This window comes from Lagenorhynchus albirostris, chromosome 2 (assembly GCF_949774975.1).
Source record: "Lagenorhynchus albirostris chromosome 2, mLagAlb1.1, whole genome shotgun sequence".
In the NCBI taxonomy this organism is placed as follows: Eukaryota; Metazoa; Chordata; class Mammalia; order Artiodactyla; family Delphinidae; genus Lagenorhynchus; species Lagenorhynchus albirostris.
The window spans coordinates 171,039,527-171,315,303 of NC_083096.1; the positions used below are offsets into that span (position 1 = coordinate 171,039,527).

Below are 275,777 nucleotides of genomic sequence, written 5' to 3' on the forward strand. Positions count from 1 at the left end.
GGGACAGCCCGGCTATTCCCTCCAGAACCTGAGCATCTCAGCTCTGGCTTCTGGGATGAAGAGGCAAAGGGAGAGGAAGAAGAGAGCTTAAGAACCTAACCCATCCTTGCCAAAACTGGCCATCCTCTGCTCCAGGGCAGAGCCGGCCCCTTCTCCCAGACACCCACGCCCAGCAGTCACGACCAGCTTCATACCTCCTTGCGGGACCCTGCATAGGTTCTTTTGTTAGTTCTTCAAATCCACATTTCTCCCTCACATCTATAGTTTTGCCAGATAGGTTTTGGCAAAGAGAGCCAGCAGCCTATGCCACTTTGCAATCTTGGCAGAAGAAAAAGGGAAATGTACAGTGCAATATCTTGCGTACAATTTAAAAGCACACACGCAGAGACACTAAATATTTTTCGAGGAACCATAGATTTAAAAAAAAACATATGAAGGACAACTGGTCGTGGAGATGGAGGAAGAAGGGGAAAAAAAGAATAAAATAAAACAAAACCGGTATCTTGCGCAAATCAGTGATAAGTCTGCTATGAGGAGAAACCATGGTGCAATTGGTCAATTACAAAAGCATTTATCCTTTGACTCAGCAAAACCACTTCTGGAAATTTTCCCTATAAACACACACACACACACACACACACACACACACACACACACACAGAGTGATGCCTGAGCAGTGTGTAACTGACAGAGTGAGAATTCAAACCCAGAGCTATTTGATCCAAAGTCTGTTCTTTCTACTGTCCATGGTATTAGAAAGCTTGCCCGGGATGTTGCTGTGAGCGCCAGCTGACACACAAGCCAGCTGGGCCCCCAGGTCCTAGTTTACACCATCTGGCCAGAATGAAATACCCATTTCTCAATTACTGCTGTGTCTTGGCTATATTAACAGAGATTGTCCCTAATCCAAAACTCAATCTTATTTTGCTTTCGTCTTCAGTTTTAAGATGGAGTTAAAAGGGCACATACTGCCGGATAGGAAGGAGAATAAAGTCAGGTTGATGCTGCGTGGCAGAAAGGTGACCATCTGAGACTTAAAATATTCTATACATGATGGAACAGGACATTAATTAAGTAAATAAATGAGTGAATGGTAATAGAAACCACACCTGGTTCACCGTTAGCTTGGGGCCTGGCCTGGATGCAACAACTGCTGAGGGTCCTGGACACAGGTGGGCTGCAAGAATCTGGGGAGACACATAAATGGTACCTAACACAGTCCACTCCTTGGGCCACTCAGATCCACTTATGCCCTTCCATTACACCCCGCTTCCTTGTTACAACATGGGGCCTCTGTTATCTTGTGATCACAAGATGCCCTCACTTCTACACTGAAAGGGAGATACAAGGCCAATGGTCACAGAGTTCTTCACATCCAGATCTCCTAAAACACTTTCCTTAAAAAGGTTAGGGAGGGCTTCCCTGGTGGCGCAGTGGTTGAGAGTCCGCCTGCCGATGCAGGGGACGCGGGATCGTGCCCCGGTCCGGGAGGATCCCACGGAGCGGCTGGGCCCGTGAGCCATGGCCACTGAGCCTGCGCGTCCGGAGCCTGTGCTCCGCAACAGGGAGAGTCCGCAACAGGGAGAGTCCACAACAGTGAGAGGCCCACGTACCAAAAAAAAAAAAAAAGGTTAGTGAAATAGCCACTGTTCCCGCTGCTTCAGCTGCTTCTAAGACCTTAACTGATATTCACCATGCCCTTCTTCCCACACCTATTTCAGATTTTTCTCATTCTCAGCCAACACTTTGGCTTATTTCTTGCTCGTGTAGCAAGTGTCACCTTCACTCAAAAGGATGGGCAAGCAACACACACAGGTCCTGGAGGTGACTTAGGGCCATTTGGACAAGGAAATTCCAGAGTCACAGGCACACAGATCAGAGCCTAGAAGGGGGACCGCAGGCTCTGGGCAGGCACTCCCCTTGGTCTGCAGAGTCCTCACCCTATAGTGAGGGCCCTGGCTACCCAGGTCTAATAATGATACTGCTACCTGTCTTGGCTCAAGAAACTCTGAGAGTGGACTCAGAGAAAAGGATTTGTCTCAAAGAAAAGGCTCTTTTAGGAAAGGCTAAACCTTTAAGGGAAAAAATTAGCCCTTTTGATAGTCACCTTCCCCAAAGCACATCTTTACTTTATTTCCAAGGCTTTTATTTGGCCAGTGAAGTGGTGAGGCTTCTACTGGTCTCTGAAGACCTGGAAAATCAAATCTAGACCATCTGAGCTTCCCACATTTAGTTCAAACCTAGCCCAGGAGGCTTTTCAAGGGCAAAGCTACTGATGAATTCCATCCCTTAAGGGAAATACATCACATCAACCACATTATGCAGCATAGAGGAGATGAAGAGCCAGCTGGCTGACCGGGTCATGGCCTGGGAGTAACTTCCATCCAAATGAGGGTGTGATGGAGGCAGGTGCTCAGAAGCCAGGATACTGACAACAGCAGCAAAAACGACATGTCTCAACAACTCTAACTTGCTGGCTTTTACTGTGTGGCAGGTCCCAGGCCAAGCATTTTAAGTGCATTTTCTCATTCAATCCTCTTAGCAACCTTATAAGGTAGATAATCTTATTTCCACTTTCCATTCATTCATTCAACAGGACATTTATTGAGCTTTCAATGTTCCAGGCACTAAGGATTTAACAAAAGCCAATCAGGCAAGGTCCCTGCCTTTGGCACTTACAAGCCACTGAGAAGAGACAGATGCAGCCAATAAACAGAGTGCAAGGAAAAAAGATATTAATACATAATATAAAGAAACTAAAACAGGAGACTAATAGAGGGGAGTGGGAAAGCAGGCTATGTATTTGAGATAGAATGGCCATGAAAGGTGCTGCATAGGAGAAGGCATTTGAAGTGAGATCATGCATGATACGAAGAAGTCAGCCCTAAGATGATCAAAGAGAAAATGTCCAGACAGAAGGAGCAGCTAAGTCAAGGGCACAGAGGGAGGACCAAGCTTGACCTGTTTGCAGACAGAGAGAAAGAAATTGTGGTTCAGAACAGAAACAGAAGGAACTAAAAGAAGGTGTAGTTAGCAAGCAGGAAAGTATAGGAAATGAAATTGAGGATGCTTAATCTTACCTATGCGTGAAATCTCTTCTCAGGCAGATAAGCAAGACAAAAGAAGGAGGGGAGGAAGAGGACAAGGGGGGAGGGAAAGGAGGAGGGGTAAGTCCTAGGTATCTGGAATAAAATATGGAGAAAAATGTACAGCTGGAGGCTTTGGGAAGTAATAGTAATAATAAGCATGTGCATCTGGATCAAACCTTACCTGAAAGCCTCTTGTGTTTGCCTTACACAAATTCAATAGACTTCTTTAATTGTTTAAACCAGTTCGAGTCAGGGTTTCTGTTACTTGCATTAAAAGTATCCTAAAGGAAGAATCAAGATGGCAGAGTAGGAAGACCCTGGGTTCACCTCCCCCCATGAACTCATCAGAACTACATCTACATAAAAAACAACTCTCTCAGAGAACAATCTGAAGACTAGCAGAACGGCTCTTCCACAACCAAGGTTATAAATAAAGAACCACACAGAGTCTCGTAGGAGGGGAGAAACCATCTAGTCAGGACCTACATCCCTAGTGAGTGACCCAGAAGAGAAGGGAGATGTCAGAGGCTCGGGGATCCTCCCTAAGGACTGAGGGGCTCGAGTCCCATATTAGGCACCTCAGCCCTGGGATCTGGCCCTGGGAAGATGAGCCCTCTTGGCTGGTCTGAAAACCGTGGGGCTTACCAGAGGGTTGTAAGAAGCTGAGACTCTGCTGCTGAAGATTGTGCACTCAGATTTGCTGACTCCCAGTCCCGGCACAGAGGCAGCAGATTGAAAACTGCCTGGTTCTCTGGCCGACCTTCCAGGACCACCCCAGTACACCCCCAGCCCACACCAGGCTCCTACTCCAGCCCTACCTGCTCTGGCACTGCTCCCCATCCAGGCAGAGACCATCATCACACACACCAGGGAGAAGCATAGCCAGCTCAGAAGTGCAGCTCTAACCCCTCAGGCCAATCCCATCGCCCCCAGCCAGGGCAGAGACTGCCATCACTTGCACAGGGAGAAGTGGGGCCAGCTCAAAACAGCTGTTCCAGCCCGTTGGGCCCTGCCTCTACCCCATCCCCAATCAAAGCTGAAACCTCCATCTTTCTGGGGAGAAGCCCCACTCCCTCAGGGCTCCTACTCTAGCCCCACAGGGCTCAGTCAAACCCACCCCCAACAAGGCAGTGACTGCCTTTGAGCCTGAGAGAAGCCCCATCTTGCACCAGGCTCCAGCTCCAGCCCCTCCAACTCCAGCTTCACCTCCCACCAAGGCATTGGTCACCAGTGCACCCCAGGAGAAGACACCACCCATGCTCACTTCAGATCCAGCTCTCCCACCGAAACCACTGGGCACACACAGACTGCACAGGGACTCTCCTACACAAGAACACACCTTCAAGACTGGGGTAGGTAACTGGTTCTCCTAATTTCATAGATACAAACAGAGAAAGTCAAACAAAATGAGAAGACAGAGGAATATGTTCAAAATGAAAGAACAAGATTAAAAAACCTAGAAAACGCCCTAATGAAATGGAGAGAAATAATTTACCGGATAAAGAGTTCAAAGCAATAGTGATGAAAATGCTCACTGAACCCAGGAAAAAAATAGAGGAACACAGTGAGAACTTCAACAAAGAATTAAAAAACATAAAACAGAACAAATCATAGCTGGAGAATACAAAACCTGAAGTGAAAAATATACTAGAAGGAACTACAGCAGATTAGGTGATGCAGAAGAATGCATACGTGATCTGTAAGGCAGAAAACTGGGAAATCAGCCAATCAGAACAGCAAAAAGAAAAACAAAGTTTTAATGAGGATAGTTTATGGGAACTCTGGAACAACACCAAGCATACCAACATTCACATTATAGGGGTCCCAGAAGGAGAAGAGAGAGACAAAGGGACAGAAAACATTTTTGATGAAGTTACAGCTGAAAACTTCCCTAACCTGAACAAGTAAACAGATATCCAGGTACAGAAAGCATGGAGTTCCAAACAAGATGAACCCAAAGAGACCCACAGCAAGACATATCATAATTAAAATGGCAAAATTTAAAAATAAAGAAAGAATTTTAAAGGCAGCAAGAGAAAAACAAAGAGTCACATACAAGGGAACCCCCATAAGGCTACCAGGTGATTTTCCAGCAGAAACTTTGCAGGCCAGAAGGGAGTGACATGATTTATTAATGTGCTGAAAGGAAAAAATCTACAAGCAAGGATACTTTACCCAGCAAGGTTATCATTCAAAACTGAAAGAGAGTTAAAGAGTTTCCCAGACAAGAAAAAGTAAGAGTTTATCACCACTAAACCAGCCTTACAAGAAGTGTTAAAGGAACTTCAAGTGACAAAGAAAAGGCTATAACAAGAAATAAGAAAATATATGGAAGGAAAAATCTCATTGGTTGAGGTAAATATATACTAATGGCAGTGGACCAACAACTTAAATAAGCTGGTACAAAGGTTAAAAGACAAAAATTGTAAAATCAACTATAACTATGATAAACAATTAAAGGATATATATAAGGATGTAAAATATGACATCAAATATGTAAAACATGGGGGAGGGAGTAAAAAATGTAATGCTTTTAGAATGTGTTTGAACTTAAATGACTATAAGTCTAAAACAAGTAAATATAGGTATAAACCTTATGGTAACCGCCAGTCAAAAACCTGCAATAGATACACAAAAAACAAAGAGAATGAAACCCAAACATAACATTAAAGAAAATCAAACCACAAGGGAAGAGACTAGAAGAAGAAGAAAGGAAGAGAGAAGAACCATCAAAATGACCAGAAAACAAGTAACAAAATGACAATAAGTACATACCTATCAATAATTACTTTAAATGTCAATGGACTAACTGAAGAAAACAGATAGGTCTCAGATGATGATAACAGATTCCACAAATTCAAATAAGAAGTTGCTCCAATGGAATAAACTGGGCCAGATGTGTCTCCTTGGTAGAGCATATTAGCATAGTATTGGTCCTCAAGTATACAGTCCTCAACCTGGTGAATGTGCTCTTTTTCATCCCTATCAAGAAAGTAGATCAGAATGAATATACATTCACGTGGAGCTGACAATAATATACATTATTTGAGGGCTATTTTAGTACTTTCACCTTCCATCATAAGATAGACTGAAGAGAACTGAACTATCTGTACATCCTGCAGGACATCACACTGGTCAATTATATCAAGGACATCATACTATTCAGACTGTAAGAGCAGGAAGTGGGTAATACATGGAAGGTCTTGATAATACACATGTGCTCTACATGGTGAACAAGAAGCTCTACAAATATTCAGAGGCCAGACCCATCAATAACAGTTTTAAATGTTAAAATAAAATGTCAATGGACTAAATGCTCCAATCAAAAGACAGGGGGTGGCTGACTGGATAAAATAACAAGACCTACCTAAATGCTGCCTAAAAGAGACTCACTTTAGAGCTGAAGACACAAACAGACTGAAAGTGAATGGATAGAAAAAGATAGTCCATATATATAGAAAGCTGGGGTAGCAATATTCATATCACACAAAGTAGACTTTAAAACAGGTCTATAACAAAAGGCAAAGAAGGGTATTATATAATGATAAAGGGGTCAATCCAAGAAGAAGATATAACATTTATAAACATATATGCACCTAATACAGGAGCACCTAAATATATAAAACAAATATTAACAGACATAAAGGGAGAAATCGACAATAAGACAATAATATTAGGGAACTTTAGCACCCCAATTACATCAGTGGAAAGATAATCCATACGGAAACTCAATAAGGAAATGGTAACTTTAAGTGACACATTAGATTAGATGGACTTAACAGACATCTATAAAACATTCCACCCACAAACAGCAGAATACGCATTCTTTACAAGTGCACATAGAACTTTCTCCAGGATAGATCACGTACTAGGCCACAAAACAGGTCTCGATAAATTTAAGAAGATTGAAATTATATCAAGCATCTTTTTTGATCAAAATGCTATAAAACTAGAAATCAATTACGAGGAAGAAAAATGGAAAGAACACAAACATGTGGAGACTAAACAACATGCTATTAAAAAACCAATGGGTTGGGGCTTCCCTGGTGGTGCAGTGGTTGTGAATCTGCCTGCTAATGCAGGGGACACGGGTTCGAGCCCTGGTCTGGGAAGATCCCACATGCCGCAGAGCAGCTAGGCCCGTGAGCCACAACTACTGAGCCTGCGCGTCTGGAGCCTGTGCTCCGCAACAAGAGAGGCTGCGATAGTGAGAGGCCCGCGCACCGCGATGAAGAGTGGCCCTCGCTTGCCACAACTAGAGAAAGCCCTCACACAGAAACGAAGATCCAACACAGCCAAAAATAAATTAAAAAAAAAAAAAAAACCAAAACCAATGGGTCAACAAAAAATCAAAGAGGAAATCAGAAAATCCCTTGAGACAAATGAAAATAAAAACATAACTTTCTAAAATCTATGGGACGTAGCAAAAGCTAAGAGGAAAGTTTATAGCAATACAGGCCTACCTCAAGAAACAAGAAAAATCTCAAATGAACAACCTAAATCTCATCTAAGGGAATTAGAAAAACAAATAAACCCACCCTCCCACCTACTGCTTCATGGGCTCCACCCCCATGAAATCAAAAGCCTGAGCCCATCAGCCAATCCCTTCTCCTGGCTCCTGTGATTGGTTCCGGGGGTTGGGCAGTGAGCCAATCTGGGCCAGTGATGGTCAGACCCAGACTTTTGTTCCAAGGGTTTGGAAGGAGCTCCCTCTGTGGATTTGAACCTGGAGGGTGGAGACAAACAGCTGCTGGCAGCCAGCTTGCCACCTCTCAGAGATGGAGAATAAAACAACACAGAAAAAAAGGAGTGCTAAAGATGGGGAGAGACTGGAGTTTTTCTGGATACTCAAGTCTATATAGGCTCTTTTATGGCCTAAGGCAGTCTCAGTTGTGTTTGCTGTCATTTGCGGTTGAAAGAGACCTACCTCAAACAAAATGATTGGGACCCTAAGGGAACCCTTTGATAAGGGCTGGGAGGTAAGGGTCTCAGGATGAGCCCCTGTCAGTTCTCTGAACTCCTGAGGGTCTCTCTCTTCCCTCCCTTCCAGAAAGAGAGAGTTTTGTCCTCTAGGACTGTGGCCATTTTGCTGTAGTATCTTTATGTCTTTCAACCCCACATATTCTCACTTCACAAAAGCTGCACATTGTGGTAAAAAGAACAAGTATACTTCTCAAATTCTGGCTGCCACTTACCAGCTGTGCCATCCAGAGCAAGTTACTTAATTTCTCTGAGACTCAGCTTTCTTATCTGAAAAGGACAATACTACCTCCTGGACTCTTTGTGAGAATTAGATGCAATACCACTTCTGCCCTGTGGGTGGAGCAGCACTAAAGCAGTTGGAGCCCGCAGAGGGTGGTTGACAGACGCTGGGCTTCTAAGACCCCCTTCTCTTTCCTCCTCACCCTCAGCCTTTATGGGGAGGGGATATTTGACACAACAGATATGTCATATTATGGAAAGACATGAGCGGTAGGATGAGAGAGATTTATTTATCTCATAGATGTTTCACTGTGAGATATATAAACATCATTGCTGCTCTCCCGGGATGGTACCCGGAGTGAGTCTCCCCAGCCTCAGACACGAAAGGTGCATGTGCATTGTGCTGACCTCCTCCACAAGGCATGCAAACTGAGCAGGTGAGGACCCCACATGGCTTTCAGCGAGTCGGAATGCCTTCTCAGGGGCCAGGGGCAGCAGAGGGCCAGGGGTGGTGATAGCAGTAGAGCCACTGGGGCAGGGGAAGACTTCGGAACAGACACTTCAACCAGGAGCAGGGACTCCTCCTTTAGGTCGGAATTGATGGGGCAGGATAATGCCCAGCCCTACTCAAGGGAAGGTCCCTGAAGGATTTCAAGGGAGGCAGGGGGCCTGTGCAGCAGGCAGCCTGGAGGAAGAGGTTCATGAGTGCGATATGACCAAGCTGGTGCCAGGACCTTAGCCAGTGTGGGAACAGACTCCGCCCACACAGGGGCTCTGGGTGAACAGCCCAGGACAAGAAAAGGACCAGCAGCACAGCTTGCACTGGGCACCCCACATTTGGACACCTTGGGGCTCGTGGGAGATTAGGGCACGTGTCAGGGCAAGAAAACTTGCCTCAACAGCTGAACACCCTTGTGAGAAGTCACAGTGATGGAAACTGTGGTAGGGTGAATATCCCAAAGATATCAAGGTCCTAATCCCTGGAACCTGTGACTGTTACCTTAGGTGGCCAAAGGGACTTTGCAGAAGTAATTAAAAGAAGGAATTTGAGACGGGGATATTACCCTGGATTAGGCAGGGGAGGCTCTACATGTAATCAGGAAGTATCCTTTATTATAAGACGAAGGCAAAGGGAGATTTTACCAAAGAAGAGAAAAGCAAAGTGACTACTGAAGCAAGATACCGCGCTGTTGGCTTTGCAGATGGAGGAAGGGGCCACAAGCCAAGGAATGCAGCTTTAGAAGCTGGAAAGGCAAGGAAACAGACTCTCCCCTACAGCCTCTAGAGAGAACACAGCCCTGCCTACACCTTGATTTCTATGCAGTGAAACTGACTTTGGACCTCTGACCTCCTGAGCTATGGGAGAATAAAGTGTGCTATTTTAAGCCACCCATTTTCCAGCAGTTACAGGAAACAGGGACTGATAAACAAAGGTAGGTAATGGTGAGCCTCAAGGACCAGGAAGGAGGTGGGAGGTCCCTGCACTTGACTGGCAGCTTGAGCTAGAGCTGGCCTTAGGCAGTTGAACAGAAGGCCAATTCCCAATGGCTCAGTGCCTGCCGACTGCCACCCCAAATAACATGTGTGAGGGGAGGTGGTGTTGGCACCCCGGCAGGCTCCTGGATGGGCAGCTCGGAGACGGGGCCTCGCAGAGAACTGTGGAAGCAGCATCACCGTGGCTGGTGGTAGACTGACCCATCACACTGCCACTGGACAAAGTTCACCTGGACGCTGACCCCACCCCTGCTCGGCTTCCTCTTCTGCTATCACTGTTGGCCTCATTCTAGTCTCGAACATGGGCTCAAATTCTGAGTCCTCTGTGTTAAGGGCTGAGGAAGGGCTTCCTGATTCCCAGGACTACTAAGCAGATTCCCCAACACCCCCAAGGTTGGGGGTGGTGAATTTCACTGTGTTCCCCACCCCACGTGCTGCTTCTCCTCCACAGCACACAGACCAGTTCATTCATGCTCCATCACCTGGTCAAAGAACTGGGGGGAATCTACCCAGTCCCAAGACAGAAACAACCAGGGCCGGATAGCAGGCAAACTCCAAGCCTGGCTAGAGAGGACCCCTAACTGCCCACGGACTCACGGACAAGGAGGCAGTGGCAGACAGATGGACCCTGTCTGGTGGCAAAGGGGAGAGGCAACACCCAAGGCAGAAATCCAGTGACATCTCTGGGGGACTTAAGGAACCTGCTCAGTTGTCCTGGGAGACAGGAAGCCTCCCTGAGACCTTAAGGAGAAGACTTCACATTTGAACCCTTATTCGAGACCAGAATGAGACCGATGGTGACCATGGAAGAAACAGCAAGGCAGGGGGCAGGTTTGGTGCTCAATGTGGAGAAGCCAGGCACAGCTACCTGCAAGGGGCGTCGGGAAATCCACCCAGTGTTGCAACTGACCCCTGAGAAGCTGGAGAACCTCTTCTCAGTGGTTCAGTGGTGACTGGTCTTTGGGGAAAAGGTGCCCACCCCCCAACCCTAGGAGAGGGGCAGAAAAAATGTACCTATCGCTGCTATATCCGTAGTTATTTCTTTTTCACATTTCTGATTTTGTACGCTGGCTCTGTCTCCATTTTTTTTTTTATCAGACTCGTACATTATATTATTAGGTATTTTCCCCTCTTGAATCAGCTCTTTGACTTGTCAGTTCTGCTATTTTTCTCTTTTTTTACTTATTACAATCTGTTCTTATCTGTCTTGTTTCCTTCCTACACTCCTTTCTGTGTATTTTGTCATTCTTTTTCTAACTTCTTGCATTGAATGCTTAATTTATTCATTTCATTCTTCCTCGCTTATGAATGCATTTGACTATCAATTTTCTGTGTATGGTTTAATCTATAACCTGTAACCATGAAATGCTGTTTTCATTATTCTACAATATTAAAAATGTCTTCATATATATGAGAGTCATTTAGAAGAATTCTGTTTCCCAGTGCTAGAGGCTTTTCTTTCTTCTTTTGTTAGTTATTACCGCTTCTTATTGTGTTGTAGACCAAGTCTGTACTATTTCTACCTTTTTTGTTTAAATTAATTGATGTTTTCTTTGAGACCTAACATGTGGTCAGTTTTTGTTTGCATCCCACACACACTTGACTAGGAAGAATAACCTCTGTTTATCAGGTATAGAATTAGACCTATTAGATTCTTTATACAGTCATTTAATAAACATTTCTTAAGCATTTGCTATGTTCCAGCACTGTTCAAGTGCACAGATCACACCAGATAAAACAGATGTCTGGCCAAGGTTCCTGCTCTGGGATGGTGGGGGGCAGGGAGGAGGAGGGGGGAGACAGTCAATGACTGTAAACATAATTAAAAGTAAATTATATAGAAGGAAGAGAAGATGGAAATGATGATAAATAAAAGCTATGTAGCTTGAAAAAAATTTTAAGCACTAATAAAAAATATCTAGAATTTTTTTTTTTTTTTTTTGCAGTACACGGGCCTCTCCCGTTGCGGAGCACAGGCTCCAGATGCACAGGCTCAGCAGCCATGGCTCATGGGCCCAGCCGCTCCATGTGGGATCTTCCCGGACCAGGGCACGAACCCGTGTCCCCTGCATCGGCAGGCGGACTCTCAACCACTGCGCCACCAGGGAAGCCCCTAGAATTTTTTTTAAAAAGTAAATTATATAGTATATTAGAAGGTGACAAATGTTATGAATATAGAAAAAGTACAGCTGGTTAAGAGGAATGGGATGGGGGAGGAGTTGTAACTGTAAATAGGGTCGGAGGGGGATTCACTGAGAAAGTGACATTTGAAAAAAAATTGAAGGACGTGAGGGTGTCAAGCAAACAGACATCTGGGGGAAGAGCCTGCCAGGCAGAGAGACAAACCAGGGCCGAGGCCCCAGAGCAAGGGTGAGCCTGGCATGTTGGAGGACCAGCCAGAAGACAAGGGTGTCTGGAGCACACTGAGAAGACAGCATAACAGGGATTGGAAACAGGGCGTTGGACCATGTGGGACCCTGTCTCCCACCGTGAGACTTTGTCTTATTCTGAGACAAAGTGAGATGATGTGACTTGCACATAAAGCGATCACTCTGGCCAGTGTGTTGAGAAGAGACTGTAGGAAGCAAAGGCAGAAGCAGTCATACAGGTGAGGGAGTCATACAGGTGGCAAGATGGCGGCGGCTCAGACAAGGCAGGAACCATGGAGGAGGTGAGAAGTGGTCAGTTTCTGGATATAATTTGAAAGGAGAAACAATTGGATAAGGGGTGTGAGGGGTCAAGGGTGACTCCAGGGTTTTCAGCCTAAGCCCCCTAGAAGTAGAAATCCCATGGAATGAGTTGGGAAAGACAGAGTGAAGCAGTGCTCTGGGGACAGGTCAGGAGTTCACTCTTGGTCATGTTGACTTTGAGATGCCTGTTAGACATCCACGTGGGGGTGTTGAGTAGGCAGGTGAATAAAGGCATCTCCATTTACAGAAGTGCATACCTGAGCTTCAGGTATGAACCTGACAGTCATTAGCCAACAGATGGTACTGAAAAGCCGTGGGAGTTGATGGCATCACCAAGGGAGTGAGTGTGGAGAAGGGAAGCTGGGAAGGAAGATGAGAAGGAGTGGCTGGGGAGGAAACAGGAGAAGGTGGTAGAAGCCAAGTAAAGAAAATGGGCCGAGGAGGTGGAAGGGTCGGCGTGTTAAATGCTGCGATAGGTCCCCTAAGGTGAGTATTAGCCATTGGACCAGCAATATGGTTATCCTTGGTGACCTTAGGAAGAGCCATGGGGCGAAGTTCTGGGAGTGAGACTGATTGATCAGAGTGTGTATCAGTCAAAGTCCTGACGGAAAATAGGTAGCCCCTTCGAACTGTAACTCAAGGAGACTTTAATTAAAGGACTTTCAGCAAAGATGTGGGCAGGTGTAGGGAAATCTCAAGGAATTTGTAATAGTGGGGTAGTTGTTACCATCTCCATGCCTGGAAAGTCAGGGGGTGGGGGAGGGAGGGAGGGGGGAAGTGAGGAGAGGAGCCTGGGGGTGTGGCCTTCAATCAAGGGACACACCCATACCCCTCCCCAGAGAGGGGCCCAGAGGAATAAACATCCTGACCTCACTCTCCTCCCTCCTCTGATTCTTCCGCTAGTCCTCCCTGGGGCCAAACCAAACAGGAAGCCACAGCTCAACTGGACCTGTTGATGCAGCCATAGGGGTCAGCCTCCCAGGATGCAGGAAGGGCAGGGAACAGAACTGGAAGGACAAAGTAGTTTGGAGAGAATAACATTTGCTGTGTTTGCATTTTCCTGGCATTTCTAATTCCCTTGTGCCCAATACTTGCAATAGGTGTAAGAGAAAGTACACACTATGACTTAAATGAAAGGAAAGAGACTTTCTTAAATTAAAAATGATGAGGTCATGAGAAATGTTACAAATGCAGGCCACTTTAATTGCCTTAACCCTCAAGTTGACAATAATCTAATTGCATCATTTCTATACCTTAACTACAAGTAGATGCGATGTTATATTTATAGTAAAAGTATCCATTCCTTTTTAATTTTTTTTCTCTGTTATAAAATCTACCACCTTTCCATGGGTGGGTCTAAAATTTGACCATGGCCTGACTTCTGTCATTGATAAATTCAGAGCTAACTTGAGACTTTGTGTGGGATTGACCACATTGGACAAGCCATCTAAATCCAAGGCTGATCCCTCTACAGCAGGGTTTTCAACCTCAGCACTATTGACATTTGGGGCTGGGTAGTTCTCTGTTGTGGGGTCTGTCCTGGGCATTGTAGGCTGTTTAACAGCATCCCTGACCTGCACCAACTGGATCCCAGTAACATCCTCTCAGTTGCAACAACAAAATACCTCTCCAGACTTTGCCACATGTCCCCTGGAGGCCAAATCACCCTTGGTTGAGAATGATCCTCTACAGTTTAGTGCCTTGGCTCTGAGGCCATGCAAAACAACGTAAAGGGAAAGGAATTTGGGCGATCCCTCTATACCGACCACAGGAGCCTTTAATGCTAAAAGCTAAAGGCTTCATGCTCTAGAGCAGCACTGCTCAAAATGTAACGTGTCTGAAAATCTCCCAGGGAATCTTGTTAAAATGCAGATTCTGGTTTCCGGCCTTACGTTTAGGGCCACTCTGGAAAACAGTATGGAGGTTCCTCAAAAAACTATAAATAGAACTACCATATGATCCAGCAATCCCACTCCTGGGTATAAATCTGAAGAAAACAAAAACACTAATTCAAAAAGATACATACACCCCAATGTTCATAGCAACGTTATTTACAGTAGCCAAGATATGGAAGCCACCTAAGTGTCTATCAACAGAGGAATGGATAAAGAAGATGTGAGATATATATACACACAATGGAGATACACACACACACACACACACACACACACACGAGTATACTACCCAGCCATAAAAAAGAATGAAAATTTTGCCATTTGCAGCAACATGGATGGACTTAGAGGGCATCATGCTAACTGAAATAAGTCAGACAAAGACAAATTCTGTATGATATCACTCATATGTGGAATCTAAAAAATAAAACAAACTAGTGAATATAACAAAAAAGAAACAGACTCACAGATAAAGAAAACAAACTTGTGGTTACTAGTCATGAGAGGTACTAACTACTATGCATAAAATAAATAAGCTACAAGGATATATTGTACAGCACAGGGAATATAGCCAATATTTATAATAACTTAAATGGAGTATAATCTATAAAAATATTGAATCACTATGTGTACACCTGAAACTCATCAAGTATTGTAAATCAACTATACTTCAATTTCAAAAATAATTAATTTTTTAAAATGCAGATCCTGATTCAGCAGGTCTGGAACAGGACCTACCTGGTATTCAAAGTCAAGTCCAACTCAGACTAAGTGAATCAGAATCTGCCTTTTCAGAAAACCCCCAAGGGATTCATATGCACATTAAGGTTGAGAAGCACTGTCCTGAGAAAACACACTCGAATTTAGCTGAAGCTAAAGTCCTGGTCTGCAAACCTGGCTGAAGAAACACAGGAAATTCAGCAGGTCATCGTTCTGCCCCCATTGTCTGCAGGACATGCCTACTGGAAGCCTCGTTCCCCCATCTTGAATCCTTGCCTCAGCTGTGCATACTGCCTAAAGCTCCCACAGCCCTAGGGCATCTGCTAAAGACCTCTGCTATCTCATGTACCTGTGCTAAGGCAGGCTCCTAGTTCAAGGTCAAGGTGAAGTTGCTTGGCCCACACTTTTGTGAAGTCCTTCCCCATGAACCTGCCCATATTTGCTTAAGAATATCACCTGAAGCTCCACCTGTATGGAAACAGCAGCTTGTATCAAATGCCACCTGTATTGGGCTTCCCTAGTTCTAATCCCTGTTTATTTCTTATGTTCCTAACAGACATCAGATGTGGGTTTTGGAGGAAGGTCATTAAATAATATTTTTCCCTTCCCATGTAGGTAACTTTTGTAGTGAACTTTAAATTCTGTCTCTTATTAACCCAGATCCAGAAGAACATCTTATCTCACCTGACTCAATTTTTTTTTAACATTTTGAAACATTTTAACACAAATACTGTAGAATTTTATCTCTAAGTGTATGGCTCCTACTTCACGTATTTCTTTCTACTGGATCAAAGTTATTTCTGCACCTGCTTATCTCCTCTTTGGGACGACAGACCTGCAGGATGGGCTACATATCTGGTTTGTTCTTGGACCAGGACATAACCTTGCACATAAGAGATGCTCAGTCAACATTTATGTAATGAATAGTCATGACTCTTTTGCCCCTTAGGCCATTGTATTATAAATTAAGTAATTAATTCAACTCCTTCTAGATGTGGCATAGAGCCTAGTTCTGTGGGGTAGCCCTCCCTGATCGGAGCCGCTCCCTCATATCGCAACTCTGAAACTATCTTGCAGATCTTATGCCATGTTGACTAACTCGCTGATAGATTTCTTTTTCCTTGTCTAGTTCTGGCCTTTTGTTAATGTTTGAAGACACTTACTTGCTTTCATCTGTTCTTGGATCACCCTTGTTCTGTTATCTCAGCAGCTAAGGACTTGATGGACACGTTATTTCAGATCTTGATCTGAAGATATTCTATGTCTAACATCAAAGTATAACAAGGTGACCCTGGGTGGGAAAAGACTTGAACCTGTTTTAACCCTTGGTGAGGAACAATGAGAAAGGGATGGGCCTAAGTTTGGCTGTTAGTGTTTCACACATGGTGTCACTTAACACGGAGCAGCATAGACTTGGGAGATGAGATGATGGGGATAGTGATAGGTGGACGATGATGATGATGATAAGAAGAGGGGGAGTCAACAGCATGATGTCTTCCATGACACTCAAGTACATGAAATGTCACAATGCTTTAGCTTTTCAAATCAAATCAATTTAGCTCACCTGACCCAGGTTGGTAGGCAATTTAAGTCATGTCTTGGAGGAATCTCTTCCCCCTCCCTTGAAGTTGTACCATAGTCTTCAGGATTGACCCAGCCCAGGACATTTGGGAAAGGGTCTTGGTACACCATGCTGCACTTCCTGGTGGTCACTTGGCCCATTTGAAAAGCTGAGGCTATTCTCTTTCCAAGCCATGGTTGAGCCCGTGGATCTTTGTGGAGGTTTCCAACCTCTGCACCTGGTGTTCAGCCTCACCTCCATGTACCACCCAGATACCCCTCCTGGGGTCTCCTGAGTCCAAGTAGAACCAGATTTCTGCTACCCATAGAAACCTTCTGGGTTATTCTTGATTCTTCTCAGTTTCAAATGACAGAACCCAAGTCAAACTAGCCTAAGTCACAAAGAGAATCTGTTGGTCTACATAACTTGAAGGTTCAGAGTAGAAATCAAACGATGTTAGATCCAAGAATCTCAATATCTCTCTGTGTCTCTCTGTCTCTGTCTCTCTAGCTCTCTGCCCGCCTCCACCAGCATAGTGGCTTCATTCTATAGGAAGCTTCTCCCATGGAGTCAAGAAACATGGTCACTGACAGCTCCAGGCTTGCATGGTCTTTATAGCTCAAGGCCCCAGAGAAAGGGGAGACCCATAAATCAAATCTAAGGAAAGATTCTGATTGGTCCATTTTAAGTGCTTATTCCTGGAAATAGCCCTGTAGCCAGGAGAAACAACCTGTGCTTGGACATCTTGGGTCACGAGTCTACCCTAGTGGTGGAAAATGCAGGGCACCATGACGAATAATTGTACAGGATCACATAGAATGGAGGGGAGAGATGGTTTGCGAAGTAAAAAGCAGTTATTACCAACAAAATGGAGAGGAGATGTTAAAACAAACCTTCCTCGCTACACACACACACACACATATACACACACACTCACATAAACACGTATACACACATAGAATGCCTAGTGGTTGGGCATCCCATCTCCCCACTACACTCCTAGCAAAAAAAAAATCAAAGGACTTCTATTTCAAAAAGTTGTCTAACAATAATTAGGGTAACTAATGTGGACTTTCATGCCCAAAATAAAAGAGCTCTCCATGCTGCCACCAAGGCAGCTCCCTGCCCATCCATCTGAAAGCACTGGATGCCAGGCCCCACCCACATGCATGGAGATGTTTATGGTCTTGTTTATAAATATCAGCAGACCATCAAGGACTACCAGAAATGTAAAGAAACATTACAAAGTGGAGGAGGCCAACATAAACAAGGTAGAAATTGAGATAATTCAGAGAACAGAAGATATATGTTTTGGTTTTTTGTTTTTTTGCGGTACACGGGCCTCTCACTGCTGTGGCCTCTCCCGTTGCGGAGCACAGGCTCCAGACACGCAGGCCCAGCGGCCACGGCTCACAGGCCCAGGCGCTCCGCGGCATGTGGGATCTTCCCGGACCGGGACACGGACCCGTGTCCCCTGCGTTGGCAGGCGGACTCTCAACCACTCCACCACCAGGGAAGCCTCAGAAGATATATTTTTTAAATCTCTAATTGTTACCCTCAGAAAGATTCAAGAAAATAATGCATTCATAAAGCAACTGGAAGTTATGTTAAAACAGTAAGTGGATAACAAGAAAGAAGTTTTAAAAAAAGATATGATTGCTGGAATTTTTAAAAGCAAAGAAGGGTTGGAAGAAAAAGTCAAAGTAATTCTTAGAAAGTAGAACCAAAAGACTATAAAAGAAAAAATATAACAGAAAAGAGACTCAGAGAATCAATCCAAGAAGTCTAACAGTCATCTTATAGGAAATCCAAAAGAGAGAAAACAGAGCAAAAGAAATTCTCAAAGAAACACGAGAATCCCCCAGAGCTGAAGAATAACTGTCCTCAGATTGAACGACCTCACTTGAGTGCTTAGAAAATCAGATGGGGAAAACACTCACACCTAGCCACATCGCTGCAAAATTTTAGAACACTAAAGATGAACAAGGGGTCTTATAGCTTCTGAGAAAGAGGGGGAAATAAACAGGTTATCTACAAAGGAATAAGAATTTGGCAAAAGGGCTGATTTGGTCCATGGGCCATAATTGCCAACTGCTGGGATACAGTTCTACATCCAGAGAAACTGTGAGGTAACCATGAAATTTTGGGACATGGAAGGATTTAGAAGTTGCTTCTTTTTCCTAGAAAATTATCTGAGGATGCATTCCAACAAAATAAGAATGTAAGTTAAGGTGAAGACGTAAAGTCCGAAAAACAGTGCATCAAACTCAAAGATAGGGCTTCACTGGTGGCGCAGTGGTTGAGAATCCACCTGCCAATTCAGGGGACACGGGTTCGAGCCCTGGTCTGGGAAGATCCCACATGTCGTGGAGCAACTAGGCCCGTGAGCCACAACTACTGAGCCTGTGCGTCTGGAGCTTGTGCTCCGCAACAAGAGAGGCCGCGACAGTAAAGGCCCGCGCACCTCAATGAAGAGTGGCCCCCGCTCGCTGCAACTAGAGAAAGCCCTCGCACAGAAACGAAGACCCAACACAGCCCCCAAAATAAATAAATTAATTAATTAATTTAAAAAAACTCACAAAGATAATAATAGGAAGTCCCAGGATGATTGACAGCTGTACCTGATGGAAATCTATGCCAGTCTGAGTCTCCCTCTAATTCAGAAGGGATATCCTGACAGGCTCCTGGACCCTAAGGAACTTCACTGAAGTTGAGATGCTGTATATTCAGTATCCTGTCATTCGGGTGTGTCAATTACTCAAATCAAACACGATCTCAGTGGGATACCAGCCCATTTCATTTCTGGTGACTCCAAAGTAGATCAGCCCATGCTCTGAGATCTCATCACCTCACCCACCAGCTATTGCCAGGATGACCCCCCACTCACTTTGCTCCTGATCATGCCTGCTGCCTCCTGGCTGTGCCACCCTGGGCATCCCTCAACCCCACTGAAATAATTTCACCTGTTTCATTCCTCCCTCTTGTGAAAGGAAAATCAAAATGGAGTTGGTATTGGTAAGAGAGCTCTCTAAAATGGAACAGGGAGGGAGGCCATTGAGGAAGGATGACCTAGGTACATCTCAGCCTGGATGGAATCTGACCTTTTGACTGCTTATTATCCTAACAGAACATCTGGCAAAAACTCAAGATACTGATGGGACCTTACCCTAAAACGACCCATGATAGCCATCCCTTAAGCACAAATATTTCCTTTCTTGTATCAGAGTACAGCTTCATGGCTTTTGCCTTTATAAGCCCCTGACTCCTTCTCTTCCCCAGAACACTCTTTCCACTTTACCGGAATCTGTGTCTCCTGACTTGCAATTCTATTCTTTTTTTTTCTTTAATTTACTTTTGGCTGCGTTGGGTCTTCGTTGCTGCGTGCGGACTTTCTCTAGTTGCGGCGAGTGGGGGCTACTCTTCGCTGCGGTGCGCAGGCTTCTCATTGCAGTGGCTTCTCTTGTTGCAGAGCACAGGCTCTAGGCACACGGGCTTCAGTAGTTGTGGCACGAGGGCTCAGTAGTTGTGGCTCGCGGGCTCTAGACAGCAGGCTCAGTAGTTGTGACACACCGCCTTAGTTGCTCTGCGGCATGTGGGATCTTCCCGGACCAGGGCTTGAACCCGTGTCCCCTGCATTGGCAGGAGGATTCTTAACCACTGCTCCACCAGGCAAGCCCCTAACTTGCAGTTCTTAAGACCCCAAATACACTCTTTTCTTATTTGCAGCCTTCTGTGGTTTTCTGGTTGATACTCCATGTTAAGACAATGAGTTCTGACTTTCCACATGCCGTGAACCAGCATGTGAGTTCGCCAACCCAGGCGACATTAGACTCACAGAGCTGCCCAGATTAGCACAGTGAATTACAGAACCTTGGGCTAGGGCATCCAGAGTAATAAGTTCAACCTGACACAACATTTTACTCTTGGTGGGGGAGCCTCAACATCTTTTCTCACAATTTCTCCCCAGATCTTTTTATAATACGAATTAGCAAATTCTTTTGACTCTTTCTGGGATAACGCTTCTATTTCTTACTCTAGAAATTCTAAACTAGAGCTCGCTGTTTAGTCGTGCATGCATTTGCTCACTTAAGTGCCTACCTTGTGCCAGGCATTGTTCTAGGCACTGGAGGAAGAACAGTGTTCGAGACAAAGTGTCTGCCCTCAAGGAACTCACATTCTATGAGGGGAGAACAGAAGAAATAAACAAATCTGACATATAATATGTTGCGTGGTCCTGGGTATGATAAATACCTCCCTCTTTAACCAAATGCCATCAAAACAATCAGCCCGTCATGAGGTCTTTCTATTCCTCATCCCTCTTAAGTTGTTGTATGTCAGCAAGCACCCAGCACGCCAAGCTTTGCCCTTGTGAGCAGGTGGCTGTTTAATGACTATGGGTACCATGGGCAGCTGGCGTTCGAAAATCATGGCCCCGTCTGTGCCCGTTAACCTATCCCAGGGCCTATTGCTTACAACCTTCTTTCTGGTGCCAATTTCTATATGAAATAAAGGTTTTTGTTTGCAAGCACATTGAACGGTTACAGAAACCTACTCTGGTTAACCAAAGTCAGAAAGGAATTTGGTGAAAGGAAACTGGATGACTCATGAACTAGAAGAGCTCAGGGCGGAGTCAAGATGGCATACTAGGAGGACGTGGAATTCGCGTCTCTGCACAGCGAGGGTACCTACCAGGCACCGGTGGGGGACCACGGACACCTAAGGGGTCAGGAGGAACCCCCAGCGACCTGGTATGATGTGAGCGCGGGGGAGGGAAGGAGAAGGAGAAGTGGAGGCAGGAGAGGACTGGCACCCCTCAGGGGCGGCGCGGGGGAGGGGAAGGGATCTCAGGCCCGAAGCGGGAAACTGGGAGGGCAGAGGATCAAACGGGAGCGTGGCCAGGTTTCCCCTGCCTACTTGGGCCCCGGGGAGCCTGCTGAGATCCCGGGCCTGATCCTCTGCCCACCAAGGCCCCCTCCAGCCGCGCGGGTCCTGAGGGAGTGGGAGGGAGGGAAGGGGGAGCAAAAGTAAAGGCTGGCCCTCCAGGATCGGCACCCCTGAGGGGTGGCTGGAGGAGGGGAGGAGTTTCGACATCCACTTGGACCCACTCATGGCTAGGGGTCCAGCGGGGACGGGGAGACCCTGGGGGTGGACCGTGCGGGGGTGGGGGGTGGAGCAACGGAAGGGAAGGTGGCCAGCGCTTTCCCTGTGCACTTTGGCACTGGGGAGCCTATTGGGCTCCCAGGCCTAATCCTCTGCCCTTGGAGCCTCCCTCTTGCCAGCGCAGAGCCCAAGCCCCGCCCCTACACCCCCCCCAAGGGCCCACCTCTACACTGGGAGACCCCCTCCAGTGCGCTGAGTCTAAACTCCACCCACACCCCGTCACCCAGGGCCTTAGCTCCCAACTCCGGAACTCCACACTCCGGAGGCCCTCCTTTGGAGGTGCGGCCTCTCCCCTTCTGCACAGGTGCTAAGCAGGGCCCAGGCCCTGCCCCACGCCTGAACATCACCCCTCGACCGGCCAGGTCCCACCTCACCCTAAACCCCACCCCTGCCTAAGTTCCTGCCCCGCCTAAACTCCACCCCCCATGGTCAAGGCTTTTTTTTTTTTTTTTTTTTCTGTTGTGGTTTTATTTTACCTTATTGCAGTTGTTTCAATTATATTTTTTATCTTTCTAATTTTATTTTGTTTTTCATTCTTTGTTATTGTATTGCTCTTTTTTTTTTTTTTTTTTTTGCCATGCCACACGGCTTGTGGGATCTTGGTTCCCAGGCCAGAGGTCAGGCTCAAGCTCCTGTGGTGGGAGCTCCAAGTCCAAACCGCTGGCCTAACAGAGAACCTCAGACCCCAGGGAATATTCATCAGAATGAGGCCTCCCAGACGTCCTCACCTCAGCACCAAGACCCAGCTCTACCCAACTGCCTGCAAACTCTAGTGCTGGAAGCCTCAGGCCAAACAACCAGTAAGACAGGAATACAGTTCCACCCATCAAAAAAAAAAAAATGTTACAGACAAAGGAGCAAGGTAAAAACTTACAAGACCAAATAAATGAACATGAAATAGGCAACCTACCTGAAAAAGAATTCCAAGTAATGATAGTAAAGATTATCCAAAATCTCAGAAATAGAATGGAGAAAATAAAAGAAACATTCAACAAGGATCTAGAAGAACCAAAGAGCAAACAAACAGTGATGAACAACACAATAACTGAAATTAAAAATACTCTAGATGGGCTTCCCTGGTGGCGCAGTGGTTGAGAGTCTGCCTGCCGATGCAGGGGACGCGGGCTCGTGCCCCGGTCCGGGAGGATCCCACATGCCGCGGAGTGGCTGGGCCCGTGAGCCATGGCCGCTGAGCCTGCGTGTCCGGAGCCTGTGCTCCACAACGGGAGAGGCCACAACAGTGAGAGGCCCGCGTACCGCAAAAAAAAAAAAAAAAAAAAAAAAAAAAAAAAACCCTAGAAGGAATGAATAGCAGAATAACTGAGGCAGAAAAACAGATAACTGAGCTGGAAGGGAAAGTGGTAGAAATAACTTTCAGGGAGCAGAAAAAAGAATGAAAAGAATTGAGGACAGTCTCAGAGACCTCTGGGACAACATTAAATGCACAACATTCAAATTATAGGGGTCCCAGAAGAAGAGAAAAGAAAGTGTCTGAGAAAATATTTGAAGAGATTATAGTCGAAAACTTCCCTAACATGGGAAAGGAGATAGTTAATCAAGTCCAGGAAGTGCAGAGAGTCTCATACAGGATAAACCCTAAGAGAAACACGCCAAGACACGTATTAATCAAACTATCAAAAAATTAAATACAAAGAAAAAATATTAAAAGCAGCAAGGGAAAAACAACAAATAACATACAAGGGAATCCCCAGAAGGTTAACAGCTGCTCTTTCAGCAGAAACTCTGCAAGCCAGAAGGGAGTGGCAGGACATATTTAAAGTGATGAAAGGGAAAAACCTACAACCAAGATTACTGTACCCAGCAAGGATCTCATTCAGATTCGATGGAGAAATCAAAAGCTTTACAAAGCTACGAGAATTCAGCACCACCAAACCAGCTTTACAACAAATGCTAAAGGAACTTGTCTAAGTGGGAAACACAAGAGAAGAAAAAGACCCATAAAAAGAAACCCAAATCGATCAAGAAAATGGTAATAGGAATATACATATCAATAACCACCTTGAATGTAAATGGATTAAATGCGCCAACCAAGAGACACAGGCTGCCTGAATGGATACAAAAACAAGACCCTTATATATGCTGTCTACAGGAGACCTACTTCAGACCTAGGGACACATACAGACTGAAAGTGAGGGGATGGAAAAAGATATTCCATGCAAATGGAAATCACAAGAAAGCTGGAGTAGCAATACTCATATCAGATAAAATAGACTTTAAAATAAAGACTGTTACAAGAGATAAGGAAGGACACTACATAATGATCAACGGATCAATCCAAGAAGAAGATATAACAATTATAAATATATATGCACCCAACATAGGAGCACCTCAATACATAAGGCAAATGCTACCAGCCATAAAAGGAGAAATCGACAGTAACACAATAATAGAGAGAGACTTTAACACCCCACTTACACCAATAGACAGATTATCCTGCTTTGGGTAGTATAGTCATTTTCACAATGTTGATTCTTCCAATCCAAGAATATGGTATACCTCTCCATCTGTTTGTATCATCCTTAATTTCTTTCATCAGTGTCTTATAGTTTTCTGCATACAGGTCTTTTGTCTCCTTAGGTAGGTTTAGTCCTAGATATTTTATTCTTTCTGTTGCAATGGTAAATGGGAGTGTTTCCTTACTTTCTCTTTCAGATTTTTCATCATTAGTGTATAGGAATGCCAGAGATTTCTGTGCATTAATTTTGTATCCTGCAACTTTACCAGATTCATTGATTAGCTCTAGTAGTTTTCTGGTAGCATCTTTAGGATTCTCTGTGTATAGTATCATGTCATCTGCAAACAGTGACAGCTTTACTTCTTCTTTTCTGATTTGGATTCTTTTTATTTCTTTTTCTTCTCTGATTGCTGTGGCTAAAACCTCCAAAACAATGTTGAATAATACTGGTGAGAGTGGGCAACCTTGTCTTGTTCCTGATCTTAGTGGAAATGGTTTCAGTTTTTCACCATTGAGAACGATATTGGCTGTGGGTTTGTCATATCTGGCCTTTATTATGTTGAGGTAAGTTCCCTCTATGCATGCTTTCTGGAGGGTTTTTATCATAAATTGGTCTTGCATTTTGTGGGACCTCGACATTTATGATCATGACAGAGCCGGGCCCTCTCCTCCATCCCACGAACCTCCAGCCAAGCTTTGAAGCCCGGCCTCAGTGTTCTGACCCGACGATGGGGACAGCAGCTCTCTCTGGGGGCCAAGTTGGACCAGGAGGCTACTGTCTCCCCGACCCAGGCCCTAAGATGACATCAAAAGGATGGAAGTTTCCAGTTCATGCCGGAATGGGGGTTTTCCAGCTGAGTCAGATGGAGCCTGTTTCTATGGCAGCCATGCTCCACCACTACTCGAGGGTTTGGGGAGACAGAATTCTTAACTGGGAGTATTTTCGCTACCTGTCAAACAAGCAGGAGCCTGCCCAGGAAAGAACAATAAAGAAAAAACCCTAAGCCCAGCTGGCTGAGCGCCCAGGCTTTGCATTCTAGGTTCTTGGACAAGTGGCCCCCTGCTATGGAGTCAAGTTGCCATCACCACTCTCCATCTGTGTGACACAGAGGCTGGTTGAGGGGCAGGAAGGGGAGTCGGGGCCATGCTGAAGTAGCTAGCGTCATGCAAACAGGACAGACTTGCCCTTGGTGCTCCCTGGCCAAGGGAGCTGAGAACTTAAGTTTCTCAGCCTCTCTAGGCTGCATCAGTGAAATGGGAATGAGAAAAAGACACCAAGAATGAAGAGCGCCTAGCACAGCCAAGACATATAGCTCCTCGGTGGGACCAAGCACGGTGATTTGGGGAAAGGAGGAGGGGAGGGGAAGGGCGGAGAGAAGAAAGCCCACAGATCGACCCCCACCTTCCCCAAACTGCCTGGAAGCAGAGCCCACAGGCCCCAGGCTGGCCCCTCCCCTGGAGACTTGGCCAAAGTGTCAGACCAGGAAGTATCATTACGTCACTGGGCATTCAGGGGTTAATGAGGGGGAGTGGGCAGGACCCTGGTATTTAACTAATGCAGAGAGGCCTTGAGATCAGAGGCACCCCTGCTGACTTCCTTCTCCTGCAGCCCAGCTTCTCTACTCCCTGCACCCCTCCCCTCCCAGCAGAATGAAGCTTCCCCCTCTTCTGACCTTACTTTGCCTCATGGGTAAGTAACCTTCCTGCCTTTACCCCTCCCTTGCCCCAGCTAGGAATCCCCAACTCCCTGGAGGCCCCTGAGCTGGGCCCTGAGGAGGGTGTGATTGGACATCCTGAGGAGGCCAGTTCTTCCGGAGCCATCACTAGTCAGTGGAGAGGGGGGAGAGGGGAAGACAGCAGCCCGGATGGCCCGGTGGGGTGGGGGAGAGGGGCTGGCAGGGATCCCAGACAGCACACGAGCTCCTGCCACCCCCGCTCCATCCCTCACTTAAGTTTCCATTTTTGGCTCTAACCTGCCCGGGTCAGCAGCCCCCCATTGCTGCATCATCAGGACCTAGAGGAATTTGGGGAAGTCCAGGTGGTTTGGAAGCTTATCCAGTGACATCTGATGGGACTTGACAGGGACAGAGTTCCTGCGGGGATGGGGCTGACACCTGGGGAGGTGATCAGGAAGGGTTGGGACCCCGGAGGATGAGTGGGTGGTATTCTGGGAGATGGTGGAAGGAGAGCGGGGTGGGGGGTAGGGGGGTCACGTGCGCTGACACGACGCGGGTGAGGACTAGGGGATCAAGGTGCGATGATGTCATGGGGATATTATTACTGCTTAGCATTGTTAGTATTGGGAATGAGGTGCTTAGGGAGGTGAGGTCACCTAGACAATCGGAGAGATGTCTGGACTCAGGTTTGGGGGCACATCAGGGGCAGCTGGCTGCAGAGGGTGGGGCCCTGAGGGAGCTGACCTCCTCCACCCTCCCTCCCAGCAGTGGCCCTGGCTGTCGGGAACCTGGTCCAGTTCGGGGTGATGACTGAGAGAATGAAGGGGCAGCCTGCACTGCAGTACATTGACTATGGCTGCCACTGTGGTTTCGGCGGCTCCCACGGGCCAGTGGACCAGACAGACTGGTGAGCAGGTGGCCCAGCAGGTAGAGCACCTCGCTGGAGGATGGAGAGGCCGGGGGAGCATCCTGGGAGGAGGGAGGGGCTGGGGGCACCTAGAAAGTTGGGGCCGACCTCCACTTTGAGCCCCTTTGGGCACTGAGCCCCCCAGGCAGCCCCTGGTTCTGCCCAGCCTGGCTCACAGGCCCCTCCAAGCCAACCATGACCCTTACAGGTGCTGCCACGCCCATGACTGCTGCTATGGGAGTCTGGAGAAGCTGGGCTGTGAACCCATGTTGGAAACGTATCTTTTCTCTGCCAGCAGGCACGGCATCTTCTGTGGTAAGTGAACAGCCCTAGACTCCCCCAGACACCAGGTTGGGGGAGAGCTTCAGCTAGGAACCCTCTCGTGATGGAGCCCCTTGAGCCTGGCCACCTGGGCTGGGGCGGGCGTGGGATCTTCCATCATCACGGAAGTGGGGAGAGACCTGTCCATCCACCCAGATGCTCCTGTGGCACCCAGCCTAGAGAGCACGTGACCCATCAGCTCCTGCCCTGACCCCAGGCACTTTCCCCAGCCAGAGCCTTCCCAGCTCCAGCCTCTGGGGAGAGGAGCCAAAGGGGGTAGAGCTGAGCCCCAGAGCGGCTATACCCACACAGCCTTCCCCAGGGCCTGGGTGGCAGCTAGAGGCAAGGTTCCCAGGACAGAGCCTTGAGGGCAGAGCCCCGGACAGAGAGAGCTGGAGCTTGGATTTGGGACAGCAGACCCTGCTCCCAAAGGCTGAGTGCACCGGTGCTCATCTCTGCCAGGCCCAGTGCCCACTTGGACCAAGTAGCTTTCCTCTGGTCCCCGGCCTGAGGAAGCAGCTTGCCCCGAGTCAGAGTGCGGAGGGCTCCACGCAGCCCAGCCCCGTGGAGGGAGCTCAGATCAGAGAACCAAACCTTCTTCCTGCCGCAAAGCCAGGAGCAGCCTGGAAGGAGGGCAGGCCCAGCGTGGGGCACAGCAGGAGGGTCTAGGAGGGTCAAAGAAGACTCAGCTCAGATCTCTAAGGTCTGTCCTGGGGGAGGGGCAGAACAAGGACCAGAACCACTGGAGGCAGATTTGGCTCAGAGATGCCTGTTCCCAGCAAGGCAGCTTTGACAGGTAGTAAGCTCCCCATCCCTGGGGGTTCATGCAAGGCTAGGAAGCCACCTGTCAGGGACGGCACTGAGAGGATGAGTGAGGGGAGGTGTTAGGTGAAGAGGGACACCGGGTCAGGGAGTCACCTACCCACTGTATGTCTTTGGGCAAGTGACGTAACCCCTCAAAAGCCTCTACTTCCTCATCTACAAAAGGGAGACAATCACTCAGTTCCCTGGCTTAGTCCAGCTTCTGGTAAGAACCCCCCAAAGGAGCTGACGTGGCTGTTAAGCCCCTTCCAACTCTGACTGCTGCTGAAAGAGCAGGTGAGAGCAGAACCCGGATGGGGAACGAGGCTGACCTTTGCAAAGCACAGTGAGGAAGCTGGTTATTTCTGAGCTGGGGGATGTCTTCGCGGGGACAAAAAGGAGCCAGAGCCAGTCAGGGCAGACAGAGGCAGTGGAGGGAAGAGGAGGCTTTGGGGCCCCTGGTGCCTGCAGAGCTGACGTCAGCTCTGGTCCCCAGGCAGGGTCTGGCCACGTGTGGAGGGGGAGCCCTAAAGTTAATGCTAGGAAAATGGGCTTCGTCCGCTCTGAGGGAGATAGGCACGGCCGAGCAGGTCCCAGTTTCAGTCCCTCTGGGGCACGCCGAGGCCATCTGAGGTTGAGCTGCTGTAAGCTTCCCAGCTTTCCTCTCTGGCTGACGGCTGCCTCACTGTCAGTAACGCATTACATGGGAGAAGGAGTTGCCTGGAAATGCACTCTCCCTGGGCTGAGGTGGACGACAGTTAGTGAACCAGATGGTCTCCCCATGGGGGAAAGGGCTAAGGGCAGTGGAGTGGGCTTGGGAAAGGACAGGAGAACAAACTCCCAGGCTTCCCAGCATCCTGGGCCCCAGCAGGCCCTCCGGGACTCTGCCCTTTCTCTCACCCATCCCTGGAACATCCCCCATGAGAATGGGCTTCCAGCAGAATGGGGCTGAGAACAGGGACCCCAGAGCAGTCCCCTGCATGTCTGAGAGTGGCAGGACCGAGGCGCCCAGGCCCTGACTCACCTCGTCCCATCCAGCCGGCAGAACCACCTGCCAACAACAGACCTGCGAGTGTGACAAGAGGGCTGCTCTCTGCTTTCGCGACAACCTGGGCACCTACAACCGCAAATACGCTCGTTACCCCAACAAGCTGTGCACCGGACCTACCCCGCCCTGCTGAGGCTGTGCTCTGCTTCTTCCCTGCGGCCCCCTGCCCTCCAGCTGCTGGAGTCCCAGACCTCCGGAACGTTGGCACCAGAGCCCCTCCCTCTGGAAAATTCCTTTCCTGCAAACCCATCCCTCCCTGAGAGCTCCCAGATGAGGAAGAGCCATGCCCGGGGGCCATTTAGCACCCAGAAGATTCTATAACCCACCCCCTGGGATCTCAGTTCCCTCTTCCGAATATGTGAATGATATTTTCCCATAATTCTAATACTGATCCTCAGAGTCTATCATTGTAGGGCTTAATTAGTCTACAGTTTCATTCATTCGTTCGTTTCTTGAGCACCCACCATGTGCCAACAACGTGCTAAGTACTGGGACACAGCGTGGGTCTGACATGGGTGGCCCCTGTGCACAGTTCTGACATTCTGTCCTTTTAATTTCCCATTACAGTGAGTTTTTGTGATTCTCTTTTTCTAACATTCCACCATCTTATCCAAGATAATAATGGCAGTCTCTAGAAGGAATGTTTCTGGCCATATGGCATAATGTGAGAAGCACGCAAAATGCCAACCTAAAAATATTGTCCCCACCATGTCATCAGGCTTCAAATCCCTCCCATTAGAAGACTGGCTCAAAGTGAAAAGAAGCTCTCAAATCACCTTTTTCGAAGCCCTCCCTTGACAGATGGGCATCCGGGGCTCAGAGAGGGAAAGTTCTACCTGAAGGGGTGTCCTCACTCCCATGCCAGTGTGCCTTCATTTCTTCATGAGTGGGTATCAGTCACTGACACTCTAGCCCTCTGGTTGTCATCTTGGACAGCCTAGGGTGCCCAGGGAAGGTCAGCTGTGAGGATGCCCAGGCCAGGTCAGGCTCCTGATACAGGGAGGGGAAGAGGAGAGGTTTCAACATCCAACACCCTAGGGCCAACTCTGGAGCCAATTTAAAGCACCAAAGGATTCCCATCAAATGGAATGCAGCCTATCTGGGAAGCAATGAACTTCAGCAGATTCTACTCCTAAATATAGATATATCTCCTCTATCTATACTATGCTGATAAAATCTTCCAGGATTGGGATGAGACTATTCAATGAGATAAAGCACGTAAAAAAGCATCACACAGGCAACACTCTCAGCGGCCAGGTAATAAACATCCCCTCCCTTTGTCCATTTCATGGAACGTGTGCAACTTTCAGGACTTTGAGGGCAGGAAGGAGCCTGAAGCCATCAAATCGATGATCATCATACATTTTAAAAGGTGAAGAAGTTCTGTGCTAGCAAAACAAACACAAACAAACAAAACATGAGGGGGCAGATGTGCGTACTTTGTTGCTGTGACTTGACTCAAATCCTTGGCGAATAATCACCAGGAGAACAGGTCGTAAAGCACAGTGTGTGTGGGTGGGGAAGAGAGCACAGTGTTTGTTGGGAAGCGTGGTCCTGAGGCGCCCTCTGTTGTCCATTTTGTTCAGGCTAATAGGTGGAAACAAATTTGGCTTAAGCCTGAATTTCCCTTCATCATGGGGGCAAAGTATGTTTCTGGGCTAGTGAAACCGGTCGCTTCGCACTTTCAGTAATCATATGCTGAGAAATAATCAATAAGTCCTTACAGACATCTTAGAATGATGGTACGACTGCATACACGAGAAACACAGGAAGAAGGAACTGACCTGGGGGAGATGGAGAGAGGTGGTGCTCTGGGCGTTATGGATTCAAGGCAGCGATGGAAGGAGTACCGTGTGATGTTACAGTTGCTTAACCATCTGACAGGGTGAAAATTGGAACTTAAGAACAAGCCTCGGTGCAGTCTGTTTTTTGAAGAATCAACAAATATTTGGTGAATGCAAGAATGATTCCGTCTAAATCCTGTTTGTGTGTGTCTACAGTACATACGCTTGATTTCCAGTGCAGACTTGGTGGAAAAGGCTGAAAAAAGGAAAGGAGAACCCTGAACTTGATGTCGGAGCTTCCAGGTAGAGCCCTCTGCTCTGCCAGTTAGCAGTGGTGCATCTGTTCTAGACCTCGCTGCTCAGGGAGCTTATTAGAAATGCAGAATCTTGGACCTGACCCCAGACCGCCGAGTTAACAAGACCCCCAGGTGACTCGTGTGCACACTGAAAGCACTGACATATGGCCACAGACAGCCTCAGTGTCTGCACTTGTGAAATAGAACAATGACATTTCCCTGGTAGGTTGATTGTAGCAAGGTTTTAATAAATTAGCATGTGTGAATGTACACAAAATAATGCCTAGCACATTATAAGCATCCCATAAATGAATGAATGATAGTCATAATAACAAAAAATACCTAACATTTATTAAGCATTTGGCATTCACCAGGCACTGTTCTAAATGCTTTCTGTTTATTAATTTATCAAATGAATGAATGAGTGAATGAATTAATGGCTGAATGAGGCATGGGGACTAAATCAAGCCTGGGGAGGGGACTTTGTTACCTGAATGTTTCATAGCTTGCGTCTCCAATTTTGATGATAGGATTTGGATGGTTTTTGCTTTTGTTCCCACTTGGCCCCTAACAAAAGCTATGAACCAAGTGTTCAATTAAATAACTTGCTGAGTAAGCGATTAGAAACCAAATCACATTGGAATTCCAGAGTTAAGTCCAATTATTATTTCATGGACATTCGTCCACTTCTTTAGGGTTCTTCGCAGCGTCACTGCTGGAGAACTGAATACTGTATTAAATTCCATTCTTTCCCTCAGTATGCTTTCATACAAACCACGCTCCTGGCCCCTTGCTGAAACCTGGAGACAGAGCTAAATCTGACGTGGCCAACCTATAGACAGACAACAGCAATTACTCTACACTGGTGAGTGTCATAATAGAGCCAAGATCAGGCTCTCAGGACCTAAGGTTCTTCAGCCCTCCGTTCTCCATCCAGCCTCCATCCTGTCCACAATGCCAGCTTCATTTTCCCAGAGATTGGTTTCCATCATATCACTCTTCTGCCCCTGAACCATCAGTGGCTCCCCATTGTCCACCAAGCCCTGGCATTCAAGCTTGGTATCATCTGCTTTTCCCGCCATATATATTTCTCTATGCTCCTCGCCACTGCCGGAACATGCCCACCTGTCTTCACACCTCTGTGCAATAGCTTCCTTCAACCCGGAAGCCTCCCTCTCACAGGCTCCTTATCACCACATTCACATCCATGTGCTTTGAGGCACATCTCAAATGCCACCTTTCCCATGTGCTTTTCCACCTGGAGAAGATTTCACCCTCCTCTGAACAGCCAAGCAATGTGTTTATACTTTTCTTAGGGATACTTACCCCAGCTATTTGGGCTCTTGTTTTGGGTTCCTATATGGGGAAGGCAGACTGCCCTGGGTTCAATTCTGTGACCTTGGACCCATTATTTATTTCCTCATGTGTAAAATTGGGATGGGACCATCAGCCTCACTGGGTGGTTTTAAGGTTTAAATGACATAACTTATTCAAAGTGCCTGGGGCATCATAGATGCTCCATCTGTGCTAGGTCACTTTGCATTTTTGTCTCCCCTATTGAATCCATCACATGGTGGATGCTAAATAAATATCTGCTTAATTGAATCCACAGATACATGATAATTGCGATTATACACATGATAAATACTATACTAATTTATTTGAATAGCCCCTTGGCCCACTACTCTGAGTGCCATTTATCTTAAAACATTTATCTTAAATGGACAAGTGTTTGGAAATCATTAACCTTCAGTGCCCTGATCTGTTGTCCCACAGAGGCAATGAGGTAAAATTGGCTGGAGAGACGGTACATAGCACTCTTCCTGGAGGGCTGTTACCTGTGATGTGTTCCAAGGTCAAAATGCACATACAGGCTGACTCGTGACACTGTAAGAAGAGGTCAGGAGGAACCAGGTATTTCTGATCTTTGGAATTCATTCAGTATGCACAGCATTAGTCTTCCAGTAGCAAAAGGCATGCGACAAGTGTTTGAAGAAAGGAGTTCCCAGTCCTTCTCCAAACGAATTGTATACCCTTAATAAACTGTCCCAAACATGTGGGACATCCTACTCTCCCACTGGAGGGGTTTGCTTATGCTGGTCCTTCAGGCCCAAATATCTTAGCTTCCTATTTCCACCTCCTATCTTCCCTTTCATGCCTCGTCTAAATGTCACTTCCTCCACGGAGCCTTCCTTGATTTCCCTTCTGAACTCACAGCCCTCCTATCAGTACCTCCTTTTATGGCCTGTGCTCTCTTGGGTCATAGTTAACATATCCGCTTTCACTGCTGGGCTGAAAGGTTTCCGAGGACAAGGTCCATATCTGATTCAATGCCCAGAAATAGACTCCAACACAGCACAGGTTCAGTAAATGATGGATGGATTCTTGGATGTTTGGATTGGTGAATAAATTGAACAAAAACTGAGCATCTTGAGATATCTAAATCCCTCTATCATAGGGAAATTCAGACAAGCTTCTCCAAGGCGGAGAATTTTTCCTTCTGCCAAGCCAGAATCCATGAATCAGCAAGATGGTTCTTGATCCTGTTCAACCCAGAAAGTTCTAAATCGCTGCATCACTATGGTCTGAGGGCCCACCCTGTCCAGCAGTCCAGTCAAAATCATATTGGAGCAGAGCATTTGATGACAAATTTTGGTTGTATCTCAAGGCCAACATGGCACTTTCTGTGCATCTGGCAAACAGGTAACTTTAAACCTGGGGGTTTCAACCCTGTTTTCTCCTAGACAACCATAAGCAGTTAACAAGAGGGGACACGGGAGCTGCCACTTTCCCTCTTATGGAATCTCAATCTTTGGCACCATAACTTGTCACTCACCCAGAGTAAGCAAGGCTATAGCCTGGAGGAAAATGTAAATAATAAACTGTGTTCTCTAATTATCCCCTATGTGGCCTGAGGACACTTCCGCCCTTACAGACTCATCCAATCTCACAGGTCACCGAGACCCAGCCAGGAAGCCCCACGGCCCCCGGCCCCAGCTGAACCACTGCGGAATGGAATTAAGGAGGCCACGGAAGTCTTCCAACGGGGGGAGGGGACACTTACATCGGGACAGCACTCTGGTCCTAGCGGATCTTTCAGAAAGATTCTCAGTTGGGTTAACAGAGTCCAGAGTCTGGGCCTCGTGGGCTCAGGAACTGGATAGCATTTGTGCACCCAGAAGTCTCTTGGTCACGGAATGAGGCAAAAATCACACAGGGAGGACAGTGCCCAAGGGGGGTCGGCCTTGCCAGTAGCTGGAGAATTCTTCCACCCAGGGTGGTACCGGACACTGTTCAGTGCCAAGACCCTGCAGAAACAATCCAAGGGCTGCTTGATGAGCACAAACATAGACCAAGAGCAAGCAGGAGCCTCGAGGCCAAAATCATGAGGCCGCGGCGAGGCTGGTGAGATGGCAGCAATCTTGACCTGTGACTGGCCCTGGAGCCCTGGAGCCCCGTGCGAGCAGCGCCCTGCTGCACGGGCCAAAGGGTCCCCTCCCTCTGGTTTTCTGTGGCCGCCCTTCCCCCTCCCGAGGACCTCTTCCAGGTGAGTCCGTGCAGTCACCGCTGCCCACGTGCGCCTGGGGGAAGATGCTCCCTCCTGGAATGGGATCAAACCAAGCCCCCGAGTTCTAGAGAAACCCCAAGGTGGAAGCCAAAAGACAGCTGCTCTGTATTTAGACAACTACGAACTATCATAGACGTTCTTAGATACCAGGCAGAAATCTGAGGGATGGCCCTGCCAGTGTGTGCGGCGGCCATACTCCCCTGGACGGAAGCTACAATCAGCTGCTTAAGCTCAGTGAGACCCCAGACGAGCATACACTGGAAGAACGTGCACATCTTCCGTGCCAAGGTCTCTAAGGAGGATATCTCCCAGCATGCTCTCTGTCTCATGCAAACGGCGGCCAGACAGGGACAAAAACAACTTGAAACTTTCTCTTTAAACTAGAATTTATTGGTATACAAAACTCCATTTCATAGATAAAGTGGCACATCTTTGCAGCTTCTATTGCACCAAGTATTGAAGATTAAAAACACAAAAAAAGAAACATTTGGTTTTGAAAACACTGCAAATAGCCAAGTACAGTACTTTGGTAAATAAAAAATAAAATGGTTCAGAGTAACACAATCTGAGGAAAGAAACATCCTGGAGGAAATGAACTATGGACATCAGACAATGGTCACATTCCCCCCGTCCAGCTCCACAGATAAGGCAAGACTTGCTAAGTCTATGGATCATGACCCCACAGAGGTCTTAAATATCTTCGGACTGCAGTGAGGACAAGTATAGTGCAATTAGAAAAAAAGAGAAGGTGGCTGAGCCTGTGAAGGCCCCTGTGTTCTCCACAGACCCACCTGCCCTCCTTCATAAAGGGGATTAACACCCACCAGCGCTTCTACATCAGCAAGAGGAACACGGAGGTTTGATGTCCGACCCCTGGCTCTTTTCTTCTTCTCACGGAGCTCGGTGCTGGTGGCGGACGCTGGAAGGGTAGCCAGGGAGGCCGAGGGCCCTTCTCCCCAAGGAAGATGAACCATGAGAGGAGCCCACACCCGCATTCCTCAAGTTCTGGTTGAGGGACCTGCCAGGGGATCAAACCACAGGCTGAGGTCTGTGACTGTGCTCAAACAACTACCACAGATGGCTGGCAACAGTGAGCTGCTGGATGTCGAGATGCGGAGGATGAGGGGCAGACCACCGAGGTCTCGCCCAGCGGCCATTACCTTCCGGGGCCACAGCACAGCGAGCAGGGGTAGTTCCGGGACCGGGGGCATGCCCTGCTTAAACCACAGTCACCACGCACAAGTCCGCGCTCTTACAGAAATTGTTCTCTACCGGTACCAGCCCCTTCTCAGGTAACTTTGCGAGAATGCTAAACGTTTTAATCAAGCTACAAAGTAGTCTGAACTAGGAGAGCGAGGCTCTAGAAGGTAATTCCTCAGAAGAGATGGTTAAGAGCCTGAGGTTTTTACAGGGAACGTTACCTTGGACAGACGCAGCCAAGCAGTCAACGAGGCCCAGCTCCTCCCCGGAGCCGGGCCCTGTGCGCACCTTCTGAGTTCCGTACTGTGCAATGCACTTCGCGCCGGGTGCTCAATGTCTCCACTTCAATCCAATTATCCACTCCCCCTCTCGCATGTGACAGCAGAAGATCTGCTATCATTTACATATGCCGTCGAGATCTTCAACTTAACAACATCAATGGAAAAATACAATTTGCTTTAGAGTCAGGAAAACACACCTTGTAGAAAGCGCCCTTATTAAATCACCTCAGAACAACCGTCGGAAGGCCCCAGAGTTCGAGCAGCGCCTGTTCTGAAGGCTGAGATGAACAGAACAGTGAATAATGAAAATGTCAAAACACAAAAACTGCATCAGACTCTGAGTCTAAAGGTTTGCTATAGATAGAGCCTTGAGGTAAAAAAAGGTGAAGAGCTACGCATCTACCCAAAATGGGAGTCAGAGAGGGCCACAGATGTGACATTGAAACTACAAAGCTCCACTGTCACCCCATCCACACAGACCCTTCTGGTCAGGGTGAGAGTTAGTCAGCTCTGACTAGGAACCCAAGTTTCCTTCAACTGACTGCACATTCGAGTTGAACATCTCACAGAGGTAAAACTGACAGCATTCTATGTGGATACAATAAAACCCAGGCAGTCCAGTTTCTCAGAATGAGAGAAACTGCACACGGATGACAGGGACTCACTACGAGCACAGTTCAATGCCAAGTCCATCTGATATCTACCTATTTAACATGGGAGCAGCTCTCCCCCCTCAGCATGGCCCTCCCCCCACCCCAGGACAGTATCATTTCGAACCGTCAAAGCTCCCCAGGGAAGCAGGCAGCACCATGAGAAATGACCTACACAAAGGCCCACTCTAGCTGCCCCACGATGGAGCTCCCACTTCACAAGCCCTCAGAATCACAATAGGTAGGGAAGTGTTTTCAGAGCTTATAAAAGAAACTATAGACAAGCTCAACTAACACTTAAGATTCTTCTTTCTGCCACAATTCTTCAACCAGACTTCACGCCTGAAAGCATATTTCCTATTATTGAAAAATTAAATATACATATACATTCTTTCTCTAATATCTCCTGGTGGCAACTATATTAATTCAGAAGTTGCGATTCTATGTTGTTTCAATACATCTACCTCTCTAGTACAAAGCTGATGCTACTAAAATTTTATTTTGTATTTTGACCTTTAAAAAAATCTTTTTTTAAAATCCATAAAACCTTTATATACAGTTTATAAGACTAGTAAGCAGCTATGGACCACAGCCTCATCCCCCTTCTCCTGACCAAAGCTACCGAGACAATCGCACGTAACAAACCTCTAACAGCCACAGAGGTTAAGAAAGAGTCGCCTCCTGCTACGCAGTTCACCTGAGTAACTATACCCGGTAACCGTCACTGACCAGTCATCCCAGGACTAAACATGCTGGGCCTCCATTTTGGCTGCCAATAAAGTAGTTCTCAAGTGCCTACCAAGGCAACCAAGTACTACATGGATTCCATCTACCTCATACTTCGGTGGGACTGAGGCAGTGAAGGCTAAATTTAAACCCTTAGCTAGAAGTTATCACTAAAGTTGGATACACGTTCCCCATTCCTAATAATTAACATACTAAACACAGACCAATTATAACTGGAAAACTATGAAATGGTAATAAAAGAAAACTACTGAAGCCATTTGATTAGTTTTTAAAACCACTGTTATTTTACCCAAGAAATGCCGAAGCCTATGATCAGAATTAGGTAATTTATAAATAAATGTGCCCAGTATTCTTTAGCAACTTTTTAGCAACTTCTAAAACCCAACAGGAAAAAACAAAAACCCAATAGGGCCCAAGGCCACCTTCATTAACCAAGTAAATAAAGCGATCCTACTACTTCTGACAACGGGTCTCCCTCAAGCTATTTCTGACTCCTAATTCTGCTGAATTTCTGGTACGCAATTGGTCTTTCTGAGGGGATCTGGTCTCCTGTACTCTCACAGGACAAGACAGACAAGAAAGAGTGCTCGCTCAGAAACGCTCAGCCAGAGTCAGGAACGTGCCCAGAGTCAAAAGCCAAGAGAACAGATCCTGAAGCACTGGACCTCACTCCCTTGGAGACAGTGAGACAGCGGAGACCCCTCACTTGTCTGGACTGAGTACTAGAGGCTCTAACTCAGGACTCCGCAATGTGCAAAGAAAAAATGCTGTGCAGTTTCTAAATCTGCTACATATTACGATGTACTGTACCAGGATGTTCTGGGAGCACTTCCAAGAGACTACTGATGCTCCAACCACAAAACGTCACCAAAGTCAAACAAACAAAAAATTAAAACACATCACCAAAACCACAGAAGGCAAATCACCTGCTGATAAAGGCAATCCAATGAATCCAAGGCCAGCCCACACGATGATATGTCTATACGTGTCAAAACCTTTTTATAGATTTTCCCTTTGCCTCGGAACTCTGATAATTTTGAAATCTGAGATGGGGGAGGTAACTAATAATTTACCTTTTGATTCAGCATATATTATTTCTTCAAATATTAGGTCCCCAAAAGGCAAAGAGAGTCCAAGATTGGCCACTTCATACATTCATTTTAAAGTTCACATTCACCTAATTCGGTTTGAGGAATGCAATCTCTCCACCGCCCAAATCTATTTCAGCACTGTGGAGTCATTTGAAGGCCTCAGCCAAAGTAAGTTCTCTGCCCTGCTAGTCTAACCTAAGTCACTGACAACTTCTGGAGGGTGCTGGAGAGTGTTTTGAACAGCAAAATCCCCACACAGGGCTTAACTAAAAGTTAAGTGCAGCGTTTTATGGGATTTCATTTTCACAATACTAAGAAAATTCAGCAAAGGGTCAAGTTACCTTTTATCTCTCTGAAGGCATCTTTCTAAATCCAGAATAGTAAGGAAGAAAAGACAGTTACTTACTTAAAATGTGAACGTGAAAAGCCTTAGAAATCCTTCCAGACACCCCCAACCCCCCACCCCAAATCAATTACCTCTTCAGACTTCTTCCCGAGCAAAATCTCAGGACTCCCTTGACTTCTGCCTTTACAACTATGGCTTCTGCGCTCCACGCTATCAGAATCCCAGAACTGTATCATAAGCACTGATGATACACTGTCTTCTCGTTGTCAAGAAACAAGTACAAACTACTCAGCAACACTACAGATTTTCCAGCAATGACCAGGCCTAATTAACAGTCTGGCCTATTTATCATATGGCTTGAGTGCAAACGAACCAACAGCACCTGCATCCCATCTGAGCATCAGAATCAGGAAGAAGAGAAACGCAGCTGTTTAATTTCCACCCTGACTACAGGCCACAACCTTCACATCCTATTACTTTGGGAAAACACTTCCTGAATTATTTTCTGATTAACTTGCATTAGAAGAAAGTTAATTCTAAACATGTACCTGAGTTGGACATCATTTATAAACTATCCTGCATATGAATGTCTGTTTGAAAATGAAAGAGAAACAAAGGAAACTTGTCATTCTGAATTTCTAGCAATTAATCTAAACTACTTCATGAACAATTACAGTGAAACCCCGAGTGTTAAGGAAAGATCCCGGGGTCACCGAACTCTGATTTTCAGGGCAAATAAAACCACACTTAAAAAGGGTTTTTTTGACCTAACTATCCACCCCTAAAAGTCGATATTTTAATTACGGAACATGAATGGCTTCACTGCACTTTCATTAAATAAGACACATCACTGACAAAACTGAACAAAAAAGGAGGCAGCTTGAAGGAAACTAACTCAGTGTGTGATTCTGTGGGTTGAGTTTCGTTTTGTAAAAGGATGGCCTCGCTGGAAAGCCTGGCACACGGCCCTCCGTTTTCCATTCCCTTCTCACAACTCCCAGGAGGCCAGAGTCAGATGTTGAGAGCCGCGAAAGTCTTCACCAAGGTGACCTGGGTGCTCGCGTCTGCTTCACTTCTGTTGTTGTCCCTGTGGCTACTCCTGCTCTCCAGGGCTTTGTGACGGTGCCTCTCCTCCTGTCGTTTCTTCTTCTCTAGTCGCTGCTGTTCTCGCCTCTGTTTGTTCGTGACCTGAAAGAGAAGACTGCCACCTGAGTCGCCCGCACGGGGACACAGGCTGCACCAGTGGACGGGAAATGCAGGGCTGACAGATGCAAAGGGTACAGACTGCCTTTCAACAAGAACAGAGAAAACCCACCTAACAGACCAAAAATGATTCATTTCCCATTACTGCTCAAATTTACATTTAAATTTATACCCTCTTGCTGAGCTAGCAAACGAAATCAGTTCCATTCTCCTCATAAACCAATTCAAAATGACCTAAAGAAACATTAACCCTAGTCCAGCAGGAGGTAACACTCAAACATGCCACAGGATGCCTTCCTGTACATAATTTATTGCCCCAGGGGATCCTAACAAAATCCTCAGAAGCTTATCACATCTTAGCCTCTGCCTGTGACCTTTTACATTACCTTGCATTTTGAGCTCAGAATTTCCTGGTGAAAGTCTTTACGATAAGTTCCAAATTCAGTAAAATTAATGGTGTCATATACTACTCGTGGGAGTGGGGTTGGGAAGGGAGCAGTACAACCCTTCGGGGAAGCATTTGACAATTTACCAAAAGACCTTAAAAAGATTCAAATATCCATGCCCTTAACCTGTTAATTCCATTTCTGGGATTCTAGCCAAGCAAATAATGCAAAATACTAAGACTTATACACAAAGATGTTCACTGAAGGTGATGGTATTTACAAAAAAATGGGATTCAATCACCTGGGTTAGCACGGAAAGCACCCACACACGCAGTAATGTTAGGCGGGAAATGGAGCCGATCCGCGTGTATGAGTATGAATTCACGGTATACTTCCTTCTAGCCATCACTGCAAAGCCCAGGCAGGACAAGTGAGGTCTTCCTTCCACTTCATGATATACCCTCATGCACTCCCTGTATTTCCTACAGTAACCACTTTCATAGATCAAGAGAAAATCACCCACTAAATTGAGCTCCAAGTTCCCTCCACGCCACCGAATTACAGCAGCCCACCACTTGCCCTTGCAACTCCATCTTTCCTACCTTTGGGAGGTGATTTTTGTTTGCTTTGTTTTCTTCACTAGGGCTGGCCCGAGACTTATCATTTTCAGCTCTGCCTTCATTTAAGCCCTGATTTCCAAAGAGTCTGGTGCCACTGCCACCCTCCTCCCATAAAGGGTCACACTGCTTCAGCACTCGGCCACTGGACTCAAGGTTCTCCTCTGCACCTTCCGAAGAAAGATATTTTGTTAAATTGAAAACCTAAGATAGTTACACAATGCGATTATTGTTAAATGACTCCAAAATTACCCGGGTCCCTAGATCACTGGCATTTGGAGAGCAAGTTTCCTTGAGGCAAAATTCTAATATCAAGTCAATACTGTGGGGAACATAAGGAAAAAATAATTGGTAAAAATCGGAAGATAAATTTTAAAATAACCTGTTGACCACCAGTCTTATCATCAGCTTCCTACCAGCTGAGTGCTTTGTTTTGTTAGATTAAACCACTTTTTAACATGAATTTTTAGGGGGAAATCTTTCATTTGTACTCCAAAACCAGAAAGGAAACAAGCTCTAAAGCTGTGCTCTCCAATACAGTAGCTACAAGCCACACGTAGCTATTTAAATTAAAATTAAATAAAGTTAAATAAAATTTTAAACTTAGTTCCTCAGTCAGTCTCGCTTAGCCACATGTCAAGTACATACCATACGGGATAGCACAGACACTGCATAGCATTATTTTAAAATCACAAAGACCAAGTTACTTACAGCTTTCTAAGAAGGCATAGCAAATATGTAAGGAGGATAATAAAATACCCAATCAGAAAACTATAATGCCAGGAACAGTATGTGGCACATAATGTCTGGCAATAAATATTGAAATCATTTAAAATAAATAACTTGAGAAAACAGTTCATTGTTAACAACTTTTTTCCTTCCTCTGAATCACAGAATTAAACTCAGTTCAAGCAAAAAGAAATCCTGAATTATCACCAGTTGACAGGTGCCAGTAATTTAAATATTTCCATGAGAAAAATAATTTTTCTCTCCATTCCATTTCAATGATCATTTTGGTATTATAATGGGATCTTATTTCTAAAAGGCTAAAGTCTTCCCTGACATTTTCCATTCCTCCAAAACTGAGCTAGGTGGCCTTTTCATGCATTCCCCTAGCAGCCTGTACCCACACTTCATTATGTCTTATTATACCAATTTACTTATCTCTCTCCACCAAGCCCCTCCCCACCCCAGACTATACTCTCTCTGACACAGGGCTGGCACCTAGTAAAAAACACCTGCATATATAAAGCTGCTGAATGAATAAATAACAATATAATTATTACCTGTCACTTGATTAAAAATAAGTATTTGGAAAATCACCCACATAATCATTTTGAAACCTTATAAATATCAATCATGGACTTACTATTTCTTTTCCCCTGGTTCATCTGGAGCATGGCAATTATCGCAGATTCAATATTATAATTTTCAGCTTCCAGGTTCTGGACTATCAAATTAAAATCCTATGAAAGAAACAAAGGAACACATCAAGACTCTGGGTATACTTTTCTACCTATCTCTACATCAATAATCTGACAAACAATTTTATAAACTTTTGCATGTAAAAGTGTAAGTGGACTCAAGCAATGTGCAGTCTATTCCTTAGAATGTTAATAAAAAGCAACCTATTCTAAAAATAAACAAAAGGATGTCATTGAGGCAAGGTTTCAAGACCTTCCATTTAGAAAACGTCTTAATTTTCAGTAAGGTTAATCACCTGAAATAACCATTTAATAAAATGAATTCTTATAAAACCGCACTAGTCAGAAAATAATAAACCCACATACTTCCTTAGGATTTTGAACAGTATTGGATAAAGTCTAGCAAACAAGAGAGAAATGAATGAACATCTCTCATTAAACTGTATCACACAAGCTAATTAAACTACAAATATCATGGGCCTATTTTGGCCCATCAGGTGTCAGCATGCTAGAGTGATGCCACAAAACTAGCAGATAAACTAGGCACAGCAATGCCTGTCTATAAACCACTGTTACTGCATGACAAATACTAACTGAACATCCAGTTGCATTGCAAACTTTCTGGACAGCATCTTCTACTTCATCTCTCAGGTCATCTTCAAAGTCAACTCCCTTTGTTTTGATCTTCTCTCTTTTATTTGATTCATCTTGATGAAGCATCTGAAACTAAAGTACACAGAAAGAGTAATAATCATGAACTCTAGCAAACTATGTTCAGAATCTGCAATACAGGAAAACCCTCTAATCTCAAAAACATTTAAATATATGGGAAAAGACTCCAGTGACAATCTTAAAGGAATAGCAATCACTAGGCTAAATTTTATCCAGACACTGAGATTCCACGCCACAACTGAAGTATTAAAAAGAAAGGCCCAAGATATGGGACAAACTGTTCAGTAAAAATGGCATTAGAGTGCCTACAGCTTCTAGAGACCAACATTTTGGCAATGACTGCTGACTCAGACAGCACATATCTGTCTCAGCCGGTTTCCAGAGCTGTGAGCTTAGTAACAGAATCGATCCTCTACACTAGCACCCAATGAGCTTTTTCAGCAGGACAACTCATCTTGAAGAAACACACATACAACTCTCATCTGGTTCCCTAGGCCCTATTTGATAATCAGCAAGCTGCAATGTGCTGGAGCTCCTGTCCCAACCAGATTATCACAGGTGAGCGTGACTCATTTAACCTCATGTGCTATCACCACACTCAAGGGTACCTGTCAAATTCTAAAAACTTGAAGAGCCGCTCACTCGGTATCCACAGGCCTTTACAACCTAAACCCAGTTCAGAAAAGCTAAAATCATCCCTCTGTGGCTCCCAATCACTTTCTCCCCCTGCTTGCTATTAATGCAGGGAGACAGGAAATGAGCAAGGACATTTCCACTTTTGCATGTAAAAGTGTAAGTAGACTCTAGCAATGTCAGTCTATTCCTTAGAATGTTAATAAAAAGCAACCTATTCTAAAAATTTACCCTAACCATTTGGCTATGTGTAGCAAGTCTTTGAAATTCATCCAAAGGAAATCATGTCAAGTATAGAAAGGATTTTTGTTAAAGCGCTCCTCACAGCGCCACTAAGAGTGGTGAATAATTGGAAACACCTAAAGGTTTCATAGTGTGAGTATGGTTAAATAACCACGGTAAATCCACAGAATGATGCTTCATTCCCATTCAAGTAAGGTACACAACAAGGATTTTCACCACCACCATGATTATTTAACCATGTCTTGGAGGTAACAGCAATGCAATTAGCGCCCCCCCCAAAAAAAAGAAAAATTAGAAGCATAGAACTGAAAAGGAAGAAGTTATCGCTATCTGCAGATAATATAATTCTATACCTTAAAAAAAAAAAGAGAGAGAGAATCAACAAAAAAACTACTCCAAACAAAAAGAATTCTGGAAAATCCTATGTTTATAAGGAATGTAAATTGATAAAGCCACTATGGTAAACAGTATGGAGGTTCCTTAAAAAACTAAAAATAGGACTACCATATGACCCAGCAATCCCACTACTGGGCATGTACCCAGAGAAAACCATAATTCAAAAAGACACATGCACCCACCCCAATGTGCACTGCAGCACTATTTACAATATCCAGGTCATGGAAGCAACCTAAATGCCCATTGACAGACGAATGGATAAAGAAGATGTGACACATATATACAATGGAATATTACTCAGCCATAAAAAGGAACGAAATTGGGTCATTTGTAGAGACGTGGATGGACCTAAAGACTGTCATACAGAGTGAAGTAAGTAAGAAAAACAAATACCGTATATTAATGCATATATGTGGAGTCTAGAAAAATGGTACAGATGAACCAGTATGCAAGGCAGAAATAGACACAGATGTAGAGAACAAACGTATGGACACCAAGGGGGGAAAGCAGTGGGGGGTGGGGGGGGGTGCTGGCATGAATTAGGAGATTGGGATTGACATGTATACACTAATCTTTTAAAGTACATGTATCTTTTAAAAAGAAATAAAAATAACAAGTGCTGGTGAGGATGTGGAGAAAGCAGACCCCTCAATACGCTGCTGGTGGGAATGTAAAATGGTGCAGCTACGCACTGTGGAAAACAGTGTGGCAGTTTCTCAAAGAGTTTAAGATAGAATTACCATATGATCCAGCAAGTTCACTCCTAGATATACAGTTAGCGGGTTTGGGCTACACGGTCCACTTATACAGATTTTTTTCAGTAGTAAATACTACAGTACTACACAATTCACGACTGGTCAAATCCAAAGATGCAGAACTGCAGATACGGAAGCTCAGATACAGACAGTCAACTATAAGTTATACTTGGATTTTCAGCAGCACATAATCGGCACCCCTGACCCCTGTGTTGTTCACAGGTCAACTGTATATCCAAAAGGTTGAGAATAGGTACTCAAATACGATACACACATATTCATAGCAGCACTATTCACAACAGCCAAAGAGTATGAAACAACCCAAATGCCCGTCAACAGGTGAAAGGGTAAACAAAATGTGATATATCATACAATGGAATATTATTCAACCTTGAAAAGAGCGAAGTACTGATAAGTGCTATGACATGGATGAACCCTGAAAATATTATGCTAAGGAAAGCCAGACACAAAAAGCCACATAGTGCGTGATGCCATTTATAAGAAATGTCCAGGATAAGTAAGTCCACAGAGACAGAAAGTAGACTGGTGGTGGCTGGGATAGAAAAGGAACGGGGAATGACTGCTCAACGGGCACCAACTTTTCTTCGCGGTGATGAAAATGTTTTGGAACTGGATGGAGGAAGTGGTTACACAGCTTTATAGGTGTTTTCAGTGCCACTGAATCACATACTTTAAAATGGTGAATTTTCTGTTGTGTGAATTTTACCTCAATTAAAAAGTAAGAAAATTCTCTAGCATAGCTGGGTATGTACATAATTAACATTTTGTTAACAAATCTCATATATACAAATATAAAGGAGAAAAAGATCCTTTCCTAACAACAGGAACAGAAAACATAAAACATCTAAGAATAACTCAGTAAAAAATGGGAAAGAGCTATATGAAAAAAGTGCTCCCGCAGATCGCCAAAAAGTCAACGAAACAAATAAAAAGCTTATCAGGTTCCCGGCTAGGAAGATTCAACATCATAAAGATGAAAATTTTTGCCTGTTAATCTATTAATTTAATGAGATCCAATAAAAGCAAATTATCAACAGGACTTCTTTTTAACTAGACAAACATATTCTAACACTCATATATAAAACAGAAAAAGCAAGAATATACAGGAAATCAAAAAAAAAAGAGTAACAATGAGTGAAGAGTTCTACTAGATTTTAAAATACACTGTTTCTTAACTAAAACAATGAACACATTAACATATGAAGAGTAAAACCAGTGGAATAGAACCAATGTCTAGAAATAGACCCAACTACACATGGGAATTTATTATATGAAAAAAGCAGCATTTTAAATCAGTGGATAAAAGACATGTAATTAATAAACAGTTCGGGTTCAACTAGGTAACCACAAGGAAAAATACAAAGTTGGATCCATACCCCACACCTGTATATCAATATAAATCCCAAATAGAGACAAGATATAATTTCTTTTAAAAAATGAAAGTACAGAAGGACTAAAATAAACTGTGGGAGAATTCTTTTTAACCTCAGAGTGGGAAGAGCTTCCTAATCATGACCCAAAACCCAGAAGACATTTATATGTTGTCTTGAAAACTTGATAAATTTAACCACATAAAAATTTAAAATTCCTTCAGAGCAAAGACAATATGGGAAAGAATAAAAAGACAAATGACAGACTGTGAAAAATCTGCAACTCATACCACAAATAGAGGCTAATTTCCCTAATACATAACGATTTCCTAAAAATCATTAAGAAAATTGAACAGGAAAAAAATGGACAAAAACATGAATACAGTTCACACAAAAAAGGACAAAAGTAGGTTTTAAACACAAGAAAAGATGCATAAGCTCACTAATAAGAAAAATACAAATTAAAACTATGTTAAGAAAACTATTTTTTCCCTAACAGTGACACAGATTTAAAAACTTGATAACACACTGTGCTGGCAAAGGTGCAGAAGAGACACATATTGCAAGTGGGAGTGTAAACTGACTAAGACTTCTACAGAGAGCAACTTGGCAATATCTACCAAAATTATAAATGCACACATCCTCTGATGTAGTAAGAACCTTCTAGGAATTTATTCCACAAATACACTTGCACATGTGTGAAAAGATACACATATAAGGCACTGCATGTTGTTTGTAAAAGCAAAGTTTGAAAGCCATCTAGAAGTCCATCAAAGGGACTATTCAAGCACATTATAATGCATCCATACACTAGAACACTATGGAGCCATTTAAAAAGATTTAGGAAGTTCCTTATGTACTGCTATGAATTAAACTCCGAGATATGTTCCATTCGAAAAGCATGGTGCAGAACAGTATACAGAGGATGCTACAATTGTGGATAGGAAGAATGTACTCCAGCAAAAGTGAAATACATGCACATACTCACATATTTGCTTGATATGTAAAATATCTCTAGGTAATTTTATGATATACTAATAACATTGGTTGCATCCAGGGAGGTAAACAAGGGTGAGAGAGTGACATTTACTTTATTTTTTTAATTACAAAGAAAGTGTCTAATAATGTGAGGAAAGGCTTGTGAAATAATGTTAATGGCAAAAAAGCAGGAAACAAAGCTATACAAATACGAAAACAATAACAAAAATTTTTGATTCTGTGCATTTTAAATTTTCTTCTCTACTTTTTCTATAGTTTCTGAATTTTAGATACAAAGCATGGATTAATTTTAAAACATAAAAGTTATTTTAAATGTTTATATAAATTATATTCATGCAATCATAGCCATCAGCTGTTAGGGAAAGCAAAAGAACAATAATTTTATCTGCTGCTCTCACCTGAACTAACAAAATTTTAAAAAAAAATCAAGCCCAGAGATTCTAAAAGGCAACTTTCTATTAAAACATCACTGGTTTTTAGCTCCAGGGCACACAGCTCTCAACCTGGTTCCTGCAGGGCTGAGAATAGAGAAGAAAACGGAGGCTTCACTCACATCAGTCTGGAGGTGTGCAGGCGCTTCTGAGTTGTCGTTGACCCTCCGAACGCTGTCATAGTGCTCTCCGTACCGGTACGCGATGTGTAACTCCTGCACGTTGCTCTTATCCGTACCACGAATCTGCAGGCAAAGGAAGGGGAGATGCCAGCGCGGATCTGCACAGTGTCCACTTCAGAAGAGAAACGCCACCTGATTGCCCAGGAAGCCCAGTCAACAGGCTCTATATAGAAGGAATTGGGAATATGACTGCGATACGTCCTAAGCAATTTCTGAGTTATCTTTCTTCCACTCATGTATATATGATTCATTGTGCTTTAATGTGCAACTATATGGATATAAATCCATACAAAAATGCATATTCAAAAACCAGGGGCAGATTTACCATGAAGTTAAATAAGCTTAAGTTTCAGGAGTGTTAGTACCTCTCAGCCCCTCAAATGCACAGGTCCCTTCCAAGAGGGAAGGCCCAGGGGCAGATGCAGATTTGTTGGGCTTGAAACTCAAACAATTTGGGACCCTCTTCGAGAAAAAGAATATAAAATTACATATATAAAATTGCTAGAACTCCTCCCAAGACCTTGAACGGGGCCCCATAAAAATGAAGGACCTGACACTTATGCTTCACTAGCTTCACAGTAAATCCACACTGTTTTTTTAAACAAAAATAGCATTTTTCATCAAACACATACTGAGAAACATTAACAACTCAAAACATCCCACTTATATCAATTTCAAAATAAAATTATATACAGTCAGGCAGTACTACTGCGCTGCACAACCTGGAAGCACTACTCACAAGGTGTTCTGTGTGAATGGTGCCCCTGCAGCACAACCCAACCAGAATGGTGCTCCCTGGAGTCATGCAATACAGACGGCCTGAAGTGGAGCCTGGGCATCCCCCCCAAACCACCAACTCTGCAGAAACTCTACAGTAATTCTGAATCTGTCCTTTAGAGAGCCCAGTAACTGTCTATTTGTTAAAACCCCAAAATATCAGCACCTCCTTCTTGTTTTTGCTGAAAGTCACAGGCAGTAAGATACTATTATTAATTTAAACAATATCTGTGGTCTAAAACCACAGCAAAACCATGGAACAAACAGGAACTGCACAGGTCTAGAAGTCAGAACCACGCAAGTTTTCTCCAGGTAGAATATCTAGGTCTCAAAGGGCAGAGGGTCTGGTTTTGACACATGCAAAATAGATAGAGCACCATTCATCTCCCAGGAAGACTACTGGAAAGGAAATTAGTTGATCAGAATCTCTGAATGACATAATCCCTAAAGCACTTATATATTTAAATAATAATAACACTACATATGCATTATGAATAAGAAAAAATAACTTGACGAACAGTCACCAAATTGTGATACTCATGGAGAAGGAGACCACAGAGGACTTTCATTTTCTAAATCACACGTGTCTATATTGTTTACAGAAGCATGTATTCCATTTGTAGCCAGAAAAAAAAAATGTACGTTGTGAGTATAAACCTCCTCATTATTAATGTAAGAGCTCTTACCCATGATAGTAGCAACCAATTCAGTTTCAATTCTCAAATTTTATAAGGTGCTTCACTGGGGTGGGGAGAGATGGGGAAAACCTAGTAGACAATTCCAGTATACAGGAAATGTATTTATTTTAAAAACATATACTCTGAATGTTTAGCAAGAGGACACTACAGAAATAAATGTATTTGAAAAAAAAATCTAGTTATGCAGAATTATCTTCCACAACTACCTAGGTAATTAAGAAACTTTAAAAATGGTTATCAAAGGAGGAAAAGGCAACCTACAGTTACTGAGTTGGCCCTGAGTATATTCCTTCAAGAAGAGGATCATTATGCTGTATATTCAAATGATTTTGATGACTTCTGCTAAGCAGTAAAGATTTCAAGACAAAAAATTGGGACAACGAAAGAGGTAACCAGTCTTCTTGGCTCAAAGACATCCTTAGAAAGAGAGAGCCTCACTAAAAATATGATAGCTCTCCCCGGTGTCAGTACATGTGACAACACTACCCCAAAGAACAGCACATACAGATATTGTTTCCCATCCTGCTCACTGTATCCCTGCAACGTAAAGTCCTTACCAACCCATGGAGTATCTAATTTATTTTGCTGTAGTGTAATTTTTGTTAAAAGGACATTATGCCAGACACAAAAAGCTATATACTTCCATTTATATGACATTCTGCAAAGGCAAAAACTGTAAGAGACAAATCAGATTAGTGGTTACAAGAATCTGGGAGTGGGGGGAGGGTGACTGCAAAGGGGCATGAGGTAACTTTTTGACTGCAAAGGGGCATGAGGTAACTTTTTGGGGTGGTGGAAATATACTGTATATTGATAGTGGTGGTAGTTACATGACTATGTTTGTCAAAACACATAGAACTATACACCAGAGAATGGTGAATTTTGCTACATGTAAATCATATCTCTATAAATGACTTTATTTTTAATGAGCAAAGGCTAAGCAAAGGAATAAGCAATTTACAAAGAAATATATATGCAGGTGGTATAGGAAACCAATGAGGAAAAGGCCATTGGTGCCTTGATAATAATATAATATATAGGGATACACCATGTGTGTATATATACACGTATGGATATGTCTGTGTGTGCGTAGACTTCCTTAAAACGTGTGACATTGTGATAGTCTCTTCCCAGTCATACATGAATGATTTTATAGTTAAGAGTGTGTGTGAATAACAGGGATACACACTAAAATGTTAATAGTAATTATCTCTGGGGAGTATGATGACTCTGAGTGACTTTTATTTGCCTTTTTTTATTTGCCTTTAATGGGCTTTTCTGAATTTTGAAATTGTTCTATAACCATTATGTTTTACTTTCTAATTAAAAAAAACAAAGTTAGAAATGGGGGAGTAGTGGAGCAGGGGAGAGAGGAAGACTGATAGGAATCACCTGACCAGTCTCCAGGAGCTGAGCCACAAAGTGAAAAGCTCTCTCAGTGCAAGGAGGACGAGTAAGGGGTGGCAGTCTGTGTACAGTTTCACCCTGACCTCTGACCTTCCGTACTCCAGAATGTTCGGTTTGATGGACTGTTTGGGAGACTAGGGTACTTTAGAATAGAATACCAAAGGTAAAGGAGGGTAAGGAAGGCCTAAGCGACTCAGCAGCAGCGTGCTCTGCCATCCCACAGCACAAACGCAACATTTGTTGTAAAATCTTACTTGCTGTAGAAAAACCATTGGAACCGCTATGTATAGCCGGGCAGGGCACAGAAATAGAGCTTGACACCCTAGGCCATGAAATAAATTTTGTTGTTCAGAAATTCTTTTTAGCAACAGCTATTATAGTGAATTTGGTCTTTGTTTTCCTCCATCTAAAAAACAAAAACATATACATGGAACAGATATATTTCAAACTAGAATATGTACGCAAATCCTTTAAATTCTCACTGAGGTATTTTTACAAAATTATCTAAGTTATTTCCACAGGAGGCTCTCCACCCCAAACTACCCAGTTAACTGACTGCTGAGTGACATTTCTGGCAGTTTAAAGGTTTCTGAATTATACTTCAGACTCCATTTGTAATGCAGGGTTTAATTCCAAGCCACCACAAGCTTCCCATCTTGGGTTAAAGTTACCCTGCATATTCAATATCATAAGTCAAGCCCCATCATCTGAGGACATCCCCAAAGCTAATTTATAAACAAGAGCTTCACATAAATTCCTGAATAGGCGACCTACCTGCCACAAAGGGGCATTAAGTTGATGAATCACCACATTCAACTGATGATTTCTTGCGAAGGCGACAATTGCATCATTGCCAGCAAATGTTCCAGGCTTTGCCAAACTGGCCACTGCATGGAAAGAGAGAAAGAAAAATGAAGTCTTTATCATAGAAAAATCCAAATGCAAACATGCTTTGGTATAATTTAGTTCTAAATAATGAGAAACAGTGAACATACCTGAAAAAGTCCATTAGCTTTGTCAGTCTACGAATTGAAGCTGGTTAAACAGTACATAGACTCCTACTCAGAAGGGCACCAATCACTCATAAAGAAAGGATTCATTTATTCATTCCTTCAATAGACATTTTCTAAATGCTTCCTAAATGCCTAACTCTATGAGAGACATTGGAAATGTGACAATAACCATAACAGTTTGCATTAATGATGCTTACTATGTGGCAAGCACCGCTCTACTCACTTCTCATATTCTTTCAGATTTTATTAATTTCTTCTCACAAATCACTTTTTTTAACGTTTTTATTGGAGTATAACTGCTTTACAATGGTGTGTTAGTTTCTGCTACATATACATATGCATATATCCCCACCTCTTCCCTCCTGCATCTCCCTCCCTCCCACCCTCCCTATCCCACCCCTCCAGGTGGTCACAAAGCACGGAGCTGATCTCCCTGTGCTATGCGGCTGCTTCCCACTAGCTGTCTATTTTACATCTGGTAGTGTATATATGTCCATTTATACACTACCACTCTCTCACTTTGTCCCAGCTTACCCTTCCCACTCCCCGTGTCCTCAAGTCCATTCTCTAGTAGGTCTGTGTCTTTATTCCTGTCTTGGCCCTAGGCTCTTCATGACCTTTTTTTTTTAGATTCCATACATGTGTTAGCATACGGCATTTGTTTTTCTCTTTCCGACTTACTTCACTCTGTATGACAGACTCTAGGTCCAACCACCTCACTACAAGTAACTCAATTTCGTTCCTTTTTATGGCTGAGTAATATTCCATTGTATATATGTGCCACATCTTCTTTATCCATTCATCTGTCGATGGACACTTAGGTTGCTTCCATGTCCTGGCTATTGTAAATAGAGCTGCAATGAACATTGTGGTACATGACTCTTTTTGAATTATGGTTTTCTCAGGGTATATGCCCAGTAGTGGGATTGCTGGGTCGTATGGTAGTTCTATTTTTAGTTTTTTAAGGAAACTCCATACTGTTCTCCACACTGGCTGTATCAACTTACATTCCCACCAACTCACAAATCACTTTTAATCCTCAAAACAATCCCCTGAAAAAAGGTATTATCATGTACACCATCTTATAGATGAGGAAACCAAGGCACACAGTAGTTTGCAACTGTGTCCAAGGTCACGAGCCGGTAGAGAGCAGAGCTGAGTTTCACCCCAGGCATCCTGAATCCAAGACCTTGGCTCCTGGCCACTCCATTATACAGCCTGTCACAGTTTGCCCTGAAGGAGTTTATAACCAGTGGGGAACAAACAACAAGAAAATGGACACTGCTGATGTGTAGGTGCTTTAGGAAAGAACCATGTAGTAAAGTACGTGGCCTTACCCAAAGAGAGGTCTGGCCTTTACCACCCCCTCCTGGGAGAGAACCTCTAAACCCTTGGGATTTCCCAAGTGAGAGGGGTGTCTTTGTTATCCACAGTAGGCCCCTCAGCCTCAGCTGACAGCTGATGCTAAGTTTATGCACGAGGCGACTCATGGTGGACCTCTCTGGCCGTGTGATATTAGAAAGACCTGGGGGACTGGGGAGCTGGAGACTGAGTTGAACCACTTAGGCAATCGATCAATAACATCTACATAATGGAAGCCCTAATAAAAATTCTGGACACTGAAGTTTGGGTGAGGGTCCCTGGTTGCCAATACTCTTTGTATAGTGTGTAACCTTCCCAGATTCTACCATCTGGCTAATTTTGATCTGTATTCTTTCCTTGTAACACACTACAACTGTGAGTATAACAGCCTTCAGTGAGCTCTCTGAGTCTTTCTAGCAAATTATCAAACCTGAGAGTGGTTCTGGGAAACCACAAACTTGCAGCTGGTGTCAGAAGTCAGAGAAGTCTTGTGTAAGACCGTGTCCTTAAACCTTGCATCTTGGCTAACTCCAGGTGGGGAACATAAGCCAGTCTGACCAGTGGGGAGGGGAGGCAAGGTGTACCAGATAAGCTGCTCAGCTGAGACAACTACGCTGCTTCCCAAAGGGCAGGTAAAAGACAGAAGAGGAACGGATGATGTTCCAAGCAGAAGTGAGAAAGAGCATGATGAGCTTGTGGACTACACAGTATTGGCAGGGACTCAGAATGCTGAGATGGCAGGGTGCGGAAGCAAGAAAATATATTGGGAAATGACAAGAGAAGAGGGCAGGGAAAGAAGAAAATCACAGATCAGAAAGGGCTAAAGAGTTGGTACTTTCCTGGGGTCAACGGGGAGCTGCCAACAGGCATTAGACAGGGGAAGACCTATTCGATGTCCATTTAGATCACCACTCTGGCTGCAATGTGGAAAACAAACTGAAGGGGTCAGGAGGCAAAGAGTATTGAAGAAATCTAGGCAAATGGCCAAAGAGGCCTGATTCTATGAGACAGTAGAATGAGAAAAAAAACATTGAGGTAGAAGTGACAAGACTTAATGAATGACTGGGTATGAGGAGGGAGGGAGAGAAGGCATTAAGAACATTCAGGCTTCTGATCTGGGTATCTGTTTAGTTAGGGAAAAGATGATGCCGATTCTCCAAAGCCACAGTCTAAAGGAAAGAAAGAATCCTGAAGACGCAGCCAGATGCAAGGGTAACCAGGTCCTGAAGAGTTAAGTGAGCCATTCAATGATTCAGTCAACAAATATGAGTGCCTACCATGTGCCAGCCATTGCCACAGTGGGGAAAAGACACAGTCCCTGCCCTCAAGAATATCATAGTATAACAAGGTAGGTAGACATTAAAAACATAACTTGGGGCTTCCCTGGTGGCGCAGTGGTTGAGAATCTACCTGCTAATGCAGGGGACACGGGTTCGAGTCCTGGTCTGGGAGGATCCCACATGCCGTGGAGCAACTAGGCCCGTGCGCCACAACTACTGAGCCTGCGCGTCTGGAGCCTGTGCTCCGCAACAGGAGAGGCGGCGATAGTGAGACACCCGCGCACCACGATGAAGAGTGGCCCCTGCTTGCCACAACTAGAGAAAGCCCTCGCACAGAAACGAAGACCCAACACAGCAAAAATAAATAAATAAACTCCTACCCCCAACATCAAAAAAAAACCAAACATAAGAGTAATAAATGTAACAAGTCTAGTCTTCAACTGACACACAAGTAGAATGTGCAGACTTCTAGGTTTCTTTTCCCTTCTGCTATGGCAGTCAGTCACTTCCCACTTCTATGATACTCAAACTCTTATAAAGCACCAACCAACCAGCAGGCACGCACAGCGACATTTCTTGAAAACACCTTCCCACCGTACACCTAGGGCCCTGCCATACCCCCAAATCTACCACGTGAACATCACTGAAGATGTTCAAAGTCACAAACTAAAAACTCTCTTCACCTAAAATATTTTAATTGGATCAATGACACAACTCATTTTATATGGCATTAAATTCCCAAACTTGCTCCATACACCCACACTTAATTTGTAAACTGGTGACCATCTGATTAACTGGTGTCTGCTAGACAAAAAGTGACCCAGGAAGAGACCATCAGAACTCCGTGACTATGACTAGAATAAACTAATCGCTAGGAGTTTCGCTACCGTTTCTCTTTTGCTGCTTGTGCCTAATGAATGAGTTCTTCCCCAGTGAGGAAAGAGAAAGGCTTTGGGATCACAGATAGCTTCCCTCCCAAATGTCTTCCTCCTGCTGCCCTCTAGTTTATTAACAGTACAGCAACTTGGTCTTTCCCCAGGCAGAAACTTCAGAATCGCCTTTGTCTCCCCCACCCCTCCCCTCCCCCCACCACCTCCCAAGTCCTGTCAATTATACTGCCAGACTGTGTCTTGGTCTGGACGCCACTCATCATCCCCAGTAGCTGCCTTGGTGGAGACACGCTTATGCTTTCATCTGGCCAGTGTGCAGAGCTCTCTAACTCATCTCCCTTCTCAGTCTCTCTCCCCATCCTCTCCTGACATGGTTCCCAGAGTTAGCGCTCTAAAACGCAGAATGATTCTCTTGCCTGATAAGAGACAGACAAGACTGTGAGACCTGTAATGAAAATGTTATTTGTAAAACATAAATATATCAGCACCCATCACAGTAGATTCTCAGTAAACATCTGTCAAAATCAAAGCTTAAAAGCTAGTATTTTCTTACTAGCTCTGAGCCTATTAAGGAACTAATTTAAGTCACTAACTGACGTGTCTCAAAGAAACCAGGTTGTGTTTGGGTTTGGGGGGGAAAATTTAAATGACTTCACTGATTCTTCTGATTATAAAAGTAACGCATAATCATTTAAAAATCAGAAAAATCTACAGAAGATAATTTGAATACTCACAGTCCCATCATCCCCAGATGGCTGACACTTATTAAGAACTTATTTTAATTGTATTAACTAATTTAATCTTTACCAAAAACCCCTATAAATTAGGCCCTATTATTATCTCCCCTTAATAAAAGTTGTTGAAAGAGTGAGTGGTTTCTGAAAAATAAATGGAGCCAGGAATTAACCATAAAATGTTAGCATCTTTCCAGACTTCCTAATTTGGTTCTGTGTGCGCACACCTCTTAAAAACAGGATCAATCTATACACACTATTTTATAACCTGCTTCCCCCCTCCCTCCCCACCACTAAATAAGAAGTCACGAATAGCTTTTCAGGTTAATTAACATCAATAATTTTTTTTTCAGATTTTACTTATTTACTTATTTATTATTGGGGCCACACCACACAGCTTGGGGGATCTTAGTTCCCCAACCAGGGATCGAACCCGCACGCTCGGCAGTGAAAGCATGGAGCCCTAACCATTGGACCACCAGGGAATTCCCAACATCATCATTTTTATTAATGGCATCTACATCTAAACCTAATGATTCCCAACTGCCTAGCGCGCTGCCTATTATGGAGCAGACAAATAAATACTTGTTGAATAAATGAATGCCATAATTTATGTAATCAAACCCCCAGCTGGAAGGGTAGGGGGTCCTGATGGATTTAATTACCCAATGCATTTACTCCTGGAGGATCCAGTGTCCCACGGTGAACCTACCATGTTTCTCAAAAGGAATGTCATCTTCTACAAAGGGTTCAAAATCTTCTCGCTGCTTTATCATGTAGTCCACTGTCTCTTGTCGGTGCTTGAGGTGATTTCGTGAGTGTCCCTCCAACTGATCACCAAGAGCTCTGAAGAGGCAATTGCTATCAAAACAAAACGCTGGTCAAGACCTTTTAAAAATGAACTTAGTTCATCTAAAACAATGATGCTTCATGCTAGGCCATCCATGGAAATCTTTCCACAGAAAAGAGATAAAGCCTCAACTCTGACTGTCCACTTTCCTCCCAGATACCAGAGGGGAGAGCACTAGGGAAGATATTCAATCACATTACCTTTTTGAGAGGCATCAAATAAGAATCCTATTCCCCACTTACCAGCTGGCTGACTCAGGAGAGATACTGAACTTCTCTGTACCTTTGCTGCTTCAACAAGTGAAGTTTGGTGATGTACTAACCACCTGAAGACAGGGTCCAGACACTACAGGCCATTCCACACCTAAGGGCTATGACTCCCAGATCCCCTTCCAAAATAATAAATCATAGCTACTGCCTCTTTTCTGAAACCCTTTTCACTATGGCTGCTCAGCTATTCACCTAACAAGTCCCAAAAAGATAGCAATTTGTCAAGCTCCCAATAGAAACAGCTGAGCAGAACATCCTCTTTGAGTCCTAAGGACACAGTGGGGAAAGCTGTGGGAAGAGCACCTGGACAACACACAGGCATAGTTCACAAGGACACTCTCCCTCCTCGGCTCATCGCCTCTCACCCAAGGGCCACAATGCTGTCCTTATTCCTGACAAATGGAAACTCTCCAAGTTTTCTTTCTGTTTTGTTTCTAAAATTAAAATGCTAGTAATAAATTGTAAGAGTTATCTTTACTTTCAAACCCCTTAAAGGCTTCTAAAATTCCAAACTATACCACAAACACAGAGCCCAGATACACAGGGACTGAACAAGACAAACACTGGTATCCTCAAAACTAAGGAAATAGCCATTCTAAAGCCAAACGTTTGTCCACTTTCACACCAAACTGTTTACTCTTCCAAATGAAAACCTATGATATTCTAATTCCAAAATATAAACTCATCACACTTCTGGAAGGACTTCAAACCTAAATGTATGGGTGACGGAGGTTTTCTGTTTTTCAACTCAGAAAAGTGAGTTTTCAACAGAAAGTTATAGAGAGGTAGGAATCTCTTCAAACATATAAGGAGATATATATATATATTGTTTGTTTGTTTTGGTGGGGCGAAGGGGAGAATTTAGACAACAGATTCTACAAACTAGAATCCAAGAAACTCTACATCAATCTGGGGCAACATTCTAGAAGGGACTGGAACATAACAGTTCTATACACTAGAATGAGGGGTCTGTTGCTAAAATCTAACAATGGCAGTCTTTTTTCAACCACAGGAATAAAGTAAGCTAGTGGATAAGATGTTCTCAATTTTAAGCTTCTCTCTCAAACTCTTCTTAAAACTTTAACACCTGCCACCACTAGTTTATTCTTGAATCCAGTTTAAAAGAAGGCATGATTTGGTGCTAAATTACATATTTAGTTGCTTTACATTTGATATCTCAAAATTCATGGTGTTCTGCAGAAAGTAACATGCTTTCCATGAACTTTCAGCAACAGAGGCAAATGTTCTCCACATAAGCCAAAAAAGTAGACATCACACTGTATATACTGCATGAGCGCAAGCATGTTCGCCTGTATACTATATACACAGATGTAGAAACACATACAAATGTATGCAAAGAAAAAGCACTGAAACCATCACTTCAACAGCTCTTACGATGTGCCAGGGACTGTTCCAAACACTTTATATGTATTAAATGTGTCTAGTCCTTACAACTCTATGAGATGGGCACTATTGCTATCCCCCTAAGGTAACTTGCCCAAGGTCACAAAATCAGTAGGTGGTGGACAGAGGATTCAATCCCAGGCACCAAAATGTTAGTAACAGTTATCCCTGGGGAGTGGAATTAGGATCATTTGTTAAACTTAGTTTGATATACTTTTCTCTATTTACCAAACTTTCCTTGAGCTCACTAAAAACAAGTAGTCAAAATGAAAAATCAAGATAGACAAATCACTTCCTTTTCTGACAGAGTTACAAGATAGTAGCCCATGAAATGTGAACAAACTCTACAAACAACCTAGGTTCCCTTAGGGAGCCCAGCAAGTGCACTCACGATCCTCGTGAGAACAGTGCGGCCAGGGCCCAAAGGGCCTCTAGGAGATCCCAGCTGTTTCCTGAGTCCACACCCTCACCCAATACACTAGAGCAGGGCTTCTCACCCCCCACACACACACTGTTGACATTCTGGAATAATCCTTTGTCCTGTGCACTGGAAGATGTTTAGGAGCATCCTTGGCCTCTACCCACTAGACGCCAGTAACACCACTACCACCATGTTCCCGCCAGTCGTAACAGCCAAAATTATCTCCAGCCATTGCCAAATGTTCCCTTGGGGGAAAAATCATGCCCACTTCAGAACCACTGCACTATAGGGATATATATAGTCTTGCATTTGAGTTCACAAAACTAACCAATTACATGAATTAAGGGTTTTGGGTGCTCAGTAATTTAGCATGAGACAATACTGCAACGTTAGGTGTTAAAAAAATTAATGGGCTCTTAGGCTGCAGTAGTGGCAGTAAGTATGCAGAAGTCGGGGGAGAGGGGGTCAGATTTTGTTCTGTTCTTTGAGGTCAGACCCCAGCTAAGTACTGTATATGATTCTAGTTCCTACATTTTAATATAGGTTCAGATGAGTTGATGTGGCTTTAAACTAAATAATATGAAGAACATAAACAACGAGTGACTTCTAGCCTAAAGAAAGCTCAGGGGACATGATAGCTGCCTCCAACTATCCGTCATGGTGAAAGGGGTGTTATCCTTGTACAATAAAACTAAACTAAAACAAGGAAGCTACAGGGACATAGATTTTGGCAAATAAAAGGTAATTTTATTTTAGGTCTAGAGAGATGGACGGCACAGACTAAGGATTTTGTACATTTCTACTGACAAGCCTCAGGAACTGCCTACATGTGTGTTATACAATATAGTTGCCACTAATCACAGGTGATTACTAAGCACTTGAAATGTGGTTAATACAAATTGAGGTGTGTTGTAATTGTAAGAGACTTACACTTTTGGACATTATTTTAAAAACTTGTTTCATTTTACCTTTTTAATGTGGCTAACAGAAAAATTTTTAATTATTGTACATATGTGGTTCCCATTTTATTTCTATCAGACAGTGCTGGTCTCAATCACTGATTCTCCAAGTGTGACCCCTGACCAGCAACATCAGCATCACCTGAGAATTTGTTCAAAATGAAAATTCTGAGCCGCCTAGCCCAGCCCCAGCCCTACTGAATCAGACACTCTGGGGTTGGGAACCCAGCAATCTCTTCCCTCTGAGGGTTTAATTAGCCCTCCAGGTGATTCTGTTGTATGTTAAAGTTTGAGAAACACTAGTCTAGACGCTAGACTCTAAATCAGCAGTTCTCAATTATACTGCACATTAGAATCACATGTGGACATTTTTAAAAATTATCCCTAACCAGGCCCCACTGCCTGAGATTCTGGTGTGGCTGATCTAAGGGAGCGCCCAGGCACTGTATTTTTTCCAAAGTTCCCCAAGTGATTCTATTGTGACACCAAGGTTGAAAACCACTGAGCCAGACACAAAAGATGAGGCTGCTGTACAGGTGATGCAGGTACTAACGGATAATCAGACAAGATGACAAAGTGTGAATGCCCTTCTAGCACTAAGATCCTACGATTATAAAAATAAGGTAAAACTTTCACAATAAAACAACCTGAGACAGAGACAAATGGCTAAAATTAGTGATTCTTTAATGCTTTAATATTGGAACACTACTAATTAGCAATGTATTTTGAGGCTACATTTAGGAAGATACAACTGGATATAGTTCAGAGAGATGTTAATATTGTACTGCCTAATCCAATTAGCGATTCTTTTCACGCTACACCCAATCATGTTTTTAAGGACAGCATCAAGGTTAAAATATTTCTTGTTTTGAAACGGAATCCAATTTATGTCCACCCTCCAGATAACACAACAAATATGAAGGCGGGCCATGATGCATTACAAAAATCCATAAGTAGCTCCCTGATTAATCTATGCTACATTGATTTCACATAAAGGCTACATTAGAGAACACCAGCTAATTTCTTCCCAAGTACCCGAAGGTTCCAGAATGCTACAAGTACCATACTGCCAACAATGAATACGCCTATATAGTGTGAGATGCTATCTCAGGCTACTCAATATTGTAATCAGACCAGAATGGAAAGACAGAAGACTGGAGATTGTCAACTATTTTTTTATTACTGTAACTTTATATTTCACCAAGAGTACTCAATAAATGTTAACAAATAAAAGAATCTGTTGATGCCCACTAACCTGTAACATACACAGGACGCACCATCCACTGCACAGTGATAAAGCCTGTCATCACCATATCCCAAAGTACCACAATACTAAAGAGGGCTGAACAGTCCATGGCACCCACGGGAAGAATTTGTGAACAGAAAGGGGTTAGCTTCATGGAGCCCCCAAAGGAGAAATTATCATTATCCTTTTATCCATCTAACATTGTCCAAAGAACAGGGACGTCAGAAGTGAGAGACATGAGCATTGCAGTCAAGCTGGCCTCTGCCTCTGCAGCCTCATTGCCGCTGACTTCCACCCTATACTCCTGTCATCCTAAACAACTTGCAGATGTCTCAAAAATAATGTGCTCCTGTGCCTTTACATGTATTACTCCTCAGCCTGGAATGTTCTCTTGGCATATTTTTATTGGATTTTTATTGGTCCTTCATGACCCAGTCTGAGTATGACCTCCTCTGAAAGGCATCTAGCACACGGTAGGTTTCGATGAACGTTTGATGAATGAACAAGGTTTCCCTGACCACTTCTGGGAGTGCTGGCAACTTCCTTCTCAATAGTACCACTATAATCGGTCACTGTTAAGAATATATCAACTTGCATTTTAATTATTTATATCATCCATTCTTAAAGTGTGGCCCAGTTTGGGAAGGGAGGGTATCTCTGAGAACCTTTCAGGGTATCCATGAGTCCAAAACTAAGATGTTATTTATCTTTTTCACTCTCATTCTCTCACAAGTGTCCCGTGGAGTTTTCCAGAGGCTACCTGATATATGATACTCGATGTTATCACTCTGAAAGTTAATATAATGGGTGTTTGTGTATTATGTTTTTAATTTTTATTTTACTTTCTAATACAGTAAATATTGATACCTATAACCCACATAAACAAAAGCTCTTTGGAGTTCTCAGTAATTTTTAAGAGTGTAAAGGGATCCTAAGACCAAAATGTTTGAGACCTGCTGTTATGTCTCTCTTACTAAGCTTGAACGTTAGTCATCAATGTGTTCCCAGCATCTCTGTGCTGCAATTCCTGCTCATAAGCAATCTTCTGTTGAGTACTTCAGTTTCCTGGATACCCTGCCAGTGGGAAGCCCATGCCCAGTACAGCAGACACAAGCAAACCAATCATTTGCAAGGAAGAAGCAGACCCCAGCCCAATCCCACCGGAAAGTACTCAACTGGTATTTCGGTTTATAGAGCAATGTCTGTGCTTGTGAGTTTGCTTAGGATAAATAAGGCCCTGAATATTTATTAACTATATTTGACAAAACTCAAGGTACTAGGCTAAAAGCAAGACCCAGCAAAGCAAGCTTTTAACTGTAGCGACTCCACTAAGAAAATGCCTCTTTGAGGGGCCCTGCTGAGGGTCTAGTTGGCCTCCCTCTATGATATTTTTATCATTCATTCATTCAACAAAAATGCCCAAATGAAGGGAGGAACAAAAACAACCAGGCTGTTATTAATACTATCTCTTCAAGAGTGCCACACTCCGGCCTCCAGACCCCCTTTTACCTACCCCTGCAATGGGGATGCTAACTTATCTCCTGCCCTCTCCCCTACCCTTTTTCTTCTTCCCTCCACGCTCCTGGATCCATATGCCCCTTCCCGAGGCCATTCTTCCTTCCCCTCGCCCAGTCCCTCCCTCCCACCCCGTTTATTTATCCCGTGTTCCCTAAAAAAGTTGGACACAGATTCCAGTCTAAACCCCAAGCAAACTTGGGTAAGCGCCACTGCTTACAGAGAAACTGAAGCCCATATAAGTAAGAATTAGAGAAGCTGCCTTCAGCTCAGTAAACAACAGGCCCTCACAGACCTAATTTCCCAAGCGTAAAAGGAGGGCAATATCCAACAGTAAGGACTCAAAGGAGGCCAAGCGTTATACCAAGTGGGGCTTACGCCTTTCTATTCGTCTGATGGTCATTATGACCGCTCTCCGCGCGGTCCTGCTCTTCGGCTGACTGGCTCCAGCTCATTCGTTCAGGTCTCAGCTTAAATGTCACCTTCCAGGGGGGCCTTCCTGAGCACCGATCTAAAGGAGACCTGCTCCAGTATTCTCTCTCAGGACCCCTTTACAGTTTGCTTGGAGCCTTTGCCACGATTAGGGCAACTGGGGATTACTCGAGCGTCTCGAGGGGAGGGGCCTGGCCGCCTCGCTCGCCGCCGGACCCTCTGCATTAGGAAACGGCTGGCTCGCAGCTGGCGCTCGGGGCCGCCCGATGAATGGATGGGCGAGAACCGGCGACGGTCGCCATGCCCGGCGGGTCCCCCGGCGCCGCCCCCCGCGCTCCCGGGCCCGCCTCACCCGTCCCCCGGCACCTCCCGCAGCTTCAGCCCCAGGGCCTGCAGCTGGTTGGCGAAGCTGACGAACTCCTCCTCGCAGCCGCCGCCGCCGCCGGGCTCCGGCCGGTTCCGCCGCTCCTTAGCCAGGGCCCGACGCGCCGCCCGCTCGTCCCGCTTGCGCTCGGCCTCGGCTTTCCGGCTGCCGCTGCCCGGCCGGCTCTTCGCCGCCTGCTTCCGGGACATGGCCTTGGCCCCGCGGCCCGCAGCGGCAGGAGCGAGAGCCGCAGGACCGCCGGGCGGCCGTCTCAGGTGCCGAGGAGGCGAAGCGGCGTAGGCTACGGAACCCGGCGACGGCGACACTGCCACCCCGCCTGCGCCGGCGCCGGGGACCCAGGTCATGTGATGGAACCCCGCCCCCCGCCCGGCTAGTCTGACAGGCGCCATAGAGAGCTCGCCTGGGAGGGCTAGAGGGGAGCCCATCTTTGTTTGTTTCGCTCCTCCCTCTATCGGTGGGTGGTACTCCAAGTGAGCCGCCGGTGGGACCAGAGAGAACAAAGCAGGAAAAGGTCAAGGAGAGCCGGGGAACTAAAGCGCATACACTTTATTTAATCCTGGCGTCCTCTGCTTCTCTACCTTCCCTCATAACTCAGGGGGAGGTAGCCCTTGTCCAAAACTGGCTCCTCTTGTAATCTTGATTCCACCGTAAGGTGACCAGCCCAGGTTTACCTGGACTAAGTGTTTTCCAAGGGTGCAGGACTTTCAGTTTTAAAACGGGGACAGCCCCAGGTAAACCAGGGTAGTTGGTAACCCTAATCCACATCCACGTACCCTGGAAGCTAACTCCAGCAGTAATCCCCTCTCTCCTCCTGTAATCCCCTCTTCTCCCTCATCCTGGACCCTCTTTCTTAACTCTCTCTTCCCACGGTGATGCCACTGTCTCCTCCACGTCTTGACCCTCTAACCAGTCTCTTTCACCATTTCTGGGAATGTTCCTAATGTTTCTGCCCTTAATGATGTTAGTTTCCCTACCTACAAGTTCCCCTTTGGGAATAGCCTCCATTTCCTCAGTTTCAACTAATGTCTGTACTTATCTTCAGTGTGTAAGTACCTCTCACTTCAGCCCTTGTGGTAGATACCAGGTGTAACGCTGAATCAAAGAGACATGGCGATTGCCCTCAGGGAGCCCAGATTCCAATGAGGCATATGGGCAAGGACACAGCAATTTCGATACTGCATGACAAATTCTATCAAGGGTGCAGTGGGGCAAAAAGTGGAGTGAAAAATGCAGAAAGGCTTCCCAGAAGAGCTGGGTTCTAGGCTGAAGCTTAAAGGATGAGTAGGACTTGGCCAGACTAAGACAGTTAAGAGAGAGGGGATTGTGTGTGCAATACCAGAGCTCCATTTTGAGGAACTGAAGAAAGTTCAATCTGACAGGAGCCCAGGACTTGACCTATGAGACAGGAAATGAAAGGAAGGCCCAGATCTGGACCAGTCTTGTGGGCCCTGTGAACAGGTTTAGTCCCAGTTCTCAGAGCCATGGGGAGCCATTGAAACACTTTAATCAGGAACTAACCTGAGCAGGCTTATGTTTTAAAAATGTCTTTGGCTCTAGTTAGGAGAATGGGTTGAAGGAGGGATGCCAGGTAGGAAGCTCCTGTAGCTATCCAAGGACAGGTGATGGTGATGGGGTTGGGGATGTGGACTGGGATGGGATGCTGAGTCTGGGATGGAAGGGAAGAGAAGTAGATCGGAAAGATAAATTCACATGCTAGTAAAAGTTCATGAAATGGAACTGGACTGAATTGTTGTAGAATGTTTCACATGCTTCTCTGAAGTTGCTGAAATTCCTCCTCTACAGATCCCTCTTTTAGTCTCAGAAAGAAAGAATGTGAGTTATGCCTGGCCTCGCCTTTTCTTACACAGACACCCCAAGGCCTGCAACAACCCCTCTGCTTGTATTTAGTTAAGTTGGGAGGCAGTGCTAGGAGTGGAAAAACCACTGCACAGGATGGCAAAGCCCCAGGTACCAGTTCAGGTCTATCGCTAACTCATTCCATGATAGTGGGTGAGTTGCTTAACATCCTTTTCCTCATTTGTAAAACAGGAATAACAGTGAAGACCACATACGATCATAATGATAATAATGACAAACTTTTATGGTATTGACCGTGTTCAAGGCACTATTCTAATTGCTTTACAAATACTACCTTATTTAATCATTACAACAACCCAGTGAAATATGTGGGGTTTTTTTGAAAGTGGACTTTAAAAAATTTTTTTTATAATTTTTATTGGAGTATAACTGATTTACAATGTTGTTTTAGTTTCAGGTGTACAGCAAAGTGAATCTGTTATACATATATCACATATCCACTCTTTTTTAGATTCTTTTCCCATATAGGTCATTACAGAGTACTGAGTGGAGTTCCCTGTGCTATACAGTAGGTCCTTATTAGTTCTATTTTATATATAGTAGTGTATATATGTCAATCCCAGTCTTCCAATTTATTCCCCCCCCCCTTACCCTCTGGTAACCATAATTTTTTTTTTTACATCTGTAACTCTATTTCTGTTTTGTAGATAAGTTCATTTGTACCCTTTTTTTAGATTCCACATATAAGCAATACCATATTATATTTGTCTTTCTCTGTCTGACTTACTGAAATCTGTGTTATTTTTAATTCCCACCATCTAGGTGAGAAAACTGAGGCACAGAGAGGTTAAGTAACTTGCCCAAAGTCACATAGCTAGTAAGTGGCAGAGCCAGGATTTGAAGCCAGGCCTCCTGGCTCCAGAGTATATGTGTGTTTGTAACCACCGTGTTATAGGACACATAGAACTTTTTCATAAACTACTCTATGAAGAGTCCTCTACAAAATACCTGAATTTATTTCATCATTAACTCCCTTACACTGCCCATAATTGTTGTCAATATAGTCTTTCTACTATATCTGTTGTCAGATATCACTATTGTCTGACTTTCTAGTTAACTTTCTCTGCATGAAAGCAGATCACAAAGATTTAGAGCCTGATAGGCCTGGGTTTCTATCCTGGTTTCATTTTAGATGAGTTATTTGACTTCTGAACATCATTTTTCTATTCTATACAATGACTAAGATAACATAAGAATGAGAGGGAGAGTTGTAAAGATTACATAAAAGTGTAAAGCTCTAGGCCAACAGTAAGTACCAGCTTAGTGAAGTTGTTTGAATCATTCTTCTGACTGTGGAAAACCCCTGGGCTCAGGGCAGAGTGACATTGCAAACTTCAGACACTAGGGAGGAAGGTTTTGTCACCACAAAACATGTGGAAAGGTGGGTGGAACATGTGAAAATATTGACAGAAATGCAAAGACTTGCCCTGTTACCGAACGCAAGTTCATGTGCCCGACACACAGTGAGGCCAAACAAACCGAAATGTTGGAGTTCGGAGCAGAAATGTTTATTGCAGGGCCATGTGAGGAGACGGGTGACTCATGCCCAGAAAACTGAACTCCCCAAGGTTTCAGCAAAGCATTTTTAAAGGCAAGCTGAGGGAGGGGCATGGTTGGTTTCTGCAAGCTTCTTGGTGTAGGAATCCTTTGTTCTTGCAGCTGTCCACGTAGGTCAGGTCATGATGTAAACCTCCAACAAGATAAATGTTTTTCTCTGTTCTACAATTTTTTATCACTGTATGAATGGAAAAGTGTTATACCCTTAAAAGTCAGAGCCTTGAGAATGGGCTATCCTGTATATTTCAGGCTATAGGCCACATTCTTAACTGGAAGCAAAAGCAATAGAACACAAAGGTTAAAGTAAAAGAAACAGAACTAATATGGAGTCAGGTTTGTTCTTCCCTATTACAGTCCTTCTTGTAAAATCTTTTCTTGCATAAGCCCTTGACCTGTCAGGCCATGCCTAGAATTTTGAATAAGCTCATTTCTCTTCTGTCATCAGAGGCCTGTATTAAACAATGTCTCCCTTTGAGGGCAAATCAATACTGCTTATAAATTATATCTGAAGGCCAAAGGGAGGGAGGACTTGTGAATTAAATGAATTAATTAAAAGAATCATCAAACCTCATTGAGTGGCATTTAGTTCAAATTAGTTTTTTAAAAAAAGTGTGACTAGTAGAATTTTAGTGAAGAAATGCAGCTTTAAGACTTGCAAGAACATAGTATCAAGGATATGGGGAAACGAGAAATCTCACACACTGCTGTTGGGAGCTAAACTAGTCTGGCCACTGGGAAGGCTGTTTGGGCAGTCTCTGGTAACATTTTAAATGCCCAGTGACCCAGAAATATCACATCTCATTAACTGTCCTAAAACAAATCTTGCACACATGCATTAGGAAGTCTGTCCAAGGATATTTAAGGCATAGTGGTGAGTAAAAGTAAATCATTATAGTGTAAATATCCGTCAATAGGAAAATGGCTTCTTCAATTATGAAACAGCCATTTATGCAATACTCTGCAACCATTTTAAAAAATGGTGAAGGGGAAAAGAGGTAGGTCTAGATGAGTTCAAATGGATAGCTCTCCTGGATGTGTGTTGGAATGAAAGATCACGTGGTAAAGTGATCCACTCCATGTAGCCTTTATGTAAGACAGAACAACAAAACAGAAGAACTATATGTTTTCTACAGGTACACATGTGTACGGTCACCCCTCAGTATCTGTGGGAGATGGCTCCAGGACTCCTGCAGTACCAAATCCATGGGTGCTTAAGTCCCTATATAAAATGGCTGTAGTACAGTTGGTCCTCTGTAACCACGGGTTCCCCATCTGTGGATTCAACCAAGCTTGGATCCACCATTAGTTGAATCCATGGGTGTGGAACCCCCAGATACAGAGGGCTGACTCTTCTAAATATGTAGAAAATGGTCTAGAAAGATAAATACCAAATTGATAAAAATGAGGAGGGAGGAAAGAGTGAAAGTGAACTTATATGTATTTTTTTAATGAGTGCAATATGATCGTGCATTGCGTATATAACAAAATTAATAAAATTATTTTTACTAGACTAATAAAATCTATTCTTTCCTTCAAACTGAAGCCCAATAGACTTCTTGGGGGACCTCTTTACCAGCTAAGCCAAATTTATAATAAGCATATTGTTTTTCCCAAGAAGTGGGTATTTCTTAAGTCTTTAAGTGTTCTCAGGGGCTTCCCTGGTGGTGCAGTGGTTAAGAATCCGCCTGCCAATGCAGGGGACACAGGTTCGAGCCCCGGTCCGGGAAGATCCCACATGCTTTGGAGCAACAAAGCCCGTGTACCACAACTACTGAGCCTGAGCTCTAGAGCCCCAGAGCCACAACTACTGAAGCCCACGCGCCTAGACCCCGTGCTCCGCAACAAGAGAAGCCACTGCAATGAGAAGCCCGTGCACCACAGCGAAGAGTAGCCCCCGCTAGCCACAACTAGAGAAACCCCACGCAGCAACGAAGACCCAACACAGCCAAAAATAATAAATAAATAAAAATAAATAATAATAATAAAAGAGTTCTCGGCATCTTGCTTTCTTGCCTTTCTCACCATGTCACCTTTGGATCAATCTCGTTTTGCTCTTAATTTGCTTTTCCTGTAAGGACAGGGCTTCCTAAGCAAAATTAAATATCAACTCAGCCATGTCCAAACTGTCACAGACTGTGTAGTACTAAATTTGAGTTAATGATACATCGTTCTATTTGATGGACATAAAGCACATACGTATACATCAAATACTCAGGACAAGGATAATCCCCCCACCCCACCACCCAGAACCCCTCTGCATGTTCACTTGGGCATATGTGCACACATACACGTGAAGCTTTGTCACCCCTTCACCTCTTTTTCCATTTGTGGCTCCTGTTCTTGGTGGTGGTTGGGCTCAATGGGTGCCTCTGTCCCTCTTACTTCCCCACTTGTCCTCTTTCTCTGGATTTCCAGCGCCCCCTTTGTCTCACCCACTCAGCATATGGCGGACCGAAAAGAAAGGACTTTTGGAGTGGTCAGACTGAATTAAGTCGCAATCCCATTTCTGCGGCCCGTGTGACCAGCACTCTTTTCCATAATCTTTCCAAGCTGCAGTTTCCTCATCTGGGAAATGAGAGCAGTGGTGGTTCCTTCTGCGAGTTGTTCTGAGGAATTAATATCACGACCCTAACAAAGTACCTGATCCATTAAATATTAGTTTCCTTCCTCCTCTCTCCCTTACTTCTCTTTTTTCTCTACCTCAGCACTGCCCATTCTCTCCACTTTCCCTTAAGTGGCTATAAAACCGAAATATATTACATATACCAAATTATTTATATATGTAAAGTGAACAGTTTCATATCCTCCATTGCTAATTTTTCCGGCAACTAAATAGACTATTTTACCCTGCTCTTGAGGGGATTAAAAGACATCAGTTTCTGTTTTCATGTGATCCTAGCTTGATTTCTGTTTCATCAATGACCCTTGAAGAGAGAAGAAGGTGATCGGTGTGGGAAAGGGAGTTCCCGTCCCTGAACTAGATGCCCATACTCATTCAAAATGACTTTGCTAGTCCTTGAGCTGCAGGATTTATCTTTACGGCTCCATAATAATTGCTCTGTCTGGTATCTCTGTGCCAAAGATCCTAATTGCCCTCAGAGTCTGTTGTTATCATCATCCTGCGTAAACCACCTGCAACTGTTCCATCAGCACACGTGCCAGGCCCCCACCCTGTGGTGCAGATAAACTAACCTGGCAGGTGAAAGGAAAGGGAGCCCTGTGCTATAGGGCACACAAGGGGGCAGCAGAAAGACAGCTTTCTCTCTTTCTTTTCAAACGATCCACATAGAAATTTTTCTGATATGGAAAATATAACCTGTTCATGGGAGAAAATCGGAAAAGACATTAAAGAATTTTTTAAAAAAATCATCCATAAATCTACTCTCAGAGATAGTGATTGTTGCCATTTCAGTGTATCAGCTTTACCCATATGAGATTGCTGATAACCATTTTTTAACCTACAAAAATGACAATTTCATGTGGTTTAACCTAATATTTCCTGCTATCTTTTCTCTATGAGAACATAAATGAACTTTTAAATATAAAATTGAGATGGGACTATATGTGTGTATATTTTTAAAACCTGCCTCTTTAAATGAAATATTAACAGCTACAAATATGGATAGGGAATTCCCTGGCCATCCAGTGATTAGGACTCGGTGCTTTCACTGCTGTGGGCCTGGGTTCCATCCCTGGTCAGGGAACTAAGATCCTGCAAGCCACGTTGTTTGGGGAAAAAAAATGGATAAAGAATAATGCAATTACACTAACACGCCTAAAAAAATGTCACGTAAAACTGAAGCCCCACATACACTGCTCCCCAACAGCTGCCCCCTCCCTAGCTCCTTGGGGCAGCCATGCTCATACATCTGGTGTTTATCATACATAGGTTTGTATCATTACACAAAACGCAGTATGGTTTAGCATTTTTAACTTTACGTAAATGATACCAAAGTAAATGTATCATTCTATGACTTGTTTACTGAACATTGTATTTTTAATGTATTATTTCTTATTGAAGTATAGTTGATTTATAACATTGTGTTTGTTTCTGGTGTATATCAGAGTGATTCAGTTATACATATATATTCGTTTTCATATTCTTTTCAATTATGGTTTATTACAGTATATTGAATATAGTTCCCTGTGCTATACAAGAAGGACCTTGTTGTTTATCTATTTTATATACAGCAGTTTTTATTTGCTCATCCCAAACTCCCAATTTATCCATCCCCAGCCCCTTTCCCCTTTGGTAACCATAAATTTGTTTTCTATGTCTGTGAATCTGTTTCTCTTTCGTAAATAAGTTCACTTGTGTAATATTTTAGATTCCACATATAAGTGATATCATACGGTGTTTGTCTTTCTCTTTCTGACTTACTTCACTTAGTATGATCATCTCTAGGTCGATCCATGTTGCTGCAAATAGCATTATTTCATTCTTTTTATGGCTGAATGGTATTCCATTGTATATATGTACCACATCTTCTTTATATATTCATCTGTCGATGGACATTAGGTTGTTTCCATGTCTTGACTATTGTAAATAGTGCTGCTATGAACGTTGAGGTGCATGTATCTTTTCAAACTATAGTTTTCTCCAGATCTATCCCCAAGAGTGGGATTGTTGGATCATATGGCAATTCTATTTTTAGTTTTTTAAGGAACATCCATACTGTTCTCCATATTGGCTATACCAGTTTACATTCCCCCCAACAGTGTAGGAGAGTTCCCTTTTCTCCATCCTCTCTCCAGATTTGTAATTTGTAGACTTTTTAATGATGGCCATTCTGACCGGTGTGAGGTGGTACCTCATTGCAGTATTGATTTCTCTAATAATTAGCGATGTTGACCATCTTTTCATGTGCCTATGGCCATCTGTATGAACAGTAAATTTTTTAAAGTTATCCATGTTTATACATGGAGCTTTTGTTGTTTCATTCTCAAGTTTTTGCTATTAAATATTCAGAGTTGCTATCTGCCTCTCTCCACTAGACTAGGCTCCTCCATTCTAGAACTCTGTCTTAGTTATCTATGGCCTAGGAGGCTCCATTAATGGGAGTGGACTGGACAAATGCAGAAAGTGAAAGAGTGAGGACCACTGTGCTAGAAAATCAAGGCTAGACTCCTTTGTTGGGTACCCAAGGCAGAGAGCACTGGTGACAAGAAGGCTCTCATGTCTGGGAGAGGCAGACATCAAAGGTGAACATTTCATTGTGATGTCACTTCTCTAGTGCCAGGCTTAGAGTTCTAGGGCATCCCATCCAGACTGAAGGGGCAGAGCAAGAGCATCTGGGAAAGCTTCCAGAGAGGGTCCTGCGCCCATTCCTGAAAGATGGTGGGTCCCTTTCACCATGGCAACCAAAAGCCCACATTTTTAGATAAAGGCATTGACATGTTCTCAGGATTCTCTGAGTATTTATCTCCAGTTTTTTTGGACAATTAAAATGTATGATTGGTAGAAAATGGCATGCTGGAGTCTTAAAACATAGACAACCAAAAAACACAATTCCTTTAGTAGCCAAAATCTTCCTAACCCTGATGAGTTTAAAGTTTACCTGTAAAACACAAGGATAACAATAAATCAGAGTAGAAATGAGGTGTAGCAGCAAGAATTTAGGGGCTCTGGAATCACTGAGAGTAGAGTTAGAATCCTGACTCTTTAGCTTCCTGAACATGTGATGCTGGGTAAGTTAGCTAACCATTCAATTCTTCTCTCTTCATCTGCAAAATAGAGATACTAATGCCCACCTTGCAAGTTGAGGATGTAAACTGCCTGGTCTATACCGAGCATCCCGTAAATGGGAGCAGCTTTTATTGGCAGGCTGAGTTGGCAGGGAACTGTCTTTGACACTTGAAGCTGGACCTGGTCACTGAGAGAGAAGGAAAACTCCTCACAGATACTAAACCCCAGAATCTCACGGTGACAGCTGCTGCCAGCTGCTGGTCCTGGAAGTCACTGTCCCCAACCCTTCTCAACAACACGTCTGTCCCTTGAAGAAGATACATCTCTGACATCCCAGGAAGCTGCCTTTGGTTCTGTGTCCATTTCTCTTCTTGGAGAAGATGGAGGGAATAAAAAGGTGTGTATCAGCAAATCTCAAAAAAAAAAGTGAATGTTCCCAAGCTCACCTAAGAATCCTCTGTGAAACCTGCAGGTGCAAAAGCACAAACTCAAAAACATTCGGAAAGTGAGACAGGCTGGGACCTGGAACCCTTTGCTGCAATGCTTGCCCCTGGACAAACGTCTCCTCCTCGAGTTCCAACATACAAAGAAACTCAGGGGACAAATTCTGGACAACAAGATACAAAGAGACCAAAAAGTCCAACCGCCACTCCTGAAGAGCCGGGAGCAAAGCAGTGTCCTGCGCATGCCCCCTGCACACAACACCACCAAAGGGGTGGGCAAACCACTTAAGCTACCCCTCCGGCCCGCCACCTGGGCACACCCCTACCTTCACCCCATATAAGGAATCAGCTTGACCTCCCTCCGAGAGCAAGCCAGTAAGGGAACCTGTTACTTGTTCTTGCTGCCCCCTGCTGTAGCAGGGGTCCCAATAAAGCCTTGCCTGAATTTCTTGTCTGGTCTCTGATCAATTTCTATTGATTAAGGAGGCCAAGAACACTGGTTGGTAACAAAAGGAAGTAAAATCTGGTGGTTCCATAATACCTACTACTCCCCTGGCAAACATCTTTATTTATTTATTTATTTTTGGTTAGATGAAAAAGGAATTGGGGCCAAAATGACCCCGGTGGAGTAGATCTATTTAAGGAAATGAGCACTTAATTTTTGTATTTGCAGTTAATCTCTCTCCCTCTGTCACACACACACCCACTTTATTTAAATTAGTCTTTATTTTTATTTGTTCAGCTAGAGCCGCTAGAACTTCTCTACTTTGCTGGTAAAGAGCTAGTCATGCTTTTAAAAGCATGACTTTTAAGGTTAGGCATCGAGTCACCCTTTGACTCGATGCCTAACCTTAAAGATAATCATTACAGCATTTGTTATCATGGGAAAAAATGGTAAACAACCTAGATATCCAGCAAGAGTGGGTTTTTCAAATAAACTAGGATGTCACCGTACCATAGAATATCTCTCGCCATTCCAAATAGTCTCGTAGAAGATGATCGATCCGATGAAATGGAATGGAATAATGTATACAATGTGTTATTAGGTGAAAGAAAGCAGTTTGCAAAGAGATAAGGATCTTATTTCTGTTTAAAAAAAAGAAAAAAGAAAGACACACATACGCACAGAAAGAATGGAAGAGTAGATATCAAAATGCTACGCTGATGACCTCCAGGCTCTTGAAAATGGAGGTGATTTTTATTTTCTTTTGTCTGTTTGTATTTTTCTGGATTTCAGACATTGAAACCTTATTACAGTGGTAATAAGAAAAACATCCCCCAAAAGATGTGAACGGTCCTTGGAACACCTGGTTCTTTGCTCTTATCCTGTTCCCTAAAGCTTCCCACTGGCATCAGAACTCACAATGCCAAGGCTGGAGCAGCCTCTTACGGGGAAAGGTCAAATACTTCATTCTCCAGCAGCCGACCCTAACTTTGATCCGTGCCAGACATGTCACTTGTGACATTATCTAAGCATATTCATTGTATCAGGAATGGAGTAGCTGCCATACCCACTGACGTGACTTACCCAAAAAGAAAATAGGAGAGTAGGCGCTCAGATTTCTAAGAAAAACATTGAGTACCTCTCCTTAGGGACACTGATGCCTACAGCTGTGACATTTGCATTGCTGTGACATCAGGACTTTGAGATGGGCGGACCATCATATGGATGGCTGGGTCATTTTTATTTATAGGCTAAAGAAAGGTGCTAGCCCTTTGCTATGGACCTAGCATCTGCCCTTGGCCCCCTCTAAGAAAGACAGAAAGAGCAAGCCCACCTTGTCCCATTGTGAGTCCATTCTCTACTCTTTATATTGTGTATAGTAGAGGTCCCCAACGTTTTTGGCACCAGGGACCAGTTTCATGAAAGACAATTTTTCCACAGACGGGGGTGGGGGGTGGGGGGTGGGCAGAATTGTTCAGGTGGTAATGTGAGCGATGGGGAGCGATGGGTAGCAGCAGGTGAAGGTTTGCTTGCTCGCCAGCTGCTCACCTCCTGCAGTGCAGCCCCATTCCTAACAGGTACCGGTCCGCAGCCCGGGGCTCGGGGACCCCTGGTGTACAGGGTTCAGGAGCTTTGCCATCATAAAGTGGTAGCCGGGCTGGTCTCCTTGCTGAACAATGATAGTTTACAAAGCCCAGGGAAGCAATGTATTTGGTTACAGACCAAATGAAGGTGTAAAAGCATCAAGAGAAGTAATATGACACCCTCTTCTCTGAGGCACAATTAAATACTCCCTCCAGCTCTAATATTACCACCTACCGGAAGCCTTCCAGGGTTTCACAAGTTACCGTTAGGCCAAGGAGTATCATCTCTCTATCCTTAGATTAGGCCCTGGCATTTTAGAAAGAGTCTATGAATGAAGGAAGGAAGGAAGGAATGACTAATACATGAGTGAATGAATGTGAGAACGAATAAATGAATGCATCTGCACTTTGTGGAGACGTCTACTCATTCTTTTCACAACAATTTATTGAGGATTTACTGTGTGTCAGACTCTGTGATGGTCACTGGGACACAAAGTGAGCAAGACAGACAAGCTCCTTGCTTCCAGGGAGCTTATATTATAGTCAAGGACACAGTCGATCCACAGGAAACAAATATGTGCCTGATTTCAGATAGACAGTGCTACAGAGAGAATACACAAGGTTACACGAAATAGCGTATCTGGAGGAGCAGGGTGGTTGGAAGAAAAGGGGAGCAGGGAAGGCCTCTCTGAGAAGGTGGCATCTGAGCTCTGAACGACTGTGAGAGCACTTGTTTTCAAGTACTTATTTAGCTTATTTCAAGAGCTTTTTTTTTTTTTTTTTTTGGCCACACCACACAGCATGTGGGATCTTAGTTCCCCAACCAGGGACCAAACCCGCACTCCCTGCAGTGGAAGTGCAGAGTCTTAACCACTGGACCGCCAGGGATATCCCAAGAGCTTTAATCTTGAAAGTAAAATTTCAAGGGTGTGTCTGACTTTGTCTTTTTCTTGACAGTGGAGACTACATCTTATTCATCACTGTGAACTAGCAGGATACAATGGCAAGCACATGGGATTTGAAAATGGACTACCTGGGTTCAAATCCAGCCTCTACCACTTATCAACTTTGGACCTTGGGGAAGTTAATTAAATAAGTCTCACTTTCCCCATCCCAAAATGGGGATGATGATGATGATACTTTTACAAAAGAGATAACTAGCTGTCCACCAAAAACCTATGCTTCCTCTTCCATAGTGTGAAGTTGAAATTGTTTTATCAACAACTTCAACTGCCCAGCCATGGTTTCCATTTTCCAGCCCCTTTTGCACCCAGATGCAGCCAAAGACAAATTTTTGCCACTGAGATGTGAATACAAGTGATGTGTGTCATTTCCAGGCCTGGGTCTCCCTGAGTCACCATAAAGAGGAAAACCACCCATTGACCAGGAACACCCTCTTTGGACCGTTAAGTGAGGGGAAAAGCAAACTTTGATTGTGTTAAACCTCTGAAATTTTAGGTTATATTTGTTAGAGCATCCAGTATTATAACACTAACTAATACAACCTCAAAGCATTACGAATATTGAATGAGTATGTCATACAGTGCCTACTCAAAGTGCTTGCTGGGTGAACATAACTAAATACGGGGCTTTGAATCCTTTGAAACCAGCCTCATGAGAGTTTTGACCCCCTGCCCCCCTCACCTTTCCAGAAAGAGATGGTTTTTACTATAATATTTATTTCTGAAAAGGTTAGTGACTATAGGATGAGGAATATTGGGACCCTGGGACCTTGCTGACTTGTGCTGTCAAAAATTTTTTTAATTGCCTGGGGATACAGGAGGAGAGAATCTTGCTCAACAAAGTAATCTCTCTCTTCCTTGAGATCAGACTTTGCAGTGGAACTTGAAGATCGAGAGCTTCTTGGGACTTCCTGGCGGTCCAGTGGTTAAAACTCCCATGCTTCCAATGCAGGGGACTTGGGTTTTGTTCCTGGTCAGGGAGCTAAGATCCCACATTGCTGCAAGGTATGGCCAAAAATTTTTTAAAAAGCAATTTTTTTTAATTTAAAAAAAAAGAGCTTCTCCCAAAATCTAAAACATCTTTTCTCTCTTTGTCTTCCTCCTCCTCCAGGACACTTCTGTGATGAGATCCCTGCAAGGTTTTTAGTTCTCAGGCATCTAAGAGAGAAGAAGAGAACTATATGTCTCATGTTTTCATCCGCCGTAAAATAAGATAATGGATATAACGCTCCTAGCACAGCAAATGGCACATGGTAGGAATTCAACAAATGGGCCTGGCCTCCCTTTAGCTCATTTAACTCCCATTAGCTCACTGTCAACTGTGACGTGATGGATAGCCTGTCTCAGCCTATACTAAAAACAACCCAACTGGAATTATTTTCCTCACTAGACAAATATGAAAACAGAGTCTTAAGGTGTTCAAATATATAGCATTATTGTATCAATAGAGGTCTGGTACACGTTTTATCTAAACTTAATTCTTACAACAATATACAGAATGCATGATATTGGTATTATTGTACCCATTTTCCAGATAAGAAAACCGATGCTCAAAGAGTTTAGATGACTATCATTCTTGGACACACATTTTTTTAGTGCTTTTCTGTGTACCAGGCTCTGTGCTGGGGTGCGGGGGTCAACAATGAGTACTACACACACATTCTCGCTCTCATAGACCTCACAATCTGGTGTAAGAGGCAGCCGGATAAAGAGGCAATTTCAGGTATGATAAGTAAAAAAGTCTGAGTAAGCCCAGGATGCTGTGGGAGCAAAGAAGATGGACCACCTAACAAGAAGTGGAGCGAGAAGGAGGGACATGAAGTATTTTAATTTACATTAGAGTAAAATAAGATGTGACTTGTGGTTAGGATTTAGCTAAAATGGGCATTGTGGAAGAATGTTCCAGAAATAGGGAATCACTGGGGCAGTTTTACCATTAGGTGTTCCCATGTGAATTTCTTTCTGTTTACCTTGCTTGGGAATGTTTGGGCTTCTTGTGTCTTTGGAAAGATGTGTCCTCATCTCTGGAAATTTTTCTGTCATTTTTTTCAAATATAACCTGTGCTCTGTTCTGTTTTTCCTTCTGGGAAACATACTTTTCTGGAAAAGCCAAATTCAATTAATCCTAAATTAGACATTCTGCGTCACTTACTTCTCTTCTGTAGTTCATGCCTTTTTGACTCCCCATGCTTTTTTCTGGAGATACTCTTTTTACCTCTCTTACAGTTTCTGCTGTTAATTCTTTCTTTATCTGTGTCTAATCTGATGTTAAAACCATCCATTGCATTCTTAGTTTTGGTTCTTATATTTTTCAGTTCTAGAATTTCTATTTGGTTCTTTTTCAAATCTGCTATGTCACTTTTTATCACTTCCTGTTTCCTGACAGAATTTTCCAGTTTTAACGTGTATCTCTTTGAACATAGTGAGTGTAGTTGTTTTATTGTTGTTTTCTGATCATTCTAACAACACTAGTCCCTATCGATCTGTTTCATTGTCTCTTGTTTCTCTTAACTCTTGTTCATGGTGCCTTGTCTTTTAGTGTGCTTAGTTATCTTGAATTAACTGTAGAATATTGTAGTTTAAAACATCTTTGTAAAACAATTTGTGGCCAGGATGATGTTATATTCTCTCAAAAGAGGATTTTCTTTAGCTTCTACCAAACACCTGAGGGCACTAACCACCTAAGATGATTTAACCAACCAAATCCAAAAGACTGACGTTTTTCTGGACCACCCTGATGACTCAAAGACTGGCTACAGTCTGAGATACAGCTTGTTTATTTCCATCTCACCCCTTCTCCTAGGGTATAGCCCTTTTGAGTCTCAGCTAAAAGTGGAAATGGTTTACCAGGATTCTTACCCTTGATGGGATTCAATATTTTACTTTAGTTCCACCGTGTCTGAGAGAGCGGCCTGCTTGATATCAGCAAATGTATGGAACAATACAAGTGGCCCTGAGTGTAATGCTCACCTCTCTGGGATCCTGTCTTTTCCCAGATCTCAAGCAGTACCCCTCACTGGCTTCTTAGCTATTTGATACTTTTAAGATGTTTTTGTATTTTATACAGCTCACTTACGTATCTCCAGCTTCCAGCCATTACTGAATACAAAAACTTGAGAACAGTTGTATCCAGAGATCACAGAACTTTTGAGTAGTACAGGCAGGATTGGAATAAAAGGTATATATGCTTCAAATCCTAGATTCTTTCCTCTACATTCCACTGTTCAGTCCAGATGATGATGATATTGAGAAACAGATGATAGATAGATAGATGATAGATAGATAGATAGAAACTAACACTTATCAAACCCCCTACTCTGTCAGGAACTCTGTTCTAAAAGCTTTAATTTTTTTAACTCATTCAATTTTCACAACAATCCTATGAGTTAGGTACCATCATTATTCTTGTTTTACAGATGAAGAAACTGAGGCATGGAGAGATTAAGTAAATCAGCCCAAAGCCACACAGCTAGAAAGAGTTGAGCTGTAATTCAAACCTGAGAGTCCAACTCCAGAGTCTGTGCTCCTAACCACGAAGTTTTAAACAAAACTTTCCTGTTGCCAAGGGTCTGAGAATCACTTATCCTACCACATGGATTCAGACACAAACATCAATTCTAAGACTATTGGTTCTTCAAGATTGAGCTGCATGCTACTTCCACCTATACCTGCCTGAGTCTGTATAGAACAAAGTCTTCAGTTCAGGTATCAGGAAGTGTTGCTCTGAAAACAAATCTTCATTTCTGTAAACTGCAACCATCCTCATCGCTTCTTTTTTTTTTTTTTTAACATCTTTATTGGAGTATAATTGCTTTACAATGGTGTGTTAGTTTCTGCTTTATAACAAAGTGAATCAGTTATACATATAGATATGTTCCCATATCTCTTCCCTCTTGCGTCTCCCTCCCTCCCACCCTCCCTATCCCACCCCTCTAGGTGGTCACAAACCACCGAGCTGATCTCCCTGTGCATATCGCTTCTGTTAGATATTTTTCTCCAAGGGAAACCACAGCAGTTTACAGGCTAATCAGTGCTCCCGCCAGCCTCATAAATTGGGAGAGAGGGTGGGGCAGTGAAGGGGAAAATGTTTTATTGTCCCCATTTTGCAAAGGCAGCTTTCAAGCAAAAGCAGGTGAGTCATCCACAGAGATCAGATTCCAATGCCCACTCCATTCCACCCCTCTGAATTCCCTCCAGCAGTGGGGGACATTACCCTATAGAGAAAGCTACTTGTCTTCTTGAGAAATATGCAAAGTAGACTCTGGGCCGCCAGGGAGAGGGTGATAGGAGACAGATGCATGCCGGGTCCATGAGTCTCCCTAAGGATTGGATGATCCCATACCTTGAATTTTCAGCACATTAATAACTATCCAAGTTACTATTTTTTATATATAAATTTATTTATTTATTTTTGGCTGCATTGGGTCTTTGTTGCTGCATGTGGGCTTTCTCTAGTTGCGGCCAGAGGGGGCTACTCTTCGTTGCGGTGCACGGGCTTCTCACTGCGGTAGCTTCTCTTGTTGCAGAGCACAGGCTCTAGGCACTCGGGCTTCAGTAGTTGTGGCACAAGGGCTCAGTAGTTGTGGCTCGCAAGCTCTAGAGTGCAGGCTCAGTAGTTGTGGCGCACAGGCTTAGTTGGCTCTGCAGCATGTGGGATCTTCCCAGACCAGGGCTCAAACCCGTGTCCCCTGCATTGGCAGGCGGATTCTTAACCACTGCGCCACCAGGGAAGTCCCCACGTTACTATTAACTGAGCATTCACCACTGTGTTAAAGCACCTTCGTGAATTACTTATTTAGTTCTCACATAACCCTGTAATGAAGATCCTATCATGATCCTCCCTTTCAGATTAGGAAACTGAGGCCTGGGGAGGTTAAGGCACTTGCCATGGCCATCCAGTTAGGAAGCAACAGACCTTTGGTTCAACACTCCGGAGTCAGTGATCTTCCATTGCCTTTCCTTCCCCACCTACAGATGTGTTTCTAGATATTGAGAGACAGAGTAGGGACAGACGGCTTCCCTGAGGCCCAGGCTCACTCAGAGACATAGCTGAGGAAGCTAAAACCCAGAGCAAATGACACCAGGAAGAGGAGAGGGTTTCTCTGAAAACAGCAGGGTGGGTGCAAACTGACGTACTTGTCCACATGGCAACCTGGACACACCTGGAAACACCTGCTCCACCTCTCAGATGGGGCCAGTGCCGCTTGGGTCATGCTCTTTCAGTTGTTATTCTCTTCTTATTTCTTCAGAGTTGTACAAAGGTCAAGTCCCACCAAGGGCGCCCCCAAGGACCCCTAGTCCCACTTTATCTTAGGAAGAACCTTGGAGAATGTTTTGGCACTGAGGCCCACGCATTGGAAAGGCCTCTCCAGGACAAGGTAGTGCCGCCTCAATTGCAGGGCTTTGGAAGGGTATCCTCGCCTCCAAAGAGATCTCCTATCTTGAAATGTCACACGGCTTAAATTCCACAATTAGAGCTACCTTTGTTGGGTAAAAAGAAGTGAAACCTCTTTCAAAATGTGAACATTCCCAGAAAGGTTCTAAATTTTTGTCACTCTTTTTTCTCACATAAAGATTTTTTTTCCCCCAGACTTTTGGAACTTACTACCATTTGTCTACTGAGAATCTGACCCATAAAAGGCCCCCAATAAGTATAGTATTTATTTACTATCTGATGAATGCTCATAAATGACTAAACAAATAAATAACAGATTAAAGTTAGAGAGAAAGCTAAAGAAAGACATGTTTCAACCACTCTTTTTATTTTAGTGGAGTTGAGCATATAGCATAGTTGCATTAATTTGTTCTTTGGGGGCAGTATGTATAAAATTTTTATAATGTTCCACAAAGAGCACTGTGACTAAAGGTGCTTTAGTTGCTCTGCGGCATGTGGGATCTTCCCGGACCAGGGCTCGAACCCGTGTCCCCTGCATTGGTACGCGGATTCTTAACCTCTGCGCCACCAGGGAAGTCCCCTGAACAATTTTTAAAACAACTGGATTCAGGTGACTGGTCTGGCTAGCATTCATCCATCCATTCTTTCTTTTTTTTTGCGGTACGCAGGCCTCTCACTGTTGTGGCGTCTCCCGTTGCGGAGCACAGGCTCCGGACGAGCAGGCTCAGCGGCCATGGCTCACGGGCCCAGCCGTTCCGCGGCATGTGGGATTGTCCCGGACCGGGGCACGAACCCGTATCCCCTGCATCGGCAGGCGGACTCTCAACCACTGCGCCACCAGGGAAGCCCCATCCATTCTTTAGAATAAACTACTTTGTGAAGCTGTCTTTCTTCAAACACCTTTCTGGGTGTCTCAGCATCAACAAGAAAATGTATCAAAAGGGCTCAGTACAGAGCCCGGCACAGAGTAAGCACAGACAATATTGCAGCTGGTATTATTGATATTTGGGGACTTGAACTTGGAGACTCTTAAAATTTGGTCTAGAGTATTTTAATGCCACCTCATTCTGCCTCTTAAAGAGCAAGAGCATTGATGGAGAGGTAGTAAACACCTCCATGCAAGATTCCCTGCAGCCTGTGGGCACAGAGCAACCAGCAAGCCAGCAAGAGGAAAAGCACAACCAGAAACTTCTCTTACCACCACAGACTCATCAAGATTGTGTACAACGAGAAGAAAAGTAGAAGTGGAGTGTCAGGGGAAGAAAGGAAAAGAGAACAGAAGAAATGGAAAAGACGGTGGGAGAGGAGAGAAGCTGCAGTTTGATACTCCATCTGTAAAGTCGATAGGCAATGCTAGACGATTTTTAATGTCCCTTTCTAGTACTTTATGATGGGAAAGTAGTGAAAAAAGTTGGGGGGTGGGGGAAGCAGAAAGAGGGTTTGCGATAGTGAGGAGTCATCCAAAAGCCTAAAAGAAAATGCTGAGCCCACGAAGGCTATGTTGCTTATCCCGGGCATTGTATCCAGTCTACACATAGTGCAACGCAAAGAGCGGGAGGGAGAACAGCAACAGCGAAGATACCATGCTGTCATCTCAGCCTGGATTTTCCACGAAGACCTCATCTGTTCTGAATTTATGCCAAGTCACCAACACAGCACCCAGGACCTGGTGGGTGCCCTGCAAACATTTGTTGTTTCAAACATTATTATGCTTTCACTTTAGAAAATATGAGAAAAAAGACCAAAGAGTATAAAGAAAAAAATAACCATCATTCATGAGCTCATCACCAAGAAATAGTAATAGAGAATGCTAGTTAACATGTCTTTGAGTGACTATTACGTGATAAGCACTTTACAGGATCTGCCTCATTTAGTCGTTTACTTAACTACTGTGAATATTTCTGTTTGCTTTCCAAGTGTTTTTCTATACATGATACATAAATCTTTCCAACAGTTGTGCAAGCCTTTTACATGTTTTCTTATTATCATTCTTCCCACGATCATTGCTTATAATCCTCACAACAAACTTGTGAGATATCTGTTTTCTCTCCAATTTTACAGATGGAATCACTGAGGCTCAGGAGTTAAGTTGCCTAAGATCACAAGGCTAATAAATGGCAAGGCTGGGATTTGAAACAAGTTTGGACTGGCAGTAATGCCTATATTTCATTTATTACTTGATTTGTTTCTCTCTCTCTCTCTTTCTCTCTCTCTCTCTCTGTCTCTCTCTCTCTCTCTCTCTCTCTCTCTTTCTTTCTCTCTCTCTCAGCTTCCCAGATTTTCTTCACCATAGGATGTGAGTGAAGAGTGATTGGCTGAATGTTCCCAAGGGGTCTTAAAGACACACCTTCAAAACAGTACAAGGGTTAAACACGTGTAAGGTGTGTTTATTGCTGTAAATGGCCAAAGAGACCCTTGATTCATACTGCCTTTCTGCCAAAGAGATAGTCTTGTGATATCCAGTGACCCAAGCAGAAAGGTGTGGGCAGTACCAGGGTCCATCCAGGGCTTCTGCTGTGGGAAGCAGAGACGAAGTTACCAAGATCTATAATCTGATCGACATACGTTTACAACTGCCTGGACAGTTCAGCCAGGTAGAGGAGAGAACTCACCAATGTCCTGAGTCTAGAATTGCCAGATAAAATCCAGGATGTCCAGGTGAACTTGAATTTAGCCATTTATTTAACCACTGTCAACATGACAGATATACTCATAAGGCTAATTATGGAGATATGCTTACATTAAAATATTACCTGTTCTTTATCTGAAATTGAAGTTTAACTGGGCATATTTGGAACATACTTATACTAAAAAATTATTGTTTAACTGAAATTCAGATTAAACTGGATGTTCTGTTTTTTTGTTTGTGAAATATGGCAACCCTAGCAAAAGCTCCCCTTTTAAATTTTACTTTATTTTTTCCTTTCCCTTTCATCCTCTATTTCCTCTTCTGTTCTTCCTCATTGTAAGCACTCAAATTGATTTTATTTAAGTCCATCTAATTTACCTTCCATTTGTTTATTTTGATATATACATACATTTGAAACTGTATCCTACTGATTTTTTTAATTCACACAAATGGAATTGCACTATAAATCTAATTCTGTTCCTTCTTGTTTCCTCAACACTTTCTTCTTGAGATCTCTCCATGTTACTACATATACATCTGGATCATTAGTTCATTAGTTCTATTGAACATTCTATGTAATATTTCATTGCATGCATAGACCAGGTTTTACCTAACAGTCCCCCTCTGGGGGACACCTAGGTAGCTTCCACCTCTTGGTTCCATAAACATTTCGGGGTCAAATTTTGTGCATATTTGTTGAGTGTCAAGTCAGTCATGTTGTATTTATTTGTATTTCTCTGGTTATCTTACAGATGTGCATGAGAGAGTTTCTCTGGGGAGCATTCTTAGGAGTGGAACAGCGGGTTCACAGGGTATACACGTATGGTATTCAAAATATTTAACAACCTTCAAGATACAGACACTGATCACTCAACACACTCACTGCCCATGAGCCATATTGGTGCCCACAAACTGAATCTCTGCCTTGAATATCCACAAACATAGTTTCACCAGGCAACTAGAGTTACTTGGGGACAGCTCTGCCAGTCTACACTCCCACCAGCAGTGCATGAAGATCCTCTTTTATTTATTTATTTATTCATTCATTCATTCATTTGGTTATGCCAGGTCTTAGTTGTGGCAGGCAGGCTCCTTAGTTGCAGTTCACCAGCTCCTTAGTTGCAGCACGTGGGCTCCCCAGTTGCGGCAGGCAGCCTCCCTATTTGTGGCATGCGAAATCCCAGTTGCGGCATGCACGAGGGACCTAGCTCCCTGACCAGGGATCAAACCCCAGCCCCCAGCATTGGGAGCACAGAGTCCTCTCCACTGCGTCACCAGGGAAGTCCCGAAGATCCTCTTTTTTTTCACATTGTCCCCATTTGAAACTAACTTTTGACTTTTGCTGATTTGAAGGGCGTTGAGTTACTCTCATTGTTGTACTTTACTTGTATTTCTCTGGTTATTAGTGAGGCTAAACATTTCTTCACACACTTTTTAGCCATTTTGGTTTCCTTTTGTAAATTGCGTGTTCATACCTTCTACCCATTTTTCTCTTGGGTTTCCACTCTTTTTTCCTCCAACTATATAGGAGTTTCTCATATAGTCTAGAAAAGCCCTGTCCAATAGAAATATAATGTGAGCCACATATGTAATGAACATTTTTTTCTAATAGCCACATTTAAAAAGTAAAAAGAAGCAGATGAAATGAACTTTGGCAATATATTTATTACAATATATTTAAAATATTATCATTTCAACATGTAATCAATATAAAGATTATTGAGATGCATTACATTCCTTTGTGTATGCTAAGTCTTTGAAATTTGGTATGTGTTTTACATTTACAGCACATCTAATTTGTGCTAGTCACATATAAAGTGCTTAATAGCCACATATGGCTAGTGGTATATTGAACAGTGCAGGTCTAGAACCTAGACTCCACATAATAGTTCCTGCTGGTTTAAGACTGAGAATACCTTCTGGTTCATCTGTCTGTTAACTTTGTTTAAGGTATCCTTTGTTTAGAAAACATGTTAATTTATATGTAGCTAGGTCCATTTTTTCCCCTAAAATTTGTGTTTCATGTTCTTATTTTTGAAATCCATACGCATGCCAATGTGTCCAAAATATACAATGGCACTTTTCTTCTATTAGTTTTATAATTTTTCTTTCACTGGTAGGTAGTAAATCCATTGGAGGATTTTTTTTTTCATATTGTAGGAAATAGAGATTCAACTTTTTTTTAATAGAGTAGGCAGATTTCCCCAACACCATCTACTAAATAATCTGTTCTTTCTCCACTCATTTGTGGAGACACTTCTATCATATATCAATATCCCATATATACAATCTGTTTTATAGTTCTCTATTCTGATATTTAATTATCACCATAACCCTTGTTTTTTAAAATATGACAATAACTTGCAGATAATTTGGGTAAATGGCCCAAAGTTATCCAGAGAGTGTTAGAGTTATGATTTGAACCCACCCAGGTATGTATGATGCTGTACTAGTTAGGATTGTATTTGGCCCCATGTAACAAAAGCCAGACTAAGTGGCTGGAACAAAGGGATTTATTTTTCTCAGATACCAAGAATTCTAGAGATCATCCAGTACAAGTGTAGTGGCCCCATGATGCTGCAAAGGATCCAGGAGTCTTCTGTTTTTGCAATCAGCCATATTTATGTGTGGTTTTTTCCTCATGGTTGCAAGATGGCTGCTGCACCTCCTAGAATCTGTCCTCATTTCCAGAAGGTAGAAAGGGGAAAAGAAAGAGCAAAGGCAAAGGAGTGTGTCAGCTGAATCTATGCCTTTTAATCAGGAAAACAATTGTTTTTCTACAGGTTACACCTACTTGGCAAGAAGTAGGTCACACAGGCATGCCTTGCTGCAAGAGAATCTAGAAAATGGAAGCTGTTATCTTTTCAGCTGGGACCATGTCTACCTGTTCTAGTCTGTTTGGACTGCTGTGACAAAAATACTATAGACTGATGACTTAAAAACAACAGAAATTTATTTCCCACAGTTCTGGAAGCTTGAAAGTCCAAGATCAAGGCATTGTCCTATCCAGTATTTGGTGAGAGCCTGTTTCTTAGTTCATAGACAGCTGTCTTCTCACTATGTGTTCATAAGACAGAAAGGACTAGGGAGCTCTCTGGGGCCTATAAGGGCACTAATCTCATTCAGGAGGACTCCACCCTCATAACCAAATCACCTCCCAAAGGCCCCATCTCCAAATACCATCACATGGGGAGTTAGGTTTCAACATATGAATTTTGAAGGGACATAAACATTTAGTCCATAGCACCACCCAAACAAAATTTGGGTTCTGTTAAAAATTAAGTGGAGAATGGTTATGGGGTAGGCATCAGAATAGGTTACTGAAGAGCTAATGAAGCATAAGGTTCAGAGTATCTCATTCATCAGGCCCTTTCCAGTGCCCTATACCTAATTTTATATACTTAGTTTTATATTATTTTTCTTAACACCACACCCCCCAAATTGCATAAGCTTCAAGTTCCATACAACTTGCATCTACCCCTGGTGGGCATCTAGCAGTACCTGCCACACCTGTCAAAGCCAACATTCTGCTTTTTGCTTTGAATTTTTCTGGTTTTAGTGGGTGATAAGGTGAAATGTGTGCTTAGGTTGTCGAAGTGAAGTACACATTTCCAACTAATTCCCCCAGGATCTACCTTAATGCTTTTTTGGCCAAGACAAGACCTGAGAAAGAGCATTATTTTAAGCAAATGATGACAATAGTAATAACTGCCACTTCTGAGTGCCAAATACTTGCCAGACACTGTGCTAAGAACTTTCCCATATGTGTTTTTCAATTAATTCTTACTAAAAGTCTTTGCATTTCAGAGGGGTTAAGTAACTTGCCCCAGATCGCAGAGTCGGTAAGTGGCCAAATTAGTATGTGAACCTAATTTCAAAACCTTTCCATGTTTTCCACTGCATTATAGCTAAAATTTTCCTAAGGGCTTTAGACTCATGCAAGATTGTAAGAAGATTTAATAAATAAAAATACAGTTACAAAATGAATAGTTTTTTAGTATAATTATTATCTGTTGTTTATCTGAAGTTCAAATTTAACTGGCTGTCATAATTTAATTAGGCAATCCCATGTTTTACAAACAGTTAATTGTGCCATGAAATGAAGAGTATATGAACTGATTCACTTTGTTGTAAAGCAATTATACTCCAATAAAGACGTTAAAAAATAAAAAGAGTATATGAATTCTGTGCACATATCTTTCTTACAAGTGAAACAAGATGAAGCATGTGAAGTGTCTGGAACTCAACGCAGTTTAACCCCTTGGTATTGGACACCAGGATTTCAGGGATTGTGGTCTTGGCTGGGTGATCTAGGACAAGTTGGTTTCCCTTTCTGGGCTCAGTTTCCCCTTCTGTAAGATGAGAGGTTGCTCTGATCATCACTTAGGACCCCGAAGCTGCAGTGTCCAATGGTGACTGGTCATCGTCTTTGCCTATGAAATTCCACCATCTTTGCATGTGAAGAGAGAGGTTGGATGATCAAATAAGTTTGGGAAACAATATCATATATATCCACCCCATATATCCCTCAGCAATTCAAAAGCATGTGTTTGTATAAGAAGAAATGGAGAATCGAGTTCTATTCAACTTTACTTAACACCCGATTTCCCAAGATGTTTGACAGTAGAATTCCTTGTTTGCAAATCATCCTATGCAATAGTTGTTCCATGGGACTCACTTTGGGACACTGAGCTGCAAGAGCTAAACTTGCTATTACAATGATGTGTCTAAGATAATAGTCAAAACTGAGTTTCTACTCCTGGGTGACTTTAAATCAGGGCAGGTCCTAACACTTAAGTTGGGATTCAGAAGAATACAGCATCGATTTCCTTTTAACATTTGTCTTATTTTCTCTTTGGAAATGGATGGAGAGCCTGGCAACGATGTAAGGCAACCAGGTGGGGTTAGTAGGCTCAGACCCAGAAAAGGAAGGTGTGAATCCCTGTTCTACAACTTTCTAGCTGGGTGACCTTGGACACAGTTCTTGACCTTTCTGGATCTTAGATTCCACATCTAAAAATCAGGCACAGGTATACTTCCCAAATGAAGTACCATAGGAGAAAATCTCCCAGCATGCCTGACCCAGAGGACGTGCTCATTATGTCTGTTAGATCTGAACCAATTGTTGAAGCAAAGAAACAGAAGTGTCCCCATGTTGAAAAGATTAGAATTGATGGGGATAGCAGCCAGGCATGGAGTACCAATGGAGGACAGAAACAGAGCATGGGGTAGTCTCGTACGTATACGGCAAGCAGATCAAAGGAGTGAAAGTTAGAGAAGCAAAATGTTGGCAAAATTTAAGGCCAGTAGGAGCCCCGAAGCCAGAAGTGCTGGTAGCCAATCTCGAGGTTGAGTGACCCAGCATGGGGCCCAGCCCAGGCCTCCCTGGGCATAGAAAGACCCACGAAAGACCCATCTATTAATCAGCTTGCTTTCTGGGCTTCAGCAAATTAAACAACACTTGCCTTATTCACCATCAAAGTGTAATGTGAGGTGAAATGACATTTTGCATGTGACAGGGCTGTATTGGAATCTCATAAAGTACTCAATCAATAGAATTCACCAAAATTTGAAAGTAAAGGAGATATAAAGATTGTTATGTGGATCAAAGTCAGTATTTATGTAACTGAACTCCCTAACAATCTGGCATAAGAAAAATGCTCATTCTCTAATGAGCCCCACCTGCCTGGCTACCCGGAAATTCCATCTCGATCATGTTTGGGGAGTCCCTCTTCTCTCCAGGTTTGTGCAAATGTCCTTGGGAGCTTATGCAATCTAGAACATTTGGGGAGAGACACTCCGATGATCAGCTCACGCTGAACTCTGCTAGGTCCACCATCCCACCCTATGCCACCCTTGAAGGTGGCATTTATACTGCCTCGGAGCCAAGCTTGAGCACAGGAGGTCATTGCCCAGGTGGAGAGTCTCTGTGCCTGGAGTCAGAACTCCCTCTGCTCAGCCCATCAGAAGTCCTGCCAGTCCATTTTTCTGGAACCCATAAAATCTCTCTGTCCTGCCTTTCCTATTCTCTGAGGAAACTCTCCCAAATTCCTCCTGTTTCCTCTTTTCACTGAGGACTACCTCTCCCGACCCTGGGAAACCTGTCCCAGACAATCCCACTCTGGTCACCCAGGGGAACTCAAGTCCTCTGTGGGGGGTGGCTCTGATTGAAGGGGCCTGGAAACTTCTGCTCTGGCTACCTTCTTGGGATGAAGGAGGGGAAAGTCTTCACCATGATGAGAACAAAAACACAAATCAATATCTCAGTAAATGATCATAAATACACAAGTATTACATCCTTCACACTCTTAAATAAGGATTTAAGGTGAATTGTTTGGATTGAGTTTCATTTTATTTTTAGTAAGAGATCCATTTGTTTTGTAAGCAAACCACGCCACTGGCAGAAAACTTACACTGCCGACCACATGCTCTGACCTCGTTCCCATCACCAAATGCACGAAGGTCTCCCTAGCTGCTGACTCGGTTGTTTTAAGAGTCAGATAAATTCCTTGAAGATGAATAGGTGACAATGACCCCATAGTGTGAAGACAGTCCCCAAAGAAGGTGAACAAAGAAAGGAAAATACTCCAAACCCCACCCTTTGCCCCCTCACACCTCACATTCTTTCTTACATTTGGAAAATATTCTGTCTCTCCTTCCTCCTCTTTTTGGGTTACAGCTGTTTATTTTAGAGCACAAGGTCACTGTCAAGGAACAGCTGAACAAGCCTGGTGATTTTTCCTGCGACATGGGGACAAGGCTGGGGCCAAGTCTACAAGCCAGGACTTTACCCTGAGATGGAAATAAATTTTCTTGAGGCCTCTGTACAGAGGAGGGTGGCTTCATTGCTGGGGAGATGACTGCATGCTTTTATATGAAAGAGAGGAGGAAAATCAAGGTCGACAGAAAGAAGAAACAGAGGAGGTGGGTGGAGCTCACTCCCAGGGAAAACACGAATGCGCCAGGATTGTCAAAGCTGGCCATGAACTTGCCACCCACTATGGTTCAGAGGGAAACACAAATACATTGAAATAGGTCTGGAGGAGGAGAACAATTGATACGAGAGGCTACCCCCGTAGAGGGGATGCGATGGGGGCCATGGAGGGGGCTGTAAATGTGGTCAAGGAGAATTTAAGCTTACCTGTAGTGCATTAAATTTTAGGATGGATTTATAGTCATGTGATACATGTGTAATCAAAATTACTGTTTAAAAGTTTAATTTAGCAGAAAAAAATATGTGAGATTTGGAGTTGTAAGTTTTGGATTTGAGACCTATCTTTTCTACTTGGAGATATTCTGCCATCATTTTTGATGCCATTTTTATATACCAAGGAATATGCCGGGCACTGAGTATACAAAGATGAAGAAAAAGAGTCATTGTCCTAAAGTCTAAGAACATGACTTATCTAGATCTCAATTCACTTGTCTCTATAATGAGTATGATAATTTCTACTTCACAGGATTGTCAAGAATATCCAATTAAAGTATAAAAATATACTTCTGTTAACTACAAAACACTATACAAATGCTCTTTATATATTTATTGCAAGTCTTGTTCAAAGGAGGGCTTGAAAGAGTAACATTAAATCTTTTCTCTTTTTTTAGTTTAATATTTTTTTGAAACAATAAAAACTTTACAAAAAAGTTTGAAAGATGCTACAAAGAATGGCGTTACTGATACATGTTCAACAATCAGCTCTCCAGGGTAAAAAAAAAGACCTGAGTTGTAACATTTACTAATTTCCATGGTGTAAATACTCCCACCACAGCCAATTTCAAGCTACCAACATGATGTCACTGAGTGCAGAGTTGGAAAGATATAAGCATAATGGACTCTAGCATACCACTGACAAAAAAAAATAAACTTTTTTTCCTGAACCATTTGAGAATAAATAGCCAATCTGATGCATCACCCCCAAATACTATAGTATGTATTTCCCACAAACACAGACATATCTTTATACAACCACATTAAAACTCTAAAAATCAGGAAATGAACACCATCTAATCCAGAGACCCCATGCAAATTTCACCAATGTCCCAACAACGCCCTTTATACCAAAAAAGATCCAATTCAGAATCACACGTTGCATTTAGGTATCAAGTCTCTTTAGACTCCTTAAATCTGGAAGTTTCTCAGTTTTTCCTTGACTTTAATTACCTTGACATTTTTAAAGATTACAGGCCATTTAATTTATACAATGTCCCTCGATATGGATTTGAACTTTATTTCCTCATGATTCTACCTAGGTTTTGCATCATTGGCAGGAATACTAAGGAAGCAGTGCTGAGCTCTCATTGCATCCTATCAGGTGGAGCATCATTTAGTTCTATCCCTTTATTGATGATGTTCACTTTAATCTCTTGATTATGGTGGTATTTGCTTGGCTTTTCCACCATGAGATTATTCTTTTCAGTTTTGCCATTGGTAAGTATTGTGTGGAGAGGTACTTTGCAACTATGTCAATATCCTGTTTTCCATGACATCTTCAAGTTTTTCCTTTATTGATTTAGATCTATATGGACTCATGGTTTCCTATTTTATTTCATGTGTTTGAATCCATTATTATCATTACTTATTTCTATACCAAACTGTCCCTGGCTTGGACAGTGCGACATTTTTCTTTAAGCACTTCCTTACTTCCTGGCATATGATGTTCCAGGCTCACCTTGTACTGTTTCCACCCCAGCCTTGGATTCAGCCATTTCTCCAAGGTGTCCTGTTTCCTTGGACTCCTTAGCAGAGTCCTTAGTGGAAAATGGTATTTAGAAACCAAGATCTGAGTTGGCTAGCTGTGCTCATTGCTATGAGGATGTCACTGCTCCCAGGCCCTTTCAGCAGACAGAGATAAGGAATGCACACACACACACACACACACACACACACACTTAAACCTATATTTATTTCTGTATCTAATCATCTATATATACTGAAAGCCATGAGTTCACATGTGACCTGAAATTCCAATTCAAAACTTCAGAGTTTATTCTAATTTTCTCCCTTTCCATACTTGTATCTCCTCCGACAGTGAGAAATTAGGTCCCTTTTCTTTTTTGAGATATAACTCACATACTATAAAATTCACCAGTTTAAAGTTTACAATTCATTGGTTTTCAGGATATTCACAAGGTTGTGCAACCATCATCATAATCTATACCTAAAGGGTTTTTTTGTTTTTTTTTTTTTCATTACGCAGGCCTCTCACTGTCGTGGCCTCTCCCGTTGCGGAGCATAGGCTCCAGACGCGCAGGCTCAGCGGCCATGGCTCACGGGCCCAGCCGCTCCGCGGCATGTGGGATCCTTCCGCACCAAGGCACGAACCCGTGTCCCTTGCATCGGCAGGCGGACTCTCAACCACTGCGCCACCAGGGAAGCCCAATACCTAGACTATTTTTTATCACCCCAAAAGGAACTCCAAATCCATTAGCAGTCTCTCCCCAAAGCTCTCCTCTCTCTAACCTTTGTCAAACACTAATCTACTGTTTTAAATGGGATCAAACAATATGTGACCTTTTCTGTCTGCCTTCTTTAGTTTAGCACAGGGTTTACAAGGTTTATCCATGTTGCGGCACGTGTCATTACTTCATTTATTGTTATAGCCGAGTAATATGTCATTGTATGGATATTCCACATTTTGTCTATCTATTCATCAGTTAACGGACAATTGGGTTGTTTCCACTTTTTTGGCTATTATGAATAAAATGCCTCATTTACAAGTTTTTAGGTGAACATGTTTTTGTGCAGTTGCTGAGTCATGTGGCAATTCTATGTTTTCGTTTTTGAGGAACTGCCAAAATGTTTTCCAAAGTGTCTGCATAATTTTACTTTCTCACCAGCAATGTAGGAGGGTTCCAATTTCTCCACATCTTCCCCCAAACAGTTATTGTCTGCTTTTTAAAAAATTATAGTCATTCTAGTGGGTGTTAAGTAATAGCTCACTGTGGGTTTGGTTTGCATTTCGCTACTAACTAATGATATTGAACATCTTTTCATGTGTTTATGTATATGTCTTCTTTGGAGAAATATCTATTCAAATTCTTTGCCCATTTTTGACTGTGTTCTTTGTCTTTTTACTGTTGAATTATGAGTCTTATATGTTATATGTTCTAAATACTAGACCCTTATCAGATATAGAATTTGCAGATTATTTTCCCAATCTGTGGGTTGTTTTTTCACTTTTGTGATCATGTCTTTGATGCACAGAAGTTTTTCATTTTGATGATTTAATCATCTGTAGATGATTTAATCTATTTTTTTTCTTTGTTGCTTGTGCTTTGTGTGTCATATCTAAGAAATTATTGTCCAATCCAAGGTCATGAAGATTTGCATCTATGTGTTCTTCTAAGAGTGTTATAATTTTAGCTTTTACATTTAGGTCTTTGATCCATTTCAAGTTAAGTTTTGTATATGATGTTCAACTTCATTTTTTGCATGTGAATATCCAGTTGCTCCAGCACCTTTTGTTGAAAAGACTATTCTTTCCCCACTTAACTGTTTAACATCCTAGTAGAAAATTAAATTATCATAAATGTATGACTCTCAATTCTATTCAGTAGATCTATATGTCTTTCCTCATGTGAGTACCACAGTGTCTTGCTTACTGTAGAATTGTATTTAGTTTTGAGATCAGGATGTGTGAGTCCTCCAACTTCACTCTTATTTTCTTAGTGGTTGCCCTGGGAATTACAATTAACATTTTAACTTATCATTATCTAGTTCAGGTAAATGCTAACTTAATTTAAATAGTATACAAAACCTTTGCTCTTGTATAGTTCCATTTCCTTCCCTTCCTTTTGTACTGTTGATGCCATACAAATTATGATTTTTTATGTCCAACATGTATTTATAATTATTTTCATGTAGTTGTCTTTTAAATCAGATAAAAAATGAGTTACAAACAAATAATACACTTTATATTGTCTTTTGTATTTCCCTATGTAATTACCTTTATTGGTGCTCTTTATTTCTTCATGTGGATTTGAGTTACCGTCTAGTAACCTATGTCACTAGACACTAGACAGTGTTTAGTGTCTAGTGTACTTTCATTTCAGTCTGAAGTACTCTCTTTAGTGTTTCTTGTAGGGCTACCAGTGAGAGTTCTCAGGGTTTATTTTTTAATCTGAGAATGTCTTAATTTATCCTTCAGTTTTGAAGGATACTTTCGCCGAGTATAGAATTCTTGGTTGATAAATGTTTTTCTTCCATTACTTTGAATGAATATGCCATTCCATTGCCCTCTGGCCACTATGGTTTCTGATGAGAAATCAGCTGTTAATCTTATTGAGGATCCCTTGTATGTGATAAGTACCTTCTCTCTTGCTGCTTTCAAGATATTCTCTTTGTCTTTGGCTTGTGGCAGTTTGATTATAACATGTATAGGTGTGGAACCCTTTGAGTTTCTCCTTCTTGGAGTTCATTGAGTTTCTTGGATGTGTAAAATATAGTTTTCATCAAATGTGAAAAGATTTCAGCCATTGTTTCTTCAAATACTCTTTCTGCCCCCTTCTCTCTCTCCTCTCCTTCTGGGACTCCCAGTATTCATATATTGGTATATTTCGTTGTGTTTCACAGCTCTCTGAGACTCTGTTCATTTCCCTTCCTTTTTTTCCTTTCTGTTCCTCCAACTGACAACCTCAATTGACCTATCATCAGGTTCTCTGATTCTGTCTTCCACCTGCTCAAATCTTCCAGTCAGGCCCTCTAATGAATTTTTAATTGCGATTATACTTTTTGACTCCAGGATTTCCATTTGGTTCTTTTTTTATAATTTCTTTTAAAAATTTTTTATTAACATTCTCTATTTGGTGACACATTGTTCTCATGCTTTTCTCTATTTCTTTAGTCATGGTTTCCTTTAGTTCTTTGAATATATTTAAAATAGCTAACTCAAAGTCTTTGTCTAGTAAGTCCAATATGTGGGGTTTCCTCAGGGAAATACTCTATTATTGCTTTTTTCCTTGTGTATGTGCTATACTTTCTTGGTTTTGGTTTGTTTGTTTGCATGCCTCTTAATTTTTGGTTGAAAACTGGATGTTTTAAATAATATAATGTGGCAATTCTGGATATCAAATTCCTCTTCACTTCTCCAAGGTTTGTTGTTGTTGATATTTGTTATTTTTGCTATTGTTGTCTGTTTCACGACTTTTATTAACTAATTCTGTAAAATCTGTATTCTTTGCTGTGTGTGGCAACTGAAGACTTTGCATAGTAACCTTAATGGTCAGTCAACGATTAGACATAGATTTCCTTAAACACTAGGAACCTATAAGTCTCCCAGTCTTGGCCAATGGGCTCTGTGCATGTGCTGAGGCATGCCTTCAACGTTCAGCCAGAGAGATAACAGCTCTGCCTTAGTCTTCACTTCCTGCTTGTGCAGAGCCTCAAGGACAGACAGAAGTAAGAGCTTAGGGTTTTCCCAGATTTTTCCTGAGCACATGCATAACCCTTCACATGCTCACAGCCCTCACATGCATGTGGTTTTCTAGATTCCCAGGAATATGCCAGAGCTTTTTATAGACCCTATGAATATCTCATTCCCTAATTTTTCCTTTCAAGCTTTTTGGTTAGCCTATTGTTTACCCCAACTCTTATTCACTACCTCAGGCAGTCACAATTCACCCTAAATGTTTCTGACAAATACCTTTGGAAAAAAGGCTTTTCAAACTGGGTGAGCTGCAAGTTAGGTCAAATAAAGACAGGCTTGCAAGTGGCGTCTTCCAGTTAACCACCAGACAAGTCAAATAATGACAAGTCTCTGAGAGTAATACTTGGAAGGCTCTCCAACCCTATTGTAACCTCTCCATTGGCTGCCTGGCTGCAGGTTTTCACTGAGATCGTAGGCTGTTAATTTTCATGGCTACCACAGAGCTAGAGAGACTAATGGGGATAGCATACATTAAAATACCATAGGGAATTCTCTGGTGGTCCAGAGGTTAGTATGTGGGCTTTCACTGCCATGGGCCTGGGTTCAATCCCTGATCAGAGAACCAAGATCCCACAAGCCATGCAGCAAGGCCAAAAAACTATATATATACCATAGAGCTTATTATTCTTGCCAAGAGTTAGCCATTTTTCTTGAATAAATGCTCCCTGCCCTGCTGCAAGCCTTTGGTTAATTTCTAGAGTTCTGCAAAAATTATCTCTGACAATTGTTGCATATTTCCTTTTTTCCTTTATAAAGGAAAGAAATTTCAGAGGTCTTTACTCTGACATTTTCACTGACGTCACCTTGATCTCATAATTTTTAATATATTTACTTATTTGGGCAATCTTCATTTGTCACAAATCTCCCAAGCATACCAACACCTCAACCTATGCAGATGTCTCCCTCACCCCACTAGGCTTTGATATCCTGTGCTAGAATATCCTACTCACCCTGCTTGGGCTCTGACAACACACACCAGGTCATACCTCACACAAATAGTCTCCTCTCCTTACTGACCTCTGACTCTTTGTACCAGGCTGCACCTGTGTGTGATCACCCTCCCTACCCTACTCCAGGTCATTGCAGCTTCCCATCTCACCTCCTACCAGGGCAGACACCTACCTTGCTCTGCCCTACATAATGATTTTAGCACTAAATTGTTCAGGAAAAGAAGGTGAATGGGAAATTTTTCTTTCTAAGAAAAGAAAACAAGGAATTGGAGCAGCTGAGTGACTTGCTCAAGGACGCAAAGCAAGTGAGGGCCAGGAACAGACCCAGGTCAAATTATTCTTGGTGACTCAGTTCTTTTTCCATTATAATACCTAAAAACAATGGCTATTATATGACTGAACACTTTCAAGTTATTCAGACCTCAGCATAATTGTCACTTCCTGACCACCCAATCTAAATAGCCACCCAGTCCCTTATGACCATGTCACCCTGTTTTGATTCTCCTTATTTCCCTCACCACTAACATTTTTCTTTATTTGTTGGCTCCAAGAACAAGGACTGTGTTTTTCTTGTTCACCACTATGTCCTTAATACCTAACCTGTTGGCTGTTTCATAGTTGGTGCTCAATATATATTTGCTGGACAAATGAATAAACCATGTGTCTGACACAGACTAGTCTCTCTTATAGTTGTCAGAAGAGAGGCTCAAAGAGGTTAAGTAATTTTCTTAAGGTTACATGCAAGTAAAGGCCTTATTAGTTAAATTAGGTTTCTATAAGTGACAGTAGTAAAACTGAAATTTTAACTGGGCCCATGGCATCTTATACAAAGACACATTCTCCACCCTCTTTTATAGGTAGGTGTGGCCATGTGATTAAACTCTGGCCAATACAATGTAAGTGGCATTGGTCTATGCAACTTTTGGGAAGTGTCCTTAGTGGTGGGACCAGTGCTCTCTGCCCTCCCTTTCCTCCTTTCTTCAGGCTGGAATGCAGACCTGAGCAGCCATCTTGGAGTATGAGGTGAACTTGGGGATGGGGGCCACTAAAGGTAGAGAAAGATAATAGACATCCTTGACACTGTGAAGCACCACACCAGTCCCAGATCACCAATCAAGACTTCATGGGATAGAAAAATAAATTTCTGTTATGAACTAAATTATGTCCCTCACCTCCAAATTCATATGTTGAAGCTGTAATCCCCAATATGAATGTATTTGGAGATAGGGCTTTTAAAGAGGTAATAAGGTTAAATGAGGTCAAAGTGGTGGGTCCCTAATCGAACACGATTGGTATCTTTATAAGAAAAAGAAGAGACACCTCATTCCTCTCTCCTTGCATATGCACAGAAGAAAAGCCATCTACAAGCCAGGAAGAGAGGCCTCACCAGAAACCAATTTTGATGACACCTTGATACTAGCCTTCTAGACTCCAGAATTCTGAGAAAATTAATTCTGCTGTTTAAGCCACTCTGTCTGTGGTATTCTATATATTATGGCAGTCCTAGCAGATTAATCCAACTTCCATCTTGTTTAATCCCTTGTAATTTAGCATTTTGCCAGCAAGCAAAAAAGACAAGGAGGGTAATGGCTATTCAACAACCAAGAAAAACATGATCTGCCACAGAGACACACAGAGCTACAGCTACATGCTCATCAACAAATATTAAGTGCCTACTATGGGCCCAACTCTGTTTAGGGATTTAGGATACTTGAGCGAACCAAAGAGACAAAGATACCTGCCCTCTGGGAAAGCTGCAGGTAGATTGGGTTCTGTGGCTGGAGTTACAGGAGTTTAGTTTTGGACATACTGAGTCTGAGATATCAATCAGACATTCAAGTAGAATGGGGAATAGACAAACAATAAACATAAATTATATAGTATGTTAAAAAGCAATAACTATGAAACAGGGGTACCTAGAGCAGGATAAATGGAAAAAGGAGTCCGAGGTGGAGAAGACAGTTTGTTGTAATAAATAGGATAGTTAGGGAAGACTTCATTGAACAGATGACTTTTCAACAAAGACTTGAAAGGCAAGTCGATATCTGGGGGAAGAGAAGTCCAGGCAGAGGGAACAGGTAAAACAAAGGCCCTCAGTTTGAATTGGGAGTCAGTGTGCAAAGTGTGGTGAGAAGGAAGAGTGTGGTAAGAGAAAGTCAGAGAGATAACAGGGCCACTCATGGGGAGCCTTGTGGGCTATTGGTCACTCATGGAGCCTTGTGGGCTAGCACAGGCCCTAGGCTCGCGGGCTTCAGTAGTTGCAGCACGCAGGCTCAGTAGTTGTGGCTCACGGGCTCTATAGCACAGGCTCAGTAGTTGTGGTGCATGGGCTTAGTTGCTCCACAGCATGTGGGATCTTCCCGGACCAGGGCTCAAACCCAGGTCCCCTGCATTGGCAGGCGGATTCTCAATGACTGCGCCACCAGGGAAGCCCAACAATCATTTTTAAAGGATAACTGTGGAGACTTCCCTGGTGGCGCAGTGGTTAAGAATCCACCTGCCAATGCAGGGGATATGGGTGTGAGCCCTGGTCTGGGAAGATCCCACATGCCACGGAGCAACTAAGCCCACAAGCCACAACTACTGAGCCCAGAAGCCACAACTACTGAGCCCACACACCTAGAGCCCATGCTCTGCAACAAGAGAAGCCACTGCAATGAGAAGCCTGAGCACCACAACGAAGAGTAGCCCTGCTCACTACAACTAGAGAAAGCCCGTGCACAGCAACGAAGACCTGATGCAGCTAAAAATAAAAGTAAATAAATAAATTTATATATAAAAAAAAAGATAACTGTGACTGTTGTGTGAAGAATGTGCAAGGGAGATCTGTTCGGTGCTTTGTGACCACCTAGAGGGATGGGATAGGGAGGGTGGGAGGGAGGGAGAAGCAAGAGGGAAGAGATATGGGAATATATGTATATGTATAACTGATTCACTTTGTTATAAAGCAGAAACTAACACACCATTGTAAAGCAATTATACTCCAATAAAGATGTTAAAAAAAAAAAAAAAAGAATGTGCAGAACACAGGTGGGAACAGGAGGACCTATCGGGAAGCTATTGCCAGGAGTCCAGGCGAGAGAAGATGGTGGCTCAGACAAGGGGGCGGCAGTGGCAATGGTGAGAAGTGGTTGGGTTTGGGATATAGTTTGAAGATAGAGTATATTAGATTTCTGACCAATTGGCTGTAAGTATGAAAGAAACAAGAACATCAAGGACAGCTCCAAGGTTGGGTTTTTTGTTTATTTGTTTGTTTGTTTGTTTTTGTCTGGGCCATGCAGCATGCGGGATCTTACTTCCCCACCAGGGATCGAACCAGTGGTCCCTGCAGTGGAAGCGCGGCGTCTCAACCACTGGACCGCCAGGGAAGTCCCAACTCCAAGGTTTTTTTATCTGAGCATCTTGAATGGAGTTGCCATCTACTGGAAAAAAGGTTGAACTGGGGGAAGGTTGCAGGTAGATTGGGTATTTTGCGGGTAGAGGGAGAACAGGGGTTTAGTTTAGGACATGTTGAGTCTGAAACGTCAGACATCCAAAGAGAGACGTAGGCAATTGGTTATGCAAATTTAGAGTTCAAGAGTGAGCTTCAAGGCTGGAGACATAAATTTGGGGGTTGTCAGCATCTAGGTGATATATAAACCATGAAATGAATGAGATTCCCAAGTAAGTGAATGTAGGTGGAGAAGGGAAGAGAACCAAAGCCTCTTGGTAAGGAAGATAACAGAGAAGGCTGAGAAGTGATTGGCGGTACTGAGAGCCAAGTAGAGACACGAGGGAGTAATCAACTTGTGTTAGGTAAGTAAATTGAGGACTAAGGATTGCCCATTGGATTTAGCAATATGGAGGTGATTGGTGGGATGGTGGAGATGAAAGTCTGATTCAAGCAGCTTTAAAGGAGTATAGAGCTAAAATATGTGCATTTCATTATATGCAAATTATTTCACAAAAGAAAAAATGTGTAAACAAATATGTCTTAGGTAGTAAAATGCATACTAAAGTATTTAGAGGGAAGTATACTTATATCTGCAATTTACTTTGAAGTGCATTAAAAAAATCAAATGGATTGATGGATGGATAGAGGAATGGATGGATAGTTAGATATATAATAAAGTGAGTACAATAGAATATTGATGGTAGAATCTAGGTGGTGGATATATAGGTGTTCATTGTAAACTTCTTCAACTGTACAGTATTTTATTTTTCATAATAAAATGTTGGGGGAAAAGAACAAGGGACAGATACTACAGATGGCTTTTTCAGCGAATTTTGTTCAAAGGAAAACAAAGAAATAAGATGGCGGCTGGCTGGGGAAGTGAAGTCAATATAAGTTTGATTCTTTTTTTAAGATGAAAAAAAGAATAGATGTGATTCTGTCACCAGGAATGATCCAGAAAAGAGCAAAAGAAGTTGTAGAAAAGAGAGGAGTGAATTTCCTATGCAGTGTCCTTGACCAGACCCAAAGGGATGGGATCTCACAAGTGGCGGGGCCAGCTTTAGCCAGAGCACAGTAGTTCACGACAGGAGGGGAGGGAAAAGTGTTGGCGAGGGGCGGGGGGGGGGTAGATCCTGGTGGGTGGGCAGAGCAGGAGAGGGAAACTAGGGAAGTTCTCTTCTGATTGCTTCAATATCTCAATAAATGGGCCACGAGGTCAACAGTTGAGAGTAAGGATGGGGGAGGAGGCGGGGGTTTCAGCAGAAGATGTGAACTAGCCATCCTGGAGAGGGGAGAATGAATGGACCAAGGGCATAGCAGGTCCTTGCCTGGAAGCATTAAAGCCCCATTGTAAGATCATGGTCAGCATGGCCATGCATTTGTCTTCAGCCTTGTTTACCTTCACTGAGACAGGCGCAGAACAGGTGGAGCATTGGATTTTATCAAGGAGTCAAGTGATTATAATAACTGACCATGGCATTGGAGCTGGGGAAGGACATTAAGAGATGAGGGGCCATGAAATGCTGATAAGACCACTGGAGGGTCCAATGTCCAAGGATTGTCAGAGTTTGGATACTAAAGGGAGAGAGCTAGAAAGACAGGAAGTGGTAGGTAGAGAACTGGTTGCCTGAAATTGAAATTGTGACTTACTGGTAAAAACTAAATATGATCAGGGGAGTGAGAGGCTGAGATTGCACGGAAGTCAAGATCGTGGAAGGAGAGGTTGTCAAGGAACCAAGAGGCCTGGGGTTTGGAAGGATCATCTCCACGTACATTGCCACCATATGAATTCAGTCTGAGTCAGGGGAACAAGCAACAGTGAGCCAGGAGCCCAGATCGCTGGGAAACGAGGGGCCGGAAGTCAGTGGGAGACAGTGACAATGAGGGGCAGTAGAATGGAGAATCTGATGATGTGAGGTTCAAAGCCAAGGAGTTTTAGGATGAGGGGCGGGAGAAGGGTCTGTACATGACAGTCAGGAGCAGGAGGACAGCTGCCCACCTCCACACCCAGCGGCACAAGGGCAATGGGAGGGAAAACAGCCACAGCTCCAGAGACAGCAGGGTCCCGAGGGGGAGCCAGGGTCCTGTTAGAGCACATGGGTGATGGAAACTTCCAAGGAAGAAGTCAGGATACGGCGGCTTTTGCTGATAACCAATCGTGAACTCCAGAGAGCACAGTGGGAGGTTCTGGGGAGTCGGGGAGGGGCAGAGAAGGGACAGAATAGGGCATGATAGAGCCTCTTGGAAATTAGCAAGCCCAAGATGGTGGGTGACCTGGGAGTCTGGAGTCCCAGTGGTTGTTGATAAACACCAGGATAAAGGGCCACATGAGACAAGTCCGGGGGCTCAAGGCAGATCTCGGAGGCCAGGTGAGAGTGTCAGAAGAGGGGAGGGCTGTGTGTTTGGGACTCCCTCTCTACATGAAGGTACAGATGTTCACTCTCATGCCCTACCAGCAAAAGAGGAATCTAACTCAGCATGGTGTAATGGGGTAGAGTCAGACTTCCCTGACTGCATTCTAGCTGCCACTTGCCAGCCATGCAATGCCACTTCACCACTCTGTGACCTAGTTTCCCCACCCGCAATGTAGAAATAATATTTCTGTCCTACGTGCGTTGTGAGGAATAAATAACTAATCCATGCAAGCCTTCAGGAAATGGTAGCTCTTGTGAGAGCCACACGGTCTGACTCACCTAAAGCCATACCACCTCCGGACTTCTCAGTCACACGAGCCAAGATATGCCCTTTCTTTGTGGACTATGCTAGCTTGAGTTGAGTTTTTTGACTCTTATGACCAAAAGATTTCTGGCGCAGACACTATTTTTGTAACAGGGATGAACAAATCTGACTCCATATTGGATCTGTTTCTTTTACTTTACAAGTTAATCACTAAAGGCTTGTTGCCTATAAGCTTAAATTATGCATAATGGTCCATCTCTGGGAACCCTGCCTCCCATGTAATGAGTGTTAAGCTAAAATACCTTTGTTTAGCTCACAGGAAACATCTTGACCACACCTACCTGTGAATGGCTGCAGGAAGGAAGAAATTAACACATCCCCTCCAGAGTCTGACCAGAAACAGGAAATGTTTGACTTTACCCTCTTCCCTTTTAATATAAAAGAAGCCTGAATTCTAATTCAGGGAAGATGGTTCTTTGGGACACTAGTCCACCATCTTCTTGGTCTGCTGGCTTTCTGAATAAAGTCCTTGCCCCAACAACTCGTCTCTCAATTTATTGGCCTGTTGTGCTGTGAGCAGTACAAGCTTGGACTCGGTAACCTTTGGATCTCCATTAGGCAGATGAGGAAACTAAAAATCAGAGAGGTTAAGTTGGTTGCTCAGAGACACACAGCTAAGATTTGAACACACGTCCATCTGACCTGCCAGTCTGCTCAGAAACAGCCATACTACCACCAACTCAAAGTCCAAGTGCCCAGGATCCTTTATTATTTCTAGTCAAGTGTCTTCCTCCCAGGGGAACCCTGCAAAGGCCAGGACTCGACATTTTGAGAAAAAAGGGGAACTGGTTTGACAGCTTCCCAACCTTGGGCAGATCACCCTGGAGAGTAGTTTAATGAGTCACAGGCCATGCTGGGGAGGATTAATTTTCACATAGTTCAGTGTTACAGATCGCAGGTCCACACTTCTGTGGTGAGCAGAGGACAAGTGGAGAGGTATTCTGATAGGCACACATCGTATCCAGGACAGCATGAGTTGAAGGAGGCAAGAGCCCAAGGGTTTAATCTCAAGAAAGGGATGCCAGGTTACACACCCACACTCTCCCTGCCACCCCCACCTCCCATCTTATACAGGCATACCTTATTTTATTGCACTTTATTGTACTTCACAGATAATTTATTTCTTACAAAATTCAAGGTTTGGGGGCTTCCCTGGTGGCACAGTGGCTAAGAATCCACCTGCCAATGCAGAGGACATGGGTTCAAGCCCTGGTCCAGGAAGATCCCACATGCTGTGGAGCAACTAAGTCCATGCACCACAACTACTGAGCCTGCACTCTAGAGCCGGTGAGCCACAACTACTGAGCCCACGTGCCACAACTACTGAAGCCCGCGTGCCTAGAGCCCATGCTCCACAACAAGAGAAGCCACTGCAATGAGAAGCCCGTGCACCGCAACGAAGAGTAGCCCCCACTCGCTGCAACTAGAGAAAGCCCGCACAGCAACGAAGACCCAACGCAGCCCAAAATAAATAAATTAATTAATTAATTTTTTTAAAAATTGAAGGTTTGTGGCAACCCTGTGTCGAGCAAATCTATCAGCACTGTTTTTCCAACAGTATTATTTTTTAATTAAGATATGTACATCGTTTTCTTTACGTGTATGCCATTGCACACTTAATAGGCTACAGTATAGTGTAAATGTAACTTTCATATGCACTGGGAAACCAAAAAGGTCATGTGACTTGCTTTATTGCCGTATTTGTTTTATTGCAGTGGTCTAGAACTGAACCCTCAATATCTCCAAGGTCTGCCTGTATTTTCCAATTCTTCCTTATTATTCTATCATCATTTCTTTTCTTCTTCTTTTCCTACCTCTCCTCTTTCCACAAACATTTTGGAACCATTACAAAAAATATATAAAAGTGAAATCTAAATACAAAGATAAAGCATCAGACTTCAGGACTAGGTAAACCATTAACTAGACTTAGGGAATGGGAATGGACTGTAGCACCACATGCCAAATGTGATATTCCAGAGTTGCTATGGTTGAGCTTCCTGGTGGCCAAAACAAAACGGGAAACTACAATTAGGTAGTTCAGAATAGCTGAACTACAGCTGGTCGTGTGAACAGACACAAACTGACCTCAGAGGAAACAAAGCTTTTCCTAGCACTTAGCCCCAAAATAAAATTTTCACACATTTATACATATGACATTGAATAGTGTCATGCACAGGTGTCCCTGGCCACATTCCTGAATGTACATGCAGTAATGGGTTTCCTAAGCCTATTTTTTGGAGTATGCTTTGAAGAAGCCGGTGAAACAGTTCTAAAATACAATTCAATGAGAGCCTTTAGAAAATAGAGTCAAATGCAACTTTCTAATGGCTTAGCTTGATCCAACAGCATTTCCCAAATTGTGTTCCTCAGAAGCCCAGATTTGCACACAGTATTAATAAGTGTTCTGTAAGAAAAGGGTTCCATAGGAAATAAATTGGATATAAAATCAGGATTAAACAAAATCAAGCAAGTTTTTAACTGCAGAATTTCTACAAGTGTTTAATACTCAAGTGTCCATGTGAATCTCCAAGGTCAGGTGAAGGATGAATTATTTTCTGTCTTCATGGAACCTTCCTCTCCACCCATCCCCAATTTTTTCAGGAGTTCCTTTTAGAAGCTTACAGAAAGCTAGAGACGCGAGGACCATAATTTGAGAGGTGCTGATATGGAGGAATGGATGAGCTAAACTCCTCCAAATCAAATTTCTCTCAGCCAGGCATTTGACAGAGTTAGCCATCTGATGGTTTAAGGCAGGGGTCCCCAACCTCCGGGCCACAGACTGGTACTGGTCCATGGCCTGTTAGGAACTGGGTCGCACAGCAGGAGGTGAGCGGCGGGCAAGTGAGCAAAGCTTCATCTGTATTTACAGCCGCTCCCCATCACTCGCATTATCACCTGAGCTCCGCCTCCTGTCAAATTAGCGAGGGCATTAGATTCTCACAGGAGCGTGAACCCTACTGTGAACTGTGAATGTGAGGGATCTCAGTTGCGCGCTCCTTATGAGAATCTAATGCCTGATGATCCGAGGTGGGGCTGAGGCAGTGATGCTAGTGCTGGGGAGCGGCTGTAGACACAGGTTATCATTAGCAGAGAGGTTTAAGTCAGAATCCGACACTTATTTTAGTCCACCCGTGGCCCACCCATTATTTTATTTACCACTTCCGTCCTCACCTCTTTCCCTCCCTGCGCACTTGTCTCAGTCACAGTTTTGGTAAGCCCACAAGCTAACCCTAGCCAAAATGAGTAAAAAACAAACTTCGCTGGAGAGCTTCTTTGTAAAGGGGGAAAGACCCAATGATGAAATGGCAGGCTCTAAGTCTGCCAGCAAAACGAAAGCTGCATTTAAAAGAAAATACCGAGTCCTACTTAAATTCCGAGTTCATTGCAACAGGTGATTCACATTCTCCAAGCCCGCTTTGTATAATATGAGGCAACCGGCTATCCAACGAAGCCATGAAAACCTCAAACTGCTTTGCCACTTAGAGACCAAGCACCCTGCGTTCAAAGACAAGCCTTTGGAGTTTTTCAAAAGAAAAAAATGTGAACACAAAGAACAGAAGCAATTATTGGAGGCCACCACTTCATCAAATGTGTCTGCACTGAGAGCATCATTCTTAGTGGCTGACCACGTTGCTAAAGCTAAGAAGCCCTTTACTGCTGGTGGAGAGTTGATCCTGCCTGCCGCTAAGGACATTTGTCATGAACCTTTAGGAGAGGATGCAGTTCAAAATGTGGCACGTGTTCCTCTTTCGGCTAGCACCGTAACTAGACAAATTGATGAAATAGCTGAAGATACTGAGGCACAACTGGTAGAGAAGATTAATGAGTCACCATGGTACGCAATCCAGGTTGACAAGTCTACTGACGTTGACAACAAGGCAACAATGCTTGGCTTTATGCGATACGTTTTTCAGGAGGATGTGCGCGAGCATTTGTTGTGTGCACTTTTGTTGCCAACCAACACCACAGCTGCAGAACCATTCAAGTCTTTGAATGATTACATATCAGGAAAACTGAATTGGCCATTTTGTGTCAGTATATGCACGGATGAAGCAGCTGCCGTGACTGGACGGCTTTCTGGTTTCACTACTCGGTTCAAAGAGGTCGCTTCTGAATGTGAGTCTATGCACTGTGTCATCCACAGAGAAATGCTGGCTAGCCGAAAAACGCCACCTGAACTTAACGATGTTTTGCAGGATGTGATTAAAATTATCAGCCACATTAAAGTATGCCCTTAACTCACGTCTGTTTGTGCAGCTCTGTGAGGAGATGGACGCAGAGTACACACGTCTTCTCTTATACACAGAAGTGAGATGGCTTTCCAAAGGTAGATCACTGGCCAGAGTTTTTGAGTTACGAGAGCTGCTCCAGAGATTTCTTTTAGAAAGACAGTCACCACTGGCAGCACATTTCAGTGACGCAGAATAGGTCGCAAAACTTGCTTACTTGTGTGACGTATTCAACCTGCTCAACGAACTCAATCTGTCACTTCAGGGAGAACGACAACTGTGTTCAAGTTGGCAGATAAAGTGGCTGCATTCAAAGCCAAACTGGAATTATGGGGGCGACAAGTGAACATTGGGATTTTTGACATGTTTCAAACATTAGCAGAGATTTTGAAAGAGACTGAGCCAGGGGCTTCTTTCTCCCAGCTGATGCATGATCACCTATCCCAGCTTTCTAAAGAGTTTGAGCATTACTTCCCAACCACAAAAGACCCCCGAACTGGGAAGGAATGGATCCTCAACCCCTTTGTGGATAAGCCAGGTGAATCGACTTTGTCCATGCTAGAAGAGGATCAACTGCTTGAGATCGCAAATGACGGTGGCCTGAAAAGTATGTTTGAGACTTCAGTCTCCATACGTTCTGGATTCAAGTCACGGTGGAATAGCCTGAGATTGCCACAGAAGCACTGAGAAGTCTGCTTCCATTTCCAATGTCCTGTCTTTGTGAAACAGGGTTTTCTGCAGTGATGGCAACGGAAACGAGATTACGGAGTAGATGGACAGAAGCAACACACGTCAGGTGTCACTGTCTCCCATCACCCCCAGATGGGACCATCTAGTTGCAGGAAAAGGAGCTCAGGGCTCCCACTGATTCTGCATTATGGTGAGTTGTATAATTATTTCATTATATATTACACGTAATAATAATAGAAATAAAGCGCACAACAAATGTAATACGCTTGAATCATCCCGAAACCATCTCCCACCCACCCTGGTCCGTGGAAAAATTGGCTTCCACGAAACCCGTCCCTGGTGCCAAAAAGGTTAGGGAGCGCTGGTTTAAGGCAATGGAGTCTGACAGGGGCCAGACTCGAGGTCTCCCGATACTCTCATGGTGAGATGAAAATGCCTCTTCCACCAGCTCCTCTTCCAGGACTCACATTCTTAATCCAAACAACTAGAGAACGTGCAAAACAGGTTAAGAGGGTGAGGATGAAAATTTCTCACAACGTGTGAGATGCTCTGTCTCCACTAAGGGGGCCAGGTGCGCTCCCTGGGGCCTGGGCCAGCGGCAAAGGTGGGGGTCCCTATGCTTAGCTGCATGGGATTGAGGGGGCAGTTAAGGGAATGCAGACTCAAAGACATGCCAGATGTTTCCAAGGAGATATTCAGAAGGGGGTCAAGGGAGAATTCCAAGTTGAAGGGTTAACTAGAGCTAGCCAGAGAGATAGGGGAAGGGAGGGACAGGAAAGGAAGTTTAGAGGTGGCAGTGAGAAATGGGTCTAGACTGTAGAATCATTCCAAATTCAAAGAAAATGTGGTCTTAGGGGATCACTGTCTGATTTCTGTAATCCAGGCGTAGACGCATTTTGCTAATTCTGAGTCAGACGGAAGTGGTCTTACCTATTGCTCATCAGCTGATGGTTCCAACCTTCATGGCTTAAGTCAGGTTCATAAACAACTCAGCATAGATCCAAGTTTAGGACCTGAACCAGCAGCTGCTCCTCAGCCAAAAAGGCAGATCAAGAAGATATCGTAGGGGCTTCCCCGGTGGCGCAGTGGTTGAGAGTCCGTCTGCCGATGCAGGGGATGCGGGTTCGTGCCCCGGTCCGGGAAGATCCCACATGCCGCGGAGCGGCTGGGCCCGTGAGCCATGGCCGCTGAGCCTGCGCGTCCGGAGCCTGTGCTCCGCAACAGGAGAGGCCACAGCAGTGAGAGGCCCGCATACCGCAAAAAAAAAAAAAACAGCAGAGGGGGAAAGCGCTATTTCCAACCTCCCACAGTTGATACCTGAAGCCCTCACTTTCTTGCAGGGTCTCTCCCTCTCCATCCTTATCTTCACTCTCCTGTTATTGTCATTTTGGTTCCAAGTCCTGCCCCTCCATCTTCCCCACTCATCCACCCTCAGACACACTGACGCTTTGAGAGGGGTGGAGGCATAGCCGGCTGGGCTCCGAGGAGCACAGAGGCAGGAATTCTGGGAGAAGAGTCTGAGCTAAGACACCAGCCAGCCTGGGGTGGGGAGGGGAATGAGGCTGATGGGGTGCTTGCTGGGACATGGCTCTCTGGGGCCACTGGGGTGTGGAGCGAGGGTGGCCTGGTCAAGATCAGAGGCCAGGCAAGGGTCAGGCAGCTTCACTCACGACAACACCGCCCTCTCGCGCCTTTGCTAGTGAACTTGATACAGGGCCTAAAGCTCACATCAGAAATGTCTTTGTAGGGTGAGGGTCTGTGACAACCTGCAAAGTGGGGTTTCCAAGGTGGTCCATCAGGAGACCTGAGTCTGGTTTCCCCGCTCACAGGAGGCTATGAAATTCTAACCTCACTGAGGCTGTGCTTCTCAGATTCCTTACAACCCAGGGGCTGTGTGAAGCCACAGGATGGAAGAAACTGCATTTCAAAGGGGGAAAAAAAAGTTTTACTGAGAATTAATGAATTCGCATTTGTATAGCAATTTTAAAATTATGTTTTATTTGAAGATTTGGAAGGACTCAATTTTCTAATTGTAATATTACTGCAAGTACACATGTAACACGGAGTAGAATAAAAAACCTAGATGAATTGAACATTTTGAAGGCTCCAGAGACATTTTTTCCTTCCCCTGGGATAGATCTGCTTCAGGCTATGCTTCAGATCCTGCCCACTTTCACTTCTTTTTAAGAAGCACTGGCTGGGAACTTCCCTCGTGGCGCAGTGGTTAAGAATCCACCTGCCAATGCAGGGGACACGGGTTTGATCCCTGGTCCGGGAAGATCCCACACGCCGCAGAGCAACTAAGCCCGTACGCCATAACTACTGAAGCCTATGCGCCACAACTACTGAAGCCCATGCGCCTAGAGCCCGTGCTCCGCGACAAGAAAAGCCACCGCAGTGAGAAGCCTGCACACTGCAACGAAGAGTAGCCCCAGCTCACCGCAACCAGAGAAAGCCCACACACAGCAAAGAAGACCCAACACAGCCAAAAATAAATAAAATTAAATTAATTAATTTTTAAAAAAGAAGAAGAAGCACTGGCTAAACAGATCACCAAAGTGTCTTACCTCTGTGTCCCTGGGTGCGGTCAATTACACTGAGGTCAGTTAGATGGCAAGGTGTATAAATTACTGTCTCCCCTGAGCAGGGTTTGATGGAGGTGGGAAGGGGTGCTTAAGTAATCTCCCACAATTTCCTACAGTGTTACTGTCTCCATTTTATCAAAATGAGAAACTGAGCTTCGATGAAGTTGAAAAGACTTGCCGAAGGCCACGCAGCTGGCAAAGTGACAAGAGCTGGCTGTCTAAGTATAAAGCCAGTGCAATTGATGTTTAAGCCAAGGTACCTTTAAGAAACAAAGTAGCTCCCAAGCCCAGATGGTGGGATGGGGGCAGTGTGAAGGAACGTGCTGTTAAATGCTGTCATTTCTCAGAAAATAGAAGTTTTTCAAAGGAACTTTCACGTTCTCCTTTATTTATTTCTGTAATATTTGGGTTGTTATAACCAATATATATTTTCTTCATGGTGGTTGCCCCCCAACATCAAAAGGTTATTTAGACACTAACCCCAAATCACTTCCCTTGGTCTGATTACAACCTCATCCAGCTACCTTCCTAATTATTTGGCTTCCAGTAGAGCTGGCTAGCAGAGAGGGGGTCAATGGCCAAGTTGACCAAACAGTGTTGCCCACCTGATTTTCTATTTCTCATTATAAATGAATGCAGCTCAACAAATCTTTTCTTCTCCTATCTCAACCCTTCCTCGGGTCTAGCAAACAGAAAGGAGCATTACATAATGCGGGTCAAAGCAGGAAGGAGACACAAAGTCTCTTTCGGCATAGTAACCCACAGGTGTTAGTTCTCCCTTGGCCATGTACAGCTCGATTGTCTTGTGTCAGGTAGCAATTAAAGGCTTCTTTTCTTCATCTATTGCTGCATTACTCAGATGTCTTTCCCTTGCAAGGGACAGAAATCCAACTCAAGCTGACTTAAGAATAAAAATCAGAGTAAATTTTATTGGTTATTATAACTAAAAAACTCCAAAGAGCTCTGACTTCAGGTATGGCTGGATCAAGGCATTCAATGTCATCAGGCCTTTTTCTGACTCTTTTCTCATCTTTCTTTTGTGTCACACAGTGTGTTCCTGGCACTTCCAGGGTTCCATCCTCTAGCTTGGAAACCCAGCAGTGAGAGAAACTTGTGAGCCGTTCCAACAGAACTCCCAGAACTGAATCTCGTTGGTTTGGCTTAGATCACATACCTGTGTCTGAACCAATTGTTTTAGCCAGCGGGGTGGAATATGCAGATTGGTCTGCCCTGAATTACATCGCCTCTCTCCTCCCACAGAGCTTCGAACCACACACAATGACAGTGGAGAGCAGTGGTTGCCCAAAAGGAAAACAGGCCACTGTAGAAGGAGAGATGAATGCTGGGCTTGGGGAGAAAACAGATGCCCAGTGCTAGACCTGAGGCACCTTTCAGCTTGATCTGGGGGAGAACAGAATAGAAAGAAAAAAGTGATTGTCAGGCTGATGGCTGAGGAGGAGAAGAAATGTGATGGCGAGGGTAGAGGGTGGAGAATTCGATTTCAGAGACAGGGGACCCAGGGGGAGGGTGAAGCAAGAGAGCAGAGCCTGTCCCTTAGGGCAGAGGAAAGCACTGGGTCAGAAGAGCTGGACTCTGTGGACCTCAGCTGGTGACAGAAGCTGCAAAGGACGGTGCAGCTCGTCCTTCTGGATTCGGCGTGACGTAGGTGAGGCATTACTTTGAGGAGGTGGATTGCACCACCCCACCCTCTGACGTTCAGGGCAAAGTGAGGAAATCGCATTTTCTTTTTTAATTTTAAATTTGTTATTAAAGCATAGTTGATTTACAATGTCTTGTTAGTCTCTGGTGTACAGCAAAGTGATTCAGTTATACATATATATTTTTTTCCTTTTCCCTATTCTTTTCCATTATGGGAATCACGTTTTCTTAACTGCATGCTGTGTATGTCTTTCAGTCCCACATGAGTCCTGTTAGCTTGAGTCAGCTGCCTGAAGGCCAACTGCCTCTACACCAAAGGACGAGATTGAGTTCCTGGACGCAAGAGGCTGGGAACCTGACCTTGGACGCTGGTAGATTCCACGGGGTCCCGGCCCCATGAAAGGCCCCTTGACAGGCAGCTGGCAGGCCTGCCCTGACCACACCCTGCCTTTGCTTCCAGACCTCGGCAGCGCCTTCCTTACAAGGCCGTGCCAGGATGCAGGGAGATGGCAGGTGAAGATTCTGTCTCGAGGCTCGGCTCCAAGCAGGCCCAAACAGACAGCAGCTTTTTTTATTATTACTGGCTCTGCAGTGTGCCCGGCACACAACAAATTGTACGTGTTAGTAGGAATGTGAAGCGCACAGCTGGATAGGGATGAGATGCTTGGGAACCAGTAACAGTTAATACAATTATTGTGACTGTAAAGGAACAAATGGCAGTAGCAGGTGACACATACCTATGGACTGTTTCGGTTTTACTGTTTGGCTGGACTTTTTCCCCCCTGCTACTCAGAATACTTTCCCCATCACTTCTTTCTTCTTCGCAGGGCCACCTGCTTGCAAACATTCTCAAAGCACAAATAAACTTTTTCCCGCTGATCCTGACATCCAAAACCTTTTGGGAAACACCCATGGCCGTGTTTCTCAAAGTGAGGTCCCCCTGGTCCACCTGGGTTAGAATCATCGTGATGTTTGTTAACTGAGCAGATTCTAAGATTCCCATCCAGACCTTGCTGAATCTCAACCTCTGGGTTTGGGACCTAGAAACCTGCATTTTAAAAGGCTCCTGGGGTGGGGGGCAGGGGGTGGCGGTGGTGATTCTAATGTACCCTGAAGCCATAATCCCGCGGGCACTCATGAGGCACCAGATGCCACAGGAAAATCCTGATTCACGCACTGGCCCTGCCCCCTTGGCCCTGCCCCCTTGGCCCTTCCAGGCCCTCAAGTTACTGATTAACCCCAGGTTGCAAGGAAAGAAATAATAATAACTGAAGGGACAACGTGAGCCGAGAAACAAGCTGAGCAGCCCTGGGAGAGCGGTGCTAGATGGCTGATGACGACGAGAAGGAAACAGAGGCTTGAGCAGCCCAGCCCGAGGTCAGACCACATCCAGGTCCCAGTGACACCGGCTGACACTTCCCTGTCGATGCCCAGGTCCTGAGCTGCCGCGTCCCAGTGGCTCCTGTGCCCAGAATGGCCTGCCCTGAGCTCCTGCAGCAGCCCCAGCTTACGTCCGAAGAAGCCACCGCCTCTGACACCGCGGGCCCTGCTGGGGGTCATCGCGGCTCCGCGGATAGCAGCCTGGAGTGCCTGGTGTGCCGGGAGTCCTATAGCCGTGCCCGGCTGCCCAAGCTGCTGGGCTGCCAGCATACCTTCTGTGCCGTCTGCCTGAAGCTGCTGCTGTGCGTGCAGGACGACACCTGGTCCATCACCTGCCCACTGTGCCGCAAGGTCACTGCCGTCCCCGGGGGCCTCATCTGCAGCCTGCGTGACCAGGAGGCCGTGCTGGGGCAGCTGGCCCAGCCGGGCCCGGAGGTGCAGCTCTGTCCTCAGGGACTGGTGAATCCTGCTACCCTGAGAGCAGGGCATCCCAGCTTAGCCGGAGAGGATGAACAGGACACGGAGAGTGCCAACTGCGTGGCAGCGCGGCGCCTGGCGGCACACCTGTTCCTACTGGTCCTGCTCCTCGTCCTCATCCTGCCCTTCATCTACCCGGGCATCATCTGGTGGATGCTCACCTTCATCATCGCACTGGCCCTGCTGTTGTCCATGCTTTTCTGCTGTCACCGCAGCAGCCAGGCCGGCTACTCGTCCTCCCCCAGGACTCTCTTCTGCAGAGAGCAGAAACCCAGCGAGATCTCTTCCATCGCCTGAGAGCGCTCCGACCAGGCAGTGTCTGGGGACTTCTGTCTCTGCGGCCCGTTTACTGTCACAGTGAACAGGGTAAGGGGCTCTGCATCAGACTGGCTCCCTTGGGAGAGTAAACGCCAGCTGGACCTGCAAGCCAAAGCCAGAATGGCAGTCTTGGGTCAAGAACTGTGTGTTTGGACGATAGACTTACACCTGCTCAGGGAACAGCATAGCTAAACTGTTCGGGAACGGGGAAGAGGCACAGACTACTTGAATGCTACAGGGGTGGGGGGACCTTCTGTTCCGCTTATTCCAACGCTCTCGTTTTTCCTTCTATACCTTGATAAAAGTATTACAAATATTGACGTTATTGCACAACAAATAGAACCGGAACTCCTTTATCTGCAGTTTATGTATCTGGTTGTTTCTTGCTTGCTTTCGGTTTGGTTTTGTGTGTTTGGGGTCGTTTGTTTCTATTTCTGGCTGTGACACATTTTCCCTCTGGGGAAGTCAGAGCCCACAGGAAGTCCTCCTGTGCTCCCCCGGATGTTGTCCATCTCGTGCCCATCCCACCTCACCAAAGGTCCTGGGGGTTCGGGTCTTCCATTGAGCTGCCCCCAGGAATGGAGAGGGAGAACTTGTGTGGAGGAGTGGGTCTTCTGCTGCTGCCAGGGGATGCCCACATTTGGTTGGCAGAGTTGGGGAGGGTTGGAGAGGACACAGGTGGGTCTGGGAATTGCTCTCAGCAGCTCCACCAGGATTTCTTAGCTCCATGTCAGCAGGCCCTAACTTAACAGAGAATCACAGCGTTACAAGAACTACCCCCAACCCCCCACAGCGGGTCCAGCTGCCCACTGGATGCCCACGATCCCACACTCTAGAACGAAATCTTTATGGGCATTGTTTCTTTCTTACCGCCTCCTGATGCCCATTTGAGCTTTTGTCATAAAGATAAGAGGCCCCATAAATGAAACACTCCTCTCCAGTAACCCCACATTTCCTGCCTCTCCCTGAGAGTCACAGCCATCTGAAAGGCTTTTGTGTCTTCTCTCCACCGTTTCTGCTCCATAACAGAGAGGAGACTTCTGCCAGAGTCAGGCGTCAGCCATGGGGGGACCCATCAGGGTGCAGGGGAGTAAAAGACAGGAGATGTCACATTATTTCCTTCCAAAGACCCTGTAACTGGGAAGCAGACTTGAAACCTCAGAAGGGTTCGTTGAGTACAATCCATTGTCCCTCCTTGCCCGCCTTTCCTCCTGATAGGATGACAGCTGCAGGCTGGACGTGAAGTTCGCGGTGACGGTCCCTTTGTCAGGGAGGGATGAGAGAACACCGCCACTGCAGCACGTGGAGGGGGCTGGGTGGGGGCGTGCAGGTTGGCCCCGGCCCAGCCGTTGCGTGTGTGTTGTTGAACAGGGCCTTCTGGCTCTCTAAGCTTCACTTCCCCAGATGAGCCAGTAGCACTGGATTATTCCTAAGTCCCCTGAAGCCCAGAAGCTGAGGATGCTGTTGGGCTCCCAGATGATGAACGTGGGGTCACATCCCCTGTGGAGTCACACCCAGAAAAGTCAAAATGTAAGTCTGTATGCGATTAGCTGTTCTTGCAGTCTGCACATACACACAAAATCTTCCTTTTTCTTATAAGGTACCTTCAGGGCACACTGTGACACCCATGCTATTGGCCTTATTAACTCTTGGTGCTTGGAAAGAGTGTGGGTGAGTGCGTGTGGGTGTACATGTGCCCATGCTTTTAAGCCAATGCCAAGCGGGTCTGGAGGACACCCTGTCTCCATAGGATGGATAAATGACAAGAATTGTTTGGCATTTCCAGAGCTGGCCTCGGGCATGTGCAGTTTGGGATGGTTGCCCGTAGGAGAAGGAAAGAACATCCTTTCCTCACTCACCTCCACTCCCATTCCATCTCATTCTTGGACCCTCCACCAAGAAGAAAACCTCCACCAACGTTTCAGTTGCTAATGACAACACCATTTCTACGAAAGTAACGGTGGGCTCATGTTTACGGAGTGCTTACTGTGCACCCAGCACTGCATTAACAGCTTTATGTCTATTATCTAGCTGAATCTTCATAACAGCTTTATGAAGAAGAGACCATCTTGCCGATGAGGATACTGAGGATCAGAGAGGTCAATTCATCTGCCTGAGGTTGCACAGCCAGCCACTGCCAGAGCCCCCTAGGAAATCAACCCATTGTTCTTTCTGCTCCCACATGTTTCCTCCTTTGTGTGCAGTTTCAAAACAGCCAGGAAGCTGGTCACTGCTTGTGGGCTTGCAAGAGAGAATAGGAAACTAACCACAGGAGCCTCCAAATTCCAGTAGTCAGGTGCTCAGAGAAGCCCGAGAATTCTGGAATCTATTGTCTATGCTAAAGAGAAAGAAAAGAGAATGATAAAAGTGGGATGGCTTTCCTGACTTTTACCACCCAGTGCCAGCCTCCCCTGAAGGGAGCTGTGTTAGCACATGACCAACGTGCCCTCCATCCCCATGGGCAAAGATGTCTCGACACTTCTGTCCCATTGTCCTGAAGCCCCGAGTACTGTTGGCCCCTGGCAGTGTTGGGGCAGAGAGCACCAGAGGCTAATTTCAGCCCAGGCTGCCCTGGAGAGGAACAGAGGAAACAGGCAGTGCTGCAAAAGGATGTAAGTGGAAGAAATCGGAGGGGCAGGCCAAGGCTCAAAGGCAGGCTCTGACCCAGTGTGTGGCCAATAGGAGTAACAGAACTTCTCTGAGCCATGGTGTGCCCACCTGTAACGCAGCGTGTGTGGAGGATGCCACACACCTCCCAGGGCCTCCGTGGGGATTCAAAGTGCTGCTGAACGAGAATTCCGTGTCCTAACAGTCTGCCTTTACCATCAGACATTGACCCCTGGGGGTGAACGGGTTCCATGGGGCCTGTCCGGTGTGATAGAGCAGGGGGCCAGCCTTGGATGGGGTAGAGAAGCCAGTCCGGAGTAGGTGTTGTCCAGGACAGGCCGATCTGGTGGAGAACCTTGTGCTTAGGTCCTAAGGATGGAGAGGAATTGCAGGGGGAGGCCACGTTTCATCCCCATCAGCCCCGTCACCCTATTCTGTGACCTGGAAGTCAGACATACCTGGCTTGAATTCTAGCTTCACCGCTTAGAAGTCACCTCGCCTCTCTGAGTCTCAGATTCCTTATCCATGAAACAGGTTATATACATATTTCACAGCGTTGTGGGGGAATTAGAAAAATAAGCCATGGTTGAGCATTGAGGACTGCAAGGAAGTAAAGAAGGAAGGGAGAAGACAAGGAGAGATGGGCTGAGTTTTAGAAAGCCCCAACAGGAATGATGAGAACAGACTCGTCTTATTTTATTCAGTCTTATTAATAAGGAAATATATTAAAACCCAGGCACTAGAATTTACCTCCCCCATTAACCAGCCTCAATGTCAGCAACATCTTCATTAATATAAGAAAACAATCATCGCTAACATGGTTTGAATGCACCATGCAAAGTGTATTACATATGTTATTACATCTGCTAGAACGTAGATGCTATTATCAATTACCCTCAAATTACCAACAGAGGCACAGAGAAGTTAAGTAACTTTGCTCAGGATCACACAGTGAGGTGATGGTGAGGCCAAGACCAGGTCCAGCTCCAGAGTTTAGGCTTTGAGTCACTTTGCTGTATCAGATGAAACATTCCCAGCACACTGTAAGCACTCGAGGTATGTGGGCCCCTGGCCCAAAGGGTGAAAAACTAAGAAGAGACGGCATCCCCTCTTTGGATGGGGGACTCAAGGGTAGAAGTTTGTGGAGGTCACCTGTCCCGTTACCCACAGCCATGTTCTTGTCTCACCCTAAAGCACCTGTTCATTATTGGAAGCCCTTTTCAAATGACTGGAGGAAGTCTTGCAGTCTTTGCTGGAACAAGGAATTCTTTGTGGCGATGGAAAACATTTCTGAGGATGAAGGACATTCCCGCAATCTCTCAGGCTATGGGAACAGCATAGAGCATAGTCAAAGAGAGGTGAGATCCAAGCTCTTGAGTCTGCCTGGAGCTATTCATATGAACTTTATATTCTTGTCCGAAAACCTCGAAGTTACTTTTTCTAAGGCAGAATATTTCCTGGGTCAGTAGAGAACTCTCTGAAGAATGCAGGACACCATGGAAGCTAAGATCCATCTGAGCATTTATTCAACAAATATTTATTCAGTGCCAGGTACTGAGCAAGACATTTAATCTTATTTGATAAGGAATTTTGATGAAAAAGGAAAACTAATAAGTGCAAAGTTGAATTGTGTCCCCCTCCCCCAAAAATATATGTTGAAGTCCTAACCCCCACTACCTCAGAATGTGACCTTATTTGGAAATAGGGTTTTTACAGAGATAATCAAGTTAAAATGAGGTCATTGGGGTGGGTCCTAATCCAGTATGACTGGCATCCTTATAAAAAGGGGGAAATTGGATGTAGAGACAGACATACAAAGAAGAAAGACAATATGAAGATACACAGGAAGAAGACAGCCATGTGAAGGTGAAGGTTGAGACCAGGATTATGTTCCTATAAGCCAAGGAATGCCAAAGATGGCCAGGAAATGACCAGAAGCCAGGAGAGAGGCCCGGAAGAGATTCTCAGAGCTCTCATCAGGAACCAATCCTACCGACGCCTTGATCTTGGACTTGTAGCCTGCAGAACTGTGTGAGACAATAAGTTTCTATTGTTTAAGCAACCAGGTATTGTGGCATCTTGGTATGGCAGCCCTAGGAACCAATACAGCATCTATCCTGTGCCTGTGCTTGCAACAGGCCCCTTAGCTGGGCTGCTTCAAGTTCAGCTAAATAACTTGCCCAGAGTCATACGGCACATACATAGAAATGTCAGGCTCAAAATCAAGTCTGATTGATTCCCAAGATTAATTCCTCACCCCCATTGTGTAGATAGGAAATCGAGGCTCAGAGAAGCCCTGTGATTTCCCCCCAGACAGAGCCCAATATGTCAGAGATGGAGCTGGAATCAGAGCCCACAGTTCCTAAATTATCCTTAATCTTAGCAACAACCATATGAGAATTACTGAGTTATTGTCCCCATTTCACAGATTAAAGAGTTAAAACCCAAGTCATTAAGACACCTGACCTTCAGGTCACAAGCGAGTAAGTGAGATACTAGAATTTGAACCTATTGTTTGACTCTAAAGCTATGTCTGCACTTCCCACTGCCCCACACTGCTTCTTAGCACCCTGTCTGCATTGAGAAGCAGAAAAGCGTATCTTTCAGGATGCTTGAGGAACCCACCATAAGAGCCTGTACGCTCAAAGAAGGCAGGACCAAAGTGGACCTTTGTCTTGTTTCCTTTGACTTTCTTATATTCAGCTGAGCCCCCCTTGTTCCCCCACCTCCTTTACTGAGGAAAGTGCCCTGTAGCTCATCTTGCCCAAGGGGGAGTTCCACCAGCAACCACTACACCAGTTGGGGCGCTTGGTCCTTCCTCTACCCACCTCCCGTTTCACCTGAAGCAGTCACATGATATATGTCATATGATCTTTTCCAGAACTGGAATCTGGAGCTAGGGATGAAGGAGAGATGAGTGTTTAAAGTGGCAGCAACATGGGACTTCCCTGGTGGTCTAGTGGTTAAGACTTCATGCTCCCAATGCAGGGGGCCCAGGTTCGACCCCTGGTCAGGGAACTAGATCCCACATGCCTCAACTAAAAGATCCTGCATGCCACAATGAAGATCCCAGCCCGCATGCTTCAACCAAGAACCGACGCAGCCAAATAAATAAATAAATACATCGTTTTTACATTTAAAATAAATAAAGTGGCAGCAACAGAGCAGATGGTCCCCATAGCTTTTGGTCCTTGAGGGTCAGTAAACCCTCAGGTTCCTTCCCCACAATTATTATTTTTTTCTTTAGATAGCCAGAATCAGTTTCTGTTGCTTGCAACCAACATTCGTGACCTAATACAGGAGCTGTCCACGCTCCTGCTTGCTGAAAAATCCCACCATGAACTTCAGCCCCTCCCAAGCCTGGGAAAGGAAAGCTGCAATGCCACAGGCCAGGTAGCGGAAGCCCTCTGGTACCCCCACCCTCAGCCCTCCTGAGAGCCAGCCTGACCTCGTGGCGAGGCTGCCCTGATATCAGGCCCAGGAGAACGGTGCCCGGGTCAGCTCTGCTCAGACGGGGGGTCAGATGGGAAAACACGGCATTGGATCTCAGGCCAGCCACTTTGGGAGGAGGCTGGTCTCTGGTCTATGGGCCTCAGAATCCCCAGAAGAAACAAGCTCTAGTAGACAATCAGCCAGAGGTCCTTCACTGGAGTCAGATTGCAAAAGAAAACAGCCTGCAAAGTAGCTGTGGGTGCAGCAGTTCCAAAACAACTGCGGCAATCATCCTGGCTAACGTTTATCAGGTGCTCACTACATTCAGGCCGCTGTTCTCAGAGCTTCCTTAACCTTTTGTTCTTCACAACAGCCCTGTTATTCTTTATGCTAGACATTTGACGCGTCATCTCAGTGAATTGACACAGAGCTCCTATTTAGGTAGGCGGCTGAGGCAGAGAGAAGGTAAGGAACTTGCTTAAGTGGCAGAGCTAGGGTTTGAACGCAGACAGTCTAATCCAGCTCTGCCTCATTCAGTCCCTGCATTTACCATCCCCCTCCTACCCTCACCTCTCTCCCTTGCTTCCTCACCTTCCCTGCCCCAATCAAAATGTACCAAAAGAAAAGAAGGAAGAAAAAGAAAAAAAAGAAAAGAAGGGCCCTCAGTAACAGACACACCTGGGTTCAAAACCAAGTCCCTCCATTTATTCTCTGTGTGACCTTGGGTGTGATACCTGCCTTCCCTGAACCTTAGTTTCCTTGTTTGGAAATGCAAGCTAATCAAACCTACCTGAGGGAAGTTCTGTGACAATTCAATGAGATAATGCGTAAAACACGTGGCACAGTTCCCGACATAGAGTAGGTGCTCGCCCATTCCAGTCAACCTGTCAACAAATGTGTGTGAGCACTTATTACTCACCTGGCAAGTGGGGGAAGCAAAAAAAATACAGGGGTAGTGATGGTCCTTACCAGTAACACCCCTGTCAGCCTCTCCCTAGCTAGGGAAAGAAGATATGCACATAGGTGCTAAAATCAGACCCCAGCGTGAGATCTGGACCGTCTAAGACAAAGGGTAGCCCTAGAGGAGGTGGTTCTCCCTGCGGAGAGGCAGCCAGTGGGGCTCTGGAATGCTGCTCATGTTCTATTTCTGGACTTAAGCGATAGTTACACCGATGAGACTTATTTTCTAATTATTTATAAACAGTGCCTACATCTTGGATGTGCTTTTCTGTACATATTTCATAGTGAAAAAATAAAACTTTAAACCTAACTTAACAACGCTACAGAGTGTAAGCAGCTTGAGGGCAAAGGCCGGGCCTGAGGCTGGTACCCAGCGCTACTCCCGCATTCGGATGCCTGCCCTATCCACAACCAATTCACCCCGGGTTTTAGAGCTTTGTGGGTTGCTCTGTCGATGGTCTGTCTGGTTTGAATCCTGAGTCTGCTACTTACTGGCTGTATGAATGAGTCCCTCAAACTCCCTAATCCTCGTTCTCACACCTATAAAATGGCGAAATAATGATGGAGTTATGAGCATCAAAAGAGATCACCTGTAGAGACCATTTAGCACCGTGTACCAGCACACAGGATGTGCCCAAGAAACGCTAGCTGCCCAAGTTAGGCAAAAAGATGAACGTATTGGCTCATTTAACCAAATGGTGGCAAAGGCAGTTTCCTGTTGGGTCTTGGCAACGATGAAACTAAGGTATGGGGCTTCATTCAGACTGTTTCTCTCCATTTCCATCTCCTGTTCTCTCTGCATTTGAGTCTTGTTCTCACCGACCAGCTTTGTCCATGAGATTGGAAACTTGGCCAGCTCCTACTCATGTCTTCCTAGCTTCACCTCCAGAAAGAGAGGAGCAGACGTTCTTCCTTTGGTTAAATGATGAAAAATCCCAAGGAAGGAGTCTGATTGGTCATCTTGGGTCACACGCCCCTCCTCTGTGATCAGCAGGGCTGTGACTAGCAGCCCCAAGAGAATCTTGTGATTAGGAAGGAGAAGGACCTCAAACAAAGGAGAATGCTATTTGCAGAAGAACAAGAGGCATTGAGTAGAGAGAGCAGCAGGTGTGAGTCAATCCCCACCCCGTCACAGCTAATTAGAGATGAACTCCAACTTGATTGGGTCTCTCTTTGAGAGGCCTGCCTCCTCCCCACCCGATCTTAGTCCAAGTGGGTTCTGATAGTAACAATACCATATTCGTCTTTTATGGGTAGAGCATGTGTCTCAAACCTGCCAATCAAAGCATCATGTCCCCTGGCCACAAGGTCTGGTTCAAAGCTAAGCCAATGTCAGCTCTACCCAGGAATATTACTGGAGCTACCTGGAGGAAGTATTTTCTCTGCCAGAGTCGCTACGCTGGTAGAATGTTTGGACTTTCTGGTCACCATCTTGCCCCACTAAGGGAAGGATTTTTCTATGGGTGAAGCCAACCCAGAGCAAAGCTGAGCCCAGTGATAGAGAGGTTCCTAATCACATTATTTGAGTACCTAGATCTGGACACACCTGAAACCTGACTTCCCTCTGAACTTCTCAATAGTTACATGGGTCAACAAATTCTTTTTCTTTGCTTAAACCCTTTTGACCATGTTGTTTCACTTCCAGGTAAAGGAGCACTGAATCACTCATGGGTGCTTGAGTTGTGAGGTCATAGAGAGGGAAAGCTAAGATAGCCAGTCCAGAGCCAGATTTATGTCACAGTACAATAGAGAGTTGGATGTGAGTGATGAATGAAGCTGATACAGAGGCAGACAAGAGGGGGCACGTGTCCTCTGAGAAGCAAAGAAAAAAGCCTCAGGTCCTGATATCCCAAATCGCCCGTCTCAGTGAGGCCTGGCCATTTGCCCATCTTGTCCTGCCTGTCCACGAGACCGCCTGTCATATCCTTCAATATCCCTCTTTTAAATAAGCTAGCTAGGGCTTCCCTGATGGCGTCATGGTTAAGAATCCACCTGCCAATGCACGGTACATGGGTTCAAGCCCTGGTCCAGGAAGATCCCACATGCCACGGAGCAACTAGGCCTGTTCGCCACAACTACCGAGCCTATGCTCTAGAGCCCGCGCACCACAACTGCTGAGCCCACGCGTCACAGCTACTGAAGCCAGTGCATCTAGAGCCCGTGCCCCACAGCAAGGGAAGCCACCGCACTGAGAAGCCTGCGCACGGCAACGAAGGGTAGTCTCCACCTGCAGCAACTAGAGAAAGCCCGCGCACAGCAACGAAGACCCAACGCAGCCAAACATATACAAATAAAATAAATTTTTAAAAATAAATAAATAAATAAGAGAGCTACCCAGAGGATTCCGGTACCTCTTCATCCCCTCCCCTAAGACCCGGTGCTCTGTGAGGTCTACAACCTCTGTTGAATGTTAAATGGAAGAGTGCCCCAGGGCAGGACATGGCATAGGTGAACTCCTAGGGAAGACATAAGGAAGGGGGTTCTGGTGGCCAGGGCAAGCCTCAGGAAGGATGTGGGAACTGGCTGGGTCTTGAAGGAAACGTTTGATTTGAACAGACAGCAAGAATGGGGTGAATGAGGGTATTGCAGGAATAGTGTGAGAAAAGTATGGAAGTTGGAAAATACAGAGTATATTCAGGGACAGAGAGTGGGCCTGTCTAGGTCAGGAATTTGTCAGGAACAGGGAAGAAAGCTGGGCCTGGCGGCAGAGGGTCCGGTGTACCAGGCTGTGGGGTCCACTATGGCACATGAAAGGCTTAGCATGGAAGTGCTCAGAGTCATCCAGCAGCACTGAAACTCTGAAATAGCAACAGCAGACTCTTGCTGGCAGGCCCTGCAGCTGTCCACCGGAGGTGAGCATGGTAGTGGGTCGGGGTGCAGCGGGAACAGTGTCCAGAGTGCTGGGGTTTGCTCTGCTACAGACCCCAGATAAACTTCCTTGGGACTTGGCCTCCAACAGCATCCATCGCTGTGGGAGGGGATGCAGGGCAATTTCAAGTGGTACTAACACAGATATTCATTCATTCACTCACTTATTCAATCATGTAAGCATGTATTAAACACCTACCATACACTAGGCATTAGGTTAGGTGCTAGGGAGATGAGGGTCAATAAAACATAAGACCCCTGGTCCCACTGAGCTCACACTGGGGCACTAAGGGCTGCCTGCTCAATAGCCATTCCACCTTCTCCTTCAGAGAAACCTGATTTTGTCTGTGCAGCAATGTGTCCCATCCATACCGGCAAGAGCAGTCTCTGCTCTGGGCCCCATCCTTTACAGGGCCCCCCTCTGGCCTCTTCCATCCTGATGGAGAGAGGAGCCTACGAGGCCAAGAGGATGTGCCCACCTAAGCCCACACTCCGGGTACCTGGTACCCCAATATTCCCTGTCCAAACTGCCCCAAATCCACTTCCAGACTGCAGGAGTGAACCTCTCCCCTGACCCATTCTCCTAAGGGTGCAGCCACTACACACATTCCTAGGTTTGAGGAGTGGCCAAGTGGCAGCTGTTTGCATGAGGGGTATTCAGAGCTTGGATGCATGGGCTGGAGTGTCCACACACCCGTGTGGGAGACCTCATGTGGTACGGGATGGATTGGGGCTGGGAAGAGAAGGAAGATGGACAGTAAACCAGGAGCCACATCACGGCGTGGAACTCTGAGGTGCTGAAGGATTTCTAAATTCACACCTGATATTCCATGTGGTTTGAAGGTGTGTCTGTCTGGTTGGAAGGTTAGGACATGTGTTTTTTTTTATCACTTTGTGTTCTTGCCCTGAGCTCTGCAAATGTTAGGACTGGCCTGAGCCAATCCCCTTTGCCAGATTCCTTGCTTTCCCAGACTCCCTTGCATCCACGGGTGATCATGTGATCCAGACATGTGATCCCAGCAAAGGGGCTTCTGGGAAATCGTTTCCACCTTGACCATGGGAGAGAAACCATGAGGAAAGGCTCATGAGGAGAGCTCCCTTTTTCTCTTTTCTGCTTTTGAACACAACTGCTTAAGAATGCTTGACACTGAGGGAGCCATTTGGGCCACAGCATGACACAGTGAAGGGCAACAGCCAACACGCTGAGGACGATGAAAGATGGAAAGAGCTTAGGTCTTTGAGCTTTGGGGCCAACTCTGGAACCATCTACCTCTGGATTTTATGTTCCATAAATCATCAGTGTCATTATGATTTTGGCCACACATTGGGAAGCGCTGGATACAACAGTGGCCAGACATCCTAACGGAAACATGCATTCTTTTTTTTTTTTTTTGGCCACTCTGCCTGGCTTGCAGTATCTTAGTTCCCCGACCAGGGATCAAACCCAGGCCCCTGGCAGTGGAAGCGCAGAGTCTAACCACTGGACCACCAGGGAATTCCCAGAAACATACATTCTAATGCCTAGTGAGAGAAACCAATCTGGCCATCTTGACAGCCTATGGGGAGGATTTTCCCATGGGTGAAGTCAACCCAGAGGAAACTGAGAATTTTTTGCTACATCTGCATGTTACTTTTACTATTACTGTCTTTTTAAAATAATCTCATTTTGCTTAATGTTTTAAAATGATGTCTCTATCATAAAGAAAAAGCCAAGGTCATTTGCTGTTGCAGAAAGTAATAAAAAGATTTTTGGGGACTTCCCTGGTGGTGCAGTGGTTAAGAAACCGCCCATCAATGCAGGGAACACAGGTTCGAGCCCTGGTCTGGGAAGATCCCACATGCCGTGGAGCAACTAAACCTGTGAGCCACAACTACTGAGCCCACGTGCCACAACTACTGAAGCCCGCATGCCTAGAGCCCATGCTCCTCAATAAGAGAAGCAATGAGAAGCCTACACACCACAGCGAAGAGTAGCTCCCGCTCATCACAACTAGAGAAATCTCACGCGCAGCAACAAAGACCCAACGCAGCCAAAAGTAAATTAAATTTAAAAAAAAAAAAGATTTTTTAAGTGAAATCAATGCTGAAAACAAACAAACAAACAAAAACATTAAGTGCATTGTGGTATCCCAGATGGGATTCTGGGACTGTAAAAGGACATTAGTAGAAAAACCAATGAATAAAGTCTATACTTTAGTTAACAGTAATGTACCAATGTTGTTACCAAGTCCAAGTTCGTACTGCTCACAGAACAACAGGCCAATAAATTGAGAGACAAGTTGTTGGGGCAGGGAATAGTGACTTTATTCAGAAAGCCAGCAAACCGAGAAGTTGGTGGACTCGTGTCCCAAAGAACCATTTACCAGAGGTAGAATTCAGGCTTCTATTATACTAAAAGGGGAGGGGGTGTGTCTGGTTGCTGCAAACTTCTTGGTGTCAGAATCCTTTATTCTTGCAGCTGTCCACATAGGATAGATCACCATGTTTCTGTAAACCTCCAACAAGGCAAATGTTATTCTCTGCTCTGCAACTTTTTATCTCTATATGAATGGAAAAGCGTTAGACCTTTAAAGGTCAGAGCCTCCAGAATGGGCTATCCTGTGTATTTCAAGCTATAGGCAACATTCTTAACTTGTAGCAAAAGCAATAGAATACAAAGCTTAAAGTAAAAGAAACAGATCCAACACAGAGTCAGATTTGTTCTTCCCTATTACAACATTGGTTTCTCAGTCTTGAAACATGTACCATGGTTATGTAAGATGTTAACATTGGGGAAACAAGGTGAAGCATTATATGATTCTTAGGTAAGAATTCTGTACTGTCTTTGGAACTTTTCTGTCAATCTAAAATTCTTCCAAAATAAAAAGGTTATTAAATAAATAAATAACAGGATGTTTAAATCCTAACTCAATATTTTGGAGAGTCGAAGACTCTGAGCTAAGGCCCGTTCTCCCTTTGTTAAAAAGGAAGATTAGCAAATGTTATAGGAGTACAATGGCATACTATTCAGCCTTAAAAAAAGAAGGAAATTGCCCCACTTGCAACAACGTGGATGAACCTGGAGGACCTTGTGCTCAGTGAAATACGCCAGACACAGAAAGACAAATATTGTATGATCTCACTTATGTGTGTAATCTAAAATAGTCAAACTCATAGCGGCAGAGCGTAGAATGGTAGTTGCCAGGGTTTGGGTGGAGGGAGAAGGGAGATATGAGGACATGTTTGTCAAAGGGTACAAAGTCTCAGTTATGCAAGATGAATGACTATGAGTTCTGGAAATCTAATATACAGCATGGTGACCATAGGTAACAATACTATATTGTATACTTGAAATTTGCTAAGAGGATAGATCTTAAAGCAAATCTTCTCAACACACGCGCGCGCGTGCGCACACACACACACACAAATGATAACTACATACACGTGATGGATTAAGTTATTTAGCTTGACAGGGATGATCTTTTACAAGGTATACATATACTATCAAAAATTCAAATTCTATACCTCAAATATATATAATTTTGTAAGTCAAAGGTATCTCAATAAAGTTGTTTTTTTGTTTGTTTTTTTTTTTGGCGGTACGCAGGCCTCTCACTGTTGTGGCCTCTCCCGTTGCGGAGCACAGGCTCCGGACACGCAGGCTCAGCAGCCATGGCTCACGGGCCCAGCCACTCCGCGGCATGTGGGATCTTCCCGGATGGGGGGCACGAACCCGCGTCCCCTGCATCGGCAGGCGGACTCTCAACCACTGCGCCACCAGGGAAGCCCAATAAAGTTGTTTTTAAAAAAAGAAATATATATACTTTTTGTGTGTTTGTGAACCTGTAAGTCACAAAGAAAAATGGTTTAAATATGAGTTTAATTAATGGCCTTGATTATTAGTTTATCAGAAACAAATAAAAATTGTACCTCAACAACAACAAAAAAGATTCCATAGCATCAAACTGTGTTCTCAGTAGAATAAGGATTAAAGGGAATAACTTTCTCATGCATCATTCAAGGTGATTTAATGCAAGTTCATGTACCAGCTGAAGATATCTTGTGTACCACCAGTGATACGGGTCTCATGCACTGAGGTCCATATCAGTGCAGATCAGATCGGGGTAAGTGCAAAGCATTCTTAGATGAGAAGCAGGTAGAGGGTCATCACTCAAACTTCTGTGTAAGAGATAAGGCAGAAGACTACAAAATTATTACCTAACAGACAAGAACAATGGGGGAAAATACTAACCCAAGTGTCTTTGACCCTAAACGGCTGCCACTTAGATTGGCCAATTCTAGCTGATAGTCCCGTTAACAGACAGATGTTTAGTTCTTTGGGTCAAAGACACCTTAGAACAAACAAGAAACTGCTCAGCGATGTAACAATAGCCATAGTAACCAGAAATCATCCACAGCACCCTCCGCTCTGACCTTCCTCTGTGGTTGTGTCCAGTCCCTCCCCATGGTAGCCCTGTTTATTTGAGTGTCATTAGGAAAGAAGTGACCATAAACGAGCTTCTGTGTCATTCAGTCTCAAGTTCAGCACAACGGCATCATAAGGATATTCTACGGGAAGGGATGTGGGGTTGCTTTCAGTGACATCACCCCCAGAATTCAGTACCATTCAACAAAGACTCATGCCAGGCCAGCCCCCACTCACATCCTGGAAGGACAGACATCAATGGAGCATAGCAAAGGAGCCTCCTTCTTTTGGGGAGCCATCATCCAAAACTCATCTAAGTATCTTTGAACCTGTACTGATGTTTGAGCCTATGGGATGGCAGGATAGCAGAGTCAACCAGATCTGGGATTAAATCCTGGCTCTGCCATCTTGTAGCTCGGTGACCCTGCCCAAGTTATTTAACCCCGCTGAGCCTCAGTTCTTTCCTCTGTGAAGTGGGGCTAATAATAGCGCAAACTGCATAGGATTAAATGATATAAAGTATGTATGGGACATGAAGAACCGGCCACAAGGATAATGGTCCCTGAACAATATTCATGGTTATTTCTGTAATTTCTGGAAGAATCAAATCCAATTAATTGGTTCTTCTAAACCTGATGGAACTCCAGAATCACCAGGGCAACTTGTTAAAAATATAAACTTCTAGGCTTCCACACCCCTGAGAAATTCTAAACTGGTTTGGTGAGGGGCAGGACCCAGGAACCTATGCCTCCATGATATACTTTTATTGTGCCTAGCCCATAGTAGGCACTCAACAAATACAGGCCCCTTCCCCGACCTGGACCGTTGAAACAGCTTCCGAAGCAGTCACCCGCGCCCACTCTCATCCATTAGTCCACCACCAGGAGCCAGTGGGATCCTTTGAAAAGGTGAAAATATGTCACATTGCTGCCCCAAGCCCTATACAACTCTCCATTTCATACAGATTAAAATCCATAAACAAGGCCCTACATCAGTGGCTCCTGGGCACACGTTAGAAATACCTGGTGAGCTTGTGAACAATAACTAGGCCTGGCCTGACCCCAGACCAACAGAATCAGAATCTCTAGGGGTGGGGCCCAAGCAGGGTTGCCAGATAAAACAGAGGACACCCAGTTACACTGAAATTTCAGATACCCAATGAATAACTTTTTAGTATAAGTATGTCCTGGGAAATAGTGGGAGATACTTGTACTAAAGAAGTATTTATTTCTTGTGTTTCTGAAATTCCAGTGTCACTGGGTATCCTGCATTTTCATTGGCTAAGCCTCGCAACCCTAGGCCCAAGCATCAGCTCACAGTGACACGGCCCTCGTTGCCTCTCTAAGCTCATCTATTCCTCTCCCCCAGCTCTCTCCACTCCAGCCTTTTCCTTGAAAGCGTCAATCCCCTTCCTCCTCTCCACAGCTTTGCAGTTGCTGGCTGCCTGTGAGACAGGCTGGGACCTGGGACCTGGGACCCTTTGCTGCAGTGCTTGCACCTGGACAAATGTCTCCTCAAGGAGCAAAATACAAAGAAACTATAAGGGACTAAAAATAACTACATGCCTGTGCAGTTGGGGCAAATTCTGGACAACAAGATACAAAAAGACCAAAAAGCCCAACCGCCACTTCTGAGGAGCTGGGAGCAAAAGCAGGGTACTGCGCATGCCCCCTGCACACGCCACCAAAGGGGAGGGCAGATCCCCTAAGCCACCCCTCCGGCCTGACCCCTGGACCCGCCCCTACATTTACCCCACGAAAGGAACCAGCTTGCCCCCGCTCAGGGATTGAGCGAGGGAACCTGTTGCTTGTCCTTGCTCCCCCCTGTTGCAGCAGGGACCCCAATAAAGCCTTGCCTGAATTTCTTGTCTGGCCTCTTATCAATTTCTATTGATTAAGGAGGCTGAGAACCCTGGTCAGTAACACCTGGGATGCTCTGTCTATGCCAGATGCCAGCAAGCCTCCCTGACCACTGCACCCTCTCCCCCAGGTTCCCCTCCCCTTGCTTTACTTTGTCTTTATAACACTTACACTGATGGATTATCTATCTGTTTGGTTATTATTGTCCATCTCGCCTCCCTCACAAACTAGACTGTAAGCTCCGTGACTTTGCTGGAAACACTCTGGTTCTTTCCTTGCTGTATCTGCAATGCCTAGAACCTCACCAGCTACTCAGTAAATTCTGGTTGAATTAGTTAATGGCGATGAAAAGGCTTTTCCTTCCAGCACGAACCCCTAACCATTCCTTCCGGAGGAGCTGACAGAACACCTCTTAGCAGAAGTATCTTTTACCAAGAATGGACGCAGCTAATTCTTACTGAGCATGTCCTGTGAGCCAGACACCATTCAAAGCACTTTACCTGCATGTCCTCATTTCATCCTCATGACAGCACTTGATGGGGTCATAATTATCCTCACTTTACAGAGGAGGAGAGTAAATTCTTCAGTGTCCAACACCAAACCTCAAAAATCCCAAAGGCATACACCAGAGGGGTAAATATACTTTCTCCACCTTTCCTTCCTGTAGCCTTCATTCCGGATTAGCTCCCGTGTGCTGTTCAGTGGCGGGGACTGAGGTGAGGGATGGGCACTGGGCAGGGCTGTAACAGATCCAAAGTCTGGAGTCAACAGTGTTTAACACAGAACCTCTCTCGAACTAGAGACGGGGCAAGGCTGTTGTGCAAAATGGTGCCTGGTCCCACAAAGCCAATCCGGCTAGAAGGGGCCAGCAGACACTGAACGAAGGAGGGATGGCTGGAGGTTTTCTGCTGGCGTCCACTTCCATGTGGTTATTAATACTGCAACTGACAAGACCCACGTGCTGAGATATAGCCCCTATGCCCCTGAAGGGTGCACGCTACTAACCCATTTGACCCTCACAGCGGCCTTGTAGGTAGGTAGAGCTGCTGTTCTTGGTCCTGAGTGGCCAGTGGAGAGACGAGACAGAGGCCTAGAGCATTCCACAAGAAGCATGAGTCACAGACTTTGTATTGGAAGCTGGTCTCCGACCCTGGCCGGTGCCTTTTCTGTTTACGGTACTGGGCTGTCTTTACCTGGAGAAACAGTAACAACCTTGTGGCCACCGTGATTCACACTCCAGCTCTGGCACTCATCATTAGCTCTGTGGCTTCTGCACAGCCTCGACCTGAGCCTCGGTTTCCTTTCGTGTAGCACAGGTGTGGTGAGATTCACAGGATTGCTAGAGGAATGAGATGCATTCATGCATTCATTATACGATTCTGAGCACCTATCAAGTGCCAGGCACGGTCCCTGGGGCTGGGCACACAGCAGAGGACTCTCCAGGCTTTTAAATTCTAGTGGGGATGGCAGGCAATCAACTGCCAGCAGGAAGATAAACCAAACAATTCCACAGAGTGAGAAGTACTGCGATTGACACAGAACAGGACTGCGCGCCTGGAGTGGGATTCCCCAGAACTTAGAACAGTACCTGGCACATAGTAGGTGCTCAGGCAGTATTTGTTCTCTGGCTGAACGTGCTGGGTGGTCAGGGAAGCCTCACAGATGCCACCCTGCGTGGACACCGGAGTGGAGAGCTGGGGCCACAGGGCCAGGCACGGGAACCTCAGACGCAAAGGCCCTGAGACCAGACCAAACTTGGCGTTAAAGAAACTGAAAAACTCAGGGAGCGCATGGCTATCTCATCACGCAGTAAACTTCCAAGCACTGTATACACATGCGGGAAGGCTGTTTCTGTGCCTGGTTCTTTGATTGCAACTGATTTACTTTTGACGACCGAGCCCCTGGCAAGCAGTTTCCGCAGAGCCGAAGCCCTGTGGCTTCCCCGAAGGCGAAGAGACCCACAAACCGAGTCTCGCGCCGGGCTGGCCCGTCACTTCCTGAAGCCGGCACCCTCTGGCGGGCTGGCGGCGGGGCGAGCAGCTCGGGACACGCATTTCGGAGCCCGGAGCCCGGAGCCCGGAAGGACCAGGCGCGCACGGGGCGGGCGGCGCGGCGTCAGGACCAGTCGGGACCCGCGCGGGGGGAGGGAGGGAGGAAGGGAAGGAGGGGCGGGGCCGGGGCAGCCGGGCCGCCTTCGCCGTCGCCTTCGCCGCCACCTTCAGGTAAGAGGCCCGCTCCCCGCGCCACCGCGCCGGGTCCGCGCGGGGAGCCCCAGTCCCGGCTGGCTCGGCCTGCGGACTCTTTGCCCCCGCCCCGCCCTCCGCGCCGACCTCCCCGGAGTCAAGGCCTCCGTGTGGTTGCTTGTTTTCCTTCCGAGCCGGAAGTGCACGTAGGAACCACACGCCCGGGCAGCAGATGGGGAAACTGAGGCCGGGCGCAGCACTCAGGCGTCCCCTGCCTCCCTTGATAAATGAGGACGCTGGTCCGGGCCAGGGAGAGGAAGGGACTTGCCCAAGGTCACCCGGGGTCAGTGGGCTTCCACTTGGCTCACGCGGCCCCTCCAGCGCCCCTCACCCCCCCCCTTACCCCTCCAGACCTCTGAGCTCACAGGACACACCTAAACTCAGAATTCTCCGAGGGACGGGGGAGGGAGGTTGGGAATAACCTCTGCAGAAAAGCCCCGGCCCCAGTGTCACAGGGAGCCCAGGTCGCCTCATCCTGACCCCTGCTGTTAGAGGAGGATGAATTACTGATACTAACTTTGGAGTGGATTTTACACCTGGGTAAGCTGAGGCTCAGAGAGATGAGGGAATTTCCCCAAGACCACACCGCTGGGAAGGAGGTCACGATACGAACCTGGGTTCCCCGACTCCACAGCCTGACCCAGTGCCTGGCACAGAGGAGGCCAGCACAGTGCCCGCTCTCTGCCCTGCTCAGCCCGGCACAGGGGGTCGGGACCACAGCTGGACTAGGCTGGGGGCCTTGGTCTAGACACTGCTGCCTAACATGGAGTAGGAGTCAGCAGTTAGTTCTTTTCCCCTAACTCGGTGTTCGTTTCAGGGCAGAAACGTGAAGCCTTCCAAGCTTTGGGCGCATCCAGCAAATATTTATCGAACACCTGCTGTGTGCCAGTGTGTGCACTGCTGTTTGTTTGTTTTCAGCATCTTTATTGGGTATAATTGCATTTTACAGGCAAGCAGAAGCTAAATGAGTTCATCACCACTAAACCAGCTTTACAAGAAATGTTAAAGGAACTTTTTTTCTCTCGTTTATTTATTTATTTAATCTTTATTGGAGTATAATCGCTTTACAATGGTGTGTTAGTTTCTGCTTTATAACAAAGTGAATCAGTCATACATATACATATGTTCCCATATCTCTTCCCTCTTGCGTCTTCCTCCCTCCCACGCTCCCTGTCCCACCCCTCTAGGTGGTCCTGCACTGAGGAAACAGCAGTCAACAAGACAAGTGGTGCCCTGGGGTGCGGGGGTGGGTGGGGTACATTCCAGAGGGTGGAGTAAAACACGACCCTTCAGCCTGAGGGGCAGGAGGGGAAAGGCTGAGCCTAGAGGAGGGACCTTTGGAATCTTCTCTACCATGAAGTCTGAGAAGAGGGCGGAGAGAGATCAAACCTCACAGCCTCAAGCCCTCTGAGCCTCCAGCCCCCCTGGGCCTGGTTTGAGATGCTCTGTCAGCCTGAGCTCCCCCGACCCACCGCCCAGGCATTTGGGGGAGAGGGCCTAGGTGGGTAGAGAGTGGGCCAAAGGGAGCCCTAAACTGACCTCAGAGCCTGGAAACCTAGCTGTGTGATCTTGGATATGTCATTCTACCTCTGTGGGCCTGTTTTCTTATCATAGAATGGGGGTCATAATACTTCATAGCATTGATGATGCTATGCCAGAATGCTTCAGAAATGGGAAAGCAGGGTCCAGAGTGTGGCCCCTATCAGAGACCTTTTGCCAAATCAGGCGTAAGCAAGGGGGTAGTGTTTACTTAGAGCATATTTATTTAGAGACCCTAGTGACCCTGTTGATAACCTGCGAGTGCTCTCAGTAAAGAAATACATGAGGCAGAGGGAGGGTGGCTGAGTTCAAGGTGAGGAGGTTGAGGCTCCCTGCTCGGCTCTCTCCGGAAATAGAATGCTTACGTCACTGTCAGCATTTCAACTTTTTATGTTTTTATATTTTCAGCATCTTTATTGGAGTATAATTGCTTTACAATGGTATGTTAGTTTCTGCTTTATAACAAAGTGAATCAGTTATACATATACATATGTTCCCATATCTCTTCCCTCTTGCGTCTCCCTCCCTCCCACCCTCCCTATCCCACCCCTCTAGGTGGTCACAGAGCACCGAGCTGATCTCCTGTGCTATGTGGCTGCTTCCCACTAGCTAGCTATTTTACGTTTGGTAGTGTATATATGCCCACGCCACTCTCTCGCTTTGTCACAGCTTACCCTTCCCCCTCCCCACATCCTCAAGTCCATTCTGTAGTAGGTCTGCGTCTCCATTCCCATCTTACCCCTAGGTTCTTCATGACCTTTTTTTTCCCTTAGATTCCATATATATGTGTTAGCATACGGTATTTGTTTTTCTCTTTCTGACTTACTTCACTCTGTATGACAGACTCTATAAGTCCATCCACCTCACTACAAATAACTCAATTTTGTTTCTTTTTATGGCTGAGTAATATTGCATTGTATATATGTGCCACATCTTCTTTATCCATTCATCCGATGATGGACACTTATGTTGCTTCCATCTCCTGGCTATTGTAAATAGAGGTGCAATGAACATTTTGGTACATGACTCTTTTTGAATTATGGTTTTCTCAGGGTGTATGCCCAGTAGTGGGACTGCTGGGTCGTATGGTAGTTCTATTTGTAGTTTTTTAAGGAACCTCCATACTGTTCTCCATAGTGGCTGTATCAATTTACATTTCCACCAGCAGTGCAAGAGTGTTCCCTTTTCTCCACACCCTCTCCAGCATTTATTGTTTCTAGATTTTTTGATGATGGCCATTCTGGCCAGTGTGAGATGATATCTCATTGTAGTTTTGATTTGCATTTCTCTAATGATTAATGATGTTGAGCATTCTTTCATGTGTTCGTTGGCAGTCTGTATATCTTCTTTGGAGAAATGTCTATTTAGGTCTTCTGCCCATTTTTGGATTGGGTTGTTTGGTTTTTTGTTATTGAGCTGCGTGAGCTGCTTGTAAATTTTGGAGATTAATCCTTTGTCAGTTGCTTCATTTGCAAATATTTTCTCCCATTCTGAGGGTTGTCTTTTGGTATTGTTTATGGTTTCCTTTGCTGTGCAAAAACTTTTAAGTTTCATTAGGTCCCATTTGTTTATTTTTGTTTTTATTTCCATTTCTCTAGGAGGTGGGTCAAAAAGGATCTTGCTGTGATTTATGTCATAGAGTGTTCTGCCTATGTTTTCCTCTAAGAGTTTGATAGTTTCTGGCTTTCATTTAGGTCTTTAATCCATTTTGAGCTTTGTTTTGTGTATGGTGTTAGGGAGTGTTCTAATCTCATACTTTTACATGTACCTGTCCAGTTTTCCCAGCACCACTTATTGAAGAGGCTGTCTTTTCTCCACTGTATATTCTTGCCTCCTTTATCAAACATAAGGTGACCATATGTGCCTGGGTTTATTTCTGGGCTTTCTGTCCTGTTCCATTGATCTGTATTTCTGTTTTTGTGCCAGTACCATACTGTCTTGATTACTGTAGCTTTGTAGTATAGTCTGACATCAGGGAGCCTGATTCCTCCAGCTCCATTTTTTGTTCTCAAGATTGCTTTGGCTATTTGGGGTCTTTTGTGTTTCCATACAAATTGTGAAATTTTTTGTTCGAGAAGAGCTAACACCTATCCTTCTCAAACTCTTCCAAAATATAGCAGAGGGAGGAACGCTCCCAAACTCATTCTATGAGGCCACCATCACCCTGATACCAGAACCAGACAAAGATGTCACAAAGAAAGAAAACTACAGGCCAATATCACTGATGCACATAGATGCAAAAATCCTCAACAAAATACTAGCAAACAGAATCCAACAGCACATTAAAAGGATCATACACCATGATCAAGTGGGGTTTATTCCAGGAATGCAAGGATTCTTCAATATACGCAAATCAATCAACGTGATACATAACAAATTGAAGGAGAAAAACCATATGATCATCTCAATAGATGCAGAGAAAGCTTTCAACAAAATTCAACACCCATTTATGATAAAAACCCTGCAGAAAGTAGGCATAGAGGGAACTTTCCTCAACATAATAAAGGCCATATATGACAGACCCACAGCCAACATCGTCCTCAATGGTGAAAAACTGAAACCATTTCCACTAAGATCAGGAAGAAGACAAGGTTGTCCACTCTCACCAGTATTATTCAACATAGTTTTGGAAGTTTTAGCCACAGCAATCAGAGAAGAAAAAGAAATAAAAGGAATCCAAATCGGAAAAGAAGAAGTAAAGCTGTCACTGTTTGCAGATGACATGATACTATACATAGGGAATCCTAAAGATGCTACCAGAAAACTACTAGAGCTAATCAATGAATTTGGTAGAGTAGCGGGATACAAAATTAATGCACAGAAATCTCTTGCATTCCTATACATTAATGATGAAAAATCTGAAAGTGAAATTAAGAAAACACTCCCATTTACCATTGCAACAAAAAGAATAAAATATCTAGGAATAAACCTACCTAAGGAGACAAAAGACCTGTATGCAGAAAATTATAAGACACTGATGAGGGTTTCCCTGGTGGCACAGTGATTGGGAGTCCGCCTGCTGATGCAGGGGACGCGGGTTCGTGCCCTGGTCCGGGAGGATCCCACATGCCGCAGAGCGGCTGGGCCCATGAGCCATGGCCGCTGAGCCTGCACATCCGGAGCCTGTGCTCCGCAACGGGAGAGGCCACAGCGGTGAGAGGCCCGCGTACCGAAAAAAAAAAAAAAGACACTGATGAAAGAAATTAAAGATGATACAAATAGATGGAGAAATATACCGTGTTCTTGGATTGGAAGAATCAACATTGTGAAAATGACTCTACTACCCAAAGCAATCTACAGCTTCAATGCAATCCCTATCAAACTGCCACTGGCATTTTTCACGGAACTAGAACATTTCAACTTTTAGAACCCTTGCCATCACATGTACTACATCAGACAGATGTGGCTAACTTTGCAGCTTCCTGAGTCATCTTGAACAAGCTAAGTGACCTGTGCCTCATCTGTAAAATACCTGTCCCCACGGTTGTCATGGGGGTGAAAGCGGCCAAAGCCACAAACAGCCCTGTGTAGAGCTGCCACTCTGGGAGCCTTTTCAGTTTTTAAGCCCAAGGCCTGGGAGTGGTTGGATGGGCACAGTTGACTGCATAGGTTGCCATAGCTCAGCATGTACCAGCATGAGCACTGTTTAGACGCTGGAGGTACAAGCAGTCAACAAGACAAGTGTTGGCCTGGTTGGGGTGACGGGGAGGTGCATCAGGGTCAGAGCCTGGAGAATTTCTCACGAGCCTGAAACCATCTCTCCCTGCACTGGTACCACCAGGTTACAAGTGACTGGATCAGGCTCCTGGGCCCACACATGTGGGACCTGAAAATGTCATTAGGTGCTTTATCATCACTCTGTCCTTTATGACCTGAAGGTTTTGTAAACATTGCCATATGTTTTAAACTGGGGCTACAGATGAAACAGGGGCCTCGATGCCATGTGTTACAATGGGCAGGAGGGGACTGGGGAGAGGATATTACCCACTTGCCACTCAGCCGCCCTCCACTTGGCAGCCAGACCCATCTTTGGTACCACCATCCGCTCAAAATCCTTCTGTGGCTTCCCACTTTCTTAGCATAAAGAACAAAACCCTTAGCACGGCCCACAAGGCCCTGCAGTCTGGGCCCCACCTACACCTGGCCTCCTCCTCCAGCTGCATCTCTGATCACTTTATCAGCAGTCCTCTGTGCTCAGGCATGCTGCTCCCTCCAGCCTCAGGACCTTTGCACGTGCTCTTCTAGACCGTTCCTCCTCCCTCATCTCCCTATTCTCAGGTTAACACCTGCTCATCCATCAGATCTGAGCCCAACCTAGACCTGCATTCCAAGTTCCTCAGGCCACAGGACATCCCCAGGTACGTGGGAGGTTTAGCCCAAGGTGGAATTATACACTGGATATTGCTGGGATTAATTTCAGCCTGTACCCTGTCACCCACCCAACCCCCCCCCCCACACACACACACACACCTTGCAACTGTAACCTTCATGACTTCCGGGACTGGTCTTAGTTTGCTCATAGGTGCTCAGTAATGAAGTCTACCTTTGGGAGTAGCTCTTGAGCAAATATTGGGACCTTGCTCTTTGTATAAAACCGTATTGTCCTTCATCAAAAAAAAAAAAAAAAAAAGAACACTGAAGTCACTTCTTAGTTTTGGGGGTAGGTGTTCATTCATTCATCCTTTCACTTACTCTGCCAGGCACTGTTCTAGGAGCCATCAGGGAATGTGCCACAAAAGCCACTGCCCTCAAGGAGCTTTCTCTAGTGGGGCCACAAACAAATAAGCCTGTAACCCATTGTCAGGTGGTAGCAAATTTGATAAACAAAAGTCATGCAGGGTCTGGTGGGAGCAGGCAGTGGTGGCACCTGCTGTCTTAGACCTGGATGAATAAGGAGGGAACTCTGCTGGGGGGGTGGGGAAGCACAGATGTTCTGAGTGGCATCCACTCCCACCCTGAGCCTCCTTGTCGGGGAAACAGGCACAGGGGCAACCAGCCTTTATACCTGAGAGGAGGTGAGGCAGCCCAGAGAAAGCCTGGTGGGAGGTTGGGGGTGGCTTCAGAGGTGGCAGGCTGGACAAATCCAGGAAGCCTCATGGCAGTTCCTGAGACCCTTTAGTAAAGTGGAGAAGAACTTGGGTTTGAAGCCACACATGCCTGTGGAGGGTATGTCCTGCCTGGTCCTGCCTTTTGCCAGCTATGTGGCCCTCACCCCTGTGAGCCTCAGTTTTCTCATCTGTAAGATGGGGACAGTGTTAATCTCTTCCTTGTAAGGTTGTTGTGAGGCTGAAATGGGATCAGGATGCTTTTGAAGAAGGGCACCATTTGGACGTGAGGACCCACATCAAGAAAAAAACAGCATGAGATGAGGCCCTAGATGAGAAACCCAGCATGGGCTGGAAGCAGCAGATGGTTCAGTTTGGGGCAAGGCTGGCTGGAAGAAGGGAAGTGGAAGAAAACAAAGTTGAAAAGTAGGGTTGTTACTGAACCAAGCTCAGCTCCGCTCACCCACATGTAGTAAAGCCAATCTACTGACACTGGGTTGTGGTGAAGGAAAGCTCAGCGTTTATTGTAAGGCTCCAGACAAGGAGTCTGGGGAAGTCAATGCTCAGAAAAAGCCAAACTCCCCGTTGGGTTTCAGGGAAACTTTTTTTTTTTTTGATATATAGTTGATTTACAATGTTGTTAGTTTCTGGTGTATAGCAAAGTGATTCAGTTATACATATGTGTGTATATATATATATATATATATACACATTCTTTTTCATATTCTTTTCCATTATGATTTATTACAGGATATTGAATATAGTTCCCTGTTGTAGTAGTGCCTTGTTGTCTATCTATTTTATATATAGTAGTTTGTATCTGCTAATCCCAAACACCTAATTTATCCCTCTCCCATGCCCATTCCCCTTTGGTAACCATAAGTTTGGTTTCTGTGTCTGTGAGTCTGTTTCTGTGTCGTAAATAAGTTCATTTTAATCATATTTTAGATTCCATGTATACGTGATACCACGTGGTATTTGGCTTTCTCTGTCTGACTTATTTCACTTAGTATGATAATCTCTAGGCTACCCATGTTGCTGCAAATGGCATTATTTCAGTTTTTATGGCTGAGTCGTATTCCGTTGTGTAGATATGTCACATCTTCTTGATCCATTCATCTGTCGATGGACGTTTAGGTTGCTTCTATGTCTTGGCTATTGTAAATAATGCTGCTGTGAACATTGGGGTGCATGTGTCTTTTTTAATTATACTTTTCTCCAGATATATGCCCATGAATGAGTTTGCTGGAGCATATGGCTACTGTTTTTAGGTGTTTTGTGGGTTTTTTGTGGCCACACCATGCAGCATGTGGGATCTTAGTTCCCTGACCAGGGATCAAACCCACACCCCCTACAGTGGGAGCGTGTAGTCTTAACCACTGGACCACCGGAGAGTCCTATTTTTAGTTTTTTAAGGAAGCTCCATGCTCTTTTCCGTAGTGGCTGCATCAATTTACGGAGAAGGATTTTTGAAGGCAAGATGAGGAAGGGGAGTCACAGGGTGTGTGATCAGCTCGTGCACAGTTCTCTGACTGGTTGATGGTGAGGTAACAGGGTGTCCCAGGTGTTAACGTTATCAGTCCTCAGGCTCCAGTGGGTCTGGGGGTCTACATGCTCATGGTCATCAAGTAGTTAACTTCTTGCATTTGGTGGGGGTTTTAGCATCTGTAAAACAGCTCAGGAAATGTGCATCAGATACTGTTATCTAGGTACCTCAGAGAGGAGCTAAAGAGTCTATGACTGCCGTATGGCTGATTTACTGTTCAAATTATTACCAGTTCTCCTGGCACGACTACGACATTTGTCACTACACAATCCTTTCGATCATTAATTCTTGAGCCAGGCTTTTGTGACTCGGGAGGCCTGGGAGACTACCGCTTTTCCATAAACAAGAGGCAGGCAGAGGACACGGGGGAAGGCGTCTGTCTCAGGAAAGCCCCACGGGGTCCTGCTCGGTTCAGGGTGTTAACCTGTGGACAGATGGAGCTAGTGAGATTCTAATTCGGAGGTTCTCAAATTGTGTTTGAAATCTTTTGGGCCACCTCAATGTATAAACTAGACCAAAGAGGAGCCGTGTAGCATCGTAGTTAAGATGGCTGCCCTTGGGCTAAGACCCAGGGACAAGTTTAAATCCCACATCACTTATCCAGTGACCTTGACATTCATTTCTCAGGGCCTCTTTCTCCATCTGTAAAACAGAGATAATAGCACCTACCTGGTAGGATTATTGGGAGGAAATGAGATGATGCATGGAAAGGGGTGGCATTTACTAACATTGACCAAGTATTGACTGGTGCAATTTTTTTAATTAAAAAAATTTTTAATGGTGATGAAATAGACACAACATAAAATTTGCCATCTTAACCATTTTGAAGTATGCAATTCAGAAGTGTTAGGTATAATCACATTGTTTTGCAGTCGATCTCCAGACCATTTCAACTTGCAAATCTGAAACTCTGTACCCACTAAACAACAACTTCCCATTCCCCCTCCCCCAGCCCCTGGCAGCCCCCACTTTACTTTCTGACTCTATGATGTTGCTTACTCTGAGTACCTCATATAAGTGGAGTCATACGTATTTGTCTTTCTGGGACTGGTTGATTTCACTTAGCATAATGTCCTCAAGGTTCAGCCATGTTGCAGTGTGTTAGAATTTCCTTCCTTTTTTAAGGCTGAATAATGTTCCATTGTGTGTATATAACATTTTGTTTATCCAGTCATCCATGGATGGACACTTGGGTTGCCTCCACCTTTTAGCTATTATGAATAATGCCGCTATGAATATGGGTATACAGGTATCTTTTTGAGACCCTGCTTTCAGTGCTTTTGGGTGTGTAGCCAAAAGTGGCATTGCTGGGGCATTCACTGTTGAAATTTGGAGTTGGGCATGGATGGCTCCCCACTGTCTCTCCTCTTGCCCATCAGAGTAAGAGAGATCCCTGGGACCTTGTGGAGCAGTTTGAAAACCAGTAGGTCAAATGAACCATTAGAGATTTTGCCATTTCTCCCCCTTCCTTCCCAGGAAGACTTCCCTCTTGAATTGTTTTTTAATTATCCCTACTGGAAACCACCCTTCATTCAGCAAATGTTTATGAGTGCCTGCTATGCTTCCACGTGGGCAGAGGGAGAGATAAACAATAAGCAATAAACATAAACAAGGAAAGGATATAGTGTGTCAGACAGCGATGCGTGCTCTGGACCAAGCAGAGGAGCCAGTTAAAAGCGATTGGGATGAGAGGCTGGGGGCAGCATGGCTTCCCTGAGCTGTGAGATTTGAGCAAAGACTGGAAGGAGATAAGGGAGTTGGTCATGTGGTTATCGGGGGAAGAGCACTTCCGGCAGAGGGAACAGCCAGTGCAAAGGCCTTGAGGTGGGAGCATGCATGGTGGGATCCAGGAGCAGCAAGGAGGATGGTGTGTCTGGAGCAGAATGAGTGGAGGGGAGGGGAGGAGAAGGGTGCGCTACGTGTGGCCCGGGTGCCTTGATGGTGACTGTGGGTGAGAAGGGAGTCACTGAAGGTTTGGAGCAGGGAAGGCACATGATCTGATTCTAGTTTGAGGTGGAACTTTCTGGATGCTGTGGGGTGGATAGCTAGGGGTGAGGGCAGAAAGAGGCGGGAGACTGGTGAGGAGGCTCCTGCCAGAGAGATGATGGCAGCTTGTACGAGGATGGGAGTCAGTGAGGAAGCGCGCAATGATAAATGTGGACAAAACGTCCTGCAGCCTGGGCATCCACCCCGATAGCACACTGTTACCCTCCCTGCGCCAGCACCCCGCCCTTCCTCCAGGCCGCTGAAGTGAGGTTGGGATGGGAACTTGCCCTCCATGCCAACATCCCTCTTTTTTCTTTTGGTCTGTAGTGGGATTGTCCAAAACCCTCTGGGTTCTTCTACGTTGGAACTGTTGCCGTGGAAACCTCCTGAGTTGCTGCGGTTACCACTGACCTCCAGTTTAACTTCCAGATAGAGGTATAGAACGAATGGGTTTGTCTCCTAAAATGCTGAGAGTGGGGAGTAAATTGGGCCTGCGTAGAATCTCCACTTCTAGGACCATGTCAAGATTGTCTTACTCTGTGTGTGTGTGTGTGTGTGTGTGTGTGTGTGTTTTAACTTTGGACTACAGTCTTCAGAGTTTCTGGCTTAAGAACAGTGCTGCAGCTGTATTTGTTATAAAGGATTTCCTCAGCCAGATGTTCTTCCTTCTCTTTGGCTCCAGAATAATTAGTCTCAGCCTTCCTGTGACCCGGTAGCTCACTCTCTGGTAATGATTATCTCACTGTACTGCAGACTCATTAAAAAAATGCAGCTGTGGCCAGTTAACTCAGAAAAAGAGGAAGAGAGAAAAAGAACGTCACCCCCGACCCGCACTGGGCTCCCCCCCCCGCAACACACACACACACACACACACGCACGCACGCACGCACACGCACGCACGCACGCACACACACACACACACACACACACACACACACACACACACACACACACACACACACACACACACACACACACACACACACACACACACACCAAATTTGACCTTGGCCTTTACTGACTGCTCCAAGTTAAAAAAAAAAAAAGCCACAGCTGACTCACGTGTAAGAAAAACAAAAGAAGTTCATTCTTGCATGAGATCTTCTAAAGACCCAGGTCCCGGAGTTTTAAGGATGATTTAAAGGATTTTCAAGGATGATACTGACCACATTTGATTTTCTCCTTGGTGCTGACTTTGGAAGTTTTTCTTGTTCCAAGAAGAAATCCCACTGCATCGTTTATGGGGTCCGTCAACAGATGTGGGTTGAGCACCTCCTGCGGGTGCCTGCAGAGCCCAGGTCAGATGTTTGGGCGTGGCCGTCTACCTCCACTACTGACAGAAATAACCCAGTCCGTGTTTTCTTTGGTGACAGATAACGTGACTGGTGAGAGAAAAATCCTGATTGTGGTGCATCAAAACGTGGTCCCACTCCAGACGAACGGCTTCCGTCCCACTTCTGGGCCTTGCAGCCTCGCCGTTGACTGGTGTCCTCACCGTGTACATGTTGTTTCCCTGAGAGCTGGGGCCCTCCTGGGTCAGGTGTGGATCTTTCTCAGGGTTCCTTGGTGTCTTCACGGCACTTGGGCAGAGACAAGACCCCCAGGGAGTCGGGACTTACTCCATCCATTAGGGATGTCCTGAGCCCAGGGTGCTGCTGGGCTGGCCCTGTGCACACGAGGTGGCCCCAGGCACACAGACACTGCTAGCCCTGACCAGCGGGGTCTTTTTCTCACCACAGGAACCCAGCTGGCTCTCTCAGAGTCAGTCCAGCTTCTCAGACGTATTTGAGAATATCAGACTGGATCCTGGTCCCTAATCAGAACAAGGGGTGGAGGCCCCCGAGGACCAGCATACACAGTTTAGGTGTCACACCACCCACGGCTGCCACCACACTCCCTCAGCTGGAAGAGTCTGGGGCCCATCCCTTCCGCCTGGACAGCCCATGGCGTTGGAACCCTGGACTCCTCCATCCCACCGGCATGGATGGCTGAGAATTGCCCTTGTCCATCTTGTTGATGACAAGACCTGTTGGTCAGAGGAATGGGACTTCACTGTGACCTGAGCCCCACTGGCTCGGCTGGGCCACATGGGGCCAGGGCTTTCTGAGACTAAGCACTCCCCTTCTAGGGATCAAGAACACAGCTGTTGGGCTTCCCTGGTGGCGCAGTGGTTGAGAGTCCGCCTGCCGATGCAGGGGACACGGGTTCGTGCCCCGGTCCGGGAAGATCCAACATGCCGTGGAGCGGCTGGGCCCGTGAGCCATGGCCACTGAGGCTGCGCGTCCGGAGCCTGTGCTCCGCAACAGGAGAGGCCACAACAGTGAGAGGCCTGCATACCGCAAAAAAAAAAAAAAAAGAACACAACTGTTTTTAATTCTTTAAAAAAAAAGTTTTTATTATAAAGGCTCTAATAAGCTCATGACAGAAAATGTTAAAAATTCAGAAAAATAGAAAGAATAAAAATCGATTACTTCTAGGCCCACAGCCCCACCACCAAGAGACAAGGATCATTAGCATTTTGATGTACTGCCTTGTGATCTTTTTGCTCTGTGAAACATTTTTTAAAAACATAACTGGAGGGCTTCCCTGGTGGCACAGTGGTTAAGAATCCGCCTGCCAGTGCAGGGGACACGGGTTGGAGCCCTGGTCCGGGAAGATCCCACATGCCGCAGAGCACCTAGGCCCATGTGCCACAACTACTGAGCCTGCACCCTAGAGCCCGCGAGCCACGACCACTGAGCCCGCACGCCACAATACTGAAGCCCGTGGGCCTAGGGCCCGCGCTCCGCAACAAGAGAAGCCACCGCAATGAAGCCTGCGCACCACAACAAAGAGTAGCCCACGCTCGCCGCAACTAGAGAAAGCCCACGCGCAGCAATGAAGACCCAACACAGCCAAAAATAAAAATAAAATAAAACATAACTGGAATCGTACTGTATATCCAGTGGTGTACTGTTAACCACCTCCCTGGAAAATAGAATCCCTTCGTTTGTAGCACTTTCCATTTCTGTGGTGGAAATACTCCCTCTGTGGCCCATTTCAGGCTCCCAGCATCACTGAACACAGAGCTGGGAAGAGATGCCAGTATGAACCGGCATCAGTACACCATATTATAATTTAAAATCGTATCTATTTGTTCTGATCTTGTAAACAATACACAGTCATTATTGAAAATTCATAAAACTTGAACATATAAAGAAAAAACTAAAATCATCCAGAATTGGACAACCACCACCCCACCCCCCCGGCTTAGAGACAGTCACTGTCACCATCCCAGTGTAAGTCCAGCAGTCCCCTCTGTACAGATGGAGACATAAAATAACTGTCTTCAGAGTTGAAAAGCAATACGTGTCTGTGACAGAATATTGGGGAAATCCAGAAAAGTCTCTGGTATCTCACCTTTCAGAGATCACTATAGAGGCTATTCATCTCGACATTTTTCTTCTCTGTGTCTTTTTAATATGGGTGGACTTACGGCTTGAATCTCCTGGTTTGCAGGCATAGTATATACATTCTCATGCCTCCTAAGAAGGTAACCTCCAGGGGAAGGGTGTTGTCACTACTAATTGATTAAACACCCTACAGAAGCTTGAGAGGCAGAAAATATTCTGGTTCCTTGAACATGGCAAATGGCCCATTAGGATGAAGCTCAGGTGATTTGAAGTTTGAGGTAGTCCCTGAGCATCTTTCTGGCTCTTCAGAAGCATCTTCTCTCTTCTCCTGCCGGGCTCTGGGACATCCCTGGGTAATTCCAGATGCTTGGCCCTTGTTCCATTCTCCCTTTCTCATCTGATGCTTGATGGGAGGGTAAGAATAGGAGTGCCTTTCTGGAGGGAATAACCTAGCTCTTGCTTAAGCCTGAACACTAGTTCATTCGTCGTGTCACGGGCAATTTCTGAGCACTCACCCTGTGGCAGGTAAGAGTTTGGGCACCAGAATACTGATATGGAGTAGATCCGGTGCCGGCCCTCTACTGCCAGGCTAACCAAGGAGCCAGTGCGGCACCCACGGCTCAGGGTACAAGGACTTAGAACCGACAGTGCACGCACAGCGCCAGGGCTGTGCCCAGTGAATGGTAGCTGACTGCAAACCTGCGGGGGCAGAGGCCCAGAAGAGTGGTAGTGGTGGTAGTAGGGTTAGCCCTGAGCCCCGGGCTAACCGATCCCTCTTTCCCACAGGCCTCCTCCAGATCCCACACCCTATGGACCCATGGGCTTGTTTTTCTCGTTTGCTCCTCCAGGGAAATTTGCATATTTCTCCAAAGAACCTTCAAGAAGCTGGACGGCCTGTTTTCAGACTTAGAGGGGAAGCCCACGGTTGTTTCTTGAAATCTGGGTAAGTATTATTTTAGGTTTCTTTCTCTTCAGAACCCTTGTCATTACTTAAAATGATCTTAATTTAAATGTCGTGAGTTTACATGTTGTCTGTCTCCCCAACTAGAATGTATCTCTATGGTGGAAGGTGGTTGTCTGTTTGTCTTAGTCACCGCTGTGTCCCCAGCATGTAAGACAGCACCTGGTACATATTTATTGTACGTATCTGGTACATATTTGTTTCTTTATTTATTTATTGGTTTTTGTGGGGGGTTTTAGCTGTGCTGTGTGGCATGTGGGATCTTAGTTCCCCGACCAGGGATCGAACCTGTGCCCTGGAAGTAGTGGAAGCGTGGAGTCCTAACCAGTGGAACGCCAGGGAATTCCCCGGTAGATGTTTATTAAATTAACTAACTGATTGGTTTGGAGTGGAGGCGAATATCTATTTTGGATTTACTTAGAACTTAAGGTTTTCATATTCTCTAGTGACATCCCACCTTTCCTTTTTAAATAATTATAGATTCACAGGCAGTTGCAGAAGTCATACCAAGGGCTCCCGTGTACCCCCACTCAGCTCCCCGCATGGCCATTGCCTTTGAGGTTAAGTCGGACTCCTTAACTGGGAGGACTTGGTCCTGCAGGGTGTAGCCTCTGGCAGCTTCCCCTCCAACCTCATTTCTTCCCTCCCAACCTCTACACCGACCCATTGTCCAAGGCCTGGCTACACTAAGCATCCTTTTGGTTCTTCAAAAGCATCCTCTCTCTTCTCCCTCTGGGACTTGACAGATGCTATCCCCTCTGCCGAGAACATTCTCTCCCCACTGACCCCACCCCTGTCTGATGTCACCTTCTCTGGGAAGCCAATTCTGGGTTCCCCTCTTTGTATTCCTCTATCTGTGTTTTCTCCATCACAGCATTTATCTCACTGGGTTGTCCATCTAGCTCTACCACTGTCCCTGTTTCTTCTACTGGAATACCCTGTCCCATCCATCTGCAGGGCTGTCCCCCTTACTTCCTGCAGGCCTCTGCTGGAGTGGCACCTTTCATCCGATACTGTTGTCACCCCCCGCCGTCCTGATCACTGCATATCCCCCTCTCCCTAACTGTTCACTGCCCAACTGAATGTTTATATATTTATTTATTTACTTACTTACTTATTTAGTGGACTGTTACATCCAGATCCTCTGAGTGCTAATCTCAGTTCCACCACTTAATAGCTATGTGATTGTGGCAAGTACTTAAATGATTTGATCATGATGTATTGGTGTATTATTGCCTGTCTCCCACCAGAATGTAAGCCCTTTGAGAGCAGGGAATTTGTCAGTTTTGTCCCCTGATTTGCCTCAAGGCCCTTTTCATTCATCCAGCAAGTAGTTATTGAATGCCTGCAATACTCCAGGGCCTGTTCAGAAAGCTAGGGTTACAGCAGTGAAAAAACAACCAGGGGCTGCCTCGAGAAGTTTATGTTCTACTTGTTTACACAAGTAAACAATATAATTTAAAAATATATTATTTAAGACAGGAGTAAGTCTTATAGAAATAGAACAGGGTGCTACGATAGAGAGGCAGAGTAGCGTGGCCTGGGGAATCAGGGAAGGCCTCTCAGAGGAGGTGACATTCAGGCTAAGGCCAGAATGATGTGAAGGTCAAATGTAAATTGTCTCAGGCTGGGGGGAATGGCCGGTGCATAGGCCCAGAGGGAGGACCAGCTTGCATATTTGAGGAGCAGAAAGACAGCCAGCATGGCTATAGTGTAGTGAACAAGGCAGGTGTGGGGGCATGAGCTGGAGTTGAGAGGCGGCAGGGGCCAGATCAGGACTCTGTAGACTATCATGAAAGGATTGGTGTTCATCCTGGGGTGATGGGAGGCCTTTGGAGGCCTTTAAGGAGGTGGGTGACGTGATTGGTATATAGGACAGCAAGGCCACTCAGGGTACTGTGTAGAGAATGGATTATAGGGCATCAGGAGAGTATTTTGTTGAATGAATGAATGAATGAATTTGGCCTGAGCTGAGCTCTTCGTGCACTCAGCGCAACCCCCTGTCCCCTGTGGTTAGAGACAGGCCAGATCATGCTTCTCTGATTAGAAGGCTGTTTCTTCTTGAGCTGAGAACTAACATGGGGCTCCCCAAATACCAGCCCAATAAAATACCATCTTGGGTTCTTCTGGGTAATAGGGACAATTACCCCAGCTGCCAAGTGGCACATGGAGTTGTTTAAAGGTAGTAGAAATTGCTAAGCCTGCTACCATCAAGGCCAGGCGCTGCCCCCGGCGATGTCCTCAGTTCTTGGCTTGTTGCCGTCCTCTTTGCCCACTGACATGGTCTGCGCTGATTACCTGAGCCAGGGAAATCTGCTACAAACAGATCTCCAACTTGGGTTCCTGGAGCAACCATTGGAGGCCAGTCTTGCTGGGTGACATTGGGCATGGTCTTAACCTCTCTGGGCCTCAATTTCTCCATCTGAAACACCCTGTGCGGGTGTACAGGAGAGAACACGGGGTTTAGAACCAAAGTCTGGTTTGACTTTCATCACATACTTACTGTGTAACTGTGGGGAAATCGCTTGGCCTCTCTGAAGCTTATAGTTAAAGGAGAGAATCATAACGCCTCACGTCCTACTTAACCTTACATGGTAGTTGTAAGAATTAAATGGATTTAAAGTGCTCTGTAAACTGTTATGTGCTGTCCAGATGTTGGTTTGTGGCTTTTAACTACCTCAGAGTTATTTTGAAAAACTGATGCAATATTAGTTGTGGACAGATTTTTAAATAATCCCTCCACGGAGGTGATACTTTGAGAACAAAAGATTTTATTGCTCAGCTGGATGAGAACAAATTTGTGGACCAAAGTCAGTGTGGAGTATGGGTATTAGACTAGAAATCTCTTGGCGATAAGACGAGTGTTCGAAACAGAGATGGTGGCCAAGAGCTCTAGCTTTGGGCTCTGGTCTGCCATTTACTGGCATGTGACCCGGGCCCAGTTCTTCTCTGAGCCTGTTCCCCTCCGGTTTGAAAACTGGATGCTATGGTATCAGTAGTACCTGGCTCGTAGAGTTGGCTGGGACCATGCATGTTAAAAACTGTAGCCCCAGGGCCTGGCATCCAGCAATGGCTCAATAACGTTGCCTCTTACTATTATTTATACACCTTTGCTGTGTGCCAGGCACTGTGCTGAGCATCTTATTTACTTGTCTGTTGATTCTTTTTACGCATTTATTTCTTCACGGCCATGTCATTTATTGCTTACACAGCTCTTCCAGACACGTACTGTTATAGTCCATTTTTAGGCAAAGGAATCTCAGTGCAGAGAGTTTGAGTTGCCCAAGGTCCCACATCTATGAGTTGGAGGCACTTAGATTCACACCCTGTCTGTCTGGTCCTGAGCCTGCATTCGTATCCACAGTGCCCTATGGTCACGGCTGGTACCCTTCCCAGCACCCGCTCCCAGGGCCCTTGGATGCCTGACTTGGCTTGGTTTGTCCCTTCCCCAATCCTCCCCACCCATCCCTTCCCTTCTTCCCCTTCTGCCCCTGGGAAGGAAAGAGAATAAAAGGAGGGACAGAGGAAGGGGAAGGAGACCTTGCTCCCTCCCTTCCTTCCTTTCACTGAAGTATAACATACATAGAGTACACAGATCGTAAGTGTACAGCTCAGTGAATTTTTAAAATATATTTATGCCCATGTAATCACCACCTGGGTCAAAATATAGAACATTTCCATCACCCAGAAGCCTTGCTGTCCCCCTTCTAAGCCAATATTCCCTCCCACTGGCAACCTCTCTTCTGACTCTTCTCACTATAGATTGGTTTGACCTATTCTTCAAGTTCATGTAAACGTAATCCTACAGTGTATATTCTCTGGTGAATGACCATCTGCTTACCATTGAGATTCACTCATGTTGTGGTGAGCCAAACTTCATTCTTTTCATTGCTGTGTAATATTCCATGGTATAAATCTGCATAGGTTGTCCATTCTGCTGTGGGTGAATGTGTGGGTTGTTTCATTTGGGACTATTATGAGTGAAGCTCCTATGAGCGTTTGTGTCTTTTGGGAGACATAAACCTTCATTTCTCAGGAGTGGAGTTGCTGGGGTGTAGGGAAGACACATGTTTAAATTTAGTGGATAAAGTCAAACCATTTTTCACAGGGTTGTACCAATTTACACTCCCACCAGCAGTGTATGAAAGTTCTATTTGCTCCTTATTCTCTTAGGATTGTAGGTCTTTTTAATTTTAACCTTTCTGATAGGTGAATGGTAGTATCTCATTGGAGTTTTAATTTCCATGTCTCAGATGGCTAATTTACACTCCCACCAGCAGTGTATGGAAGTTCTATTTGTCCCTTATCTTCGTCAGCACTTGGTATTGTCAGTCTTTTAATTTTAGCCATTCTGATGGGTGAGTAGCCGTGTCTCATTGGGATTTTAATTTCTGTTTCTCTGATGCCCAGTGATGTTGAACACCTCTGCGTGTGCTTATTGGCCATTGGATATCTTTTGTGAAGTACCTATTCAAGTCTTTTGCCCATCTTAAATTTGCCTTGTTTCTTTTTCTTAGTGACTTGTAGGAGTTGTTTTTACACTATGGATACAAACCCTTTGTGATATACACATTGAAAAAAACTCCCCCAGCCCCAGTCTCTTAAAGATAATGAATAGAAGTTTTTAATTTGAATGAGGGCTAATTTATCTACCTTTTCTTTTATGATGAGGTAGTTTTTTGTGTCCCGTTTAAGGAAGCTTTGCCTACCTGCTGAAAGCATTTTTCACTGGGATTTCTCCCTGCAGGGCTGGAAATGGCCACAGGGGACGGGTCGAGCCAGAGGCTGCCCCAGGTGGCCGAGCCAGGTGTGGAAGGGGAGCCACATCTGCCCACAGGCCGGGAGCTGACCGAGACCAACCGTTTTGCCTATGCCGCCCTCTGTGGCATCTCCCTGTCCCAGCTCTTTCCAGAACCTGAGCAAAGGTGAGTGCTTTTCTCTCACAGAGGGATGGTCATGCTTCTTCAGGGAGATGATTCTCGGCAGCCAAGCAGCCTGCCAGGTGTTACTGGACACTACAAAGAGGAGAAGGCCATTGTCCTTGCCTTCAAGGAGCTCACAATGTGGTAGGGGGCTAGGGCATCCCTCATTCAGTACCCACTTATTTATACCTTCACCAAGCATTTAAGGAGCACCTACAAGCATTTCACCAGGCACCGTTTGAAGTACATGGAAAGTGGACATGAGTAAGACAGACAAGGCCGGGGCTTCCCTGGTGGCGCAGTGGTTGAGAATCTGCCTGCTAATGTAGGGGACACGGGTTCGAGCCCTGGTCTGGGAGGATCCCACATGCCACAGAGCAACTAGGCCCGTGAGCCACAACTACTGAGCCTGCACGTCTGGAGCCTGTGCTCCACAGCAAGAGAGGCAGCGATAGTGAGAGGCCTGCGCACCGCGATGAAGAGTGGCCCCCGCTTGCCACAATTAGAGAAAGCCCTCACACAGAAACGATGACCCAACACAGCAAAGATAAATAAATTAATTAATAAACTCCTACCCCCAACATAAAAAAAAAAAAAAAAGACAAACAAGGCCGACACTATCCCTGCCCTCAAGTAGGACACACCCTAATAGGGGGATAAGATATCTACATTCAGTGAGCACTTACTATGTGCTGAGTGTAGTACAAGGCCCCGTGGAGAAAACAAGGAAAAGCAAGGCCTGGCTTCTACCCTCCTGGTGCTTACAATCTGGTGGGGGGCGGGCACCCAAATGAGTGATTTTAACAGTGGACAAGTGGGCTAAGTGCCACGATGCATATCAGGTTCAGTGACACTCAGTATATGGAGTCGGAATAGTAGAGTGGCTAAGAGCTTGGGCTTGGCCTTCAAGCGCTTCAAGGATTTTGCGGGGAGAGAGTTTGGAGACCAGAGGAGGGAGTTGTTTGGAGAAACCAGGACAGTGACCCAGAGGTGGAGGGACACAGGTGAGCTGGAGGGACACAGGTGAGCTGGAGGGACACATGCAGTTTTTCTCAGGGAGAATGCAGTTGACTTGGAGACAGCTTGAGTGCTGTGGACGGGGCAGAGGGAGGAGCTAACTTTGGCCCCAAAGGTCCAGATGGGGAGGGGTCCTGGGAGGACAGAGATATCATTCCTGAGACAGGGAGTGATGGGTTGGGGGCAGGAGATGGCATCTGCAGTGTTCTCAAGAACCGTAGCCCTCAACCCCAGCCATGGTCCCCATGAGTAAATTTCCTGGTGCCTTGGGTCTTACCTGGGTTTTTGTTTGTTTTGCTTTTTTTCTTTGTCCCTCCCACTGGCCCGAACCTTGAGCGTTTTCATCTCCTTGGGGGTCACTTCCAGGAAGCCTTCCCAGACCCTCCTCAGGCCCCCAGACAGGAAGCTTCTCCACCTGTCTGTCCAGTGACCTGTCACCACAGCCACCATGCTGCACTGTAACTCTTCCCTGAAGGGCAGGAGCTGCCTCGTTCATCTCTGAGTTCCCAGTGCGTGGCACACAGCTTGGTGTAACACACGCCCTTGGTAAAGGTCTGTGAAAAGAAGGGATGGATAAATACTGACTTTCTTGGCACAGGAGACATTCCACGGGATTTGGACTTAGATCTGGGTTCAAATCCTACCCCTGCCACTTTCCAGTTACATGTGGCCTTAGGCAGTTTATTTAACTTCCCTATGCATCAGTGTCTTCATCTGTAGACTAGGGCTAGTGATACCCACCTGCTGAGTGGTTACAAGAATCAAATGAGATAATATAGTTAAAGCACATAGCATAGTGTTTGGCCCACAGTAGGTGCTCAATAAATGGCGGTGCTTGCTGAGTCTGTGACTTAATTTATTTGTTCAATGTCCTCATCTGTAAAATGAAGACAATCCTGGAACTTACCCCTACCATTCAGGGTACTTTGGGCTGCAAGTAACAGTACACTGTACTAAAAGAGATTTAAATAATAAAAGTTACAATGACCATCATCAAAAAATCTAGAAACAATAAATGCTGGAGAGGGTGTGGAGAAAAAGGAACCCTCCTGCACTGTTGGTGGGAATGTAAATTGATACAGCCACTATGGAGAATAGCATGGAGTTTCCTTAAAAAAACTAAAAATAGAACTACCATACGACCCAGCAATCCCACTACTGGGCATATACCCTGAGAAAACCATAACTCAAAAAGATACATGTAGGGACTTCCCTGGTGGTGCAGTGGTTAAGAATCCGCCTGCCAATGCAGGGCACAACGGGTTCGAGCCCTGGTCCAGGAAGATCCCACATGCCGCGGAGCAACTAAGGCTGTGCGCCACAACTACTGAGCCTGCGCTCTAGAGCCTGCAAGCCACAACTACTGAAACCAGCGCGCCTAGGGCCTGTGCTCCACAACAAAGACAAGCCACCGTGATGAGAAGCCCGCGCACCGCAACGAAGAGTAGACCCCGCTCACTGCAGCTAGAGAAAGCGTGTGCGCAGCAATGCAGACCCAACACAGCCAAAAATAAATAAATAAATAAATTTATTTTTTTAAAAAGATAATGTACCACAGTATTCATTGCAGCACTATTTACAATACCCAGGACATGGAAGCAACCTAAATGTCCATCAACAGATGAATGGATAAAGAAGATGTGGCACATATATACAATGGAATATTACTCAGCCATAAAAAGGAATGAAATTGAATTATTTGTAGTGAGGTGGATGGACCTAGAATCTGTCACACAGAGTAAAGTAAGTCAGAAAGAGAAAAACAAATACCGTATGCTAACGCATATATATGGAATTTTAAAAAGCGGTACTGATGAACCTAGTGGCAGGGCAGGAATAAAGAGGCAGACATAGAGAACAGACTAGAGGGCACAGGGTGGGAAGGAGAAGCTGGGATGAAGTGAGAGAGTAGCATTGACATATATACTACCAAATGTATAATGGATGGCTAGTGGGAAGCTGCTGCATAGCATGAGGAGATCAACACAAAGCTTTGTGATGACCTAGAGGGATGGGATAGGGAGGGTGGGAAGGAGGTTCAAGAGGGAAGGGATACGGGGATATATGTATACATATAACTGATTCACTTTGTTGTACAGTAGAAATTAACACAACATTGTAAAGCATTTATATTCCAATAAAGATGTGAAACAAATTTTAAAATCTAAAAATAAATAAACAATAAGAGATTTGTTTTTCTCACTTAACAAGAAATCAAAAGGAAGAGAGTTCCAGCATTGATAGAGCACTTCAAAAAGCCTTTGGGTTGGCTTTTGTGCAGTTCTCTTAGCCTCCCCCTCCTGATCATAAAATGGCTGCTGTAGAGCCATACATCACAGAACAAGACCCAAGGCCAAGGAAGGAACAAACGCCCAAGGAAGAGGAGGACAGGGATTCTCTTCAAGTCTCTCATCAGGGAGGAACTCTTTCCCTGGATACCCTGAGAAGGCTTCCCCTTTTATGTCATTGGCTAGGTCTAGTCAAATGCCCTCGCCTCACCTGCAAGGGAGGCAGGGAAAAAAATAAAGACACTTGACATACTCTGTCTCCGTCATGGGAGGGGCTTCTACTGGTCAGGAAGAAGGGGCTGGGGAATCACTGCTGCTGAGAAATGGCCATCCATCAGAGAGGGTGGTCCTGAGGAAGGAACGTATTGATGGCCCCTGCAGAGCCCGGCACAGAGCTACTGCCAAACAAACGTTGGATGTTCTCATTATTAATAATGAAACCACGTTCTCTATCTAGAGGTTAGAATATATCTCGTTGGATGTTCTGTTCCCAAGCAAGCCAGGGTCCCATCTCCTGCAAGGGTCCAACTCTCTCCCTGCTCTAGCCCATACCTGTGCCATGCATGGGAAGCTCTGTCTTTCCAGAAGCTTCTCAGATCTGATAAATCCCTACCTGATAAGCTGGTAAATAGGTGGGGGAAGAGTTCTGCATACTTTGTTCACATAAACAAATACTTATGAACCTGAACTGTGTGCCAGGCCTGTGCTGGGCACCGCCTAGGAGGGCACGTGGAGAAGTTGTTCTGTGTCCCCCACAAAATCCAAGTATGGTCTTAAGCACATGTGGCTGAGCTGGAAGCATCTGCCTTGGGGGCAATTTCCTTCCTGAAAGTTACAATGCTCTATGCCCCCTCTTTCCGCTTGGTTGATCTCAGTCTTCTTAAGGCCCAAAACACATTTTAAAACCAACCTCAATCTGGGTTGTAAATCCCAGATATGCTGTTGGTTTCAGTAATCTTTAGAAAACATTCTGTGTTTATGTCCACATGGGGCATAAAAGCAAGCCTTTAAAATATTTATCTCTCTTCCATGCTGTAAGTGTCACAGACGCTGTTCCTTACAATGAACTCTGTTTATTAAACATGGAGATATTAATGGTGTAGAGCAGGGGTCAGTAAGCTTTGTCCGTGAAGGTCTAGATATTTTAGGCTTGCAAACCCTGTGGTCTCTGTTGCAGTCACCCAGCTTTGCTGTTGCATGTAGGCTAAAAGCAGCCGGGAGACAGCATGTAAAGGAATGGGCGTGCTGTGTTCCAATAAAACTTAGTTTCCAAAAAAAAAGAAGGGGGCTGCAGCCCCCTGGTGTAGTTTTCCAGCCCCTAGTGAATAGGAGGAGCTTTGGACTAGGAGTCAGGAACCTGGATTCCAGATGAGGCTTTGCCCTTTCCCAGCCAGGAGACCCTTGATATGGTGTTTAACCTCCATAGCCCAGGGGCTCCGTCTCAAGACATGGCAAGGATGAGAGGGGAGGGATGCACCAGCCTAGCCGGTGCCCAGCACTCGGTGGGTGCCAAGGAATGTGATTGCTGGAGAGGGACGATCTCTGCAGTGGTGAAGCATGGCCTCTGGAGTCAGAGAGAACCCTGGACCCTGGAGCTGTCACTTAACCTCTCTGGGGAATACCCTGGCAGTCCAGTGGTTAGGACTCCGCGATTTCACTGCTGAGTGACCTAAGATCCCACGAGCCATGTGGCATGGCCAAAAAACACAAAGCAAACTAACAAAAAAACACCTTTCTGGTTCTGGGTGCCTTTATCTCTAGAATGGGGGTAAAAATAGTACCTCCCTCCCTCATGGGGCTGTAATGAGAAGTAAATGAGTCCGTGTGTATGAAGCACTGAGTACAGGGACTGACAGATAGTTGCTCTGTGATCACCATTTATTATCATCATTGCTATTGATTTTTATGTGGTTCAGCTAGATCACCAGTCACATTAGAAGCATTTACCAAGGCCCTGCCGTTCTACAGTGCTATTTCTTATTTCATAGATTGCTGTCCTGGCACTTTACATATATATTTATTAATTCATTTGTTCATTTAAAGAAACACCTATATAGGGCTTTATATGTGCCAGGTTTTGCTCTAAGCACATGACAAATGTTAACTTAGCTTTCGACAGCCCTGTGCAATAGGTTTCATCGTTATCGCCACCGTTTTACAGATAAAGAAACAGAGGCACAGAGAGGCTAAGTAACTTGTCCAAGATCACACAGCTTGTGGCACAGCTGGGATTTGAGCTGGAGTTCGTGCTCTTCACCCCTCCACTCTTGTTATGAGATGCTTCTCTACATCCAGGACTTCCTTCATGGACACAGGGCCAGGCCGTGCCGCTGCCCTCGGCACTACGTATATGTTTACCCCGGAGTAATGCTCAATTCACTTAGTCATCCCTCCCTGCACATACACTCACACATCATCCCAGGGTAATCCCAGTAATTGTAGCGGGGTAAGTTACAGTAATTGTCACAGCAGTAGCTAACATTTATTGAGGGTTATCAGGCACTATTATCATGTCAGTTAATCTTTCCAGCCAATCTATGAGACAGGCCCTATTATCATCCTCATTTTACAGCAGAGGAGAGTAAAACTAAGAGAGGTGAAGTAGGGCATGAAGCCAGTCACCGAGGGAGCCAGGACGCCCCCGAGGGGTCAGACAGAGCCCGGCTCAACCCTCTCCTCCACTGCCTCTCTTGGTCACCTTGTAAATAAAATAGTGATGCTAACTAACATTAGTTGAGTATCTACTGCATGCCAAGCCCTGCTCGGGCTGCTTTACATGTATCATCTCATTTAATCCTCAAACAATTTTATGAAGTTGGTTTCTTAGACCCATTTGCAGATAAGGAAACTGAGGCACAGAGAGGTCGAGTTACTCGCTCAAATGTCCTTCAGGAGTGAAGGACTTTCCTGGGACTTCCCTGGCGCTCCAGTGTTTAAGACTCCACGCTTCTACGGCAGGGGGCGCAGGTTTGATCCCTGGTCAGGGAACTAAGATCCCTCATGCCCCGTGGCATGGCCAAAAAAAAAAAAAAAGGAGTGAAGGACGTTCCCCCAGCTACTGAGAGGGCTTTCCGGCACAGCCTGGGTCTGCCTCAGCTGAAGAGAGCCACTTCACCCAAGGTTCTGCCGCCTTCCTGGGGCAGCCTTTGTCCGATGACTGTCTGAAATAAGAGTATAAAGGCCCAGCCCTGTTGCCCCACTGGAGGCAGTTCTCAAGGTTCACCCCATCTTCAGATCTCCCCACAGGGTCAGCTGAGGCTTCTGTTGAGACTGGATCTCCCTGCCCAGTCCTCCATCCTCCCTGCCCATTCACAGCCGTTGACCCCAACAGAATCCCCAGTAATCATTTCAGAGCTGCTTCCCGGGGACCTGGACCAAAACAGTGGTAGGGCCAGGATTTGAACCCGAGTCCTGCACTGCTCCTGTCACCGGCCCGGCCTGCAGAGATCTCTCTACTTGGGCTTTGGCAGCAGCAGCTCTAAAGAGTGGGTTGGGTGGGCTGCCTGGGATCCACGGGAACCGGAGCCGGGCGGTGCAGGCGGGGAGCTTCCTGAGGTCGCCCTCTCTACCAGGGAGCTCTGCTTGTCTCTGGGAAGCCTCTTCTCTGCACTGGTCTAATCCCCTCTGATCTGATTCCCTTTCCCGCATCCCAGTGGTGGCTTGGAATCAAAGCCTTGTGTGGACTCTTCTGGGGTCCCCAAGATGCCATTTGTTTCCTGTAGCTCCTGGGGTCCCTTCTGTCCTGGAGCACCCCATCCATCCGCCACCCAGGGACCCCCTCAAATGACTGCTGTGGACAGAGCCCCCATGGCGGCGGTGGGCGCGGCTGGAGGACAGCCTTCCCTGCACTTCTCCCACTTCTACGCAGCCAGCGTGTCTCCGGAGAGCATGTCCGCGGCTGTTCCCAGCAGCCAGTCTCCATGTGTGGGAACCTTTTCTGGTCACTGCCTCCACCTCACAGGTGGATTTGGGGCTCCGTCTCGGCTCATCGGGGCTTGATTCCTGCCTCTGTCCTAGCATATCCCACGGCCCTGGATCAGTTAGTTCCGTCCAAGTCTCCACCCCGCTGCGAGCTTCTCACCCAAGGCCCATCTTGCTCATTTTTGATTCCACAGCCCCAGGGCAGGCCGGCCTCAGGGCGTGTGGTCAGTAACTGCTCGTTAGCCCCGTTCGTGTGGTTCACCAGCCCTGTGGTCAAAGTTTTGGTGGAGGAAGAAGCCCAAGTCCACACACCTGAAATCAGGTTTTGGCTCTTCCGTATTCCCTGGGCCACAGTCGCCGTGGTTTTTTGTAAGTGCCAGGTCTTCACATCCTTGCACACAGCTCATATCGTGAGATGCACGGTCCAGGATCTCAGCTGCGTCTGTCTTTCAGATCCTTCTGCACGGACTTTGTGGCTGGCCTGGTGAAGTGGCTGGACTTGTCCGAAGCTGTCTTGCCAACCATGACTGCTTTTGCCAGCGGCCTGGGAGGCGAAGGAGCAGACACGTTTGCTCAGATTTTATTGAAGGACCCCATCTTGAAGGACGACCCACTGGTGATCACTCAGGTACACCCACCGCCCAGGTGGTGGCTGCCAGGGAAAGTAGAACAGAGAATTTCCTCTGAAAGTCAGCCTGAATATCGCCTCTAGTGGCGTGGGGGGAATTGAAAGATTAAATATTGCATCATAATTTCATATGATGATGACGATCATAGCTAATGTTGAATTATCATGATTGAATATTTACTATCGATTTATTACTTAAACAGTACTTATTATATGCTAATACCTTACTAATATGAACTCATTTAATTCTCAAAGCAATTTTATTAGGTAGGATGATAAATGGAGGCACAGAGACGTTAGGTAACTTGCTCAAGGTCACACAGCTGATTTGAACCTTGGCAGTCTTACTCCAGAGCCCGTGCTCCTGACTGCTAAGCTGTGGTGCCTCCTTTTGGAAGTAGCAGCTTTGCTGTGTGCCCTTGGGCATGTCACTCACCTGCTCTGTATGCATTTAAAGCAGGCAGAAGCTTGACACAGGCTATCGGCGGGTCAAGAGAGCAGATTTAAAACAGCCCTTCCCCTCCTTCATCTGACTCCCTGAAATTCTCACGCATTTATTCAGTTATCTGCTTACTTGTTTGTCTGGCTCGCCCCTCGAATGTATGGCGGAGGTATTTTGTCTGCCTTGTTCTCCCACTTTTTAAGGGTCAATAAACATTTGTCAAGTGAGCAGGCTGGTTACAAATCAACCTATTGCTAATTCCTGTTACTCTTCCCTCAGGACCTTCTGAGCTTCTCACTCAAGGATGGTGAGTTGATTTCATAAGTTGTGGGGCACGTATCTGCACCTCAGCCAGTGAAGCCAGTGGTAGGTGTTGCCCCTGCGGTCCGGTCCCCAGTGGCCTTTTTGGTGCAAGAAAGGAAAGGGGGCTTCCCTGGTGGCGCAGTGGTTGAGAGTCCGCCTGCCGATGCAGGGAGCACGGGTTCGTGCCCCGGTCCGGGAAGATCCCATATGCCGCGGAGCGGCTGGGCCCGTGAGCCATGGCCGCTGAGCCTGCGCGTCCGGAGCCTGTGCTCCGCAACGGGAGAGGCCACAACAGTGAGAGGCCCGCATACCGCAAAAATAAATAAATAAATAAATAAAAAGAAAGGAAAGGGAAGCCCGTAGAGCTGGGGAGCCGGAAGCTCTCCATTCATGCCAAGCGCCGGGTGGTGCTTCTTAGCGGTTCTGTTGATTCCGCGCAGTGCCCTGTGGTTCCACCTTCTGAGTGGCTCTGGAGTCTGGCTCCTGCCCTCTGAGGTCTGTTCTGCTGGCAAACAGAAGGAGCACAGAATTGAAAATGAAATCCCAACCACGTCTACACTGTGTAGGAAGGGAAGTCCCACCCACTCCCCACCGGAACCCCGGGCTCGTGCGGGACTGGAGGAGTAAGAAGAGGAGGAAGAACAGAATGTCAGGAGCAGAAACAGCGTGTGCAGGAGGCCTGGCTGGAAAGAATGCTCAGAGGAGGGTCACGGGGGCCGGAGCTGAGCGGGTTCTCCACCTACACGAGATCCCAGGCTGTTCCCGTGGAGTTTATAGTCTGAGAAGTGCAGCTGTAAGGCTCAAACCCCAATATATATTTTTGGCCCTAGTCTAGCCGCACAGAATGCTTTCACTCCATATCTCAGAGCCAGATGAGAGCCCAAGGGTGATCTGGCCCAGTCCCTGCTTTCAGGCGGGCACGACCTGAAGTAACACTTCTCTTTGGCCGGTGAGGCCACGTGGCTGAGTTGTGGTCTGAGGATGTGGTGCAGTTGGTCTGAAAATCCTCAGCTGTATCACTTGTGTTTTCTCCAAACAGAAGTAAGGAAAGAATAACAATATCCGATCGTCCTGGACGCTGTTGGAGTGAGGGGTGGGTTTGTGCGGAGGTCTGAGGCTCAGGAAAGGAAGGCAGCCCATCAGCACACACACCCTCACGTGATAATCACGGGAACAGCAAAGCACCAGTTCTTGAGCGCTTGCTGGGTGCCCAGCGTGCCGCCAAGGGCTCTACAGGCACGGAGCCCTCTCAGCCCCCTGAGGGGTGTTGGAGGTCGTTGTTCCCATTTTGCAGGTCAAGGTCATCTTGGATGGGACGCCCATATTTCCAGGTGGAGAGGTTGAGGCCAGAGAGGGGAAGGGGCTTTCCCGGAAGCACACAGTGGCAGAGGTGGCCTGGTGGTCAGAACCAGGTCTCCGGCCTCCAGGGCCAGCGCTCTGCCCCACGGCCTTGTCACAGGGGAGAAGAAGCTGCCCAGCACTCCTGTGTCGGCCTCAAAAAAAAAAAAAAAAGAAAGGAAAGGGAAGCCAGTAGAGCTGGGCCACAAGCCCAGCGAGCCACGTTCATTCTAGCCTGCTTCCTGCCGCCGCCTGCCAATCACAAGCCCTCCTGAGCTCCCAGGAGCACCCAGGACACTTTAACTTACCCCCTTTGCTGTGGGTGACCTTGGCCTGGCTCTCACAGAATAATTGGAGCGGGTTTGAAACAGCCTGTCTAATGTCATCACCTGGTACTTCATTCCCTCCCAGGGGTGTTCTCATAGGCAGCCTCTAAACCGGCATTGCCTTTGAAATGTCTCTTGAGAATAACCACCACTTATGAAGCACCTGTTAACGCTGGTCATGGTACCTGACCCTTGTCAGGCATTGTTTCACATCATCCTCATAGCCATCCTTTCATGTAGACACTCCCACTTTCCAGACGAGCAAACTGAGGCCCAGAGAGGTGAAGTAACTGGCCTAAGCTGGTAAGTGGCAGAGCTGGACATTCTAAAACGAGTGCTATTAACAAAAACCTTAGCAGATTTCACCCACAGGGGTTGAGGACTGTGGCAGCATCCCCACGGGAATATAGTAGTACCTCGTATCTGAAGAATACCAGTCTCTGACAACATCTGGGGGGTGCCTTTGGTTTATCTCAAAGCCCCACCAGATGCCGGCATCTACAAACAGGAGGAGCTTCACTGGCACGCCGGGACCCCAATGGGAGTGGGTGCTAGGGCTCAAAATTTCCCCAGAGGTCAGAGGTAGGTGGCCCCTCAAACCATCTAGACGACCCTCTCTTCAGACGCAGACCTCGGAGATATTGCGGGTTCCGTTCCAGACCACCGCAGTAAAGCCAGTCACGTGAATATTTTTGGTTTCTCAGGGCATATAAAAGTTATATTTACACTATACCGTAGTCTATTAAGTGTACGGTAACGCTGTGTCTAAAAAAACAATGGACATACCTTAATTTAAAAATGCTGTTGGAAAAATGGCACTGATGGACCTGCTGGATGCAGGGTTGCCACAGACAAGGCAAAGAGCAGTAAAACGAGGTCCGCCTGTAGATGAGAAAAGGAGGCCCCGAGTGGGAATGGCTACAGTTGTCATGTCCAACTCTGTCTTTATTAATGAAGAACCAGCGACCAAGAACTGGGTGCATCTGGGGATCAGGCTGCCTGGTGTTAAGATTCAAGCTCTACTTTGGCAAGGTCCTGAATGTCTCTGTGTCTCGGTTTTCTCAGGTGTTAAATGGGAACAAACAGTACTTTTTACCTTACAGGGCAGCGGGGAGGATTAAATGAAATAACCCAGGTAAAGCGCTCAGAACAGAGCTGGCATGCAGGAAGCAGGCCATGAGTGCCACTGGGGCACGGTGGTGGTGGTGGTGAAATGGGAAAGCCCTGGGAACCAGAAAACCTGGACTGTCATCCTGTCTCTCAGACTCTCATTGTGTGACCTTGATCAAGTCACTTAACTTCTCTGAACTTCAATTTCAAATACAAATGAGAGGCAAGAGCCAGATGCTACTTCAGAGCAAAACAAAACTGTCTTTGGTCCTAAGAACACAGTCAAGGATCTTGTAAGGAGAAGGTCAGTGTCATAGTTGGGCCGGTTGTTCAAGGCCTTTCCCATAAGCTCCATGAGAGTAGGGCCCTTGTCTGGCTTGTTCACCATCATATCCCAGTGTCTGCAACACTGATGGACACGTGGCGGGCATTTAGTACTTGTTGGGTGAATGGATGGATGGATGAAGGGATGGAGGAATGGATGAAGGGATGGAGGGACGGATAGATAAATGGATAGAAGGTTGGATGGATAGAAAGAAGGATGGATGTCCTTTCCTTAGAGCACAAGCTCAGATACTAGCAAGGTGGTTTGTCTGAACTTGAGGGTTAAAACATCTTTTTTCTACAGAGACTGATAGGGTAGGACACACAGCACAGAAGGCTCTCTGTGCTACTGCATTTCTCTCTGGGTGTGACACAGGGTGATTAATCATGGAATCAGCCCAAGACATCAACACAAAAAGCCGCACGTCTCTGAACTTCCTGGAAGGTTGACCCATACTGACAATATTGGGATCTTAGTCACAAAACAATGCCATCTTGGCAGCTGGGTGGAATTTTTTATGCGTGCTAATCATTTCCTTCTCATCCAGTAACAACCCATGAAGCTTCTTGCCCACACAACTGGAAAAAATAAGCCTTTTATATGTTGAAGGTTAAACTACATCTGAGCCAACTCGAGACTGGGTTTCACAACTGTGGCACTATTGACATTTGGGACTGGATAATTCTTTGTTGTGGGACCACCCCGTGCCATGTAGGAGATTTAGCTGAATCCCTGGCCTCTACTCACTAGATGCCAGTAGCACTTCCTGAGTTGTGATAACCAGAAATGTCTCCATGCTTTGCCAGATATCCTCGGGGGGCAAAAACATCCCTGGTTGAGAACCATGGGTTCAGGACCCCAAATTTGGCCGTCTCAGGTGGGGCTGGTTTATTTGTAGTTGGTAATCTTTATAAGTTACCTAGTTGCTCTCCTAGGTCCTGTACACAGATGGTGAATTATTGCATCATATATAATCCTCAAATCAACTGCTAGAGTAGATACTGTCCTCCCCACTGGTAGGAAATTAGGCTCAGGAGGTTAAGTAACCCGAGGTGGCATTTCCAAGTAAGTTTCAAATTCCGTTTAAGGCAGTGAGTCTCATGGTGAACGTGCGCAGGACACTTAGGCTGAAGCATGGTTCTTGCCCTCTGTACCCTGAATCCAAAGATAACATTGACTCCAGGCCATGGAACCCGACGACATGCAGCCACATGAGATACAACAACCTTCACCGCAAACTTGGCTCTACTTTCTGACCTGGTCTTTATTACTGAGCTGCAAACCCTACCTCCCCAATGAATCAGAAAGGTTTGAGAGGTTGGTCGTTGGTCGTGGTGGAACGCGTTGTCAGCTGGCGGCTAGGTTCTTCATCAGGATCCTCAAGGTTCGTAAAGCTTGCTGTCAGTATTGAAGCTGGCTGTTCATCCATTCAGCAAATGAGGACGGAGCCCGCACTGTGTGTGCCAGGCCGTCTGCTAGGTGCTGGGAGTAGTTCTAACCACGGCCGATGCTCATTGAGTGCCTACTGTGTGCAGGCCCTGAGAAAAATGCTTTACAATTTGTTTAAACCCCTCAACAGCCCTGGGAGGTAGATGCTATTCCTGTCCCTCATTTTACAAAAGAGGCAGCTGCGGCCCAGAAAGTGAAATCACCTGCCCGAGGTCACACAGCAAGGATTCAGACCCAGGCAGTGTGGTTCCTGAGTTCATGCTTAACTGCTGTTCTGCTTCCTACATGGAGATAAAATGATAAAATCCTCATCCTTACAGCTGACTTTAGGGGATTTGATGAGGCCAGAATGAAGCGTGGGCACCCCATGTGGTAGAGGCCGGAGGAGGCCAATCTTGCCAGCAGCTGAGAGGGTGGAGCTGGAGGAGGGCCTCAGATGGGCCCCCTTTGCTCCCATGACCACCGGCCTTGAAGTAAGCTCGTTGCCACGTTGAACACCCTTAACTGTCCCCCCAAAATGAGCCGTGAAGAGAAAAGGCAGGAGTCATACCTGAAACCATCTGAGTTCACGTCCTGCCCTGAGACAGGGTGCATCTTAGAAGTCCTGTCCCTTGGGACTTCCCTGGTGGAGCAGTGGTTAAGAATCCAACTGCCATTGCAGGGGACACGGATTTGATCCCTGGTCCAAGAAGATCCCACAGGCCGCAGAGCGACTAAGCCCGTGCATTACAACTACTGAGCATGTGCTCTAGAGCCTGCGAGCCACAACTACTGAGCCCACATGCCACAACTACTGAAGCCCGCACGCCTAGAGCCCGTGCTCCGAAACAAGAGAAGCCACCACAATGAGAAGTATGCACATTGTGACGAAGAGTAGCCCCCCCAAAAAAAAAAAGAGTAGCCCCCGCTCACCACAACTAGAGAAAGCCCACGCGCAGCAACGAAGACCCAATGCAGCCAAAAATTAATTAATTAAATTTAAAAAGAAAACAAAAAGTCCTGTGCCTCCAGCCACACTCTGCCCACCAAAGTGAAGACCCTGGGAAGACTTGTAAGTCAGCCCAGTGCCCATGGGGGAGATGGGGGGAGGACCGTGGGACTAGAGTAAGGTGTGGTTTCCTTCATATGAAAAAAAAAATTCATTGAGGGTGAAATTGGGTATAAATATTCTAAATGTTACATAAAATGTACAATTAGAAAAGTTGGGGGAATTCCCTTGTTGTTCAGTGGTTAGGACTCGGTGCTTTCACTGCCAGGTCCTGGGTTCAGTCCCTGGTCGGGAAACTAAGATCCCACAAGGCACGCAGCACGGCCAAAAAAAAAAAGTCGGTCCATCGAGGGATGGCAGTGCAGTAGGCTGGGTAATCAGTTGAATGAATATGGCCTGAGAGTGTCCTCGGACCGCAGGGAAGGGCGAGACGAAGGTTCCCCATGCTGACACAGCAGCAGCAGCTCACAGCCTCACCCCAGCAGCCCTGGCTTCTTAGCATCTAAGGATAGAGGAAATTTGACAATTTACCATAAAAAGAGTACTATTAGCCACCCTTTCTTGATCACTTACTGCATCCCAGGTGCTGGCCAGTCTCATCACATGCATCTTCTCACTGTATCTCAACAAACGCCAGATTAAAAGGGTATTCTTGCCCCCATTGTACAGATGAGGAAACTGAGGCTCAGAGAGGTCAAGAAACTTGCCAGAAGCCATTCAGCTAGTAGGTAGTCAGATGAAAATTCAAACCCCAGTCTGTGTCCCAATAAAGGCTGAAGTTTCTGCCTCTGAATTCCTTTTTCCTTTGGTCTGGAGGGCAGTCCCCAAAGGGAAGGGATTGGCCGTGATCTCTTCCCAAAGGTCTGGGATTCTGCTGCTCTCCGAGGAGAGGCAAGCTCAACCCCAGGCAGGTCATTCTGGCTCCCGAACTCAGATCCATAGTGAGAACAGAGGCTGGTTCAGTGCCTGGCAATGGAGGTTGTACTGCTCCCTGAGGAGGTGCATTTGGAAATGCAGGGCAGGTGGTGGTGGTTGTCACAGCGCCTGGGGTGCACCTGGCGTTTAGCTCCAAGGGCGCTGTTCATCCTTTAATGCACAGCACAGTGTTGGATGGTGAAGTGCAAAGTGCATCAACTTCTCTATTGAGATGCTGGTGAGAAAAGGAGCCCAGAAGTGTTTGTTCTGCCCCCGGGTCTGTCCAAACACACTGGGTGACTTTGGACATGTCCCTTGCTCTTCCTAGGCCAGAAGGACCAGTTGGGCTCCAAGGGTGGAGTCTGGGTGGGTGCTGGGGCTGCCCAGCAGTTGGAGGCTGGCATACTTCTGCCCCCTGGGGGCAGAGCCAAGATCCCTGAGCCCGCCCCCCACCAAGATTTTCCAAAGAACAGGCTGCCGGGTGATGGGTCCTGTGTGTGCACCTTTGGCCCATGGCCTAGGGCTATGCCTGGGATTGTGGGTGCACCCCACATATCCCATGCACCCAGAAGGTAGGACTCACAGCTGACCACATGGGATTGACCTGGAATGCCAAAACTTCACTCGAGTAGATTTGCCTTATTCTAGTCTTTTTTTTTTTTTTTGGCTGTACCGCTCAGCTTGTGGGATTTTAGTTCCCCGACCAGTGATCGAACCTGGGCCCTCCACAATGAGAGCTCGGAGTCCTAACCACTGGACCTCCAGGGAATTCCCTCAAGTAGATTTGCCTTTAAAAGGCAGCCACAGTGAAATGAACAGAAACTTTGGCATCCTGGGTTTTAAGCGAAATTCCACGGCTCCCTCAGCTGTGTGATTTAAAACAGCGGTCCCCAACCTCTTTGGCACCAGGGACCGGTTTCGTGGAAGACAGTTTTTCCGCTGACTCGGGTGGGGGAGATGGTTCAGGCGGTGATGCTAACGACAGGGAGCGATGGGAGCGGCCAATGAAGCTTCGCCCCTCGCCCACAGCTCACTTCCTGCTGTGCGGCCCGGTTCCTAACAGGCCACGGACCGGTACCGGTCTGTGGACTGGGGGCTGGGGACCCCTGATTTAGGAAGTTTCTTAGCCTTTCTGCACCCGTTCTTCCCTCTTGTGCAAAATGAGGCATCATAATACCAGCTTCCCAGGACCACTGGGAAGATTAGCAATCAGGAATGCAAGCTTCCTGAGTGGTGCCCAGCATTTGTTAGGAGCACCGTGGATGCTGGTTTCCTTTCCTGCGGAGGTAGCAGGAGGAGGAGTCATCTTGATTACACCACTTCCTCCAGGCATGAATGCACCCAGACCTCCTCAGATCAGGAGCTTGCGAGTTAGAACAAGTGCAAAGGCCCTGGCGCAGGAATGAGCTTGGCTTCTTGGTGGGACAAATGCTGGTGGAAACAGGGACCAGTAGAAAGCGAGGTGGTAGAGAGTGGCAGGAAAATGTACAGTCTTGCAGACCATGGGAAGAAATGTGGATTTTATTCTAAGTGCATTGGGGAGTTTTAAGTTGGGGAAGAGAACCCCAATTAGATTTATGACTTCACCCTTCAAGCTGCCGTGTGGCAAATAGAGTGTGGGGCAGGAGGAACCAGGGCAATGGCTGGTCCTTGAAGAGCGACGGCAGTCGCAGTGGCCGCGCAGCAGAGATGGGGAGCCGTGGTCAGACTCAGGACACATTTTGGAGGTGCGGCTGTCACCATCAGCTGGTAGATTGGATGTCTGAGGAGGGGCAACGAGAAAAATCAAGAACGATGCCCAGGCTTTTGGCCTGAACCCCAAGTTGGGCTTTTTATTGAGACAGGATGGATTGGCCCTTGAGGAGTGAGTTGGCTACCTGGCAAGTTGTCCTGGGTAGCCCAGGACTCCTGCCCCTCCTCTACCACTCACCACCTGCCTTAAATAGAACCTCAGCTCCAAGTCCAGCAGCCTGGCTGTCAAGGTCCTTGAAATGACCCTTACACGAGGCTGACATTCCAGAGTCCTGTGCCTGAGAATACCTTGGGAGGTTTTAATCACCTGTGCACCTGGCAGTCTGTATTCCAGAAACTGAATCACGGCAGCCTTGACCAGTGGAGTATGAATTAGTGGCTGATGATAGCTGCCATCAGTTAATCACCACGGCCAAGGCTTGTCAATTGCCACAGGTCGATTACGGCCTACGCGCAATAGTCTGTGAGCCTAGGAGGGAGCTCCTTTATTTGTGGGACATTAGCTGATCAATAACCCCAAGACGTGGCCTGTGGTGTCTGTTTCCCGACACACAGGTCCTCATCCAGGGAGGCGGCCGAGGGCAGCTGGGCAAGTGCTTCCAGACCACGGCTCGCTCTAAGGACCCTTGTTAGTGGAAGGAACTGGTTTATTTTGCAGAAGCTGAGGTTATCGTAGCTACTATGACCTTAGTATAAAATTACCATGCAGCATTGCAGACACCCAGCAGAGGAGGCCAGTTCTGCATCATTCATTAAGGACCCGTCATGGACCCAGAGTCCTCTCCTCAAAACTTTGTGAGGGCTTCCCTGGTGGCACAGTGGTTGAGAGTCCGCCTGCCGATGCAGGGGACACGGGTTCGTGCCCCGGTCCGGGAAGATCCCACATGCCGCGGAGCGGCTGGGTTCGTGAGCCATGGCCGCTGAGCCTGCGCGTCCGGAGCCTGTGCTCCGCAACGGGAGAGGTCACAACGGTGAGAGGCCCGCGTACCGCAAAAAAAAAAAAAAAAAAAAAACTTTGTGAGATGACTGTTACTATTTCCACTTCCACCTGAGTGAGGATGAGCTTTGCCCAAGGTTAGACACAAATAGTATCCGTACCCAGGTCTGTCAGGTCATTAATTGAACATTTATTCTTTGTGCCGAGTACTCTCCTAAGGACTAGAGATAAAGCAGTGTAGAGTTTATACTTATCAAGTTTATACTTCACGGGGAGAGACAAACGAGAGTAAATGGATATGATGTCAGAGCAGGGCAAGCTCTGTGTGGAACAAAATGCAGGGTAAAGGGGTAGAGTAGTGGGGGCCGGGGGTCGGGAAGGCCTCTGTGAGCGGGAGGCGTCTGAACAGAGACTTGAATGAGGGGGAGGAGCCTCCCAAGAAGATCTGGGGAATGAGCCTTCCCGGTGGTGGAAACAAAACAAGCGCAAAGGCTCCGCAGCAGGAACATTCTAGAAGGTGAGGTCGTGGAGTTGGCCAGGGGCCTTGTATGTCATGATGGAGTTGGATTTGCTTCTGATCGTGCTATCACGTCCTTAACAGCTTTGGGATGTGAAAATTTGATCTTTGCTGATTTGGTGGAACACGCCACCTTTCTCCTGATCCACATGGGTAACAGTTGCACACTGTTCCGCCCCAGAAGCTGTCTTCTTGTTCAGCTGACTGGTTCTCGGGGCTGTGCACTTCGGATGTATCTGGGGTTTGGGTTTCATCCGTTGCGCTGCTGTTAACATCTCTGTGCTTGGAAGCTGAACTGACCCCGTGCTCTTTCTCTCTTTGCAGGACGCTATGATGCTCGGGCCCGAGTCCTCATTTGCCACATGACCTCCCTCCTCCAAGTGCCCTTGGAGGAGCTGGACCTCCTCGAAGAGACGTTCCTCGAGAGCCTGAAGGAAACCAAAGAGGAGGAATCTGAGTAAGTGTGCCCTGCAACCCTGGCCACCCTGCCAGGAATCAAGGACTTCCACTCTTCAGATAACAGCATCCTGTGTGTCCCCTCCCCCCATTAAGAGATGGTGCACTGAGGTGGGAAGAGCACTGGACAGAGAGTCACAGTGCAGTCCTGACTCGCTGTGTGGCCTTATCAAGTCACTTCCCGTCTCTGGGCCGCCATCCTCATTTGTAGGAAAGGGGGATTGAATGGATGAATGCTAAGGGCCATGAGTTTGTGACTTTAACATTCTGTGGCCCCAACACCCCACTCCCCCTCAGTTCTTGTGACACCTTGTCTGTGGGCCAGAGTGGCCTGGGTTCAAATCCCACCTCTGACACCTGTTTGCTTTTTGACCTTGGGCAGGTGCCCCCCCACCCCTCACCCCCCACCCCTTCTCTAAGCCATAATATTCTTATCTGTAAAATAGGAATAAGAATAGCATCCTCCTAGGGTCATTGTGGAAAACAAATGCAATTGTATTATCAAGTGCTTGGCCCAGGGCTGGCATGTAGCAAGGGCTCAGTAAGTATGAGTCCTTCCCTTCCCCCACATTCCCCCATACCTGCCAGCTGTCAAGAGGCTTTGCTATCTGTGTATGGTCAGGTGTGTGTTGAGGGAAAGTTTCCTGGTAACTTGGCCAGAGCTCAGCTCTTTGCAGAACACCTTACACAGGATCTAATCCCAGGGTAATAAATCGATCCCAGTCACAGCCTAATTGCGGGCTCCTTGCACCAGGCACATCTCCCAGCCTTGGGTTTTGTTCGGCCATGAAGGCTTTCTTTGAGCAGCCAGGCTGTGCCCAGTTCAGCCCAGCTGGGAATTTAGCTTTGAAGCCAAATTCAGAACTGGAGCCGCCCTCCCGCCAGGGTTTGTAGGGCAAAGGGAGGGGGTCGATTCCTTGAGAAAGGAGGAAACTTGGTCTGTTGAAATAACCTGAAAATAGACTTGTTTTGACTCCCAGAGCTGTGTCAATAAAGAAACAGCTGGATCCAGGCCAACACCTGGATCCCTCAATTATGCCTTGAAATGAAGGACACTCTTAAGTATTGTCTGGAAATCTATTGTCAGAAAGAAACACATTACCCAGAGGGTCTGTTCTGATAATACCAGTAATGCCAGATGAGGAAATGTGTAAAACAGCCCAGCTCTGCCACTTACCAGCCGTGTGATCCTGGGCAAGTTATTTAACTTCTCTGGGCCTCAGTTTCACCAGCTACAAATGGGGATAATAATAGCACCCTCTTCATAGGGTTCCTGTGGGGCTCAAATGAGTTTGTACACATAAAGCGCTTCGAGCAGGACTTGCACAGAGTTACTAGTTGTTAAATATCAACATTTGCTATAGTACTGTTATCATTGCTGTTATTACTGCGTGGGCCATTTCCTCAGAATAATACTCCACAGGTGTCTTTAGGGACTTTGGCAACCTCTCAGATTCTATCTATGGTCTCTGGAGGGGTCTGAGACTCAGGGAAAGCATAGGGACTGGTCAGCCAAGGGACCTGGTTCTCTGATTCTGCTGCTAAGTCCCTGTGTGGCCCTGGGCACATTGCTTTCCCTGTCCAGACACCAGCACCAGTTTCTTCACCTGTACAAGTAGAGTATCGAGTTGTATGTAGGTTTCTTTTAACTCTAAGGTTTTGTGTTTCTGCAAGGTGAGCTTCTCACTCAGCACCCCAAGGCGATCCTTTGCAACTGGAGTTCAGGGTGTGATGTACCACCTTTCTGTTCTTGGGTCCCCATCTGAGCCCTGAGGCCATCCAAGCTTCCCCTACTTGTTTGGTGACTTCACTTCTCTGTGCCTCAGTTTCCTCATCTGTAGCACAGGGACAGTGGTAGGATCTCCCTCATAGGGCTGTCAAGAGGGTTAAATTAATTAATACATATCAAAGGCTTGGAAGAGCACCTGACACATAGTAAATGTTAGCAAGTGCGGTGCTGGACGTTGATACTGATCCCATCATAATAACATGGTCAACATCTAACCTTTATTGAGCGCTCTCTAGATGCAGGTACAAGATACCATCTCACTGGGTTCTCATTACAGTCCCCTGAGGCTTTTGCAGAGGAAGAAACAGAATGTCAGAAGGGTGACGTAATTCACCCAAGGCCACCCAGCTGGCCAGTGGCACCATCTGATTCAACCTCCTTATCCAGTCTGAACAGTGCTTACTGCATCCCTCAAGGCATGGTTGAGAATCCGAGGTTTCATTCTTAATTCTGAGGAAGGCAGTGAAGATAATTCTTTTATGGGGCTTTCTAAGCTTTTACTAGGAATGTGTCTCTAGACTCCCCAGAGATAAGCACTCCCTCTCTATCTACTGGAGAAGGTGATGTAAAAAAAAGAAAAGGGTGGTGGTGAGGGCAGTAAAGGTAAGGAACACCCTCTCATGGGAGATAAGGTGGCAGTGAGGGAAATTTCTTTGTGGACCCATGAGATAAGCAGTGCGGGTGTCTCTGCTCTTCTCAAGGTATCTGTGACCTCTGCCTGGGATTTGGCCCAAATCTGCATCTTGGCTTCAGCCTCTGTCTTTGGGAAGCTGACATGGAATGTCAGCCCAGGGTCACTTCTGACATCCCAGGTCATGAGTGTGGCCAGAGGCTATGTGATGACAGAGATTGCCATGGTGCCTAGTCAGCAAGCAAAGTCAGTAATAGGAACAGGGCTTCATCTGGATTCAGTGTCGTGCTCTGAATTCTCACTTCCCAATATAGGAAGCGTCATAGATATAACTCAGAGCCAGCTTCTCCTCTTGTGCTTTAGAGGTTGAAATTCAATCAGACAACTGAAGTTATTGCAGGAGTGAAGTGCTGTGATAATTAATGATTAACGGGAAAGCTGTTCGTTTTGTGTACAAAACAGTTACTAAGAGCGTTCAAGTACTTAAATAAGGAAATCGATTGGCAGTTCAGGTGTACATTAAGAGAGAGTGCCTTAGCTAAATAACTTTTAGGGAAAATATTATATTCTTTTTTTGGTAAACATTCAAATAATAATACAAAGCAGGGACTTCCTGGTGGTGCAGTGGTTAAGAATCCACCTGCCAATGCAGGGGACACGGGTTTGCAGCCCTGGTCCAGGAAGATCCCACATGCTGCAGATCAACTAAGCCCGTGCGCCACAACTACTGAGCCTGTGCTCTAGAGCCCGCGAGCCACAACTACTGAGCCCATGTGCCACAGCTACTGAAGCCCGCGCGCCTAGAGCCCGTGCTCCACAACAAGAGAAGCCACCGCAATGAGAAGCCCGCACACCGCAACAAAGAGTAGCCCCCGCTCACCACAACTAGAGAAAGCCCGCGTGCAGCAACAAAGACCCAACACAGCCAAAAAAAAATTGTTTTAATAATAATACAAAGCAGAATACTAGAGATTAGAGTATATCATCAATCCAATCTTTATAAAATTGATCTGATATACTAGCATTTATACATTTAAATAAAACAGCTTCAAGAACGATATTTACTCTTTAGTTATTTTATTCCCTTTAGGCTATGAGTTTCCCCCTCCATAAACTCAGCTAAAAGTGATGACTGTCTAGTATCCCAGATGTGCAGGTGTCACTGCAGGAACAATCTAGAAGCAGACTGTGCTAAGAAATGTCAAGGGCACCCACTCAAGAATTTGACTATGTTCTTAATAATAAATCTGTACTAATCATGAAAATGTTGTAACATCCTAGATTTGTTCTGCTGTCCCAGAAATTTCATTCTTGATGGTGATTGGCCTACACTCTGGCTAAATATTTTATTTAGCTAAAATGTATGTACCCCCCGGTTTTCATAGAAATGGACAGTGAGTGGGAGAAAAGATCACTGCAGCAAGATGTTCACGTCCAATTCTTGCTGTGGAATGAGTAGGTTCTTTTCAAAAAATGTCTTCTGAGCCCCATCCAGGTGCCAATCCCAGGGCCAGCGGCTGAGGGTGGAACACAGGAAAGGCTTTATCTGTGTCCCAAAGGTTCAGCCCTGTGATTCTCAAACTTGAGATAATTGGAGAGCTTGTTACAGGTGGTTTCCTCACCCAGGAAGTCGTGCTTTTAACAGCTACCCCCTGGGGATTCTGATGCAGTTGATTCAAAGCCCCCCCTTTGAAAATCAATGGTCTAGAATTCCAGGCTAATACCGTACAGAGGGTTAGGGAGGCCTGGAGTCGGAGCATGTAGGCAACCTTGAGGTTCAGGCAGGCGAGGAGGTGACTCTGGAACGATGAGTAATGTTTAGCCAGGCAAAGGAAGGTGAGAAGGTCCTTGGCAGCCGAGGGCCAGCAGGAACACAGGACTGGGGCGTGGGCAGCGTGCCTGCAGGCAGCTCAGTGTTTCTGGAGGGTAGAGTGTAAGTTAGGAATTGATGAACCATGAGGCTGTGCATAAGGCAGGGACCAGGTCACGGGAGGGCCTGAGTGTCCTGCTGGAGAGGTGACTCTGTCCTCAAGGCAGAGGGAGGACCAGGATGGAGGGAGAGAGGGGGGCAGACAGTTGTGATTGTACTTTCCTGCTTGACACTGGTCACGTGGTAGTGCTCGCATCATCCTCCCATTTCCAGTCCCTAAGTGAGAAAATTGAGGCTCAGAAAAATCAGGGGAGCCAGCGAGATCATGGCGGAGCTGGGCTCAAAGACCTCACCCCGAATTTGCAGACTATTTCCCAGGCAGTGTTTGTCGAACAATTTGCTGCTGGTTCACGGAGCCAGCTGCTCATAGCCCCTGTGTGTTCCTCTTGTACGCCCTCAGCAGCTGGAATTTCTCCTCAGGCCTTGAACTCTGCCGAAAGCAACTAATTTCCAGCCTTCCTGTTTGCCCCGATTGGTACTAGCAATTAAGGGCCAAAGTATATCTCCAGCCTGTGGAGGAAATTGTCATAACCATGGAAGGAATGATGATAGCAGTAAACATACTGAACGATGACAGTATGCCAGTCACCATAGGTTTAGCCCTCCTAGTACCCCTGGAAATTCAGCGCTATTATCATTCCCACTTCATGGACGAGGAAACTCAGGACAAGTCATTTGTACATAGTCCCAAGGTTAGTAAGTGGCCCTGTCCAGCAGGATAGCCTAGGTTTTGCTGCGGTAACAAATGACCTCCACGTCTCGATGGCTTACAGCAACACAAGTGCATTTCTTGCAAGTTGGCTGTGGCTTTAGTCCACACTTCCTTGGTTCTGGGTCCCAGTTGACAGGGTGACCTCTATTGGGAGTGTTGCTGGTCTCGGGGCAGAGCAAAAGGAGACTTACCAGGCGCTGCACTGACTCATAAAGATTTTGCCAGAAGTGACTCATATCCTTTCCAGCTACTGGCTAAAGCGGGTCGTGGAACCACTCAGCTCATCGGGGCAGAGGTGTGTAATTGTTCCATAGGGAGGACCAGTGCAGGAGGGATAACTGAACACCTGGAGGACTGTCATGCACCACCACAGCAGAGGGAGGATTCAAGCCTAGTTTACAGGATTTGAAACCTCACACCAGAACCCACGCCCTTCGTCGCCGTCCTGCCTTCCGCTTTGCTAAATGCCTGTGGTTCGGCCTCTTCCTGCACATCTGAGGGCGTGAATTTCAGTCATGAAAAACCAGCACCTGTGATCATGGAGGATTGGTTTCCGCTCAGTAGTGAAGCAACCGAGAAGTGCTGTGCTGTACCCCCAGGAGGTGCTTAGGGGAAAGCTGGTTGAGGTGAGCGGGCAGACAACCAAAAAGCATAGCGGGTCTCCCAAAGCCCATCTCAAATCCGACTTCTTTTCACTGACCGGAGGATGAACTGTTTCTTGCTATCATGTATGGTTCAGGAGGCAAGAGATGGGAAGGAAACGACTCCGGCTGAGTACTGCGTTGTTCTGCTCGCCGACACACGGACGTTCCAGCCTGCTGTCCATTCTCCATAAAAGTTTGTTGATCAGAGGGATGAAGAAGGAATTAATTTAAGCTTTACAAACCAACAGCCTTATGAGGGAGATGTTATCATCCCCATTTTTACAAAAGGGGGAACTGAGTTTCAGGGAGATGGAGTTTCATGGCGACAGCCACTGTCTCGGTCCCCGCTTGCAGGGCCAACTGTCAAGCTCTGCGCTTGACAAACATTGTTTTTGCTGATCCCCACTGCCACTCAGGAGGAGGGCACTCTTATCCGTGTCCTCGTCTGTGATACGCAGACAATAATAAAACTGCTTCTAGGATAAGATAAACCATTCGAAGTGCAAAGCACAGTGGCAGGCATGTTGGAAGTCCTCAATAAACATTAACCTTTCTTTTATCATCATCATCATTGGCCATCGCTCTGTACGTTGAGTTGTTGTCCAAACTCCAAGTTCAGTTCAGAGTTCCCACTGGTAGTGACCGCACTGCCCCACCCTTGTCTCCCATCCTTCTCCTTATTGCCCCAAAGCACCGGGGGCCAGATGTTGGACAGGAAAGTTGGGTTTAGTGACTCTCCTGGGCCATTCTCAGGATTCACCTGACCCCAGCTTACTCCATATGCTTCCCTTTTGCTACATTTTGTCACTTTCAAATTTCAAGTCTGAAGGGTTCTAGCTATTGCCCCAAGGCCAAGGTGTCCAGTACAGACATTTCTCTAACCCCTCTTTGAAAAGATAAATCTGAAGGAAATTGGTTCCCAAATTCCTTCCAGAGGGAGGTGGGCTCAGATGGCGGAGTGGGGGGAGGGGAAGGAAGGAGTGAGGTGATGATGTCTGTGGCTCTATCTGGTACTCATTCTGGGTCCATCTGTATAAAGAGAGTTTTGTGCTTCTTTTGCCACTATTATTTTTTTTTTTTTTTGTCTTTTCATTATTCAAATTGCAACCCTGTTAGGATGGATCCGTTGGGTAAGTAGCACCTCCCACGTACTGGGATTCCCCAGCTGGGTTTTAGAATGTTTTCAGCTTTTTAAAACCATAGATGGGTCCAAGGTAACCTTGGTACCTCGCTCTGCATGACAGAGCACCCAGCACTGATCCCAGTTTGGGGCTTGGTGAGGCGGGGAGGTGTCAGGGGATCCCAGACACAGCCAGTCCTAGAGAGCCATCTCTCCCCCCACCCACCCCCAGAACGGCCGAGGCATCCCGGAAGAAGAAAGAAAACCGGAGGAAGTGGAAGCGCTATCTCCTGATAGGCCTGGCGACGCTGGGAGGCGGGACAGTGATCGGTAAGATGAGATGGTGGCACTGGCCAGGGCAGCACGGAGTGAGGGATGATGCCAGGCTGGGAGCAAGAGTGGGGAGTGCAGGGGGATCCGCTGGGAGCCCACCCCTCCTCGCATGCGCGTAGTAGGTGTGTTCACTAGTATTGTCCGTGAGAGGCAGTGGGAGGGAGGCCGGTGGAGGAAGAGCGCAGCAGGCCCCGTCCGCACTCCCACCTCTACCCACCACGGGCCGCTTTCCTCGCAGGCGTGACCGGGGGTCTGGCTGCCCCTCTTGTTGCTGCCGGAGCCGCGACAATCATTGGCAGTGCCGGGGCAGCGGCTCTGGGCTCAGCGGCCGGCATAGCTGTCATGACCTCGCTGTTCGGTGCAGCTGGAGCTGGCCTGACAGGTAAGGTTCCAAAGGAGTGGTGGCCCAGATTCTCACCAGTGAGGGCTCCCTGGGAGACGGAGGAAGAGGACATGGCTTTTCTCACTCTGAGTCCTGGCACTGCCAGAACGTATAGCGAGCTTCACAGAGAACTGGGTGGATGGCTTGGCCTGGCTCGGGACAAGGCTGAGTTTGAGAAACCGCACCTGGTGTAGACTTCTTAGAAAGGGTCTGATTGGACCTGCTTGTCACCATCTAAGAAGTTTCCAGGCAGGCTGCCTCAGAGACGGTTGAGCTTCTTCTTGTAAGAGGACACATGGCTACCCCTCATTTACCAGCATCCCGTGGGGGAGTGTTTCCAAATCATATGTGTCAGTAGCTCCCCAGTCACACAGAGTTTCCTGTTAAGTGGCATGTTGCTTCCCACATTGAGAATCTTGGTCAGCTCAAACCACTTTCACTGAGAGGAGTGTGTTACACTCCTGAAGTTCGTGGGCGGGAAAAAAATGTAGTACCCACGGAATCAGGCCACAGCGGTGGTTATGAGCTTGGGCTCTGAGTTTCAGCTCTGCCAGTTGGGGGCTAGCCAGCCTTTGGAAATCTGTTACCTTCATCTGTAGTCAGGACGATAACGGCACCGACCTTAATGAGTTCAAAAACGGGACGCTTGTCAAGGGACAGGGCACACGGTTGGCAGTCACTGTGAGTGTGTGAGTACACAGAGCCACTCTAACATTCCCCAGGGTCCCCAGTGACCCCCATTCTCACTTTTGTATCTGGTTCTTTAGGATACAAGATGAAGAAGCGTGTTGGGGCCATTGAAGAGTTCACGTTTCTGCCTCTCACAGAAGGCAGGCAGCTACACATCACCATCGCCATCACGGGATGGCTGGCATCTGGCAAATACCGTGAGGACCAGGGGCAGAAAAGGATGCAGAAGCGGGTGGATGTTGGCTGAGCTGGGTCTGTTGCTGTGGGCCAGACGCTGGCCTAGGCTCTTGCCTGTGTATGTCTTTAGGGGGTGGGTAGGGGGGACCTATTTTTCAGAGGAGGAAACTGAGACTCGGAGAGGTGAGATGACTTTATCCCACATCTGTCTTCCCCTCCACCCATCCATCATCTGTTCATCCATCCATCCATCCATCCATTCACCCATTTAACCACCCACCCACCCACCCATCAACCCATCCTTTCCACAGAGTTTATAGAGCATGTGCCAGACATTGAGCCAGGTCCTAGGAATTCAGCGGTGAGCAGCACAGTCATGGCCTCTGCTCCCATGGAACATGTGGTCCAAGGCAGAAGACAGATCATTGAGCAAGTAATTACAGGGAAGCTTTATGGAAGGCACGATAGGGGAAGCACAGAGTGCTTCTGGGGAGTGAGGGAAAAGTTATTGGAGGAAGTGGCATTTAGGCTAAGGACTGGCTGGGAAGTAGCCAGAGAAGGAAGGAGAAAGAAGTGAATACCAAACAAAAGGGCAGCATGTAGAAAGGCCTAGTGGTACAAGAGAAGCACAGGATGGCTTGAGCAGGGAGCTAGAAGACAGGAGTGTGGGTGACGCCGGATCACACAGGAGCATGTGAGCTGTGGCGAGGAGTTTGAGTTTATCCTCAGAGCAAGTGGAAGATAGCAAAGGAGTTTCAACACGTAGGTGAGAAATCAGTACATCTTGGCTGTGTGACCTCAAGCAATTTACTTCACCTCTCTGTGCCTTGGCTGCTTCATTTGTAAAGTAGAACAAATTATCCTTGCCTTTCAGGGCACTTACAAAGATTAAATTAAACAAGGTAACGTGTGGAAAGCACCTGGTTTTTAGTGACATTCCACAAACGTTATTTCCCTTTACTGCTCTAATTTGAACGTGTGTGTTTTGGGGGGATTCTAACCAGGGTGGCACTGAGGAATAAGGTCATGGTCCGCTTACTGTTGGCTCACTTTTCCAAGTGCCCAGTGTGAGGCTCAGCAAGCAGGTCGTCAATCAGGGAGAGAACAGGGTGGGCCGGGGAGTCTGGAGCGTCCTGACCAAATACACAAGCTCAGAGCCTCCTGGGTTCCCAAATTGCTGGGATCCGAGGGCAGAAGCCACAGCTGTTCTAAACAGCACAGGAGGAGGCAGGTGAGAAAATGCCCAGGCTCTGTTGAGAGGCATTACTGGGCGCCAGAGTCTTATTGGTATGTGCGCAACAGGGCCAGTCCCCAAACGGGACTCTCGAACAGTGACTGAGCACCTAGCGCCATGAGTCAGGCATTTCACCCACACACTAGGAGCTTGACGTACGTTACCTCGAGTGACCCTCACATCCATGCTCTGAGGTGAGGGCTGTTCTTACCCTGATCTGGACGAAGAGGAAACCTAGAGGGATCACATGGCAGACAGGTGGCACATGCAGGATTCGAACCCAGGTCTCCTGACCCAGAGTTCACGGGTTTCTCTTCATTTGTTTCATGATACCATCCATGCTACAGAAAGACTGAGACAGGAAGGAAGGAGCAAGAGTCTAAGTGAAGGAATTTGCAATTCTGACCAGTGTGGAAAGCAAAGCCCTTATGGTTGTTTTACCCACCCCCTTGCTGGGCTGGCCCCAGGGCAAAATCAAGTTCATTTGCGGCGGGGGGCTGGGGGTGGGGCCATTATCGTGCAATATGCTCCCTAGGCAGAGGCGGTGGTTACAAGAAATGTAACCAAGGTAGGTGAATGAAGTTCAGGAGGGAAATGAGTCACCTTGTCCTGCCTCCTTGATGGCCAGGAAAGAAGTCTCGTGTCCTCACAGGCTGGCTTCCGTGTGTGATGGGAATATATGGGCTTTCTTGCCCCTTTATTAACTAGGATTGTTTGTAATCATGCTTATGGCTTTGGAGCTCACCACTAAGCCAGGCATTTTTGCATGCATTGGCTCACTTAGTCCCCCACTTCAAGCCACGGATGTGGGCATCATTATCACCCCCATTTTACAGATGAGGAAACCGAGGCTGATAAGGGCTGCCCAGGGTCGCCTCGCTAGTCAGGAACTGGGGCACGACTCACCCCCATTCTGTCTGGCTCCATAGCCCATGTTCTTGGCCACAGGGGGATAGAATGCAGTACTGCACTTTACAGTTTACATAATGCTTTTCGTGCAGCTTCTCACATGATCCCCACAACACCTGTGAGTCAGATGCCATCATTCCATTTTAACAGGTCCAGAGCCCACCCCACACACACACACACACACACACACACACACACACACACACACACACACACACACACACACACACACACTATCTGTGCCCACATCCTGTCTCGGGCTGGCCGTCTCCTCGTCCATAACTAGAGACAGTTAATCCCTGAGCTGCTGCAGACCTGTGACAGACTCTCTGCAGAGCGGGGAGCAGCCCCTCAGTGGTCTGCATGTCAGCAGAGCACCCTCGGGTAGGGACGAGGCCTTCGGGTCGGGCAGGTCGAGGCATGTGGCTGAGCCAGAACCCGAAGCCTCTGGGAAGCTGGCTCCACTGTTCATTCATTCATCCTGTTTTCATGAGGCTTTGGGAATCGAGTGCTTGGCAGACAGACTGCAGGACAGACGTGCACTAAACAGATGACACAAAAATAAATGGAAAATTGCAGACTGTGACGAGAACTCAGGACGCAAAAGTGCAAGGTGCATTAGATCCCCCTTGTCAAAGGGGCCGGGAAGCTTCCCCGGGGATAAGGCGAGTGAGCTGGAAGCTCAGAGACAAGTAAGGGTGGAAGGTCACTTGGGCCATGGGCAGAAATGCACGGGGCCCCTCGATGCTCCCACGGCCCAGAAATGAGTGACTACATGATGTTTGCATGGCCCTCTCCCTCCCCAGGCTGAGAGCACTTTATCTGGATGGCTTAGCCTCCTCAGCTATAAAATGGGGCTAATTGTGGAGCCCCATTTCAGAGGCTGTGTTGAGGTAAATCAGAGAGTGCATGGGAAATCCCTCAGCACAGAGCTGCCCAGCACTTAGTACTTGCTCACTAAACGTTTCCTACCATGATGGGTGTCTGTATCCTCAGGGTCAAGCGCCTGGCCTGGCATAGTCTAGGTACTCAGTTAAGGTTTGTGGTATGAATGAATGAATGAACGAGTGAACGAACAAAATCAAAAGCATGTGTTTCTGGAGGGTAACCTGATGGATGCTGAGGCTGTGAAGGAGGCAGGGGCCAGGTCACAGGGGGTCTGAGAGTCCTGCTGGAGAGGTGATAACATCCTCAAGGCAGAGGAAGGACTAGGAGGGAGGGAGAGAGGGAGGCAGACTGTCATGGTTTTATTTTCCTGCTTGACGTTGGTCACGTGGTTGGTACTGTCATCGTCCTCCCATTTCCAGTCCCTAAGTGAGAAAATTGAGGCTCAGAAAAATCGGGTGAGCCAGCGAGCTCATGGCAGAGCTGGGCTCAAACACCTCTGCTCCAGATTTGCAGACTATTTCCCAGGCCGTGTCTGTTGACTGAGATGCGCCCGGTTCAGGGAGCCAGCTGCTCGTGGCCCCGTGTGTTCTTCTTGTGTGCTCGTAGCATCCTCGATGCCAGAATTACTGCAGAGTGAGAGAAAATAACACTTGACACACACGGTAGTTGGAATACTTGGTTCTTATAACTACTCTATGAAAAGAGATAAATACTAATCTCCCGACTTGACAGCTAAGCAAAGTGAGGCTTAGTGTGGGATAGTGACCCAGGGTGCCCGGGGTCGCCCAACTGCTAATGAATGCAGGAGCTGGGTCTCGAACCCCAGCCTGCTGTCTCACAGCGCGGCCCTGTGCTCTGTCTGGGAGCGCGTCTGCTCTGCTGTCAGCTGCCGTTCAGTGGCGGGGGTGGGCCTCTTGTCTCCCCGCAAGGGTGAATGGGCCCCTGTCGCCGACCGTCTGGGAAAGGGTGAGAGGCCTCCTCTGTTACAGGAGAGACCCCACCTACCTGTGCTCTCCCCAGGCACCTTCAGCGCCCCATGGGCTGCCCTGGCCCACAGCCGTGAGCAGTACTGTCTGGCTTGGGAGGCCACGTACCTGATGGAGCTTGGCAACGCCCTGGAGACCATCCTCAGTGGTCTTGCCAACATGGTGGCCCAGGAGGCCCTAAAATACACAGTGTTGTCTGGTAAGCCTCCCCTCACCCCCACCAGCAGCATTCCCACCACTCCCAAGCCACACTGGTTCTGTACCTTTGCATGCCTGAGGCCCCCAGTGAGCCAGGCACAGTGCTGGTCTCCAAGAACACAGAGAGGCAAAGTTTATGGTCCTTATAGGGAGGAGACAGATAAACAGCCCATCACATTATCACATAGTGTGTCAGTTAGCAACTGCTGCATAACAAACAACCCCATAACCCAGTGACTTAAAATAACAACCATTTATCACAGTAGCTCAGAAGTGTTGAGGCTTCATTTGGCTGACCTTTGCTGGGCCTGCTTATGCATCTGTGGGTCAGCTGACTGTCCACTGATCTAGGCCAGCCTTGCCTGGGGCAACCAGGGCAACTCGGCTCTGCTCCATTTGTCTCTCCTCCCCGTCCTGGGATCGCAGGCTATCCCACACCCACAACAGAAGTGCACTAGAGGCACAAGTCCATTTCAAGCCTCGCGTCCAGTAACATCTCATTGGCCAAAGCAAGTCACATGATTGAGCCTAGAGTGGATGGGCAGGGCAGGAGCAGGGGGCATTGCAGAGTTATGAGGCCAAGTGGGAGGATACAGGGTGGAGTGACAAATTGGGGCCATCTCTGGAATCTCACACATGGCAGATACTTAAACATAAGGGATCTAGGCCATGTATCAGAAATGCGTGAGCTTCAGTTTTCTTCTGTACTACTTAGCAGTTTGACCACATGTGGAAAACTTACAGATTCCAAGTTAGAGACTCTGGATGCATTCACTCAGGCATCCATTAGCCAGCCGATCACTTCCCTAGAAGGACCCCCCCCCCGCCGCCACCACGGCCTTCATCACCGATATCCCTCCTCCCCAGGCCTTGTGGCTGCCCTGACCTGGCCAGCCTCACTCCTCAGTGTTGCCAATGTCATCGACAACCCCTGGGGTGTGTGTCTCCATCGATCAGCAGAGGTTGGCAAGCACCTGGCCCACATTCTACTCTCCCGGCAGCAGGTACCTGGGAATAGCTGGGGCGAGGAGTGGGGGGAGCGGGCAGGGGGCGAGGAAGCAGGGAAGCATGGGGGCTGACTTGTGCACAGACGTCATACCTGAGACAAGCCCACGTGGGGGTAGCCCAGTGGCTTTGGGGGGGTGGGGGGTGGTCGTCATTGCTCCTCCAGTTCAAGTCATAAAAGCACCCTAGGGGGACTTCCCTGGCGGTCCAGTGGTTAAGACTCCATGCTTCCACTGCAGGGGCCACGGGTTCGATCCCTGGTCAGGGAACTAAGGTCCCACAAGCAGCACAGCGTGGCCAAAAAGATAAAAAGTGTCCTAGGATGGACCAGTAAGAATTACAGACTGTGCATCTCTAGCAAGCAATCAGGTGAAAACTAACAGGCCTCTGCAGGTGTGGACAAGGCCAGCTCTTCCTTTCCAGAAGTATAGAGCTACCCTCTGAGCAGATCTCCAGTGGCCCAAATACCACGTAAAACAGTTAGGGTTCCATCCACATTCCAGACAGTTCGAGGCAGGAAAGTAGAAGGGAAGGGCCTTTCACATCCCTTGGCCAGGACTCAGCCCTGCGGCTATCCCTGGCTACAGGGCAGTTGGAGAAACTTCATTTTTGGCTGGGTAGCTGTGGGCCCAGAAAAACTCAGGAGTTCTGTTACCAAGGACAGAGGGAGAATGGGTGTAGGGTGATGACTGGTAGCCTTTGCCACAGAGTTCCTGCAGAATTGGAATATTGTCTAATGGAGGGTCTTCCATGGCAGTAGATGGAGGTAGGGGGGAGGGTGGGTACATATACCGGCCCAAAAGCAAGGGAAAGGAATGGAGTACTGAGACCAGCTGGACCTTTGGAACTCATCTGCCCTCTCCCTCCATGTAGAAGTTGTACCCAAATACCTCTCATGACTTTCTTTTTCAAGTTGCCTTTCCTACAAGTTCTTGAGTCAGAAAATTCCTCTTCGCATCTAACTTACAACCTCCTCTTATAGCATAAGGCCAACATTTCATGTCCCCACTTCCTATCTAGGAACAGAACAGTTGTGTCCCCCCACCCCATGTGACTCTTTGCCTTTTTCTCCCATCACACCCGGGGTACCTCCCGCCTCCTCTCTCGGCTCCAGAAGGGCCCCGCTTCACTGCAGTCATTTGCCACAGGTGGATGGGGAAGGAGCGACGGCCACTGGGTAATGGTTTGAGATAAAACCAGGGAATTAACCCAGCCAGATGCTGCCTGTCAACCTGGGAAGAAGCCGATTCCTGAGCAGGTGCCCTCCTGCATAAATGAAGCCCCAGACTCTCCTGATGAAGACATCAGAGCCTGGGGCCGGGAATAGCACAGGCGTGATTCATTAAGCGGGAGGCAGGTGCTGAGAAGTGTGCAAGGGCCACCGTCATCGGGGCTGATGTTTTTCTAGAACTGGCTGTGCACCATGCCCCCAACACCTGTGTCCTTTCTCCCCCAGGGCCAGCGGCCTGTCACCTTGATTGGCTTCAGCCTGGGAGCCAGAGTCATCTACTTCTGTCTGCGAGAGATGGCTCAGGAGAAAGGTAAGGCTGGCCCATTGTCACAGGTGAAAACACTCCGGAGTCCATCCCCCAGGCCAGAGGTTCTGCACTAGAGGTCGCGAGTCTTGTGACTGTGTTCCCAGATCTTAGAGTTTAAAACAGCTCGAAAAAGAAAAAACAGTCATTTGGAAAATTGTTTATTTCTTCCGTACGTAAATTAGAGTGGGTGTGAGACAGTTTTATAAAAATGGCCTTTGTGTTCTGATGCAGGTTCTTGAGTGGGAGGGGAGTGGAAGAGTCCGAAATCGGGGTGTTGGCAGGGCCGTGCTCCCTCTGAAGGCTCTAGCGGAGAGCCGCGCCTCTTGCAGCTTCTGGTGGTGGCCGGCAGTCCTAGGCTAGCAGACGCCACGTTCCATCCTGCCTCGTCTTCACATCACCTTCTCCTTTGTGTCATCTCTTCTCGCCTAAGGACAGTGTCAGTGGCTTTAGGGCCCACTCAAATCCAGGATGGCCTCATCTCAGGATCCCTCACTAATTACATTTGTGTGATTTAATTACATCTGCAAAGACGCCTTTTCCAACACCTGTTACCAAGGACAGAGGGAGAATGGGTGTAGGGTGATGACTGGTAGCCTTTGCCACAGAGTTCCTGCAGAGGTGGAATACTGTTTAATGGAGGGTCTTTTCCAAGTAAGGTCTCACTCACAGGTTCTGAATGGACACATCTTTTGAGGGGGCCACCATTCAACCCACTACAGACACCTTTGGGAGTGTGTCATGCCATCTGAACACATACTTTCAGTGTTGATGCAGTGGAAAGCTTGAGGGCCCCTGCCCTGGTCTCGGGTCGCTGAGGCCTCCAGGACTGAATGCCGGTTTGGGGCAGATCTGTCACGAGGGGCTGCCATAGCAAGGGGTTAGGGGGGTGAGGTGCAGAGCTCAGGGCACTTGGGGTGGTCCACCGTGCGTGGGACCCGGGCTAACCTCTCTCCTGGTGTAGCACAGCAGCAGCAGAGAGAATTCCTTCTCTGGATGGCGGGAAGTAGCAAAGAATTTTCAGCAGTCTTTAACGCACATTTTGCTGGTCAAAGCAAGTGACAGCCAAGCCCTAGGTCAGTGGGGTGGGCAGTCCCCGCTGCCCCTTACACTCCTTCTGTCCACAGCGGAGGACGAGGGGAGCAAATGTTTGCCAAACGGTGATCCAGACTCTGACTCGGGGATGAAGGAGGGCATGGGCTTTGCAGGCAGCCAAGACCTGGGTCTGAGTCCTACCTCTGCTCACCTGGGGAGCCTGGGTTGGGTAAGGACTCAGCCTCCCTGGACGTCGGTCTCTCCCTTTGCAACAGGAGGTTCTTGTCACCTCTGGGCAGTGTCAAAGGCCAGAGAGCATGGAGGTCAGGCAGATGGCCCAGTGCTGGGTCCTGGTCCACACATCCTGTAGCGGCTTTTAGGCTGAAGTATCTCTGCCGGCGTTGGGGGTAGCTGTGCTCGCCCCCTGCGCTCTAGAGCTGTTGCCGCCAGGGAGGCCCCTGGCAAGTTGTCACGCTCTGCGCTGTCATCGTTTTGCTCCTTTCCTGGTCATCCCTCCCCCAGTCCACGCAGCAGACCCATCTGCCAGGCTCCTTATCACCTGGATGACGTGGTCTGGGGGACAAAGGCGTGTCTTTGGCTCCAGTTAGCATAAATTACATGTTAACTTCAGATCATTAATATAAGCCAAGTCTCCAGTTCCCCTCCTGAACAAATTAATTACCATTGACCATCTGGACACGGCCATTGGAACTGATGTCCCCATCAGCTGCCTCCGGCAACTGAGGCCGGAAACCAGTGGGAGGGAGATGCTCCACCCTCAGCCCTTGGCGGGTGGTTCTCAAAGCAGCTTCCTTCCCGCCTCTTTCCTGGCCGCTGCTCCCTCCCCTGGCTCTTCATAGCCCACCACTGAGAACTGGGGCTTTGGTATCAGGCAGACCTGGATCTGGGTCCCAGCTTCATCACTGACGAGCTGTGGCACCTTGGGCAAGTCACTTAACCTCTCTGAGCCTCAGCTTCCTCATCTGAACGTGGGACTTAGTACACTTACCTCGAAGGCTCTTCAAGTGATTAAAACGAGACGATGAATGTGAAAGTACCTGCTGCAATTTGGGTTCACTCGGTAAACGCTTCTTCCTCTAATCTGAGGACCTACTGTGCACGGGGAACTGTGGTGAGTGTCGTGTAGACGGAGGCGCTTGTCGTTTTCTGTCTACTTTCTGGCGCACACGTTAGATGGTGAATTCCAGGCAGGCGGGATCTGCCTGTGCCCCACCACCTCTCCGGCACATGGCACGTTCTGAGAGCTCGGGAAGGTGGGTGGACTTGACTTCGGGCTGACAGGCTCAAGAGCCTGGTGCAGACTCCCCGTGTGCCGGGCCATGCACTGTGCAGGATCTCGGTCTCCCGGCAACCCCCCGGGAGGTTGTTATTCTTCCTGCTTCCGGGATGAGAAGCTGAACGAGGCTGCGAGGGAAAGCCAGGCGGATCCTAAGAGCCAGAGCCGGGATTCGACGCCAGGGTGTCTGGCTCCAGGGCCCTCGCTCGTAACAACTGTGCTATACTTTGCAGAGGACCCAGACCTTGAACGTGGGTGGGGCTCCTCCAGAGGATCTAGAGGGAGGGGAATTCCAGAGAGTCTGGCCAGCAGGGAAGAGGAAGGGCTCTCAGAGTGTCTGAAAACGTTGAGTCTAGTTTTTCTGCAGCCTGTGAGAGGGGACCAAGGTGGAATGTGGGAAACGGTTAGGACAGGAGCCTGGCACAGGTCTCGAATGCCGGGTTAAAGTGCTGGAACCGACTGGTTAGACGCTCGGCCTCTGAATTGTGGGACGAATGAACAGCTGAGCATAGTCCTGCAGAGGGAGGCGCTGGGGGCAGGGGGTGGTCAGTGCTGGGCAGCTTGTGGTTGACCCCCCTACCCCCGTGCACACATTCTCTTTCGCGTGCTCGCACGCGCGCGCGCGCGCGCGCACACACACACACACACACACACACACACACGGCAGCAACTCAGCCGACCCCAAGGGCCTCTCCTGACACACACACACACACACACACACACACACACACACACACACACACACACACACACACACACACGGCAGCAACTCAGCCGACCCCAAGGGCCTCTCCTGAATGGATGGGAAGCTTCCCAAATAACAAGAATTGGGTAGGAATCTGAATAGAAGCCCAGCGGCCAAAAGTGCAGCTGGTTTTCTCCCCATCCGGTCACCTTCCGAAGGAGGAACTCAACGGCCAGAAGACTCTGAACAAGAGTCTTTATTCTTGATCAGCCTGATAGTTTCCCCTACTTAATAACATCCCATGCCACCCTGTGTCTGGACGGGAGGTAATAAAGGACCCTTTGCCTTGACCTTGGTCAAGAATCCTCCAAGAAGGGGTCTGCCCCTCAGTGGCTGAGGCTAATTCCAGATGTAAACAGCAGCTGCTCTCACGTGGGGGGAGCTGGGGCCCGCTTTCTCTCTGGGGCAGAAGAAGGCTCCCCGTGCCATGGGGCACAGGCACGCTGTCTAACCCTGCCTGCCCTGCCAGCCTTCTCAGCTCCTCCAGGTGGACGGCAAGCCCCTGATGCCAGGCCTCAGAGCCGTTTATTTCCCCAGTTTCCCTCTTCCTTTCCGGAGATTATGTAAGGTAACTCCTGGTGGCTTATAGAAATGGGAAGTTGGAAACAAAACACACCCACGTGCAGAGGGGAACTGAGGGGTCCTGAACCCGGGAGCTGGGCGCTTGTGCGTGGCCTCCCTGACGGCCCCCTGGGGGGCCTGGGCCCAAGGCCACCCAGACTACGAAGTAAAATTAATAAAAACATGGACGTACACACACTCATAAAAAGAGGCTCAGATTCCTGCGTGTTGAGTGTGGCCCTCATCTTCCTGTGTTCTCTTTCTCTGTCATCCCCCGTGTCCCCTTGCCAGCCATCCAGGGAGCCTCTGGCCTTCAGGGCTTTACCACTTACCCCCCAGTCCCCACCCATCAACAGACGGGGGACCAGACACAGCTGGAAGGATGGCACAGATGCAGGCCTTTGCGTCATTAGGTGACGGGGCCACACAGCTCTTCCCCACCGAGAAGATACCAGCTCAGGTGCTGCAAATATGTGGGCTGTGGAGCCAGGGCATCTGGTTTGAATCCCACACGCACTGCCAGGTTCACCTACCCGCTCTGAACTCCAGGTGACTCGTGTGAAACACAGGGAATGATAATAGTATTGCCATCAAGGTTGTAAGGATTAAATGCAATAGTGCATATAAATGCTGGCATATAAGAGCCTGGTAATTCTTACTGAGCATTTATATTATGCTAAAATCTGTCTTAAGCTTTATAAAAGGGAGCTGGCTTGGAATTTCCTGGTTGTCCAGTGGTTAGGACTCCACGCTTTCACTGCCGAGCCCCTGGGCTTGATCCCTGGTTGAGAACTAAGATCCCACAAGCCATGCACGGCACGGCCAGAAAAAAAAAGGGCGGGGGGCTGGCACCTAGGATTAGAGCACCACACACACAGGTGAGCTTGTCCCTGGACCCTGTTGAGGGAAAATCAGCCTCCCACCAGCGTGGGGGCCCACAGTGTCTGTTCCTTTCTGTTCCTACACCCGCCTTGCCCCCTCTTCCTAGACAACCCCCTCCCAAGTCCTGGCCTTGTGTTGCTGATGGCGCACCTTCAAGTCTCCAGCTGGCTGTCTGTGGTTGTGAATGAATTATTCACCCTTTGCCCGGAGCTGCTCTTTCACATCTAATTCATTCCAGCTCAGCTGTCTGGTTTCAGGCAGCCCTGCTTGTTTAACACCCAATTAATCTGCACGCCAAGGAGACCCTCTCCTAATTGCAGGAAAGCTGTCATTATCTGAGTTAGGGGAATGTAAAAGAGGAATTACTCTAATGCAGTTGAATCCACTAATTGTTTTCTGGGTTCCCTTGAGACCAAGTAATGAAATGTAGCAATAAATCCTAGAGTCACACAGAGTACAGAATCCTTCAGCAAGCCTACCCCCACCCCCTGCCCCCTCCTAGCTGCAGCCCATCCTTTTTCCCTCCCCCAAGAAAAGCTGCCTGTAGCATTAACTATCTCACAGTTTCATTTCCTTTTTGGGCCATGTTGCAAACAGCAGGGGGTTACTGCTTAGGGGATATGCAACCATTCACAAGGTGTCCCTCACCCGGGCCTGCCCCTCCCTCAAGTTCAGTGTGGGCAGCTTCCTTACAAATGGGTGTCTAGACTACAAGCCCCTTGAGGGCAGAGATTGTGTCTGACCAACCTCTATGCCTCCTGTACCTGGGATAAAGCCAACAGAGAGTGCTCTATAAGTGAATTGTCTAACGTTATAAACATTCACATTGTATCAGTCAGGATAGGTGAGGTTATGCTGCAGTAACAAACATCCCCCAAATCTTAGCAGTGTAACACAGCAAAGGTTCATTTCTCACTTGTGCCATCTGTCCACTGTGGGTGGGCAGGGGGTTCTGATCTTTATAGTCACTCACAGATCCAGGCCAATGGAGCCTCCTTCAGTAGGAGACAGAGATTGTGGTGAGTTACACACTGGCTCTTAAAACACTTTCACCTGGAAGTAAACGTCACTTTCACTCATGTTTCATTGGCCAGAGCAAGGCACGTGGACATTTCTAACATCCATGAAGGACCAGTGGATGTATTCCCACCATGTGCTCCAGCCAGAACACCTTATTGGATTCTGGCCTCTGTAATTAATTCTCAGCTGAAGCCTCAGTTTCTTTATCTACAAAATAGGGAGTTTTCTCTCTTCCTCCACCCTGCCTCACAGCTTGCAGGATAGACGTACACCTTGATGGAAAGCCAGAGTGTGGCAGAGGATGCTTGGGTGAGAGCCCCAGCGATTGGTGGTACCCAGGAGCTCGGCCAAGGGGCCCACACACAGACAGAAGCAGCAAAGATTCCCCACACGTTACCCACTGGAGGACCAGAGCTGGTTCCAGTCTGGCTGGGAGCAGGCTCCAGGCGGACAAAGCTCTGAGCTGTGTTGATGGTGATTGGCTCCAGACCGTGCCCAGGGCCCAGAGAATCAAGGGAGATGACCTGGTGAAAATGCTGCCCACAAATGGGAATGACTGTCATAGCGATAGTGTAGCAACGGCTGCCACTTACGAAGGCCCAGCTCTCTGGCTGGTTCTTGCTCACGGATTTATGTACATTCGTGTCAACCCTCACAACAACCCCATAAGATAAGTAATCCTGTCCCGTTTTTCAGATGAGAACAGTGAGATTTAGAGAAAGGTGGAGTAGCTTGCCCTAGAACTAAGATTTTGATACCTTTCTCTGACTCCAGAGCTCCTATTCATATTGTTGTTTTGAGCCCTTCTGGCTGGATGTTTTCACTCAAAGCAGTATCTCAGATCAGACCTTCCCAATGGAGAACTTGTCACAATCAAATTCACTCCATTAACTCATATTCATGAAGCACCTACTGTGTGCAAGGCAACATGCTGCGCTTTGGGGAGATGACAACAAACTAGCCAGTGCAGCCCCCGTCCTCATGGAGCTGACAGTCCAGTCTGTTAAATAATCTGCCCTCCCTGAGACATGAGTTGGGGTCTTGCAGAATGGCTGTGGGGGTGGGCAGTGATGGACGTCAGTCATCCGAAAAGCACTTGGCATGTAGTAGGTGCTCAGTAAAGGGAGCCTTACTGTACTTGCATACCAAGTTCTAGGGTAGCCGCCTGGTTGGGGCTGACACCCTTAATGTGAACCTCCTGCCCTTAGGTGGAGACATCTGTCTCTACCACTTAAAGCCCGTAAGTACTTGGCTTACGAAATAGAGTCACAAGAAGCCAGCCCCCCAGGACACAGTCAGATGCTCAGCAAGGCTTCCAGGCCTGCTGTGCTCCTCCCACAGCCCAGGTAGGTGGTTTGGGTTTGCAGGGGTACCTCGGGGGCTGGACGCACCTGCCAAGCTTCCTCCATCAGTTAATCGGATTCTCAGAGCAGTCTTGCCACATACTCAGACGTGGGTGGTGGGAAGGACTGACTCCCAGTGGGAATCCCTCGCCTTCTGGATGAGTATTTGAATGCTTCGTGTGGCTGAGGAATCTTCTCCGTGCAGAAATAGACAGACCCAGGTTCAACGGGAGTTTACTGAGACCCCGCCTACCTGCTTCCATGATTGATTCATTCTAATCATCATCATCATCATCTCAACAGCTAACGATTTTTGGGCACTTACTATGTACTAGGCACAGCTAAACACTTTGCATGCCTTATTTTATTTAATCCTCCCAATAATCCTATGAGGTTTTAATTAGCCCCATTTTACAGATGAGGAAACTGAGGCTTGCTTACAGAGGGGAAGTAATTAGCTCATGCTTACAGGATTAATAATGATGAAACTGGAATTTGAGTCCACAATGGCTGAGCCATGCCTCTTTCATGACATGTTCTCTAATTCTTACAGTAACCCAAGGTCAGGATAATTATCTCCATTTTACAGCTAAGGTTCAGTGTGAAGCAAAGCAATGTGCCCATGTGGGTCCATTTGGATTTTTTGGTTGCAGGTCCTGAGAGTTCCATCAACTGCCCTTCCTTCAGCCACACCCAGAGCTCTTCTCTCCCCCAGAATGAAAAAAGGGGGTTCAGGGTGACTCCTGTCTGCTAAGGTCCAGGCATCCCTTGCCTTTACACATGTTCTCGTGCCTTTACACTTGTTCTCGCTATCCAGAATGCTCTCCCCTCCCCTGACCCCAGGCATGGAGCCAGTTCAGACACATCCTTCAAAATGTGGCTCGCAAGTTCCCTCCTCCATACTCCATGTGGAAGGAAGACTCAGACTCGGGAGCATTTAGGAAAGGAAAGTAGTTTTTGCAAAAAGGTGTAAACTAATTAGACTTTGGAAGGTCTGGTTTGCCAAATTACACACACGCACGCACACACGCACACAGCAGGTTCTTAAAGGAAAACACACACCTCACAATCACCAGGGTTGCCAAGTTTTCATCAGTTTGTTCTTGATGGAAAAGCAGGCATTTCTCCTAATGTTATTCTTTCTCATGAAGCCACAGGGACACCCAGAATCTTCAGACATCAGCGTTCCAAACACTGGGGACAGGATTCTCATTAGGGAGTCAGCAACTTATGCGAAATGCTCCTTCATTTGGGAACTCGCACCAGACAAGGTGCCCCTGTTATTCTTGCTTTATCTCAGAGGGTCAAGTGTGGGTTTGGTTTTGGTGTCGGTCGCCACAGATGGGATGCCTGTGCTGATGCCTGACGGTGACGGTTTTATTAACTCTGATCCTCACAACATCCTCATGGGGCAGGCATTTGATTCAGCACATTTTATAGAGAGTCTCAGACAAGGACACTGAGACTCAGAGAGTCTAAGGGATTTGCCCAAAGTCAGAGCTGGGAGGTGGCAGAGCTGGAAGGTGGCAGAGCTGGGATCTGCGCCCAGCGCCCAGCCCCTAAATCTGGGTCATTCTTCTTCGTGCAGCCACGTCCCTGCACCCTCCCTCACCCTTACTCAGCTGTCTGTCTCCACACTCACTCACAGCTCTGGGTCAGGCATTGTCTGTTGTACTCACCTCTGTATCACCAGCTCCTGGCCTAGGCTTGACACATACAAGGAACCCAGTACATGTCAGTAGTTGATGCATTAACGAGGGATGTGAAACCCATGAAGTTTGCCATGAGCGCTGCCTGCAGAGAACGGTGCTGAGGCCTTTGGGTGATGAAGGGCTCAAGCTGCCTCATCACGGTGGACCCCACCAACTCCGAGACCGTGGCCAGCTGATCGGCATGTCGCCCAAGCCTCCTGGTGACCCAGGGCCACTCCACTCTCCAACTTCCCGGCAGGCATAATCAGCCAGCATGTGCACGGCCCGTGTAGGACTCCTGCCCACCCAGAACCAAGACAAAACGTGCGCCTGCCAAACGTGATACTTTGGGCAGGAAATGAACATCACCAGAATTCCCAGAGATGAACAGTCCGCTTCCGACAACGGTCCATCTGCCAGCCGACAGGATGCATTTGCTTTGGGAGCGACTGATCCTCTGACCAAGAGTATTTTGGGCCCCAGCAGGTGGCAAGAGTGGTGGGCAGTGCCTGATGCCAAGAACAGCCACAATCCAAGTGCTCACCAAGAGACTCTGGGCCCCACATCAGTGGATTGTTCCATCTTTCTAGGTATTTACTTTAAAAGTTCTCAAAAATTGAGTAGTTGGAAAGAGAGCTCCATTCAGACTGACTCGTGCTAGCTGAGCCAGGAGATGACCACATGAACCGAGAAGTCAGTTCTGCTTCAGCTATTTAGGCATCGATTCTCCCCCTCATCCCCAAAAGATGTGAAGGGAATTAATAGGTGACATTACATGTTGTCTCTGGCTGGTGGCCCTGTCCATGCAGTTGGCAAGACATCATGAGACAAGCCAGCTCGCCTGTGCGTGTTCTCACTCATCCAGTGAAAGCCTGCGGGGCCTGCTGCACTCTGGGCACCGGAGCTCATTCATGACATCGGTCCCGGTTCCCCCGTCCCTGCTCCATCTGTAAGCTGGCTCCATTCGATTACTTCTCCTTGTGTCTTCAGGATGCAAGGGACTGTGACCTGAGTTCAGATCCAGCCCCTGCCAGCTACTGTCTAGGTGCCCTTAGGCAAATCGCTTCACCTCTGAGCTGCAGGTTGATGCGTCACGTGGGACCCCCTGAGGCCTTTGGGGCTTGCTCTGCACTTAATAACTACTGTTTATTGAACATACTACGTACCAGGCACTCTGCTAAGTGCTTTGCGTATTTTCCCTCCTTAAATGTACAGACAACCCTAAGATGCAGGTATGGGTATTCCTTTTGCTAATGAAGAGGTTGAGTGCAGGGACTGTGTCCGTTTCCTTCGCCCCTGCGTCCCCAGCACCTGGTGTGGGTCTGGCACAGAGAAGAGGTATAATAATGTACGTATGGAGGGCCTGGGACTCAGCTTGAGCCAGTCTGATGGCACAGCTGGCCTTGCGGTATGGTAGATGTGACCACACAGTGCTTGGCGTGTGGTCAACCCCCAGTAAATTAGAGTCCCTCTCTCCCGCTCTCCATCAGTCTATCCAGATGGATTTTCCAAGGCTGTGGCTCTCACTGCCTCTGAGCTCACTAAAAGACAGTAACATCTTCAGCCTGGCAGCTCCTGGGAGGGAATGGAGCAAAATGTGGGATTCATTTGCTGCTTTTTTTTTTTTTTTTGGCTGCTCCGAGGGGTTTGCGGGATACTAGGTCCCCGACCAGGGATCAAACCCGGGCCCCTGGCAGTGAGAGTGCCAAGTTCTAACCGCTGGACTGCCAGGGAACTCCCTCATTTGCTGCTTTAATCTAAACTAACGGGGTCTTTCTGACAGGCCTGTAGCTGCAGACCATGCCAACCCCCTTTGAAAGGCATCTGCATCCTCTTGGTGATGCAGATATCCTTGACCTTAGCAGTCACACCTGCTGAAATGCATTTGCTCACACATGGAACCTGGGTCGTCTCAGCTGTGTAAAGGCGAGGATTCAGGAGCTTGCTCCGGCCTCTCGGGGGCCCGGCCTCGCTGCTCCACCATAAACCCTCAGGGCTCAGCCACCGGTCGACCCACGTCACCCTCCTCCCGCAGGTTGGCCGTCGACCCCCGTGCCTACTAGATAAATCCACTCAGCTTCCAGGGGCCCCAGGTCTGAGCTGGAAGAGCCTCCAGAAGTGGCTTTGTTTAACATCTTCATCTTACAGGCAAGGAAAAGGAGACCGGGAAAACACGTGGTCTAAAGGCAGTGATGACCGGTGTTTGTGTTGGGAGTTTGATGTTGTTATGATAAGAGGAACCCAGAAATGCCCAGATCCTAGCCCTGGAAAAGATCCTGTCTCCCCACAGGATTCCCAAGAGTGATGAGCACGTAGACTCTAGCTAAATGTGGCCAGGGTACCTACCACTGACCACCACCTAGGCTGGCACCAGAAACCCCTGGGGAAGAACTTGGCTGAAGCTGTGCTGGGTCACACCGCAGACTCAGCCCCCAAAAGCTCCACACCTGTTCCAGGGACCTACCTCACCCTGGCCGGCGGCAGCATGGACGAAGGGAGTCAAAGGAGAGAGGGGGACAAAGTGGGCACCATCCCCACCAAACAGGATGGAGACGGGGCCACAGAGAGAATATGTGGGCCTGGTCCTCCTCGAGGGACTCAGCTTGGAGAGGCAGCAGAGCTGCAGTCTGACTTCCCGATGTACAGTGACCTGCCCACAAGTATATCAGTGTCCTTGCACTTGACCAGTCAGACCAGCACCCCCTCTTCCCTTGGGGGCAGTAGTGGGAGGCCTGGGAAGAAGGTGGGCAAAGGTGTGCTGGTATAAAAGGAGGAGAGGCTGTGAATTTCACTGCTCCTGCAGCTGAGACCAGACAGAGCCCAGGTCCTTCACTCCAAGGCCAGAGCCTGTGCCCTCCGTCCAGCCATCTCAGGACCATCAGCATGCCCTGGACCTGTTGTGCAGAAGCTCCCCTGGGCTGCTTTATTCCAAGACCTGTCTCCCTAGCCTGCCTTTCCTACCACCTGTCTAGCCATCTATAGACACACTTCTTACTCCTAACTCAAATGTATACGGGGCGTGAGGAGTGGGTTAACCCCTCATTAGGAAAGTCGTAGAAAAGTCTGCTAATAATTACCCAGAAAGCCACAATTCCCCACACCACGGGGGTCAAAAAGGCCTGGTTCAAATCTCAGTTCCACCATTTATGAGCTCTATGACCCTGTGCAAATTATATAAGTTCGTCAAGCCTCCCTCATAGTAAAAATAGATCTAATGACACCCACCCATCAAGATACTTAGGGGCTTCCCTGGTGGCGCAGTGGTTGAGAATCTGCCTGCTAATGCAGGGGACACGGGTTCGAGCCCTGGTCTGGGAGGATCCCACATGCCGCGGAGCAACTAGGCCCATAAGCCACAACTACTGAGCCTGCGCGTCTGGAGCCTGTGCTCCGCAATAAGAGAGGCCGCAATAGTGAGAGGCCCGCGCACCGCGATGAAGAGTGGTACTGTAAGGACAGACAAAACAGCACGTGTAAGGCACCTAACACAGGGCCTGGCTCACAGTAAATGCTTGGTAGTTGGCTAAGGTCGTTGCACAGCAGGCGGTTTGCAGTCTTGAAAGCATTAGAACACTGTAAAGGGCACTTAGCACTCAGTGTAATCACAGTTTGATGATCCAGAGACACTTCAAGAACATCACCTTGGGGTCAGTCAATACGATGGGCCTTGGTTCATCCTTTTATCCATGGACATCAGAAATTATGGAGTCTTAGACTCAGGGTTCCAACAGACATTTGGAATCATCTGATTCAGACCCCTACACATACAGGATCCCCTTAACATCATCCATCAGAGGTCTCTACTAGTGTCTGCTTACTTGCTTCCAGTGACAGGAAGCTTAGACTCTGCCCAGGGTAGTTAGGACCTTAAGAACAGATCGATTTAACCTGAGAGTCAGTGGCTTGTGGGCTGTGCACCACCAGGCCCTGCTCAGAAAGTCTGTTAAGGTGGCTCATGTTCAGCTATTTCCAGGGAGGCCTCTGGCACCGCAACAGAGCCCCGAGTTCTTCAGCGCCTGCGTGGCCAGCATGTCCTCAGATCTGCTGTTGGCTTTTCAGAAACATGTTTTTATCCATTTTGAACTCAGAGCTGATCAGAGTCCCATTAAGTTCACAAAGACAGTGTTGAGAACTGAATGCTGATTCATTTCAGTCCACCATAATTGTCACTTTCAAACAGATGGAGCAGATGTCTGTGTTCACTGTCCGAGCTCCTGGGGAAACAGATTATCTGCCAAAGCTTCTCTCCACAGGGAGAGGAAGGGAATTCTTTTCCTGGCCATGGTGAGCCCTGATGACCCATAAACAGGTCCCTTGCGTGAGTCCCAATTGATAGTAACTGAAGAATCCAGACCCTCTGCAGTGAAGGAGCACCCCTCTGGGGCTTTGAGGATTCCAGGAGGGGAAGAAATCATAAGTCTCCTTAATTTACATATTACTGAAGCATCTCAGTTCACAGCATTCTGTAATGGAAACTGTTGGGGTTTGTTTCCTTGTATCTAAGTTATCCGTGACCATCGAGCCTGCTTAGCCAATATCACCAAAACGGTTGTCTTTTAGAAAATTGCCAGGCCTGTTTTGCAGGACAGAAGATTAGAACGTTCCTGCCTGTGGGTGGTATGTTCCCTGTACTTTGTGTTTTAATGACAGGGTCTGAGTTTGGGGGCCTCCATCCCTGCCACCCCAGCACAGATGTCCCCGTGTGAAATCTGACCTTTCAGGTCTCTATTATGTTCCTCTTCAGTCTTTGTGTCTTCCATCTTTGGTTCACTCATTTACTCAGACATCCATTTATTTATTTATGCAAAGCCCATCTCCTGGATTTGCAGAACTTCTCAGGAAATACGGATAAATATAAAACATCAGGACCAAAAAAACACAGATGTGAACAGGAGGCATGAGCCAGTTGGGAAGCCCAAATACAGCAGAGTGGACCCTGCAGCCAGGCCTGGCCTTGAATCCCAGCTCCGCCACTTACTAGCTGAGCACATGTACCCAGTCACTGTGCCTCAGTCTCCTTGCCTGTGAAATGGGTCTAGTAATACCTTCTTCAGAGCTTGATTGAAAAGATTAAGTGGGATAATATATGTAATGCACTTAGCAGAATGCTGGCAAGTAGTAGGCATTCAGTAACCACTATCTTTGTCCCTGTTACTGTCATTACATATTCTCTTGTTATTACCCAGTTGCTATAACTGAGCTGTGCCTTTAGCTCCTCATTTCCTAGCAATCAAAGCAAAAGCAGAAAGCACTGACTGCCTGTTTCTCACTTCTGTGAGGGGATATGGAGATGCGAGCTCCAGGGGTAACAAGACCTTCCATTTCAACCTGACTCACTCTGTCTGAGTGTTGCACCCTCTCCTTTTAGGAGCTAAGTGCCCAGGTTCAGGCTTCATTAGCCATTAGAGCTTCAAACAGCTCTGCCTTTGGCTAGCTAGAAAGGTTACAAACCCGGAACCATGAGGATGACGCCATGGCTGGGAATGACCTTTCCGAGGTGCTGCCTAATTGTCAGGAGGGTGGTAGCAGGGGCGTCTGCAGAAACTCAGACAGGAGATAATGATGTCTTCAGCTCTGAGCACCTGGCTACTTGGAAGAATGTAAATAGGCAACAGGTCCCAAGTTGGAGTCTTATTTGGGGGAGTTTACATTTTGTAATTTAGCAGTTCTGGAGATTGAGGCTTCAGGGGACTGTTCCCGAACCTGGCTCACAGCTTAGAGCGCAAGGTTTTTATTCTTCCTGCCACATTTCTCTGCAGAAGTTTGATGGAGAACAGCTGCTCATCTTCAAAATGAGAAGCCATCGTTCCAAGATGGGGAGGGGGGAAGGGAGCGGATGTTTATTGAGCACCTACTGTGTGCCAGGTAGGAACAGAATCCACCTTGATCTTCTTCCCAGTCACCTTGAGAGGTGTGAGCATTACTACACCTGGATGCAGGTGTTACATTTTCCATTTTTACGAATGAGGAATCAGATGCCCAGGGAGGTTTTGTGACTTGTCCAAAGGCACACAGCCAGTAATGAGCAAATCTGGGATTCTAACCCAGATGCGTCTGACTCTAAACCACTTCCTATTGACCCTTCTTTTCTGCTGCCTCTTATGATAAGCTTGCTACCCTCAAATTGCCTGTAATCTAGGTAAGAGAATGGAATCCAGCCTTAAAAAAAGGTAGATTAACAGTACCACATGCTTCACTGCAAGGGCCTAGACATTGAGCAGTTCAGAAGAGAGAGCCTTCTCCTTCCAGGTGGCAGGGAAGGCTTCAGGGAGGAGGTGGCAGGCCTTGAGGAACAGGTAAGCCTTGAGAGGCTGTGAGGGAGACAGGAGGCCTTAGAGCCAGAGACTGGCAACAGCAAAGATCCAGAGAGAGGAAGTGAACGATATGGGGAGGGCAGGTGACCTGAGCCAAGATGGCTGCTGGGAAGTTGGGAGAAGTAAGCTGGGAGAGATGAACAGGGTCCAGGATTCCAGGGCTCGACTGTTGAGCGGACGCAGGCTCTGATTTGAGTCTTTCATGTCAGCACTTTCTCTTAATGTATTTATCCATCAATCAGCAGACATCTTCTGAGGGCCTGCCAAGTGCCAGGACCTGTGCAGGGCACAGAAGGGTCAGAGATCAGCCAGACCCCATCCCCGCCTGCGGAGAATTCGGGTGGGGAGGGACTCGCTTCTGAGCGTGCTCCCCACTCCATCCCCAGCCATCCTGCCTGCAGCTGCGCAAATCTGCCCATCTGCTGGTCCCGGAGGCCACTCTTCTCTCTCATTCTGCTTCCTGAGGCCAGGATCTCCAGCCCCCGGTTCGGCCCAGCCTTAGATGCCCCTTAAGAGGATTTGTTGAACTGCACCAAATGAAACCAGTTGATTGAGTGCCCTTCCTGCCAGGCCCTTCCCATGAAGTGTCTCTTTGATGGTCACAGCCAACCTGGGTAGGCCCTAGGCCTGCCTGACTCCCCCAGCAGGGCTCTCTCCACTGCCCCGTGGGGACCGTGGACCTGTCCCTTTCATTGTACAGCTGAGTGTTTACCCAGCTTGTCCATGCTGCACAGCTAGTAAAAGGCAGGGCCAGGGAAAAAAAAAAAAGGCAGAGTCAGATCTAGAGCGGGCTTCTCTCAGGGACCCCGGGGAGCAGCGGGCGCTCTAGGCTGTGGTCAGCCCACCCCTTGGCAGGTGGCCTTCCAGCAAGGTCCTGGAGGAGTGCCAGGCCCAGGAGGCGCCTGGAGCATTTGTGGTTGCCACAGCACCACCTTGTGGTCACTCTTGGGGCGTGCACTTCACAAGCCCGGCATGGAGTGGGTTTCCAGCAAGAGCTCGCTGGGGAGTGTCTACCGGCTGCCTTCCACTGAGGGCTTGTGAAGAACTGAGCAGCTGCTCCTGCTTTCTGAGAATTTCCATGTCACCCAGCTACATTCTCCTTGTTTGCATTTATTAGGCATCAAAGATACAAAGTGGTGGGTAGGGGAGCTCCCTGGCGGTCCAGTGGTTAGGATTCGGCACTTTCACTGCCAGGGACCTGGGTACGATCCCTGGTACGGGAACTAAGATCCCACACGCTGCACGTCATGGCCAAAAACAAGAAAAACAAGATACAAAAAGGAGGAGGAACTAATATTTACCAAGTACCTGCTGTCACAGGTGGTTCCAGACATCATCCCATGGCCCCTTCCCAAGAGCCCTGCAAGTTAGCAATTCTTGGGCCAGTTTCCAGATAAGGAAATGGAGAGGCGTGGTCTGGCCCAGCCCAGGCAGTGCAGGGCCCATCACACCCCTGCTCACACGTTATCAGAGCAGAAGTTCCGCCCGCCTAAGTATGGCTGGACCTTCCTGGCAGCCGCTGCCCAAAGTGTGCTGTTATTTCAATGAACTTTTTTATCCCCAGATGAAAATCAGGAGGAAATGATCTGAAAAAGAATTTCTTATAAGAAAAGAAAGAAAAATCAGATCCCATTAGTGATGTCATCTTTTTTTTAATGACCAAAACTATACAAGATCATGGTCCTGTGGCACTTTTTTTTTTTTAAGATGGAAGGGAACTCAGATGGGGTTGTTTTTGAGAATTCCACAGCATCCCAGACATCACTGGGGGGGCCCCTGCCATGTGGCAGACCTATGTGGAGAAAGTCATTGGCAGAGAAGAGGAAGAGCAATGGGTATCTCCCATTACCCGTCCGGGGACCTGGGCTCAGGCTAAGGAGGTCCATGGACACACACTCATGCTCACGGGGACATTCAAAGATGCAGGCTGCTGCGAGATCTGAGCCGCTTAGCGATCTGGGGCTCCACGGTTTGGCAGAGCTATTCATGCAAGGAGATGGCGGAGTTCGTGAGAAAGACATTACTACCAGCAGCCTTATCAGTGATCTCTGCCCTGACTGTTCCTTACCAGCAGTCACTGTGCCATCTGTTTCAGGAACGGAATAAAGGGTTGTAAAGCTTGGGAGGGGGTAAGAGGAAGCAACCATAGGGAAATCTTATTTTGTACCTGGATCCAGTCACATTAAGTAAATGACCCAGTTGAAACATGACCACCTTTTAAAATAACTGCTGTCAGAAAGCAAACCTGACACTGTAGCCCAGAGAACATCAAAAGTTCAGTGGACTCAGACTTGCTAAACTATAGCCAATGCTGTGGACACCAGGTTGTAACCGCTAGCAGAATGATAATAACCACTGTGGGTTCACAACCAGGTTCCCAACCACAGGCATTATCATACAGGATCATGATTTGTGTTGTTTCTATTTAGCATGGGTGTTCCAATTTAATATTTTTATATCAATTCATAATCTTTGCCTAAATGTATTTATTTTGTAAGGAATCATTTCTCAGCTGGAAACCGGGTATTATCATACATGAAAAGAATCATTAAAAAATTAAAACATTAAAAATAAAACAATCATATTAAGATCTAGCATGATGTTGTCACCTGCCAAAGGCCCTGAGCCTGAGACCTATCCTTTTTCTTTTAAAGAGGAGATGGTTAACATACAGTGGAGAAATATTATAGCTATATTAGCAATTTCTGGAGTGGCAATAGTGTGAACTAATCAGCCTGAAAATTCTCTCACTACAAATACTCCAGAAATGCTAGATGAACTATAGCAAATACCTCTTTAAATGCTTAGCTGGGCTCCCAAAAAGTAAAGGAAATCACCAGAGGTGAGGAACAAGGAGGGAGCAGAAAACCAGGTTAATAAGCATGTTGCCCTGACTGGGGGAAAAAATATGTCTCCTTGGGAAATTCAGAGACACAAGGCCATGCCTCACTCGGGTTTAGGGTTCACATTTATACCACCTGCGTGATCCAGGAGTTCCCCAAGTCAAAAAATCGACACCAGACTAGTCTGGGGAAAAATAGGTCCTCAATCCAAACTACACAGATTCCCATGTAAGAGCAGCTTTAAAGATGAGCTCGTATTCCAGACTTAAAAAACACATAGGGGGGAGAAAAACCCATGTGGGAAAGTCACAAACAAACATCAGGATTAGATGCTCAGTCTAATAGCACAGCTTGAAAGAGCTCCCCCTCAAAAAATAAGCAGGTTTACAATTATTAAAGATATAAATTAAAACATTGAAAAGTAAGTGGAAAGAGTAAGGCATTGAAAAAAGAATAGGGAGATTTTAAAATAAATCAAATGGAACTTTTAGAAATGAAAATACAGTCATTGAAATTAAAACCTTGGTGGATGGGGACTTCCCTGGTGGCTCAGAGGGTAAGAATCCGCCTGCCAGTGCAGGGAACACGGGTTCGAGCCCCGGTCCGGGAAGATCCCACATGCCGCGGAGCAACTAGGCCCGTGAGCCATGGCCGCTGAGCCTGCGCGTCCGGAGCCTGTGCTCCACAACGGGAGAGGCCACAACAGTGAGAGGCCCATGTACCGCAAAAAAAAAAAAAAAAAAAACCTTGGTGGATGAATTAAACAACAGATTAGACAAATCTAAAGAGAGAAATAATGAACTGGAAGATTGATTTGAAGAAATTACAATGCATCACAGAGAGATAAAGAGATAGAAGATAGGAAAGGGAAGTTAAGTTCAACATTTGCCTAATACCAACTCCAAAAACAAGAGAGTAGGAGAGAGATACAGTTTATTGGCTGAGAGTTTTCCAGACTTGATTCCTGAGGTTCAAGGAACATGAGTCTTGAGAAGGATAAATATTTTACACCTATGCACATCATAGTGAAGTTGCAGAACTCCAAAGATAAATTATTTAAATGATTACTTTAAAAATGATTTTTTAAAAATGATTCTTACAAAGAAAGTTCAACTAGACTGATGAGACTTCTCAAAACAATAGAAGCCAGAAAAGAAAGAAAAAGAACTGTCCATCTAAAATTCTATATCCAGCTAAACTATCATTCAAAATGGAAGCCAAAAGGTATTTTCAAAGACTGAGCAAGTTTACCTTTAAGAGACCCTTGCTGCAATACCTACTCAAAGATCTACTTCAAAAAACAATGAATATTACTATGATAACACAGAGAGAATAGCACTGTTCCCAGAATCCAGGGCCATGCTGGTAAACACTAGCTGCCTTTATCATAATTGACTAAGAGCCTCCAGACCCTGTTCTGCAGCTGTGACCTCTGACCCTCTGAATCTGGTGTTTGTGCTTGATCTTGAACTTGATCGAGATCAGTACTTGAACACCCCACCTTGATCTTGCCTAAAGGATTCTTTGGCCTACTTTTCCAGTTCTCTAGGTGGATCCTGCCTTCACTCAGGGTCCCCAAACCACATCCCTGAAAACAGCCACTTGGAAACAGCCTGGCTAGGCCACCCCAGCACCCTGGCATCATTCCCACCCAGTGTTCTTCCCACTCCTTCCCCTTCTCACTAAGTGAGAATTCAAAGAAACATTCATCTAGTACTGGTATCATCGGGGATTTTTAACCCCTTGCTTATTACACATGACCTATCAGTACTTGGCAGTGTTTTAGATATATTGTGTATTATCTGTGGTAGACTGATTGCAAAAACTGGCCCTACTTCTCCACCCCTCCCTGTACCCACATCCTTTTCAATATGACCCTGAAGCTCTTCCCATCAAGAAATGGAGTCAGTTTCTTCACCCCTTGAATCTGGGCTGGCCTTGTGACTTGCATTCACTAAAAAAGGTAGAGGAAATGATATCATGTCAGTTTCAAGCCTAGGCCTCAGAAGGCCTTGCACATGGATTCCACCCTCCTAGAACCTTGCCATTGTCTTAAGAAGGAGTCAAGACTAGCCCACTGGAGGATGGAGATTACATGGGGTAAAGCCAAGTTATCTTAGCCAGCCCCCAGCCTACCTACCAGCTGGTTGTAGACACATGAGTGAGCCCGGTGGGATCAAGCATGCCTGGATAATCTCAGCAGAACTGCCTAGCCCACTGGTAGGATCATGAGAAATAACAAATGGTTACTTTAAGCCACTGAGTTTGGGGATGACTTGTTACACAACAATAGCTAGCTGATAGAACATATATGACATTTTATTTATGTATATGCGTATATATAATGAAATTGCTTGTTTTATACTGGCTCACAGCCTACAGTTTACCAGCAGCTGTATTTCCAAGTTATGTCGTCTTTGTCAGTTTGACCTTTCTGATGGGGAATTGAGTTTGGGTGTTAGGGTGTAGGCGGATTGCCATAACTCTCCATCAGAAAACAGAAAGTGTGTCATCTTTCACGTGGACCCCTTTTTCCTTTTTCTTTGCATTATCTTTTCGCCCACTTGGTTTGGCAGATGTTCCTGAGATTACCAAAGCAGAAGGTCATGTGCCTTTGGTGCGGTGTCCACATCAGGATATGAATCTTCTAGCAAAGTCTAGCCTGCTAGTGCATCTCTTGACTCAGCCAAGTTGGAACTGTTCATCTTGGCAGGGTGTGTTGTTCTGTTTTTAATATACAATTTTAGAAGATGTCACAGTTATCAAAAGACATATGTTTTAAGTCAAGATTATGTTTCATAGCAAAGGGAAGTAGGACAGGAGAGTAGGAGAGAAAATGTAGGAATAACTGAATTCCACTCTGCCACTTACTCTGTGACCTTGGGCAAGTTACTTAGTGTCTCTGAGGCAAGCTTTTCCCGTCATAAAATGGGAGTAGTACTGCTTAACTCTTAGGATCATTATGAGAAGTAGATGAAATAATATATGTATAAAGCACTTAGCCTATCCCGAGGTAAGCTGTGATGATGGTGATGATGAAGATAAAGAAAAGAGGGAGGGGGATTAAGAAATAGAATATCAGAACTTTGTTTTAAAAAAAAAAAAACAACTTTGCAGCAAGATCTCTCTCTCCAATTTCATTCCCAGCCCCTAAGAAGTTAGACCAACATTACTGTCCATGATGTTTGAAGGACAAAGCCAAGGCAAAAGAGTTTGTCACTAAGCTCGGATACATTTAAACATCCTGACCCTTGAATTCCTAAACTCCCACTTAGCTGAAAACTATTTCTGGGCTGTCACTTAGATACCAGCTGAAATGCAGAACAGACTGTCATTCAGTCAACTGGCTCTTTTCATCTCCATGATAGCAGACATCGCATTTGATGGGATTTCTTTCCCTTCCATGGAATTGCATCTATCGGTTGCTTTGTCCTCAGACAGACCCGGCTTTAGCCCACCGCTCCCCACACACCTCCAGGAGAGGCCAGGCATATGCAGATTAATTTTGTGGGTCCCGGGATGCTAGTAACAGCCTTACCACTTTGCCAGATGAAAGGGATGGAAATCAAAAGGGAGAGATGAAGGCTTACTCCTTCCATAAAGAATTCATCCCAAATCCTTAAAATATATCCAAACGGGCTCCCTTAAACGATTCTTTCCAGTGTGAACCTCATTCCACTGGGGGCGTCGAGGGGTGGGGGACAGTCAAAGCCTCCCTTCATCTCCCTTTATGCCTGGCTCCTGCCCTCTCCCTCTCCCTTTGGCCACGTCTGTGTGTTTATCATGCGGGCGTATGTGTATCTTTGGAATGGATTTCGTTTTGTGTTAGATGCAGTTCATATCATTTACTTCAAGGTCTGTTTTCTGGACTCGCAGTCGGGAGATCATTTCCTCCCTCGTTTCCCACCTTATCACTCACTGCACACATGACCCCCCGCCAGGAGGGAGAAAATCCTTCCTTTTTGCTTCTCAAACTTTGGTCTTTGCAGCCCAGGAGAATCTCATTATTGACAGTGTGATAGGCCTATGGGAGTTTGTGATGTTGCCTTTCTGGCCGTTTGATGAGATTTCTGTGTAACTCCTAGAGGAGGGTGTTTGGAAAGACCTGGAAAGCGCTGCCTGGGCCTGCCTCACTTTCAGAAAGCCCACTGTATGGAGAGGACAGAATGACAGAGGGGAAGCTGGGACTGGTTGTTCCCAGTGACAGTTGGTCCTCCCTCATTGTACAAAAGGATTCTCCGTGGGACGCTTTGAAAGAGCTGGCCCTACTTGGTACATTTTAAGAATGTTTAGTTTAACAAAAGCTCAGTTTATATATGATTTTCAAGGCCAAGGCTCTAGTGTAAAGGGACTCTTGCCATTGTGAAGAACAGCCTATTCTCAACTCTTGGGTTTTCTTTTGAAAAGCTAAGACAATCTCCAGACCGCCAGGAGCGCCAGGTGGTAGAAGTGTCATATCAGGAATCTGGCGTGAACTGCTGAAGGAGTGATAAGAGCAGCTGACAAGATAGAAACTGATTTATCTAAATTCTGAGTGATAAAAGCAAGTGAGGATGGTTGCACAACCATGTGACTATACTTAATGCTACTGAACTGTACACTGAAAAATGGTTCAGATGGAAAATCTTACGTTAGGTGTATTTCACCACAATTTTTTTTTTTTTTTAATTTTGGGAATTCCCTGGCGGTCCAGTGGTTAGGACTCCGAGCTTTCACTGCCGAGGGTGTGGGTTCAATCCCTGGTCAAGGAACTAAGATCCCCCAAGCCTTGTGGCTCGGCCCAAAAAAAAAAAAAATTAAAGTAAATGAGGACGTGTTTAACCGTTGTTTACAGCTCTTCAGCTGCTTCTCTCTAGAGGCTGTGCTCTGAAGGAGACCGATGCTACTGTCCACTGCTACCAGATGCCTGGCATCACCACTCCCCACAACAAACTCCTAAAATAGTGCCTGCAATTAGCAGCTGGCTAGAAACAGGCACGGTGACTATAACGGCTGAGCCATCTCCAAAGACAGTGCCTCGTGCCCAGCATTTCTACCTAGTTGCCAAGTTGATCATCTGCACGGGAATAACCGTGGACACCACCGGCCAAGCCATGTGCCAGAGACAGCCCTGAACGTGCAACCTCACGCCAGCCCTGGGAAATCAGTATTATTACATTATCTCCACTTTAAAGATGAGGAAGCTGAGGCTGCGAGCTATTAAGTAACTGACTTCAGTTCATGTACAACCGAGATTTGAACACAGATTTCTCTTGTGCCAAAGGTCAAGCCGCTTCCCCTGGACTGGTGATTCCCAGCCTTTTTGAACCTAAGCCCTTTCTAAAGGCAAACACTTCACAGCCCTGCCTATGGCAGTCATCCCACTTTCAGCATCTCCTGGTGGAAAAAGTATGTAATGACCACAAACTACCGGAATCCAGGAATTCTGTGAGTTGCAACAGCATCTGATACAGTCTTAGAATCATGACACCTGCTGTGTGAGACGGGAGACATTTAATTGGACGACAGCAGTTCACAATTGTGTAGTTTCTTAGGCCCTCGAAGTTGCTGGGTCTTTGTCCCCAACGATGGGGCACCCTGAGCTGTACCATGAGTCATCTGAAGCGTCTGGAGACCCTGAGCCTTCTTATTATGTAGGCCAAGCCTAAGGGATTTTTGTTAATACAGGTGATGTCAGGTGCTTCTTGGGAGGGTCACCATGAGCCTCTGGGTCACATTGTCGGAACCAGCAGAGGAGACTGAGGCAGAGTCAGCTTTGGAAGGACCGGTCATTATTCTTGCCCACTGCAGACCGCAGTCAGTCACAGTAGCATCTGTTCCCCTGGAGCAGAGCTCTGGAAACCAGCAATTGAAGAGCTGAGAACCCTGGTTAAATACTCTTCCATTTACTTTCAGCCAAGTCAGCTCTCTTCATTTGCTTTTATCCAGTCTACAGAGATCCTCAACTAGAGCCTCTCGGAAAAAGTTATACCGGGACATACACAAGACTGTTTAAAACATGAGCAATCCAAGCCCAAAAGCTGAACCTGAACTTGAGTCCTGAACTTGAAGGTGACTGATGCACCTTGGATCCCTATTTATAAAACTATGGAACTATATCTTAACACCTTAAAAATTCACAAGAAGAAAAGTTGGTGGTAGCAATATAGGAATAAATCCCAACATGTTTCAGCAAACATTCGTGGTCCCTGCAGGAAAAAGACAGTGAGGTCATCTTATGTTCGTTATTATTAAAACGTTAAATGCCAGTTTCTTGCGTTGGTCTTGAAAAGCGGGGGTATTCTGCACTGAACTCATGTCATGATGTGACGGATCATCTGTGCCCATGAAAGGGGACTGCTTGACACTAAAAGTGGTACCTGAGTGAGGATTCTCTGTATTTTACCTGGAAGGCTGAAATCTTCTGGTATTATAAGATTTTGGACCAAACAGTGAATTTTGACATTTTTTTCTCCAGCATCTACTTCAGCAGCCAGTTTTCCTAACTCAGGTTTCCCCTCCTGGACCATCTCATTCCAGGAACAGTACAGGATTCTCCCTTGGGTGGGTCTAAAATGATTCTCACCAACTTTCTTTAAGCTAACACCTGTGCATTACCAAGAGCCTGCCAAGTGGCTTATCTCTAGGTACGCAACTTCCTAGAGAGCAAATCATCTTTTAAAACATAAGACAGGCACATCTGACTGTGGCAGCAGTCTGAGGATAAAGGGGAAGAGGTCTAGAAAGGCAGTTTAAAGCCAGGCTTCAGAGACAGGTAAATGTGTTTCCAGCTCGCCACCTACCCTGACTTGGTTTGACTGTGTTCTGGACTGTTTTGTGAGGTTCAGCTACTAGTCTCAGCTCAGCAAAAGACACCTACCTTTGTTTGCTTTTCATAACACCTGTCTGATGGCTAGTCACAGGATCCTGACAGTTGCTCAGGGTAACCTGATAGGGGATGCTGCAGTTCCCCTGCCGGCCACAAGGAGGTCCCAGCCCTCCAGGCGTCGGCACCCAGCGCTGCAAAGCTGTCCCAGCTCCTCAGATGGAGAGATTCTGGGGGACAGGGCAGGTGCCCTGAGTGGCCGGCGTCCAGAGAGAGCTGCTAAGCTCAGTCGTTGACCCTGGGCCCACAGCCGTTTGGCACCGTGGGAGCAATGATAACCTGCCTGCGATTGCTGTGCTTTGAGTTGTTACCCGTAAACAGCAGAGAGAATGGCCCCAGGCCCCGACAGCTCCCCGTGCCGGGTTCTGGGCCCGGCTGTATTCTCACTACCTGTGTGACCGTGGGCATGCCCCACCCCCTCTGAGACTCCGTGTTTCCTCATCTGCCGAGAGAAGAGGTCAGAATCAGAGCTACAGCCTTGCCAACAGCATAAGCACCTGAAATAGCCCTTACATCAAACAGTACCTGAGTCATCCTTGCAATTCAACACAAACTACCAGCTTCCTGAAGTTTTCCATCCTGCTGCCAGATTATCCCATCCCTGGAAACAGAGGAGTGAAATCAGAATTCTGTGCCCTGGAATCTTATAACTCAGGGCCAGAGGAGCACAGGGGTTCTCAAACTCCTGTTAGCCTGGAACCGTTTACTCAGACAAACTCTGACACAGCAGCCCAAGTGGAAAACAGTTAGACGCACTCTGGTTAGAAACCGGAGCCCAGAGAGAGGAAGCCACCTGTCCTGTGTCCCTCAGCAAGAGAGAGTGGTGGGACTGGCTGAGCTGTCCCTCCGGGGCCCACTCCCCAGGAATGACACGGATTATGCTACTCCCCAAACTTGGGGGGGCTCAGAACCTGCGGAGAGGCAGGGGCACAGGACAGGGGACGGGGCGGGGAGACACTGACTTCCACTGTGTGTTCACTATGCTGGGGTTTTCCCCACCATGATTTCATCCCCATAAAGACCACCAAGGCAGTACCATAGCCACCTGTAGGCTCAGAGAAGTTAAGTGACTTGTCTCAGAAGTCACTGAGCCGGGATTTGAACCCAGGGCTTTGCAACTGCAAAGCACATATCCTGGCTGTCCCAGGGGATGGCAATGTATTTACTCATTCATTCATTCACATCTTTACTGAGCCCCAATTATAGACTAGGCACTGTCCTATACAGCTGTGACCAAGGCAGCCGGAGCCCCGCCCTCCCTGAACCCAGATATTAGAGGAGGAGACAGACGTAAACAAGTGAGGTGTGACAAGAAGAAAAATAGAGCCAGGTCAAGGGGTGACTGGGGGTGGAGGTGCACGTGCACCCCCAGGGGTCTAGAGCAGTGCTTCTCAAAGTGCGGTCTGCACTCCCATGTGTGAGCTGTTGGTTTCCAGTCTGCAAGATGATCAAAGAAACGCTGCTTTGCTGATCTATACTTACAAGACAGACAGCCCACGGGCCAGCCCTCATCCACGAGCTGCGCTCAGAGGAGCCCTGGCCTAAAATACTCTGAACCACTAGGTCAGTGCAGCTGCTGCGTGTACTTCGTGTCCCAGGATCCTGAGCCCCCCTCTCCTCTCCACTCCCACCTTCCCGCCAGGCTGTACAGACCCCAGAGGAAGGCTGTGGTGTCTCCTGCCCGGCAAGTGCAATGCGCTAGGGGCCATCAGTCCCTTCTAAAGGGAGACACCCCATCTGAGTCCACGGCCAGTTGCGAGCTTCATGGAGGGGGAAATAGACCTGGGTCCCGATTTGGGCCATGCCACTTACTGGCCATGTGATCTTGAAAATGTCTTTGGTTTTCCTTAACTGTGAAATGGGGATGATGATGCATTGCAGGAAGAGATCAGGCACTGGAGGGCCTGGAACTCAGTAAATGGAAGCCACCGTACTGTGTGGGCATGTGTGTGTGTGTGTGCACGACTGTGTTTGCGCAGGTGCCTGAGCATGTGTGTGCATGTCTGCGTGAGTGTGGGTGTGCATATGCACGTGTGTGCGCGTGTACGTGACATCCATTTCCTCCACCACCATTGGAGAGTCGCTCTCAGGACCCGCTGTGGCCAGGGGTGCTGACAGTCATTTCCGGGGTCTCTCTCCAGATTGCCAAGGGATCATCGAGGACGTTGTCCTGCTGGGCGCGCCCGTGGAGGGAGAAGCCAAGCACTGGGAGCCTTTCCGGAAGGTGGTATCTGGAAGGATCGTCAATGGCTACTGCAGGTCTGTCCAAACCCTGTGCCTGTGAGGAGGTGACAGTGCTTACTGAGCACCTAGTGTGTCCAGGCCCTGTGCCCAGGACACAGATGTTGGAGGCCAGGCCCTTGTCCTGGAGGATCCCAGGGACCGGTAGGACACCAGCCCCACTAGAAGCAAGGCCCGGGCCAGGTGTTCTGACCTGGGCAGCATCCGTCCCCGTAGGATGATGGGCAGCAGGGACAGATCCTAAGAAAGATTTCCCTGTGTCGGGCCTGAGACCAATTTACAGGATGACACGAGAGGCCAGGCTGGTCACCGTGATCTGGGGGAAGAGGGTGAGTGGGATGAGACTGAAAAGCAAAGATTGGGCCGTAAATGGGGGGTCTCTGAACGCCGACTGAGGAGCTCGCGTCTGGGTTATCCGGCAGTGCAGGAAGGGAGTGGGGAGCGTCCAGGCTGAGCTTTCAGAGCAGTGTCTTGGGGCAGGGCTGACAGCCATGGGGCAGCCAGCACCCACACCACACCACAGACCCTCCTGCAAGAGAGGGGGGCTGTGAAGACTGACAGCTGTGGGGCTGGAAAGGAGGCATCCCTGGGCTTGGCTTTGAGGAGGACTTGAGAGGTTTCAGCCAAAGCCGTGCCCTCGACTCTGGGGAAGAAGAGAAGATGAAGGCCCCCACTGAGACCTCAGGAGATTGGCCTGAGAGGATGCCCGGGCCCTTCAGCCTCCAGATGAGGCAAAGGAGCGAGGTGACAGCGTAAACACGAGAACAGGGATTTGGAATCGCACAGACCTGGGTCTTAACATCGGCCTCAGTTTCTCCATCAGTGAAGGGGGGATAATAGTAGTGACTCCCCCCAGGGTTACGATGATAGTCCAGCGATTTACAGAGTTGCCCATGGTGGGTGCCTGCTCCGTGAGTGACAGATGGTGTTACCGTTCATCAGCAGCAGCATCGAAGCGCCAACCTCGCGCCAGGCACTAGCTGGAACCTCAACAGGGACAAGCCCCCACCTGGCCCTGTGCAACCTCGCACGCAGCAGCGCAAATAGGCAGGAAACAGGCAGCTCCGGGCTTGTCTGCGACACCCAAATCCAGAAGCTCTGAAACCAAAGGCTTTTCCCCAAGTGTGGTGCACACTCATTTAGCGACAGGAGGTGAGACTTGGGGAAACGGCTGACTCACGGGGCTATGAACGTGAAGTGTCCAGCAGGGCGGCTGGAGATGCAGCGCTGGAACTGAGAGAGATGCAAACTGGAGCGAGGGCCAGTGGGAGGTCAGCTTCGGCTGAAGCCAGAAGGACAGGTGAGATCATTTGAAAGGCAAAGCCTAGAGAAAGAGGAGAGTGCTGGGTTCCTGATTCTAAGGAATATGGGTCAGGGTGGGAGGAGGGAGAGGCTCCAGCCTGAGGTTAAGGGCAACTCAGAATCATCCCACATACATGCCCAAGACGTCCTGCTGGACGTGGGGCTACAAAGATGAACAAGAGGAGTTCACGTCTAGCAGAAAAGACACATATGGAAACAGTTATTCAAAAAAAAACCCATGAAAAATGCAATAATGCAGTGATGGGGGAGTGGATATGACAAGTACTAGACTCTTACCACCTGCCAGATCCTGTCTCTGTTGTCATTTTCTCCGTTAATCGTGCCCCAGACCCTAAGGGGTTTGTATTATTAAGCCCATCTTACAAGTGAGGAAACTGAGGCCCAGAGAAGTTAAGTCACAAGGCCAGTTAACTTTAATTTTGATCTAAGCCCAGCCATCCCAAGTAGAACCTGCAAGTGAATAGAAGAGATTTGGAAAGTCTTTATCATTTTGATAATTTAGCCCATGTCTAGTTCAGAGTTAAAGATAAAGATCGTCTTTAGCCTTGGATAGAGGGCGTTAACCGGGACACGGGAGTTCAGCCAATCAGTATGGCTTTATCACTCATATTCTAAGCTGAGTTCTTAGAATCAGGATATGGTAGAAAGAACAAAGAAACAAAGACAAAGAGCTCATGCAAATCAATACGAAAAAAAAAATCTGATAAGAAAAATGGCCAGAGGGACTTCCCTGGGGGTCAAGCGGTTAGGACTCCCGAGCTCCCAATGCAGGGGGCCCAGGTTCAATCCCTGGTCAGGGAGCTAGATCCCACATGCATGCTGCAACTGAGAAGTCTGCATGCCACAACTCAAGATTCCACATGCTGCAACGAAGACCTGGCACAGCCAAAAATAAATAAATAAACAAAAATTAGAAAATGGCCAGGGACTTCCCTGGCAGTCCAGTGGTTAAGATCCCATGTTCCCAGTGCAGGGAGCACCGGTTCGAACCCTGGTCAGGGAACTAAGATCCCACATGCTTCATGGTGCAGCCTAAAAAATAAAAAAGTAAAAAGAAAGAAAATGGCCAAAGGATATCTACACATAAACATGGAATAAATACAGTCAATAAACTTTTGAAAATGTACTCAACCTCATTATTAGTGAAATAAATGCAAACTAAAATCAGTAGAATACTATTTATCATCCGTCGGATTATCGAACATCTGACACATGAGTAACATTCAGTGTTGGTGAAGATGTGGAGAAATGGGCGCTGTCATACCCTGTCGGTGGCAGCTGAATGCAGTGGAGGATAGTTGGCAATATCTATCCAAATATTTAATGTGCCGATCTTCTGATCCCACAGATCCTGACTTCTGGGATCCTGCTGTACTAGATACATGCACAGAGATGGAGGCACAAAGGGGATCCTTGCAGCTTCATTTATAATTAAAAATTTAAAACAACCTGAATGACCGCAAAGAGGGGAACAGTTAAGGGGAAAAAAGCAAGTGCGACAATACGTACTGTGATCCCATTTACGAAGGAAGACGTTTCTGCGTGTGCATATATGTATCTGTATGTCTGAGAATGGACAGGCAGGTCCAGAGGGACCATGAGAAACTAATAACAGTGGTCACCCCTAAAGAGTGGACAGGGATTGGAGGTAGGGCTTAAAAGAGACTTTTTTTTAATTGGTATGTAGTTGATTTACAACATTGTGTTAGTTTCAGGTATACAGCAAGGTGATTCAGTTATATATGTGTGTGTATATATATATATATTTATTAATAAAAGAGACTTTAATTTTTTAAGTAAGGACAGTTTAAAAAATAAGAAAAGAGCATCCTAATGTCCATAGCAGCACTATTTACAATAGCCAGGACATGGAAGCAACCTAAATGTTCATCAACAGAAGAATGGATAAAGAAGATGTGGTACATATATACAATGGAGTATTACTCAACCATAAAAAAGAATGAAGTAATGCCATTTGCAGCAACATAGATGGACCTAGAGATTGTCATACTGAATGAAGATATTGCTTACATGTGGAATCTTAAAAGGGGTACAAATGAATTTATCTACAACACAGAAATAGAGTTACAGATTTAGAAAATAAACTTACGGTTACCAGCGGGTAAGGGGTGGGGGGAGGGATAAATTGGGAGATTGGGATTGACATATACACACTACTCTAGATAAAATAGGTAACTAATAAGGACCTCCTGTATAGCACAGGGAACTCTACTCAATACTCTGTAATGGCCTGTATGGGAGAAGAATCTAAAAAAGAGTGGATACACGTATATGTGTAACTGATTCACTTTGCCGTACAGCAGAAACTGACACAAATTGTAAATCAACTCTGCTCCAATAAAAATCTTTAAAAATTAATTAATTAATTAATTAAAAACAAGAAAAGAGAAGGAATGGCCACCACATTGATGGCAGACAGCCCTCAGATAAAATCCTGGCTCCACCATTTACCACTCAGGTGGCTTTGGACAAACCAATCTGAAGCTCAGTATTCCTGCCTGTAAGATGGGAATAACAGTCCCTCCTGCACAGGGCTTCTGGGGAGATTAAATGAGATTATGTAAGATGAAGGCTGGCGCTTTATACGCGCCCAGTAAGCAATAGCGGTTATAATTATTATTACTGGGCATATTCGCAGCACACGATTTTTTTGATGCTTTCATAAACAGCAAAGGGAAAGAATTAAAATTGCATGTGTGCAATATGAAAGCAGCAGAATCTTATTAAACCCATCTGTTCCGTTGAGAACCTGAGGCTAATAAGTTTGGTTTCCCATTATTCTGTGAGATCCTGAGCCATCTCTCTGGAGAGAAAAAGGAGGAGGGGGAGAGGAGGAAGAAGGAAAGAAGAGGGAAGGAATGCACAGACCAAAACAATAACTGTAATTTTTTGATTAAATTAAGCACTGACCAGGAATTCATATTCTTGGCCCCCAAAAGTGTTTTAGTTGCCGTAAACCTACTTAAAGACTGGGAGTGGAATGAGGGGCTGGGGGGAGCTTCAGGCCAACACTCCCAAACTATATACGTTTATAAATTTATCATGTACATTAATAAAGCTCTTTGCAAGTTTAACTTGCTTGGGCTTTCACGAACCCCCTGGAAGCCAACCGGGCGAGTGATTCTGTTCCCTATTATACTGTGAGGAAACTGAAGCTCAGAGAGGGTCAAGTGCCTCACCAAGGTCACACAGCAGAGCCAGGATGTGAACTCAGGTGAGACTGTCTCCCTGATAGTTGGGATATCTGCAATGAGAGGGTTTTGTTCTGAGCCCCCGGGGGACTCCCTGTGTGGTCTCTGTTCCAGTACCGTGTGGGGATAATGGTAGAAGGAGCGGGGAGGACCCCCTGCCCACAAGTGGTTCCAGGCCTGTCAGCAGCCACGGCACACCCTTCAACAGGTCATGCGGTGTGAATCAAGGTTCAGTTGTATGCATCCGCCTGGCCTGGAGGGCCATCGACAGACGCCTGGCTTGCTGGGCACTGCACCCACCTCCCACCCCCAAGGGAGTTCCCGATTCTGCTCAGGATACAGGATGCAGCCTAAGGCACAGTCCTGCCCTCAACAAGCTCTCTACCCGGAAAAAGAAAAGACCCAGGAACAGGCACACGGAGGACATGTAACAAAGGTCACAAGAGGAGCATACGCCAGTCACGTGAGGGATAAAGGATTAATACTATCAAGTGGAAGGGCTCAGGGGCACTCCCTGGAGAGGTGGCATGCAAGCTGAATTTTGAAAAGATGGATAGGAGCCCATCAGAGCCTGGAAGAGTAGGCGGAGCAGGAGAGAGGCCACACTGCCCACGAAGGCCCAGAGCGGGAGGTATCATCGTACCCGGTACCTCCTGAGCGCTCACGTGTGTGAGCACTGGGTACACGACGTGCCATCTCTGTGCACGCTCCTGCCCGCCCCGGAAGGTAGGTTACAGCGAGGAGACTGAGGCTCAGAGGGGTCAAGCAACTTGCCCAAGGTCACACAGCTGGTAACTGACAGGGTGGGACTGGCTCTGGGTGGTCCCGAGGGTGGGCTCGTGGCCCACCCCAGGCAAAAGAGACAGATGCTGGGCGCAGAGGGTCTGGAATGCCAGCAAAGGCCCTGTGGTTTGCTTAGCACAGTTTTGAGGATGTGGAACCTTCTAACATGTTCCTGTCCTGCCCCTACATGTGTATGAATAAGTACATTTAACATTGTAAGTAGAGTGTTGTCATGTTTAAGACGGATCATTGGGAAGGAACAATCCTGACTTTGCTCCTTTGCTTTCTATGTCAGAACCGTATAGGGGCCTCCCTCACACCCCGTATTGGATGCATGTAAGTCTCACGATTAGTTAATAAAACAACTGAGTCAGTCTCCTTTCTTCTCCCCTTAGCCATCATTCTGAGGGACAGTGTTTCTTGGGCCTTCAATATTAGGGTAACCATTGTGACGTGCAAACATTGCTCTCTGGCAGTTAGGGAATTTTCTAGAAGAGAAGGCCTGTGGGTAGTGGAGAGTCAAGGTTGGCTTCTGAGAGGAGAGGGCCATGGTCGGATGAGAGTTGAAGACCCCAGTGGCTGGAGAGAGGTGCGGCCAGGAGCGAGGAGGAGGCCGTTCCTTTTGTCCGTGGGGGGCTGGGCGGGGAGTTGCCTGATCTCAGGGCTGGAACAGAAGGGATGGGTTTGGGGGGAGTGGGGAGTAGGGGCAGGTAGTACAAATCTGCAGGATTCCGTGATAAGTTGGCCATGGTGGGAAGGGAGGCCTAGGACATGGCTTTGCTGGCTTCTGCTCGAGGGACCTGGTGGACGATTCAGGGAAGGAGTCACAGACTGATGAGCTCAGGGTGGGGCACAGCGGGAAGGTCTGTTGAGAGCCCCTCAGTTCTGGACCCCAGCCTTCTAGAGGCTTCCAGGGTGGTAACCACACAGGCACCCATGCGGCCAGAGATCCCAGAGGGTCAGGCCTGGAGAGCCCACAACACCCTGGGTCCCAGACTGCTTTGGGGCCTCGCCTGTGGGCACAGAGGGTCACGCGGGCAGGCTGGGTACTCCTGACCCTCAGCACATTCCCCTGCACGCGCGGGGAGGGAGGGCCCTTCTTTCACACAAGCGCACAAAAACGATGGGCTCAAATGGCCCTGCAACCGGAGTTGGACTCGGTCTAAACAAAAGACGCCCAGTGTGCTAAGTGGGGTCTCAGCCCTGGAGGCAGAGGGGGAACAGAGGCGTCCACGTGCATGGACTTGCTGAGGGAGGGGCCCAGCTTCACCCCGGACAGGGCACAGGGGTTCGAGGGGCAAGGCTGTCCCGTGGACCCCACAGACCACGTCTCCCGTGGACAGTGCTCGGTGTACCTGAAGAATCGGGCCACAGAGTGTCCGGGGTTATCTCCTTGCCAGAGTGCAGGGTTTATGTCTGGATGGGGGCAGGGCGTGGTGTTCACAGCAGCCATGAGAGTGGAGGAGTGTTCCAGGGCTGTGGCCTGCCTCGGGGGGCCGCGCTCACCTCCTAGGTGGCTGAGGGCAGGGAGAGCTGCAGGCTGGGCCAGGCCTGTCTCAGAAAGCACAGCTGGTCCCTCCAGCTCAAAGAGAGATGGGGGCCCAGACCCAGAGTTCCGAGCCACGGAGCATGGTGGCCCCAGCTCCCTGTGATCCTCTCCCCCCAGGCAGACACCCTGCTGCCTTTCTTTCGTCTCCCAGGGAGCCCTGGACCAGCCTCCACCCCCCACCCTGGGAACTGGAAACCCTCCCCAGCTGAGAGTAGCTCACCCAGCCACATGCAGACTGTGGAGAACTTCATCCAGCTTCCTCAGTCACTCACTCAACAGATACTCGTCTACTGCCCACCAGGCCAGCGCTGTTCTCTGCTCTGGGGGCCCAGCAGGAAGCAAAACAGCCTCCCTGGAGCTGCCGCGCCCTGGGCAATGCTCCCGAAATGCTAGTGGCTGCAGCTCCCACCATCATACACGGGTGCAGCGGGGCCCTGGTCTCCCACAGAAGCTCCCGTCCCACCAGGCTCCCCCGGGGCGAGGCAGGGCCCTCAGAGGCTGACATCCGCCCTTCTCACTCCGTCCTCTCTGCCCACAGTGGGGACTGGCTCTTGAGCTTTGTCTACCGCACGTCCTCCGTGAAGCTCCGAGTGGCCGGCCTACAGCCCGTGCTGCTGCAGGACAAGAGGGTGGAGAACGTGGACCTGTCCTCCATGGTGAGTATCACCTGTCCCTCCCGGGGCTGGAGGGCTGGGCACTTCGTTACTCCAGCCCAGCAACCCAGGTCCCAGGGACACTGGCCCGGGCTCAGTCCACCCCAGAGGAGGGAGGTCATGAGAATTCACTTGGGAAGAGGTAACTCCTGTTCACGGGCACCATCCTTGTGCTGGGGCATTGTCCCCAGGCCTCTGGGGCAGGCACTATTATCGCCATTTCACAGATTAGGAAACTGAGACTTAGAAAAGTTCCCATCACACAACTAGCAACTAATAGCCTGGATTTGAACCTCCAGAGCCCATTGCTCTTGCCCCTATATTACTGCCCTCCCACTACGCCTCCCGACTCCTCCTCCCACCGCCCCCACTCACTCCCCCAGCCGACGTTACTGGTCAGGACAGTCTATTTCTCCTGGAAGTAACCAAAACAACCAGAGGACACAAGTGGAGGCATTGAGGCTGGACCAGAGCAGAAGCACCCAATTTCCAGGCTGTGAAACCGTGGAATACAGAGCAGGGAAAGTGTGTTCCCAGGTCCCCCACCTTGGAATCACCTGAAGAGTTTATTTAAAATGCAGATCCCAGAGCCCCACTGCCCAGACCTCCTAAATCAGTCTCTAGGAGGTGGAGCCTGAAAGTCTGCATTTTAAACATACTCCCCAAAGATTCTTACATATCTCAGACTAGGCAGGGCAGACAATGAAAAGAATTCTTGCTGGGAATGGAATGCAATGCGAGGGAGCCCACCCCAGCAGCTACACAAACCTAATTTGAGTTTCTAGAGCCATCTTTTGGGCTTGAAGGAACCTCGTCCACCCACCACATGTCTGTCATAGGGAGTTAATAATAGCTTCATACCTTTTGCAGTATCCGTATCCCCACTGTACAGATGAGGACCCTGAGGCTTTGAGAGGCTGAGGGACTTGCCCAGGGTCACAGAGCAGGGACAGGGCTGAGCAGGACTGAAGCCAGTGGGCATCGCCCCCGTTGGGTAGATGTGAGAACCAGTGGCAGAGGTGCCGGCTGCCGGGAGGGTGAGGATATACTGAGCTGCAGTTATGTCCCCAGGCAAACTCAGCCAGTGAAAATTCCCGGGTTGCAAGGTTCACGAGAACAGGAACTTTGTTTTCCAATGATTACATTGCCGGCTGCCGTTTATCAAGTACCAAGCATTTCCTGAGCGTAACCCAATTTCCCCAGGTACCACATCAGTAATTTGAGCCAGCCGCACCATCCTACCTGAGAGCAGACAGTCCAGGCCCCTCCCTGGGCATCTGAAAACTCCCCTGGGGAGGGGCACCCCGGAGGACCCTGGCTTCTCCCTTCAGCTTCAACAGCAGCCTGGCCCGGCGACACACACACACGCACACACACACACGCATGCACGCACGCACACACACTGCACCTCGTCGTAGGGGAAGCCGGGCACCCTGACCCACCCCCACCAGCACAGCCAATGCTGGATTGCACGCTTATTGAAACTTGACTGAGGGTTGAAGAGAGCACAGGGGGATTCTAGCGCAAAAACTTAAAACCAGAACGTTATCAGGCACTGCTGCCACTGAAGCTCGTGGGCCGTGACCTTGCCCCGAGGTCCCCTGGGCCTCCCACCCAGCCTGCCACCATGTCACTGGGGCCAATTTGTCCTGGCTTATATCTTCACTCCCCCAGACTCCCAGGGCCCTAGCTCACAAGTCCTGACCCACCAGACAACACGAGTGAAGCAGTCCCGTGTCTTCCTGACCGGCAGCTTTAGGGGCTGGTATTGGTCCAAGAATAAGAAGAGTTTCTAGACTCATCCACCCATGAAACTTATCACTCCTAATTCAGGAGGCAGTCTTCCCAGGACAGACATGAACTTCAAGCCCTAGAGCCATCTCCTTAGATCATCTTTATCCCTGATAGACTTGCTTCACGTGATGTCAATCTCACAGCAATCCCGTACAGTGGGTACTGGGCATCCCCAAGTCACAGACTGGAAAACTGAGGCTTGAGAGAATAGGTTCAGTGTAGCCAGAGAGTCATAGATCTGGTCTCTGAAACCAGGTCCAGAGCCTGTGCTGTACACCTCCCTGTAGGAGTGAGGAAAGCTGGGTAACAAGACCAGGAAACAGCAGGACTCAGTGATGCCTCCTGGCCCATGTCCAGGGGTCTCTGTCCTGTTTGAGGGTCCCTGTACCCTGATGGGGTGAAGGGGAGAAGTGACTTGATGCCTCACCACTCCAGGGGTCTTCCTCTGCCACAGGAATCAAATGTGAAAAGGAATGGCTGAATGTTCCTTTCAAATGAAAATTTCCTTTAAATGCTACAAAGCCCCTGAAAGATAGTTTCTGCCCTGGGAAGCCCCTGAATGGGATACAGTGGGAAGAGCACAGCCTTTGGTGCCGGAGAGGCCTGGCTTAGAATCCAGGCTCTGCCACTGGTATACTGGCTGTGTGACCTTAGGCCAGTGACTGAACCTCTCTGTGCCTCGATTTCCTCATCCTAGAAACAAGAGATATCACCTGTCTTCCAGGGCACATGCGAGATGGTTGGTGCACAGTAGGCCCTCGTTTAATGCTGGTTCCCGCGTCTCCTGCCGCTGTGTCCACCTTCAGTTCTGCCTCTGGGACCACAGCTTCAGAGACTCCTCTCCCCACTCAGACTGCCTTCACGGCAGCTTCCCAGCTCCTGCCTAACAATAGCTCTTTATCGCATTAGGAGCACATCACAAAAAGCAGTGCTTTCCTCTTCTGGGTAATTGGAGGTAATTAGCATTGCCTTTGTGCTGCCCTCCTCTTTTCCTTCAAAATTCTTGCTGGAAGAGAGGTTGCTGGCAAAAGAGTCCTCGTGACTGCTGTTGCGAAGCACTGGCTGCCCTGTGCTCGGAGCAGAAACCTACAGGACCTTCTACAGGAGAATTTCCTTCTCCCTGCTGGGCTGGCGTGGGCAGAGCCCTCTGAGCGTCCCCCCAGCGTCAGCCACGGGACACAAACGTGGTCTGCGGCGGCTCCTGATCTCAGGACAAGCCTGAGCAGGAGTGAGCCAGGGGCAGGCCCTGTCGCAGGCAGAGGGCATCTCTGGTGAACGGAGCAGACAAAGGCCAGGCTGCCTGCCCACCTTTCAGGCTCTCCTGTGTGGGGACTGGGTTGCAGCGGGTGGGGATTTCTGCCACCCCGGGGGCCACGTCACGAGGTTTCTCCAGAGCCCAGGGTCTCTGGAGTCTTGGTGTCCCAAAAGAACGCCAGCTGGCTTCTCGAGCTTAGCACAGGGCTTGGCACACAATAGACATTCACGAATAATAACAATAATAACAACAATAGTCAGTGTCTGCATGGTTTACAGACCTTATGTCACTTGATCCCCGTAGCTGTCCCATGAAGTAGGGATAATAACCCCATTGTACAGGGATAGAAACTGAGGCCGCAGGAAGGGACACTGCATGTGAGTGGCAGAGCCAGATGAACTAGGGAACCTACCTCCGAGCCTGGGCTCTTAACCAGTGCGTTCACACTGTCTGCATTCACGCACCTCTGTGGCTTCCAGTCAGTGACCTCCAACTCTAGGCCAATAAGCCTGTGACGTGTATTATCTCGTTGAATCCTCACAACCAGCCCACATGGTGTATGGTGTACGTATCTTTATTAGCCCCATTTTACAGAGGAGGAAACTGAGGCCCAAGAAGTAAAGGAACCCCAGGGGGCCTGATAGGCTTGGGAATTGTTGGCCAGGCAGAGACAGGTGGCAGCAGCTTTGGTTTGGGTAAGTCAAGGTGTCTTGCAAGGCAGGAAACCAGAAGCGCTGAGGCCCATTCATCCTGTGTGGCTCTGGTTACCCTGAGCACCCACAGCGTACAGGGCTGTATGTGGGGAGTAGAGGTGAGTTAAAGGTGTGCACCTCCTCAGCTCACACGGTCTATCAGAACACAGACAGATGCAAGCAGATGAAGACGATGGTGTGTAGTGAGTGCTGTTGCAGGGGAGTCCCAGGAAGGGTCCGTAACCAGCGTGGGAAGGTCAGGGAGGCTCCTCAGCACCAGGGACATCCAGCATATCCGGACAGGTGGCAGATTTCAGTCTAGACAGCCAGCCAGGGAGATGGTCTTGGGCTGAAATCTTTATCCAGCATCAGCCACGCCAGAATGTTCCACTGCTCAGAAGGGATGCTTTTCCCATCCACTTCACTCCTGCTCTCCCACCCCTCTGGCTACCTGTACAATTGGAACTCTGCCAGCCAGTTCTGCCTCTGGGTCTTTGCAGAATTGGCAGATCAGGGACGAGGCCTGGCTGAGACCTGGACCAGCTTGTAGCCAAGAAGGTCCAGAGCTCTGCATTCTAGGGCAGCTGCACAGTGGAATTTCCATCTGGAATCAGCTGTAGCCAGTAGCCGTAAACACCTCCCTCCCTTCCTGTCCTGCCTGCCTCCACCCAGCCCGAGTACCAGCCCTTCACCAACATTAAAAAGGTATAGGGAGGTCATCCTTGTTTGTCCCTGTGGGTCTAGGTTACTGCTGGCCCGAATTCAGATGTGATGGCTGGAGCTTCAGCAGCCGTTTTGGGTTCCTGAATGGATCTGCCTAGCTCACTCCCTACCTTCTATCCCTCCTTCCAAGAAAATTAAATTAAAAGGAACTCATATTCATGGAGCACCTACTGTGTACCAGGTGCTGTGCCTTGTGGTTTGTATTATATCTTCCCACCAACCCCATGCGATGGGTATCACTAACCCTAATTGTGTAATGTCCCTATAAAAGTGTTTGGGGTCATATAGGGAACAGAATAGTTCCCACTAAGTCCCAGGCCCTTGGAGCTCTCATAGCAGACATTCAAGGTATGAGGTGTCATGATCCTCATTTTACAGACAGGGAAGCTGGGTCTCAGGACGTTGTACAGACTCACCCAGTTACTAGAAAGAGACAGAGCCAAGTCTGGAGCCCCCGTGTCTCTGATTCCAAACTTAGGTTCTTTCTAGCGCCATGCAGCCACTAATGTCCACCCGCTATGGAAAGATGCTGCCCTACCTTGACCTCCACCCTGAACCCAGGGATCTGAAAAGCCTCTTCTGTGTGTATACATGTGTGTGTTTTCACTGAACACTCTTTAAAAGTGGTTGTAAAGAAAAGAACAAGAAGTAAGCAGGTTATGAGAAAATAACAAAACTGTACAGGGAATTGTCTTTTGTGTTCTTGCAAAGTCATTGGAATAACCCGGTGTGATTTGCGATTCGAATGGAAATGCAGGTGTTACCAGCCGAGCCTTTGTGTTGCTTCCTAAGCGCCCCAGCACAAGCCTCCCCAGTGCTTTCCTGTCTCCTTTTTAGACAAAAACCTTCCTCTTCAGCCTTGGAGGACTGTTCTGTCTTGTGCTTGCCCTTGGCACTAAAGCAGGCACCCTAGGCTGGCTGGGGAGAGTGCAAGGGTCCATCTCAGGGAGAAGATTTGAGCGGAGCAGCCTCTGCTCTCAGTGTCTCAAGTGCTGTGTGTCGTTAAGCTAAACCACCACCCCTCTCTGGGTTTCTCTTTTCTCATCTGTAAAATGAAAATGATTTTTAAAGTCTTCCCCACCACACACCTGATTTTCTATGAAGTGAACAGGCCTGGATTCAGACCCCAGCTCTGACACCTGGGTGACCTTGGGCAGGTCACTTTACCTCTCTGCCTCAATTTCTTCACCTCCAATTAGCAACCAGTACCTGTCAAAGGAGTATATTCAATAAACTCATTTCCTACAAGGTATTAAGGACCTACTGTGTGTCGACCATTGTCCATTTTCACAGTTAGGCATCGGGCACTCCAATCACACCCCTATTTTTCGGTCGGTGATATATGCCAACACAAAAATAGGGGAGTCTCTCTTCTCTCAAGAAGGGGGTGGGCGCTTCTGAGTTCTTGACCCTTGTCTTAGTGAAGGTTCCATCCATAATAAAGGCCCAGATGAAGTGGCTTAAACACACAAGCGGTGATGCTGTCCCATAGGCAAAGGCTAGAAGAGGCAGTTCAGGGCTGGTGGCTCCATAGCTTTCAGGGGCCGAAATTCCCTGTCTTGCTCTTCTGCCATCCTTAGCGAGCCAACTCATGGCTCACGGTGGCTGCCACAGCTCTGGCCATCCTGTCTGAATTCCAGCCAGCAAGAAAGAGGAAATAGGGGGAAAAGCGAAGCACTCCCCCTTTTAAAGAGAATTCCAAGGAGCGCCGCATAACACTGCTGCTTCATCTCATTGGCCAGAACTCATCACCGTAGTACACTTAGCAACAAGGGAGGCTGGAGAACGTACCCAGCTATAAACTGGAGTTCTTATGATTAAGGGAAAGGGGGAGAGTGAATCGTAGAAAGTACCTGGCAATCTTTCTAGCCATAGTTCTATTTCAGATTTGGGGGCTTTTTCCTGGAGGAACCCTCACAGCAACCCTCTGATGTAACTACTCTTACTGTCCCCATTTTACAGCTGAGGCACATGGAGGTCAGAGGCATACAGGGGCTTGCCCAAGGTCCCACAGCTGGTGATCCACAGAGCCCTTCCACTGTAACCTAAAGCTGCAGGCGGAGAACAGGAACTTCCACTCCAACTATAACAGGAGGATCTTTCCTGCCCCCAGAGGACCCAGATTCTGTAGAGAAGCTTCCTTCTTCTTTATTTAAAAAATTTTAGAGCCGCTTTGAACCCAGAGGCTTCCCACCCACTCTGGGCTTGAGAATCATTGAGGGTTGGAGTCATGGCATTGGTGACTGGTTGGTGAAGATGCGGAGGGAGAGGCCCAGGAGCCCTGGGGAGGACTGGGGTCTGCCCACCACCCGTGGTCCTCACTCACTGTCCTCCTGCAGGTCAGCGGCCACTTGGACTACGCCAAGCAGATGGACGTCATCCTGAAGGCCGTGGGCATCCACACCAAGCCAGGCTGGGACGAGAAGGGGCTCTTGCTGGCCCCAGGCAGCCTGCCCCAAGAGGAGCCTCGCCAGGCAGCAGCGCCCTCCTCATCGGATAAGACCACCAACCAGGATGGGCAAACCCAAGGTCCCACATCCCCCTTGGGAGACACCCCCAGCACAGCCACATCTCTTGACCCCAGCCAAGCCCGAGTGCCAGTGAGACTGGACCAGTCTGAAGGGGCCTCTCTTCCTGCTGCTGCCAGCCCTGCTGAGAGCCCCCCTGTCTGCAGCCATGGCGTGGGCCCCAACCCACTGGGCTGCCCCGACTGTACCAGCGAGACACAGGGGTCCTGCCCAGGGCTGGACTGACCCCGGAAGAGTCATTCTCCCAGATTGCTATATGCAGTGCTCTCTTACCCCACTCCACCGGGTCCCTCACGTGAGCTCTGGAGATGCAGAATTTCCACCACTGTCTTTCCTAAATTGAAGACATTGGTACTGGAAGGAGGGGGATTGTAAGAAGACACCGTCCCCTCCCCAAGGAAGCAAGGCTAGAGCTCTGCAGAGTCAACCCAGCACAGTGTAGAGCCCCAGGACTGGACCAGCCGTGGGCCTCCTGTGCTGCAGGTCAGAGCTTAGGGTCTGGTTGCCCATCAGGTGGCTCAGGAGCTCTGTGGAGCCTGAGGCTCCCACCCAGCCACGCTCCCCAGCCTCACAAGCCTGGTGTCTGCCGACCCATTCGCCCACAGGCACCACTGCCACACCTACAGAGCAGGGACAAGTGGGACAGGCAGCTCATTCTCTCTGCTCTTGGGAGATCCGATGAGGTGTGCCACATGCAGCCGTACAGGCTGTGCACTGCACAACGACAGGGGCAGCATCATAAGGACGTGATGTGAAGGGCGCCCCCCAAAGTTATGCCACGTAGTGGCCCTGGATATAACTGTTACAGAACAATTACAGAACGTGGTGAAGAAGTGTTACAGAACGTGGTGGAAAATGCTGGATCAGCAGGCAGTGTGGACAGGGCCTGTGACGAGAATGAATTAGATGGGGAAAGGATTTCCTATAGCAGAAACAGAGGTGTGATGATTCTAACAATAAATAATAACAACAGCTACCATTTATTAGGTATTTACTGTGTACAGGGTGCTTACCTGCATTGTCTCAGTTGACCCTCACAACCACCCTATGAGGTAGGTTCTATTATTATCTTCATTTTCACTTGCAGACCCAGAGAGGTTAGGTAAGCTACCCAAGATCACACAGCTGGTCAGTCTCAAGCTCCAGTCAGTCGGCCTCTAGAGCCCAGGCTCTTAGCCACTGGATCTGCATCCCTGGAACCATCCCCTTTGGTCCTCCCACTGTCTCTGAATGAGGGGCCAGAGATAATCCCCCCCCCTGCATCGTGCAGACGGGGAAACCAAGGCCCCGGCAGAGAAAATATTGCCAAGCTCAGGGGAGGCAGCAAGGAGTGGGGAGAGGCAGGGGAATTAGAGTGTTGGAGCCAAACTGGTACGTGTATTTGTTTCAAAAACTATTTACAGAACTCCTACTGCTGTTAATCCAAACAGCTTATGTCACCCACGGAAAACTGAGGCCCCGAGAGAGGAAATGACGTTGCTGAGGTCCCAAAGCAAATTCAGGGCAGAGTCTGGACCAGAACCCAGGACACCTGCACCCAGAGTCTCTTCCCACCTCACCAGCTGCTTCTACAGCCTGAGTGGCCCCTCAAGCGAATGCAGTTCACACCACGGTCACCGCCTCAGCTAGTGTTTATTGAGAGTCCACTGGGGCAGGCCTGGGGGTAGAGGGGAGCCCCAGTAGCACCAGGGCCCCTCTACAGCCAGCGGCATGGCCAGAATTGAGTCTACTCAGCACCAAGGAGAGCTCCAGGCCGCCAGTGGAGGCCCCTGGGAGTTTGGGTGGATGGAACTTGGAGGTGGGAAGCAGAGTGAGAAAAACCTCTGACTAAAAAGAAACCTAAAGTAGGTAAGCTTTGGGAACCAAGAGTTCCCCCGTCAGAACAAAGCAGGCCCCTGTGCCAGGGTCCACCTGCCTGCCCGAGGGCACCAGCCCACGCCAGGGGCAGCTCTACAACTCTGCTGACCCGATGGCCACCACTCCCACTGAGCCCTGGGAAGGCCAGAAGGAGGTGGGCAAGGGCTGGTTCTGTCCCCACCAGCTGGTTCCCTTCTAGGCCCAAGGAAGTCCAGGCTAGAGGAACACCATTCCTGGTGCTGAGCAGAAGCCACCAGCTCTCCCTTCGGCTCCAGGAGACGCAGTGCAGCCGCCTGGGAGCTGGGGTGGGGGCCCTACCCAGCTTCCAGAGCGAGCCAGGCTGTGGGACCCGGGCCGGGGCTGAAGACGAGGAGGAAGGTGGAAGAACAGTGGGAACAAAGAGCCCTTCCTGGCCCTCAGCCAGAGGCCAGGGGGCTGGATGGCCAGGAGCTGTAACAGCAGGGACCACCAGCCGTCCACCTGCCGAGTGCCGGGCATTCTGTGTGCAGTATCCTAACGCTCAAGACACCCTATGAAGCAGGCGTCGTTACTCCCATTTTGCACGTGGAGTAATAGGCTCAGAGGGGTTAAGTAACTTGTACGAGGACTGGTAAGTGGTGAAGCAGAGGTTCACATGTAGGCCTGCCTGACTCCCAGCCTCAGATGCTTTGTGCGCGGGCAGGTGTATCCTGAGAACCTGACTGGTCCAAAAACGGTCTAGCAAACCATCCTCGGGGTTAAAGATCACCTGAACCAGCACGGCTCAAACCATAACGTGCGCAGGATCCACCCGCTGAACGCCAGGTCGGGGTGGGGCAGGGGTGTGCGTTTCTAACAGGCTCCCGGGAGCTGATGCGGCGGCCCACGGACCACACTTGGAGGACCGAGGAATTTGGCCCAGCGCCAAGCTGCCTCTGCAGACACAGGTGTCCCTCCCACGCAGTCTGACAGAAACGTGCAAAGGAGATGGTTGTCTTCATCCTAATCTGGGCCAAGAGGTCCTTACCCCACTCCCTGGAGTCCCCCAGCCTTGCTCTACACACATCCACAAGTTACACTCAATAGTGGGGCATCCTGGAGAAAACCGTACCGAGTCAGCAACAAGCCCTCCAGGTGGGAGGCCTGGAGTGGGCACGGGGAGCTGGCTCTGTGCAGCCCCCTGGAGCTCAGCGGGCTCCCGGGAGACCTGTAGCATCCTGGTTTTAGCCAAGAGCTGGTCCAGGGCCTCAGGGACTTGGTCCCATCCGGTCCAGCTCTCCAAGCCTGTGTCAGTTCCTCGGGGTACCAAGCGGAGGCAGCTGCAGCTCGGGCTCCGCAGCATCACCGTTGAAGAAGCTGACTGCGGTAGTGGTCCCGGCAGGCGGCGGGGGGTCCCGGGTGGCCTCTCCAGGCAGCAGCAGCTGGGCCGTGAGTTGCAGGCCTGAGGAGCCCCCCGAGCCCGGGTCCGAGTCCGAGTCCGAGTTCGGCAGCAGGGGCAGCGGCAGCACGTGCTGCAGGCTCAGGCCCGGCCGTGGGCCGCTGTGAGAGGTACGCACGGAGGGCGAGGCAAGACTGGGCTGGCGCTCCCGGGGGCAGTGGGGACACGGCAGGAACCTGCCCAGGGCCCGCTTGAAGTCCCGCATGAAAAGCGGGTAGATGATGGGGTTCATGGTGCTGTTGCAGTAACCCAGCCATGTGAGGACATCAAAGAGCCCCGGGGAGATGCAGTCGCACACGGCCTGGAGGGATGGGGCACGTCATGCCTGGTCCTGGAGGAGGGACGCAGGCCACCCCACCCAGCACGGATGGGACAGACACATAAACACACGGAGAGGCAGCCCGCCCTCCTCCCTCCCCGGGTCTGGGCAGGGGTGGGGCTCAGGACCTCCCCAACCAGGCGTGGACTCACCTGCCCCTTGTGGTAGCATTACCTGGGCTATGTTGACCACAAAGAAGGGCAGCCAGGTCACAAAGAACATGCCCAGCAGGATGCCCAGTGTCAGGCTGGCCTTCAAGGCCTTCCTGCTGTGCTTGGTGGCTAGACGCCCGCTGTCAGCCGACTCCACCCCGGGGCACGGGGTCCTGGGCACCTGAGGAAAGGAAAGCCACGTGATTTAGTGAAGAATGCGCCCCAGTCTGACCCTATTCCCAGCCACAGACTGAGCCTTACTCCTAATTCTAGACTGAGCCCTAGTACCAGTATTAAACTGCGCCCTGACCCTTGAATGAGCTCCAGTTGTAGTCCTAGACTGAGGCCTGACCCTGACTCCCGACTGAACCTTGATCTTGGCTTCAGACTGAGCCCTGACATCAGCAATAAGCTAAGCCCCACTCACGGCCCTGAACCCCTGATGCCCACCGTAGGTGGAGCCCTACATAAACAAGATCTCAAACTGAGCCTCAACCCCAGACCAGACTGAGCCCAATTTTAGCACCAGACCGAGCCCTGATTCCAGAAATAGACGGAGCCTTGGTCCTGGTCCTGCACCGAGCTATGACCCTGACCCAGCGCTTCACGAGGAGCTCTAGAGAGTACAGTGAGATTTCCTAGGTGCCGGGGCTCATGGTCATGTGTGTTGGCCAGGGTCAAATGTCATCCTTTGCAAGGCGTGTGGGTCTTCTGAACTGTTGGATTTGCGTTTGGGGCAGTGTTGTCCTGCACTGCACTTTGGCACTACACGAATTAGCTGCAATTGAACAGTACTTGACAAAAGAGGACAGTTGCTGTCCAGGGCTTGGCAATCTCTTTGCCTACGGATTCTCTTCATATTTTGGAGTGATGGTTTTGTCTGCACCACTACTCTCAGACTCCACAAAATAAAGTGCATTTTTGAAAATATGTGCCCAAAACAAACGTGTACAATTAAATCTGTATAAATCACTAGGGATGCAAGCAACCTTGGCATTTTACACACAGATTTCACTGTGGAGTGACAGACATCTCCATTCGCACACGTGGACTCCGTGAGCGGGAACCAGGGGAGAGGAGGAGGAAAAAGCTAGGAGCTGCTCCACGGCGAACACGGCACGAGGGGTTAGAATGTGACTTTACAAATGGGAGCGCAGGCGTCCCAGAACGTTCAACAGGCTCTCTGATCCCAGATGACCCATTAGCCCAGAGGTTCTCTTAAGTTTTTCAACTTTGTGAGTCCATTGAGACTCTAATGAGATCTACAAAACCACTCCTCAGAAAACAAAAGGCTTATAAAATTTTATAAATACACAGAGAAAAAAGTTCCCTCATGTCCAGAGGGTTCAGAGACCACTGTGAAGTCCATCCATGAAACCCCTAGGGGTCTATGAAAGCTGGAATGTGAAGCCCTCCTCTGAACCATGTATTGTAATCAATTTGGATTTTCATACATCAGCTTTCCACAAGGCAAGAGCCACCTATATTGACAATTTTTAAGTAAATACTGGTATGCAGAGGTGCGCACAATTTATTGAATTATGAAGGGGCATGTGGGCTGCCTGGGAATATACCTGGGCTTTGAAAGCCAGGGGTTTCCCCCCAACATTTCCTAAACTGCATGAGAGCCCAGCTTAGCTCTTGAGGCAACCAAAGATAGTTTGGGTATGGGAACATGAAAGAGAAGGAGGCAGGAAGGGAACCAGATTCCCAGGCAACCTTCCCAGATGAAAATGGGGTGGAGGAGGCAAAGGCAAGTTGTGTCAGCCCTTCGAGCACCAAAGCCCCATTCCCCTCCCAGCCCTTTTTCTCTCCCCGCCTCCTCAGGGTAGCCAGGCTTGGTTGCTGTCCATGGTGCTGAAACCCCAGCTGCATCCCTACAATATCATTCTATGGGGTCTGGAATGGCAGTGGCAGGAGAGGGGAGACAGGCACACTGCAACTCCCACCCTTCGATGTGTTTCTCCAAGTGAAATCTGGTTAGACAAATAGCAAAGACACCCAGAGCAGCCTAACAGAGGCCCTTGATTTCTCCCCTCTGTCTTGGTGGGGCTGCATTATGCAGAGGCAAGAGCTTGTTTTAAGACAAGTGATCTGGCTTCAAATCATGCCTCTACGACTTACTCGCCCTGTGATCTTGACAGTCTCTGTTTCCACATGTGTAAAATGGGAGAAAATACTCACCTTACGGAGTTGCTTTGAACCTGTGGATATACGTGCATGCACAGTGCCTGGCACAGAGTGAGTGTAAATACACAGCAGCCCCGATGTCGAGTCAGCACTATGAGCATGAGGCTGGGGGAGTTTTTAGCACCTTCGGGAGCCCTGTTTTTCTGCCAGCAGCTTGAGCTTTCCAAAGCAGCACAGATGTCAGGACAAATGCTCTGAGCCACTATGCTATAGCAAGGAAGAAAAAGAGGATCTGCTTTTCTCTCTCCTTCTCATTTTCTCTTCTCCAGAGTGAACTCTATATGGCTCCCATGGGCCAACCTGTTCAACCTGGAGGGAGAGGCTCCTGCTTCCCCAAAAGAATCTCCTAGGATCTGCCGTGACTTTGAATTGCTGCCACCAGTGGGGACAGACATATGGGGAAGAGGGAGACGCCGTCTCCAGAAAGCCCTAGCTACATGGGTATCCCCTGGCCCCTGGAGACCTGAGGAGGGGGCAAAAGACAGCTGTGATCTTGCTAGAGCTCTAGGGCACTAGGGTACCAAGGTACTCAGGGAGACATTTTGGGGGCAGTCATCGGGGGAGGATGATCCAGAAGGACTAACCATGATCTGAGAGTCCCTCTCTAGTCTTCCTAGGAACAAACCTGTACTTCTCTTTCTCCCCAAAAAGTTGACCCAAGAACACAAGCAAGAGGGAAGAGAGAAGGAATTTAGGCTCACAGATGGTGGGGGAACCTTCCCAAGGTCACATCACGCCAGTACAAAGCCTCAAATAAAAGTACCAGTGACCCCAAATGATCATCTCCACTTACTGAGCACTTACTATGCATCAGCAGGCGATGTTCATTCTGCCACTGAGTCTTTATGGGAGGAAGGTATTATAATCTCCATCTTGCAGATGAGGTTCAGAGAGGCAAAATAACTTCCCAGGAGTCACACAGCAGACAAGTGCTGAGTTAGGAATCAAAGTCATCTCTGGCTCCAGAAACTGCACTTCACCAGGCCGTTTCCGTTTTGGAGGATGGCATCCCCAAGTAAAACCCACCACTGTCACTGAGAGTCCCTCATGGAGCAGAAGCCAGTGGCAACCGCCAGGCCACACTCTGGGTTCTGGCTGATGCCAGCCTCACCCTTCCCACTTCTCTCTGCCCCGTAGCCACCTCATGGCCCCGTGGCACGTTCTGTTGTTTGCATGTCCCTTATACATGTCTGTGGCATTTGTCACTGTCAGAGGGCAGCTACTGGAGGACAATTTGGCAGCGCCCTTCCAGGAGGCAAGTCCGCTTACAGATCCTTATGTCCATAAAAACCCGTACCTCTGTCTCTACACTTGGCTTGGACAAGAGTGTATACCACAGCACCCTTCGTGATAGGAAAAAAATTGGAAACAGCCAAAAAGTCCATCAAAAGGAGAGTGGTTAAATAAACCCCGGTACGTTACCACTATAGAATGCAACACAGATGTTTAAAAGAATGAATTGATCAAATGGAAGGATCTCCACGATGCAGTATCAAGTGATAACGGCAAGTTGTACAAACAAGAGATACAGCATGATTCCCTCTGTTCAAAAAAATACACAGAGCAAAGCACTAAGTTTCTTTAGGTACATAAACAGATATGGAAACACACAGAAAAAGAACCGGAAAGACATTGAGAGACGTAGGAGTGGGAGGTGATTGGATGAGGTCAGAGAGGTCTTTTATTTTATCGTTATTGATGAATTTTCATTTTAAAATGCACTTATGTATTCCCTCGTGTAATTTCAAATTTGTACGATCAACTAATCATAGTGTGAGGGTAATAGGATAGACCCTGGAGCCAGACTGCCTGGTTTAAACCATGGCTCTGTTACTCACTAGCTGAGTGAACTTAAGCAAGGTACTTTACCTCTCTATGCCTCAGCTTTCTCATCTGTAAAATGGCAATTACAATGGCATCTACCTCGTAGGGTTGTAGTAAGGGTTAAATAAGATAATAGAAAGTTACTTGAACAGTGCCTGGCACACAGTAAGTACCGTGTGATTGTTACCTTGTTGTTGTTTATCGTTATTTGTGTTCACCTCGGCTCCTTCATAATGGTGATGAGGCTGCTGACGGCAGCGAGGGTGATTTTTTCCCCTAGAAAATCTCAAAGGGGTGAGCTCCCCAGAACCGTGCATTTTTACCATCAAGAGGAAAGGATAGGAATTAACATTTGTCAAGCACCTACTGTGCGCCAGGTTTATATATATCATCTCATTGATTCTTCAAACAGCCTCAAATGATAAATAGCATTACCCCTGAGATAGACGGAGGTGAGTGACTCATCCAAAGTCATCCAGCTGCGACGGGAAAGAGGCAGGATTTGAACCCGTGCTCAGCCAGACACACAAGCTCCTGTGCCCTGCCCCAGCTGCACCAGGCAACCTCGTTCTGAGCAGCAGCAAAGGCTGTCATGCTCGGCTCTGCTCCTCTGCTCCTCTGCCTCCCACTCAGCCCCCTCCTCCCCCTCCAAGATATTTCTGTGATCACAGCCTCCTCTGAGGAGGAAGCAGAGATGGGAGGGAAGATGGATCACTAGGACAGAATGATGCACAGCTGGGGGATGGAGCGTGAAAAAGCTGGGGGAGGAGAAAAAGGAGGAGAAATTGAGGGAGAGAGGAAGATATGGGGTGCAGAAGGAAGAGAGGGGTGAGCTAGAACGGAGGGAGGGGGGATAGAAAAGGGGAAAAGATGCGGTGCAGAGGAAGAGGCTAGGGAGAGGGTTTTGACCACAGAGACACAGGAATTCTGGCAGAGAGAGAAAGAGACTAAGAACGCAGGAACTCCCAGCTGAGCCTTCCACTGCTGCTCCCCAGCAGGCTGAGCGCCCACACTGGTCCCTCTGGAATCCCCCAAGGATGCGTCCCATCCCCGCATGGGCACCCACCTTTCACACACACACACACACACTCACACACACTCCTGCCCTGGCGGCATCTCACTCTGGCACCACCACCACCTCTCACACCCTTCTCTCCAACCCCAGCCCATATGCCCTGCCTGGCCTCTAAGCAGAACTCTTTCTTACAGCCCCTGGGGCTGGGAAGACCTGACTGAAACCGCTGAGCCAACCAGTGGCTTTTTGAAAGGCCATCCACATCAATAGGCAGATGTGGTGGACAGAGGCACAGAAAGATGGTCCAGCCAGCTCAGCTCCCTTGTCCGAAACCCCTGAAGAGCCAGGACTCCAGGGACTGGTGCCCAGCCCCCTCCCCTCTGTGGGGAAGCTAGAGGCTGGATCGGAGAAGGAGCTAAGGGTTCAGTGGGGCTGGAAAGAGGAGGAAAGGGGCCTAACACACCCCCAAGTTCTGTTCATTCTCATCAGTTCCTTTAGGTCCAGGCACTGAGAACGCCTCCGTCCCCAGGCTGGATGCTGCTGGACTCTGGGGCAGGCCAGCTTGGGTGGGGTAAGTGGGTCACAATCCAGGAGGCCAGAGTAGACGCAGCATCCCAGAAGCAAATTCCCCAAACGCAGGCAATTCTCCAGGCAATGAGGAAACTTGCCCTGCAGGAGGCTCGCTTAGGGTCTGAATGGGTTTGGAAGCAAGGGCAATGGTAGAGTCTGACACTGTCTCATTCAAATAAAGAGAAAAGGCTTTCCAGAAAGTAGGAAGAATTTGCACAAACACATTTCTGGCTTGAGATACTGCGGGTCATTCTGCCACAGCTAAATGACCCGTGAAGACTCCTCCCAGCCTTTGGTTTCGTGACTTCCTTGCTCTAGTTTGCAAACGTATGCACAGGGCGTAATAGACCCTGAATGTTTACTGGCGGAGGCACCCTTCTTCTAAGCTCCAGAGCCCTCATCATGATAGGGTTTCGTGATCAGTGTCTCTCTCTCCAGCTAGAAAGTAGATTCCAACAGGGCAGGATCTTCTCAGACCCACTCATCCCTGCAACCACAGCACAAGGGAGGTACTCAACACGGTACCAAGGAAGTGAATCAATGTACTAAAAAGTGCAGGATTCATCAGCTACAAGAACTGCTTCTAAAAGTGGGAGAAAAGGGAGAGATGTGAGTTGGGATTGAATCCCTGGCTCTGCGAAGCACTGTTGTTCATTTCATTTCTCTCATCACCGTGCACTGACCACTCATGACACGCCAGGCACTGTTCTAAGTTCTGGGAACATAGCAATCAAGACAAGTCCTCACCCTCATAGAACTTACATTCTAGTAGGAGGAAATAAACAGTCAAACAGTAAATGGGGAAGTATATAATATGTCAGGCGGTGGTATTTGTTGCTGAGAATAACTTAGGAAATTAGGACTGGATGGGATCTGGACAAGTATGGCCGTTACTACTCTTGACGAAGTGATTAGGGAAGACAGCCAAGCAGAGGCCAGAAGAAAGTGATGGAAGTTAGGGGGAGAACCGTGCGGAGATGTGAGGAAACGGCACTTCAGGCAGGGGGAGCAGCAAGTGCAAAAGTCCTGAGGCAGAAGTGTGCTTGGTATGCTCAAGGAATAACAAGGGGGCCAGGGGAACTGAAATAGGAGTGTGGAGGGTGGTGGAAGGAAAGGAGGCCAGAGAAGGAGCAGAGGAGTGACATAACAGGGCCTGCATTTTTTTTTTTTTTGGCCATGCCTCACAGCTTGCAGTGAAAGTGACAAGTCCTAACCACTGGACCGCCAGGGAATTCCCAGGACCTGCATTTTAAAGAGATCGCTGCGGCTGCTGTGTAAGATCAGAAGGGAGCAAGGATGGGCTTAGGAAGCCAGTGGGTGATCTCTGCAATAACCCAGGCATCAGAAGCCCAGGGGACCAAGGGAGGCAACCGAGACATGAGAAGTGTCTTGAAAGCAGAAAGCACGCTGGGTGTGCAGTGTGAGAAAAAGAGAGGCATCCAGGCCGCCTCCAAGGTTCCTGGCCTGAGCAACTCATATCAGTTAGTCGACATGAGGAAGACAAGGGAGGAACGATGTCTGGAGCCTGGAAAATCCGGAGTTCTGTTGCGGGCAGTGGTAAGTAAGTGGCCCAGGCTGGAAGTCATCAGTGTGTAGGTGGTACTTCTGGTCATGGCACGAGACCAGCTCACTGAGTGAATGTGGGAAAAGAGCAAGGAGGTCAGAGGACTGAGGCCGGGGGATGCCTCGGATGGTGGAGGAGCAGGAGGACCCAGTAGAGGAGACTGAGAAGGCACAGTCGGTGGCGTGGAGGGTCTCACACCGGGTGGCGCCCCTGAGGTCAATGTTTTAAGAGCGTGTCACTGTCCAGAGGCAGCACGACGCTCAGATCCAGGCGTTGGCATCAGCCAGACCTGAGCTGGAACCTCACTAACCAGCTGTGCAACCCTGGGCGTCACCTGCCCTCGGTTTCCCCAGATGTCAAACAGGGATGATGACTACTTGTCCCGTTGGGTGTTCGGGGGGTTCACTCAGCTCAGTGCCCGGCAGGTAGAGAGCGCTCAAGGGCTGTGGAGCTGCAGCTGTTAGCATTCGGGGGACACCTGCCCAGGTGCTGAGGCCACAGTCTCAGGTACAATCCTGGCCAGTTAGCTTCATGGAAAGAAAATCTATGCATCACAGACACTGCTGGAACCGAGAATCCAGACCGAGGCCGGCCAACTTCTCACCTCCTTAGTCACTGGGGCAGAGCTCCCCAGAGTGTGAGAATTGGAGATACCCTTGGGTGGTAAGTGGACACCCTATAAAATAACTGAGTCACAGAGTGGGAACACAGGCCTTTACAGTTCCCTCTCAGCTCTTCTGGTTACGCCAAGAGAAAGTCTCGTGTCAATGGTACTGTGTCTTTAACATCCCTCCAACGTCTAACAGAGAGAAAGCCGGCCTCAGGCTCAGCATCTCCAGCCACATCCAAGCTGGGCTTTAGTAACACTGCTGGTGCTTCTGCAACCTCAGTGAGGTTGTGTTCGTGATCACCTTCTATTTATGGCCAGGATGCTGACTGTCCATTTCCGGAAGAGAAAAGGAGTTTTCTTTCTAAATAAGTTCATGGAAGTAAAAAGATAAATGAGACGTCTCCAAGGAAATGCTAAGTGCATACGGATGAAGAGGCTTGAGGCTTGTGTGAGGGTGGGCGGAGGGGTAGCAAGGCAGATACCACAAGGCAGTTCTCAAACGCCTGACGTCTGGGAAACGCTCCTTTACAAGAACCCAGGGAGAGAGGACGGATGGCCCAGGGCAGCTGCCCTACAGCTGCAGAACCGAGTCAGGGTCACAGCCACCTGCTGAGACTCAAGAACGTTCTCCAGTGAGTACAGATGGGGGAGAGAGCAGGGCCGCAGCCAGGGCCTCCTGTCCACCCAAGACCCTGTCCTCCTACTTGATGGGCGTCACTGCTGGGATGACACGGGTAAGCCGCTCTGGGGGGGCTGCCGACCAGGGTGATAGCCTCTCAGCCCCCATCTATCCAGTGACCCCCCCACCCAAGGTACCTCCCATCCTGCAGGCACCTCCTCCACCTGAGGCTACACCAAGATGACACTGGAGAGCCCATCTGGGATCTTCTTGGGGGCCTGTGACCTAATTCTCTAGGGCTCAGGCCTGGTCAGTCTAAAGTCCCATCCCTTGGCGTGAACAATAGGACTCGGGTACCGTGTGACCCACTCCACTCTAGGCACTGCAGACCTTGAGCAAAGAGCGCCGACCCCATTCACAGGTAACCAGTGAACACCTACTATGCACAGTGGAGATCAAAACTCACTCAGATACACCCAGCCCTCGTGGGAGCTTACACTCCAGTGGGGGAGACAGACAATGAACAGATCAACAAATAAACTGGGTATCGGGATCAAGAATAAAAGGGTGGGGGAGGGCAGGGAGGTCTGCAGACAGTGTGGTCAGGGAGGGCCTCTGGGAAGGGGTGACCTGTGAGCTGAAGAAGAGTCTCAGTCAGGCAAGGGCGGCTCCAGGGGAAGAACATTCCAGGCAGAGGGCACAGCCAGTGCAAAGACCTGGGCACAGAGTCAGTCTGGTGCCTACTAGGAGTGTCAGAAGGGCCACAGGACTGCTGCAGAGAAAGGGGCGGGGAGGGGAAGAGGTGCAGCCGGAGAGGTGGTCAGGACCGGATCCCGAGGCCAGATCCTGACACAGGTCTCCCCTTTTATCTTGAGAGCAATGGGGAGCCACTGAAGGGTTTGTAGCAAGGGAGTGAGGTGATCACGCTTCTGCTTTTGTTTGTGCAGAAAATGGATAGGAGGGGGTCTGGCGTGGAGGCAGGAGGAGCCAGCAGGAGACTATCAAAGGCTCCCAGGTAAGAAGCAATGGTGGCTTGGATCAGGAAGGTGGCATTGGAGGTGACACATGTTTAGAGGCAGCACCAACAGGCCTTGCAGATGAATCCCATGAGCATGAGGGAGAGAAATTGTTCCTAAGTTTCTGGCGTGCGATGCCATGATGGTGCCATTTGCCACGATGAGGACGAAGGGGGGACGAGCAGGTGGGGAGAGGTGGGACCCCCTGAATTCCCTGTTGCACATGTTACCTTCGAGAAGACTGCCCCACATCCTGGAGCGTCCTGTGGACAGCTGGACATTGAGTCTGGAGTTCAGAAGGAAGGTGGGAACTGGGAATGACCAATCGGAGGTCGTCAGCAATTGTATATTACATGGCGGATGCCTAGTGGGCACCCAATGGCTGCTCATTCTTCTCCATCCCACAAGCCCGGGTCTCCCTGCGCGCCCCGGGTACCTGCAACGTCTCCAAGGCCTGGACGGCCATGCCGGTGGTGAGGGAGGCCACCTGCACGGCCTGCTTGCGGGCGGCCAGCAGGATCCTGCAGTAGGTGAAGCAGATGGCGCCCGACGGCAGGAAGAAGGTGAGGCCCGACGCCACCAGGACGAAGGGCAGGCTGGCCAGCAGGCGGCACTGACCCGGGGCGGGCGCCCGCGCGCGGCCCAACTCGTGCCATCCCAGCAGCAGGGGCAGGAAGGAGGCGAGCGCGGCCAGGCCCCAGGCGCTCAGGACCAGCGCCAGAGCGCGCGGGGGCGTCATGCGCAGCTTGTAGCGCAGCGGCGAGAGGATGAGCAGGTAGCGGTCCAGGCTGATCAGGCAGAGGTTGAGGATGGAGGCGCTGCAGCACATCACGTCGAAGGCGGCCCAGAGCAGGCAGAGGCCCCGCGCCAGCACCCAGCGCCCATACAACGCATTCAGCATGGCCGGCGGCATCACCACCAGCCCCACCATCAGGTCCGACGTGAAGAGCGACACCAGGAAGAAGTTGGACGTGTTGCGCAGCGTGGGCTGCGTGCAGATAAGCGCGATGAGCAGCGAGTTGGCCGCCGCCGTCAGCGTGATGACCACACACAGCGCGGCCGCCACCCAGCCGCTGCCCCCCGGCTCCGATGGCGGCCCCGACTCCCAGTCCAGGGTGCTGTTGTTGGCGGGGCCCTGCTCTGGGACCATGAGGGCGGAAGACGAGGACGTGAGGCACGAAAGGGGTCCGGAGGACGAGGTAGGGTGGGCGGGAAGACGGAGAGAGGGACCTGCAGGTGCAGAGGCTGGATGGGCGTAGTCGGTGAGAACAGACCACCCCCCGGGGCCGCAGATGGGAAGGTATGAATGGGGCTCTGGGTCAAGGGGCAGCAACCCGAGGAGGATGGAGAGGGGGCCTTTGGGCTCCCTCGGGTGTGATGTAGGGACACCTGGAGCAAACCGGTAAGAAGTCTGGGAGGAGGCACCTGATGAGCTGAGCCCTCCAGAAGGAGCGGGCCGAAAGTCACCGGGACGCTGACTCTGGGAGCGTTTGGCCGGGTGGGAGCAGAGCCCCTAGAGGGGACGGGCGGTAAGATGGGTCGAGGGCAGGGACCCAGGGAGGTGGGAACCCAGGGCGAGTGGGCGCTATCCAGGCCGCCCCGCGGCAGGTGGGCGTAGTGGGGGTGCGCCAGGTGGGGAGCCGTGGTGCTGGGGGTCGCAGGGTGGGGGGGTCCACGGGCCAGATCAAGCCGCCGGCGGGGAAGGCAGGTCTCAGAGCCAGCGCAGAGGCACCCCGGGCTCGGGCGGACACGGTCCCCGCGGCGAGAGGGAGGATGCCGGGTCGGCCCGCAGGGAGAGAGAAGGAGCCGCGGACGCGCCTCCGCCCCTTCTCCGCCCGGCCGCGGGTCGCCCCGCTCCCTCCCGCTCTCGGTACCTGGGGCGCTGAGCGCTGCTCCGCCGCCGGCGACTGCGGCAGGAGCCGCGGGGCCAGGAGAGGAAAAAGCGGCCGCGGGCCGGGCAGGGGCCCAGGGACTGGGAGACTCCGCGAGGGGCCGGCGCACACGGAAGAGCGGTGGCTGCTTCCAGGAGCGCGCGGTCCCCGCGCCGCGGAGCCTGCGCCCAGCCCCGCGGTGGGCGGGGAGAGCCGAGCCCAGGACTCGCAGGCGGGCGGGGTTCCTGGTACCCCCAGGTCTGCAGAGGGATGACCCGAGCACTCCGGCTGCGCCAGGTCGCCTCCCAGCTCTAGCAGCCTCCACCCGCCGCATGCCCCTCCCCACCCACACGGGGCACAGGAGGATCTCAGAAGAGGAGGCTGTGGCTCGCCTTCACCCAGGGCTGCTCCCCATTGTGGGGCTGCCTACCCACTACCAGGGGGAGCCCGCTGGGAGGTATTGGGCAGATCGCTTGACATCTATGTACACATATATAATACTACACACACGTACATATATCTATTGTATATAATATGCCATAGCCTATATCATACTTCCTTCAAACCTTTAAACAGATGGCTACCTCCCCCTCACAATCCTTCCGAGCAGAAACCATCCTGCCCCCTGACAGCTCCAGGCTCTAAGGATGAAGATCCCGAGGTGTTGGCACTCCCAGTCTACCCAAGAGTGGGAACAGATTGGGGAATCCCCTGGCCAGGTGGGGTGGAGTCACTGCAGGTAGAGGGGTGGGGCGGGGCACACCCTGTGCAACGCTGCTGTGTATTCCACCCACCCCCAACCAGAACTAAGAAGGGTCTCTACCTGACATGTCACAGTTTGATATCGTGGATTCAACAAACATTTATACTGAGCACCTACGAGGTGTCAGGCACTGTTTTGCCCAATCTGGACACTACAGTAACCAAAACAAAGATCCAACTTCATTGAACTTACAGTCTATCGGAAGGAGACATACAATAATAAGCATAATAAACGTTTAAAGTAGTCATAGAGTGATAATTGCTATAGAAAAAAAGGAAATGGAGAGGAATGTAAAGGGAATCTAGGGTAGAACGGGGTCTTTTCCCCTCCACAGGAGCAGGAAAATATTACCCCCCATGTTTAAGGTTCCTGCTGTATTCCAGGAAATTTATTATACTATTCCTACCAATACAGTAATGCTAAGAGTTAGGTGTTAAACTGGGGCTCAGAGAGGCCAAGGGCCTCACTCAAGGTCACTAGCAGCTAGTGATCAAGTGGAACTGAAACTCAGGTCTGCCCAATGATGTCCAAGGCAGAGAATCTTCAATACCCTGCACACCCCCATGCTCCCCCCAGACCACTATTTGGCACCCAGAATCCCAGCCCTGCCTGCAGATGGGTCTATGCAGCAGGAGGAGGACTGTTCTCCCTCCCAGTGCCACCTGCACCACTGTGACAATTTCTGTCGTGCCTCAAGGAACAGGATACCAAGCACTGGGCAGAGAACCAGAAAGACCAGACTTGGGATCCCAGCTCCACTGCTAACCAGCTCTGTGGACTTAGGGTTGGCGACTCCATCTCCTTGGGCCACTGTTTTCTCCTCTGCAATAACTAGCAGAACAATACAGCACCCACTTACAGGGTTGTTGGTGTCACCTGTAAATTTTACAGTGCTGTGTCAATGCTGGCTATTGGCCTCAATGTTCCCATCTGTACAACGGGAATGCACTCAGCTCTTCAGTAACTCCTTCAGCCCAGGAATTTTTGATGTGAGCAACAGCAAAACTGAGAAGTGCTGTGTGGAACACACTTTGGAGCCCAGTGACCTGGGTTTATAATCCTGATTCTGCTACTTGCTCTGTGACCTTGGCAAAGCCTCTTCATTTCTCTGCTGCTATGAAACCGGGGTAGTGGAGATATACATGGGGTGAGTATTTAAACCATTTTGCACAGAGGAGGTGGCTGATAAATTTTAGCTTTGTGAAAATTAAAAGTATATAGTGAAATAGAATATTAGTCCCTCTGCTTTAGCTCTTTCAGTTTGGTTCCTTTATTTAAAACACAAAAAACTAGGGGGAGGGAGAGGGATGGACTGGGAGTTTGGGGTTGGTAGATGCAAACTATTACATTTAGAATGGATAAACAACAAGGCCCTAATGTATAGCACAGGGAACTATATTCAATATCCTGTGATAAACCATGATGGAAAAGAATATAAAAAAGAATGTCTATATGTGTATAACTGAATCACTTTGCTGTACAGCAGAGATTGGCACAGCATTGTAAATCAACTACACTTCAATAATAAAATTAAATAGAATAGAATAGAATAATTTTTTTAAATCTAGGGAATTCCCTGGCAGTCCAGTGGTTAGGACTCGGCACTTTCACTTCTGGGGCTGGGTTCGATCCCTGGTTGGGGATCCAAGATCCCAGCAAGCCTCACGTCGTGGCCAAAAAAAAAACTAAAGAAAACATGACCAAAAATGTTAGCAATTGTTCATTCTTTTTGATAGATTAACAAATACTTGTTATATTATGAGCTGTACTTTGCTATAATCAACACCAAACACTCCCATTTACCATTGCAACTAAAAGAATAAAATACCTAGGAATAAACCTACCTAGGGAGACAAAAGACCTGTACGCAGAAAACTATAAGACACTGATGAAAGAAATTAAAGATGATACAAACAGGTGGAGAGATATACCATGTTCTTGGATTGGAAGAATCAATATTGTGAAAATGACTATACTACCCAAAGCAATCTACAGATTCAATGCAATCCCTATCAAATTACCAATGGCATTTTTTACAGAACTAGAACAAAAAATCTTAAAATTTATATGGAGACACAAAAGACCCCAAATAGCCAAAGCATTCTTGAGGGAAAAAAAACAGAGGAATCAGGCTCCCAGACTTCAGACTATACTACAAAGCTACAGTAATCAAGACAATATGGTATTGGCACAAAAACAGAAATATAGACCAATGGTAGAGGATAGAAAGCCCAGAGATAAACCCACACACCTATGGTCACCTAACCTATGACAAAGGAGGCAAGGATATCCAATGGAGAAAAGACAGTCTCTTCAATAAGTGGTGCTGGGAAAACTGGACAGCTACATGTAAAAGAATGAAATTAGAACACTCCCTAACACCATACACAAAAATAAACTCAAAATGGATTAGAGACCTAAATGTAAGACCAGACACTATAAAACTCTTAGAGGAAAACATAGGCAGAACACTCTTTGACATAAATCACAGCAAGATCTTTTTTGATCCACCTCCTAGAGTAATGGAAATAAAAACAAACATAAACAAATGGGACCTAATGAAACTTAAAAGCTTTTGCACAGCAAAGGAAACTACAAACAAGACGAAAAGACAACCCTCAGACTGGGAGAAAATGTTTGCAAACGAATCAACGGACAAAGGATTAAGCTCCAAAATATATAAATAGCTCATGCAGCTCAATATTAAAAAAACAAACAACCCAATCCAAAATTGGGCAGAACACCTAAATAGACACTTCTCCAAAGAAGACATACAGATGGCCAAGAAGCACATGAAAGGCTGTTCAACATCACTAATTATTAGAGAAGTGCAAATCAAAACTACAATGAGGTATCACCTCACACCGGTTAGAATGGGCATCAACAGAAAATCTACAAACAACAAATGCTGGAGAGGGTGTTGGAGAAAAGGGAACCCTCTTACACTGTTGGTGGGAATGTAAATTAATACAGCCACTATGGGGAACAGTATGGAGGTTCCTTAAAAAACTAAAAATAGAATTACCATATGACCCAGCAATCCCACTCCTGGGCATATACCCAGAAAAAAACACAATTCAAAAAGACACATGCACCCCAATGTTCATTGCAGCACTATTTACAATAGCCAGGACATGGAAGCAACCTAAATGCCCATCGACAGATGAATGGATAAAGAAGATGTGGTATATATATACAATGGAATATTACTCAACCATAAAAAGGAATGAAATTGGGTCATTTGTAGAGGCGTGGATGGATCTAGAGACTGTCATACAGAGTGAAGTTAAGTCAGAAAGAGAAAAACAAATATCGTATGTTAACACATATATGTGGAACCTAGAAAAATGGTACAGATGAACCGGTTTGCAGGGCAGAAATAGAGACACAGATGTAGAGAACAAACGTATGGACACCAAGGAGGGGAAAGTGGCGGGGGGGTGTGGGGGGGAGGTGGTGTGATGAATTGGGAGATTGGGATTGACATGTATACACTAACATGTATAAAATGGATAACTAATAAGAACCTGCTGTAAAAATAATAAATAAAACAAAATTCAAAAAAATAATTTTTCAAGACTGGGCCTGGGTGGTGGTGCCACCTTGTGGCCACAGTTATTATCTTGAATTTAAGAACTTCAGAAGTTCTGCGTCCGCACCTGAATTTGTCATTTCAGTCATGGAATAATACAGTCCTGAATGTCCTTAACATTTCAGGGTAGAGAGGGACCTTCAGGGATGCTCAGTGTTTTATTACGTCTAGCCACAGGGTGCTCCCTCCCTAGAGGAGAAGGCTTGTGCCACAATGGGACAGCTGAGTCTTAGGAAGTCCTCTGTCCCAGATCTCCATGCCTGTCAGTACATAGGGGACCAAGGAGAGCTGCTCATGACAGAGATGGAGAAACCAAGATCCAGGGAGGTTGTGAGGTCTGCTCAGAGCTGCTCTCGCAGGAGGCATTAACCAACTGGTTAACTGAGGGCAGGGGTTGGTCTGCTTTTTCACTGTTGTATCCTCAGCACATATTACGTTGCCATAAATATATGTTCAATGAATTAATGAAGAAAACTATCAGCCCAACCACCAGCAGTTGTGGGCCAATCATTTACTCCCAATAATTATTATTATAATGGCTGACATTCATTGAGGTTCTATTATATGCCAGGCACTGTTCTAAGCTCTACATGTGCATTGATTCATTCCCACGACCCTGGGAATGAGGCGGTGCGATCATTATTCCCCTACTTACTAATGGGAAAACTGAGCCTCAGAGATCTTAAGTGACCTGCTCAAGATCACACAGTTAGGAAGTAGCCCTGCCAGGATTTGAACCCAGGCAGACAGGATTTTCCCAGAGGCTCCGAGCATGGGAGGAAAACTAGATGGGAGTTATTGGCTCTATATAGGCAAACAAGGAGGGGAAGCCGGTACTAATTACCCGCCCATCCGGAGAGGGGCCAGCGTGGACAGTGCTGCATCAGTGTTTATCCCTTGTAAAGATTTTCAATTCCGCCACCCTTGCGGGGATTGGGAAGAATGGTGGAGGGGGACCTTCAATTCTTCTTCTGGGCTGTCTTGGTGGTTCAGTTTGAGGTTGGAGAAGAGAAAAGTTGGCCGTCACGAATCCGCATCTCACTCCCGTTGGAAAACTGACACAATTAGAGATGCTTCTCTGTTCTCGCAGATCTGGCTCTTCCCACTCGCTGCTCCCACATCCAATCAGCAGCGCCTCTCCTGTGTGGCCCCACCTCTTTACCATGGCCTGCCTCCCTAGGCCTCCCCCGCCCCCACCCAACTCTGGTCTCCATCACCTCCTGCTTGGACTACTGACGTCTCCAGCCGGTCTCCAGCCTCCCCCTCCTCCTCCCCCCACAAGACTCCTTTTCGTCTCGCTGGAACCCAGTTCTGTGCAGACACCTCCAGGGCTCTTACTGCGATGTGAGTGAAGTCTGAACTCTGGCTAGCACTCCACGCCTGCCACCAGCCGTGCCAACCCGCCTGCCTCCCTCCTTTTCAAGCAGCTCTTATTAATTTCTTTACATATCTATCCACTTATACCCCACCTTGTTCCATACACAGGAAGAAGGCAGCTCCTGACCACGACTCATCCTGCCAAGTTGATGCTCAGGTCTCAGAGGCCTGGTACCAAGGACACCACCCCAGGAAGTCCTTCATTTGGACCTGGTCTCTGAGTACTTTCTCTGTGCGCTCCAGTCAGTCCCCACCTCCAGCTGTATAGAAGGACTGTTAATATGGCCAAGGCTTATCCCTGCCTGCCTGAGAGGTCACTGAGGTCTGCGTGGAGAGACATACTTTTCTCCAACCCAAGTCCACATCAAAGGACACAGGACCACCCTGGATAGTTGTGTCCTGCACGACCCCAAGAAGCACCATTCTGTAGTTGGGACGTACACAACCTACACAACAGTACAGAGCCGCCATGAAGGGAAGGCTTGGTACCCGGAGGAAATCGTGTGTGTAGTACACAACTGTTATCATTAGAGGGCGCTAGACTGGAATCCGCGCGCGCCGCTGCCTCCCAGCCTGGGGGAATCACTCCCAGGGCATAAAGGCCTCAGTTCACATTTGCAAAATGAAGATGCTCCGTGGATTAGAAACAATATATATAAATTGCCTGGTGTTGGTGGTCACAGCAATGTGTGCAAGGAAGAGAGTCATAGCTCTCACCCATCCCACCAGCCCCGTCTCAATGGAGAATCGGGGGGGCCCCGAGCTCAGCTGCATGCAGGTGATGATCTCAAACCCATAGGGTCATCGTGAAGGGGAAGGGACTCCACAGTTGTCAAGCACCCAGCCCCGCACATAGTAGGTGGTCACCAAATGGCAGTTACTAAGGTTATACCGAGAAGACTGATTCAGCCAGACTGCCTGGGTTCAAGTCCTACTGGAGACATCTCTCAACCCTGGGCAAATTACTACATCCGGCTGTACTTCAGATGCCTCCTCTGTAAAACAAGGGCAGTATTTGCATCGCAGGGTGGTGGTGAGGATTCAGCGAGTTAATTGATATAAAGTACTCAGTACAGCACCCCACCTCCTATATCAATTTGTAACCATTAGTTTTTGTCCGTTTCCCCTTCTCCAGAGGCCAAGCCAGCTGGAGTGCAGGGAAGGGCTGATGCAGTCACCGTGAGGGTGAAGAGGTGTCATGGGCCTAAGGGATCAAAGGTCAAAGACAGAAAAGGGGTTCTGGAGGCCCAACCAACGTATATGCGAGGCCAGAAACAGCCAAGGACGGAGGCAGGAGGTGGGGAGCCAGGAGCCGGCGGGGGGCACATCACGGCGGGAAGGGGAGGGCCACCAGGATGTGGGGAGGGGTGCTCAGGGCTCCATGTGCGTGCAGCCTGACTCCCGCCCCTTGGGGAGCCCTGAGTCAGCAGGGCTGCCCTGTGAGGAAGAGAACACAGGTGTTGAACGAATTTATTCATGAGAAAACTCGGGGTCCATCCTACTGGTTACAAGCTCCAGAGCTCTTGTCGGAATAGCCGTGAGGGCCGGGGCACCCCCAGGCAGGGGGCTGGTGGGGCTGGCAGCAGCCCTGGGACAGAAGAGCAGACGCAGGCAGCTGCGGGTACGGAGGGGCGTTCTTCCCTGCCCGCCTGCCCAGCCCCCCACCCCGGGGCCCCGCACCCCCTCTAGGGCTAAAGTGCGGCTGCGAGGAGTGGGGGGAGGGGACTAGGCAGCTGCAGAGCCACAGTGAACACAGCCGCCCCACGCGCCCTCACCCCTCCTCTTCCCCGTTCCTTGAGGCTCATCCAGAATCCATCCCACCCAGGTCCCCCCTGGGAACCTCCGGGGAAGGGAGACCCCTCCCCAGCATCCGATATTCAGAAAGAGCTTCCCAAGAGGGTGAGGCTGGCTCTATCAGCTTTGAGGGGCCTAGAACCTGGGGGGCAGGGAGAGGCACTAAGATCTGGGAGAGGGCGAGGAGAGAAGGATGCCCTCTGGTCGAGGGCGTCATCCCCTCCCCCTGGCCCAGCAAGGCTCCTCCTCCCCTGCCTTCCTCCCCGCCCCCCCGAAAGCCAAGGCAGGCAGGGAGCCTGGCTCCCAGCTCCAGGGCCGGGAGGCAGCAGGGTCCTGCCCAGGCCTGACTCCCAACCATGCCACTGAGGGAGGGCCACCGGGGAGAAGCTGCCCTGGGGACGGGGGTGCGAGGCCTTTGGGGAAGCCGGTGGGGCTGGAGCGTCCTGCTTCTTTCTGCCAGTGGTCTTCCTAGCCCTGCCTCAGGGCTGCCACGGGCAAGGCGCCCAACCCCAGCTCAGGGCCCGGCCCCACCGAGGGGCCGTGCGGGCCTTGGCGCGTCTTGGACGGCCTCACCCCAACTCAGCAGCTTAGCCAACTATCCCCCTCCCCAGGGCACATGTCTAGGAGGCAGAAAAGAAGAGAACCCCCCTCCGATAAAGAACCCTGAACACCTCTGCTTCTTCCCCCCAACTCGTGAATATATTAAATTGTGCAGCTTGGCGCCAGTCCCACCCCCTTCAGATCTCCGTGGCAACCGGGAAGCATTCCAAGTCCAAGTCTGAATCCAAGTCCATCCAGTGCCAAAGGGGGGCTTCAGCCTCTCCCCCAACTCTTCCCCGGGAGGGTGAGACCCCACATTCCACAGGGAACGAGAGGGGAGGAAGAGTCGGGGGCCTCAGTCCTCAGCCCCCTCTTCCTCTGGGGCCCCAGGGGGATCCTCGGGCTCGGGGGGCTGCCCGCCAGGGTGCGGGTGGGAGTGGAGGCCGGGCTGGGAGCCCTGCGCATCCTCGCCCTGCACATAGACGCTCAGCCCCTCGTGACTGGGCTCCTTGCCGCATGCCTGGCAGCTGCAGTGCAGGATCTTTTCCACCAGCTTGTCCACCCTGGGCACCTCCTCATGGCCAGGGCACTCCAAGGTCACCTGCGGAGGGCAGGAGAGAAGGGGAGAGAGGTTTCCAAGGGCCTGGGGCAGGCAGGAAGGCCCCAAGGGTAACACTCCTCATGGGACCAAGAATCCCAGAGACCCCAGAAGCCTGAGGCCACCTGGGACACCTGGGCCCGTCCAGGGGGAGGGGGGTGAGTCCCTGCAGGAGTCACCTGACCTGTCTCCTCACGTCCTGCCACTTTCCTGCCCATCCCCACAGTAGCCAGAGGGCACCTTGAGGGGACCCAGGTGGTCCGCCCCTGCCTGAAATTCCCCCCACCAGGGCTCCCACTGCCCTCGCAGAAAAACCGACTCCTGACCCAGGCCACCCAGGACCTTGAGGTTGACCCCCGGAGGACCTCTCTCTCCACCCCTGACCTTGCCCCACTCCCGCCAGCTCTGTCCTGCCTGATCTGCCTGAGACTTTGCACATACCATTCCCTCTGCCTAGGAGGTCCTTGCCCCACCCGTCCCCTCCCCACCGCCCTAGACTTTGCCCACTTAACTTCTACTCAACCTTTGAACCCGAGCCCAGACATCACTTCCTCAGCGAGCCCCTCCCAACACCCCCCCCACCCCGCCCAGCCAAGGCCTGCCCTGTACGAGCCCCGATAGCGTTCACTCTTCCCCTGTTGTCGCGCCACTAGCTGCCCTTTCTTTTTCCTTCCTTCCTCCTTGTCTCTCCCTCCCTCCTTCCACAGAGCACCTTCTCCATGCCAGCTCTGGGGACACAAGGACAGGCATGGTCCTTCAAGGAACTCAGAGTCTAGCAGAGGAAACAGACTTGTCAAAATCACCCAAATGCAGATGAAAAACTGTGCGTGTGACAGATGCTCAACGCAGAGGTACACAGTGCCTGGGGGATCAGGAAAGGGGTTCTGAGAAAATGATGCCTGAGCCAAGCGCAGAGGAATGACTAGAATTTAACTAGGGGGGGGAGGAGGAGAAAGGTAAGCCAAACAGGGAAAAGAGCATGTGCAAAGGTCCTGCGGTGGTCTGGTCGTAAGCAGACAAGATAAGAGAGACTGAAAGGAGGCAGGATTGGTGTCAGGGTCAAGCTAGTGAAGAAGGTGAGAGGGGCAAGATGAAGCTAGAAAGCCTGGTGAGCCAGACCACGCCTTGTGGACAGGCCTTACGGGGTCTGGCAAAGATTTTGGTCTCATCCTATAACAATGGGAAGCCACCGAAAGGATTTCAGCATGTGACTGACATCAGAACAGAGCTTCTTGTCCTGTACATGCTGGCGTCGGACTTGTGAGCCATCACGTGGCAAGGACCATGTCTGTATCTCCAGCACGAGGCTCGAACCCTGCACACAGTGGGGCCTCACTAAGCACTTGTGGCCCAGACCGGTGCCGGCTCTGGGCGGAAGCTGGGCGGGAGCGGGCAGCCGTACTCACGATCTCCCACATGGACTGGGCCGGCATGCACGAGTCGCAGTGCACCAGGGACTCTGTAGACTGCGGGAAGGTATTGGGAACGCTGTAGCTGAAGCACTGTCCCAGGCACGCCCTGCGGGAGGAGAGCCCACCGCGTCCGTGTCACCACAGTGGAGGCGAGAACGGGCAGCCCTGTCCTCTTCCTCCCTCCTGGGCCCGTGTCCTCATCCCTTCCACCCACCACCCCGGGATCCCACCTGTTCTGGATGGACTTGGCCTCACAGCCGCTGTGGCCCACGATCTGGGTGATGTTCTTGGCCTCGCACCAGGCGCTCTTATCCGGGAACAGTGCCAGCTTGTTGATGGGCGGTGGAGCAGCCAGCAGCATGGCGGGGAGGAGAGCCCCCACCAGGACCCAAAGCATCGTGCCCGTGACCTTTGGAGCCCTTGAACTGAGTACAGACTGCAGGTGAGGCCAGCAGGGTCCAGGAGGCTGGGCAGAGGGCAGGGGGGCAGTGGTGTTACAGCGTGGCTCTGACTGCCTGGGTTTAAATCCTACCTCTGCCACTTACTAGCCAAGCACAATCTTGGACAAGTTATTTCTCCTGTATGAACCTCAAAACTGGGGCTGCTAATAGTACGAGCATCAGATGGGTATCATGGAGATTAAACAAGGTATTTCATGAAAAGCCCTGAGTGGAGAGACTAGCAGATCATACACATCCCACATGTGTTGGTTATCTTTATAACTTACTTTGTAGCTTTGAGCAAGTTACTTTTTATCTCTGTGCCTCACTTGCTTCATCTAAAGGGGGATGGTGATGCTGTGTGTGGCAGTGATTATTGCAAGTACTAAGCCAGACACTCAGTTTCCAAGCACCCCGTTGCATATTGAACAATCATTAGCTCCCTCCTCACTGTGATGTTGTGGGTCCTTGAGGGGCTGGCCAGCCAGCAGGTCTCCTGGACATGCTGCCACGGTTGTCAGCAAAGTTAACCATCTTCATGTCACTGTGAATTCTTGTGCCACCTTGGATGCGTGGACCTCAGGTGAAAAAACTAACCCCAAACTAGACTACTTCTCGTTTGGATGCCCCATCAGAGCCCCAAGCCCTGAGTCTACACACACATCACTATCTCCAGCTCCAACCTCACACCTGAGTCGAACAAGAGGCGAGGCAATCCAAGCCAATGGCTTGACCCTCTGTGAATTGGATGGAGCGAGGCACTAATAAGGCAATACCAGAATCTGCCAGGAGATGGCGGTGCAGGGCAGAGTGTGTTTCGCAAGCATGGACTCAAAGGGGATTTTCCCAAAGTTCCCCAACTTCATCTTCTGTAGGTTTCGCCCACTCTCCCACTGCAAGAACTGTGGAGGAGGGAGGCTTCAGAGACATTCGGAAATGAGGGCAATGCTCACAAAGGGGTCCTCTGGGGGCAGGACATTGGGGAAAAGGCACTGGACTGGGAGTCTGGAATCCACACATGCTGTGGGACCCTGGACACTGTGGCCTGTATCCCCACCTGTGAAATGAGTGGGGTGCCCTGGACTGGTGGTTTCCAAACCTGGTAGAGCGTCAGAATTCCCTGAGGACTAGTGAAGTGAAAGTTCTAGGGTGGGGTGGGATTCTGCATTTTTTTAACGAGCTTCCAGGGTGGTTCTTATATGCAGGCCAGGCTTAAGAAGTGGTCCAGCTCGGTCAGCGTCTTGGGACAGTCCCCAGAGGGGCCTGGGTGGGGCCGAAGTGGGAGCAAGGGCCAAGTATGGTCCCACTGGTCCCACAGATGCCCAGTACTAGTCAGGCTGGCTCAGGGCTGGAAATGCCATTCCAAACAACGCTACCCTCAGCCCACCTTCTGCTGGAGTGGCAGGTATTTGGTAAAAAGTCGGGAAGTGAGAGGTGTTGGGGGGTCTTGCGTGCTCCTGCAGGCTAACTACGTGGGCTGACTCAGCTGGGCTTGCAAGGAGGGCCCAGGCTGGCCTGCGGAGCTGTGAGTGCCTCTGCAGCGCCCCGCTCTCTCTATCCAGCAAGCTCTGCTCAGGTCCTGCCCCTTTCTCCCTGCAGGAGGTCTCCGGAAGCAGAGACAAGTCCCACCTCACTGGATCTCAACGCCTGGGTGACCCCCGCTCCCAGCCCAGTGGGGAGGGGTGAAGCGGGGAGAGCAGTGGGAGGTGAGTCCAGACCGTCTGCCCCAACCCAAGGGAGTCTGTGTCATGACCCAGGCTCTCACCCACACATTTCCGGTCTCACTCGCAAGGTGGACAGCAAAGCCCATGTTTTCAGTACAGCCACAACCTAAGAAAACAGAATGGACTTGTTCCTAACCGGCAACCTAATTTTTCAACACCCTTAGCATCCAGGAGGCTTTCTCACCCCACCAGGTCCTTTTCTGTCCCTGGGGAATTAGCCTCTGCACCAGGGTCCGACCACCATAGCACACCAGCGGAGACCCACCTAAGGCCAGAGCTCCCTGGGCCTCCCCAGGCGAGACTGGCCCCTAGAGACCTCAGAGAGGTCCAGGGACGTTTGTCCTATGCCTGACCCCATCAGGATCCCTCAGGAAGGCCAGGTCAGGTGGGGCAGAGGGTGATGTTAGGTTTCCTTAGGCTCAGGAACGGAGCCTGAGGTTGTAATGAAAGTAGCCTGGAGATGAGCGCTGGGGCTGGTTTGGGGTTTGGATTAGGAGAGGTTAGGACTGACGCTATGGGCCAGGCTAAGGGGGAGCGGAGTTGAGATGGGGGCTGAGGTTAATAACAAGGTGTAGTGGGAGATGGGACACCGGTGAGTGTTTCAGGGGAGTCACTGGTCTGGAGGGTGAGGACTGGTTATCATGCGTCAGGTTGTAGCAGACGCCGAGGGGAAATGAGATAAACTGAGGCAGAAGGCCACCTCCCTTATCTACGCCCCTCTCTAGGGCACAGCTGAAGGTCAGCTGGGCCCACAGAGGGGGTGCTATAACCCAACCCACCAGGTCCGGCCTCTCACCAAGCCCTGGCTGGGACCTCAGAGGAGGGGCCAGGCCGCGCTCAGCCTCCCCAGGCCAGCAGCCCTGAGCTCCAGCCGAAGCATGGCCCCGGGAGCCTCCTAAGTTCAAGTCCCTGGCCTCCCACCTAGGAGCTGCGTGACTTCCGGAAGTACAGTCTGCCTCTCTGCACCCACCGACCTCAGCCCTAAAACGGGGAGCAGAGCCCTTTCCTTGAAAATGACTGGGAAGATGCGATGAAAGCACCCAGCACCCAGCAGGGACCCACCTCAGGCCAGTTCCCTTCCCCCGGGGGGATGGTGGGGAGGCCTGGGCTGGCATCAGAGCCAAAGCTGGACGCTGGAGCACGGAGCCGGGGGGGATGCAGGGCCGGTCTCCCACACACACCCCCGTCCAGCCCCCAAGAACCCCTGCTGCCCCCCCCTTCACACTGGACTCGGCTCTTTGCTAGCAGGTTTTATTTTTTGTTGGCTTGTGTTTTGTTTTTTCAGGCAGCAGCTCAACTGATTTTTTTTTTTTTTTTGATCCAGCAGTCGGACCTTCCTTCCTGAGACTTGAGAGCCTCACCCAGATTCTCATCCCTTCCTCCCGCCCTGAAGGTCACACGACAAGTCACGGGAGTCCCAGAACGCCAGGGCGGGAAGGGGATCCCCCAAGCCGATCTCGCTTTGCAGAGGGGTCGTCCCAAGGCCCCCAGCAAGTCAGGCCAAGCAGTGCCCTTCCCCAGGCCAGGCGGTTCCCTGCAGTTTGACAATGGTTTACCGGGCACCTTCTAGGAGGGCGGAGAGGGCAGCGAGGGTGGGGGCCTGGGGAGCTCAGAGCCTGGAGGGGAGGTCGAGGGAGGTGGGTGAAGAGGAAGCAGCTGTTCAGTGCGGGGCAGTCGGACAGCTGGAGGGGCCGGGGGAGGAGAGCTTCTCGATTCTGGATTGAACTCAGGAGCACAATTAGTTACCCGTGGTTGAGGGAACTGCACAGGCAAGGCCAGAAAGGGGGCTTACGGGTATCAGCCCAGCACAGCCCTCCCAGCCTCCTAGTAGTAAGAGCTGCTGCTAACTGTGGGCCAGATACCGTTCTAAGGCTTTTATGTATATTCACTTATTTGGTCCTTATAACAACCCTAGGAGACAGATATGGAATTTCCCCCATTTGACGGATGAAGAAACCGAGGCACTGGGTTTGCAAAAGAGATTTGCCCAAGCTGACACAGTTAGCATTCACTAAAGCTAAGATTTGAACCGGACAGCAGCAGGGTAACCACCAAGAGTTTCACAGAAGAGGAAGACAGGGTGACGGGGAATGACCTGGAGCAAGCAAGAGGCCGGGGCTTCCCGCCCCAGCAGCTGCGTCTCTTAGCCGTCAGCACTCCGGGGCTCAGCCACAGCCAGGGGTGGAAGCATGGGCGCCCCATGGGGCAGAGTTCAAATCCCAGCCTGGACTCCCCTGCAGAGGAGCACGCGGCCGTGGCCAACCCCTGGCTCCCCGGAGCCTTGCAGAAGATACGGCGCCGCCCTTCCTCCGAGTTGTGGGGAGGCCACAACCAGGGCACCCTCAGCCCAGGGTGGGTACCTTCCTATCACCCCACCGTCCACTCCCCAATCCAAGCCCTCCGGATCCTCAGAGGCCTTGTGCCGACACCTGACACATCTGAGGCTGCCAACAACACAGAGAGAAGGCCCCTGGGGGAGGGGAGGGGACACAGCCGACCCACTCCAGCCCCGTGGAAACTGAGGCACAGAACAAGGAAGTGACGGCCCATGTCTCCCACGCAGGGGACGAGGGCAGTGAGCAGACACAGGACACCTGCCCCAGCAGCTTCCTGGGGAAGGACGGGGGTGGGGCAGCAAGAACTCAGGCTTCGGGGTCGGGCCTGTGGAGTCCTCTCTACGTTTCACACCTACCAGAAGCTAGCATCTTCCCTGAGATGCTTGCCAACAACTCAGAAGCCCGGGCCCCAGCCCTGGATATCCCGACCCCACACTCCCAGGCATCTGTATTCACTCCCACATGATTCTGAGGACCAGCCAGGTCAAGAGCCCCCCAACTCCCCAGGGAAGGGTCCCCCGTAACAGCAATGCGGACAGGGGTCACCCACCCCACTGCCTAGGCCTAGTGCCTAGAATCAAACCTGAAATTCACCAGAGGGGCCTAGATTTCAAGGAAGACCTCTGGCCCGTCCGCACCCGCCGTAGAGCACCCATTGCACAACAAGGAGTCGATTTAGTAAAACAAGTGAATAATCACCCTCCCCGTTTCCTCTTTGGGATAAATCTGAATATTCAGGGTCCTTAAGGCCAGGTACACCAGAATGTTCTTGGTACAATGGTCCACTCACCCCCAAACACACACACACACACACACACACACACACACACACACGCACGCACACACCAGGCCTTCGGTTCCCAGCAACCAGCCTGGTGTGGGAGCAGCCGGAGGGCAGGACCAGCAAATGCCTAGAAGAAGGCAAGCCTCTCCCCAGCTTTAACTTCTGCTTTCCGAAACCTCTGGAAATCCTTCCCACCTAGGCCCCGGCAGATTCAGATGGAAGCTTCTACCTGTGGGCTCTGGTGACGTCTGCATTCGCACAGAAAGCATGTGGGGTGTGGGGTGAGTTATTTTTCAAACTGATCAGACCAGATGCTCCCAGTCCCTTCCTCTCCCTGTTCTCCCACCACCCCCTGCCCCACCCTGACACACACAAAGGGCCGGGTCTGGGTCTCCTTTATTCACAACGGACTGTGACAGACCCCAGTTCAAACCCTAGCTCAGCCCCTTTAACTTTTCTGTGCCTCAGTTTCCTCACCTGCAAAGTGGGGGTAGCTGCCTCTTAGGGCAGTTGTGAGAATTGAACTGAAGAGGGCGTGGAAATTTCAGGAGAGGACACCTGTCACAGGATGTCCTCAGCAGAGGTCACTACGAGTGCTAGCTTTGAGTCACCCAGGGCTGCTCACCCTCCCTGAACTCTGCCTACACCCTTCTGTCTCCCCCTCCCCCCTCCCCCACACACCCCCTTACCTTCCCCTCCCCCTTTCCCCTCCCCTCCCCCTCCCCCTCCCTCCCACTGGATCCTGAATGCGTCCTGAGAATATCTAAACCCCGGGGTTGCATCTGCCTCCAAGAAAATGGGTTTAGGGGAAACTCAAACAAGATGATGGCTGGGCAAGGGTTTTATGAACTGTCTGTGCTGCCAGGGTGGGAGCGGAGAGGAAGATCCCACTCAGACTCTAATTCTTGGGCCACTGACTGAAGGGAAAGGCTCCCAGAGAGACCAGCAACTTTGAGCAAACAGGCTGGGCCTGGCTGCCGGGGCGTACATGCTGCTGGGTGCAGAGGGTGTGGCATCTGTGGCCGCAGCCCTAGGCCTGGGGGTCAGCAGGAGTGAGGCAACCGCCACAGGTCTTGGAATGAGCGCAGGGGACTTCCTTGAATGGTGCAACTGAAGGGAGGGGCGAGCCAGGGTCAGACCCCAGCCCTGATCAGCTCAGCAGGCCCACTCTGGGGTCCAAGGACAAGTTCAGGCCCAAGCTCACCCGCTGACTCCCTGTGTGCCTGGAGGCAGGACAGTACAGCGTTTACAGGCCACTGACCACTCGTTTCACCTGCCCAGGCCTCCCATTTGCCCCTGTAAAATGGGAAGCACGGCCTGGGAAAGTCCATCCTAGCAGATTCCCTCAAGAGGAGCCTGGCTCCAGCGCACTGCTTAAGGCCACTGTGATTCCATGACCCCAGTCACCACAGGGTGGCTTCCTTCCTTCCGTCAGCGCTGGCAGAGCATGAACCAACCGTCCAGGGGCAGACACGCAGGGCCAAGCCCGTGCCCCAAAGGCCTGCCCATCTCTGCCAAGCAGCTCCACCTCCCTGGCTACAGCCCCCCAGCCCAGACCACGGCCCGCCTGCCCGCAGACCCTCCTGACTGAAAACTGTCTCCAAAACAAATCGATGCTAATGAGCTGCTGCAGGGCCGGCCTACACATCTGCTCAGCAGAAGTCCCACTGCAGACTTCACCAGCATCCCTGCCCGCTCCCGCAGTCTGCGACCCTTGGGGGTGGGGGTGGGGAGGAGAGAACTCAGTTGGAAATTTCACTCTAAACGGATGAAGATATATGCGGCTAATGCACAGCACATCCTCCTGGGTCCACCCTCTAGCACACAGGCCCAAGAGAAAGAGGTCCAGCTCGCAAGGGTGGGGATGGGGGGGTCACCGACGAAATGCTCCAGCCTCGCCTTTTCTTTGGCCCCAACCAAAGGCAAACCACACCCAAGCGGCCCCAGCAACTGGAGGAGTTTCAGGAGGCTGGTGGTTTCCACAGTAACAAAGGGTGAGGGGCTCCTTGTTGACAAATTGCTTCCCCACCCCCATCCCCCGTCAGCGCCCAGCCTTTGGCCTCCGGCCCTGACCTCTGTTTTCCTGGGGTTCCCGTAGTTACAGGCTGGTGTCCTCCAGCTGGGCGAGGACCTCGGAAAGGCTGAAAATGTGCCCTTCTCCCCGGGTGCTGGCCAACCCCCTGGCCACGCCAAGGCGGCCAGCTGCCCCCTTTACTGCGGCGTGTAAAAGAGCAGAATCGCCCCGCCCAGGGAGCGGGGCAGGCAGGTGGCCGGCAGCACAGCCCAGTTGTCCAGGCCGCCTCGCGGGGGTGGAACGCTTAAGAAAACTGAGCCCCCGGAAAGGCTGGCTCCCCTGCCCCAGACTCAATTCCAGGGGGATGACCCAGGCCAGTCCCCCGGGGCAGGCGGAAGGTAGGAGGAGGGTTTCGCTTTTTTTACCAGGTCTAGGAAACTATTCACGAGCCCCGGTGGGGGCCCCGTGCCTCCGACCCGGGCTGGGGGCGCTGTCCGAATTTGAGGACGGGGGACCAGGAAGACGCAGGAACTCAGAGAGAGACTCCCACAGCGGGGCAGGCGGAGAGACGGAGAGAAAACATAAAGGCAGAGGCACAAACCCAGGGAAATGGAAAACAGGCAGAAGCGGAGAAACAGAAAGAAAGGGGCCAGAACCAGAGAAAGAGAGGAACGGAAATAGAGAGACGGAGACACGCAGATGGGGAGACAGAAACACAGAGAGAGACAAAAAGGAGGCAGAAACGTACGGGAGTGGAGAGGCTCGCGGCGCGGCGAGGCCCGGACAGAGCAGCGGGGACGCGCGAGCCCCGCGGCCGAGCTCCGGGCGCTGCCCCGGCGGCCGCGCGGCCCGACCCGCCCTCGACCCGCCCGGCTTTCTCTCGGCCGCGCATCTCCCTCCCTTTCTCTCTTGGCCGCGGAACTCCTACCGAGAAATGGAAACCCCTGTTGAGTCGGGGGACCGGCTCAGGGCGCAGGGGTGCTCCCTGGCCACCCCGTGCCGCGCCCACGTCCCCAGACCCGGCGCCCCGAGCCCCCAGCGCTCCCGGGCTCGGCGGCGGCGCCTCCGCACGGTGCCCTGGGCTGGCGGGCGGGCCGGGGGCGCGGCGCTGCGCCTGCGGCCGAAGCCTCTGGAAGCTGGGAGCCCGCGTGCCGGCCCGGGCGGGACTTACCGCGCGCGCGGCGGCGGTGGGAAGCGCGGCGCGCCCGCCGGTTCCTGCGGAGCTGTCTGTGGGCCGCGGGGGGCAGGCTCGGCGCCCCCGGGAGGCTCGGGGAGGCGGCCGGCAGGGCTGGCGGCGGCCCCGCGAGGCTCGGCTGGGCTGCGCTGCGCGCTGTCTGCGGCCCCGGGCGGGCGCGCGGTGCGGGGGAGCGGCGAGCCGAGCGGCTCCGACGTCAGGGGTGTCTCCGCTCCAAATAGGGAGCGAGGGCGGGGGCAGTGGAGGGAGGGACGCGAAAAAGAAAGAGCGGGCGGGCGCGCTGGGCCGCTCCCTCCGGGCGCGCAGGAGGGGGCGCCTCAGCCGCCCGGGGCCCCGGCCCCTTCTCCTCGTCGCCCTCGAGCCCCGGGCCGGGCTCCGGCGCGGTCCGACGGCGCGGCGGAGCTACCGGGGCCGCCCTGATCGGCGCCCTAGGGGCAGGGCAGAGAGCCCGGCGCCCCGGCTCGTTCTAAAGCGCCCTCCGCCGGATTTCTCTGCGCTCGGACTTCTCTCTCAACTTTCCCCCAGCCCGGCCATCGGGCCGTGCCAGGCCTCCGGGTGACAAAGATGGAAGTATTCCTTTTTGTGGGAACCGGGTGCTGCAGTCTTGCTCCGAGGGTGTGGCGCCCCAGTCCACCGAGCCGCGGCACCAGGAGACTGTCCTCCCTCAGTCCTGCGGTGCGCCCAACCTATCCGCTCCCGGCCGTGCGACCCGGGGCTGGTCCGCGCTCTTAGTTCCCTAGTGTCACTTGACCTCCGCCCGGCCTCGCCTCAGCGCCAGGCACTTGGCTTAAGTGTGCAGAGAAGGGTCTGAGCGTCCCGAGAAGGACTATCCGGAACGTCGGAAACTGAACTCACTTCTCTGACTCCTGGGAAGAGCAGAGCGCCCAGCGCGGCGTCCCAGCCTCAGCTGTTGGGTACGGGGGTACCCAGCTTAACAGCCTGTACTTGGGCACTCGGGCGGGTTTCGGTCGTGCCCTCTCTGTTTGGTGTGCCAGTGAAGTGAGAAAATAGCTTTGCTCCTGGAAAGTAGTAGCCCGGTCCTGAGACAAGATTTAGGAATTTTGCGTTCTACCACAGTGGTGGGTGTCCATGCATCTCACCCCAGCCTGGCTGGAAGCCCCCAGATGGAAGCAGCCCTGCTCATCCAATGTCACAGGTTGCCGAGCATCCCGGTGGCTCCTAGTGGCCTGTCGATAATTCCATGGTGTACACTGACCTATCTGCCTCTCCAAACCCAGTATTGCGTCTCTATGCCTCCTAGCTCTTGCTTGTGCTGTTCCCTCTGCCTGGGGTTCCCTTCCCCTCCTTTCATCTCCTAGTAAAGGCATTCTTCAAGCACCAGATTGGAAAGCCTTCCCAAGACCCAAGTAGCATAAACCCCTCCCTTCTACGGTGTGATCCTGGAAGCACAGGATACATACCCTCTGTTCATGGTAATTTCCCTCTAGACTAGTTGATCTCTTTCCTCCACTTGACTGTGGGCTCCTTGAGGGCAGGGATCACCTGTGTCAGTGTCCCCAGGGCTTGGCAAACAAGGGGTACAATATATTTGGCTGAACTAAGTAATTAATATCCCCCATAAATGTTTCCGTGAGTATAACTGTAATAATGCTCATAATAGCTCAGGCATATTGAGCACCTTCCTATACTACGTGCCTGGTCCCATTCTAAGCACTTTCCACGCACACAATAAATCTGTGAAATAAACAGTATTGTTATCCCCATTTCATAAGTGAAAGTACCAAGACCAAGAGAGAGAGGTTAAGTAACTGGCCTAAAGCCACACAGTAAAGGGGATGCCAGCTACCGTCTGCTGGAGGAACACATCCCACCAGGTGTAGCCTCACTGCCTGGTACACAGTAGGCACTCAGGAGACACTGACCATTGTGCTCACCACTGCCACTCTCAATGTGCATCCCAGGTGGGGTGGGGACTGGATGTCTACATTTTGTAAGAACCCACCCCACTGTAAGAAGCCAATTGGGTAGCCTGATGAGTTTGTCAAGTCATACAGACAGCCTGAAGTAGAAGCCCTTGACAGTTCAGCCACCCAGCCACCTAATCAAGGACATGGGGTTTGGGATTGGGTCACACCTGTCTGGTGAAGACTGGTAATTACAGGAGGGCTACCATGTGAACAAGGGGTCTGGAAAGTAACTTGTTAATACTATCAACAGCTATCACTTTGTGCCAGGCATTATACCAAGCACTATGCCTGCTTTATTGTATGGAAACCTGACCATAATCCTATCATTATTCCCATTTTACAGATGAGAAAAATCAAGGCATCAGAAGCCTAGTTACCTGCCCAAGATCACACCACTAGTGATGGACAGAGTCCAGACTTGAATCCAGACCCAGCAACTGCAAAGCCCCTGCTCCTTTGCCCACCACACCCTCTTGACTGCCTCAGAGCCCCTCCATCAGGCTGCAGCAAGGATGCTGCACCACCAGGACCCAGGGTGGTGGGGCCCCAGCAGGAAAGGCAGAACCTGTCACGTCAGAGTCTCCAAGCACACGGAGATGCACCTGGTTGGCAGCGGTGCGCCAGTTGCCCCAACAGGCCTGGCTGGCCCTGGGCACGGGCTTGAAGCCAGAGCCTGCTGGCCCTGGGCCAGCCTCTTGGGGCCGAGGTAATGTGGGGCCCAGAGCTGGGGTAGAGGGCTGAAAGCTCTCTCCCCAGCTCATTAGCAAACATCTGGGCTCAGGAAAATGACCGACCTGGAATGTGACTGGGCTACGGGGAGCTGCTCCCTCCCCAGTCCTGGGAATGTGAGCTCCCTCCCGCAGGGCACGGGCTTGGGCCAGCTGTTTCCTCTAATCCCGTCAGCCTGGCCTCAACAGGGGTCCAAACCTCTGCACTCTCCCGGAGAAAGAGGGAAAACAAAAAAAGGCCTTCTCTCCCAGTCCGGCCCACTGACTCAGAAGGTTGGTATTGGGGCCTGAGACAACCACAGTCCCTCCCTCTTCTGCAAGATAAAGACCAAGAGAGTCCACATGTCCAAATGTGGAGGTGGAAGGGGCCGTGAGGACTCATCACGGAAGGTTCTGGAGTCTTCCTGCTTGGGTTTGAATCCTTGCTCCATCACCCACTGACTCTGTGCCAGTTGTTTCCTGTCTGGGCCTCGGTTTCCTTCTTTGTAAAGTGCAGCTGGTAACGGCATATACTCTCTAGAGTCGTTGCCGGGGCTCTCATTTATTTATTTATTTATTAACATAAACTTATTTATTTGTTTGTTTATTTTTGGCTGTGTTCCGTCTTCATTGCTGCACATGGGCTTCTCATTGCGGTGGCTTCTCTTGTTGCGGAGCACGGGCTCTACGTGCACAGGCTTCAGTAGTTGTGGCACGCGGGCTCAGTAGTTGTGGCGCACGGTCCTAGTTGCTCCATGGCATGTGGGATCTTCCCAGACCAGGGAGTGAATCTGTGTCCCCTGCATTGGCAGGCGGATTCTTAACCACTGCGCCACCAGGGAGGTCCCTCTCATTTATTTAACAAATACTTTTGTGCAGACTGTGTGCCAGGCACAGAGGTGTCAGGGACACAGTGGGCTGGACCAACAAGGTCCCAGCCCTCAGGAAGCTTCAGTTCTGCAACAGGGAGGTGGAGCGTGTACGGGTAAAGCAGAATGGGTTTCTCATCATCTAAGTGTCACGGAGGAGCTAAGCAAGCCAGAGTGAGTGATGGGATGGGAAAGCCTCAGAAGACATCTCAAGGAGGCGACGTTTACGGTAAGATTATGATTAGAAGGAGGCAGGATTCAAGGAGATAAATGGATGCAAAGTGCTCGGCACAGTTCCTGGAAAATAGCACGTGCTCCAGAAAATGAAAGCTATTTTAGGGAGGTGTATAGCAGAGAGAAGGCAGGGAGTCAGAGTCCCTGGATCAAACCCAGGCTTTAGCACAAAGCTTTCTCACCTCACTCAAGTAATGCACGTCCTGAGCCTCAGTTTCCTCATCTGTGAAATAGGAATTTTAATAGTGCCCAAGCGCACGCTTACTGGGAGAATTCACTGAGGGACGTGTGCGTGAAGCACAGAGCCTGGCACCAGCTCGGCCCTTAGGAAGTGAAAGCTACTAGTGTCGTCTTTTCCTTTCCCACGGAGGAAAAGGATTTGCCTACGTTCACTCAGAGAGCCAGTAGCAGATCCAGGAGCAGAATCAGATCTTCTAACTCTGAGCCCACCCCCTGGGCTGGCTCTTGCCTCCTCCTGTCCCTGGGGGCTCAGAAAGCCTCTGGGCCCCATCTTGGGCTCAGAGAAAGCAGGAGGTGACAGTGCACTATAGGGTCTGCCCCTGAAGGCTACTGAGGGTGTGGGAGGTATGGCGTTGGCCGACTGGAGAGCAGAAATGAGGCTCCAAGGGGAACTTGTCCCCTGGAAAAATGTCAAATGCCCTTTGTAGGTAGGATGGGAAACCAAAAATCTAGAGGGATTAATTGCTAAGAAGGGGGAGATGAGAAGAGAGGAAGGTCAGAGATGAGATCTAAATTCGGGGAATTTCAGAGTGGAAATTTAAACTCAAGTCGGTCTGACTCCAAGGAATGTCCTTTCTCCACTCCAGAGAGGCAGTGGTGGTTATGGCTGTTTCCTCATCTGTAAGAATGAACATACCGACGTCACCAGGAATGTGACCTAAATGCCAGGGACAGGGTGCCAGGGGCTACCCCCAACCCCTCACTTTGCTCCTTGTTTGTTTGCTTCCTCCCGCCATCACTCTCCCTGTTTCTTCAGCTGGGGCTGCCTGACCCCACGGTAACAACCCACCCACCTCCAAGTGACAGCACCAGAGCCGGGCTCTCAGGGAAGGGCCTTGTGCCTGGAATTCCTCCACCCTGTGGCTGTGGTAAACACGGTGAACAGGGCTGCCAGGGTGGTGGGCAGCGTTAGGCAAGTCAATTCTTTTACAATGTCCCTTCTCCGTTGTTTCTTCCATTTCTCAGCTCCCAGCAGCCCATGTATATCCACAGAGAGCAGGAGAATTTTTCTCTCTACTAAAGAGTTGGTCCTTCTGTATTTAATATCCCACAGAACAGCTTTTTTTCCGTAAGGTTTTTGTGTACCAGATAAAGTCTTTGAAAACTCTTCCTGTTAGGAACATGGGTATTGGAGAACTGGAAGGCACAAAAGAATATCACCTGGGTGTCTGTGCAGCCCATCTACCAGGGAACCAGCTTCCAACCACACCCACCAGTCAACACAAGGTACCTCAGCAGCCAAGTCTGTCCTCCATGAACCTGTCCTCCTGTGGCCGAGTGACACCTGACCCAGGCTGGGCCAATCAAGTCCTCTCTCTGAGGAATCCAAACAGAGAGGCATGGGGACTGTGCCAGGGAGCTGAATCGCATTAGGGGCAGAATTCTAGAGCACTCTGGCTGCTGAAGGAGCTGATGAGGGGCTTGGTTCTCGCCCCTCTGCCCTTGATGTTCACCTTTCCCTGGACTCTCTGAACTTCTCCAGTATCTTACAATTTTAAGCTGATTGGAAGGAGTTTGTTGCCTACCTCCCCAAGTCTTGATTAAAACAACCTATTTTTTTTGACCACTTACTAAGTGTCCAGCGCAGCATCAGGAACTGGAAACAGAGTAAGGCATAAGGCCTGCCCTGGAAGGGAAAAGGGCAGACACACTGACAATGGGAAGTAGAGGAGCAAAGGAAAAGCTCATTGGCAGGGAAGCTGCCCAGGCATGAGGCCAAGGGGTTCAGAGAAGGCAGCAGTCCCAAGGAGCTGGCATGCCTAGGAAAGGCTTGCTGGAAGAAGGAGGATTTAAACAAGGGCTCTGAGGTATGAGCAAGACTTCGACAAGTCGAGAAAGCAGTCCACGCTAAGAAAGAAAGGGCCCGGAAAAAGGGTTTTGCGCTGGACAAAGATGTGGCCCTCAGACCTTCAGAGCACCACAAGAAGAGACCATTAACACACACTTTCTGGATTGGCCCAGATGTAGCCTCAGAATCCTTCTTAACACAGCTCCTCTAGGCAGTCACCAAAATGGATACATTTGGCTTGTGAAATAAACGTATTTGTTTGAATGAATTTGTCACTCCTAGGAAAATGTGTTTCAGGAATAGATAGCTAGTTTGATTGAAATAGAGGTAACAGACTAACATTCAGTTTCTCAGTGAATATTTATCGAGTGCCTACTATGTGCCAGGCTGTATTCAGGTACTAAGGATACGGCAGTAAAGAAGGAAACTCCAAAATAATAAAAATATCTACCCTCAGGGAACTTACATTTTAGTGGGAGGAGACAGACAACCAACAAAATAGCAGGTAAAGATACAAACTGTGAGATCATGATAAAGGCCAAAGAGAGAAAGCAGAGAAGTGTGTTGGGGGGGTGGGGCGGGGGGGGGTGAGGATTACAAAAACCAGAGCAGTCTGGAAGGGTCTCCCTGACACACACTGAGTAAAGACTTGAAGGAGATGAGGGAGCGAGTTGTGTGGACACCCGGGAGAAGAGAGAGAACATCCAACGTGTTCAGACACAGCAGGGACAGAAGGACTGCAGCAGAGGAACAGGGAGCTGGTGGTAGGAGTCAAGGTCAGACTGGCACCAGATCACATAGGGTCTCAGAGTCCACTCTACTGACTTCAGCTTTTTTGCCAAGTGAGATGAAGGCTTTGAGCAGAGGACTGACATAATCCAGTTTATGTTTTAACACTGGCTGCTGTGTGGAGAATAGCTTTAAAGGGGGCAATAGTAATAATATAGTCTAACATTACTATACACCAAGCACTGTCCAAAAGGCTTTTCATATGTTCTCATAGTAACATTTTGAGGTGGGTATTAGCATCATTGCTCCCATTTACAGATGAGGAGACTGAGGCATGGACAGAGCAAATAACTTCCAAGGCCCCATAGCATCGAGTAAGTGTCAGAATTGGATTCAAACCCCAAAAGTGTGGGCTCCAGAGCCCCTGCTCTTGGCCTCTATCTTACTCCATGGATGGGGTAGGAGCATACAGTAGGTGGTAGAGATAGGGGCTACATGGTAGAGGACCTTCAATGCTAGGCTAAGAAATGTGGACCGATATTTTGTGCATTATCGGGGAACCATCGAAATTGTCTGAACAGAAAACAACACGCATTAAACCGAGTTAAAACTGGTAGGGGGAGAGGCTGAAGGCTGGGAGGCCCCTGGAAGATCTGCAGAGATTCTGGCAAAGTGAGAGCAAGCCCCAAGGGTCCCCTTCCTCAACTAAACTGAGGCTTTACAGATCACATGTCCAGGCCAAAAAGAAGTATTATGGCTGCTTTCTGGGGCCAAGGGAGAGGTGTCACTAGATGTGGCCACTAATTGACATGTTCTATGCCTCACCTTCTGTGGCTCTATCTCCCGGTCTTCAAGAAGGGTATCTACATAGATTAAGGAAAGTCTATAATTACCTTGATATTCCTTGACAAGAGGACTTTTCCTGGTAAAAACAAAGCAGAACTTGGGTTTTATCCATGAAGTCCACTATAGAGAAAAGAGGAAGTAAAGTGGTGGGCCTTCTCTTTGTTTCTGGGGTGTGAAAGAGTCTGTCATGGGATATCACAATTGATAAACCTCCAGCTTAAAGGGGGATGATTCTTTTGACAATAATTTGTTACATAATTGATTATAAGAGAATCTTATTTAGCTGGCTATTTTACTTTTCTCCTCAAGAACACAATGCCTGACCTCACATTTGTACTGTGTGACAGGAAGGGATCATTACAACTGTCTTACAATGAGGCCCAGAGAGATCAAGTGACTTGCTCATGATTACATAGTGACCTAGGGAAGCAGCTCAGATGAGAACAGAGGATGCTCTATGGTAAGAATTTTGGGAAGCCTTTCTTCCAATTGAAAGTCACTGACCCATAGAAATGACCAGTCAGGGCCACCCACTTAAAAAGTAACTTAATTTAGGGGTTTTAAAAATATAGGAAACATTAGGACTTCCCTGGTGGCGCAGTGGTTAAGAATCCACCTGCCAATGCAGGGGACACGGGTTTGAGCCCTGGTCCGAGAAGATCCCACATGCCGCGGAGCAACTAAGCCCGTGCACCACAACTACTAAGCCTGCGCTCTACAGCCCGCGAGCCACAACTACTGAGCCCGCATGCCACAACTACTGAAGCCCGCGAACCTAGAGTCCGTGATCCACAATGAGAAGCCCACGCACCGCAACGAAGAGTAGCCCCCACTCACCTCAACTAGAGAAAGCCCGCGCACAGGAATGAAGACCCAACACAGCCAAAAATAAAAATTAATTAATTTTAAAAAAAATCAGTACAAACTCGAGGACGCACACACACACCCCTATTCCCTAGCTCCATCTGCTGAGAGGCCTAGAAGCAATGACACACTAATAGCAATGAGCACACTTACTGATCTTGGTTTCTAACTACCATTCTCCACTAAAAGGAATTAGGGCTCCTTGGGGAAATGGCTGACTCCAAGGGTGGGGCAAAGCAAATACAAGAAGAGTCTGGAATATCTCGTGCTTAAAGAATGGACTAGGTATGCCAAAGGATACAGGCAACAGCTTGAAAGAGCTCCTATTAGACAAATCTGAACAATTTGAGGAATAAATATTGACAGTAATGGATTATAAACAATTTAATAAAACAAGAATCCACAAGTCCACACTGACATAAATTAATGATCAAATAAATGGGGGGAAAGGGAAAGTTCTTCCTCATAGAATGTCAAATAATAAGGAGTAATGAATTTAGAAAATTATCAATGGATGCTAAAACTATGATAGTTTGATAAGGAACAGGAATATTTACAGCCTCAAAAGTATCTCACCACAACTTATTTATAAATTACAAAGAGAAAAATAACAAATTTACAGTGGAGAAACCAGGCAAACACCACTTTAACTAAGTGACCAGAGTTCACATCACTAATGTTGAGACAAATGGACATCATGTGCCTCCTGATATGATGTACTGAAAAGGACACAACATCACCTGTGCCAAAACTGCAAAACCTGAATCTAATCACGAGGAAGCATCAGACAAACCCAAACTGAGAAACATTCCACAAAATAACTGGCTTGCACTCTTCAAAAATGTCAAGATCAAGAAAAAAAGCTGATGAACTGTTCTGGATTAAAGAAAGAGACTCGACAGCTAAATACAATGCATGACCCTGGATTGGATCCTAGACTGGGGAAAATCGATAGACAATATATTGTTTTGACAATTTACAAAATTTGAACATGTACTGTGGATTAGATACTATTTTTATCAACGTTAATCGCCAGATTTTGGGACTTCCCTGGTGGCACAGTGGTTGAGAGTCCACCTGCCAGTGCAGGGGACACAGGTTCGATCCCTGGTCCGGGAAGATCCCACATGCCGCAGAGCAACTAAGCCTGTGAGCCAAAACTACTGAGCCCACGTGCCACAACTACTGAAGCCTGTGTGCCTAGAGCCTGTGCTCTGCAACAAGAGAAGCCACCGCAATGAGAAGCCCGCACACCACAACGAAGACCCAACGCAGCCAAAAATAAATAAATAAAATTTTAAAACACTGCCTGATTTTGATAACTGCACTGTGGTTATATAAGAGGATATCCTTATTCTTAGAAAATACACATTGAAGTTAGGGGTAAATGGGCGTATCTCCAACTTCTCTCAAAAATACTATACACACACCAAGAATGATAAATGAGAAAAAATGTGAACAATTGGTAAACATGGGTAAAGGGTACAAAGGAATTCCTTGTATTATTTTCACAACTTTTCTGTATCAAAATCAAAAGTTATCAAAAAATTTAACCCCTTAAAAGTAAAACATAAAGGTAGTGAATATTACCAGTATACTTTATAAAAAGTGTTTCCATTTTCTACCTGGTGATAGGGGTGCATTTTACTGTCTATCAATTATGTCTTTAAAAAAAAAAAAACTAGGGCTTCCCTGGTGGCGCAGTGGTTGAGAGTCCGCCTGCCGATGCAGCAGACTCGGGTTCGTGCCCGGTCCGGGAAGATCCCACATGCCGCAGAGTGGCTGGGCCCGTGAGCCGTGGCCGCTGAGCCTGAGCGTCCAAAGCCTGTGCTCCGCAATGGGAGAGGCCAAAAAAAAAAAAAAAAAAAAAATCTGTTTCCTCATCTATAAAATGAAGATAATAGTACTTCTCTCACAGAATTGTTGTAAAAATTAAGTATCATGATATACATAAAGCCTTAGAATAGTAACTAGCACACAGTAGGTGCCCAATAAATGCAAACTATTATTAAGTATTCATTTGAAGTGATCAAATTAAGTTCTGCCAGGCTCAATCTGGCTAGACCAGGAATAAACATGAGTGACAGCTGATAATGAGCTCCTTTTTCTAGTCCCAGTTTCTTCCCTATTAAAGGCTCATCTTCTGCCCACTCCTGAACTCCTCCAGAATTCTTTTTTTTTTTTTTTTTTTTTTCTGTACGCGGGCCTCTCACTGTTGCGGCCTCTCCCGTTGAGGAGCACAGGCTCCGGACGCGCAGGCTCAGCGGCCATGGCTCACGGGCCCAGCCGCTCCGCAGCATGTGGGATCTTCCCAGACCGGGGCACGAACCCGTGTCCCCTGCATCGGCAGGCGGACTCGCAACCACTGCGCCACCAGGGAAGCCCCCTCCAGAATTCTTGACATCATCTTCCCCTACTTACATCTTCTGGCTCTGAACTCAAGTGATAATCACACTATTGAAGCCAATTATCCTGAATGCAAATGCTCCGGCCTTGTCCTGTTTCCTACCACGCCAGAAGCCCCTGGAGCTCTCGGGTTCCCGTTCTGTTTCTTCAGTGTCCTTTTCCCTCCTTCCCCTCTTGGCACAGCACTGAGGCCGTGTGCTCAGTAAGTAACTCTGGTCTTTGAAAAGCTCAGGTGGAGTTTCAGGAGGCTTTACTCGTGCATGTCTCAATGGAGTAGGGTGAAAACAAATGACACTGATGCTTATTCATGAAGATGCACAGTATAGTGTTTTCCAACAATTTTTAGGCTTTTAATCACCAGGAACTCATTTGAGACACCCATTCTCTCCCTCAGATCTTGCTAACTTAGACTCAAAGAGCCAACTCCTTGAACCCAAGGATTATGCCCTCTTCCTGTTCTAGAACAGTCCCCTGACTACCTACCATTAATACCATGTGCTCTATTCTGATTCAAATAGCAGCATCTGCTTTTTAAATACTTGTGTTAGCATATATATTTGACCCACAATGTCTGTAAGGTAGAAATCATCCTTTCCTCTCTTTACAGATAAGGAAACTGAAGTTTGAAGAGACTAAGCAACTCCCACCGTCACATGGCAAGTTAAGTGGTGGAGGAGGGACTCAGACCCAGGTCGTCCAGCTGGGAACCCTAAGCTCTTCCCGTGGAGGCCCTGCCCCTCCCTTGTTCCCTGCTCCCTGCCCGTGCCCTCCCTTCGAGGCACTTTACTGCTGGAGCAGTCACCCTGACTCTCACCCATGTTCCACACAAGACCGCTCAGCAAACACGGGAACGTCTGCCCTGCTCCTGCCAGGTCTGTTTACCCCAGCATCATACTTTAGTGTCCGAGGGGAAGTGGTGTTTGCAGCACACTTAGAGAAAAGAGTGGTGATAACTTCCAGATGAGCTTGTGATTCTAAATTTAACATTCCTTTCGGTACTGAGAATTTCCACTTTCCCCCTTCCACCCCTTGGCATTTATGTAATTATAAAGCATGCCACAGGAGATCGTTTGTCTCAGCACCACTCGGGATGAAGGTTGTTCCAGCCCCATCAAGTACATCCTTGTGGAAAGACTTTGCAGAATTTATTTGGACAGGTTCAAAAATAGTCCTTCAACAATACAATCAGATTGAACCATGACAAGTAAAATATAATTATGGCTTGGTTACATTAAAAAAAAAAGTAAACAGTGAGGTTTGGGAAAACTAAAAGCAAAAGTACATAGATATTTCCTTCATCCCCAATTTCTGCATCTCCTGCAAGCAGGATTTCAAGACTGCATCCGTGGATCTTTTGAAATGGGTGAGAGAGGATGACAATCAAGGAGACAGCTCAACAGAGTGTGTTCTGAGGCCATTTCTCAGAACAAAGGCATACTTCTGCACAAGGCAAATGCAGCCTGATAAAGGCTCCCCCAGTGGGTTCTCAGAATGCCAAAGTCATTCACCTAAATGAGTTCAAAATACATATTGTTCTGGGCCAAATTATACAGTGTCAAGTTCAGACTGTATGGATTTATATATGTTGGCAGGGCAGGCCACTTTTGGGGCGCCACAGCTTTATCCCAGTATCCTGTGCCCAGTTGGGTTCCCATCACTCTCTCCCCAAACCCATGAATTTCCTTGTATTTGGTTCCAGAAGTGCAGACAAAAAGCAAAGTTTCACAGGCCCACAAGGGAACAGGGCCCCAGAGGACTTGAATTTCTGATGAAACTTAAAGTAGAACAGAATGTGTGCCTTTGCCAACAAGCTGGGACTTTCTGAAAGGTGATTTGAGACGGGAGCAGGGAGAGGGGACAAGATCGAGCATTGTGCTTTGGGCCAGTCTCTGCTAAGAGCTACAAGGCGGGAATACAAAGCACTCTGGAGTTAAAGCAAACAGCCAATGCTTCCCTTGGCTGGCCTTTGCCCAGAACTATTCCCTCACAGAGCTCAGTTTCTCAAAACACACAAGTGGTGTTTCAAAGATGCCGGGCAAAGGGGTCCATCCGAATAAATGCCTAAAACCTAATAACGAATGACATAGAGAAGTCTGATTCCAGTGTCCATTTCCACTCCATATTCTACTGACACATCTAGAGAATTAGTGGGCATGCTGTGTTTTCTGTTTTTGTCTTTTTTCGGAGGGGACCTGTTATTCTCTCTGCCTGAATAAAGATGGAAGAATTGGGAGGAAACAGTAACTTTTAAAGCGAATATGGAGAAAAGTGTAAGAGATGAAACGGGTTGTAAGGTTATTTTTCTTTCAATTACATGAGTATCTTGATCATGGAATGAAGAGGGCAGAGTGAAAAGCAGCGGAATGGCTATGGCAGGCCAGGGCCATGACTTCCAGTCCTGGGCTCAGGCCCATCTTTGGGCTTCAACTGATCCAAAGAAATGAAAAAGCCCAGAGAGCAGAGGAGCCTGGACAGTTTGTAGGGCCGAGAGCCACTGCTGCCTGTTTTGGTCCAGAGTTTAGCACACCTTTCTGGGAAGGGGGCTGGGGTGCAGGACGAGGAAGGAAAAGGGGAGAAGGTATACCTACACTTACAAGAATTGTCTAATCACTGTTCCTGAATTGGGGTCAGACACCAGCTCCACCCTGATGCCCACCCCATCCCTCCACACCTCTCCTGCCCCTGCATACTCGGGCTATACTGACCTTCTTGTGGTTCCCCAACAATAAAACGCATTGCCATGATTCTGAGCCTTTGCAAAAGCTACCTTCCCTCTCTTCCTGTCTGTCTGGAAGGTCCAATGAACTTCAAGCTTCAGCCCGCGTTCTCCCCTCCTCTGCCAGGCCGTCCTAAGGAGACTTAGCTGCTCCTTCTCCTTTGCTCTCACTGCACTTTGTCTACACTACTCCTCGTCCAGTGTCAGAAAGGGTTTGAGTGTCTGTCTTTGCTTCAGACTCTAAGCTCCTTAAAGGGGCCTGTGTCTTGTCTCTCATCCATTTATCTCTGCTGCCTATAACAGTGCTCAGCTCACGGCAGATGCTCAATCAACATTTAAAGGGACAAGTGGGATCAAGTTCCGCCCATCTTAATTTTATTATAAAGAGGGAGAAATAAGATCTGAAAGACTGAGCTCTGAGATTCTGCAC

At 47.9% G+C, this 275,777-nt stretch overlaps 6 protein-coding genes across 29 annotated transcripts; 3 read left to right on the plus strand and 3 right to left on the minus strand.

Moving 5' to 3' along the window:
- Positions 1–21,271: 21,271 nt before the first annotated feature.
- Positions 21,272–61,556, plus strand: LOC132515160 (group IIE secretory phospholipase A2-like). Of its 15 annotated transcripts, XR_009539069.1 has the most exons (7): positions 21,283–21,403; positions 25,934–25,974; positions 26,726–26,867; positions 27,076–27,182; positions 31,876–31,982; positions 38,674–38,822; positions 61,299–61,556. XR_009539069.1 is itself a non-coding variant. In XM_060141233.1 (6 exons), exons 1-5 carry the CDS (start codon positions 21,399–21,401, stop codon positions 31,953–31,955), a joined length of 375 nt encoding a protein of 124 aa, XP_059997216.1. In that variant the 5' UTR covers positions 21,283–21,398; the 3' UTR covers positions 31,956–31,982; positions 61,299–61,315. The 15 variants fall into 15 exon arrangements, 14 of the variants coding, with proteins under 14 accessions (XP_059997204.1, XP_059997209.1, XP_059997208.1 ...); XM_060141233.1 differs by lacking the exon at positions 38,674–38,822 and having other exon boundaries at positions 61,299–61,315; XM_060141230.1 differs by lacking the exons at positions 38,674–38,822; positions 61,299–61,556 and adding an exon at positions 40,156–42,045.
- Positions 35,054–64,250, minus strand: OTUD3 (OTU deubiquitinase 3). The gene is made up of 10 exons (XM_060141213.1): positions 63,942–64,250; positions 57,206–57,354; positions 51,989–52,101; positions 48,273–48,395; positions 43,225–43,356; positions 42,576–42,672; positions 41,192–41,376; positions 39,896–40,188; positions 38,996–39,020; positions 35,054–36,444 (listed from the first exon to the last, which is right to left on the minus strand). Exons 1-8 carry the CDS (start codon positions 64,160–64,162, stop codon positions 40,012–40,014), a joined length of 1,197 nt encoding a protein of 398 aa, XP_059997196.1. The 5' UTR covers positions 64,163–64,250; the 3' UTR covers positions 35,054–36,444; positions 38,996–39,020; positions 39,896–40,011.
- Positions 64,251–114,735: 50,485 nt separating this feature from the next.
- Positions 114,736–115,416, plus strand: RNF186 (ring finger protein 186). Its single transcript, XM_060142783.1, has one exon. The coding sequence runs from the start codon at positions 114,736–114,738 to the stop codon at positions 115,414–115,416; it is 681 nt and encodes a 226-aa protein (XP_059998766.1).
- An 18,319-nt stretch (positions 115,417–133,735) lies between these two features.
- Positions 133,736–229,405, plus strand: TMCO4 (transmembrane and coiled-coil domains 4). 7 transcript variants are annotated; one of them, XM_060141238.1, is made up of 16 exons: positions 133,736–133,790; positions 144,255–144,362; positions 148,106–148,262; positions 153,028–153,205; positions 160,882–161,056; positions 161,778–161,805; positions 171,783–171,915; positions 178,973–179,070; positions 179,312–179,455; positions 180,223–180,342; positions 184,374–184,538; positions 185,405–185,541; positions 186,999–187,083; positions 213,815–213,932; positions 221,320–221,437; positions 228,238–229,405. In XM_060141238.1, the coding sequence occupies exons 4-16, from the start codon at positions 153,036–153,038 to the stop codon at positions 228,649–228,651; spliced, it is 1,905 nt and encodes a 634-aa protein (XP_059997221.1). In that variant the 5' UTR covers positions 133,736–133,790; positions 144,255–144,362; positions 148,106–148,262; positions 153,028–153,035; the 3' UTR covers positions 228,652–229,405. The 7 variants fall into 7 exon arrangements, with proteins under 7 accessions (XP_059997221.1, XP_059997220.1, XP_059997224.1 ...); XM_060141237.1 differs by having other exon boundaries at positions 148,168–148,262; XM_060141241.1 differs by lacking the exons at positions 221,320–221,437; positions 228,238–229,405 and adding an exon at positions 219,528–219,838 and having other exon boundaries at positions 148,168–148,262.
- On the minus strand, positions 229,101–242,729 carry HTR6 (5-hydroxytryptamine receptor 6). Its single transcript, XM_060141244.1, has 3 exons — positions 242,016–242,729; positions 232,194–232,352; positions 229,101–232,001 (listed from the first exon to the last, which is right to left on the minus strand). Exons 1-3 carry the CDS (start codon positions 242,727–242,729, stop codon positions 231,552–231,554), a joined length of 1,323 nt encoding a protein of 440 aa, XP_059997227.1. The 3' UTR covers positions 229,101–231,551.
- Positions 242,730–250,638: 7,909 nt separating this feature from the next.
- NBL1 (NBL1, DAN family BMP antagonist) lies at positions 250,639–262,131 on the minus strand. 4 transcript variants are annotated; one of them, XM_060141248.1, is made up of 5 exons: positions 260,371–260,473; positions 255,596–255,599; positions 253,757–253,945; positions 253,521–253,632; positions 250,639–252,117 (listed from the first exon to the last, which is right to left on the minus strand). In XM_060141248.1, exons 1-5 carry the CDS (start codon positions 260,456–260,458, stop codon positions 251,872–251,874), a joined length of 639 nt encoding a protein of 212 aa, XP_059997231.1. In that variant the 5' UTR covers positions 260,459–260,473; the 3' UTR covers positions 250,639–251,871. The 4 variants fall into 4 exon arrangements, with proteins under 4 accessions (XP_059997231.1, XP_059997229.1, XP_059997230.1 ...); XM_060141246.1 differs by lacking the exons at positions 255,596–255,599; positions 260,371–260,473 and adding an exon at positions 261,996–262,131 and having other exon boundaries at positions 253,757–253,992; XM_060141247.1 differs by lacking the exons at positions 255,596–255,599; positions 260,371–260,473 and adding an exon at positions 261,996–262,101 and having other exon boundaries at positions 253,757–253,951.
- Between the last annotated feature and the right edge of the window lie 13,646 nt (positions 262,132–275,777).

Bases quoted from the DNA above. Each gene is read 5' to 3' on its own strand.
- TMCO4 (XM_060141238.1), top strand. From the start codon at position 153,036: ATGGCCACAGGGGACGGGTCGAGCCAGAGGCTGCCCCAGGTGGCCGAG. The intron at 185,542-186,998 runs GTACCTGGGAAT...TTTCTCCCCCAG, and splicing joins TTCTACTCTCCCGGCAGCAG to GGCCAGCGGCCTGTCACCTT. The intron at 213,933-221,319 runs GTCTGTCCAAAC...CTCTGCCCACAG, and splicing joins ATCGTCAATGGCTACTGCAG to TGGGGACTGGCTCTTGAGCT.
- LOC132515160 (XM_060141220.1), top strand. The intron at 26,868-27,075 runs GTGAGCAGGTGG...TGACCCTTACAG, and splicing joins CCAGTGGACCAGACAGACTG to GTGCTGCCACGCCCATGACT. The intron at 27,183-29,027 runs GTAAGTGAACAG...CGTCCCATCCAG, and splicing joins CAGGCACGGCATCTTCTGTG to CCGGCAGAACCACCTGCCAA.
- OTUD3 (XM_060141213.1), bottom strand. From the start codon at position 64,162: ATGTCCCGGAAGCAGGCGGCGAAGAGCCGGCCGGGCAGCGGCAGCCGG. The intron at 52,102-57,205 runs GTAGGTTCACCG...CTTTCCATGCAG, and splicing joins CATTCCTTTTGAGAAACATG to TGGCCAGTTTGGCAAAGCCT. The intron at 41,377-42,575 runs GTAAGTCCATGA...TTTCTTCGGAAG, and splicing joins GAACCAGGGGAAAAGAAATA to GTGCAGAGGAGAACCTTGAG.
- NBL1 (XM_060141248.1), bottom strand. From the start codon at position 260,458: ATGTGTAGGCCGGCCCTGCAGCAGCTCATTAGCATCGATTTGTTTTGG. The intron at 253,633-253,756 runs GTGGGATCCCGG...CTCCTCCCGCAG, and splicing joins GCCAAGTCCATCCAGAACAG to GGCGTGCCTGGGACAGTGCT. The intron at 252,118-253,520 runs GTGAGTACGGCT...TGCCCTCCGCAG, and splicing joins CCCAGTCCATGTGGGAGATC to GTGACCTTGGAGTGCCCTGG.
- HTR6 (XM_060141244.1), bottom strand. From the start codon at position 242,729: ATGGTCCCAGAGCAGGGCCCCGCCAACAACAGCACCCTGGACTGGGAG. The intron at 232,353-242,015 runs GTACCCGGGGCG...TCCTTTCCTCAG, and splicing joins AGGCCTTGGAGACGTTGCAG to GTGCCCAGGACCCCGTGCCC. The intron at 232,002-232,193 runs GTAATGCTACCA...CCATCCCTCCAG, and splicing joins TTGTGGTCAACATAGCCCAG to GCCGTGTGCGACTGCATCTC.
- RNF186 (XM_060142783.1), top strand. From the start codon at position 114,736: ATGGCCTGCCCTGAGCTCCTGCAGCAGCCCCAGCTTACGTCCGAAGAA.